We start from the raw sequence: 223,013 nt of genomic DNA, 5'->3' as shown, positions 1-223,013 counted from the left end.
GAGCCTTCAAAACCAGGAAGTACTTTGAAATGAGTATGAGTAAGCTTGCTGTTTCCTCAGAGCAGGTCTGACAATTGGGAATTTGGTAAGGCTTCAAACATTCAGCTAAAATCCATATGCTCAGAGGGAGGTTCAAATTTTTTGTTTAAGTGCTTCTTTGAAGAGGATATAAAACTTCACAGTGATAGTGGTATTTTGATGCTTAATTAAGCTCTTTTTGTTGAATACACAGTGTTCATCAAAAATTCTTCTTTTCCAAGTACCTGAGGGCCATCTTAATCTTCAAGTGCAGGATGAAATCCATCTTTTCATTGCTACATCTTCAGTTAACTAAGACAGTTCCTCTTAATCCCACCCTAATGCTAAATAGATTGCAGCAGAAACAATGCTGATACACAAACACTGAATAAACAACCTTGGGGCCAAATTAATGTTTATTTGCTTGCAGAAACAGCAAAATATGGCCTTTAAATAAAAACTTCAAGCAAATCATCTTGTAGCTCACATTCCTGTCCTTCCTCAGCAAACCATAAATAGCTGCATATAACTTCATTTTACCTGTCTCTCCTGCAGAATTAAGCTGTTGGTGGTTTTTTTTTGTTTTGTTTTGTTTTTTTGTTTATTTGTTTGTTTGTTTTTTCGGGGTTTTGTTTGTTTTTGGGGGTTTTTAAAGGCTTTTTTTGTTTTTGTTTTTTTCCTTCCTGTCTTAGTGACAGACAGATTAAAGACCTGTTAGTCGTGCTTTACATACCTGTGACTGTCTGTTTTAAGGAACCTGGGTTGCTCTGAGGTTCTGCAGAACCTGAGCCAAGGCACCTAAAATGGCAGTTGTGAGAACAGACTGGATTGAATTATTTAATGAATATGTCACCCAACACTATGGGTAGGAAGATAAACAGATTCCTCTTACAGGTTCTCACAAATGATTACCTGAATTTTAGTACATCCAGTTTGTTGTCTGCCCAAAAGGTCACAATTTTCAGTCCATGGTGTATCATGTAATTGAAAAATTATATTGCCATGGGAGCTCCTGCTCTGGCACTTTATGCAACATGATAGTTCATATGACATTAGTTGAACATGGTCAAGTGACATATGGGCCAAAATGCTTTTATGTTGGTGATACCCTGCACTAGATGGTGCTCTGTACATGGGTTTTCTTAGGCAATACCACATTTGTAAATTAGTACAACATTTCTTCTGATTAAGTTAATTATTAAATGATAGAAAATAAGTGAAAAATGTTTAGGTGAACTTTGTCTTTAACTAATTTTTTAAATAATACCTGAGTTCCTAAGGTTACCTAAACAGTAGAAATTCACAGCATCTAAGTCACTTGAGATGCAGGTCATTTAGGTAGTTAAATTGTGTTTTCTTTTTTTTTTTTCTTTTTTTTTTTTTTTTTTGAAGTCTCGCAATACAACAGTAGTTTGTGTCTTCTGATGATTAGGAAGCAGAAACAAAATTGTGCAAGTCCCAAACACTACTTGAACTAGCTTATCTGCACTACTGCATTCCTGCTGTGATTCCTCTACTGCTCTTCCATGCTGGGATATCTTCTATTTTTCACATCTCAACTACCTGGAAATTCAAGGGAACTTCTCTGTAGTGAGGCCCATCATAACACACACAATACAGCATTTGAATGTTTCTTGTGATCAAGAAACTGAGATTATGTGAATACTTGTGGCACAAGTAGGATGAAATAAATGCCTGGGCCACACTGAATTCTCTGCAGGGAGAACAGGAAATCCATCTTCTGCCAAAATGCTATTCACCCATCTAGGAAAAACTTCCTTACAGAAATCAGTGGGTTATTCATGTGGTACTCAGCAAATATACAATTCATGCTGCATGTCACTGCTACATGTCTTGCAAGTCTTACTCTCTAGGGTAATAACTAAGTGAATTGTTAATGCTTGCAAGATGTGCAGTCATTTTGTCTTGTGATAAAAGGGTTTTAAATTATTGCAATGTATCTCTTATTAAACATTTTTCTAATAACTCTGAGTATTTAATTTTAAATATCTCACTGAGGTTTTTGAAATAAGGCTGTTTCAAATTTTTCCAGTCCTCTGTAACTGAATCCTACCTCTGTTCCACAGTATGTTTAATGAAGGATCTCAGAACAGTTCTCATCTATTTCTCTGAGTAAATTTTCCTAAAAAGGGGTTAAACACCTTATGAATTAGTTTCACTAAACCTCTGACTCAGTATTGGAGAAAAAGCAAACAGAAAAATCATACCCATGTGGAAGAACACAAGCCACTCAAGCTAAAATTTCTAAGAAAAAGCCCTAGGATACTGAAGGAAGGGAAGGGCTTCCTTCTTATGTTTACACAATCTGAATAAAACAAGTTGTTAATAATACAACTTGGAAAATATAGTCATTAAATATTTGCAATCCATTAAAATAACTTTAAATTCCACTTTCTATTTCCCTTTAACATTCTCAACTTCCCAAAGCACTTGAGATACTAAATCTGACATAAAAGTTTCATACATAAGAAAATAAATGGACACCTTTCCTGCTCTGTAATTCTCAACTTTTATTTTTTGTCTCCCCAAAAGAATTAAGAAAATTAATCTCATGCAAATTAACAGAGTCCAGTAAAGTTATACTGAGGACTAATTAGGCATGTCATCTGCTTCTCAAGCAGCTCATTTATATTGTATCTCAAAGAAAACACAGCTTAAACAACAGAACTTTTCTGTTATTCTACTATCTCATTAAAAAGATATCACCCACATTCATTATTTAGTATTCTATAGTGAGTGTAGCCCTCTTAGTCTGTATGTGCTCTGTAATTCATGATATACTAATGATAACCATCTTCTCTCACGTTACTGGAACAACAAAAATATCTGTGTATGTCCAGCAAGAGCTGGGAAGAGCTACAGCCAAGAAGGCAAGGGAGCAATGGCCCAAAACATCTCAGATGTGCTTGCTGATGCATGTGATAAAAGGCTTTATATTCTCTAGAGAGGTCACATGGTGTCTTTGTCATTTGTACACTAATTAACCCTCAACCCCAAAATTCAAGTGGCATTAAGACATCCTGCAGCTTTCCAAAGAACACCATCAGTAAAGATCAGGAATGAGCAACCAGCTGGCCAACATAGGAAGAATTCCTGACAGAAATAAGAGTGTTATGAAATTCACTGTTGAGATATTCTGGTACATCAAACAGTGACTGCAGGGAAATAGTACAGATTTCCTTAGAGAACAGCACCATCATAATGATTTCAGCAGGTGAAATATAATTTAAATGAATATTTACTTTTGGTTCTTACTTGATGGGCAGCCTCTTCATGTAAGACAACTTTAAAGAAAATACTCAACTCTGTATCCTAGACTTGTCTCATGAAAACTCTTACCAGAAACTACAAAAGGCTGCCTGTTTCACAAGGATACATGCCACATTATGGTTCTGTATAATATCAGTGAGGATATTGGTATTTTTGAAGTGCATAGTGGAAGCTGATGTCTGGCAGCTGCCTTGTCTCTGTTGTCTGTTATTCACCTCCATTTTTTAAACAGGATCTCCTTTCAGTTCAATAGTGTTGGAACCAAAAATGTAAAATGAGACTTGGGAGAAGTCAGCTGCAAATAAAAGGTTCCAGTGTTCTTTCTTGCTGACCCACTAATTGAAATGCAAGCAAGTCTGATGTGATATCAGAGGAAGTCTTAATTGAAGTGTTCTTATGCTTACTCATTAAAAACAAGTAAGTTTCAGCAGACTTCTTCTTGGAAATGCTGTGATATACATCCTCAGATATAAATGTGTTTCTTATACTATTTTAAGCAAAGCCTGTATTATTCTCTGAAATAAAAAAGTACTGCAGTAGTTTTATTTCTCTGCCTACTTTACCATCCCATCATTATGGTAGGAAAACAACTGACCGCAATGAAAATCCCTTCTTTGGGACACAGAGATTTTGAAAGCAAGGAAAACCTGGATCTTTATGACTTATGGATCTCATTTTTTAAATATGATGAACAAGCCCCAAATATATATATTTTTCAGTTTAATAAGTGTAACCTAGAATTTGAAGATGTAGAAGTGAACATTAACATTTTTCCCCATGACTTATATTTTCTGAATCATGTAGCAAGTAATTGGATTTTTTCATATTTTCCTCATGTATGGGAAGTATGTTTTAAACATTTTACAGAGCACACTGAAACCTCTTCAGGAAACATGCAATTCAAGAATTATATTTTATTCTATTACTAGCCTAGGCTGATATTTCTGTCTGATCCTCATCTATAAGAAGAAATCGTCAGTTTTATCATTAGAATAAAACCTTATTAACAGCAGTTCCTAAAATATACCCAAGATAAGAAGAGAGGTTAAGGCTTTTGTGGTTTTTTTTTGCATACAGGTTTACTTTAGAAGAATGGTTCCTTTTCAGAAGCATTTTACACAATGATTAATTTAGTCTCTGGGAGATATGTACTGCAGAAGTGTTCCAGGGTACGTTAAAAATGCCCACTGTTCTCCCTGAAAGATTATCTTTGCTAGCTTGCATCCATGCAGTGTATGTAAAAGAAAGAAGTGCTGGCTATACCAAAAGGCTCCACTATACTTAGCCTTTATCATCTTCACTTTCTGGACTGGCAGGATTAATTACAGAATTCTGCAGTTTCAACTTCCATGGAGACGGCAGCGCTGAAGAGGAAGAAGTAATCAGCTCTAGCTGGCACCACCATCCATTATACCAACATTCACAGAGACAGAATCAGTAACTCTTAATAAGAGCACTGCTTGTTATACCCATTTTAAACACTGCAAGCTGCTCATTGTAAATAGCAAATGAAATCCAGAGGTACAAGTTAGTGTGCATAGTATGGCATTTCAGTCAATTTTCTATGATACATGCGAAGTAGGAAAAAAACCCCCAAGCATACAGGAATTCCTTGGGGAATTCTAGCCATTCTAGGCTTAGAAAATGCTATCTGTTACCAGATTTCCATTTCAGACTGTGGAAAATTATAAAAACTGACAAATGCCCATGAATAGGAGGTTCAGCAAGAAATTGTGGTTAAGGAGGGAACCATGTGGGAGAGCACCGATGAGTATTCTTCCACTGCACATTCCAGCTCTGACTCAGAAGTTCATCACAGCAGAAAACATGTTTTTTATAATACCTTGTACAAATTAATTGACATTTGCCTTCAAAACACTCCAACATTGCATCTTGGTGGCTTATCTGTTGCTAGCCTTAAAGGTCAGCTATAAGAGAGCAAGTAGCTAATCAAAAAGAAACGAGTATGTTTGTTCCTATACCAATTTAACTTTTCTTCTTACTGTCCAGGATTACTGACCTATCAGAAAAAGGAACTTAAGCTAAATCAACAAAAGAAATAGATTGCCCAAACACTGTTAATGCTAATAATTTTGTAACTTTGTATGCTTGGCTTCTCCTTTTTTCTTACAATTCATTAAACTTCCAATTAACACTTAAGAATGCACAATAACCGAAATAACACATCTAAAATATCAATTCAACATTTATCTATTTTATTAATAACTATATTTACATTGTCATTACAGTATGAAATATCAACAATGCACAATTTCACTAATAAATCATACTGAATCCCAGGTGAAGAATGCTGTCTGTAGATACAAAATACATGCCTGATCTCATTCACTTGCAATTTTTCAATAAAATAATGTTCTTATTTCAGATACACCTGATTCAAAAGTAATCTTGTCCAGTTTGTAAAGGTGAGTGGCTTGAACCCTAGACAGAGTTAAATTTTCCTATGCGATGTCTGTCCAACCATTAATACTATGCCAAGAAAACAGACTTAAGAGTTTTTTCCCTAGCAAATCTTCCTTGATCAGTTACAACAAATATTGGGAGAAAGAGGCTTGTTCTAAGACAAACAACAATTGGCTCAGAAATGAGTTAATGTTAAATCTCTAAGTGATCTAGGCTGCTATAGAAAACATGGGCTAAAACACATCAAATGCAAATAAGAAACTTTTTTTCCCTCCCATGGGACTATTTTTACTCTAAATTCCATTGCCTTCTTCCTTGTGGCTTGGTTTACCACCCAAGAAGGGAAAAACCCACTACATTAATTTTAATTTTCTTGCTCCCAGTGGAATAACATTTCTTTAAAATGGCAGGCAGAAAAGACTTGTGTTTTCTTGATTTTTCCCTGACCTCTAACTGTCCATTCAGTAACCATAGAGAACATAATTCGGTTTCAATCACCAAATTGAAAGCACATGCTATCCTTGCATTAATGTTTGAATTCATCTTTCAATGTTAGAGGGGATTGGAAAGAGAAGAGGAAAGGGTTTAATTCCCCAGTTATATCAGACTTAGAGCAATCAGTGCTAAATCCTGTCATAGTCTGCTGCAGCATAGCTTCCCCACAGCATTTTGTTCTATCTTGTTTCAGTAAGGCTCAGGAGAGGACATCTTGCTGCCACACAAAACTGTTTCAAGCTTTTCCTCTCTGTTTTGTTGGTGCAAATCCCTTCTGTTTAGTACACACTACCTTTGTAACAATTACTCCAACTTTTCTGTTACTTTTGACTTCACCAGCCAGTGTGAACAATGGCATAACTTGTATTGTGAAGGTGCCATATGTCTAATGAAATACACATTCACATACATAGAGATCTGCATCCCATAGAACCCATTAGTGATAGAACAGGATCTAAGCAAAAGTAGTGTGATTACATTACATTGTCATGTGAACTCAGGAGCACCATCAAGTTAGCACTATTAACAATTCACTGTGCATCAGCTGGTCTGCAGAAATTGTCAGCATGTATTAGTTTGCATTTGCTGTTGGAAAACCCTGTGCAAGTTTGCTCAGCCTTCCCTCCTGTCAGAACAAGTCACATCACCGTGTATTTGCTGCTGGCTAAGAGCCTATTCATCCCCATGTCTACATTCACCACGGTGCAAATGATACTTGCTAAACCCTGCTACCTTAATCCCACATCCAAGATTCTCACTGGGAAGATGCTGCCATAGCAATATTATTTATGTGTTTGGTAATCATAGAAAAGTGACAGAAGCAAGTAATATTCAGCACCATGTAAGCAGCTGACCTGCTACAGATAAGAATGAAATGGCTTTGACTTCAACAAAAAATTATTTTTTCAAGACATTAGGTCTACAGTGAGCTAGTGATGAAACCACTGAAAAATAGGAAAAGAAACTGCCTACATGATTTTTTTCTTCTCTTAATTTTCCTTAAATAAATCTTAGTGCTACTCATTCTTCTGCAGCCCCCTGTTAACCTGTTATATAGCTGAAGGCTTGGAGCTCTTGCACAGATGCTCCTAAAAGCTCAGAACAACTTGTTTTCTGGCAAGACACACTTTCAGATAGGTACGTGAAAATAGCCACTTAGAATTGTATCTTCACCTTCATTTCTCTGCCACAGATGGTTCCTTTAACAGAAAGATCTTAAGGAGAACTTTTAGAAAAAAAACTTTTCCTTTAAATAAACAAATAACCAAAAACAACAAAAAACCCCAAAATCCACCCAAACCTGAAAAAAAAAAAAAAAAAAAAAAAGGTAAGAATGTGTTGTGCTGTCTATAGTGGTTAGATTATCTCCCACTTCTCCAGCTTTCTGACTCATCTGCCAGCATCTTGCTTGAAGAAACCCTGCACTGTCACCTCTCATTTGTTATCAGGTGCCACAGAAACTTATTGTCAGCCATTGTCTCTTTATCTCATCAAATAACCCCATCAGCTAGTATCTCTTGACACTTTTTTACAGGTCTCTACCTCTCTCTCCTTTGACCAAATCACTCATCACATTCGTTTTCTTTTGGTTATTTAAGTATCAGCTCTGGTTCAGTATGACTGAAAACCAGGACTCTAAATGTTCTTTCTGTTCAGTCATTTCTTGATATCTACAAAGAATACTCTCTTAGGAAGTGGGCAGGTTTGACTGGAAATATTGACATTGTGGCAATATGACTCTCTTAATATATGACTCTTCCCATGATCTGTCATTTAACCTTTCCTAGCAGCCATCCTCCCAGTCAGTATCCTTCTGCAAGGTTTACCCATCTTTCTTGCTGTAATATCCTTTCCCTGTGGACTTGACAGAGGCAATTAAATTCTCAACTATACTCACATGGACTGAAGCTACTGCATTAAGGATAACTGCTGGTTCATCATGTTCACTATACAACCTTTCCCCTAACCTTCCCTCTCAGAATAACAAATAGCCACATTTGGGCTTTGGTTGGTTGGTTTTGGCTTGTTGAGGTTTTTTTTGTGCATAAATCTGCTTCTGTGAAAGTGTGTTTGCTTATGAAACAGTGTATATGGAAAATGCCAAGGTGTAGCAATCAGTAAGAACAATACAGTTGTCATTCTGCATATGACTATGTAAACTCATTGAAATAACCCTAAAGAAGAGGGAAAATTAGCCCATTTTTATCTAACTACAAAAGAAGTAATTAAAATCCTCTAGAAGAATATCACAAATATTTTCAATCACTAATATCAGACAAAAAACCTATATTGATTTCTTGACATATTAATAGGAATAAAGCAGTTAAAGAAGTATTTTAACTCCACAGTAGAGGAAACTTATGTCATGTGCCATAAGAAAATGCTTCCTAAAATTATTGAATAGGCATGTTCTTATGAATTGTGCTAGAAACCATGAGCCAATTCTTAAATGTCCATTCAAGAGTAATGGAAGGAATAAATAATTAATAACACGTTCAATGTAGAGGTTTATCCCACAAATAATGGACTGTGAAGGAAATAATTTATTACATTAGGGAATCAAGTAAACTACAATTAGTCTAATTGTTAAAGCATTCAGAGTATTTTCTAGTTCTTCATTAGAGCTGTCTGGTAGGTCTGGTAGACCTGTAAGTAGGTCTGAACCTTGCTTTACTGGAAAGCATATGGAAGAAAAATTACACATGTGACTAATTCAGCTGAGAGATCAGTGATCTGTTCACCAGTACTTTTTGTGAGGATATACAGTCTGATTGTTTTCCAAACTGGAGGAAGAATACCAAGGATTCTTAGAATGATGTTACTTTTAGCTATTACAGGGAAAATCATCAGCAAAATTTTAAGATCAAACCCAAATTACTACCCAAAGGCATTTTCAACATTTTCAGCAGCACCACTAAATCATTTTCTCTGGCATACTCCACCAGTATCTTGTCAAGTATACAATTTAATTTAAATAAATTATATGAATGTGAAATTTGTGGTAAAAAAAAAAATTAAAGAATAATCATTAGTAATTGAGCCTCAGAAGACAATGAAGACTTTCAACTGTGGTGCTATACTTTTCTTAAACCAAAATTGGCACTGGCCAGCAGAAAGGTTTGTTTTGTATTAATGCAGTACTTTAAGTGTAGTCTGCATAAGCAAAGGATAACAGTACTCATTACTTACCAAAGAATTTGAATGCAGTTATCAATAGTCATTACTGGACCTCTCTCCACCTAAAAAAAACCCCAAAAAACAACAACAAAAAAAACCCAACCAAAAACCTAACCAAAACCACCAAAACACCCCCTACCAAACCAAAAAATCCAACAAAAAAAAAAAAAACACAAAAACCAAACCAAAACAAAAAAAATCCCAAAACAAAATGAAAACAAAAAAACCCCCACCAACCCAAAAAATCCACACCAAAAAAACCAAACCAAACTAAACCAGAACAAAAAAAGCACAACAGAGAACTTTAACCTCCAGCCTTCAGGATTTCACCAGACAGAAGTCAGCCTCCTGATGCCAGAGATTCACACACAAACACTGCTTGTAACATTAACAAATCCACAACATGGTGTTTTCCCAAATACAGCCCTGATAAGACTTAGCACAGACTATAAATCCACCACAGCCAAGCTGTTTTGAGTGTTGAGAGCTTCAGCCCCCAAGTTCTGGCACCACACCAAAAGCAGCAGTACTTTGGACCAGAATCTCCAATAAATAGTGTGAGAAGCACTTGAGTTGTCAATTACTGACATTCCAACTACAGCCTTCTTGGCATCTAAAGCATTTAATTCTTGAGTTAGGCTTCAGTGGGGTCTGCACTTAGATTTTGACATTTTTCAAAAACATGACAGGAGGAAAGAGAGGTTTTCTCACCAGCTAAAAAGGCAGATGTAAGATCTGGAGGGTCATGAGGACAACAGTGAAGTACTATCTTAGAGTTCCCAGGAAATTCCCTTCATCATCAAGCCAGAGGCTAGCTGGGAGAAATGTCTTTCATTGTGCCTGCTGAAAGTCTGTTATTCAGAACAAACTAATTCACATTCATTGGACCAGGGAAGCAAGGCATCACTTTGCAATGCAACAATTAAGGTCCCTAGCTGGGAGTAGGTAAATTTAAATTTCTATCCCTATTACAACACTGCCTTTCTAGGCAATTACCATATAATTATTAAAGTACACAAGCAACCATTAAGAGTCAGGAACAGAAACTGAGTTCCCTAATAACCTATTCAAAACCATCCATTACCCTGGATACCAGCAGGACACAGACTTGGCCATCCTGTGCTGCTGCATTTTTAGTGTTATTGATACTCAAGTTACCTGGTACTATTTCAAATTATTTATACCTGCTGCAATCATATCTATTATTACAGACAGACACACATTCATCTTGGAGTATGAATGCATCTGAAAGTATCTTTCAGAGCCATTTGGGGAGGCTGCTCCCAACTACTCCTACTGACAAGAAACAGGGAAAGAACATTAAAAAGCTGTTAGTCCATTTATTCCCTTTCCCATCTATTCTGATATTCACCACCTGCTCTGGTGTCTCCAATTCTTTCCCATGCTTTATTCTACTTTGGGCTCCAGGCTACTTTCCTCCTCATCATCCTTTGTCTTTCATTTATCTTCCTTATTTAAGTGATTTTGTCTTTCTTTCCTCTTTTATTCCTCATTATCCTTCCCTTCAATTTCAACATTCAGTGACATGATCCTGCAGTATTCCTCTCACATTTATAAAAATCAAAAATGCATGGACAAGAGGTAAGGAAGTAAAAAAAAAAAAAAAACAACAAAAAAAGGCAGAGAAGCAAAAGTCATTAGCTCATAATTATTTCTTTTTTTTTAAAAAAATCTGGTTTTCAATTTGATTTTTTTTCCTTGATTACTGCAGTACAAAAGGCCTAGACAAACAACAAAACCAGGAAAAATTAAAGAGCCATCAGAGTGGAATGGTTGCAGCAAACGCTGAATGAACTGTGATCTTTAGCAGGATAAAGATCAACACCACAAGCTTTCAGCTGTAGCGATCAGTCGATACTTTCCAGACCATCCCCACGGTGACAAAGATAGAGGCATTTTTAAGTTGTAATTGAGATTAGCCTTGATACATACAGTTGGAGCCGTGCCTGTGAACTTTGCTAAAAGGCTGGCTATGTAAACTATCTATCAGTCAGTTTCACATGAGCAGTAACCTAATGACACCACAAAAATCTAACGATGTCTCTTGCTCCACAGCAGCGGACTCATGCCAGGGTGCTTCAGCTTTGCTATTGAAGTGTTTGCCTCCCAAGGTTTGGAGCACTATATAGACTCTCCTGGGGTACCCAAGTTTTGTACAATGCTCAGCATTGTAGCACTCTTGCTCTGATCCAGCTTAGGTTTGCAGTCATGTGCTAACTGAAAACCCATACATAATAGTACTGACTCCAGCACGCTTTGGATGAAGCCCATAAAGATTGCTTTTCATAGATGGGAATAAAATATTTTGTTTGTTACTACTAAGCTAACCACAATAAATAGTTCTCTTTCATGTGGTGATGAAACAAAGCAGTCATGCCGTATTCCTTTTTTAATTATTAGGTTGAAAGAAGCAGTCTCTTCCTGGCATGTTTAATTCTGAATCATATTCATCACATATATAAATAGCCAGCAACTGTATATAGTAGAGGAGGGCAGAGAGGAAGGTCAGGGAATTAGCTTGATGTCAAGAAAGCATTTCCTGTAGAGTCACCAAATCTCTCCTGGATACAGACTCCTACGTTGGCACACAGGGAGCCTGGAGGCTGCTGTGCCCTCATGCACCAGACATGCCAGGCAAGCATCTCCAACCCTGCTGGTAATTGAAGCTTCTCCTCCCCAGAAATCACACAGGCATAATTTACTTCTTGGGGCTTTGTAATGATGAGTAAAAGATTTTTCCTCTCTGCCTCATGTTATGGGTAGCGCCACCACTGCGAAGACACAGCTTTAGAGCTGAATCCCCAGCAGCTACTCCACCGGGGCAGGCAGACTACCACAATATGAACCTTCTCCACAGAAATCCGAGTGGACAGATCCTGGAGGGAAGTGCTAGCTCTACTACCACTGAAATCCAGGATGCTAAGCCAAATGAAGTGGCAGCAAATAATACCATGGACAGAGTGCTAAAAGGAGCTACAGCAGAGTTAAAAGTTGTGGTCAGTCACTAAACTCACACAATTTCTATCCGGTTTGTGTTTATAAACCACTCTGCATAAACACAAACTTAGCCCAAGACTGTCATTGCACAGCTTAGGCCATCAAGAAAATTATGCCTGAACCTCCTGAGACTTTTTGTTGTAATCTGGACATCGCCTTAGTGTTGCTACACACTGTTCTGCTAACCTCAGACTCACGGCAGCTCTCAGCTGTCTTCACAGAATCCGCGAGGTTGGCAGAGACTTTTAAGATCATCAAGTCCAGCTGTCAACCCAGCATTGCCATGGAACCACTAAACCCTATCACCAGGCACCGGATCCGGACGCCTCTTAAGCATGTCCAGGAGCGACGACTCCACCACCTCCCTGGGCATCGCAATAGGTTGCGGAACTCCGCAGGAACGCGCTGCTTTTCCACGCTCCGTCCTTCGGGACGGCAGCGGCGGGGCACGCGAGCGAGCAGCCCGGGGCGGCGGGGCAGGGCGCTGCGGGGAATGCGGCCCGGCCGGCCCCGGCGCTGCCCCGGGCGGGTGATTTAGCCCGGCTCTCCAGCACCGGGGCATCCCTCGCCTTCTCACCCTGCGCGCCGGCCGTGCAGCCACACGCGGTTTGGGAACTGAAACGAGACCAGGCAGGTTTTGTCGCCGTCGGTTGTGAGTTTGAGCCGGCGCACTTTGCCCAGCTGGAGCAAGGTCACTGCCTGCCCCGGCTCGGAAGGGTCCGCCGAGCCCCGCGTCCCGCGGTCCCGCCGACAGCGCTCGGGAGGAGCGGCCGCCTCCCCCGTTGCCGCGGCCGGATCCTCCTCCATCCCGTGCGGTATTTTTAGCCGCTGACCCAGTTCCCCCGCTCGGCTACCTGCGCCTCTCTCAGCGCCCGGCCCCCCGCCGACAAACGCACCGGCCAGCGCCAGGTGAGGGTTGCGGCGGGGCAGGTGCGGCCGGAACGCGGCGGCGGCGCCTCGCGCAGGACGGCCCGGAGAGGGCTCGGGGCTGCCGGAGGGGCGCAGCCGGGGCGGGAGAGCCGCGAACGCCAAGCCGGCGGCGCTGGCGAGGAGCGGGCGGGCTGGTGCGGGCGCGGCGCTGCCGGGGCCTCCGCGGGGGCGGAGGGGAGGCGGTGCCGGCGGCGAGAGCGGCCGCGGCGCAGTTTTCTGCAGCGGCGCCGATCTACAAGTGAGGAGTGGTGCGTGCGTGCCGCCGTAAGTGCCGACTTTTACAGAAGTGTGAGTGCTCCCCTTTCCCCCCCTTCCTTTTCTTTCTCTCCTCGCTCTTTCAGCCAGGGTTTCCCGAGTGGCCGGATAACGGGGCACGGGAGCGGAGCGCGGCTGGGGCTGCCGAGGTGCCGGGGGGAAGCGGGTCACTGCCGCCGCTGCCTCCTGCTCCAGCTCACTTTCCTCCCTCTCTCAGTGGCGATGGGCGCCCGCCGCGGCCCCGGCGGTGAGGCTGAGCCGCGGCCTCGGGGCGCAGCGCAGGTGCGGCCGCGGCGGGCCCGTCCCGAGGGGCCTTCCCCGCCCTGAGGGGTCCCAGCTCGGCCCGCCCCAGTTGTGTGTTTGGAGTTTTGAGAGATACGGAAATTGTATATTGCTGTCGCAGCTTTTTTTTTTTTTTTTTTTTTTTTTTTTTTTAAATCCAGATGAGCACTGACACCGTGTTTGATATGTGCAAAATGTACTACAGCGTGCTGTCGTGCTCCCGGAGTGCTCTGGTCCTATACTACAAGTAGGAACACTCCTGAGATTTTTAAAGGAGTATTTTTAATGCCTGCTCCTCTGCTTGCTGCTATTTATACCATGCAAGGTTGGCAAGGAGAGGAGAGCCAGAGTTTGAAAAGGACATTGAGCTTTAACTTGATACCATTGTTCCAAGGCCAAGGCGAGAGAGTGCAGATATTTAAAATAAAACAAAACAAAGAAATGCCCAGAAAACAACCCCGTGAAATCACCCTACTCTCTGTTTTTCTGCTGCATGGTCAAAGCAGAGAACTGAGCATCCTCTTCTTGTTAAGGTATGTAGGTGGTGTTCTGCCATGGGGTCTAAGCCTGTGCTTTGGTTTTATTATTTGTTTGCTTTATGCTTGTGATGTGATGGACAGTACAGCAGGTTAAACCCCACACCGGGGGATTGTCTGAAAGGTGAAGTCTCACACTGTGTCAGATGCATGACTTTCACTTAGGTACAATAAATCATTACTGGTCACTGCCTATGTGTTGTAAGGTCTTAGAGTAGCTATAATGTAAAATGTCGTTAACACTAAGTCTGACAAGTTGGATGACACCCGTGTTGTTGAATATATATTCCTGCGTTGTCAATTTCTTCCTTCTATTTCTGAATTAATTCGATACACAGTAACACCTCTCTCAAAAGTAAGGAGAGATAGAGGCGTTTCATATAGGGAAACTCAAATTTTGGGAATAGAAAAGCTTTAACCTTCCTCACTTACATCACTAAGATTTTCAGAGTGGACGGTGATAACTAGTATGATGGGTCTCTCTCTCTCTGGATTACTAAATAAGATTGGCATTAAAAATTGTTTATTCCTCGTGACATGCAGGGTGCTCTGGTGGAACTGCAGAGCAGCACGGTAGTGGCTGGCTCGCGTGACTGCAGACCAGCCACTGGGGTTAACTTAGTTCTCCTAGTGCTAATGATCGTGGGTGAGCAATAGATTGCATTTGAGCTCTGTTTTTATGGAGTAATTGTACGTGTGGTAACAAGGCTCTGCTAAAAATCCGTATAGTCACTTCGAAAATATTGCAGAGCTTTGACTTCTGGCTGAGATCAGTCTGCTTCAGAGCTGTGGCTGAAACACTGATCATAATCTGGTAAATCTGATGCCAAAACTTTACATAATATGATTTTCCACTGAGAGTAAGCATGATTCTGTAAGTAAAGGTTCCATAAGTTTAAAATATTGGAACAAATGTTAAATTTCTAGTAGTTAGCCCCTTAAGTGGATTTCATTATATTTTTGAGCAGTTGCATTTCAGTAAATAGGAAGCCTTACAGCTGGATCCATAATTGTTCCTTATTCTCATGTGTTTTACTTACAGCTTGAATCAATATCTGAGAATTGACTAACTGCAGGAATGCAGTGTCAAGGCCTTGAAAAAGTCAAGATTTGACAGAGCAATGACACTTTAAAAGCATTTGGAGCTTCTGTTTCTAACTCTTGGATTTTGTGATTTCAAACTTCTGTTTGCAACCACATATGTAGAGATTCTTGTACAAAAATGTCAGTTCTAAGGAGGCTTTAAAAAAATCTTTTAGGATTTACTCTTGAGCTGAGATTTAACATGTTGGGTAGCTAATGGTCTCAACAATCTAGCAAAATAATTGGTAAGATTTGTAATAGGAACTGTGAAATGCAGATTAGCCAGCTGATAGTGTGGGACTGATTTTTTTTTTTTAATCTGCAGAAACAAAGATGCACTTATAGTTTTATACATATCTATGTGTCATGTACCTGTATAAATGTTTTATATAGAAATGTGGTATATTGCATATTCATAAAAGATGCTAAAATGTACCACTGGTGTATATTGATTGTTTGATGATGAGAGATAATTATGTGACCAGAAGTGCCACGTGTGGTATGTATGATTCCACAGAAGCTGCTGAAGTGATTGCCTGCTCAAAGTCCCTGTTTCTGTTCAAGTAATTTTATTCTATTCATTCAGTTTCGTGATGTATCCTGATTTACTGTTTAGTTGGGAAAGTCAAGCATTTTTAGTTGCCTTTGTCCCATTAATTTAGAAGATTACCTGGTGAGTTTGTGAAATGCTCATTCTATGGAGTAGTTTGCAGTTAAAACTGGAAAAGTTAATGCTTTTTATTCTGCTTGACTTGATTGCAAGAATTAGTGCTTCTTCAGTGTTTGTGATGTGGAACTGGCTGTTGTACAGTTTCCTCTATGCAAACATTAAAGTGAGAATGATAACAGCCTACTTCTTTCTCAGGGAGTGTTGCACTGAAATTTTTTGCTTTTCCTGCTTGATGTACAAAGATGTTTTTTAGACTTTGTAGCTGCTCTGATGGAGGCATGGAAAGAATTGTTTTCAGCTTTCCTATTTTCTCTGTTGTGGAGATGATTCCACAGAGTATGCTATACATAGGTATGCTTTGTCATCTGACAAAAAAAGTCAGATGCTAGTTGATAATCTTGTGTCCTCCAAGTAAAAAAAATATTAATTATGAGTCTTAGTTTTCTACATGAGTGGGCTTTTTCAGTACCAAAAAGTTATGTCAGAATTTAAATAATATTATTCAGTGGGAAATTTCCTTTTTCCCATCCCTAGCACCTATATTTACTTCTGTTTTATTTCATGGACTTCTCCTTCCCTTGAATGAATTGCATTAATATTTTTACACTAAGTTAACTCAAACTGCTTTAGTTGCTACTCTGTTTAGTTTTTTCATCAAGAAAAACTGAAGCTGTTCTTAGTGGATGACTTTGATGTGATCTGTGAATTGCCCACTTGTGTTGACTCCCAGTCTCTGTTGTCATTCCTCTTTAGATGATTCTCTTATGTCTGTCATTTTGTTTGGCTTTGTCATAGAATTTATTTGAGCCCTTCCAGCTCAGCTGAGTTGCCACGTGCTCTCAGCAATCTCCAAATACTTAAACATTTTTCAATTATTTTCTTTCGCAATCTTACACAACTGTTTTTAAAAATGCAAACCAGCTCATTTAATATAAATGTGGATTTAAGGTTTGCAATATGGTAATTTTGCAAGGAAATGAAACTAGTGCACTCAAGACACTGGAAGTTGAGATATTGTAACCCACGTGTTTTGATGAACTAGTTCTAGTGCAGACCCCTGTGAATATGCCTACAGAGGTTGTGTGTGTGCTCAGAGTGATAGCTGTCATCAGCTGTACAGTGTGGGGTAAAATAGTTGGAATATGCATGGTGTAGCACGTCATTCTAGTGGCTGGTATTCCTAGTATCTCTGATGCCTTTTACTCTGTCCTCTCTATACTGTGTCTAACAGAAAGAAATAGGACAAGCATTCTTCCAGAGTCAGTTTCCCTGCTGTGTTTGCTCCATCATGTCAGCGAAGAAATGGACAAGCCTTCTCCAAGTAAAACCAGAACACTGAAGGAGGAATTTTCTTTACTATGAAAAATATGGTGGTAGATACACGTTCTTTGTTTTTTTCCCCCTGATTTCCTGTCAGTGTATGAGGTCCATATAGTGTGTTCTGGACTTGTTAGTTTAGTTTGATGGCATTAGCTGACACCAGTGAGTCTGGATAGAGTGATTGGTGAAATGGTTCTCCTTTTTTCTTTGTGAGATCAGCTGTAAACCTATGTGACTGGCCAAAAAATAATTTATTTACATCACTGGGCTCCTAAAAGAGTGTGGTTGTACTCTTGGATGAGTGATAGTAGTTGGTGCTGCAGGTGTTAAAGATGGCGTTTTGCATCTGTTCATCCCCTGCTGGAGTTGTAGCTGAGGCTGCTGCCTTGTCATGTGTCTGGTGTTGAATTGCAGAGACTGAATAATCTTGACTGAAGAATTTTAAAAATAGTAGGATTTTGCTGCACCGTCATTGCAGGAGGGTTTGGGAACTAAGGATCTGTATGCATTGGGCAGTCTGACAGCATTGTGGTAAGCACTATGGGCTGATGAATAAACTGCTGTTAAACAAGAAAGACTATGGCTTGTCCATTAGCTATGGCTTGTGTGCCCATTCTCACAATTAACACGATCTGCCTTTCTTATTTTACTTGGTGCTTTATCTGTATGCTTTTTGTGAGTCAAATGTGGTTACTCTTATCCAATGATGCTAAAAGTAGGGTAGTTGGACAATTTCAAGACCATGGTGTGAGGCAGTCTTTAAACTGGAGGTATAAATGGAAGATGCTGCTGTACTGGCTTATATACAGCACACATTCTGTTAATGCATAGTCTGCAAGAATCATCAGTTCTTGGACAGAGTCTGAGTTGCTTGCTCTTAATATCCGAGTAAAATGTTTTAGTGGCAGTAAAATATTTGTTGTTACTATGATTATTAGAGGTATTTGAAATACCAGTGATGTGACTTTAAAAGGGAAGTCAGGAAGTGCTTTCATAATATTTTCCTTGGGTTTGTATTTTTCTTTTAAAAGTGTTTCAATTTACAGAATTACAATTTGCCTGGGAAGCACCTTTTCCTGACCTTCAAACTGAAGTAAGATTACAGCCTGTGCTAGATCAGGCCAGACATAGCAGGGTGCAACAGAGTCTTGTAAATCTGTAGTTGGAGTTTCTATAACCTCTTTTGGGTAATCTAGCAAATTTAATTTCCTTAAACTTCATTTAAGGAAAGAAATAACTTGAACCAGGATGGTTGATGAGCCGTTTACAGGATTATAGGCTAGTGTTGTTACAGAGGTTAGTTGGCAATTGTACGTGGTTTTGGTACTGAGCTCTCTCAGATGAAACATAGAGACCTTAGAGGAAATTGATCTGAACTAAGCTGCAGGTGGCCCTTGCCTCTGAAATGATGCTGATCAGGTGATTTATCCTGTCCCTGAGCAGGACAATAGGTCTTTATTGCACCTCCAAGTCGCAAGAAGATAGTAATTCTGCAGTTTTCTGAATGCTGCCTGCTGCTGTAGGAAATTCTTATGTGGTCCCCTGTGAGCCTGTCCTTTCATCCCGTTGAATGGAGTTTTGATGTGTTAGATGTCCTTAGCATTGCTTTTAGTTTGAGGGGAGAAAAATATCCAAGTTTTCTGGGCAAAATTAGCATGCAACTTGACTGTTTTAGTGGTGTATTGGTAAATGGTGAATAATTAGATGATTGCTTAGTGGATATAAGTAATAGCTCAATAAAAATGATTCTGTAGAGAAGTGGCATATATAGAGTATGTAAAACTGGAAGTCTGTCTTTGCAAACTTTATTTAAAATGTTTGGAATTCTGGTAACCTGTGCTACACACTGGTCAATACAACTTCCACTCTGTGCAGCAAAAGCAGCACAGCTGTTGTTACTTTGAAACTGGGTGTCCAGTTTTAGAAACGTATAAAGGATTGTTTGATTAGAAATTGTCAAAAATTGGATATATTTTTAATTTTGAGTTGCTTTGTTTATTTTCTTCTCCTGCTTATTTTATTGAATTCTGTATTATTTAATGTCATTAATGTATTCTCTGTGATGGCAGTATTTCATACAGGTAGTTTTCTTATGTCTATCTTGGCCTTTTAAGTTTGCTCAGTGAAAAAGACAGCTTATATCTAACTCATTCACCATGAACATTTGGAAATAACTGGGGTAGATGTTCATTTTAGGGGATGCTGGTTGATACAGGAAATAAATATGCAGCATGCATCCCAATATTAGGATCGTTTATATCAATATTAATTCGCCATTTAACTTAATAAGCAACATAAAACTTTAATAGTGTCAGGATGCTATCCTCTTGAATCTTTGTATGTTCTTTTGGGAAAAGCTGAAGAATAACTTGAAATTTGGTTTGAAAGGCTTTTAATACTTCTCTCTGCCACAGGCAGTGCTTTTTGGACTGTCATGTCATCTGCAGTGATGACACTTAGAGATTAAACTCTTGCAGTAATCCATTGATGGAGTTTTACATGTTGCAAAGCAGAACTTCCCTGACATCTTCATTACTAGGCTTTATTTAAGCATTTGTTAAGCCCTCTGCTGATTTGCATTGATTTTGTTCGTGCTTAGATTGTCCCCTTTGGGGTTGGCAAACCTAAATGTTACAGTTTTCGAAAAATGCAACCTTTAAAAAGTCCCATCATTAAATCGATGTATATCTTTCCCAGAAACTGGAGAACTAAATGTAATAAAAAGTGAACTGTTGCATCTTGATTTGTTGCCTATGCTTGTCTGAAAGCTGATTTTTGTTAGTGAAGGAGCTGACAATTAAACACGCTAAAGCTCAAATAACCTCAAAACCCACTAGAGAGAAAGGATGGGTTGTTTGAAAAACTAATTCTTGCAGCAAGGTGTATGCAGTATTAGGGTGGTTACTTTGTGGAATGTGAAAAACTAACTTCTCTTAGCCATCATCTATCTTAATTCCTGTGTGTATACATTATGCTCAGCATTTTGGACTGAAAGAGTGAGCTTGTTTAGTTTGTCTTTGAAATTAGCACTGAAGCTGTCTTCTCATACTGTTTTTCAACACAGACATCTATCCTGGCTCATTAGAAAATTTTCTGTGAAGATTGGACAACTGTACTTAGTGTGCTTGTGAAAGCCTCATCTGTTGTCTTTGATGCCATGTATAGGTTCACTATGTAAGGCTCAGTGCAGCTCAGCTACAGGTGATCCCGTCCTGCTTTTTTGTTGTTTTGGATTGAGTTTTTTCTGTAAAAGCATTGGTTGAAACTAGATGGTGCTTTGTCCATCATTGCATGTAGACTTTGTGATTTCCTCTAAGAGGATTTACAGCTTTTAGTTTTGCAAATGTGCTGGTGTTCAAACCATTACTGAATTATTTTATGCCTCTTTTTGACTCCCCCTTCTTTCTAGTTATTCCCTTGAGAAGAAAAAAAAGAAAAAGACAAGGCATGCTTGTATTGAACTGCTCCTTTTCACCTTTTGGACATTAGTCTTTTGGTTCTGCATATCTCTGATTATTTCTGACTCCTGGCTGAAGCTGTTAATAGTCCCGTGGCATCTTTGTTGACGCTGTCTAAGCATGTGAAGCACTGATTCTGCCTCCACTGTGTCTGTGTCGAGTTGCAGGACAGCTCCTCTTTGATGCTGCTGGTTGATGGCTGTGGGATGCAGCCCATTTCTGGATGTGCTGCCCTAGTGCTTCTTGGCAGCGTAGGCAGGCTCTGTCTGTTGCAGTGTGCTCTCATCTGATCTGTGCACTGGTTATTGCTTTTCTCCCGTCAGTCGTCAAGGATCTTAGAACCATTACTCCGTGGCTGATTTATCTAATCTTGGGAAGCCTATTGATTGCTGTTCCACTGTTGCAATCTTACCTAATTGCATGGCTTGTCTGCCAGTTTCACCTCTGTGAGACGCCCTCAGTGCTGACTTGACCATTTTATTGCATTGTAGATATCTAGCAGGTACCTACAAAAATTTGCAGAAATATGGTGTTTCTTTGTGTTTATCTGAACAACTCCCTGTTTCAGATGTGCACTCTATCAGATGCTTTTAAGTGGGCAGCCTATATGGTGCTGTATCATCTCAGTAATACTCCAGGTGTAAGTTTGCAGGGACTGAACTCTACTGCAGATTTCCACCAAAGAGAATGTTATTTTGTAGGCTTTATTTGCTGCTCATTTAGTGTTACAAGCCAAACTTATGGAACTTTATTCTTACTCTTTTATCTTTCAAAAAGTGTGGAAGGAATATGGACTGTTTTTATTGTCTGTGAAATCTTATCCTTTTCAGGTCTCTATTAGTAGCAGCTGCCATCAGCAGCCTGAAGGTGCTGAAATAAAATCTCTTGATATGATTCATAGTTCATACGTGTTATAACATGTGACTCAATTTAATGAATTTGTTGCCGGAATTGTCCGAGAATTATTTTTATATCACATAGTAGATTATTTACTTAGCGTGTATTTTTTTGATGTTGTAAGATTAATTTCATTTCTTGCTGAGTTTCAGATAATGAAATTTTTGTATTTACAGGTGGATTGCTGGAGTTGTTCCTTTGCAAGCTTTCCCTAAAGGAAAGGAATTCCTCTGATATTGTGCTCTGTTTGCATCCTTACTTGTTTCAGTATAGAAGCATTTCAGAAACTAAGGATGTTCCCTGCAGTGCATCTGTGTTTCCTCTGCTTTGTTTCATTGTCTTTAACAATTCATAGGACATGTTGAGGAATTGTTATAGTTGAGTTATGAAACTGAGCTGTCTGGGTGTTGTCTCCTGACACATTATTATAATCAGCCAGAGCCTTGATGCCAGGAGATAATAATGGCTGGTTCTGCAGTCGGCATAGGTTGGTGGCCTCGGGCAGTTGGATGCCTTTAGGTGTTTGCACTCTCAGTATCTGCCTGGAAGGATGGCAGAGGCTTGCCAAGCAGCTGGGAAGGTCACCTACTTCAGTGTGCTTGAATCTGTAGTAACAGAATGAATGTTCTTGCTCTGCTGTCATGTAATGAATAGCTTCTGATTTGGAGTTGTGCAGACCACTGCTTCACCTCAGGATTCTTTGTGCTCTGTAGATCCTTGATATTCTAGTAACAGATAATACAAACCTTGTGAGCTTGGCCGTTTTCTCAGGAGATTGGACATCCTTTTGGGGAATCCACTTCATTATGTATACTGCTTGTGGTAAAAGCCTGCTTCTACCTTATTGCACAAGCACACAGATCAAGATATCTGACCAGTTTCTGTATGTGGTTAGGACTCCTCTTTACCTTTCTTTCCTTGCCCTGAACTTGTTTGGGTTTTCTTGCCATAGATTTTATGTAATAAAATGTCCTACTGCTCAGCAAGTGGGCTCCAAAGTGAAATACCATAAAAGCCAGTCTTCTGTGTTACAGATTTCTCGTAGGTTTCATAATAGTTGTATTGGGCAAAACTAGTATTTATTTGTGCTTCTTCGCTTTAATCAAGCTGCATCTCAACACTTAAGGAATTAGTAAGTCTGATTCCCAATTTCAGCCAGCTTGAGCTGGTAGTTCATTTAATATCTATATTGCAAGGTGATAATTGAATAGGAGTTGTCTTCAGTTTCCTTCCTGCAGAGGGTGTATCATTAGACCTTCTGAAGTCTTACTAAAAGCTGCCTCTACTGAAAGATGTATGGAAGCTTTAGCTATTACTTTAACAAGAAAAATCTTGAGCATGTTTTCTGTTCTTTTATTGCACCAATAGCTTCCCTGCTAGCCCAGATGACTGTTGGCTTCAAGCACAACGTGGTGGTACATGCCATGTTAGTTGGGGTCTCTGCATGTTTTTCAGTGTTTGGCTTTTTCTACCTGTCCCAGCCTAGTGTCAATCAGGACTGTAATTCTTTCTCTTGCTGCCCAGCTATCTTTATTGCAGTGTCTCCTGTAAGCTGGACTGGGCCTCACACAGGTCACAGCATTGTTGTGCTGATTTGTAAGCCTTACTCTACAACATTTTACAAATGTGTGTTTGTGTAATCACGAACACACGCTTGTAAAAAAATGCACCTTTTAAACAAAATAAGCACTATGGAGCCTTGAAAGAAATGACTAATGTACTCCAAACCAAGAAGAGTTTGGAGTAAGAAACTGCAGTGGTTAGAGCAGCCCTCCCAGCAGAACATTTGACACTTCAGTGGTGTAGCTTGGCATGTGGGCATGCCTCCAGCCTTTACTCTCCTAGGGGCTACCCTGTTGGTAGAGGTGTCACCTAAATATAGTAAGCCTGTGTGGTGGGGATATCTTTTTCCCCTGCAATGGGCTATTTTCAGTGTAAAATAAGCAGGAAAGCTTTGTCTTCTGCAAGGTCACACCATCACAGGCTTTCAGGTACTTCCAGCTGTTTAGCTTTCTTATTGAAGACCATGTAGAAACTCTGTGGCAAATCTTAAGATCAATATTTCTGTTCTTTAATCTGTAATGGGGTGCATATCATTGATAAAAGATGTCTGGTTCTGTAGAGGTCATTCCATAGTATCTATGTAAGTTATATTTAGTGCATTTTTTTTATCTGATTGGTGTCAGAATAAAGCTGCTGTTACAAACTGCTTACTTATTTATAAACACAGAGAATGCAAGCTTCCCGTAGAGGAAGAATTTTGTTCTGAAAAAAACTGTGAGGTAAGAGGTTTCTAGGAAAAAAAAAATCAGTTCTGCTCTAGGTTCCCCCTCCCCCCATCCCCCCGAAAAACAAAACAACCCAGTATTCATGTCCATCCTATTTCTATTTACTTATAAATGAACATTTGCAACAGCGTACAAACAGTCAGGTCTTTCAATTTAATTGTTAACAGTCTTTTAGTGTATATGCTTGTTTTCTGTTTCTGTTATTAGAAGGTCTTAGGTGGCAAATTCATCTTAATTTTGTGCCTCAAAGTACACTGAATAACTGGATAATCATACAGTCTAAAACTATTAAGAGTAACTGTAGCAACCCTGTGTTTTTTCATTGAGCAGAAGAGTATAATTTTTAAACACAGAAGATGAACCTATAGTGTTGAAAAGGGAAAATATCAAATAACGTGTGTCTGTCCATTCTTGCGAAGAAGTCTGCTGTTGAAGCAGTTATGAGTGCTGTAGTATCTTTTTCATGCTCTTTAACTCCTCCAGAAATCACTTTCAGAAAGAAGCAGGATGGCCTTTGTACTCAAAGATACTGCCTGGAGAAAAATTTAATCTCTCTGGACTAACGGCTGCCTTTCTACAAACCAGTGACTTTGAGGTTAATGTTTAAATATTTAAATGGATTTGGCATGTTGCCATTTAAGTGGAACAGAATGTACTTAACCTGAAACTCAAACAGTTCCCTGGGTAGCCAAAAAAATAAATAAATTACTCAATAGTGCAGTGATCTGGTAAATTGAAAGATTATAGTTTAAGACTAATCCTGAACAGGTTTATCCAAGAGGAGGAATATCTATCTGGTTTTTTTTCTATTTAGTTGAAGGGAATTTTTACGGATGTTATTGAAACTTATTGCAGAAGTTCTTAGGCTAAATGGTAGCACTCATCTGAGGGTCAAAGTCCAGTATAAACAAGTTCTAGTGTAGGGTAGTAAAAATAGTCCTGAAGGACACTGATTTGTATGAAGGAATTTAAAACTTGTTGAAAACTGGGTAACTTGCTAAATTCCGATGATTTTACTTCTAGTTCTCTTTCTTTGGGTTGGAATGTAAGGGTTAAGCAAAGATTTGATGCATATAAAGCTTAGTTTGGGAGTCTTGATACTTACAACTTGGAAGAAGTTAAAGAAGAGAGGCAAGAGCATGTGCACCTGGCATTCTTCACATTTCCAGGGCTCTCTACCTTAATCCAGAGGACTGAGTTACCAGTGCCTGGAAGAGAGATGAGAGCTTTGACCTTGAGACTGCATCTCTAATCCAGTTGGATTCTGACCTTAAATTTACCAAAAACTTTGCTAAAAGCATCCCACTTGGGGGAGCGTTTCCTGTCTCTTGTGCCAAATGATTCAAACCCTGGTTTTCTGCCAAGGATCCTAAGGATTTTCTCATTTTCTTCACATTCTACGCTGGTGACTGCATGCTCTCTGTAGTTGAGAGAATGAGGCAATGTTCAAGGCATGCTAAGGTAAGCTGGGCTGGACAGGGGAAACAATTTTATTTCCTCATTGTGCTTTCTTATACAAATCTCATGTTCAAGTTAAACAAGTGCATTAATTTTTCAAGATGTATAGATGGGAAATGTCACACTTTAGAACTCTTAATGAAAATAATTAAAAATCCCTTAAGTCCAAGCCTATGAAACAAGTATTTGAGGTTGTAGCAACTTCCCAGACAAACGAGTATTTTGCTTAACTCTGATTGTATGGTATTTGTACTACAGCACAGAAGTGAAATTGTCTGGACCAGTGTTAGGTATTTGCTTGTTACTCATGTTTGCATCGTAGAGAAATGAATGATACTGCATATATCCAGCACAGAATTCATACATCACATATTATGATGTGATTTATGTGAAACAAAGGGGGGGTCCCTGCATAAATGATTAGGAAATCTGCACAATACCAAAAAACATCCTCCATGTGACTGCTGCAACTCTAAAACTTGTATGAACTACTTACTCTTCTGTATCATCTGTGTCAGTAGTTGGAGACAATTGTATCACAGTCTAATATATTTGGTGATTTCCATATAAATGAAAATGAAATTTCTACTTAAATAACATTTTCATGGCCGTTTCAGGAAGGGAGGACAGACAGATTGCTTTTCATATACCAGCCTCTTCCTGCTGGTGATTCAGAGGTAGAAGGAAGATCAAGAAAGAAAATGTTTACTTTTGAATGCTTTATAGATGAGTAATAAAAGGAAAATCTGTGTTTCATTCAAGAAGTAACGCATTAAATACCGTGGCTAGAAAACTTTCAGGAACTTTTAAGATGAAATTTTAAAATCTTACTTCTGATAAAAAGGCTCTTTTCTATCCTTTGCATGTTAAATTAGATGAAGGAGAATAATATGTTCAAACTGTCAGCTTAACTCTCAGAAGATAAGTGCCAGGTGCTGCCATGTGTAGTCAACCTGTTCCCACAGCACTCTCTAGCATCCTTAGTCTAGGAAAACTTTTCCTTAGGGAAAAGACTCTAGCAGTCAAAAGTGGTAAGCAAAAAATTAGAAAAACCCATTCAGGAAATTTTAGATTTAATCAGTTTAGAAAATATGTATGGATGGGTCAGAAAGAAGGTAAATTTGAATCTTTTCTGAAGGGGAGAGGAGAAGGAGGGCAGATGGTTGGTGATCACATTTTTTACAGGGAGGTAATTTGCTGTATTTAAATAGAGTGCAAGTATGTTAATCTCCATGAGAGAGACTGTTATGGGCAAAATGGGGAGTAATGAAGTAGAAACATCAGTCCAGAGCTCAGTATTGACTAACCTTAAAGAGCAGCTTTTAAGAAATCCCTAAAGTCATAATCAAGCCGTAACAAATTCAGCTAGGGATCAAGGAAAGTCAGCTAATGATGAGATGAGGCAGGCTTGGCACAGCAGGGGAGGAATGGCCTGTGTATGCAAGCTGCCACCATTGGTGCTGCTTTTATTTTGGGGGTGTTGTTAGCATATGGCTGTTAGATGGCTGTGATTAACACACCTTGTCCTTTGTGCCAGCTGAGCTGCAGTGATCACCACCCATTGATTCTAAATGCAGAATGCTTGTGGTGCTGGGGTGAGGTTCTTTAGCCTGAATATCCTCTCAGTGAACAGATACATACTTACTGCTTTAGTTCCTTCTGATTTCTGTGTCTTTGTGTGTATTTTTTATTTTTCTGAGAGATCACAGAATCATGGAATGGCCTGGGTTGGAAGGGGTCTTAAAGGTCCTTTCTAACCCTCCCCCCCCCCGACATGGGCAGCGATATGTTCATTTAGACCAGGTTGCTCAAAGCCTTACCTGAACCTGGCCTTAAACACTTACAGGGATGAGGCATCCACAACATCTCTGTTCAGTCTGTTCCAATGCATCACCACCCTCACAGTAAATAGTTTCTTCCTAATGTCTAATCTAAACCTGTCTTTCAGTTGGTAACCATTCTGCCTTGTCTTGTCACTACATGTCCTTGTAAATAGTTTCCATCTTCTTGGTCAGCTCCCTTCAGGTAATGGAAGGCTGCAAGTAGGTCACCCTGAAGTCTTGTCTTTTCCCAATTCTATTAGCCTTGATGTTTATAGCCTGGAGATAGCTGTTTCTATACTCTTCTATTTAATTTCTGATGTAGTGTTTTTCTGATGGTAAGTGCAATGAACTGGTAGTCAGTATTTGAGGCTGTGAAATGGGTTCTCAAGCTGTGTAGTGCCAAAGTCTTGGCTCTTCCAGTATCATTCTTCCATTGGTAACTCTATGGAGCTGTAGTATGCTGTGTGTTAGATGGAGTTCAAAACCTGTTGCCATCCACTTAAATTTTGCAAGGCAGAAAGAAACTTGGATTTGCCAAATTAGTTTGGCACCTTGAAGAACTTAAATGCTACAAAGCTCATTGGTGTAGAGAGGTTGTCATCCAAGAACATGGAATGGCTGAAAGAGTTGTTTCCTCTTCAAAGAATAATTGTTTTATTAATTTAGTCTCTATTGCTAAAAAGATGTAGTGTAGTGTAGCAGTTGTCACATATTTCTCTGTAGGCAGAAAACTGTGTTTATGCTCTATGGCTTCTTCCATAATGATGCATTGTCAATTCTCACTTATAATTCAAGATAACTGCATGATTTCTTGTAATACTTCTGTATCACCAACTGGATACCTTAGATTTATAACTTTGTTTCTGAAATATTGGAAGTTGTTTTTAAAAAAAGGTGTTTAATTTTTAATCTTTCAAGAGATTTCAATTGGCTTCATTCCTTATAGCTTGAAAACTCAGACATTGAACTGAATAAATTGAATGAATGCAGAGAAAGTTCTCACTCAAAGAGAAATTATTCTGAAATAAACTCTTCAACTCTAAATTTGTGTACTCAAAAGTTGTGGTTTGTCTGTGTTTAAAAGTGTCAGTGAGCACATACCACTCAAATGGCTTAATTTAAGTTATGAATATGTGACAATGAAGTCTGCTGTAACTATTATAATTTTACATTTAAATTGACTTTGTTAAAATGTACTTGTTTGTATTTATTACAACTTTTATACCCTAAGGAAAGAAATATTTTGAATTAATTTAGAAGCCTAGAGTAAATAGGTTTAGCAGCAAGTTATACAATTCCAGTTTAATTCTATGATGTGGTTACGTTAATTTAGTAAAGGAAAGTCTTCAGTGTTTTGGAAGCACCATTTTCACCTTTGCTTGCCTGTAGCAGACTGGAGTTGGGACTGCAGTTTGCGTCACTTTAAAAAGGTGAGGGAGAACTCTTAGTTCCATAAGGCAAAACTGAATAATTGTTTGATGTGTTGCAATATAATATAACCTTTCCAAACAGCTGTTCTTTTCTCAGGCTGGCTGAAGGTAGGCTAAGATTACATTTATCCAAGTTGCTCTGCAGACTTTTCAGTACAAAATTCTCTTCTAGCAGACTATATATTGTAATTTGTGGTGCATGGAGAAAAGGCAGTAATATTTGGGAAACACCTGGGGTGGATGTGTGTGTGTTTATTTCTCTGTGACCTGGAGCACAGGTCAGTTTTGCCATTGCAGCACTTTATGCTCTCAGCACCCAGCAGCTTGTGGAGCCTTGTGCAGACAGAACTAATGGCCCTGGACTGCAAGAGCTCCTGGGCAGCGCAATTGCTCTGACTGTGTTTGGGTTGTGGTAGCCCACAGCTCTATGAAAACAGTAGTTTGTGGTTTTAAAGTCTTCTAAGTTCCTCAGCTGCAAAAAAAAAGTGGGCTGAGTAAGTTCATCCCTCTCTTACTTCAGACCTGGCCAGGCAAAGGTGTGCTTATTTTGTTAACGAAGGAGTTCTGTCCCTCAGTGTGAATGGGATCCAAAGTGTTACAAAAAAGACCTCTCTTTAAATAACGTTTGTCAAATTTGTGAAGTCCTTGTCAAACCTGCTCTCTGGATGTGTTGGTAGCATGCAGGGAGTTTTTGATGCAGTGCTGGCAAAGCATCTAAGGAAAATTCCTCAGCCTGAGTCTTTTATTGCTGCGTGGCTGAACTGATCTTTGAAAGCTGTAGTCTCATAAGAGAACTCTCTGTAATCTGGCTTCTACGGTTGTGCTTTGGTTTGGTTTTTCTTCTTTTCTTACTCTCACTGATGACTTGTACTCTGCTGTATGCTACTGAGGAGAGCTTTTGATGACTAATCTAACTCAGCCTCAACTTATGTCCTTTGGAAGGCTTCTGCTTTGACTATTGCAAGTAGTTTGTGGATATGTTTGTCTCTATTGTGCCCTAGTGTAAGTTGCTGTTACACACCAAATAATTTCCCAGATTTATTACTTGAAGCTGTCTGTTCCATAAACATAGAAAAATGCTTTTATGTGTGGTACTTACAGTTTCTTCTTTACTGCTTAGAGGTTGACAAGATCATTAACATTTTCTGAAGCTGTTTGCTCAAAAGTGGCTCAGAGTAAATCCTTTAATTGTAAAAATTACATAGAAAGTGGTAATATTTGTGATTGTGGCTTGTAATGAATGATAAGCATATACTGTCATTGATTTAATGTTCCCTGATGTTTTTAATTTTACAGCTAAAACAGAAGTGTTAGTGGCTTCCACAATTAAGGCTAAAAACATTCCAGGCTGAGAGACAAATGTCAAAATACCCCCTTTAAGTAGTTTCCATATGTTGCTGACACAGTATTTCCTGGAAGGCTGGTTGATGTGTTGGCCAAACTAGTATAATATGCCATTTTCTATTAGAAGTTTAGAAAGAGCAGTAAAGCTCAACCTCTTAAAATGGGGAGTTAGGGATGATAAAGGGCCTCTGCTTAGTGTTTTCTTTGCTATTCTCAGTATTTGAAGTGATCTTTGATCATTGATCTTTGCATGCTAAGGTATTGCTTTTCTGTATCTGATCTTTTGTGATCCTGCTATCTTTAGCTAAGCTAAAATACTGAAACAGCATCTGCCAGTATTTGATTTCTAAATTAAAAGGAAATATCAAACCTTTAAAGGGGATAAAATAAATGTAATTTATTTCTCTTTATGGAAGGAGTGAAGACCTAAAACTAGAATGGGAAAAAAAGAGGAAATTACTATTACAAAATGTATTCAAACCAACACAGTTACTGACTTGAATGTATTATTGAATTGTAATAAATACTCTGTTTCTAGGCAGGACTAACTTGACTTACCAACAAGCACAATCCCGTGCCCAAGTGGTAGTGGGCTGGTTGCCTCTTGCTGCCTCAATCTTTTGGTGATTCAAGGGCTTTTGCACACCAGCAAGTAGCCACAGCTTCACCTTAGGTTTTAACTCCACTGTGGTTGTTTCAGGAAGAAAGGTAAAAATCCCCAAACTCTGTAGGAGGAAATGCTGGCTGCAGCAGTCTGCATATGGGTCACTGTTAGATAAAAGTAGTAAATATTTCTAAAAAAAATCCTGAAAGTGGATTTTGAAGGATTGTAGTGCAGTGACAGTATCTTAAATTTATGATTGTCTTATTTATGTTATTTAACAGCTTTTTAAAAATAGCATCCATTTTCAGCATTCTCCTGTTCTAATCCTGAAATGGTAGAGGAGGAATTAGTTTTGTGCCTGCATTTCTATACCTCAGGTCTTCACCTGTGACTTTCTGTTGTCATCGAGTAGGACTGCTAGCAATGTTTTTTCCAAAAAAGCTTAAGATTTTTCATAATAAAATGTCTTTATCTTATTGATGCTGAAAGGTGAAGAGTGCATGCAATAAAGTGTGTGCATGTGAGGAATAGTGTCTTGAACACTCAAAATGGGAGCTGGTGCATGATACCAGTGGTGTCCTTGACAGCCAAGCAGATTTTGCCTGTAACATAGTGGGCTAACATCTCCAGCCAAAAGGTCTGGAAAACTGCATTAAGCTGAATCTGTTTAAATCTTTAACAAAACTGCTGTGGACTCTGACCTGTATCCCTTTCTGTGTGTAAGCAGAGATGTATCTTTTCAAACTAAGAAAGGGAAACCATTGTCACAGCTCACTAACATGCTGTACTTTTGTTTCCCTTACTATGATCTGAGGGAGTGTGGGATCTGAGGTAATTGCACAGTACCAGTTGTTGGCCAGAATTGTGTGATTATTGTACATCTTGTCCTTTTCCTGGTCACTTTGCTGTAGATGAGGCTGTATGTGACAACTCATTCATGTGCTTGTAAAGCAGATGTGCCCGCCTGTCTTGCAAGTGAGGGCTTCTGACTTCCAGCTTTCAGCTTGACTCTGATTTACCCATGAAGCTTTGGTTGTGAAAGAAGGTGATTTGTATTTGCACCAGTATAGTGGCTGAATTTGTTCTGTGTAGCAAAGACACTCTTGCCACTAAAGCACTTAGCCAATACCTGAAAGTCTGCAAGTACCTTCTGTCAGAAGCAGCTACTGGCTGGTATTTCTCTGTGTATATTCTAAGTATGCGTGGCAGTACTGGCATCTTGTTTCTTTCTGAATATGGTAGGTTATTAAGCACAATGTGTTCTCATGACTCGCACTCACCTCTAACCCTTCTCCCTCCTCCCCATGCCAGCAGTCAAAGCCAGCTTTGCCATTCTGCTCTCAGGGGGGGGACTTTTATTCAGACATCCTTTTCCAAAAGGGGCCGTTGCTTTTCTTCCTGTGTTTACTAGAACTTCTGTTTTTTTCCTAAACGTCAAGTGAGTGTACTTATTGGGGTTTATTCTAAATGTGGGGTAGATGTGGTGGCCTACAGTAAGGAGTGTCTGGTATTGGGATGTCCCATTGTCCCCATGACACTCTTTATAGTTGTTACTGTTCAAGTGAGAGTGCATTTGTGATTGCTGCAGCTGCATCTGCTTGGTTGTTAAATCTACTTAGATGATTCCCCTTGTGTTGGAGAAGCTGTCAGCTTTCCCAGACCTCAGCTGACTCTGCATCTTGGCAAAGAGGTGGGATGTCATGCCAGGGCTGTCAGACTTGTGTAGCTCATCTAATACGAGAGACATGAAATTTGGCAGCCTCAATTTGAAAGAAGTCTGGTGGTGAGACCACAGGAATGTTCTCTAAATTGATATTTGGTTTCTCCTAACATAGTTAACGTTTTGAATGTAGTGACCTTCTAGGTACATGCAAGATGGATCTGCCCAGGCCATGGGGTGAGTCTGTGCAAGTGCCAACTTCTGCTCATGGTTCTGGTGCTGTAATTTCAGTTAGCTGAGCTTGACTTTGGCTTGGTTATTACATAGTTTGGTTCAGAATAGAATCAATTCACCTGTGGTTGGTTCGGAATCCAAATTATTGGCTTATTTAACTATTAATTTACATATATATTTGATGCAGAAAACTTAACAGGGATCTTAGAAAATATGTTTTGTGTTATTTAAAGAGTGAGCATTTTATAGTTAAATCCTGTAATTGTACTTTGTCCTTGTAAACGATAAATGAGTTACCCTTTATATCAAAGAGTGCGGTACAGATAGGCATCTGATTCATCAAGTTAACTTAGCTGCAAGCTCCAGTGTGTTATTGCACTGGATCAGTGGTTGTGATAAGACTTGTGATTGTTTTTTCATATAGCTTTTAAAATGTATTTTTCCATTGTGTGGTCATATATGCAAGCAAACAGGTACTGAAATATAAGTAAACCTGAATATTGAGGTTTATTTAATTTTATTTCTATATGTGGAATCTAATGCTGAGCAGGCTTGTTGAAGTAAGCACAGTGTAATAGTGATGTTTCTTGTGTTCAGTCCATTCTGTGCAAAATAACTGAACCATGTGATAGGATGATGATGTAAAAATTGGCTGCTAAGAACTGAACAGGAAAAGGCATGGATGGCAGCGGTGTTCTTGTGTTTGTGAAGATTACTCTGCTTAAACCAAAACATGCTCTCTGGCGTGGTATCTGAAAGCCATTTTGTTCCCTATGTGTAAGGCTCTTTGCTCTTTCAGTGGAGTATGTGGGAATCTCTCAAGTATATTATATGTATATATTCTCATAGAGTTTCCAGTCTCTCTGCTATAGCACGTGATTGCCTTGGAATTAGTTTGTATTACCATCTGTTGTGTGAAATTGCAGTTTCTTTATAGTACATGGGATTGCAGATTTGTATATTTAAATAATTTTTAGGAATGAATGTAGATTGTCTCCAGCACTTAAATTTGTTAGTAGACAACTTTTAATTTTAAATGTGGATAGGAAGAATTGAAAACCCCAAATTCTCAGTCTTGTTATGCAAACTTGGAATTCAGGGCCACAGTGAGGAGAAACGCAGCAGTTTTGGTGTAATTACTAAGACAGAGGTGGGTAGTAAACTGGTAGGACTTAAAACTTTGAGAAACTGGAAGTTTAAGCAGGCAGTTGCTCTTGCTTCTGCCTTTCTTGGGGACAGGAGGATTTTGTGAAACAGCTCAGAAGACTTTGGTCCAGCTTATTATATAAACAGTTAATTTTGCTACCTCTCGCACCTGCCACTGTCTGTATTACAATGATTTGTGAAGAAAACAGTCAAAGGGCTCAGTCTGACAACTTCTGCTGTGGAAGGCTTGATTGTCTGACACAGGACTTGATTTTGAGACCAATATTTTGAGCCTCGGTAAAGGGTGTTTATTTGTCACAGTATCATTTAAGAATACACATTTTTCTCCTAATAAAAAAAAAAAAATCTTTTTTTTTTCCTAAAATCCTTATCAGTGGGTAGAAATAAAGTACTTGGCACCAGTCAGTCTGTACTGCAAGATCAGAAGAGCAGGACTAACTTGAGCACTTAGTACTTGCCCAAAGATTGAACCTTGGTCTCCTGCATAATAATTTTTCCAGTTCCTGGGTGCTGTCCTCTCTTCTGACTTCTGGCATACCTAGTTTTGACCAGGAACTTCCTTGTGGATAGGAGAAATTCAGCCCAAGGAAGCTTACTGTCACCACTCCATGCATAGAACTATTTTGCAGACTACCATTCCTTGTTACTTCTTTCAGCAAACTTTTGAACTGCTTTAAGTCTAACCACCAAATACTGCTTTGCAATCCTGAAGGTTTTGCTGTAGCTGGACTTTTCAGGGGATAGAAGCAAGTGGTATCCAGATGCCAATCCCTTCCAGCCTTGGTTCTTGTGAGGCCATTTCCTCTGGAGAAAGTTTCTAATGCATTAGTGGCTTCTAGTCGACATTTATGAGGAGTATACTAGCCAAATGGCTTGTGGAAACACATCTGGTATGTTTAATTTGGCTCAGAGAGTGCAGAACCCCAGTGGTGGTTTTGAAGGAAAAGCATCAAGGTAGAAACAGCCTCCTTTCCCAGGAATTTCCTGCAATACCTGATGAAGGAGGGAGAGAAAGCACTCAAATAGTCTCTAAAATTAGAGAAACAGAAATGAGAGATCCAGTGGATCTTACGGATTCTCCTGGATATTCTGCTGAGCTCAACTTTTTTTCCTCAGTTTTTTGCAGTTAGGGCTATGTATTTTCCTAGCAGGACAAGCTTAATGACTTTCCCCCCTATTTATTTTCTAAGATTACTCAGCGCTGGGTGTGTATTGTGGTTTGGGTTTATTTTGTTGGGGATTTTTTCTCCCCCTGCGCCTCCATAGGCAACCCTTCTGTATTCAGCTTGCTCCAGCATTCTGGGATTTCATTTACCAAAGAAGTTTTATCAACAAGCTGTGCATGAAGAGTCCTGATTGAACAGGACATGAGGATCCTTGTTTGTGCACTGTGAATTGGTGGGTTTCTTGGTGGAAATTTAGAAACTGCAGCACTGTTGACAAGCTTTGTTGAACTTGCTGCTGGTAGAGGAAGTAATTCTGTCATGCAAACTTAAACAAGCTGAGATTGCTTTCAAAAGGAAGTTGGTTACCCTTCACAGGATAGCATTTGGTTGTGCAAGTTTAATTAACTTTTACTAGGTACCTGAACATCATGTTTTGGTTTATTTTTTTCCAACAGTGTTTCTTCCTCATTCCCTAATGCCTCCGCCTACCTCCCCAATGCAATGTGCAGCCCAAATACCTGGCCATGTGTGAGAATTGTTTTCATGCTTTTAAGCTGAAATGCAGGAGTTCCTTATCTGTATTCCAAACTAATGTCACCTGTATGAAGTTACTCAAGTATGCTTCTTTGTGTTACCCCTTTGTAGGAGTTTTCCACCTGCACTGCAAAATGGTAAAATACTTGCCTTATCAAAGTGTTTCTTGCCTTTGATACGGATGGTAGTTCCATAGATTTCTTTAAAGTTACTGTTTGACCCAGAAGCTGCCATTTGGTGCGGGTACTTAGCATAACTAAATAATGAAGGCCAGTGTGACCAATGCAAATCAAGAAATAATATTCTCTCTCCATCAATGATGGAAATATTTTATGTCCTTGGATGAACAGCCTGAAAAACACAGCTTGTGCATAGTGATGCTTTGAACCCTGGTGCTCTCTACAGTTTTGAGCCAGGGAAGCTTTAAGTTTTGAATGTAAGAATATAAAGGTATCATTTAAATAGAATCTTTGCCTGTCTTTGTATAGAATCTATAGAAGTTGCAGTAATTTTTTTCCTCCTAAGACATTTTTTAGGTAGTACTAGTGAGAAGCTCCTTTATCTGTGTTCTTCTACTTGTTTACTGCTGTAGATTTGCATGTCTTAAAGGTGTTTTAGCCCAATAAATGGCATTGTGTAGGTTGCTGCTATGAAGGCTGGATGTCTGATTGTAGAATGCATGCATGAAAGCATACCAGATGAGTGATGACCTCTAAATCATAATACTGCTGTCATTTTCTGTATGCAATTTCACTCCATCAGGCTTATAAAGCTAGTGAAGGCAAAACCAGAAGGGTTAAACATGAGATGAGTTGTATTGCAGACTGGGTAGTTTATACATGGCAGCAAGTTCTAAAGACTGCAGAGAACCAATCCATGTATATAAGTGAATTGCCTGACTGAGGGCACTGTATGGCATAAGTTAATGTGTGATCAGTCCTTGCAAAAAGAGGGCTGACTCTGAAAAAAACTGCCAGAGGAAGAGAGAGGCAGTTTTTGCCAGTTAATCATAAGACTGTATTAGGTTGTCAGTTATTTAAGGGTTATGATCTAATTTATTGTAAAATCAGAGGGTTGCTTTTTCACTTATTAGGACAGAGATAGACCTCTAGCTGTGCATATCTCTCATCTAATGGAAGTCTCTATAGAAGCTGAAACTTCAAGTATGGATGTAGGACAGGGTGTGTAACATTTCTGTCACTGCCTATGGCATTTATTTTAGTCAATCTTGAGTTGAAATAAAGGCTAATGTTCCCATATAACATATCATTGTAGTTCCAGTGTGTCTGCAATGATGTGATGTATATACACTTTAGTCTTGTGGGAAGTAGTCAAGTCAGCTATTAGTTGAATGGGGAGAACTTTTTGAGGAGTTTACATTTGAAGTTATAACATCCTTCAGCTCTCTGAATAGAGTTTTAGAAGAGTCTTGGTTATACTCTAAAACAACGTGTAGTCTGTAACAAGCACCAGTAGGATTTTATGCTTGACTTTAAGCAAATTGATTAAAGGAAAAATGGTATAAAATGAATTTGTACTACTTGAGTAGAAAGAAAATAATAGGAAGAAATTCATAATTCTTTGCTAGACTACAGCATTCTTGTAGGATCCGACATGGACTGACAGGATGATATCTGTGCAGGAGCTCTGAGTCCTGCTGTTGCCCTGCAAAGGCAGAACCCCTCTTTCTGGGAGTGTTGCTGCACAGGGCTCAGATGGAGTCCCATTCCAAGAGCCAAGGAGAAACTGCAGGGCACAACCAGTAAGCTTGCATTTCTTCATCCCTCTCAAGGGTTCCCTTGGGTAACCTTGCCCTGGCAGCCTTTCAAGCAACATGTGCCTAGTCCTTCTCTCTAGTCCTTCACCCTGAAGGTCCTGCTGGAATTTCAGCCCTTGTGGAGCTGCAAGCAGCCTGTTGTCAGCTGTATCAAGTGCACGGTGAGCTCCTGCTTTCCAGAGAGCATTGACTGCAGCCTGCTACCCAATAGCATTGCATATATCAAGGTGTTGTGTTTTTTTTTGTTTTTTTTTTTTTTTTTTTTTTAAACCAGCTCTGCAGAACTGCCACAGCATATTTCTTGCCATTTGTCTGTTGCAGAGGTGCAGTGCTGTGTTTGACTTTGCAGAGCCTGGTCCCTCTTGGATTTGAGACTTTTGTCTCCTGTGTCCAGATGGAAACAACCAAAACATGTAGAAGGTTTACAATTCTTGTATCAGAATTGATCTCACTGTGAGAAATAGTTTCCTTTGTAGAAAAAATAACAAAATATTCTTTTGAATGTAAACCAAATGTGTTTTATTTAGGTTATTTTTGCCTGAGACTACAACATTTGAAACAATGGTTGTGAATTGCTCCCTTGTTCCAATTGTACAATGCTGCAGGAGAAATACTGGCAAAACTGTTGAGATTTAAGCTACTTTCCAGCAATACTTGCTGCAAATCCTCAACAACCATTACACCTTTAGGACTTCTAATCATTGGGTTGGTGCTGCTTCCTATTTGGCTACCAAAATACCAAAATAATGTACCAAATATAATAATATATAATATACCAAATATAATAATATACCAAAATAATCCTGTAACCAGTTTATTGCAGTTTTGTTAGATTTTTTTTCACTATGTAGAATCAATAGCCTAAGTGTTTTTTAAGTCTAAAAGCATTGTTTTTTAATTGGCAAATGCAGCATCTTCAGAATTAAATTCTGCTGTGATGATCTTGCTGTACAAAAGTGAAGTCCTAACTCAGTGGTAAAACTTCTTGATGTGTCAGTGGAAACTGTTCTTGGCTGGCTGTAGTCTTTACAGAATAAATGACCACTTCTGCACAGCAAACAGCTTTTGAGTCTGCAAAAACTGCAAGCTGGTTAAATTTCTGACTTGGTTAGTATGAGAAATCCTAAGCATATTTAATTCTTCAATTAATTCTTCAATTTCTACTGCAAAGCAATATCATGGCAAAGGTGCTGCACTTTCAGTCATTTTGGTCTGCTTTTTCATACAAAGTTATCAAGTTTCAGATGCATTGCACAGAATATCCTACTAGAACTAAATAATACTGCTGTACTTACAGTATCTTGCTTCACTGCAGGTTGAGAGTACTGCAAATGCTCTGTAAACTAGTTCATATCATATGTCTGTGTTAAATATAGCCTAATGCTGAAAGGCTTCTCAGTTATAGGTGAAGATCTGAAGGACATGCAGTGCATGGGAGCAGATGAGTCTTTCTGTGTCTTTACCTGTCCGATTCCATTGATACAGTCCATACAAGGAGTACTGCTAATGTTAGCTCCAAGTTGTATAGCACTCACATTAGGGCTGTGGGCACAGATGCTTCATTAAGATTTTAGGGACATGGAAAGTTTCAAGTTAGCACATAACCTTAAGAACTCAGTGTATGCTGCCTGGCACATTTACCATTTACCACAGTAATGGTTAAAATAATTTCTACTCTGACTTGCCAAGTTGTTGCTCATTCTTAGGAAACAACAACCTTTTTTTTTTTCTCCCCCCAAAGTTACAACTGGCATTTTAGCCACCACTCTTGCAATATTGTGCTGCTTCTACAGAGTATTTCTGTTTTACTTGCTGTTTTGTGAGAGCTTTGTACTTGTCAGTCAAGAGAAGATTAAGTCTTCACCTAAATATTATTTAGTAAATAATCAGTATATTGAAACCCCAAATTTTAAAAATCACACACAAAAAAATCCCCAAACAAAACATGAAAAACAACCAAAAACAAACTGTGGGAGTCCAGAGTATTCCTCTGGCTTCCCTGGGAGGTTTAAGACCCCCCTGGTGGGGTCCCCAAAGACCCTGGAATGAAACCCAGGTGTCTCGGGGGCTGGATTTAGCTCCTTGGAACAATTTACCAACATTGAGAGAAGAAATGCAAGCTGCAAAAATAAATAGAGTGTGAATTAGACTGTTAGAATGTAGAATTAGCAGATTTCTAGAATGTTTATATTAAGGGGCTCATGGCCAAGATGGAGGGTTTGGGGCAGGGTATACCTCTTCCTCCTTCGTGTCATCCATGCTGGGTGACATGCTGGCACTTTTAGATTGGATAGGGACAGAGCTGGACCATGTCACAAGATTGTATTGTATTGGGGGGTCATTTGTAAATACCTAGTATGTAATTTAGACTATATAAGATAAGCCCTGCCTTTGTCAGGCAGATTCTGCCCTGAACATCTGGCTGGACAGACTGCTGTTAGCTGGGCAAAGCATTCCTGAGATAAGAAACGATAAACAACCATGAAAACCTCCAAAAACAGCCTCCTGCAGTCTCTCATCAGCAGGCATCAGAAAGAGCTGGGTTCCAGAACCACCTGCATGTCCTCCTGAGGTGATCTCAGGTCTAAGGAGACACCTTGGGATGTGACAACAAACCACCATGAGGCCACTGGCAAAAATACTTTGCCATTTGTCTTGAGAATCCAAGGTGTAATGACTATTCTGCACTGCTTCGTTGTGTACCTGCTTCTCTACTAGATTTGACTTGGCTAGGGTGAGAAGAACTTGGGGCAAGTTAAGAGGATTGACAGGTCTGTAAAAGAAGAGAAACATAATGCAGAATAGAAAGGTTGGTGGGAGGAATGACCTGTTAGTTTGGAACAGGTTCTGTTTTGACTGAATTTGGTTTAAAGGAAAATGGTCAACAAGGGTGCTGATGGATGGAATTTTACCAGAGAATAAGAAACTGGGATCAAGAACATATGATGAGAGGCAGCAGGAATATTGCTGGATATCTGAAGACTAGCTTGAAACTTGAGGACACTCTTGAAAAGCACAGACCTAGATCTATGTGAGCAGATGGACAGACCTAGCAGGAGTTCATAAAGTATTTTTGTTCTTTGTAATACATTACTGCCTTCCTTCCTATACTGATAATATTTCAATCAGTAGGGATTAATATTTCAATCAGAAGGAAAATTTCTGTGAATAATCCTGGCCCACTGTTTCATAGCTTCAAGATACCAAAATGTATGAATGTACCCTTTAAATGGTAGCAGTGGACAAAACCAGTGTAGCAGAATTCCAGGAAACAGAGAAGGTGATCTGATTTGTAATCTCTATCTAGTCAAATAACTTGAACACTGAGTTCTCACAGTCTTCAGGCTTGTTGGTGCCTACCAATTCAATAAAGTCTTTCAAAAGGAAGGACCTGTACCTTGACCTTGCAAGGAAGTGCCACAATAAATGTATTGTTTATTTTTTCAAGTTCCAACTCCTTGCTTTCATTTTGTCCTGAAAGTTTATCCTTCTTTGTATAGTGACATATTCTTTTGTTAAATAATTGTGATAAAAGTGCAAAAAATAAATCCCCAAAGTCACTTTCTGAAAATATAATATCTAATTTACCACTAAGAAAGAACTTAATAGCATTCTTGCAAATTCCTAAAGAGGAAAAGGCTGAGTATTGATCTCATGGAAAACCATGCACAGACTTTATGATAGCAGTGGATGAACAAGTTATAACTAAGTATATAACTGACCCTGTGTGCAGTTGTGTACTGCGCCATGCTTTGAAACCTTGTGAGCAGTCTGGCACTTTCAGCAATAAATGCTATCTTAATGAAACTACAAATGAGAGTCCAATTAAGTTATGAGAATGTGCTGGACTATTCAAATGAGGGGCTTATTGCTATTCTCATCTGCACATTCAAATGGGTAGCTTTGGTTTTGTTTGATCGTGTTCTTAATCTCAGACAATAAAATACTCTTGCTTACTTGAGGTGTGTTAATAGCTGGTGTTTGTCACTGACTGGTGTTTGCTCAGCTCTTACTTGAGTTTCATCCTGGCAGTTGCTGAAAAACAGAGTGGGGTGAAAGGCATGCATTTGCAGAACACTCTGGTCTAGGAGATTGCATGTATCTTCAAATCCCTAGAATACTGGATGACATTTGTAGACAATGTTATTAAGTATCTTGGTTATCTAAGCAAAAGATGGGCTTTATGTACTGCTTTAAAAAAAAAAATTACTGGACCAGCATTCCACTACTGAATACAGAGTTCTTCTAAAACTTACCTAACGATAGAATTTAAAAGTTGTCAGTTGTTAAAGGAAGAACTGTTTTATCAAGATGCTGCAGAAATCTGTTGGAGTATCTCTGTGTGTTATGTACTTACAAATAATGTGTCAAGTTGAAAATGGAGAGAACAGCATAATATCCTCAAAGACAGGACAACAAGAATGGCCAGAGTTTATAAGTAATTAAATTGATAAGGACTTTTCATCTTAGCAGAGCAATAACTATGGGCAAGGAAAGGAAGGGTTTGAAAGCCTTTGAATTTTTCCATTGAACCAACACTGAGGGGTGAATCACTGGAGGCTGAGAGTTTGGGAAGGTGCTAACACTGGTATCTCATTTACTTACTACTAGGACAAACTACAAGGTTCAATGTACTGGTTAGGATCAACTGTCAAGTTTTGGAGTAGTTTGAGCTAGTGTCATGGTTGGAACATTTTATGGGAAGTCAAACCCTCTTGCACAACTTCAGGATGTCTGATTCCTGCAGTGGAACTGCTGTTCTACCTTACTACCTCGATATCTTAGAGAAAAGATGTAACTGATTAAAATAATGCTTCTTGATTAGTGTAACTTGTATGTTATGCTGCTGCTTAGCCCAGTAGAAGGCAAAACCTAGTGGTTTATGTCTTTGGAAGTGAGAGTACTCCTTCAGTAAAAATGCCTGCATGATTGCTTGCAAACATAACTTGGACGTTATTTCTGCTTACTGTATCAAGTGTCTAATATGGTTTCTGACTTCTAAAATGTCTTTGACTAAAGCATACAGATACTGCTTATCTACTCTATGGGGTGGGTTTATTTTTGGTTTGGTAGTTTGATGGAGTTTTTTGTTCTTTTATAAACACCATCACAGTGTACTTACTGGTGATACTGTATATTCTGAAGTAAAGCAATGGCATGAGCATATGACTACTTAGTGTAATACACTTTTAGGAGTAGATTGTACTTGCATGTTATAAATGTTTGTGTAAAGTTGTTATAGGAGCTTAATTTCTCCTCTCTAGAATAGTTTGAGTTAGCTTGTCAATAAGCTAATTTATATTAGAATGTGACATTACTGAGGCAGCACAGAGAGCTCTGAAATTTACAATTCTGTGTAAATGCAACATTATATGAAACATTTTGTGTTTTCATAGTGCTTTCTTATAGGGCATGTTCAAGCAAAACTGAACATCATGTTGGGAGGGATGCCTGGTTGCTGTGGGTGATGCCATCTCTGTGTTCAGGTGTATATGCTGAAAAAGTCATGCTTCTCTAATTGTGTTGTGTTCCAGGACATGGTCAAGTAAACTGGTTGTTGTGTAATGTATTAACATATGAAATGCTTTGTATATTTTTTGGTTTCAGGGACTGTGATAATTGTGACCATGTAGTAAAGTTTTCTGTGGGAATGCTGATGCTGCATTTTGTCTGGTATCAAAGCATGTTCAGTTAATTAGAGCATTTCTAGACTACTTCCCTGCATGTCTGGGCACACCTTCTCCTTTCAGATTTATTCTCCACTCCCTGTCCCTCTTCATACAGGCTTCACAAACATAGCTGATGGGTTTGAATACATGTTCTGATATGATTTGCTTGAAAGAATCAAGTATCAGGAAAAGGGGAAATTACGTCTGCATATGTCTGTCTGCATTGTTGCACTAACACAAACTGACTTGAATTCTTGTTGTAATTTGTCAGCCTGTGAGTTGAACTATGTATTTTAATTATCTGGTTTTGACTCCTGTTTACCTCATACTGAACGAGTGACTGTCCCCCTGCCCTTTAACAGCACGCCCCTGGACACCTCTTGTTGGTTAGCAGAAGTGATAAGATCTTGCTCTGAGCCCAGTTCTGTATGTTGTGTATGTCTCATGGATCTGGGGTTGTTGGCAGACAATCACTCCTATTTTTAGGAAAATCTACCTACCAAGCTTATCTAATTGGTTTTTTGTTTGTTTGTTTCTTTTTCCAAGTAGTACTACTCTTATCCCAAGCTCTTATTTCAGTTGAGGAAGGGGAAAACTTAGAGCTCAGGTAGTGAAGACTTTTTTGGCTCTGTGTAATCACTTGAGGTACACAACTGAAATTGGGTAAGCTGAGTTTTACTGAAGGCAAAAACAGCTGAACTCTTTTGCACTGCACTGTAGTGTGTTGTGGAGGCCAGGCATTCATAATGCTTGATGTAAGACAAAGTCAAAGCAAATTTATTAGTATTTAGTTTAGAGAATTCTTCAAGCCACTAGTTGCCAGGAACAGTGTGTTCTCGGTGAGGGCTGTCTGCTACTGACCCCCCCACGGAGGAGATGTTGACTGAGGTTAAGTTTTCACTCAACCCTCTATGACAAATCTAAAACTAATGAATTTCCCATCACCAGGAAGTGTTTTCATAAGCTTAATGAACATACTGTTATATGGGGAGTTACAGAATGTCAGTTCTTTAAGGAATAATGTTCATCCAGGTTAGTTTTTTTAAAATAACATAGTTAATCCTTAGGAACACATCTCTTTTTACACAGGATGCTTTCAAGACATCTTTCACTCTAAATGTGGATGTGAAACTGTATTTGAAGCTGGTGTACTTGTTTGTGAAGGCATTGATTACTATAGTGAAGATTTGTTTTAAAAATAGTTGAATTATTAATTTATTTCTACATGTTTTCTGGCTATGTGGAAGTCCAGAGCACTGAGTAAACAGACTTATGCATATGTATGTCTTGATATGTGCTACTTTAATATGCTTCCTCATTTCTATACTTAGTATCAAAACTACTTTTATTTTTTTAGAGCTTCTTCAGCATCAGCTGGATCAAACTTTACCTAGCTATCTATGTTGTTTCAAATTTTGGCATTATTAGCTACATATACTGTAAAGTAATGCAGCATTCTTTTGGGATTTTATTCTTGCTAGTGATGTATTGAAGCTGCCTATTTTCTGCAGAAAGAAATGTCTTGAAAGAAGTAAGACTTGTGGCTTGATCTGAGCTACTGCTGAATCAAAATGGAATCTTAACTTTTGTTGCATGACTAGGTGAGTAAGCTGTGTTAAGGGCTAGTATCCAGACAAGTAGAAACAAGTTGTAATGTGTCAAAACAACAGTGAAAGTAAAGTTTGCAAATAGTTCTCAGCAGTTGATTCTGAGATTGACTTAAACTAATTCAAAATTATTCAGAACAGATTCTTGCCCTGCCTTCAGGGAAGGCTTTTTTTGAACTCTTCATTCTGCCTGAAGTTTCCTAATTGAAGGTGAGAGTACTACAATTGTTTATGCTTCTTTAGGGATTGAAGAATAGTGGGTAAGCAAAAGATCTAGATCAGCCTTGAAGAACCAGATGTTTTAGCTAGACAAGCCATTTCATCTTGAGGGTGAGAGGGGGGCAGAGGAAGGTATGCTGTCTGATCTCAATAGCTTTTGTCTCCTTGTTTCATGGTCTTTTTACCTTCAGTCTGAATCAGGTGTTCTAAGTATCATGTAAAGACAAGGTTGTGGGCTAGAAGCCAATCTCTTTGGTTCATAGTGAGCGGACAAATTCTTGCAGTTCTAAAATAGTCTTACTTTGGGTGCTGCTTTTTTGTACTCTAAACTGTTTATGGGCCCTGCTAGCTTTATCTTTCCAACTGAAGAAAGTAAGGTTTAAGGAAAAAAGGGAATTTTGAGTAATGCCAGAACTTCCTATTCACTACTTAATATGCTGGCTTCATTTTATGCTTTCGTAAGTATTTGTGTGTAAGAGTTTGTTTTCTTTCCCCTGCTGTGGTTTCCAGAATGGTTTATATGGTTTTTGTGAGGATTTAAACTTATATTTCTTAAGGAACAAATCAAGAGTTGCTTCTCTTCTCAGAACAAACTTGTTTCCCAAAGCACTCCTTGATTCCTCTACAAAAATATGATTACAGAATTGTTCTTCAATGTGCCTAATTAGCATTGCTATACTGGAAATCTATTATTAGTATTATTAATATTATTACCATCTTTTCTAATCTTGTTACAACTGTCTTGTATTGCATCCAATATCATCACCGTAGTTAAAACAGTGAAATAATTTCAGACTTTAATATAATTCTTATGTGAATTATGAGTTATTCTGCCCACCATCCATACTTAAATCTCAAATATGCCATTACATCAGTATCCTTGTTTGAGGACACCACACTCTGACGTCTGCATTTTTGTTTAAACACCACATTCCTGTTTGCTCATTGTTTTTGGTGACAAGTGTCCTCCTTCCTGCTCTTTGATTGGAGAGTATAATCTGTCATTCTGGACAGGTGAAGGTGTTTAACAGGTGTTCGTTTTCCATGTGGGAAGCTGACCTTTGTCCATGAAAGGATCTTGTGCCAGAATGCCTTGTCAGATCTGGTGAACTTCTTCTTACCTATTCAGGTTTTATTGCTCTGAAAGTGAGCCTCCTTGTGACCCCACCCACTGCAATCATATAGATCTGAAGTTATTCCTACCTCTGGTCTCATTTCTAGGAGCCTTTCATATGGAGTGCTATGGAGGTCATCCTGCTGCTTTTGACAGTTTGATATTCCCTCATGCACATCTTTGTGGTTTTGGTACTTGGGTGCAGTCTTAGTGCTTGTCAGGAACTTGTCACTATATGTTGCAAAGACTCTGTGCTGTTTTCTGTTTGTGAATCTCCACCCTATGTGTCGTCAGTTGTCCTCCATTGTCTGTCAATCCCACCCACCCCTTCACCTTTCCATAGGGTTTTGGGTGAGGATATATGGATCTGCTCTGCTGGAGAGGACACTGGAATTGTTTCATCATTTGGCTAATCTTGTGTCATCTTTATAGAAGATGGAGGCAATTAACTGCTGTGAAATTGTTTTCCAGTGATTCTGAAGGGATCCCATGTGCATCTACAGTTGACTGCCCCTCCAGCATGAGGGCAGGGTACTGCTGTAGCCCTAGGGCTGATCACAAACCTCCCTCTCTTTATTTCAACTCAGGTGTCTTAAATAACCCTTTGATAATCTTCAGCTGCCTCTGCTATGCATTGGTGCCTCAAAGGACAGGAAAAAGGCCTCCAATGCATAGAGAAAACAGCCTCTGGGGTTGTTACTGCTCTGGAACAAAGGATGGGGATGAGGGGTTTTTCTTCACTGGGATTCTGAGTGTTGCTGCTCTGATGTCTGAAGACTAGGGACTTAGCAGTGCTTGCTGTCTTAAAATCCTGGTTTTCCTAACTTTTAAAATTTCTTTTTAATTCCAGAATATTTGAATCTTCTTGGGAAACATGAAAACAAAGAACTGCTTTTTAAATATCTTTCAGGACAATTGACACATTCCAGGGAAAAGCTGTTGGTTGCTTTTTGTTTATTTTTTTTTTCTGTGAAGTTAGGAAGAATCTGTATTCTCTGAGATTTTAAATATTTATAAAATGGAAACAGTTTAAGTTAGCCTTCAAAATGAATGTTGGAAAGTCCGATGACAAAGCAAAGAATGGCTTGAAGTCTCCCTTACTTATAAGGGATGGAAATGGAAATAGCTATGCATGTGACAGAAGTACACCTTCCTTAGAGAATTTTGCTGGCAAGATACATGATAATTCAACTGACCAAAATACAGTGGCTAAGCATGAAGGTGATACCATTTTTGAAAATAAGGGTGACTTCACAGGTCTTTTAAACAAGCAGTGTATTGAAGTACTTGATCTGCAGAAGATACCTGGTAAATACAGCTGCACAGGAACTCCAATGGGAGATACAGATGCTGCATGCAGGTGTTCTGTGACTCAACAGACTTGTATGTGTCCTTTGAACTATGGCTTGGAAACATCAACAAGCTTAGTGAAAGGTGATTTTGCTATAGCAAAAATGCAAAATCAAAGTATCAAACTCTTAGTGCCTTACAGTCAGACTGACTCTAAGTCTGTACTAACTGTTCCTGCTTCGGAGCAGAACATGCAATCCCTGAAAAATGACAGGGCATGCTGCCAGCTGAGCACATTGGATGTTATTAATGTTACAGCTGAAAATCTGAGAACTGATCAAAATGATGACATAATGCATCTGGGGGAAACATTGATGTCTTCTGAAGTATGCATCAGAGAGAAATTTTATAGAACCAGCTCAGAAAAAACATCTAATATCACCTCTGCAGGTGTTGAACACTATCAAAAACACACTATAAAGACTGATAAAGACTCACAGGAAACAGCAGCACAGGCTATAGAACTACCTGCTGGATGTATAGATCCTTATAAGCAGGATGCATTATCACCATGCATTAATATTGATGAGGATGACCAGGTGAAATCCTTGCAGATTACTCCTTACCATGATGAAACTGGGAATTCCAATGCTGAAACATGCATGGATAGTCTTGTAAATAGTGTGCACCTTCTCCCAGCAGATCAGATGGATGGAGAACAAGTACCAAACAAAACTAGTGCACCTTTAACCAAAGAACAAAGTATCTCTGGAAATGCTGCTCTTCAGAACATGCACAACATTCCTTCTGTATCTTGCAGTGTTCCAAAATTGAACAAGACGTTTACGCCTGAGCTAAAATGCGAAGCAACTTTTGTGGTCTTCAGTCCAGCAGCTGATGGAAGTGATTCATCTCTATGTACTTCAACTCCTAAAGAACGCTCAAAAAATATGACTTTTTCTGTTCCAACTTTGGAAGAGCTTGGAGACAAGTCTTCTAGACTAAAACCAAGTGAAGCATTTGTAGGAGGGCATAACAGAAGGTCTGGGCTTAAAGCTAATTCAGATCAAACTGCAAGAAAACCAATGGGGAGGTCCCCTGTTTCATCAACAATAACCAAAGCAAAGAAATCAGAGATAGTTAGTTTCCCCAAACCTAATTTTAAAAATGTTAAGCCAAAGGTTGTGTCTAGACCTGTGCTACAGCCAAGAGACAGTACAGCATTAAAACAATCTTCCAAGTCTCAACTATCATCTGTCCCCTCACCTTCAAGGGTTGGTTCCCCAAGGCAATTGTCCTCCTCTACAAAAGTGCTGAAAAAAACAGTAGATCTAGCTAAAGATACTAAGGTGGAGTTGCCTGTAAATAAGCCCCATAAGCTACATGTTAACAAACACCTCTTCACTAGCCAAGGTGGACATGCCACAACACATCCCAGAAACACTTCCCACAAGGTTTCAAAAACACTTGTGTTAAAGCAAAGTCCACAAGACACTGACAAAGCAAGCGCTACCCATCTGGTGTGCTCCTTGGCTTCTGCTGTGCTTCCAACATCTGGGGAGAACTTAAAAGAGATGCTAAACGATAAAATGGAAAGTTCAGACTCCTTAATGATGCCTTCTACTCAAAACATCGACCTGATCCAAGGTGAAAAAGAGCAAAGCAGCAACATGGGAGTAATTCTGGAAGCAACACTGGTAAAAGATATGGCAAATGTAACATTTGATGCCCACTCTGTTCCTTTGGTAAGTTTTTTTTACTTTCATTTACTTGTACATTTTGTACATTTGCAAAAAAGGAAAATCAGTATTGTGCAGTGTGGAAATTGTGGAATGGGTTTGGTGTCTACAAATGTAACTGTAGTGTTGATATCTGCCTGGAGTCTCTCCCTAGTAAGGACAGTGAAGAAGTATTGCTTACAGATTTGTTGCAGTTGGCCTCAACTGCAGTTTAGTGTCTCCACCTTCATAGTTTTTTTTTTTTTAAGTAAAGTCTGTTTAAGACAATACAGTTTATGAGATGTCTAATAAAAACAAACAAGTCTTAGTTTACTAAACCTTGTAAAATTGTCTAGCATAACTTGGTGAGGTTTTCTAAATATAGCTTTTAATGTACATCTTTTCAATATTATTCTAGTGGTACTGTAACTTCACATAGACATTAGAGATAAATTGCTGATTTTTGTAGTTTCTTTTCTTTGTAAATTTGCTTTAGAACTAAAGTAGACTTTTTGAATTCGTTATGTAAATGTTGTGCATATATATACAGTAACATTCAGTCACACAAAACCTCGAGACCCATAAATTTGTGACAGGTTTTATTTTTAACATCTTGTTTTCACTGTCTCCTTTGTATAATTTGGGAGTTTATTTATTTGAAGTAGAGCTGGGACTCATTAGAATAGTTGGGAGTAGTCAGGAAATATTTCTCATGCAGAGGGCATATACCTGGTTTTAGGCAGTCAGCCAGCTGGAAGGTGCAAACTTCCTGGCCGGGAGGTATGCATGCACTGGTTGGTTAGGAAATATTTTTGGATGAGTCAGCTGCCTGTCAGGAGAAAGGTGCTGCTTTCAAATGCACTGAAAAGGTTTAAAGAGAAAGAACAGGGGGAAAGAAGGGAAGAGTATCGGGATTGGATTGACCAGGATTTTGGGAGGTGTGGTAGAGACACAGAATTGGAGTCTTGGTGCCTTTTAGAGTCTCTCCTGTTGCTGGCTTGTGGGTTCAACAGCTTATGTTAAATTGGTGAAATGGAGGCAGCAGTTGTTATTGGTAAAACTGTCATTTTCTGAATTTTTAACAGAGGCCTTACTAATTTGTCAGAAAAATTCCAGTGAAGCTCAGTATATGGGGGAAGATACTTCAAACATTTTTGAACCATTAAACAAGAAATTAATAAGTACTATTATTTATTGGAGTTATAATTTAACTTGAAAACCTAAGTAAGCATGAAAACAAGGTTAGTCTGTTTTAATTCTATAGTCTTTAAGCACTGGCATTCTTTATTAGTCCCTACTTTTGGTATAAAGCATTGGAGAGAATGCTTTTAATTCATTCCATTGCCAAAAAGAAAAGCTGTTATTTTAATTGTTCTGCTTGTTATCTGGAGCAGCAATAGAGAAATTTCTGTAAAATGTGCAGTAGACAAATCAGCTGGATTAAATTTAAGAAGTGGTGTTCTTCAGTGTAAAAGTACAGATTAACAACTGAAAATGAAGATGAGGACTGTAGTTAAAAATGGAAAGTTCGGTACTCTGTCTGAACTGTTGCAATCAGCTTGGGTCACAGAAAAGCACATGAAGAGCTGAACTGTAAAGTGTGTCTTTGTAGGCTTGACAAGAGTGACTGTGGACTAAAGACTGTATAAACTGGAGCAAAATTCTGTTTGAAAATATCAAAATAGATGTTTCACACATATAAACCATTTATTTTAAACCTGCCTGTGTCTACTCCTCTATTTGTTTTATCTATGGCACCTCAATGTGAAGGATTTTAAGCTGTTGTGATATAACACCTAGACCAGGAAACTATTGTAAGGGCTATGACATTTCAGGTAGTACAGGACAACTAACTTCTCAGGACATTAACTACACCTTCTCAGGTGTAGTTTGTTGGTTAAGATCTTGAGATTAGGTGTAGTCATGTAATTGAGTGGCTTAATTAGAGTTTGGGGAGGAATAAATTGATGTAAAATTATCTCTGTAACATCTTTTTAGCGTGTTGGTCATTCCTAGTGATTACCTTCAAACTAATAGGTTTGCGTTGCTGAAGGCCATTCAGGAGATTTTTCTTGAGGTTCTGAAATACAGATGTGGACAACAGGATAAAGACTAAGCATGTTTTCTATCTTTGTGGTCAGTATTTCATTACAGATGCTGCAGAAGGAGTTATTTAGTTTCTCACAGTGGTGATGTGTGGGTTGAATTGTTGTTGGCTTTTTGGTTTCTTTTTTTTTCTTTTTTTTCTTAAAACAGATGCCTTCTGTGAAAGATGGGACAACACAAGGGAAAAGCATACCAAAGAAAGACCAAATCACACTACGAAGTGTTTTAACTCCCAAGGTTAAAATGGTGTCATCTGTGTTGACCTTGAAGAGAGGATGTGAAAATAAATCTATCAGCACTATTAAAACACCTTCTCACAAAGGAGCTCTTCTCTCATCAAGCACTGGTAAGAGAATTTTTCACTGGAATACTACCACTTTCCATAATTTTAAGAAAGTGGTTATTATATTTCATGTACTTTTCTGACACAGCTTTTAGGGTGGTACTGAGCTATATGTCAGTGTTGAATACAATACTGTCAAAATTGTGAATTGCTAATACAGGGGCAAAAAAAAAAAAAAAGATGCAGGTTACAACTCAGTTGTAAAATCTCATCTTGCAAGAAGTTTGTTTAGGAGGGTGTGGTGCTATTAGGAAAATCATTATTAAATATTATTTATATTTGGTTTTAGTATTTGTGAAATTACAATTAAAATTACTTGAAAGAGGAGAAAATAAAGTGCTGAGCTACAGTGCTCTTATGATAAGCAACTGCATGCTATCCCAATGGGAATGAGTTCTTATTTCAGGACATAACATATTTTGTTCAACCTAATTTTAGTATAGCTCTGTAGTTTCTAGTAAGGGGAGGGCATAATTGAAGGTGAGACTACTGCTTGAGCTGCTAATTAAACTCAGACTTTTAATAGCAAGGGCAGGGATGAATCTCTCATCTAGTCTGTAGGCTGCTGTTCAAATCTCATGACTAGAAACTACATTCTGTAACTGTATGATAGGGATTCAGAAGTACTCTGGTAGGTTATGTGCTGGCTTTTTTAACCAAGTGTGGCAACCTAACTAGTTGCAAAGGTAGCCTGTCTATGAATGACTATACTACAATGCACTGTAATTCAGAAAGTACACACCCAGTTGTACCCAGTAAAACCTGTTCCTTTTTTTTCTTTTTTAACCCACTCAATCTAAGATTATAAAACAGTAAAAAATAGTCCTCTTAATTATGTGTAGGTGGTGAAGTGTGATAAAATCTGTATACGTATTCCTTTATGGGATGAGAGTCTCTCAAAGAAAGTGGGTATAGGCTGTTCTCCCACTAGAGGCTTGCTCATGTGAGGCACTTGCTCAGTGAACCAGTCACCAACTTGTAGGCTGCCAATTTCTTGGAGAACTCATCACTCCTCTAAATACCAACCTAGAGCTTTCCTGCCTGTAATTATGGCCTTAGAAGAAGAGAGATGGATATAGATGTAGTGTTTTCCTTTAGGTTATTAATCCAGATAAGATTTATGTTATTGTCACTAGAAAGAAATGTAAGCATAAATGAGTTATAGGATTCACTTCTTCCCTTCAGAAAAAAAAAAAAATTACTTTCAGAAGAAACAGAAGTAATTTGCTGTTTAAAATAAAAGCATTTACTCCTCAGATTTTTAATTTTTTTTTTTTTTTAGGATAAAACTGTCACTTCTTAACTAATCAATGTATGCTGAAATTATGGTAGTCAGTAGAATATTTCCCAAATTTCTCCTGCTTGAAAAAGGCTGCTTAAACTAAAAGCATGCAGCAGCACTTTAACATTTCAAACATGTGGTGTGATCTGGTAAGACTGCACATGAAAAGAAATTTGTTTTCTCCATGCCCTTTCCCTGGTCCCCTGTTCCTAGCACATATTACCCTTCATCTTACTTATGCAGTGTTTTAGTGCTACAATGTAGGATATGATGCATTCAGCTGTATCAGGATAACTTCTCCATCCCTTACCATGGTAGTTTTTAAACATGTGTCCTTGCTCCCTGGTACATCTTGTACTGATGCAAAGCAGAGGATAGGATTATAGGGTGGAATACAGGGCAAAGAAGTTGTTATTTGGGATTGCTGCTAAACCACCACAGCATTATGTGACCACTCCTTTCAGGTAAAACCTTATCTACTGCTGCTTACCCTTTCTGTTTTTAATTTTTTTGAAGTAGAACTGTACATAACACTTTTTGTGATGAAGTGGTGGTTTGTAAACCAAACCCACTTACCTATTTAGGCTAAAGCATCCCTGAAGGGAATAACTGTTTTTTCCAGTAGAGTCATTTGAACACTTTGATATTAAACTTCAGCCCCTAGATAAATCATTCAGTAGCTGTACAGTTGTTTGCTGTCAGGATTTTGTCAGACTACAGACAGGCTAGCTAAATCCAGAAAGGAAAGGACTTCTGAAGGTCGCCTAGTCCAGCCCCTGCTGCCTGTAACTGGGTCAGTACTGAATTCAGATTAGATTGCTCAGTCATTTGTCAAGCTGAGTTTTAAAAATGTCCAAATCCTAGTGAACTTGTTTCTTCCTGAGGTGCTAACATATATGCAGCTATTTCTTAACCAGTTACTGATAGTATTTGGATCATTGGACAGCAAGAGAAGTTTGTGTAGTTGAATCCATTAAATACTCGGAACATGATAGTAGAGCTAGCTCCATGTCAGCAGTCATGTGTGTATGGTGAGGGACAGAAGTAATGCATCTGTCCAAAATGTACTAGTGTGTGTATTATTCCTAGAATAATCAAGAGCTTGTGAGGATTGTATTCACACAATGGCTGTTCAAGAAATGAAAAAAAAAAAAAGCCGTATGTAAAACACCAGTTATAAGATTGTTGGAATTTGTCAGGAGTTGAGATTTTGATAATTTTTTTTTTTCCACTTGTAATACTTAAATATTCAGTGCTAACATACTAACCCAATAGAAAGCATTTCTTCTCAGGAAATTTCCTGATTCTTACCTGAACAGAAGATAGAAGGAAAGCAGAACTCAAATCCCAAACACTTTATGAGTTTATTTTCAGAGCATATTAGGCTAGAAAGAACTGGATTTGTTTATTTCAAAATAGTGAGCTTTGTTCACCAGTATTGGTGTATCTTAGCTGGAACTTGAAGTTTTTGCTGAATTAGAAATAGGTTTTCTAAGACCTTGATCCAGTGTACCAAAGTGATTTGAGAATTGGTGAAGCCCCATTTCTGTAACTGTGACCAGATTTCCAGATTTGCTGCAAGCTAGATGCCTCAAAATTATTTTTGTTAATTATTCATCTCTTCCATTATAAGAAGGGATGACATACTCTAAGACAAAAATCTTAATTTTCCACAGGTAATTTTTCCATGGTGGTGTGTGTAGGTTTCTGTGGTACTGGATGGCAGGGTGTATGTCTTGATGTTTGTTTTCTGTCAGTGAGAACATTTATTGAAATTCAAGATAGAGAATGACATTTTTGACTTACCTTTTTTTACTGGAAGGGATATATAATTTTGGAGCCCTGGTAGAGGACTTTGAGCTAGATTCAAAATCAAAGGAACTGTTGTTTTTGTTCCCAGGAAACACAGAGAGCCTTCTAATTTGGATGTACCACAGCCAGTGTGTAGGAGTAATAGCCTGATAGTAGTTGAGGTGTTAATGGTTTGTGAAGTCATATCTTTGCCTCAGTTGAAGGGAGGAGTTGTAGGGGATTGGAGAAGCCAATAAGCTTTGGTGTTCCTGGGGAACATCACTCCAAAGATTTTCTGCTATCACACCTGTCCCAGCAACTGTTTATTAATGCCCGTGCATTTGAACAAAAGCACTGTGACAGTTTGAGCCACAGGAAATTATTTGATCAGCATCAAATAGGAAACTAAATGATTTACAGTAAATCTAAAAATGTATATGGCCACTGATGCCTTTTTTACCTTACTTTGCTGACTAAAACCTACCTGAAATTATGTAAGGGAGAGGAGCTCTACCTGAAAGTAAGACTTCTGACATGCTATAGTTTAATCTCCACTTCGCCTTGACATTACACCATTACTTATATTTATCACTGTAAAGACTTGCAGCAAGACAATGGAAAACATGTAAATCTCTGTGTAACAAAAAATGTCTCTTGCTATTTGATGGGGGTTTTTTTGACATTTCAAGTACCCTTTTGTCTGTGTTTTAAGTCACTGATATTCCTTCAATATAACACCCTGTGCTTTACTTATTTCCATGAATCTAATCCAGTGGTCACTCCCTTTTTCTCCTGAGGGTATTTTCATAGCATTTAACAAGACCAATGAATGCTTGGGTACAGAGAAGCTTTAAAGTATGAGTTCTGTGTTTCCTTAAAGGTGTTTTTTAACAAGTGAGACCTTTCCTTTATGACAAGTTGACTATACTCAAGGACTTTTCTTGCCATTTCCAGAAGCTTGGGAAAAATCATTTCCCAGATGCTACAGAAAATACGTGCATGCAGATTTAGTCATACTTTGAAGTACTGCTTTTCTTTTTGGCTCCTAATTGCTAACTTCCTTTGAATTTCGAATAGTTGAATTTTGGCTTGGTCATTTATTAAATGTGTGATTGAGAGAAGCTTCCATAGTTAAAACCAGAACAGGCAGTGAGAGATTAAGAGTCAGTTTGTTGTTGAGTGTTGTGGCTGATAATTGCACGAAGAAAGGCTTCTCAGATGGAAAATTCAAACCGAATGGTTTCAGTCAGATTTCGTACAGCTGGAGACATATATAAACTTGGTAATTCAGGACTTTTTGGTATAGCCTTTCACATACTAGTGAAGCAGGACCAAAACAATTTAGTTCCACTAAGCATTCCCACAGTTCTTGAGTCTTTGTTCTGACACTGAACTAGGAGCCAACCCAAATATAGTAACTGAAAATAATTTTTCAGCTTGTATCATTCCTGTTATTTACCATGTGACTCTTTCCAGCTGGATTGACATAATGCCAAGAGGAAACAAAATAATTAAAAAGACAAACATAACTTCCAGGTTCTCTGGATTGAAACAGTTGTGACTTTACTGAAAATCCTAAAATAGACAGTTACTTGTAAAGGTGTTCATACACTTTCTCATAAACAAATATGGAATGCACCAGGATCTAGAAATAAGGCTTTAAATTTAGTTCCAGCCAGTCTTTTTACACTTTTCTTTTATGGAGCAGCCATCTTCTTTTATGGATCATAAAAGCAGGTTCCTTATACACTAATTTACCCAAGATGATTATTCATCCTTTTTAGTCCAGATTACTGCGTTTCAGCCCCATTTTCAGTCTCCTTTTCTTTAATATATCTGTACTAATTGAAGCCTGTGTTGAAAGTGAACTTAAAACTTTCATGTTCCCCTTCAGAAGCATCGGAGGGAGGAAACTAATACATGGGTCTCCATAGAACATAAGATCTGTAGTCCATAGTATGGCACAAAGCTTGTCTATGATTTTTTTTTGGTCACGTTGATTCAGACATTCCTACTGTGTAGTGACTATTCATAACAAGTTCTCTGAACTGGGGAAAAACTGGGAAAAAGTGTATCCAAAAGCACTTTTATTCAGTTGATGAGTTTATGAGACTTCAGAAAAACGGTGTTAATTTTGAGGGCCTGGTAGTCTTGTAATTTGTTGTTTCTCCAGTCACTTGAGTTGGACTTACCTGGTAATATTTCCAGTCTACTTTGCCCTCACTTCCTGGACATCCTGAGCAGGAATGGTTTGCTGCAAGCTGCCTGGAGCAATATATTTAGTTGTGCTGAGTACTGACTGGTAAACTCCTGCCCCAGGTGATGATCATTCAGCTACAAAATGGTCAATTCACAATATGAAGGCAGAAAGAAGCAACGAAATTATGTAATCCGAAGGTAGCTTTGTCAACTTGCTTTTAGCCTTGACTACATACACTAGCAGAAAAGCTTGCCATAACTTTTACACCTATTTTTTTTATGCTTTCCATTAACAAGGGACTCTTCCTGTGGGATAGGTTCTGCTTGTGTTTTGTAAGCCTTTCATAGGGTTCATCATAAAAACATATTTTGGAATAAAATACTTCTTATTTAGCTTTGGAAGTCAAGTTGACCATAAGAAACAAGTAGAAGTGGAAAGGTTTTTGTTTGTGAGGTAGTATGGGATCTGTTGCTATGAATGATTTCAAAGCAAGCTGGTTTATTTATCTCTGGATGATTTGGATGTGGTTCTCTGAGTTTTGTGGGGATAGGGGAGAAGAGGCAGAAGGAGTTGGAAATATTTGAGTTTTTGGGTAATTTAGATAATCTGTTGGCTTTCAAAAGGGGCCTTTCATCCTGTCAGCTTTGTTTCAGGTGCCATCAGTGACCATAGTTAGGGAAATAAATTTTTCACATATGTTCCCAGATTTTTTTACAGGCAATTTTGTGACTAGCCCCGTTGAAGTTTTATATGTTGTACCTGTACCAAGAGGCATGATCATACTTGCAGACACTGATTTTAACAGTCAGCATATTGGCACTGTCAGAAGTGTGGATGTATCTATAAGAATATTCTCTTTCAGGAGAGAGGTGTGCATTACTTCCCTTCAGGGGAATTTCTTGGTGCCTAGTCATTTACTTGCAAGGACATGCTGGTGTGTCTTCAAATAACTCCTTACTCGTGCTGCTTAGTTGTGAATTCTCTCAGGGTAAGGGTAAAGGAGGAGGGAAATACACATAATTGTCTTCCAGAAGAAATTTGTGTTTGTTTTGCTACAGCAGGTTTCCTCTTTCATTCAAGGAACAGATGAAGCCCTGCAACAGAAAACAAAAGATTTTGTAGATAACATGAGTTCTAAAGCTGCAGTCTAAGTAAAAAAAAAAAAATCAGTGCCCAACCTGAAGGGTTATGGAGAACATAGCATGCATGGAGAACAGGACAATAGTGAAAAGCATGATTAGATGGAGTTGATGGCTTTCTTTTGCCTCAGCTTATTTTGCAGTACATTGATTTGACTTCTTGTGCCCAGTACTCCTAAACAGACAGAACTTTACCATAGCTGTGTTAAAGCTTGTGGTTAGGATTGGATTGTTTAAGTCAGCATGCAGTCTCCTGGCAAAACCTGAGTGGGCAAGCTTTGCCACTACTGTGCCTGGGAAGCTAGTGTGGAACTATCTGTTGTCCAGAAACAGGCTTTTCCTGGAGTCACAGGACGTGGCAGCATGGCTGTGCAGACATGGTCTCTCATGGGGCTGCCCTAGTTCAGTCTACAAAGGAAAAACCTAAAATGGACTAAATCCAGGCAGGCATTATTATGGGCAGACAGGAGGTGAGAGAGCAGGTATGAGCTCAAACTTGAGGCCAGGGAAGAGAGGGGCTGTTTCTAAGTGCTAGAGAGCTCATAGTGCAAGAGGTTGAAGGGAAGATAATTCTGGAAGGGTTTAACTGAGAGGAAAGCTGCCACATTTCAAAACTGGACCAGATAGAAAGGGGGGATAGTGAAATTGCATAGTAGGCATACATACGACCCTACACATCTTCTCTCTTGTCCTAATTGCAAACACCAGACTCTTCTGGTGATAGGGTCATTTGAGGGAAGAAAAAGGATGTTCTGGTTGTTGGTAACTGCTGATAAATGCTCTGTAGTAGTGGTGATCTGTTCTCCAGTTTTAGTCCAAGAATGTTTAGCTTCAAGGGCAAGAGCATGTGAACACATAACTGTGGCTGCTGACACCCTAGCTATATTTTTGACACTAGCTTACTGCTGGTTTCTTGCTACCTGTCTGAGGATGGGAAGAATGCTGTGGAAGTCTGTATCAATGGAGAATTGAATCTTGCCTTAGTATATAAGCTGTTCTCTGACCAGCTATTATCTGCTAAACAAATAAATTTCTCTCCTATGAATATTTCAAGACCTAGAAATAACTTGACATTCTCTGACTTTGTCCATGTTTATGTTGAACATTTGAGCATTCATAGCAACATAATGTAACTGTGTCCTGCCTTTTTGGTAATAGTTTGAGACTTTAAAAGGCAGAAATAATTAGAAAGGCTTTATCATAGAATTACAAAACATGCTGTAACCACTCTTCCTTCCTTGAAGGAACACTGATACATGTATAGCATAATAGATAGTATAGTTAATAATGCTGAATGGCTAATCAGGCAAACTGGGGAGCTTGCAGCCATCAGAAAATTGTTTGTATTGCTACTGCTTTACACTGTTTAAAATGGCAACCATAAGCACTCTTACATGTTAAGATTGGTCTGCTGGAAACAATACTAAAATCTAGTTTATTTTTCCATTATTTACTTGTACTTTTCAGTAGATGGCAATGTTTTCTTGGAGGTTTACTCCCTGAACTTTATCAAGACCTTGTACTGTAGGCTTAGACAGGGCTTTTTCACCAGCTGAGAAGTTTAGCATTTTTAAAGCAGAGCCCTTTGTATTTTTAAGCTCGCAGGGAAAATCAAATGCATAAAGCAGAAATCCAAAATTCAACAGTTTTAAGAAATTAGGCATTTAAGGGCCAAACCAACTATTAGAGTTAGCTTTAGGTTTAAACAAAAGTAGCAACAACAAACAGTATCCTTCAACAAGTTCCTTTTGCACTTAGTGTGCCCAAAGTTTGTGTTTGGAAAAGGGTTCCAACCACTGATTTCCAGGTGTTATGTAGCTCTGTGAATGCCAGTTGCTCATTTTTCAGCTCTAGATGTAAAAAGTGTTTATATGTTTTGAAATGGTGGAAATTTCAGAATTTGTGAATAGGTATTTGGCTTTACAATGCTCCTCATGTCAGCATTCTGTCAATGTGTGGTTTTTTAGGTTCCAGTGCTGCTTAAAGGAAGCCTTAACTTTTTCTTGACAATAACCACCCATGATGGATTGATATGAAAGGATGATTATTTGAGTAAGGATAAAAAAGCTGACTTCAGATCTTCTTGAGAAGAAATGAATGAGCTTTTTTCTTTGTTTATTTCCATTGCAATACAAGAGAGACTTTAACACAGTTCAAGTAACTGGTTGTTGTATGGAGACTTTTTTTTCTAAAGAATTGCCAACTCATTAGTTCACTGTAGAGGAATGTGGTATTTCTGGTATCCCACTTCAGTGACTAGATTAAATAACAGATGAAAGCCTATTACTTTGATGCTGCTGCTTGTTGCCTTTATAGTAATGGCTAAATATCCTGCTTTTATGCTCATTTCCAATACTTCTGTTTGTACTCCATATCTTCCTGCTTCTGTCTTCAAAACCTTTGCATTTAATTCTGTGTAACCTCTTTCTTGGGGAATGGTACTTATGAAAAAAACCTTTAAGACCATTAATTGAAGTAATACCTAGAATAGTTACTTAATGATCTTGTGTCATATGTTAAATTCTCCCTTGAGCTGGGCTTTTGAAAAATGTATTTGAGTGCTTGAATAATTATTTTAGTAGAAGCATTATAAGAAAGTACCAGTCAGTGGCAAAACTAGAGAAAAGATCATCTGTTTGACCTGCTTTTGAAACTGGACATCCTAGAGATAGCTGTTCTCACTGGATGGGTTTGAGTTCAGAGCACTGCCACACTCCAGTCTCTGCAAAGCTGGGCTTGCTGCAGATCATGTACAAGGAACATGCTGTACTAGATTGTGATCTCTCTTGTGTGCAAGTCACTGTGAAGAAAACAGGATTTTGTTCCTGTATGTTTTGGACTGGATGAATGACTCCAGCACAATAACAATCAAATGTGTACAATCAAATCTTTAAATAATCAAATGCAGCTGATAAAATGCATTTGTTCCTCTAGCTCCCTTTTGTAATGTAGAACTTTAACTCATCTAAGTCATACAAACTTTGTACAGTGTTTGTACAGTGATGCTTTTTTCTGTTTGTTTTTTGGGGGAGTTGTTGGGGTTTGTACCTTGTTTTGCTGGGAGGCTATTTAGAAAAAGGAATTCCTGACTGGTTTGGATTAGTTATTTTCCTGGTATGTTGACCCATTAATGGAACAAGATTTTAGAAAACATTGTGAAAAATTAAAAGCTGTCAGGTTTGTTCTGTGACATGCAAATGTGACATAAACATTTTTGATCAAACACAAAATTATTTATATTATGTTGTCTGGAGTGCTGTTTCAGAGGTATTTTTAAAAAGTGTGAATTTGTGGTTTGTAGTGTTCTCATAGCACAACAAAGCTTGTATGTTTTTGAGCATGTTCCATATATTCAGTTGTCCCTTTCAGTAACTTTCAAGAAATTTAAAATATGGCTGATAATTTCCTCTCAGAGGTTTAATACCAGGCTACAGTAAAGCTATGTGCAGAGTCAGAGTTTTGTGTAGTAATGACAAGTAGTAAAAGGGAACCTCTGAAAAGTGACCTGAAGCAAAGCTTGTTTAATTGCTCGTTGAAGCTTTTGTGTTATGTTCTGTGACCAATAGTATGTAGTATGCTAATGCAGGTTTAGTATATATTGTGAAGTTTCTCTTTTGTTTCTGGATTAGTCTGAACTGAGGGAAGTAGATTGGACATACCTTCCTTTACCAGTCCTGTTCCTGTTTTTGTATACTTGCTACAGGATATTTTGAGACAAGTTACCTAATCCTGTCACACCACCTACTGTTGAAAAGCAGACATTGGGCATGTTATTCTTGTCTAAAATTTAGTGCAGTCCCTTTAATGTCATAATGTCTTGAGTTTGGTGTAAATTGAAATATCTTAATCTTTAGTATTTAAGAGTAGAAGTCCTATAGCAAAACTAGTGTTGCTTAAGGTAAAATAACTAGCTATTTTTGTCATATTTCAGTAGTTTTCTAGCTTAAGCCAAATTTGAATGTTTATAGTGACAAGAATAAAGGGAAAGGTATTCCCTTTAGATAGAAATTTGATTGTTCTAAGTCAAAGCTGAGACACTCTAGTTGCTTCTTTTGCATTAAAATAAACTATCAGCCTTGAAAATGGCAGTGACGTAAGAAATTAACATATTTTAGTTAAAAAAAATCTAAATAACAAAATACTTTCTAAAAAATATAAGTCTGTCTTCCATATCTCTGTTTTTGTATGGCAACCTGTTACCCATATTCAGAAGGCTCTATTAAGATCTTGGGGCTGACAGGAGTCACCTTAAAGCTGGCAAGAGAAGTCTGTGTGTATGTAACTACTCTAGGCCATTGAAATTTTAATCTAGATGCATACTTTTCAGGAAACAAACTAAAAGCTTAATTTGTCTAAACTCAGATTTTCTTGTCGAAAGTGTATTTGCTTTGTTCTTGGTGCAAGAGTGAGCTCCTCCTACACTCTACCTCCTATATAGGTGCTTTTCCTATTTGATCAATTTAGCTGTTGGGTTGTATTCAACAAACTCAGATGAAAACTGGACTTATATAAAAAATGTCTCTGTGCCAGCTGGCCATTAGGAATCTGATTTTGGAAGTGCTGTTAAACTAGTCCTGTAGAATTACTCAGTTTTCGGGATATCGTATGAGTACAAAGCCATTTGATACTCTCATGCTGTCTTATTCCTTGAAAGGATGCTATCTTTTAGAGTGTTCTGTCAGAGGAGTAGGGTTGTAAATTTGTTTTGGGGAGGAACAAACAGAAGAATAATTTTTTAGATTGTCTTTGAGGTTATATTTTTGTGGGATTGCCAGTACAGAGAACCATAATGTGAGGAAGGAAAATGCAAAAAAAGACTTCTTAATGTGTGCAGATGTCTGCACTGAAGGCAAATCAATTACGCTCTTGACTTGTTTCTTAGGATTTAAGTCCTTGGAATGGTTTTTCTACATTTACAGCACTTTTTGCCACATCAATAGGGAGTAGGTTAAGCCATTTCATATGGATTTTAACTGTGTAAATATTTTTATTTGTAGTCATATGTGTAAAAGAAGCAATCATTTAAGTTTCTTTCCTACTCCTTCTGTTCTTATTTTTTCCTCCTCTTTTCCCCTAATTGACAGGTGTAAGATCTTTGCCAGGAGAGAAGCATGCCTTGGTGAAAAATTCTACAGCCTCACAGACTAGCATTGATAAATCCCTTGCCAAATCCAAAGTGCCTGTCAAAAGATCAGTGCTTGAAAGAACACCTAGCCTCTCATCAGTCAGCAGTGCTCAGAGTGAGCAAAGTCTTTTCAGCACTAATTGTAAGTATATGTGAGGGTTATGGGTTTTAACTGATTGATAGCTAGCATCAGTTGTTTGCTGGTAAAAATCCTCTTAGAAAGGAGTCCTGTCTGACAAGTATCTGTGTTAATTCTGATTGTACTACTTATTAGTTATTAATTAGTTTTAGATCTTACTCTTTTTGCCTCTTTACTTAGAACTTTACTGTTTTGAGACATACTGCCTGAAGGAGCTTTGAGTCCTGGATTTTGGGTTGATGGCTGGAGATTTTGGTACAACTTCTCTTCCATCCTGAAACACTGCATAACCAGCATGTCTTTTCAAGCAAGAGTTTCCTAGTGTTTACATGTAGTACAGTATGTCTGAACAGAATGATTTACTTGTAATAGTGTTTGGAACCGCATGTTACAGGCTTTTTGATGCTAAATGTTTTCTTGAACTGGTTTATATCTGCTTTCAAAGTTTTAGGACAAAATATATAGATGAAATGACAGGCATGCAAGTGAAACTTATTTTAGAAGATAAATATTTGCATTCTGTAATTTCTAAGGTAGCTGTGAACATTGGTGTATGACCTAACCAAATTAATCTTGATTAAAATTAGTGAGAATAATAGCAGGACTTGCTTTATTTTCATGTTCTACAGCAGTTCTTAGGAGTTCTGAGGGGACAAAAATATGAAGGAAATAACATACAGCTGACTATCAGACGTATTAGTATTCCCAGCTGTGCATATTCAAATAAGTACATTCAAATATTCTGCTACTATCTTATCACCTGTTATATCTTGAATACTGGGCAAAGGCCTTATAGTGCCAGATGTCACTTAAATTTGTCTTCAATGGACTGAAAAAGAGAATTGTGATTTAACATGCGCATATGCATTACACACATAACTACATTTTCTCCTATTCTTCTCTTTCCCCCCACCCCCGTACTGTCTTCATTAAACTAAAGCCTAACATATTCCTGTAATGAATAAGAGTATGTGTAATAAAATACATATGTGCATCTTGCTGTGTAATGAGATGGGTTCTGATACTGTGACAGCCATGTTGACTTTTGCTGTTCAGGTTTAGGACTGTATCTGGAATTGCTAAGCAGCTTTGTGCTCTCTTCGTTTTGCTCCCTCATGTAACAAAGCATGGGGTCATGGCTTCATAACAAAGGAGTGTATTCAGATTAAGTATCCAAACAGATGACTCCTTATTTAGCCTGATTTGCTGGCTGCTGTAATCTGTTTTGTCCACTGCCTTCAAGCTTACAATTTTTTCCACTCCGATTCACGAAGATCAAGCTGGAGCAATATGAGAGGTTGAACATGGCTGCAATCTCATAGACTTTAAGCTTGCTTAGATCTTTTTTAAATGACTATACCAGGAGGACTCCGAAGTTGCACAGAAACTAATTTTTCTCCTATTATTTTCTTCAATTCTACACTAACACCACCGACTGACTCAGGAAGCCACTATGATATTACCTTACTGACACTGCTGATAGTGGGGTCTTACAGCTTTTGTATTGTTCCTTTGTTAGCCACGTTTACTGGGAAGAGAAGTAGGTTGTGTTCTTTTTGTTTCTATTCTAAAGCATGCATTTTGTTTTGTGGTGGTTGGTAAATATATGCAATGTTTTGATCTGCTGATTTTCTGTTTGATTATTTTACTTTAGAGAATTTTTACTTTTGATAAGAATTATTTATATTTAATAGTAAGTGTTTTGTGAGCATAATGACTTAATGTTATGTGTAATTCATATGTTAGTGAAATTTTTATGACTGAATCAAATTGGAAAGAACTAAGGAATTTACTTTATATTCTAATACTAAGTACAATGCTGTTCTTGTTTTTTATTCTTTAATTTAGTCTACTATGTAATAATATCAAGAAGAAATTTAAAGCTGAAGTGTTTTATTACATTTGTGGGACACACAAAGATCAGAAAGGGAGGCTTATGCTGTGTGTGTCATGTAATGTATGACAAGCTACTGTCATCCTGCCAACAATATTAAATCAAAAAGGCACTTGGCTTGTTTGGAGTTTGTCTTCTGTTGACAAAGCAGAGAAAAAAATGACAAGAGAGCATTTCTCCTGCATTGTCAGCTCAGCCCTTTGTTATAGGATGTCCTTGGATTGGTAATTCCATGTGGCAGCATTAGGGTTTGGAATTTTTTTTATCTAATGAGCACTTGAACTTTGTGATTCTTTTCTCTAAAATGACCTCTTATTTGAGAAGTTCAGAAATCATGATGTTTGAAACGCTGTTGTTACTAAAAGCATATTTTGTGTGCAGTCAATTTGAGCATTGAAAATCAGATATATTTTAGCAGTAATCTCAGTTTTAGTGCTGAGCTGAAAATACTATGCTTTGGACATACTAAAATGTTTAACTCCGAGGTTAAGAAATAGAATCCAGATTTTAATTGCATTAGAATAATTACATATATAGTAAATAATGTTTAATGTCAGAAGTTAAAAAGCTGATCCTCTCAGTTGACCTACATCTGCATTTTTGTACAGTCAATACTGCATTAAAATTATTCTGATGAGTTGAGTTTTCAGATCTTTACTGGGCTGAGATCACTTCATACCTGTCCATCTTTATTCAGGATTGCTGTAGCTGCTCTGAATTCTATGAATGAACAGCTTTGAATCAGAAAGTGATTGAATTCTGTAAACATGTGAGGTTTTGGTGGGGTCATTTTGGTGGTTTTTTTTTTTTTTTTCTTCCTGCACACAGTCTGGTTAGCTGACTCCAGAGTTTTTAATAGGAGAGAACAGTACCCTAAATAGTCCTGCACCAGAAGGCTGCCTGCACACCCAAAGCGTTACTTCCAGCGTGTGCTGCTGATTTAGAAGAGGAAGTAGCACACCAGTTTGCAGGCAATTGTTAACTGCTTGCAGTGAACTCTGAGCAAACATCCTTAATTTAGTGATTTACAAAAAAAGTTAAGGACTGCCTCACATGTTGTGCTTTACTAAAACAAATTGGTTTTATTTATCTAATGTTGCTCAGGGTCAGATTCCCACAGAATAACTGTGTTATTGATGTGTTATGCAAATTGTTCCTTGTGTATGGATTTTTTGGAAATACTTAGCTTTTGTGCATTTAGAGAGTCTCTAACTTCCTTTTTTTTAAAAAAAAAAAGATGATGGCTTCAGTTGTGTGTGTTTCTTAAAGGGAAATCCCCTTTCTGTGATAGAAAATATTTAGTGTCTGAAAAGCACCTTTTTGAAGTAGTTAACTTACATGGATTATGCTGGTTTATTTAAAGATGATAAAATAATTTCGAGAGTGTATGTTCCATCTTTTGATGAACAGTATAAGACATGTAGTTCATGTTGCCTTTTTAAATAGGTCTCATTAAAACACTCATCTGAGGCAAACCTAATAATATAAGACAAAAGCTTCCCCCTCTTCACCCCCCTCCTGCCTTTTTGTTTTTCAATGACTAGAGAGAAAAGCAACACACTGACAATTCCACAGTGACTTAATTTTTGGTTGTCTCTGGTAAATGCCATGTGAATTCTCACTTTTTAATGTGTTAGTATACATCATTTTTTAGTGCCCAAACCAAAGTCTACTCATCTGTACTTACTTTAGAAATATTTTCATATTTTTCCTGGACAACTGAAACAATGTTTTTCCAAAATCTGTTTTTTGTTTTTCAAGGAAAAATTTCCATTATGACCATAAACTCAAACCTTATTCAAGGTCCTTTAATCTGTGGTGAAACTGACTTGTCCTATGATTTAATTTTCTCTAAATCAAAAATGCCTGGAGCAAATTCTTTGTGGTTCTGTGTTGCAGCTGCAAGTGCCACAGTCATCAAGAATGGACAATGGCCTTCAAAACCAGCCTGCCAGAATGGCACTTCAGGGTCTCTCCCTTTGAAAGCATTACCAAGACCTAGATTGCACTCGTTGAGGTCAACTCCAAAAGGTATATGAGTCTGTTTGTAGACAGAGGAGATAAAATCACATCAGTGGTGCTGCAAGTGTTGTAAGACTTCATGGGAGGCTAAAATATTTTTTGTGTTGCTGCAGATAAATAAGCTTGCTGTGTCTCTTTCCTAAGTCCTAGCTATAATCAGCTTGCTTCTGACCATCTTTGCAGTGAACTGGTTATTGTAATTGGATAAACCTAATTAAATGCTCTACTCCTGCATTAGACTTAAATTTTAAGCTGATATCTGACATAATTGAGAATAAATAAGAGATGCCTGCCAAATGTCTTGCTGTAATGGCATGCTTTAAAAGCATATACACTGAAAAGAAGCAGAATTTGCCACACCACAAATTACAAGTCACTTTGAAACAAACATGAATCAAATGGATTTCTAAAAAGCTGATGCTTTCTGTTGGGGTCCAGTACATGCAGCACAGCTCTGAATAACTTGTCATCTTTAGTGAGCTGACAATGTGCCTTCAGCACCTCCATGAGCAGTGTAACCAAAGGAAGCTGGTATTCCCCTTCAGAGCAGTGTTACCTGGACTATGGTGTTGTGTTCTGTGTCCTTCCCAGACCAAGGAGGTTATTTTGAATCCAGTGGAGATCCAGTGGAGACTTAAGAAAATAGTTGTGGTCTCTGTCCAGAGAGAAGAAGTTGGGGGAGTTGAGCCTGTGCAGTCAGTAACTTGAAAAGCACAGCTGCAAAAGTCATGGTACCAAACTCTTCTCAGTAGCACCAGATCCCACCCTTCCTGGAGGTTTACAGGGCTTATCAGCATGGTCAGCTGGTGTCATTTTCATTGTGATCCTGTTCTGAATAGGAGTGTGGATATCTGGCCTCTGGGGATCTTTCAGCCAGTGTTTCCTTAGCTGCATTGTATTTGCTGATGTTTTGAGAAATAAGTAACTTAATCTTAGTGCTAAAATGAAATCTTTACTAATGTTTTCTCCTGCTTAGAAGGCTTTTAAAACTATTTTTTTTTTCTTCCAATGTGAGTTCTGGCAAAGCAGAGCTAAGTTTAAATACAGCTAAGATGTTCTAGAAGGTTTCTCTTTTTCTGTTTAAATAGATTTGTGGATATTGTACTTAACTGTAAAAATGTAAGTTATGTCTTTAATTGCTGACGTAGTTCTACTTTAAAGTTCATCTAAACTTTTACTTTTAGGAGCCAAGACCAAGTCTACTTCACTGAACCAGTGCATACCAAAATCATCTGGGCCTCTACACTTAGCAAGGAAAGTCAGTGAGATTAGAGGTAATCACCTGTTGGATAGACAATTTTTCACTTTTGCTTGAACCTCTCTGTCTTGAGAAGGAGCAGCTATGCTTTTTGACTTCAGAATAATTGGGATAGTTGGCTCATTTTCTTTACAGTTCACCACATTGGACACTGGGTCTCCAAAGGTCTGTTCCTTACCTATTTGCTTTAGGGACATTCATTGTCTACTGTCTGCTTGAAGCTTGCATCCCATAAGAACTAAAAATATAGGATAATTAATCTGTCTGTTAAATGATGTTCTGTTACCTGGTTACAAGGTTATATGCTTGAAAAACACAATGTAGACTAGAATTTGTTGAGTTTGTGTTTAATTTAAGCAAGATTCTTGTGGGAGCATGATGATGAGCTCTGGCCATTGAGGATATTTACTTCACTTTGTTTCTGTATCACATATTTGTTTTATCTTTTACTTTGAATTAAAATTAACCCTTTCTGCCAGAGTGAATCAAAAGAACAGATACAAACCTTGGGACAGACCCAATTTGTAAGACCCAGTTTTCATTTTGGTAGCAAAGCTCTATGTGCAAAGCTGAGGTGGGGGAAACAAGTACTATGGTGATGCAAAGCAGGTTGTTTCCTGATGAAATCTGAGCCATAGGATCCACACTATTCCTAAAGCCTGCAGAAAGGTGTTGTCAGAAGACCTTTTATGAACTTCTGCACACGATTTATGCACTTAAACCCAGCAGTCTAAAATATTGCTTTCATTCAATACCCTTCAAAATAATAAAGTTCTTGGATCACTTTCTGCATAACTTTAAAGTAATACAGTAAAGGTGGATTAACTTTCTCAGTGCTTTCATTTATATATAATTAGATTGGAGCCACATTTGAGAATGTTGCTAATTTGTCGCTCCTCTATGCAAATAAAATAGCTGTAGCATACAGAAGGGAAAAAATGCTTTAATATGGTATAGATGAGAGTTTTTCATTGTGTGTGGTCCTCTTTGAATGAGTAAAGTGAAACAATGCTACCTGACTTAAATGAAATATAATAATTATAATGGGATAATTGTACTTGGGAATGCATCCTGCATTTTCCAATCAATATCTTATAATGCTAAATCTTGCTGTACATCATCGGCCATCAGAAGAAAGAAAATCAAATTGCAATGTTTCTGGAGTTTATGTGGAAGGAATCTTGAATCATAAAAAAAGGCATCCCTACTGCCCCTTACTGGCTTGAAGTGTAATTTTTCTTCTTATTGTTTGTTTACTTTTTGAAGGTACTCCTGGAAGAAATGTACGCCAAAGCCTATCTTGTTTGGATCCTGGTGAGTTTCCTGAGTGCATTTTATTTTTTTTTTGTGGTGCAACTCCAATTAAGTTTACACATTATATTAGTATATTGTTTTTTTTCTGGGAAGAACAGATGCACAATGGATAATTCTCTAAACTATCACTGACTCTAGTTTCGAGGAGTATGGAAAAATGCCTGTTTTTCTGGTTTTTGTCTACTTCCTGTTTTCTGGCTATCCAAGTGTTAGGCTATGCAGTCTATTCTGTTCCTCTGTTTCCAGTGAAACCTAAGGAGGTTTAAACTGTATGCAAAAAAAAAAGTATGGGAATGAATTTTGGGTGCAGTTTTTACTTTTTAACTGAAATAAGTAGTGAATGAACTAATGTGTTGCAGCTTTATTTTAAAAAAAAAAACCTACAAATAGAAAAATCCCACATAACCTTCCTTTTCTGGAACATTCATTGTGGGTAACCTGCTGGTGTGAGCTGTCTTTGTATATCACTGTAGACTATATTTGTATAACAAGTTGAAATTATCAGGGCATGTTGATGTATATGTCTGCTCATATGGCACAGGGAGAAATCGCAGCTGATTAAGTGGCAGATGGCGTTTCAAAATCTGGCAGAGTTTTAAGGACTTCATATTGGGTTTGTTTTTGGTGTTTGTGCCAGTCAGGACACCTGGTGCTAATTTCTGTCTGCCAAGAGACTGAAAAGTCTTCAGATTGTGCTTCTACTTGCAGCAGTTTCCAGGTCTTTTCAAGAGAGTTGGCAGTCTAAATTAGTTTCCCAAGAATCAGCACTTATTTGTTGAATTAAAAGCTACTTGTAATTAATTACTCATTGAAAAGCCCTTTTTGAAAGATACTGAAGATCACTGGAAGGCCCTGTGTCCCCTGAGTGAATAGCAGATGTCTTTCTGAAAGAGGTGCTGTAACCAAGCAGATGTTCTAAATTTGAGTCTGAAATTACTGAGCAAATCAGTTCTGTCCTGTAACTTTGGTGCTGTGGCAGTATTCTTAAACCTTGCTGTAGTCATAACCTGCATTTAATGCTTTTGTTTTTTACTTTCTTGGGTGTCAAATGTCTACATATTAATTGTGGCAGAGTAGTTCAATATCTTCCTTTAAAAGTCAGGGTTTCTATCAGACTTTGCCCCAAAACTTTCTTGTTTTTATTGATACTTGGCTGAAGTAATGTTAGTTTAGGTGAAGCCTGACACTGAGTTTCAAGAGCTCAAACCTCGTCTTTTGTATAAACATCTAAGGGATGCTTCAGCTAGCAACATAATGTCTTGATCAGCTCAATTGATGAAACTCCTAATAAACAATAAAATCCATGTCTGGACTAAAACCTAGAAAAGTAAATTTCTCTAATGCTTGCTTACAGTAGTCTCAAAACATAACTTTATTTCTCCCTGAATTCAGTGTGCACATTCTCTCTACTTTCCACAAAGGTGATACTCCCTCCCCTTTTTACTAGTTTAGTAGAATTTTGCCTATGATTCATCTTTTCTGACTCAATAAAACATGCAGCTACATAACTTTGAAGTGTTGGATTTGATGCCTTCAAAACACGGCTAGAAACTCCAAATTTGCTGTAATATATAGCAATATTGCAATAAATGCTGTTACTCATACTTTTGCCAGTAAAATGTCTGTTTTTCAGTGTTTTTATTAACAAACCTGAACTGCTTACTGTACTGAGTCAGTTTCCAAAACTGGAGATGTTAGACATTCAACTTAATACATTTCTAATCTGTACAGAGAATCAGTATCATTTCCCATTTATGAATGCAGAACTATCTGGCGAAGCATTTGGCATTTTTGTAAGAGGTTTTTTTCTATCCTTACAGTTGCAGATAGTTCTTACAGAATAAAAATACTATGTCACTGCTTGGATATTCTGGAGTACAATGTCTTACATTTTAAGAAAAGACAAGTGATCTTTTTTGAAATGAACTGAAGTAATGCCAGCCAGTACCATTGTAGAATGAGACCCACTATCTTCCTTTTTTTTTTTTTTTTTTTCCTTTGGCTTTGCTAGTATAGTGAAGCTTTGTTCTAATGACTGCAGCTAGTATAAAGCTTTTGTTTTTTTATTTCAGTGCCATAGTTAAGTCTTCAGTTTTTAGCCTTATCAGAAGTTCCAACCTCACTTCTATTTCTTGCCCATGTGCCCAGGACTAGTCTGTTACAGCAAGACTCTGATAATTAATTACAATATTAAGGCATTAACTAAGTGTCTAGCTCAGTTGTTTGTGCTGCCTTTCACATTTCTTCAAGAATGAAAAAACAGCAGGCATTTCTAAATATGCTCTCTGTTGCCTTAATGTTGGTGCTGTTTCTCCATTTTCCATTCGTTTGCAGCAATGATACACAGCTAGAATCTGCTTGATGAAGCAAGCCATAACATACTGCTAGTGTGCCTGTAAAACTGGACAGACCTGCCTGTTTGCAGCTGTTCATTTCTTGTTTGTGTTAAAGCATTCACAGGGCTTCTTTTTCTGAATTCTGTATTTTTCATGGGTGATGTTCAGTGCATCAAATAAATTCTACAACTTCTGTGGTATATTTCTTCAGTGCTGGCTTTAAAGCTAAGGCGGAATTAACTTCATTGGAGTAATGTGTTTTATTATTACTTCTTAACTTGCTAACTTGAAGTGAGGATGTTTATGTGCACTTAGTGTAACATCTTAATGTATATATGAATTAAAATGTTACCTCTTATGAGACGGAATTTTGAATTAGATGCAAAACTGCCTCTAAAAATGCATAAAGTTAGTGCTGTTTACTTTTTTTCTTCAGGCCTCCCTATAGAAAAAGCTGGCTGTGTCTAATCCCACTGTAGTATTTTACAGTACAGTGTGTGTGGATGAAGTAGGTATTCACATCTCAGGTCTCTGTTATTGACCAAATGTTAAGTTACAACACTGTAATCTCTGAACCTACGTAAGCCAAGCAAAAACAAATATCCTGTTTGGCAGTTCCAAAGGTAAAGCAATCATTTTGGGAATAAAGCATGTGAATATTTGGCTTATCTTGTTGTTCCATGACTCTGAAAGGGATCTGTGGTGTATTGTGAAGAAGTTACAGTTAGATGTGCAGCATAAGACTGTTGTGAAGACAACAGCAAGGACAACTGATGGATACACCTGTAAGGTGTTACTAAATATAAACAGTGTGATTTATGTTGTATCTTTTAGCACTGCAATGAAGTATGCAGTGTAGAATTGGTTACTAAAGGCTGTAGGAGCCATGAAAACCAAAGAAGCTTTATCAAAAAATGGTACATGCTCTATCATGGTGTTCTGTTTTCTTTCTGTCCATAAAAAAAAAAGATGTTTGTTTTAGTTCAACCATTTATGGGAAGATATGCCACTGAGAGAGGGAAGAAATTCCGTCAGGTGGCTTATTGCAAAAATGAGTAATAATGCTGATCAAGCTCAAATGAAAAAAATAAAGTATAAACGTAACAGTCCATTCCCCTAACAGGTTGTTCAAGATGAGTCTGGCTCTTCACTCAAACTCTTATACTGGGATAAGATGTTTTTGCTGACAAAGTGTTCTGATTCAGACAGAAATTAGAAACTTACTTTAAGGTTCAGTTTACTCCCCTTTCTTTCAGGCTCTAAATCATCCCTGTTGAAACTTAAGAGGAAGCAGTTGTTATGTTGTTGATTCTTTGATAGAATACATTACTCTCAAATACCTGCACTTTCCATGTCTGAAAAACAAGGATTAATGTTTATCACACTCTGATAGTGCTTGACAACAACAAAAAAGACTTAATATTTTAAAATTATATGTTATACTGTGTCAAAATGTGTATTTTCTTTAAAAATTGGGAAGACTAGTCTGAGATCTGACGTTATGAATGCCAAATACTTAGGTCTTCAGCTGACTGTGGTATTGAGCAATGTATGGCAAATTACCCCAACTGATGAGGGATGCTTATGTAACTCATTAGGGCTCTGTTTCTCCTTTTGTATCTGATTAGAAGATCTTTTGGGGTTTGTTATTGATTTGGGAGTGGTGTGTATTTGCTTGTAAGAGTTCTTGCAAGTGTAGAAGAAACTGTGCAGGCAGTAGTCTTGCTTGGAGACTGGAAAAGGCCTTGATATGTAAGTGAACATGTATGTCCTGGCAGCCAAGAGGTCCAGGTCTTCCACATTGCAGAATTGGGATTTCTGACTAGCTCTAACTGGGAATTTCAATATAGATGTATTGGACAGACTGGGTTCTCAGTCTCTGGCCAAGAGCTTCAGCATTTGTAAATAAGTTGGGTTTATCAGTTTTTGTGTCTCGGTCCCTATCAGCAAAAGAAAGCCAGGAAATCCTGCAGAAGAACTTGGAATGGTTTTGTATGCTCTGGGGTGATGCAGATTAGTACAACATTAGATTTGTATTCATTTAATGTAGTTCATGTTTCACACACTGGCAATTGTGGGAGTTGAACAATCTAGCTTAATGTTTTCCATTTATCCCTTAAAAAGCAGCAGAAATCAAATTTAAACCTCTTTTTGCAGATACTTTACTGTGGCTCGACTGTTTTGTGGCATTCCTAGCTGCAATGAAAAGCTGGCTATAGTCTTTTTATAGATGGTTTTTTCATTCATGGGAACTATGAGGACAGTCTGAATGATTCAATTGTCTCATGATCTAACCTTAGAATACCTTCAGGCTAATGCTCTTACAAACAGACAGCAAAGCTACTAAGTAGACTAGCTACTGCATGTGAACTACCTATGAAAGCTGGCATTTGTTTTGCCATCTCTGTATAAATAAATGCATACAATCTAAATGTATGAATTGGAGTTTTTTAATAAGTGTATTCATTGGAGATGTATAAAATATTTTTTGAGGAGTTAATGAAATATCTATAAACCTGAAATAATCTTTGAAACACAATAGCTGTTGCCTTCTTGGCCATATTTTTCCACTGTTACTAAATATAGTACAGTAACTGGATCTGAGGATTTAATTTCTTGGGTGAGAACTAGAATGCTCCAGAAATCTTCAAAGTAAAATGGCTGGTGCTGATACTCAGAGAATGTCACTCTAAATTCTGAAGTAATCTGCTTTCAGTGGGGTTTTTTTGTTTGATTGTTTTTAATTTAAAAAATGGTGTTTTCCTGATGTAGTATGTTTGTTATATTAGGCAATAGGATGCAAAAAATCAGACATACATGACAGCACAGTCTTAATGTATTCCAGATTTGGTCCCTTGAGCTAAGTCTATCAGTGTATTTGCATTCATGTTCCTTGTGTTCTTCTCAAACTTGCTCATCTGAAAGTTAACAATTTGAGAAGATTGTCTCTTGTTCTGTACTAACAATCAGCATTGCTCCCTGTGCCTTTAACAGAGATTTTTATAAAAAACAAGGAATTCCAAAATATCAAGGCTTGCTATGGAGTAATGTATGAGCCATTAATTCAAGTGGTAGTGGTATTCTTTTGGCAGTTTCTCAAATTGATGCACTGGAAATGTTGGGATTATATTTGAACTGCCAGCAGTTCTTGGTAAGGGTTTTGTCAATTTTACTATTGTGACAGATGCTCATTCATTAAGGCCTTTTTTAGTCCAACCAAAATGGTTTTCATACTACAAGGTCTGTTTCTTCTTTTATGTAAGGACCCGTTTTCTGGATTACAAGTTAGATATTTCACAGTTCTTTGTTGTTATTTAGTTCCAAACTTCTGTGAGAACCTTGCTGTCCAGCTCCACACATCCATACTCCAAACAAGGGGTGATGCAGAAGTATGCAGGCTTTGTACAGCAGGAATGTTTGTAGTTTATTTCTGTGGTGTTTATTCTGTTGTGGGGAGGAATGCCTGTGGTTCTCTTCTCTGGTATTTATTTTGATATTTCACAATTACAAGCCACACAGGAGAACAGCACAGAGCTTCAGTTTTCTCACACTTGTGAATATTGGATAGGGCAGCTGCTGTGTGAGTAGAGAGGGCAGGAGAAAGGAATGTCTACAGATTGCATCAGCTCAGTCCAAGTGATAGAGAAAATTCCTATGTTGGGAGCTAGAGTTCATAGGACTAGTTAGGGGCTTAAGTGGAATAATACTTGAAACATTATTGTCACAAGAAAGTGAAACTCATGATCTTGTGTCAGAGGTGGTTAAACAACTAGTCACATCCTGCAAATGCACTTCCCTTAAATCAGAAGTCAAAAATATAATTACTCTTGCAGTGGTTTGTGGCTGTTCTTAATTCTAGAAGAGTGAAGATAATGTAAATATCAGTGTTGCATGAAGGAGGCACAGATCAGCCTGATTCCTGTATCAGTTTGCCTCAAAATCCACTGCAGCTTCACCTTCAGTTTCACAGGCTGCTGAATTTATAATGATTAAAAGCTTCTGTGTACAGAAAGAAGAAACGTATATTATTTAGGATTTTAGTTCCTGCTCTGAGGAAGGAAGACATTTCCTTTTTTCTTCAGGAGAGGATTTCAGCTTAAAATTAGTCTTAAAGCTGCAGTTTGCATTCATTGTGGCAGCAGGTACTGTTGCCTACAGGACAATTAGCTTTTCAAACTGGAGCACTGACTAGAGCAAGGTGATCACAGCAAAGTGGAGTGAGAGCAGTCATTTTCCAGAAATAAAAATGAGGACATAGATGACCCTTTGGCTCTTAGTAGGTTCCTGCTTCTTGCATCTCTCTTTGCATAAGCAGTCGCCCTCCAGTTCTTCCTGTAGTCAAGCATGCCAGTAAAATCCATCTGCTCTGCACTGCTCTTGCTGTCTTGTGACAGGGAGCCAAGTGTCCTTTACATGGGCTTCTTGGATCTAAATATCTAGCTTCTCATTTAGACTGTTATACAGTGAGACACTTAACTGTGTTCCAATGGCATTCTCAGTGATTGTTGGATGAGGAGAGAGGGAAAGGGACAGCAGCAAGGCAGGTACTGTGGATTTGGACTCTTGAGGCTGAATTGAGAGCCTACAGATGATAGTACTCTTTGTTCCTTTTTCGCCATGTTGCTAATGTTCCCAGGGAGTGGCAGATATACTAAATCTGCTGGGGTTAAAATAGGTCTGGCCCCTCCATCAATCTGATGGTGTCATCAGGTACTGCTGTATTTAGCAACTCAGACTGCATTACATGGTCATAACAGGGTAGATAGAGTCCCTTTATCCATGTTGGCCACAAGTTCTGCTCTTGGAGTCAGAGGGAAGCCAGCAGTAAGGTGCTAGTAAATAAAGTCTGTCCTTTTGTCCTCTGTGTATTGTTTCCTATTTTATTCTGCTCTTTTCTGGTGCTGTTTTCTGTCACCCTTCTCTAATGTCAAGAAAGAAAAAGGCCTGTCTGTGATCCTCATGTTATGTATGAAATGCAGACAGTGCATGCTGCTGGTATGCTCAGTTAAGATCCCATGGATTACACCCTGGCTTTATAGTCTGTCAGCATGAGGTCCTAGATGACTATCATGGGAGCACAGACAAGTATACTCATGGGTGTATACTGTGGTGTGACCCTGAGCTCTGGAAAGACTGTGCTGGAGGAACCTCTGTGCAAGTTAAATCTCGCCTGGGAGCTGTTCATACTGGCATGGGCAGTCCTCTTGCTGGCTGCTGTCAGAGCACTCTGAGCATTGGGTGCTAGAAGACACTAGATGAGACATGCACCCATTGCTTTTTATTAGTGCTGTCAGATCTGCTTCTGAATAATGCAGACTAGTTTCAGGTTTTTTGGGGTTTAACAGAATTAAAACTCTAGGGGCTAGAAAGGCATTTTTGTCAAATCAGAAGGTTTTTAAAAATAATACGATGTACCTCTTTCTTCATGGCCTATTTTCACCCAAACACAAAGCAGGAAGGAAGAGGGAGTAAAAGTATTATTTGTGTATCTCTGTAAGATGAGTTTTGGTCTTTCCTACAAGAATTTTGGTGTCCATATAGAGCTTTTGTCTGCTCATATTTTGTATGGTGATTCATTCCTTCCACAGTTTCCAAACTGGTTCATTACATCATGTTTACCCTGTAGAGATTCTTTGTTCTAGCTCCTGTTCCTAGGAGGTTTCAGCAGGGTGTTTCATCTTCTATGGTTCTAGAGCTAATGAGGAGTTCTTTACCTTTCTCCTGAGCACTATTGCAAGCATGGGGAGAAGTGGTGGGTTGTTTTTTGGATTGTTTTATTGGTTTGTAGTGGTCTGGGGTTTTCTTTAGCCTGATTGAACTGTTGCCACTCTTTTGACAGCATCAAATTGGGAAGGTGATAGAATGCTTGCTACGTAGGGCAGCTTCTCCCTTGGACAAATGTGTGAACAGGAGGGGAATAAAAGGGAATTCTTATGGGTGCCTTGGCAAAAGGGTAAAACCTGGTGTGGCTGAGTGCTAAATGATGTTTGAAGACTGGCTGTAAGCCCAGCAAAAATCTCAAAATGCCTTAATTAAGAAAGAATTTGACAATAATGATCTAATATTTGATAAGGTGGGCTAATGAACTGTGCATGTGTGAATACACAAGTCTGCTGTACTGTGCTGTAACAAGCCTTCTGGTTTACTGCTCGGTGTGGTTTTCAAGCATGCAGCCCAGAAAGGGGCAATGTATTTGATAATAGTGTTGGATCAGGAAAGAGTCTGGAACTGCAGGCTGTTGGAAAGATAGATGAACACACATTGCTTGTGCCAAAGCTCTTCAGACTAGAAGGAATAGATGAGGTTTTATAGCAGTAATGACATGCATGCCCTGCTGTGTGCAGAGGCTGCCCTGGGAACCAAACAAAAAAGCCTAATTTACTGTCTTTGTACTTATTTTGAATGGTTTTTTGTGGACTGAAGATGTATTATAGTGCTTCAGAGTTGGTGTGTCATCAGTGTGCTGGGAAATAAATATTTTGGTACCTGCTTTGAAAACATGCCAGGGTATTCTCACACAGTCTGCTGTGGAGGGTGCCTTGATGGGTCTGTTGTGGCACTGTGCTGCAGCTCTTCTGCTCCACATACAGTCAGCATCTGCTTCACTGTCACTGCACCGGGCTCTGCGTGATGTTAGAGATACCCAGATACAGCAACAACATGCTATTTTTAGTTCTAGCTGATGCGGAAAATGAGCTGTATGAATTAAAAGTGTTACTCATCTTGAGCAAGTAAGATGTGCTATTAAAATATGAAAGTTAGATTTGTGGAGGCAAAGGGAGGACAGATAAAGCACTGCTGAAATGAGACCTGTTACAGTGATACGGCTTACACCTGCTTTGGACTAAGTTGGGTTAATTGTTTCCGGAAGTGAAAAAAGTGTTGAAAGGTATAGATGTTAGAGAACATTGCCTGGGGTTTGCTGAAATAATAGAAGTGCAAAATCAATGGAAAAGTACCTAATTTTTTTGTCTCTAAAGAGTGACAAAGTCTGTGGAGGCTAGCTCTTCAAACAGCCACAGAAAAGTATGAGCTGCCACTGTCTTGTCTCCAGCACTCGCTGAGAGTACTTGGGTGGTCCCTGCTGCAGTGGCTGTCTGGTAAGGCAGCTGCTGACCTCAGGAAAAGTACTGAAAAAAAGCAATGTTTCTTTTTGCACAGGAAGGTGGCCAGCGCATGTATGTGTAGTCATGGTGCAGGTAAAAAAAGTGACATTTTCTAATCTGTAAAACAGTTACTCCTTTATTTTCTAAATTTATTTTTAATTTAATTTTTGCTAATTGCAGTGGACTTCAGCAAAGTATATGCAAAACTTTTCAGCTCATTAAACAGGAAGAAGAAACTTTTTTATATGAGAGCTAATCAAATATGGGAAGAGCATCTATTCTGTAAGAATTCCTCCAACACTGCTTATTTGCCTCAGTGTTTGGGTGCCTTCAAAACCCAGCTGTCAGAGAACTGTTTTAATATGAAGTAATGCCCAGTCCTTCTCCTCTGATGATAAATGGAAGCATCTGCGGAATTGAGCTGCCAAGCTAAGCAGAATTTCCCTTAAGCAGGTCTCAAATACTGAATTGTTCCTAGAGAATACATGTGTCTTTGGATTTATTAACACTTAGAATGTTGACATAATATTTGATTGAAAGAAACTGTTTTAAAAAGTGCATCCTGCAAAGATTTTTGGAGAGCTAGGCTGAAATATGCCTCCAGGAATATTCAAATAATGTTCCTCACAGTCTCCAAAGAAAAATTACATGGATTGTGACATTGCCGGTTGATATATTCAGCTGGTGAGACCACCCACTTCCTCCTCCTCCCTCCTCATCCTCCTCCTCCCATTTCTCTTTTTCCAGTTCCCAGCCCACAGAGTCCCATAGCAGATTGAGCATCAGTGCTGTGATGCAATTCAGAGGCTGCTGGTTTTCAAAATCACTAAGTCGGTTTTATTCTGAGGACAAGCTTTGTTTTCAGAACATCTGGTGAGGAGAAGCTGCCAGCAGCATTTACATTGTGGATATCTGCTTTTACCGATTTTTTTTTTTTTTTTTTTTTTTTTGCTTGTCTGTGCATAAGGAGTAACAGCAAAGAAATGGAGACCTGATTATTTCTTCAAGCTTGTTTTCTTTAGCAAGAATTGCTCGCTTCTGCCCGTAGAAATTTGAAAACATACTATGTGACAGTACATGGAGGCTATTTCTTGCTTGCTTGTCTTCCAATTGCTCTGAAGACATGTTATGGTCCCCGAAATTTTCCTTATCCAACATGCGCATAAGGCTGACAGCAAAGGGATTGCTTCGAAACATTCGTCTACCTTCTGGCTACAAGAAAAGCACTGTTATATTTCATACAGGTTTGTGCATTTTTAATATGATGATTGCAGCATGCATTGAGTGAACATCTTGTTTACTTCAGCAGCATCTTATTTTTAGCAAATAAGAACTGTACTGGGCATGAAAGTTTTTGAATTTCAGACAGAAGTCTGACTTTTAAGCAAAGTAGTTTCATATTTAATTCTCTGTATGTGTGCTGAGCTGCTGTTTGGAAGATAGTTATTCTGTTTATGAAATGCAGATTGGGATTTGCTCTTTCTTGCATAAATGCAAAAATAGTATCAGGAAGTCTGTGCTATTAAATATTTATCTAATAATTTTAATAGTTATTTGCTGGGAGCACTGTCTTTTTTGTATCTTGATGGGGTGCAAGGGGAAAGCAGGGAGGAAAGTGAACACAGGCTGCCATGGTGTGGCTTTCTGTCTGTGGGAAATATTTGAATACTTACCTGTAGGTATCTATTATCACAGATGTTGTGCTAAATACATCTTATTTGCAAGTGGAACAAGCAAACTTTTGTGCCTCTTGTTTTGAGACAAACCTAAAAGGTACAAAGTTTTGAGACATTGAGGACAAGTGTGTGTGTTTAATTCATACACAAACATACTACAACAAACCAAAAAAAATTTACAAAATTCTCAGCTGCATCTGACTTGAATTTATCTTCAGTGTCAGGTAAAGCAAATAAAGCAAGTTTATGGAAGGTGAGCTTTATTCCAGGATGTACATGTTTCATTTTGGGGGTGAGGGGAGGAAGCTGTTTTGTTTTTTTTTTGTTTGAGCTGTGTGACATCTAGAGATACCGAGAGCATCTTGCATAAGTGCTTTTTTCTCCACTGCCCTATTTACAATTTTCTTGCATTTTACTTATAGGGGAACAAGCAGCTACATAAGCTAGTTTTGCAGAAGCTCTTAGTTCAAGAATTTCCTCTTGAATTTCCTCAAGAATTTCCTCACTTGAATACCGCCCTTTCTTGGTTTTATTTTCTTGGAGTTGTGTGCTATCAGACAGCTTTCCTTACTGTCCTGTCTTTTCACATGCCAGCTTAAACCATTTACCTTGTCATTTCTTATCCTTGCCAAAGCAAATCCAGCTTCAAAATTCTTCTGGAATGATAATTGCATTTATGAGTATTATACAGGCCAACTGTACAATATAGGCTTCTGTTTGCAGGTTGCTTGCATTGGCTTTAAACTAAGATTTAAATACCTTGATGCCAAAAATCCTTATGTAAAGGGTGCATATAACTATATAAATAATGGGAGATTTCTACATAGCACATAATGCAGGACCAAAAATCCTAAAGGAGAAAGTGAGAAGAGGTGATGTTCAATCTTCCAAATGTTCATTAAGTGCTACAGAAATTTGTGTAATTTTGAAAAATAAATGCCAGTGCATGTATCAAGATAATTTTACAATTATAGGAATCAGTTTTTGGTTTCATTTCATTTGAGTGGACATGAAAGCAAAACCTGCCTGAAGGTCTCTGTGAAATACAACATATAAAATAGATTGCAAGCCCTGCGTTCTAGTTAAGCAGCACTTCATTAAATAAGAAGTGCTGAATAGACCTTCTGTGTGTTTTCTCTTTGTACAGTATGTACAGACTAATAGGATAGCACTGAAGCTTAGAGAGGTTTTTGCCTGCTTTCCCTCTTCTGCTTTGCTGTCTGTGTGTCTTGTAGGAAGTCAGTATGTTAGCAGAAAACTGACCAGTAGTTAGCTAGAGCTGAGTGTACCAAAAAAGTAGGGCATGTGAAAACCAGGTCATAGTCAGAGAATGCAAGTATGTATAGATAATACTGCGGTTTTTGAAACAGCAGAATGCGTTGAAGCTTATTAGTGATTATTTCAGGTTCATAAAACTCAGCAACAGTACATGAGGCAACAACTGTGTATATCACAAGCATAAAAGGTTATTTTCTGTTGTTGTTGTTGTTGGTAAATGCCAGGAGGAGCCATATTTAGTTTTGCAGCACCAATTTGACTGTCTTTTCTTGTAGTGGTTTAATTTGATTAAAATGGCACGTGGCTTCTTTCCAAGCTCACATGAGCAATAGGCACAATAAGCAGTAGAGAGTGAGTCAATAAATAAGGGAAGGGGTAACTTCATGAAGGAATTTAAGGGTCTGTCTAGGGATATGAATATGTATGAGTGTTATATAAACAACAGAGTTCCTGTTTTGATGTAGATTGCACTTCTAATAAACTCATAGTGGATTTCATTCTTTGCTCCCTTTGATCACAGCATAGATCGACTGTCTTTGACTGTAGACCATCCTTAAGATACTTACAGCAATTGTTGAAATGTAGAATTTTAAAGTAATCTAGAGCACAGGTCAGGTTGGATTCTTCTGTTGTCATATTATGCCTGACAATTGCAGTAATTTGATGAAGTTAGAATGTGGGAGGAAGAGGATGGAACTTGTTCTTGGGTTTTCAGTCTGACTAAAGCGCAGTTCCCAGGAGCCTGATGCAGTTTCTTCACATGGGGGCACACACAGTTGTTTCCACAGGAATTGTGTTATTCTGGATTAGTCATTGCACTTGGCGTTAAATGGATCCTTGGGCTGGATGTCTTTGTGCTACTTGCATTGTCATTCATGTGGAGGTGTCAAATACATAGAGTAATTCAGATATGTTACAGCATAACCATGCAGTCTATTCAGGGGAAGCAAAATAAGATTAGATGTTTTTACCCTAGGAAGGGAATAAATCCAGGTGAAATTTAACATAATATTTAAAGTGTTTCTTGAGGTCTTTCAGCTTGTTGCCTTGTGTCTAACTTCCATGACTGTGCTCTGCACCGCTTCAAGGTCAAGATATCCAGAACTTTCTTCTCTCTCCTTAAATGCAGACAGACATCAAAGTATAATTTTTGTCAGCAACTGAAAGTATACTACACCAGCATTGTTAGCTGTATATAATGTGTGACCTCTTCAGCAAAACAAAGTCCTGAAACCTTAAGGAAATAATTTATTTTGCCATCTTGTGACTTACAAAACTTACTTGTAGCAAGTAACTGCAAAAATCTAAATACATCAGAACTGCATAAACATGGCAGAAGAGAGGGAACCACTGTCTTTTAGTGATGAAATACTGTATTTGCTTCCTTTATTGAACCAGTTACGGTTTTTACCAGAGTGACTAAAGTGCTCTTACATTCTTCATGCTTCAGTGGTGTGACAGAGTAAATCATCATCTCTGTGTAGATCATCAATTCTGTATAAATTGAGAGAGAAAGACATCCTCTTACACATAGTAGTTTTAGGTTGCTTATGTTTTTTCCTGTATAAGGTAAAAGTCCAGATAAGAAACTAGCTTTGCAAATGGAGGTCAAAGCTCTTGTTCTTTTTATTGAGAATTTTTCAAGGTTTGTATACTGTTTTGTCTCAAACTGTTTCCATCCAGCCCTTCTTGCTGCTTTTCCTCTTTCTTTCCTTCTGTTCCCTTAAGCAAACTGCACTTGGTGCTCATCTTGCTCATGGCTTCCATTGGTTACTAAACATCTCTCTTTAGCAATACCAGTTTTAAAAACTTCCTTGCTAATAACAAGCAAACATCATAGATGTGTTTACTTGAGCAGCTGACATCCTTTTTCAAAGAGTTCTTCCCAAAGTTGTGTGTGTTGTAAAGCAGAGCTCTTAAACAAAAGATTCTGAAAGCCTGAGGTGTCATGAGCTGCTTAACTGTTCATATTGCTTTTTTTCCATCTCCCTGAATAATAAGTGAAGTACTGGTTAAATGTCTGACACTACAGTTTAATACAGTGCCATAGAAAGATAACCAACACACCGAATTCTATTAAGTATTCTAAATTTAGAAGTCTGCTGGAGAAATTTTATACAGGAGACAAGTATGTTAAATATTTGTGTCACCCACCATGGAAAAAAATAGTTCAGAAGTAAAGCCAGCTTATCTGTTCTGAGCAAAAGAAGTTGAATAGCTGGAAACCATTCGTCATGGGGGATTTTGAATTTAATCATGTTCCTGTTTAAGTCAATGGGATTCTGCTCCTGACTTAATCTATTCTGGACTGGGTACTAAATGACCTGCCTGATGTGCCCGATTTCAGTCTTAATAGGTCATAGCTTCAGTAGGCATGTACATGAAAACTAAACGGAGGTTCTTATTTTCGGGTGTCACAGCTCTGTGTTTCAGGGTTTGTAAGTACAGTTTGTACTCTATACACGTTTCATCCAGTGGATGTATTTACAGTAGCTATAAAATGAAGATAGCACTAGTAATTTCAAAGGAAACCTTGGTTAGCAGAAATGGTGTGCCAAACCCCTGCCCCCCAAACAACAAAATAAATCCCCCAACAGAACAAAACCATGCCAGAGTCAAAACAGAGTAGCTTACATGTGATGTTAGCATTTAACCTGTGCATATATTTAATAAAATATGAAAAATTAATTGAAATGGCGAGCTTTGCCCCAAAAAATCTGGAGAAAGAGCAACGGCTATGCTGCTGAAAAGCAGATGTATAGCAACCTGGATCCTACTCAAGTTGTAGCAAGTGATGTTGGATTTTGTTATTCCTTCATTTAAAGGGATTCATTATATGTGAAGGATGCCCCAAGTATTTATCAATATTAAATAAATAGAATTGTTGCTTCAAGCTCAACCTCATAAAAGAAGAGTTAATTGGAGAGTAAATATAAAAGACATAAATAATCTCTACTAGTACCACTACATATTTTAAGTGTGCATTTTTTCCCACTTGACATACCTAATAGGTGGAAGGGGTCTGGCTGCAAGTTCTATTGCTGTGAAGTAGGCTAGGGTTTGAAAATTACAGGCAGCGCACTTACACTTAAAATCTTGAATAGCTTTTAAATTACTTCAGGGGATTTCCAGTGTGGTAAAGCAAGGCTTATACTTCTAAAATCTGCCTCTTCCAGTTTGCAATTTGTGCAAATGAATCTGCTACCATAGTAGAAATGGCTTGCAGCATTCCGGAAAATGAAGTATTGCTACTTATTCAGCCCTTCTAATCTGAATTTTCTAAAACATACAGCAATAGCTTTATTTTTTGAGAAACATACCATGAAATTTCAGTCAGTTTCAGAATGCAACATTTTGAGTATTTTTGGCCAATTGTCTCACTGTCTTGTGTTGCCCTTCTTTCTTTGCTAGCACAAAAAACTCTGTGTTGATTTCCTTTTAAGTAATTTGTAGATTGGGACCACAGTTACCACTGTCACTGCTATGAATGGCAAGAAGTGGTGATTTCTGTTTATAGAGATTTAGTGGCACGTAGTGAAGCAGCATTTTTGTTGTTTTATTAATTTAAAAAATTGTAATCTCTCAGTATTGCAAGGCATAGGAATAACCTGGGTTCAAAGGTGATGGTTTGATGTCTTTAGGGAGGTTGTGGTGTTCCAAATAGTTCTTGACTTTTACCCAATGTCATGCCAAAACCTAACTTACTTGGAAAATTATTTGCAAGCAGACCCTATCTATCCTGGCTTGTCTTCTAGAAAAAAATTCTGTGAAGGTAGCACTGGTCAAGCTGTCTAGCTGGAATAGTGTTGTTACAATTAAACAGTAACTACTTAAAGGTTGTTACTGTTAACAACTAAAAAAGTTAGCACTGTCACCAGCACATTTCTAATCATGTCCACCAGCAGGTCATGGTGTGTTGTTTCTGTTCTGTCTCCTACAGGGACAACAAAATAGCATTTGATCTGATGAAAAATGAATGTATTGGCAGTGTCTTGCATCTTTAAATAGTGTAAAAAAACCCCCCAGCATCCCATTTAATTTAGCTGTCCAGATACGCAAATGTGGAAATAACTCACCTTAAATAACCTGAGTTGTATCTGGACATGATGTTTCTTTAGAGTTGTTATTTACAAACCTTTCATTGGTATCATCTTTACTGATGTGTAGTAATTGTAGCAAGGGCATTAAATAAACTGGGGTCCTGTGTTCAACTCCTGGTTAAATTTATATTTGCTACTTCTTGTCATGATACTGTGCTGCTTGTACACTTATAGCAAGTAAAAGATCTTCCTCAGGATCCTTGTATAAACAGTTTGTATGTGATGTTATGGAAATACTTCTAGTTAGGCAGGAAATAGAACGGCTGGGAACATCTGTGGTGAAATTCTTTTAATGAAAGCTCATCCTTTTCTCGAAGAGAACTAGCAGTCCTTCAGTAGAAAAGTCACAATATTACAAATAATATTCATTAATTGCTTGATTTCCATAATAATAATTTCAGACTCTCAGATACTGCTTATGTCAGAATCATCTACATTATTAAAAATGTTATGTTTGTATTTATTACAAGAATAGCCTTTGTGTTAAATCTTTTCAGAAATTTTAAGTCATCAAACAGGATTATTAGAAATATTTTCTGCAAAATAAAAAGTGAGCTTTCTTATAAAACCAGTTGCAATTTATTCTACTTCAAATAAAACAGAAGACTAGAAAAATATTGCTTTTCTTAGCCCTAAATATGGCTATGCTGTGTAACTATTATAATATGGCTTGCTTATTTCCACAAATATTACTGTGGTCTGCCACCTCACTTATCAAGTCAAGACGTTTTGCCAGTTAAAAAGATGAATGGTCCTGGTATGAAATGAGTAGCATAACCCTATTAAACATATGTTTCTTTATTTCAAGAAGGACCTCAGCCAGGATTTAAGGTCAAGGAAAGGAAGATGCATGTGTAATGTGCAGTGAATATTTTTCTTGCTGCCTTTGTTAGTGCTACAAGTAAAGTTGCTCATATTTGAGATTTTTCTTGAGGATTAACCTCGCCTATGGGTTTTGGTCCTTGTGGTGAGTTATGGGTATACCCCACACTTAGCTGAGGGTCAGCTCCTCAAGATTTCTGTTGTCTTCTTCCTCTCCCTCCCTCCCAGCCCACCACCTAGTTAAGCAAAAAATCTGTCTGCCATCTTTGTAGTGTGCTAGCTTGAACAGAAGAGACTCGGGAAAATGCAAGGAATGATATGCTGAATGTTTTAAACCTTCTCCCCAGGAACTGCTTGATCTCCACAGCAGGCATGGCAAGCAGTCCCTCCTCAAAGGGAGCACTGGTAGCTGTCGGGCAGTGTTTGCCAAAATGGTCTTCAATTGTGCAGCTTGCTTAGGAGCAGCTGGAAAGAGAAGTCCCTTAACTGTTCAGCAAGCATCAGAAGGACTTTGTGCCTCTCAAAGGGTGGAGTTATATTTTTAGTTAATGAAAGTGCTGGATGCTGCCCTGTTCTCTGTTTTGTTTTCAGCTTGGTGAGATGTTTTCAAATAGGCTCTGATATGGTGCACTTAGTCTGTTCCTGAAACAATGGTGTGTGATGTCCTAGGCATGTCCCTGGGGAGATATCTTTGCTTTAATGGCAGGAAAACTACTTATTGTGATGGGAAAGACACAAATAGGTCCTTGATGTGGTGACTGCCAAGATCTGTATAAGTGCATTTTGTGTGTCTTTTGAAAATGTGGAGTTCCAGCTGCACTTAGAGCTGGTATGAGGCACTTGAGATGTGGTATTTTGTTCTTAAACTTGCAGTGAAGCATGGAAGATTGAATTCACATGGATGATTTTAAGCAGCACCAACTGAAGTGCTTCTATTAAGATGCTGTTTTATTCTATCCACCAGCAAAGGGTTTTTCACTTCTAGGGTAGCTTTAAAGTACCATTTCAAGTTCAGTTTTAAGCACATGTTCATTTATGTTGGTATTCCATAAAACATGCTATGCTACTGTCTCCTTAAATACATTTTCCTGAAGTTGTGAGTTTAATTTTGATAGCTTTTTTTTTTTTTCATTCTTCAGGGACTTAATGTTAATTGTGCTGCTATGTGTAATCAAAAGGATGAGAAGCACAAGTGCTTAAACTTCAAATTAGAAAAACTACTTTCACTTGTGTGAACCATTCCAGTGGGGTTGATTATGTGCAAAGAACGTTTTTAGTGCTTTAGAAAATCACTACTGATCTAGAGTAACTCAGTCTTAACTGAGCTGTGAAACAATGTAGAAATAAATCATCCTTTATATAGACACAGAAAAGTTTATTGCAACTTCCCTTATGTGATCTTGTCATGCCAAAGTAGTCATCTGCCAGGAGGGTAATGGTATGTCTCTGCCCTGTTGTGTGGAAATGATGGTACAGATTAACAGTTTTTGTAAAGTAATTGCTTGGTTGTTTTTTAGTCATGGGAAAACACCAAATCTGGGACTGATCCTGAACTTGTCAAGTGAAGTCAGTGCAGCTGGGGAGGAGCAGGCTGCTGGGTTGCCATTTTGGGCTGTGATTAAAACCAATCCAGATAATGATTGGAGCAAAGTCTTTGAGTGATACCATAGTCAACAACGTTGAAATCAATGTTTTCTGCATAGCCCCTAAGACTGCTAGGACTGATTCTTGAATGGATTTGGGAAGTTCATCAGTTACTGCAAACTTTACTTTTCATAGTTAATTTCCAGCCTGTAAGCTTAATCATGCCTATATCATCACTGATTTTTTTTTTTTTTAATCCATGGGAAAAAATTCATGTACTAGGTTTGTCTCTGAATTGGTTTATACTCTATTTTATACTCAGAAATCTGTGACTTCTCTTACAAAGTAAATCTGTATGTACCAAAAAAGATAATTTGGATGCTAACTATTAGTTTTGTAACTTGATATTGCAAGTTGTGGCCATCAGTTTTATGAGGAAAATGTTAGAACTCAACTTCTTAGTGATCCTTTGGTAGATAAAGTATGATTATATTGGATAAGTTACCACTGATTTTAGTGCTTCCTACATGTTTAGAAGTGCTGTCACCTTGCTTTTTAAAGGGCATCGTCCATGAATTTGATTATAATCTGAATTTAGTTTTACATGGCTGTAGAGTTTTATGAACACAGGAAGATGTATTTCAGCTTCAGAAACACTTTTGGCACAAAGGCTGTAATGCAGGCAAGGCTTTAGAGGCTCTTTAAATTACCACAGTCTGCCCTACTTTTTCTTCCACAATATCCTTTAGGCAGGATTTCACTGCCATAGTTAAGTCAGTGACATTTGTTATAGTCATATAACATCAGCTCACACTAGTGTGATGAGATAAATAGCTTCTGAATTCAAACTAAAAGCCATTCTGTCCACTGTATCCAAGATAGCTGCAGATACTGCACAAAAAAAAAAAAAAAAAAAAAAAGAAAAAGTTGTGTATTAATATGCTAATGTTGTGGTCAAAAATATATTTTTCAAGTCTCTTCTTTGTACAGTTGTTTTCAAGGGAAGATTATGGTTCCTTGCAAGTTACTAAGTCTTACATATGCTCTCCTGTGAAGGACTTTGAGTAGGAAAAGAAAAATCAAGTTCTGAGCTAATGTATGCTCTGGCCATTAACTATACAACATAACAATATGTTGGTTGTGAAGAAAGAATTACCATGTTGAATTAGAAGCAGGCACAATTGATGAAGTGAAGTTCTGTGATTCAGTCAAAATAGCGAATTTGTTCTGGGTTGATTGGTTTGTTGGTTTTCTTTGCCTTTACTGCAACAAAGTGGACCTCTATAGAACATCAGCAGAAAGTAGTTTGCAAACTTTGAGTCTTTTTTGGAGTTCTTCCTAGTCCTTTCTTGGGTTGTTGAAGCCAAGTTTTGCATGTAGATATAGATTACATTTATAATGCAAAAAATTAAGTCTGTGAATTTCTCTTGGATTTGTAACTGTCTCCTCTTTGCTTTATGTTTATCCCTACCATAGCTTGCCAGCTCTTTTGGAAGGAAGCATGTTAAAAAGTAGTTGAAAAATAGTTAAGCTGTTCTCACATCTGACTTTCCAGAACATAGGAGACTGCTCTGCATGCGTGAGAACACAAAAGAAAACTCAACTAGCCTTTTAGTATCTGTGTGAAATGTGGCATGAAGAGAAACTAAAGTCAGTGATTTCATCTATGTGAAATCAGGTTGGGTTTCATGTGGGAGAAAACATACAATGCAAAAAAATGCAACAAAGTGTTTTGTGGTAAGACTTGAAAGGCATTTCACCAGACTGCTCAAATGTTTTGTGTCTAGGTAGTATTTACCTTGCTTCAACAAGGAGTGATGTAAATGGTTTCAGGAGGCTTTTTCTAGCCCTATATTCCTGATGTTGAACAAGGTGGGATGGACTGCAGTATTAAAGAAGGAATGCATTCAAGCATTGGAGCTTAAATGGCTTCCTCCTTTCCAGCTGTGTTTCTGGCATTTCACCCGGGGTAATGTGTGAGAGCTGGGATCCTTGCAAAGGCTCGAACAGGAAGAGACCTGTATTGTCATTGTTCTGCTCTCATGTCTTGTGTAAGAGTTTTCTACATGTCTGGTCTTCCTCCTGTAACATTACACACACACTGTCTGAATGTATCCTAGGAGAATACAAAGAAACAAAGGCATCAGGATTTGTACTGGGGAGGCAATTCATTGGGTCTGGGAAGAGTTTGCCAATAGTATGAGCTAATAGTGGTGAGACCCCTGTCCCAATGACTCTGGGTCGTGATTTTGTGGACAGAGGCTGCAGAATGAAGAGCAGAAATGTGGCATATCCTGTACTTGCAACAAAGCAGTAGAGGGCACCAGACAGTAAGGAGCATCTTTTTGTACAGGAGTTAGGGAGAGAACAGGCTCAGAGGAAGTAGGAGCAGAAGGGAGAGATACCAGTCTCCAACATCACTGTGTGCTTGGTTTTTTGGGAAGTCGTGTACTTCATGGATGACAAGGCACAGCTGTAACTATAAGAAAAAGGAGAAGTGCTTCACATGTTTCTTTGCCTAATCAGAGAAATACGTGAAACTTAGTGAAACATGAATTCTTTTGTAAATAAGTATAGCTTCCAGTATATTGTATATTTTGAAGTTAGGGAATTCAAAAATTTAAGGTTGCATACAATGTATATGATGAACTGATGTAGCAAAGTTCAGATATCTAAACTGAGGATAATACATTGAGATGTACTTAAGTCTTTAATTCATTCCTCATTGGCCAAAGAATCAGCACACTGTAATATCCTCATGCAATTACTTTCCATCTTGTTGTCATCTTTTTCATTAAGAAGGGATGACAGTGCATTTTTTTATAAGGTAAAGTAGTTTCATTAGTGTAGATATGGTCAATCCCTCTCCTATCAAAATACCCATGCTCTAGGCTTTCTAGTGCAATAAACTAGTTCTCCTATCTTCGTTTTCTTTTCCCCCAGACAGTGGTATGCAGCACTGTAGGGGTAACTAACGTGCTAGGCTTTGCCCTAGTTCAGAACAAGCTAAAAAAAAAACAAATCCAACATCAATATCACCCTTGGTTATTTGGAAAATTACCAGGACAACTCTGATGCACTGGTAGTATATCTGGTGGATGTTAGAGTTGTTTTCTGTGACTTGCATTACATTCCCAGTTTGTTTGTTTTGTTTTTGATCATTTCTGAATGTGTGGTGGGCTTATTTATATTTTTATCTTGGTAGTAGATATGTGACTCATATTCATGCTTGATATTTACTAGCTAGATGACACAGAATCATGCAGAATATTCTGAGGTGGAAAGGACCCACAAGGGTCATTAAGTGTAGCTCCCAAGTGAATGGCCCTCACCCTTGGCATCATTAGAACGATGCTCTGACCAACTGAACTATGAAAACTTAATTCAGTTCTACATATTACAGTTACTGTAAACTCGACAAAATACACTGTGAATGCAGAGGCAAAATCACTTTGTATAGTAGGTATTCAAATCCCAACTAGTATTTCTGTAAAACACACCTGTGGTACATGAAGTAAAAAATATTATGGGAACCCCAGTGAGATTTTAGAAGAACATAAATACTTGTAGATTTCCCTTTCCTTTTCATTATTGTGTGTATAAAGATAATATCCAATTCTATCTGTAAGTGGAGAGTGACAAAGGTTGGATTTAAAATGTTGCACCAAGGCTGTTAGTCAGTGCTGTAATAAGGTCAGTGGATGAGGATAGAGACTTCAGCAACAGTATTTCAAACTCAATGCCTGCAATAATATGTGATGACTCTGCACTCCCCCTCCAGGCTGTACAGCATTTAAAAAATACATGCTCAAGAACCTCTGTACCCCTGGAAAAAAAAAGGCAGAGAGATTTCTGCTCTGTGTTTTACTCTCACTGAGTCAGTTGAAGCATCTAGGTCAGGTTTCACCTCCCTGCAATTAAATTTTCCTTAGTTCTTGCATGTTTCTTAAAAGCCTCTGTAGTGGTTGATTGGTTTCTTCAGAACAGCTTGACAAGGATTTGATGACAGCTGAAATAAGCTGATGTTCCTGGACGTGGGCTAGTACTAGACATTAAAGAAGGGAAACTCAGGAGGTTACAGTAAGAGTAGAGGAAAGGGAGAGCTGCTGTACTGCTTTAGGAAGCATTTAATTGTCGTCTTGGGCTTCACATCACGTTGCAGGAAGAGATGCAAGATGAGAAGAGCTGTTTCTCTTCTCTCATTTGCTTTGAGACAAGACCACAGATAAAGACACTTCTGAGGTGCAGCATCTTAAGCAGTTCAGTTAAGCAGGTTATCCAGGTACAACTCTGAAAAATGAAATCTCTTTGCTGAGAACTAGAACTGGCTCCTGACTGCCATGCTTGAAGTGTAAACAGAGCAAGTTGGGACTGTCTGCACCGGCTTATACAGACAAGCCTGAGGCAGAGCTTAAAAACAAAACATCACTTCTTCAGGAGTCTGTGTTTGTACAATCACCAGCCTGGACTGTGAGAGGCACAGGAGGAAGGTGTGTGTTGATTGCTTGTCAAGATGGATGCAGACAAAAATTACAGTTGACCAAGGTGTGGAGGGCCTGGGAGGGATTTGAAGACTTCATTCAAGACCAGCCTTGCCAGGCCCTCTACAAACACCGTTAATTTAATTTTGGGACTGCTTTCCCTCTGTATTTGCCCGACCTGGGTTATATTATAGCCCAGAGCAGGAGTTTGGGAAGAATTTAAGGTGGTTATTTACAGCTAGCTGAATTTCCAGGTCCTCTCAGACATCATGTATGTACTGCTGCAGATTAAACCCAGCAGCTTCCTTATTTGCATGAATGTTCTTAAATTGTCCTCTCCTAATGGCCATAACTTGTCATAAGGCAAGCTTTAAAATTACAGCCATGAGATTAAATGGGTGATTATTCTTCCTGTTGCATTGCTCAAATAACTTCTACACATTGTGATTGGGGGAAGGCATAATTCAAGCTGTAGAAATAGGGGAGTTTTATGCTTGCTGGTTTGTAATTGTCTAAAAGATTTCTGTGTTTCTGTAATGCAAAAGAAATACTTTAAAAACAAAACAAAAGACACCCCTCCAAAAACATCAAACATACCTCACACAAAATAGATCAGACTTGATTTAAGTAAAATGAGTCCTTTTTTTGTTCTGCCCTAATCCTTAATGTACTTTTGAGAGAACATCCTCAACAGTGGTTAATTCATGTTAGTCTACGAAATCAGGAGGTTTTTTTGTGAACAGGAAAAGATGTTAAGACACTTTAGATGGATCAAGGATAGAGACATTTTAGGTGGAGCAGAAGCTAATATACAGCAGGTGAAATGGGTAATTCTGAGAAAATGAATTCTAGGTTCAGAAACTTGCACATTGATAAGATGTTCTCCATCTGTCATTAGCTATCAAGTATTCTTGTTGAGAGGTGGTAAAATTCAGAGTAGCAGCAACTTCTGTGGAATTAAAATTAGCTTTGTAGTATTAACATATAAATTTAATTTTAGGGAAGGTTTTAAAGTGTGGAGAAAAGTAAAGGAAATCTGCCTGAAATCTATGTCAAGCGGGTGATCTTTACAAATTGACAAGGATTCCTTATGATCAATCAGCCTGTCTTAGTTTAAGTGAGGAAGATACCAAACACATTGACTGCATTTTGGATAGAAATAATGTATTTACATAAGCAAGAGACCATCTTCCAAGGGCAGGTTTTCTTCAGTGTGTTACATTATAACAGAGGACACTTGGCAATTAGGGGGGGTGCACACACTTTTAGAAAGGAAGCTGCAGCTTTTGGGTTTGGTGATGTTAGACAGGAATGACAATTGCAGCACCTAATTTAGTCACCTGAGCTTTGTCAGCCAGGCTTTCAGTGTAGTTTATAGAGAAAGGCTTCCCTCAAGCACTCGTTGATGTTGTTTTTAGGATTCTGCTCTGAGTCAGTGTCTGCAGCAACCTGTTCCACTACAGAGGGACCAAGGAGTATTAGTTGGAGACCTTTTTTTACCCCTAAACTTTCTAAACTTTTTTGGGTTTTGGTTTGGTTTTAGTTTTTTTGTTTTGTTTTTTTTTTTTTAACTCAGCTGAAATCACTGCTTCATGGAGTTGCTTTTTGTGGAACTATACCTTTAAAATCATTATAAGGTAAAACTTATGCAGGATGGCACTTGAGCCATTTATCTTAGTATAAACACAGGATTCATGCTAGCTGCCTAAAGTTTATAGCAAGATTTAGATCTTGGAGGTTACATCCAGGAGTCTGGTAATACCCTCCCTTTCACCTGTTTTCCAGCTGTATCACAACAGAATGAGTGGAAGTAATTTTGCTGTCTGACAAGATCTTTGCAAATTTTTCACCAAGGGAGATTTTTAGGAGCTGCTAAGATGTGGTGAAGAGTAGAATGAAAACTTACACTGCTCAGCTGAATTACTGTAGCTGGTGGTCAAAGGATGCAGAAGTACTGCTACTGCTCTTACCTGGATCTCTTCACCTGCCTCAATCTTTTGTCAAAGATAGTATCTGGATTCAGACCTCAGATTGGGCTTCTGCAACCCCTAAACTTTAGTGGTCTTTAGTGGTGATTGTGTGAATAATAATGCTTAGGAGTTCTCAGGATACCTATTCAGCTAGGGATGGGACAAGGAGCCTTAAAGGGAAGATACTATACCAGTGGCCTGTAGCTGTGCTTGGAAATCCCATCAAAAATCCATGTCTGGCCTTCTGGCAGGTGATACAGAGACTTGGAAAAAAACTCCAGCATTGACTTCTTGTTCACCAGGGGCTGTGATAGAGTTGGGGACTACCTGCAAGCCATGAGATGCTCTGTGTGGAGAGGGCATCTCTGATACCTTCCTTGTCCCATTAGTATGCTGAACTAGTGTAGGAAGAGAACTGGCAAATCAGCAGTAAACTTTCACTGAAGGCATCAGTCCCCAGATTGGCCTTTTGGCCAGCAGCACTGTGGTGATTTGGAAATCCTGGATCTCTGCATGCACCGGCTATTGGCATTCCTCGTGATGCTTCCCAGCCCAATACAATGCTGATGGGAGTTGTTGCAGTTTTTGATGGTTTGCATGAGTTTCTACTTTGGGATTGTCACTGCCTCTGAAAGCATCCTGGAGTCATGATAGGGCCAAAGGTGGTGTGTGTAAGTTCTTCTGAGCTCCAAGTTGTGTGGTCTGAGTCCTGTTCTGCTGGATGTTGTGCTGAGTACTTGCTTACCTCTTTGAAAGCAGAGACTGACACCTTCTGTAGATCAAGATCTACATGATGTTGGTAATTTTTTCCAAACTGAATCCAGTGACTGAGTGATTAAACTGATGTATAGCACAACAGCTAGCAGCGTGGTGCCATTAATCTACCTGTTTTCACATGGAGCCTAGACCTATTAAGAGTTTTGTGCTTAAAAGTAAGAGGCCTAAGCTTTTCCAGAGAAAAGTTAACACTCAGACTTGGTAGCTAAAAGGCTTGGCCTCCTTAACATGGCAAAAATATCCCATTAGTCATTTTTCCCATGTTACTGTGATTAGTCTTCATTGTTTGTGGATTAGAGGGTTTCCTCAGGAACTGTGGAAACAATCTCTTCCACAGATTGCCAGAAGGGTATTGCTTATTGTGTAAATAAGAAGAACACTCAGTGAGAGTGGGGCAATATCAAATGTGTCCACAGATGTACACCTGAACCTCACACTAGCAGAAAGACAGGTGCATAATCACCTTGAATATGTAATTGAAATAAGTACACACTGTTGAACTGTTTGGCTTTCAGCTCCTGCAGGCGATTCAAGCTTCCTCTGAGCCTTTGTGTTGTAAAGGAAGGGCCACTGTGTTCTCACAGAGTGTTTGGCTGCGTTGCAACAAGCCTGGTTACTGATGCCCAGGCATACTTTGATTGATGCACAGATCAAATGACTGTTGGGAGTGGCTTTTGGGGTGACGTCCCACGTACAATGATGTCAGCAAAAGATTTTAAAAAATTCAGGTGTGGCATAATCTGCCAATTAAACTGATTAGTGCTCTGGCTGAGTCCTGAGTAGGAGCTCTGACTAGAGCCCTGCTCGTTGAAGTCTTTCAATGTAGTGCCTTTGGCTCACCTCGTACGAGATTTTACCAAGTACCTTCACTGCAGGGTGCTGTACATTGTGGTACTATACCATACCAAGGGCTGTGTGCGTGCTCACTTGCCATCAAGGGAAATCTGATCCTGGCTCACAAATGTCCCTGACTGCTTGGAAGCTGTGACACTGGAAGAGGTCCTGCGACTCCCGTGGGATCGGGATGGAGTGCATCGCTGCTCTGTTGGCAGAAGTGAAAGCTAGCCAGGAGGCAATGCAAGCTGGGCAGAAGGCACTAAAGCATGATGTGGAAACATCTCAGAAGGAAATCAGAACGGTGTTAGCATTGCAGAGGAGCCAGCAACAGGTGAAAGAGGATCTCAAAGCAGAAGTGAAGTCCAGTCACTTGGATATAAGAACTGTGCTTGAGGAAATCCAGCGAGTAAGAGAAGAAATGCAAGCTCGATTAAATACTCAGGCTGATCTGGTCTTACTGATCAAAGAAGTGAGCACCAATTTAACATGTGTAGACAAGGCTTTCCAGAAAATGGAGGAGAGGCAGAAGGTTTTTACCAGCCTGCATCTTCCCACGAGAGAAAATGTTGAGCAAGGATTTTTCTTTGAAAAATGCTTACACCAGACGCATATGGGTTTTGAAAGACCTGTGGAAGCTAACAGTTTGGATGAGGAATGTGAAAAGAAGGTGCTTGGGGGTAAGACAATTGTGACTGTAAATATGGGGAGAGAAGTGAGGTTGTTTCTATTTGTGCTTGTCAAGTAATTTGTGTAGTCTACTTTGAATGCTTTGAAGAAATTTCATAGCTTTTAGAAATTGAATCTCTCGCCTAAAATAATTTCTAGTTAGTGTAGATACTACTACACATACCTTCCTAGTACATGACAGGCAAGGGAAGGCTTTGATTTGGTTCTGCAAACAAACAAGTGTGTTAGAGATTCTTCTGGTAATCCAGCAACAGTGCACAAGATAGGGAGGCTCAAGAAACCAGCAAGCTCTGAGGTAGCCAGCCAGACAAATACTTTATCAAGTACTGGCAGATCCCCAGCACCTAAATGTAACTTTATGGAACACACCCTGTGTACTGACAGTTGTGTATTTCTTGCTTCTGAATGGCTGTTAACTAGAAAAGCTGTGCATGAGAAACACTTTGCTTCATGGAGAAGCTTGGAATGGGTTCAATGCTCTCCCCAGTGAACTGGAGTCAGCTGCTGTTCTATCCATATAATGGCTCTAGAGGGAGTGAGAGGATTTGTGGACCTTTTCCAAGGTCCAAATCAGGTCTTCGGTGAATGATTCAATGATCAAAAGGCTTAGTCTTTGCAAAATCACTGCTATTTTTTCAAATTTACTGGTATGAAGAAGGATAGGACTTTAAATGCTGATTCTGTCCAGTTACTGTACTACATGTAACTTGAAAATCTACTACAGTACTTGAAAATCTGATTTTCAGTCTTCCAAAACTAAGCTTTTCTACTACATTGGGTGAAATGGTTTTGAGCCTGCTGGAGAGGAGTCCAGAAACTGATTTAAAGGTGGAAGTTGTTCTGTGTTACAGGTCTGACTGTATAGAGGTGGCAGGTGAACAGGCCCAAGTGAGGACTTGGGCTGTTAACCAATACTGTCTTTAAATTAGACTCTGTCATTGATGTGGTGGCATCAGTAATCAGACTCATGATGCTTTTGTCTTAATGAAAGCATGGCTTTTGTTTTGACACCACAGCATGCCTTCTGTACAAATCTGGAAACGATCTGTCATTGCCCAGAGGTATGAAGGCCATAAATAAACATCCTAGTGTCAGTGGTGTTAATCTGTAGAGGCAGCTCATGCTACAGAGGGTTTGCGCTATTCAGCATTTGAAGTGGCTGTGTATAGCACATGTCTATGATAAAATTGCCAACAGGAATGGCACTGAGTTTCACTTCATGCGTGTTTTTTGTTCAGCTTTTTTTAGTATAGTATCAAGGGCTGGCTTGGTTGGATGCTTGAATGAGTTTCTTGGAAAATATTTGATGGTCTGGGCAGCAGGATAAAGGCACTGTTATGAAACTGACAAAGTGACAAGGGCTTGCTGAACTCTGGAAAGAATGGATATTTGGAGCCTTTTAAAATTTGTTTTAGCTATTGTATCATGGTATTTAAATGAAACTTCATTAGGTAAATAACTCTGTGATGTAATTTTTTTCCCAGAGTAAAAATTGTCTGCAATTGTTCAGGTTTAAAACAGCTCTGTCAGAGTCCTATAAATGGTTGTAAAACTCACTACAAGTATTTAATTAAATTATGACACTAGCATCTGTATCAGTGAATTTACCCAATACTCCTGCATCAGGAATAATGCTCTAGTTCTCTATTTGTCATAAGTGGAGCATTCAGGAGTGGAGGTGGAATATATAAGAGAGTAGGAGTATGTAAGCCAGTAGGGAAGGGAAGAACTGACTCTACTTGTTTATTCTCTAGTCCCTGCTCTGTTTCCCCCCCCTCTCCTTGATTATTATCTCTTGTGATTTTTGAAGGAGCTTCAAAAGGTAACCAGTAGTTTCCTACATACAGTATTGTCCATAAGGTTGTTGGAAATAATGACACAGTTGCTCTCAGATGTGAACTGGCATTTGTGTAAAAATGTCTACTCAAAAGATGTTATTATATCTTCTCATGGAGAAAAGTAGTAGTCATGTTAGTTAAACGGTGGTAAAATGACTAGAACTGACAGCTAAGCTCTATCCTTTTGTCTTACAAATTTGTATTTTGATTTGGGTTTATGCACCTTTTAATAGCTCTAGTATTAAACTGCATGATGGTATGTTTCTAATTGAAAATACAACCTTTAACAGTCTGCATCTCTGAGCAGAAGTATAGGGAAATCCCCAAGAATACAAGGGCATTTGAACATTATAAAGCAGGATATGCTGACCATTCTCTAACTAGCAGAAAATCTTGTCCAGAGAGGATTTGTCTGGAAAATTAATAGACTCTGGAGGCACTTTATACCAGGCTCAGTAAGGAAGTCACGGAGCACTTTACTAGTTTGAACAGCAAAACTGTTTTCAAAGACTTTAAAAACAAATGCACGCTGTGGAAGGCTGATGTATTAATGTAATAGCTGCTATGTCAGTCAGACTAACATTAACTGAGAATCAAAGCTTTTGTTCTTAATACTGTCTCCAGTTGGGAGATTGAATCTTACACTGCTGGGATGATTCTACGGTCATCTGACAACCTTTAAACCAGGTGATTGGGGTTCAGAAAGGTTTGAGTCTTGTTGCTTAGTTTGTTCCCTGTTTTTTCCATGTTCCTATCTTTCTTTTCTCCAGATCTCACCTCTCAGGTTTTTTCACTCTATCGTGAAGAAATCTTGTTAAGTTGAAACTGTACCAAGTAATCTGCTTAGATGTCTTCATTAAATTGCCAAGGGATATTTATCTATTGCATCAGGCTTTTATTGCAAAATTGTTTGCTCATTCCCTTTGTGATCAAGGGGGAAAGAGTGGCCCTATCTGCACAGCAGTACTCTACTCCCTTTCCAGTCTGAAGGCAGCAGAGAAACCTGAAAATATGAGTCAAGTGCTGGTTTATGTAATTTGGTTTCCTCTGACATTAGATGATTGTGTACTGTGAAAGCTTTGGGGCTGCCACAAAACTAAGAATATGAAATCAATAATATAATTTCAGGACTGTGAATACATATTAAAAATAAATTACATATTAGAGCTTTTTAAAAGTCTTATCCTTGTGACTGAGAATTACTAGCACTAAGAAATGCTGCAAAACCTCTAGTTAATAAATCTCAGGCCTCAGCTGCAGAGAGGGGATTTTTTTGCTATTAAAATTTTAAAAGGAAGAAAAATTATAAAGGAAGTGTAGAGAAAATCGTTTTGTATTTAGCAGTACTTTAGAGAGTGCAGGAAATATGAATTCCATGTTGCACTACAGAAGTGGACAACTCTTACGTTAGAAATAAATTACTGAATAGATAGGATGACAGAGATGTTGCATTTTATACAAGCCCAGTGTGAAGAGTGTGCTAAAAAGTGTGCCATAGAATACAGGAAGATGAGGATGAAGTGCAAAACATTGTATCCAAGGTTATGGTGTTAGCTTGATAGTGCCTGCTCTGCAGTGCTACTGAAATAACCCTTTCTCCTAGTTAGTATTTCAGCAAGTGTTTGTAGGAATTTGCAACTACTTTCTTTTGCACCTGTTCTTTACATTTTGGTGAGATTTCAGCATGAAATGCATATTAATTAGTTGTTGTTGTTGTTGTCTCAGTTGACAAGGGCAAGCAGAGGAGTTCCAGGAGCTCGTGCATACGGACTCAAGCCTCCACAGATGCACGTTCATCTGGCACAAAAGCAGCCGAGTTGACACAGTACAAAACAAAGTGTGAGACCCAAAGTGGAATCATCTTGCAGCTGAAAAAATTCCTGACGTCCAGTAACCAGAAGTTTGAAGCATTAACAGTCGTTATCCAGCACCTGCAGTCTGAGGTAAAAACTCACAGTTCATCAATTTTGGCTTTAATTGTTTGAACTCTTCTCAGCAAGGGCTTCAGAAATACTAATATACTGATACTAAACGTTGTGTTTCCGTTCCAGTGGTTTCTGTTTTCCTGTGGAGGTTATACTTCTAGCTAGGAGGCTATACTTCTAGTTGACTAGAAAAAAAATCAAACCCATGGCACTGGGTTTTGTGGCCTCTGCACACTTCACATAATCTTTTAAAGAGTTTTAAATGTTTGTAGTCAGAGAGTCCTTCAGGGCTGAGTAGCTTTCCAAATATGTTCAAGTTCTGCCCTTGTAGGAAAGTCCAGTTGCAGCAGATAATCTACATCGCCTTGCTTTGTTATCTGACGTTGGATGGAAGAGTATTTAAAGGATGGATATGTTTTTAAGCTGCTTAGAATAAAGTCTGAGTTGTTACAGTTTTACTTTTTGATTCCTGCATTGTTGGTGGTGTCTCAAAATTATTAATAAAATACGGAAATGCATAGGAATTACAGTGTGGAATGAATATGACTTTATCTTAACTTTTCTAAGCTGTTTGGAATATGTAATGACTTAATCAGTTTGGTAGTACACTAGAAACTGTTGGTCTGCCTTGGAAACTTTGGAAAAAAGAAAAATGTGAAGTCAAGGAAATTATAACAGTTATGAGTTTATAGTACACAGCTGATGCAGCCTTTAATAGCCATTTCTCTTGTATTTATAACTAATGTTCTAAGATAGTTGAAATGAAATTGATAGCACTTCTGCTACATGGTGATTTTATGGTCTGGCATACAAAAAAAGCACTAAATTATCTTAATATTCTGGCAGAAAATGTAATATTCTCATGGGATAATATCTGCTTGCTTTCATTTAATGTAAAAATACTGCATTTATCTCCTAGTCTGGTTCAACTCTTAGGAGCAGTGACTCTTAGCCAGTTTTCTGGGATTTGTTTGGTTGAGTTTTTTTAAACTCTTGGATGAAACACCTTTCTCTGCCTAAGGAACTAGTTTGAGATCTTCAAAGCAATTTGATACAGGATTTTTGGATGCCTGTCATCTAACCTGATATTGTGAAATTTTAACTGAAATTCTCACCACTAAACTTTTGCGCAATCTTCTAATTATTGTAGAATAAGCACACTGATTTTTTTGGTAACTCTTACAATTAAATGTCTTAGTCTAGTTTCTTTTCTCAAATATTTTTATTGCAACATTTTAAAACACAAATACTTTATAAATGTCATGTTTAGTAAGAAGAAGAGCATCATACTAATTTGCTTCTTCTAGGCTATTTTACTGATTGCTTTAGCCTGAATGTGGGTTTTTTTAAGAATAGTCAGGGGTTTAATTGAGGAAAAAATTATTTTGAAGGAGGGAAGAGAGAACTGCATGGAAGAAGGTAGTTATTTTGCTCATTATTCCTCTTTGTTAAGTCTTTTGCAGATTGAAAGGAAAAAAATATCTCTGTCAAACTGTATAAAATTAGTGATCTTGGACAGTTAAGTTTGAGCACATGAAATTGAGCTAGATATGACACATTGATGTATTTTCATACCAGTTACTGATTTTGAAGCTGCTGTCTTCTTTCCTGGGATAAGGCAGTACTTGCTAAAGACTCATTGCCTTACTCTTGTGGAAGTACCATAGGGATGAGAAGGACTCTTCTGCCATGGTGCTATAAGGAATACTTGAAATCTGTCACTTAGGTGTGGGAAACATACCGAAGTATTTCATTGTTCTAGGGAACACTGTGAAGAGTAGTTTTAGATTTGTTCATTCATTTGAGTCTTTTTCCTTTAGGGTGGGGTGTGGAGTCTGGTGCAGTAACAGTTTTAGCTGCCCATATGATTATTTGTGTGAAGTATCCCTTTGATGTAGTTTTCAAACTAGATAAACTGAGGGAGAAACTTCAAGTTAGGCTCTAACTCACTAGGTAGGGTCTCATGGGTAAACTAATGCAGAGCCAACTGAAAGAAACTTCAGCTTCTCTGTCTTTTAAAAAAAAATACTTCAAAACAGTGCTTAACTGATTACATGAGGAACAAAGCTGTGCTTCCATTTTTCCCTTTAGAGCAAGTGTGAAGTGATATGATGCAGCTGATGTAAGAAACAGCTTGCTGGGGCCAGAGGGAGGACCTGCTCTGGACTCCTCTGGTGCTGCTCTGTCCCTACAGAAAGCCAGTTCAGCCTGCCACTTCCAGAAAGATAAACCAGCCAAAGAGCATTTCTCTGCCAGCCGGTGACGTGGATTGTCCTAATGTGTGGTCAGAGCCAGTGTGAGGGTGAGATGGGGTGAAGGACAGGCTGCCTGGCCAAATGGAGTAAAGTCCTGGAGTGAGCACTTGGGTCACTTCAAGGCTGGGCAGCCCAGCTTGAGCCTCTTGGCAAAATCTGTTGCAGCCTCTCCTGCTTTCTCTGCAAAGCTGAAGTGACTGGGATATGATTTGCTGTTAGATTTAGTTTTTTACTGTCATGTTTTGTTTTTCTTCCCTCCCAAGAGTTTCCAATGTATTTCTGCACAAAAGTTTAAAGTTGTTTCTTATGAGCTCATTTGAAGTGGAATATAGCTGCAAACAATATCAAGACTTGCTGGCAGTGACTTCTGTCAAAACTGCAGCTAGCCCATCTGGGGTGGCTGCTGTCAAAGGGTTAAATGGGATTGAGCAATGCTGCTCTGCTGTGTCTAGTTGAGCAGGAATCTCTCAAAAAACCCGGAGCTCAAACCTGTTTGTTGCAAGAGTTACCTTGGAGCTGTCAATAGTAACAGCTGCTTTTGATAAAACCTTCCCACTTGATCTGTTGGTGTTTCTTTAGGGGGGTGGGGAGGGTGTCTATGTTTAGCTACCTTTACCAAGACTCTTCTGATTTTAAAAATCCTAAAAGCTTGATTTCTACCTCACAGGAGCTATCATTGCACTGGGTTAATGCTAGATGGAAAACCTCTTGGCATCCAGAATATTTGATGGCAATGAACAGTGTGGTTGATGAGAACACGGAGTTTTTCCATTGTTGGATGGTTGTGTGTGTGCTGGCAGTGATAGGAACACATGTTCAACTGTGCACTAACCAGAAAAGCAAGCTGAGACTTTGTAGAGCACTGTGCTTTCCCTGATCCCTTGGTAATTCCTGTTACTTCATGACTACTTTCCTGTTTTTAAGTTCAAACAAGAGACGAAAAGTGGCAGTACAGAGGAAATGGTAAAATTGGGTATTTACAATAAATGCATGAAGTGCCAAGGAAAGCTGTTTTCCATTAACCTTCAACTTCATTGAGCTCTGGAATTTGCACTACTGCATTTGAGTTGATATTTTAACTTCCACTAGTATTCTTTTTTAATTTATTGTCTCTTCAGTAAAAGGTGTGTTCACAGATGTTTTAAATACATGGTTAGCATGTCTGTGATAAGTCAGGTTGGGGATGCCACTCTTGCAGCTCTCCCTTCTCTTCCCTAGCCCTTGTGTATGCTTGGCCTTCTTTGGGAAGCCAGTGAAAAAATTCCTATGGGTCTAGTTTTACAGGTCTGTCCATGTCAGAAGTGTTTCCCATGCAGTGGTTCACTGTGGGAAGGAGTGGAAGTGAAGAACTGCCAGTGCTGGGGTGGGGTGGGAGTGTGTGTCTGAGAGGTCTGCAGCTGTGGCCAGGAGCCAGATGCTTCCTTGGGAAACAAAAATCCCCAGTACATCACCAGCTGATGAGGCTGAGGCTATGGCAGCTCCTGCTCACTGCTGTGTAGGAACTCCTACATTTTTGGGAGTGGAGGGTGTTTTAGCAATGTGGTACTAGCTTGGTTTTAGATCTAGTTTTAGATTTGTGTGTCTGAGGCAGATTTAGCTGTCAAAAAAGAGTAATGTAGTTACAATGGCTTTGTAGTTGTTCAAAGTGGGAATTGACAAATATTTCATCTTCTCATTTTAGTGCATAAATAGCTAAATTCAGAACTACTACCTAAGCTGTTTAAAAAAAGTAGAAGGTAAAATGTTTAGTTATTATGAATATCCGTTTTAATTTTTCTAGTTTAATAAATGAATCTAATGAAGCATCTCAGTAATTCTGTAGAGATTCTGCTATAGAATTAGGCTTCCAATTTGTATCTGTAAAACAGTACTATACAGATGAAAAGAAACTCAGATTCACTGTTGTGCTTTTCTTGTTATGGTCATGGGAAGACTGCTGTTTACAGGTCAGACTACTTGGGAATGTTGTGGTGCCACCTTTAAGAAGTTTCCTTAGTAGAGGAAAAGGCCATTTGAGAAGGGTATAGAGCCTTGACAGTAATGTGTGGATAACACTAATTGTGGATGTAACACAGGAAACAACATGGGGAATGTGCTAGAAATTGTGTGACTGAGCAGGCTTCAGCATTTCTAGGTGGAAATAGAAATTAACCATTAGTATATGACTTGCTGTAACTGGCATTTCCTGACATGTGCATGACTGCAAGAGTCAGATATTAGTTTCCTTGGGAACTTAGCAGTTCAAAACGGGTTTTTTTCCATTTAGGAATACATGAATACATCTATCAGAAATGTTTGTCCTGGCCTTTGTGGAAGTTCAGCAGAAAATGTTTATATTTATCAAATGAGAAATGCGTATCTAGGTTAAGGGACAGAAGTACACATTGCATCACTAAACCCCAAGAGTTTTGGAACAGTCATAGCTTTTGACCTGTAAGTCATGTTATTTAGAGCAGCTGTCTTTGAGTAAAACTTTTAGTTTTGATTTTCTGGAACTTTAAAATCAAACTTGGCCAGTTTCAATTAGAATTTTCATATGAGGTGTATCTAGCTTCCCAAAATATGGTTATAACTTTTTACAAGAGAGACTAAGGATATGTAATTGAGATAATTTTTGTCCTTCTTTACATTAAAAAAAAGAATAAAATCATGAGGAAGTCAAAATGTAGTATCCTGATTTTGAAGAATGCAATTATTTTCTGTTTTGTGACATAGAGTATTGGAATAATACCGCAGTAGCTTCCCCCTTTAGAGAAAATTTAGTCTGTGGAAACCTGTCTGACAGGTAGCAGTTGGAAAGCAAGGAAATTTCAGATGATTTTCAAGGTCTCTATAAAATGTAGTATGAATGAACAAGAATGTTTTTGGCAACAGATTGAAGGTTTGTGAGCTCTAATATCCAGAAAAACATTTTAATCCATTAATTACTATGAAACTAGGCTCTGATGGAAATAACTTTTTAGAAGGTGCATCAGTTAAGCAATTTACTTGGTACACCTGGGTACTCAGAATGGGTTAGAGCTGATGAGAACTGGGAGTCCTGTACTATAGCTACTCATAGCAAAAGGTGTCTTGGAGAAAGATACCTTTGACTGAAACAAACTTGATGTTTCAGGCAACCAGTGTTGCTTTCCACAAAGAACCTGATTTTCATTACTGTCTTGTTATTTCTTGTAATTAATTTTTTTTCAAAAAGCTGCAGAATTAATGACAGGAGCAAAATTTAAGGGAGCAGTTAGTATAAGAAATAAAGTAACATGTTTCAATCTTACTTCCTTCTTGATTTTTACTACCTTTTCAAGTGAAATTCTAAACAGTCATGGAAATGAAATGAGTAGTGCAATATTATGCTCAAGCATAGGCTGTTATTACAACATTTTGAATAACTTTAAAATGGTAATAACAGTTTTATAGACATGAGAGAAATTCTGACAGTATAACTTGTCAAAGTTGCATGGTATCTGGTGGGTACTGTGTCATTCAAATGAGTTTGAGACAGAAAGCCTTAGAAAATACTGAGAAATAAGTAATTGCTTAGATGAGCTAAACTTAGTTTTTATGAGGCTTAGTTTTTATGAGGAGTTTCTGCAGGGAAGGAAGGAGTCATTCTGTGTGAGAAGGAAGAATTAATATTAGCATTCAGAAATACTGTAAAGTAGCAAACAGGCTGTTATAGAGAAGTAAAATTAAATTGACCATCTTATTATATGCAGACCTATCTTTGGAGGGCTATTGCATGAAGGTGGACATGACTTCTAAAATGGGAAAACAAAGATCCCTGTGAGCCTAAGATCCTATGTAAAGCTTGCAAAAGATGAAGAGCCTGCAAGTAAATGTGTTAAATACATAGTGACTCATAGGAATCCTGTTTGGCTGGTTCTCTGCTTTAGTGTTTTATACACTAAACATCAGGGAAAAAACTTCTGATTCTCCCTAGATGTACCTAGTAGATAAAAGAAGTAAAATATTAGAAAGCACATTGACTCTCTATCAGCTAATCATGTAAATGCTTTATGCTGAGTCTTAATTCTGCCTGAAGTATGTCAAGGTGAAAACTGATGGCATATTTCACTTGGTAAGAAGGCAGTGCATAGCACAAATGAGGCCAAAAGTAAATTAAAAGTATTCCTTTTGCTGTATATTTATTGATTGGAGATGGTTAATGACATTTTTATTTTATCACAGTAATAGTCTACTGGTTTGTTCAAAAATATGCATGGAGCAGAGAGTGTAAATCCTGTTTATTGTACTGCTTCCTTGTCTTATTTCTTTAGCTTGCTTTTGCATCAAGTGATGCAGAGGAACGGCCATTGCAAGGAGGTTTTAAGTGAGGTACAGAGTAGGTGAGTTTAAAAGAAATCAATTTCTAAAATGGCCAATGTTTAATGAGAAGACTTACTTAAGAGGATTGGATTTTGCTAGGAAAGAAGGAACAGGGGCAGGTAGAAATACTGTGGTATAAGGACCAAAATCATCAAGTGTCATATTGCAAACGAATATGAATGGCACTTTTGTTGTCCCTTCGTAATTACCTTGAGGCTGTAGCTGATGACACATGAGTGACTGGAGTTTATGCAAAGATGTGACTCAGTTTGTACACTGCAGCCAATGATGATCATGTTTTTATGACTGGAGCAGCACAAGGATGGAGTAGACATAAATTTCTAATGCTTCGTACCCAAGAGGGGTATCTCCTTTGGATGACAAAGACATCCTGTTGACAACTGAGACTGTACCAGTATTAAAAAATATTTAAATTAAGATTTTTTTTTTTGCCATACAACCTCAGCACATCTTCAATAGAGTGTAAACATACATGTTACAGAAGTGCTTGCAAATTTACTAATTTATTAAGATTAATCTATTATTATGTTTTTAAAATACTCAGCATTTCTCTCTGAGTTTAATTTCAGGAGTAAGTGCTTGTGGCTTGGTTTGACAGTAAATGGCTTACAAAAACCAGACTCTGCTTTCCAAAAATAAAATTAATTTGGCCCTGCATATGATAGTAAAACATATTTAAGTGCTTCCATTCTTAGCATCGATTAATTTGTTTTATGCACTCTGAACAAATGTTTAGTCTGTTATAATAAAATGCTTTTTGAAAAAAGCATCGCAATGCTTTTATATTTAATTTTCTACTCTTCTGAGTTCTGAGTCTCGAAATTACTTGTTTTTGAAGTGTATTACTGCTGAAAACTAGAAGGCTGATTACAGCCTTCCCAGTCAGAGATGTCCCCTCCTGCCAGTTATGCCAGTGAGAGGTTCAGTTGCTGTGCTTCTCCTGAGACTCAGCTGCCTGTCCTATCTGCACACTCCAGAGGGCTTGGTACTGGCATTGTCAGAGCCCTTCTCCACCTTCTCTGGACAGGCACCACATTGCATCCCAGCACTGAGATGAGCATTCCAGTATAGCTGCTCCATTTTTTTCAATTCCCACAACCCAGCCTGTTTCCCTGGGATGTTTCATGGCCTAAAAGTGGGCTGTGTGTCTTCCTTTGCAAAGTACCAGTTCTCTGTAGTTTTTGGTTGCAGCAATCTATAATGCTTTGTCTGGATCAGTTACTGGGATAGACTAGGCAGCTGTGGCAGGGGCTTATCACATGCATATCAGTGTCATATAGTTGCTTGAAATTAAAAAAGCAAACAATTACTGTATTTCAGTATGCAAATGTGAACTTTTTGTTACTGGCTCTTGTGAACTTTTGTTTCTTTAGCACAGCTCCAAAAGAGTATTTATTTCCCAAAGGAGTGTGCTTGTTTAAAATGTGAACTGTGATGTTTGGATAATTGCTACCAGATTGGGCAATGCTAGCTTATTTGGACACGCATACTCAAAACCCATTTTCTGCCTTGATTTACTTTTTTATATTGAGTAACTGTTGAAGGACTTGCAGTTCTTATGATGGAGGAAAAATTTACCAAAGGTGATTAGGACTTTTTTGACCAGGCATAGCCTCTCTATGGCTCTCAAAGCCTTGATTTGCAGGCAGAGCATGGGGCTCCCACACCAACATCACCCCACCTGGCCAGGAGCAGGAGTGTGCTGGGAAATGTGGAATGGTTAGTCTGGCTAAATGCACATCCTCTCAAGGAAATAGGAAGTTGCCACTTTGCTGTAAAAATTCATATTCTTGTATTCGTGGTCTGCAAAGTTGCTGTGGCATACTTGAGGAATGCCCATCTATTCCAGCTTGAGAACTGCTCAGAACCTGATGTCTTGGAGGTAACTTGAGTCTATCTTATGTGAAGATTTGGTAAAGGTATGTAGCCAGGAAGGCTGTTGGTGTGCTTGGTACAAATATCCCTCTTGCTCATGGAATGTGGACTTATGTAGAGCTTCCTGCTTTCAAAGCAGAGAGCAATGAAAACTGTTCAGACAGTAATATGTCCTCACCCTTGTTTCTATCTAAAATGACCCTAGGCTGGTCTGTTTGAATGTCAAGCTGTAGCAAAAAGCAGCTAGTTGCCAGGAAAAATACTCTTAAGCCTGTAATTGGGCTGCATAACTGCCAACAAAACAAACATGAATTACAAACTTCATCATTTATTCCGTTCCGGACTTTTTGTTATCTTGAAGCTGTTGTGTTCTTTAAACTTCTACCTTGGGCCTCACCTTCCCAAGTTCCTTTGCTGTGGGGCATATGTCTACATGAACTTGTCAAATTTTCAAAACATGAAGGATTTTTTTAACTGGCTAATCTTTCTCAGAACAAGAAATGTCCAAGTCTCCTTTGTTATGCTGAGAACGTTTGTGTAGCATTCAGTGGCAGAAGTGCACCACTCTAATATTGCCCATGGCAAACCTTTTATCCCTAAACTCTGTTCTTGTTCTTTCCTGTAGTTCCCCTGTTTATGGCAGGGGGTATGTTTTGGTTAAATGCAACCTTTGTAAAAAAAACAGGCACCAAATAATCTATCTGATTTTCACATAAATTCATAAATTGTACCAGAAGAAATGGTAAAAGGTTATGAAGATCCTTCATGAGTCTCTGAGAACTAAATGAGGATGATCCTTATTGCTGCATTTATCTGAATAACAATACCAAAAATGCTCAATTCTGTATGCTCCAACTTGGTTCTGCTCTTCTGATTTCTGGTATTGATTTTTCAACTCCAGTTAAGCATAAACTAGAAGGTTGCTGGATATTCCAGCCCAGCGCATATGCATACCTGTCTTTAAGTACTGAAGATAGGACCTTACTGGATTATTCAAGTGCTTTTGGTATTTTACTGCATTTAGATTTCAGTTTTTGGAAACTAGAAGTTTTCTCAGGGAAACCTCCATACCTGCAGCTTCAGTTCTCTCTTAGATAAAAGTGTACTAAGTTAACCCCTAGTCAGTCTGACTACTTTAGGGGGCTGCTTATCCATGTGAGGAACTTAGTCTTCTTATTTTAGGCTGGCAGGTTTTTTCTGAATGTATTTGTGAGCAGTAGGTGATGATACAAATCCATCTGGATTTCTTGGATTTGTTAAACCTATGAATGGAAAGCTGAACTGAGGCAAAAGGTTAAACAACACCAGTAAAAAACAACAGTACTTTGGAGCAGCAGGAAACATGAAAAGGATTACTAGAACAGTGTTATTTGATTTTGTTTTGGATTTTTAGTCTTGGTCTCTTGTTAGTCCTTAGTGTGTGCTGATTGCACATGCCCTTTTCTCATCAAATTTCTGTAACTGAAAGCAAATATAAAATGTGTATACCATGAATAAGCCTTTTGGAAACACTGAACAAAAATGTTAGCATGTCCAAAGGGTCTGCAGTATGGTACAGCCACTAGGGAGAGTTTGAGATGTTTTACTAACAGAGTGGGCTGGAAGAAAGCAGGATGTGTCCCAGAGTGCAAGGATGCAGCTCAACTCACTGCAGCATTCCCATTTTCATCAGCAGACGCTGTGTCCACGGTGGCAACACTGGCTTTGAACTGAGTGAGATGACTCATCTTTCCTTTCTGTGCAGAGAAGGGGGGAAGAGCAGGGCAAGTCCTTTCCATAACTGAGCTCTTTGCTCTCCTGAGAATTTACCGTGGAGGGTGAGGCGTGGTTTTCAATCTTAGCCCATTGACACTGTAAAAAGCCTTTAAGTGCTTAATATAAAACTGCAACACAGCTGCTTAATGGCCCTACCAAAGCATAAAGTGTCCAAAAAATTGTTAAGGCTGCTTAAATTGAATGATTAAAAGAGAATCTTTCTCATACAAGGTCTAAAATGTAAATATTTTCAATAAAGGGCTGGCAGTTTCTTCTAACCAGCTTTTACAGCTGCATGATAATTTCCTAAAACTTGCAAATGAGTGTGTAGCATAAAAATTACTCATTTTGATTGGTCTTGTGTCAGACCTTAATACATGGCTAGGTTTTGAGTGCTCATTCTTTCTAGTTTTTCGTAAGACTGGTGTTTTTCATTGCTTTATTTGTTCTGCAGGCATGCAGAGTGTTCCCTGCCTCCAGGACAGGGTGCTCTCAAGATGTAAGCCTGTGGCCAGGCTGCAGTGAGACTGACCAAGGGCAAAGGGGGAATTTGCTGTATGGTGAGGTTTCCCTGGGGAGAACCAGCTGTAGGTGTGGCTCGACCAGTCTGCAGATTCATCTGCTGTGCTCAGTTGTGGACAAGTCTGTGTGATTTTTGTTGTTCTTCTCCCCAATATATCCTCGCTAAAGGAAAAGCATGCAAAGTGAGTTTCAAGCTGTTTGCGTGCCTGTTTGGGGCTATTGAACATAAGCCTGGGCATTGACAGCAGCAAAGCCGCTGTATTTGTGCCTCTCCCATTCAGCTTAGGCCTCCTGTGCCTTATTTTTGCATCAACAAATTAAGCGTGAAAGCAGCGTACAGCAAGCTCGAAGCAGCTAAAAATAAGCTCGGTTATCTGCAGGGAGGGCAGTGATTCACTCAGTGATCCCGGCTGCCGTCGGAGCAAGCGGAGATCGATCGATCTAATGTCTCGGCTCGCCTTTCATAAAAGAAGGGCTGTGGCTTTAAGTGATCGCTGGCTGCTTGTGCCAATTGCAGGAGCTGCAGTATCTGCCGCTGTCAGGAGCGCTGGGCGCGGAGGCAGGATAACCTGCGGAGGCAAGGTCCAGCTCGGCCCCGCCAGACCTGCCCGGCTCGGTGCTGCCGCCGCCGCCCGCGCGTCGCCGATGAGGGGCGGGGGGCTGCCGGCGCTGCGAGATGGGCTGCTCCAGCAGCAGGCTGTGCCTCTATTCGCAGTGTGCTGCAGCAAGGGTAATGAGGGTTTGTTTGGCAGGGAGCCGGCCGGGAGCGCGGTGAGGCGCCCTGCGAGCCGGGCGGTGCGCGGTGCTGCCCGCCGTGCCGGTGCCGCTGCCGGGGCTGTGCCTGCCCTCCCGGTGCGGGGCTGGGGCACGGCGGCCTGCCAGGGCACAGCTCCTGGGGAAAGCAGGGAGATGGGTGCTTCTGCTTTGTTATGATCTGTTCACACATTCCTTGTGATTCTTAACACCATCTTAACATTAAGAGCTGAGAGCAGCAGGGTGGGTTGTATTCAACTTTGAACAGGCTGTGCCTTTTCTTCATGGAAGAATGACCGTTTAGCAAAGTTCTTGGTTTTGTGTTTGAGTAAGCTTAAGATAAATATTTAATGCATGCCTCTTTCACATATACACTGTACTTTTGTGTCCTTGACAGATATCACTTCATTTGTTCTGGAGGCTTATGTTGCTACACCCACCATAAAATATATAATTAATTGCTTCAAAGTAGGATTTTAATTGCAGATCTATCCTGGAAAAAGCTGTTCTTTGTTTTAAAGTATAACTTCCTTAACAACAGAAGAACATCTGTGTATATTGTAACAGCTGAACTGTTATCCTAAATGAGTCATATCTTGGCTTCTTGCTCCTGCCTCTTGTTTTTCCTACAGAACACATGTAGGTTAATTATTGGAAGGTGCTCTGCTCAGATCACTAGTAACCAAATGTTTGGGGTTTTTTGTTCTTTTCTCTCTGCAGAGGGAGGAAGCATTGAAGCAGCGGAAAGAGTTATCTCAAGAATTAGTTAATCTTCGAGGAGAGCTAGGTAAGCATTTATTTTTTTATTCCTTTCTTGAGAACAGAAATGCAACAAAGCACATCTGCAGAAGACAGATGCCCTGTATTGTAATGGCAGTCATTTAATTCCCTGACTGAATTCTGCTCAGATGCTTTAAGTGCTGCAGAGCCCTGACAGCGTGACCCCAGGTTCAGTGAATTCCTGGCGCTGATCTGACTGCGCCTTGCGGGGCCTCCTTACAAAACATGCGGCTGATGACCGAAGCACTCACTTCTAAAAAATGGGAGGGTGGCTGACAGCATGTATACTTTTGTTTGATCCCTAACTTGTGTGCTGTCTTGTAGAGATTTGCTGGCAAAAAAATTCATAAACTTGTAAAACATACCATGCAAAATCTGCATTTTTGCCTTAGTGACCTTTAGGTGAATGAGTGTAAAATTAACAGAAGGAAATGCTTCCAGGCTGATCAGATTAAGTCTTTGAACTCATCCTAGTGGACAGCTATAACATGAAATTGAGCTGTAGTGTGCAGGGGCTGGTTTTGCCGACTTTGAAGCTTGATTTAACTGCATTTAGTGGTAACTCCATGTAATGTGTTTGACCTTAGCAGTTGTTCCAGGGAGGTCTCAGTAGAGGCTGGCTTTGAAAGAGCTTGGCCTTCCCCTGCCTTTGCATCTTGCAGTCCTCCTTGTGCCAGCATTGCTACTGGGGCAGCCATGCCCCCACCAATGCAGTGAGCTGTCTGGGGGCCTAAGCCAGCTGAAACTATTGGCTGGTAGTGCTGTTTTGCCAAAGCTGACTGGCCTGACTTCAGTATGTGATTGAAGGAGCACTGGGACTGGAGCAGAGAAAGGGGAAGGAGTAGCAGGGTGCAGCGTTGTGTTTCCCATCAGCTGGTGTTTCTATTACCCTAAAAGTGAAAACAGGACTAGAGTTTTAATGTGGAAATGGCCTTATTGTGTCACTAAGAAGTTGTATTATAAACTTTATAAACCAGATTTCTTTTTATTTATGTACTTAATGTGATTCTCTGAGCAACCTCACATGTTTACCTCAAGAAAATGCCGTCAGAAGGATTGCTATCAGAGCAAGAAAGTCTTGCATCTTCAATATTGTTTTTTCCTTTATCAACCTAGGTACCATGTTTATCACTTATCTAGAAAGGGAAAATTCTGCTTAAATGGGTAGACCAAAAGCTGGTCAACATTTTTTGCCCATTACCACATTTGAGGGTTTTGGTGGAGTTTGGGTTTTTTTGCAAGCTTAGTTCTTTGTGAGGATGCCTCATGCTTAAATGAGCTTTCCATAAACTTGTTATCTTCCTGCTTTGATTAGCAGCCCGCTGAGCTCATAAATGAGACTCCCATTGCAAGCCATTCAATAGGCTGATAACTAGAAAAAACTTTAAATGCAACTGTGCCTGATGGATCTGTGACAGCCGAGTGCACAGAACTCTCAGACAGGGATGCTGGCTGATGTGCTGGATGACATTGTCAGCTGTTCCCCTCATGGAGCTGACCTTCCTGGGTCAGTCCTGCAGGAGCATCTGAATGGCAGCCTGGGGCTCACTTCCCTTTGTGAGGTTTCCAGACCATGGTTTCATGAAGCATTTATTTATCTTCATGCAGCTTCATTGTCATAACCACGTCACGTCTAGCCTGTCTGTACTGCTCTCCTCAGCATGTAAAGGGAGTGGATTTAATTACAGAAATGAAAAACTACCCAGGTCTTCAATTCTTATCTAGCTTTAAAAAGAACTGTTTTGTTTTGGGTTTTTTTTAATGTTAAATTAATAATTTGTTGACAAGGTGTGAGAAAAGCATTCTTATAACAGTAGCTTTGGCTGAAAATAATCTGCTTAAATACATACCTGCTAATCAGCTTTCTGTTGACACTGTTAAATGGATACTGTGGAACTTAAGATTTCCATAGGCTGTTTTGACGTAAGTACTGTGAATTTTTATCCATGGTATAATATAAGCATAGGTTTGCTGGGAAAGTTAAATGCTGTTTGAATGTTACTTTGGCTGTGTAGACCTTTTTGTGGATTCTCAGCTGCTATGTTTTTAATGACTGTTGGTTTGGGGACAGGCAGTCTCAGAGTAGGAACCAGGTGTGCCCAGCCCAGTGTAGCCTGTTCCCTGAGTTTGAGAGGAACATGAAGTTTCCTGCAGCTTTTATCCTGCATAGTTTAGACTTCTTAGTGTTTTGCTTTGAAGTTTAATTGTGTATATTCCCAAGCTCTTTGATTTCCCTTGCAAGACCAAGTGGACTTGCTGACATATGGTCTGTTTTGCTGAGATATTGTGTATGACCTTTTCTACCAAAACACCTTTTGTTTAATGGCTTGAATATGCATTCTGGTCCCAGAATGTTTTTGGCAGCCACCATGTGACTGTGCCAGCCATGGGGCTGATGGCTACCAGGCAATGCTTTCTGCTCTCAGTAGCTGGAAACATGTGGGAAGATCAGCAGTGTTGGGTGTTTGGGGATGGGCTTTTCCAAGGGCAGTTCAAATTCAGTAACAGTTGCATTCTGAATTTGGGCTTCCTTAAAATCTCCAGCTACAAAGACTAAACTTTGTGGTTTGAATGTAACCACCATAGTTCTGAGAGCCTGGAGCAGCTAGGGATGTCTTGCTTGTCAACTGTTTCATTTCTTCAGATGCAAGCTAGTGCCTAAACTTCCAGTTACTTGTTTAATTAACTGAGTAAAAATTGCAAGGCCTCCATATTTCTTGAGAGGTGCGAAACTATCCCTCCCAATTAACTGCGCTCCAAATTGTTTCAAGCCTCCTCATAACCACGCTGGATGTGATCCAGCTCGGTCCTGCTACACAACAGCAGGTGCAAAGCAGACTCAGCCTGTGAGCACCTTTGAACATTGCCGTTCATGAGCCTTTCTCCATGGCCTGTGTGTACCCTGGGCAGGCAGCCAACGCCAAACCCCTCTCTCTCACCTCCAGCTGCTAAGTGGCAATTGATAAACTGTATTTTCTTCAGAATAACTTCATGTTCTTTTTTATTAATAAATTATCTTCAAGATGTGTTGGAAGTTCAGATAGAAGAGACTGTTTTGTTTTACGGTGAATGTGATTTGCTTTTCTGATTAAGGTGATCCTAAAAAATACTTTAATAATAGGTAAGTGTTTCTTTCACTTATTTGAGACAGGGCCTGACTTGCCACACTTCATAGACTTTACTGTTTACCTGCTTGAACACTCTGTCACTTGTGCTGTGTGCAGCATATGGGATGTGAATTTACTTCCTGGCAAAGAAGTGAATCCTTCACGTTATTTATTCAATTATACCTGCTTAAATGTTGCTTAAAGCAGGCATTTTTGGCTACCTGCCTTGTCTAACTTGCCCATGAACACAAATACACAATGTGGTTTAATGTCCTCTAGAGTTAGTCTCATTATGGAAGTTTATGACCAAGAGAAACTTGGTCATAAACTTGAAAGCATGTTTGGGTAGAAGAATTTTCAGTATTGAGAATCTGCTAATACCATAAATAAATTACTATATACATATAAAAATATATATTGTATAGAGAAGGAAATGAGCTTGTCTCTAGTAGACTTACTGGTCAAGTGAACATGCAGCTTGCAGTGTGAAATACAAGGTTTGAGCAATTAAGACTTAGTGCAGTGTAATACCACATAGTACTAAATACTTGGGTTTTTTTGTGGTAATTATCCCCATTTCACATCTCCCACATCTATTAAAATTCTGACAGTTTACTGTCCTAGTGAACTCTGGTTTCGAATTTCAGACAGTCTAATGGCTTTTCATAAATCATAACCAGGCCAGTAAGTGACTTAGACAATTTTATGAAGATAACTACTGTTGGCAAACAATTCAGGGTCCAAAATTCCCTTTTTGTAGTTTATCTTAGAGCTATGGTTATGGTAGCTTTTAGGGGAATGTAAGTTGGAAAGAGTTTTATCTAAGCAGTTTAGCCATAAGTGCTGAATTGGATGATGATTTTATAATTAGAATAAGGTAAAAAATGTGAAAGGAGATGCTTCACAATTTTAAGGTCTTACCTCTTGGCTACTTTCGTGAAAATACAAAATAGCTTTTTTTTGGAGCTAGAAAGGCAACTTTTGTATTCCTTTCCTTCAGCTTCAGCAACTGTAGCTGTGGTTTGGATATGCTGCTGTTTGCACCCTTGCAGGGAGTTGCCTTGTGCCTGGCTCTCCATACTGCTCTTGCAGGCATTTGTTTTATCATCTGGGCACTTAAAAAGCTTTGTAGTGAAATGCCCAAGGTGCAAGTGGCTGCTGTTAACTGTTACAAGTAAAGGGTGATTTTACATGTCAAAACCAGCATTTATGATCTGAAGATTTACTGTTGCCAAATCTCAAAAACTTTCCATGATTTCCAAAGGTCATGGTCTGGCCCAAAAGAACCAGGCTGCTCATTTATAATTATAATTATTATAATTAGAGGTGTTAAGAAGACTAAAAACACAGATTAATCTTGCTCCATGTTGTACTAATACAACATGGAGAGACAGGGAGAGACAGTAGTATGATTGGGAAGAGAGGCTGAGACAACCAAGTGGACAAAAATATTAATATTTGGAAGAAAAATATAATAATGGCTCTGCTATATGAAAAAAGAAGTAAAAATTGCTTCTGGCTGCCATGTATAGCATTCTGTACACACTATCCTCAAAACTTTAGTGTTACAGGTAAAACTGAACAAACTTCACAGACAAATTCATCTTTTCATCTCTATGGCTTGATTTTTCCCTGAAATGCTGTTGGACCGTTTGTTTTCCATTGGTTTGGTTTGCTTTTTTTTTTTTTTTTTGGTTGGTTGGTTTTTGGGGGTGGTTTGGTTTGGTTTTTGCTTGTGGGGTGGGGTTTTTTTGTTTGGTTTTTTTTTTTTGGCCTAAAGAAGATGTGGAATTGTGAAGGAAAGCACTTCAAGAAGGGAAAGGAAACATAGTAGTAGTGTACAAAAACTCTGAAGTATGCATTTCAGGTATCTGAAAGAGATGAGAAGTTGAAATAGATTTGTGTGTTTGATACTGGAAGAGCACATGTCCCAGTTACCCAGTTACAAATTTTTCCTCCAAGTTAGTTTAGCATGGGTTCAGTGAGAATACTCTTCAGTTGAGTAGCAGTCGAATTGGTTAATCAGTGGCTACATGGCAAATTAAGGAATTTTGGACAAATCACGAAAAAGGCAACTTTCTTAAAAAAAGGCAGAGCAGTCATAAAATACGTGATGCAGTCTGCAAGTGGCTAGGGCTGCACAGAATATTGCTGCAGATGTTTGAACCTTGAGTATTCAGACAAGCTTTGGTTTAATGGGACATCTCATAATTTCAAATTACCAATTCTTTAGTTGGTGTTTTTCTGAAGCGTTACATGGTCAGTTTCTTGCCATCACCATGATACTGAGAGCTCACTGGTTGTGTAGTAGTTCTGCTTCTTGTTTGGATGGAAAGGATTTAAGTCAGGCTCGGGATCTGCAAGGAAGCGTTGCAGCCTCCAGCTTTGTGGAGGCCAGAGCTATCTGTACTTTAACAACCTTTAACTGCCAGCACAAGTTTTAGAAGTCTTTTGTTTGCCTTTGTAACATTAGTCTTCTCATAAATCTGAATTGCAAAGTGCCTGAAGGGGAACTGATGCGTCTGTTTTCTTTGACAAAGGCGTGGTTAGCCATTTGCTTTTTTCTGAAATGCTTTGCATCATCTGAAGTTCAGCGTGCTGACATTTAAAGATAAGGCAACGATAGGCAGCACATTCTCTGTCTAACTGGAGACAGATTAATAGCTCTGGCCTTGCAAATAAGGAATTTGATGCTTCTTCCTCTGTTAGTTTTAAATGAAGTGGATCATTTGAAGCATTTTGCTGCAGTTACCTCAACTGAGCCATGCAAGTCACCTGCCTCTCAGCTATGCCCTTACTCTGCTATAGAAGGTCAGCTCCATCTGCATGTGGTTGGCTGTGTAATTCCTCCATTTGGCTTGCTACCTGGTTCTTGGCATTGTAAAATAATGTCACCTAACAATGATGTTATCTCTTCTCCAAAAATGCAGAATATATATATTCAATAACTTTGTGCTGCTGTGATATGGTAGAAGAGTGAAAGCAAATTTTTTTCCCCTTTCCCTAAGGGAGCAGTTTTAAGAAAAGTTCATGGAAGGAGTAAAGATAGGGGATAAAAACTTCTTTTGGTGCTGGTTGGTGCAGAAAGTGGCAAAACCTGTGAAATCTGCAACTGTGAGTTGCAGAGAATGTTGTGGTTTCAGCTGAGCCTCTGTTGCATGGTTGCCAATCAGAGAATGAAGAGCTTGGTCTAAATCTGTCCAGATCAGCAGATCTTTCACACAGACACAGCATAGCTAAGCTTGCTGTTAAGTCTAATTCAGGAAGACACACATGCAGATTGATTGCCATACAGTACAGCTTACTCTCTTAACACTTTCTAATTCCACTGCAGGTTCCAAGTGATTGGTAGCAGGGCCAAGACTCCTTACAGTTCCCTTAAAAGAGAGTGCAAGTATCATCCATCAAGTTACTCACATGCTTTTAATGAGCTGTAGCAAAGAAGAGTAAGACACGTGTAACTTGAGGCACTCTGCTGGGGCAGGCTTCTTTCCCTTGAGCTGACCTATTACTGCTTTGGGAATCAGTCCTTGAAGATACTGTAATTTATTTATCTTAAGGCTCAAACACAGTTGTGATGAGAATTTCCTGTACTGCCTGTAAAAAAATCCTTGCCTCTTCCCATGCTTTTGCATAGAGTTTATGTTTAATATAAATTGGGTATATTATATTTAATATAACTTGGGCAGTGTGCCAGTCTGCTGTGAAGTGCATGTATGCATGACTTCCCCTGCCTTTGAAGATCCAGTTAACATTTTAGCTGATTTTTCTCTTAAGCAGCCACCCATCTGACTAATTTATTTCAAACAATAGTACTAGAGTCTGTATAGAACCAGTTTTGCTCAAGGTCAGTGACCACACACTTTGTGTTAGAGATGCTGTTTCACCTTGCTTCCAGCCTTTGGGTGCAGCTGGAACTGCATAAGGTGCTTGCTGCAGTCATGTTAACAGCAGGAGGGTGACGACTCCTGTTCAGGCCTGGCTGGCTGGACTTGGGAATGCTGCATTTCAAACTCAAAAATGCAGTTGCTACTTCCATTCTGCCTTCCAAGCAGCTGCACATATGGGGAGACGAACCTTCTTAGCAGACCTGTGGTAATGCAGATGTAGAGAATTGCACAGCATTTCTCTTTTCTTAATTCTCTGCACTTTTTGCCTAAAACTATTCTCTGTCTTGCATATTTAAATATCTCAGGCATAAACACATGAGCAGTACCTTCCAGATTGGCAGATGTGTATCAGGCTGTCCATGTCAAACTACAATTACTTCTTTGCTGTATATCTGAGTGTGGGTGTCATTAAGCATATTGTTTTCAGGATATTGAGACAGTCAAATTTAGGTAAGTGGTTTTATGTCAAAAAGTGAAGAACTCTGACAAATATTCTACTGAAATGGGATCAAATAAGGTAAAGTAGAAAATGCTATTAGTCTTTTTATTGGAGCTCTTCAGTGTTTTTCATGAGACATTCCTTCTTCCATGTCATGTCAATCTGTCACACTTGTGCTTTTTATGTGGGCTCCTGGATTGACTGGATTCAATTAATTCTCAGTCTAAGAAACACAGAATTTGGTATTTTTGTGAAGATCTTTTCATGTGCCCTTGGAGGCACACATTTAATGGATAAATCAGATTTGTCTTTGTGCATAACCATGTTGCTGTGCAATGTGTTCACTGGTTTTAACACCTGTAAATGAAGATGTGACTTTAGTATTGATCCAATCCCTTTTTTTTTCTTTTTTTCTTTTTTTTTTAAATTTTGACATCTTCAGTAACCACTTCTGCAGCTTGTGAAAAATTGGAAAGAGACAGGAATGAACTGCAAGTTGCTTATGAAGGGCTTTTGCAGAAGTTAAACCAGCAACATCATGATGACTTAGCTGAGCTGGAGGAGAGGCTTAAACAGTTCTACACTGCAGAATGTGAGAAACTCCAAAGTATCTGCATTGAGGAAGCTGAAAAGTACAAAGCCCAACTCCAGGAGCAGGTGTGTAAAACATTCACAGTAGAAAAGTTCTCTAGCAACTGCTTTCTGCTACAAAGGAGCCTTCAGAAAATCCTGGGTTTTGCTAATAACAGTTATTTTATTTAATGTGAAATTCCACTTCATTGCAGCAATAAAAATGCTGCATACTAAGCTGTACAGCTCTTAAGCTTATGTTTAAATGTGGTAGAGATTTGTTGAGTTCTGAGATTTATTAATTTCTAGAGCTCCATGTGATATTTGAGTCAGCTTGAGTTTTAAGATTTACAGAAACACACCTGCCTTCTGAACTTGCTTTACAACTCCATGTGTGTGACACATGCACACATTATCCTGTTGGTAGTTGTAAACTGTAAGGCATCACTCTCATTTATTAAGTCTTGTACATAACTTAGCTTCTACTTTTGAATCATGCTAGACCATTTAAAATGTATTTGACATAGTGCATGAAGGCATTGAAACAATGCTTTAAACAAGGGTTAAGTTGTTACATGTAAGGGGAGAAAAATCATGTTGTCATGTTGCAGGTGGACAATTTAAATACCACACATGAAAGTTTTAAGCTGGAACTTGAAAACAGACACTCGGAAAAAGTAGAGGAGCTGAAAAAGGAGTATGAATCCTCTTTCTCAGGCAAGTATTTTGCACTTAACTATATATGCTATAGTACTGCTAGTCACAAAGAAAGATATTCAGGCATTGTGTCCACTTCACTGTTCTTTGTAGCCAGCTACCTTTAAAAACATTGGCTGAATTCCTTCCTTTGGAACTGATAAATCTTATTTTACATACAGCAAAAACCATGATCCTTTGTAGTTGAGTGAAGCTCTATAAAAAGTTTGAGTGGAAATTACTTTCTTGCAGTAAAAGATACCTGAATTGCCTCAAAATCTCAAGTGACTAAATAATTCCTCCCATTCCCTAGGTCCATCAGGAGCACCTCAAAATTGAAAATGAGGATAAGTAGGGTTGTGTGCTTTCCATAATGATGTGGAAATGTTGAGAAATACACACTGTGGCAGAGGTGTTTTTTAGGGAGGGGGTGGTGACTTGCTTAGGTTTAAATGACTTTGCATCTTTTCAACTCCATTTGATAGCTGAGTTCCCAGTGGTACTTTTTTTGTCTTGAAGACTGGTCACAGTTCCATTGCTTTCAAAGAGCAAACTGGCATCCAAAGTAGGAAAATAAATGTTTTTCTAGTAGTTCATGGGAGACACAATTTCAATTTTTACTGTTTCCTTCTATAAACTCAACTTTTGCCAGATGTGGCCTGTGCTTAGTAAGTCCATTTGTTGCATGCAGATGAATGCTCTCAAAACTGACAGGCTGTCCACTAATGAAATGGAAATTTCAGGGGACAATCAGCAAATCTGAAGTGGGAATAAATCTGATACTTCATACATGCTTTGCATCAGTTAATGATAAATGTTATTTCTGTGTTGCCATCTACTGTATCTATGCATATATACATAGGCTGGCTCTTCAGGCTGTTTCTTTTCAAAGAATTTTCATGTCTTACGTGGTAATAAAACTCTGCAAAAATATTTTTTTTTAGAGCTCAAGAGTTCCCATGAATCTGAAAGAAAGTCACTTGAAGATTCCTTTAAAGAGAAGCAGGAATTGCTGGAGGTTTGTTAAGGGCTGGGTTCATTGCAACAGTTTAAAACTTGAAAAGCAGTTTGGAGATGTGCACTGAATTCTTTGCCTAATGATACAATATATTTGCATTTCAGAAAAAAATCGATGAACTAAAAAGTGAAAACAACTCTCTGAGTGAGAAGCTGAAATTAGAAGAACAAAAACAAATAGCCAAAGAAAAAGCCAATCTTGTAAGTCCTGATATTCCATATAAATGTGGATGAACAGATCTTCCCTGGTTTTACTGCATAATGCAAAAGATTTGCAATGAAGGCTGAGAGGGCTCCCATACTTAATAATATTTTTTTTGTAAATGGCTCACCTGCCAGAAGTTTTTTGGAAGCACCATGATGCTGTGTATTAACTTTACCATTATAATTCTATAAAGCTGTTGAGTATCTAATCAGGGGTGTTAATAATAGCCTAAGCTAAATTTAAGACCTATGTGTGTTACAGGAGTTGTACTACAGCATTTTTCTGGACAGTTGGTAACTGTTGTACCGTTGACAGGTACTGTTGTGTTGTGACAGTGTGGGCTTGCATCACTATTGCAAAGCTCATTTCTAATACATTTATTCAAACACTGATTCATATTTTTTGCTGATCTATCCTTCAAAGAAACTTTTTTGTCCTGCCTTTCCTCCCAAGGTGCTGTTGCCTCTGATGCTCCTGGGACAGAAATGTGTTCTGAGAGGGTTTTTTTTTAAATGCACTGGGTGGAGGGGGGGTAGACACAAACATGCTTATCTTTCTGGATAAGAAAGTAAGTGGAATACCAGTAGTATTGCTTATTCCACAAAGAGAAATTCCATGCTTAAAGACTCACTTAGGATGCCTCCAGTGGAAGTTGCCCTAGTTTTCACTGGAATTTGTTTTATTTTGTTTTGTTTCTTTTTGCTTATTCTAGTAGCAGGACTGAGCTGCCACAAGAAGAATCTGCAACTGCAATATGTTGCTGTGGCAGTGGGAGTTTGAACTGTAATGCCACAGGCATGCTCAGATGTTGCTTAAGTAAAAAAGAGCAATACTCAAGTCCCTTTACATAGCTGCAAATGTGCTTTGTGCTTTCCTGACAGTACAAGATGCATGATAAGCTTGAGACTTGTTTTGAAAAGCACCAGTTTGACTCAGCATACTCTTCAGCACTAAACACAAATTCTGCCGTATCAGAATTCCCAAGAGACCTTTGAAGACAGACATGTATTTCCACCTCTCTGGTATCATTTAGATAGTGACACTTGATATTTCCAGGTTTTTTGCTAAAATCTTGTGTAGGCCTTTCAGTCTTTTTATTTGGCTGTGTGCTCTCCTCTGAGTAGCTAATGTGGGGACTCAGACTTAACTTTAAAAACACATTTTAAGACCATTGGACTTGAGGAGGGAATGCAAATAAATTGACTATTGAGCATACTGTAAGCTACATTTAAACTTTACAGGATTGCCTTTCTTGCTAGCTCCCAGATTCCATGTTAGTCATAAAATAGGAACAAATTGCTGCCTGCCTTCACTGAGGCAGCACAGCATGCTTTACCCATGCACAGACTTCTCAGAAGTTAAACAAGAACCACTAATGCAACAGGCCTTAAAAACAAGTGGGTGAATGAACTGTGTATGTGATGGAGCCCCTATTACCTGTGACATGTCCTGGCCCTGTTCTGGGACCACACCCCACAAAACTGCAGGCATTGCCCTCCTGTCTGAGGTTTCTGCTGTGGCAGTGAAGCTGTTACTCAGTGCAGTGCACCTGTGTTCTTACCCAAATGCACTAAAACAAGTTTTGTTTGATTTTGAAGATAAACTTAGTTACACAACATGCTTAATCATTGATTGATTTCAGCTCATGTTCCATTCTCACTGCCTGGAAATGGACCAATACTTGCTTTATTTTTTCTTTTTTTTTGGCTGTGACTGCCTAGAAATGCAGAGAATATGTTGTGCTCTGCAGTGTTTGAATGGTTTCTTACCATCTGGAAAACAGCTCTTACCCGGCTCTGGTCTCCTCCTGCTTTCCCTTCCACCTCCCAGAAAACAATAGAAAAAGGAAAAATTAAAAAAGTCCTAACATGCTATATTGTAGATAAGTCATGGATGTGCATCAATGCAAGATTTGTATGCATAATTGCATTTTCAGGCTTCACCAGAATGTAAAACCAAAAACTTTTAATTTCAGCTTATGAGTCAGCTACCTTCAGACTCAAACCAAGGATGATAAGCTACAGTCAAGTTCAGAACTTAAACTTCTGGTGCTTTTTTGAACTATTCCAGTGCCTGAAAACATTTGAAATGTTTACTCTAATTATCTCTTGGGATGGGTTATGAGTAATATGAAATAAATTTTGGAACTCCTAGCCTTAAGGCCTTTGGGCACTCCTGCAAAACAAGTTTTGCTGTGACAGCACAGCATTCATGCCTTCCTTTGATTCACAAGGGTTTTTCTTGTCTGTTCATTAAGTGTTTTCCTAACAGCTTCTAATGAAGCAACTGCAACTGTCCACCTACCCTGAAGGACAAACAAAAACTGAGGAGCAAGTGATATAAGAGCTTGTTATTTACTCTAGTGTTTGAGTTGACACCACTTAGAACAAATACCTCATTACCATAATTATTTTCTTGTTTTTTTCTAAATAGCAGAGAAACATCTAAATTATTCCTGAAATTTGGGGTACTAAGCAAACTCTCTGGCAATCTTTCAGAAAAACCCACAGATTATATACCTGGAACAGGAGCTGGAAAGTTTGAAAGCAGTGCTGGAGATCAAGAATGAGAAACTCCATCAACAGGATATAAAGTTAATGAAGATGGAAAAGCTGGTGAGTGTTCCTTGGGGTCTGGCAGCCTGCAGCTGTCTCTGACTTGTGTTCCTACAATGAACTTGGGCTGGACAGACTTATATGCAAGAATTAATATTTTGGGTTTAAAAGGAAACAGGAATTCATGGTGGGACATGCTCACATTGCAGGTACAGCTTTGGGATATATGTCAAGAGGGGAAAAGAATGGCCTGATGCTCTAAATGACATTTTAACATCTTGAGACAACTGCTGGTTTGCATGAACTGTTGCTATGTTAGTACAGATTATTTGGGAGCCTCTTCCCCCAAAGAACAAAATCCTTACCTGCTACATTGCTCAATTGGTATGGAAGATAGATTGCAGTGTCAGGAAAACATTAACAAGGAAGTGATCCTAATTTAATAAGAAGGGATCAAATATGAAATGCAGTAAGTCTTGATTAGCTTAGGCAAATCATTTTAGCTGTTAAGCTCTTTGTTTAGCTGTGTGGCTGTCTTCCTGACCTGTGTGTAATTCCATGTGAAAAGTCAGTTTTGGAGGTGAGATTTGTAATCATTGAGCATGCTCTTATTTGTGACAGGACAGGGTCCTTCTCCTGGGTAGGGCCTTTAAACACTGTGGTAATACTTGCTTAAGCAAGAGTTTAATGAGGAAGTATAGAAAGAGGTTTGGATACAAAGGAACCCATTCATGTCAGTTTTTCAGGATTGTGCAGCAGTTACCTATTGTGCAGTATGTTACCCTAGTCTACACTTACTATTGGCCACAGTGTAGAAGGCCTTGGACCATCCAGCCACTTAATCAGTTTTTCCTTTTGTTTTGGATAACAGCAACATGCAATCAGAGAAGCAATAGGGAAAGCTGTTTACTGAGGGGAACTCTTGAATTTGTCATGTCATTGCTAGACAGTCCTCTGTCTAGAAAGGCACTACAGTGTCTAAAACTGCTGCCCATCACTGGCAGAAGTTACTGGAATGTGCTGGTTAACAGTAGATCCCTTATCCAGTCCTCCTTGTTGGCATCTGATCAGCACAAGTTGCCAAGTGCCAGTGTTAGGCAAAGATAAGGTAAGTAGGATGCTTTTTATGTTCTGTACCAAGTTCTGCAAACTCCAGATTTCCAAGGTCTGTGATAGCTCAGAATCTTGATGAATGCATGTATGGATTTTATTTCAAATTGTGACCTTCTTTCCAAGGTGGAGAACAACACAGTCTTAATGGATAAATTAAAGAAGGTTCAGCAAGAAAACGAAGAATTAAAAGCTCGGATGGACAAACACATGGAGCTTTCAAGGTGAAAAATATCTGTGGACATTTAAGATGCCCTTAATCAGGGGGAAGGGGTTTCTGTGACAAGAAAGAAAATTCTGCTAAAGTATTGTTCAATTTTGTAGTACTCTGTGAAAGAACACATCCATTTCTTCCCCACTTGTCTCTCTACAAATGTGCATTCCTTTGTAGAGTAACACGCAGGAATATTTTGAAAGGGGGGTAAAGCTTTAGTATGTTCTTCAGTACCTCCAGTATTTTAGGGAAGAAAAAGCAACTCAGAAATATTATCATACAAAGATTGTCCCTTTTAACTGACTTGTAAGCTAGACCTGGGTCATACTTAAAACCACTTCAGTGAGTGATTTGTTCCCAGTTTAGATCACTGTGGTTTATTTAGCAATAACAGTAATATTTAACATGAATGAAACAGGTCTGAGGTCCACCTAATGATTGCTTAAATGACTCTTCCAGTGTGAAGGAATCTGTAGCTTCTTGAGCTGAACCTGCAACAAGACCCAAAGGCTCCAGCACAGCCATTTAAAAGCATGTGTCACTTTAAGCTGGACAAGCCTTACTTTTCAGATGCTTTTTCAGGGATGTTTCTTACTGGGACTTTCTCCTGCTTTCTGCAAGCTACCAGTTTAAATATAGCTAGGATGAGAACATGCTCAGTAATTCAGTTGTGAGGTTTATGCAATTTCAAACCTTTCTTTAAGTTTCAATACTGCAGCCTCCAAGTTGGGTTATATGTTCTGATGTAAATCTTCCATTTGCAGGCAACTTTCTACAGAGCAAGCTGTTTTACAGGAGTCATTAGAGAAAGAATCAAAAGTAAACAAACGCCTGTCAATGGAAAATGAAGAACTTTTGTGGAAATTGCACAATGGTGACCTATGCAGCCCAAGAAAACTGTCTCCCAGTTCTTCATCTGTGCCTCTTCAGTCCCCACGGAATTCTGGTAACTTCTCTAGTCCTGCAGTGTCACCGAGATGACATCTCTTGAGAGAAAGAGGGGCCTGTATTTCATTTCTGATCTGCAGAGCCTTTCCTAACTTTAACCACAGGAGCAAGAGCTATATTAGCCGCCTATGACAGCGAAACATAACTGGAAAGTATTTGGTGCAAAAACAGCGATAGGAGACTGTGAATATGGGAGTAAGACATTCACTCCTCCCAAAAAGACTTATGACCTCTATGGACATCGTTGCACAAAGCACTTATAGAGCAAGAAAAGACTTGTTTGTTGCCTTTTCACCTAACCATAAGAAGCTCAGGGGCTTAGAGATAAAGATCACAACCTTTATAATATGTTCCTTATCACCGACACTTTTTTAAGGCTGTGTGTGTGAGTGTGTGTGTGTGTGCCGCGGGTGAAATGGGTGTAACACACTGTGCGTGTGTCTAATGCTGCCTTCTTTGCTGTGTATATAATAAAGGATGAAACCTGACAACTATCCATTGACATGTACTTCCTTGATACTGCTCTCAGTATGCATGCTTAACACAGTACCCTTGCCTGGCAGTGAGGAGAAACTATATGTAGGATAGTTTCCTTCATCGTTCAGGCTGGTAAAAAAATGGCATGAAGACTGTTGTCAACTGACTCATTAGTGTCTTGGCCAACTTGAGTATGCACCTTTCAATTAACTTTAAAAACAAATTGAATTGCAGCCATATTTTGCATAAGTTCTTGGTTTCATGTCCATGCATAACTCTGCTATTTCTGAAGAGAACTTTTTTTGCAGGGTGCAATGGATTTTGGATTTTAAATCAATAGATTTGTAGTCAGAACCACAAGGTCAAGGTGAGAAGTTCTTAGCTGGGTTGCAAGTTTATAGAAGCCTAGACCTAGCATCTTACCTGCTGAAAAGGAAGAACTAATTTCTCCAAAATAGCATGTCTGTTCCTGAGGATAAACAAGATGTAAATTTGAAAACCAAAGAGAAAAATGCAATAATAGTTACTAGGTGCATTCTTAATTCAGTTCTCAAGAAGATTCAGAAATTAGTGAATTCCGACATAGCTGGTGACACACTTTGCCTTTTTAAGTATTAGCATTTGTATTAACTTTCCTCAGGGTTGGCTAAATTCACCTGAGGATGAGGTTGTATCTGTGTATTTTATCTTGCTACTCCTGCCACACATTTCGTATTAGACTGAAGGATATTGGTGCTTTGACAGTTCATCAGGTGAAGAATCCTGTACAAGAGATTCTATAGAGTAGGGGAAAAAGTTGTCCTGGCTGCTGGAACTGGAGGATGAGGTTGTCAGCATTTCTGGAAATATCACATGCTGAGTTTTGGCTTCAGCAGGGTAATTGGATAGCCTTGCTCCACCCTTGATCAGACCTGTTTAAGATGACTGCTCTGTATCTTCTAAACCAGGTTCAGCTTTAAATTAGCCTTAGACGATACTACTGATGCTTACAGTAGCTTGGGCTTCAAAGCAGGGCCAGGACATCGTTACACTGCTGGTTAGCTAATGCTGGTAACTGAGTTTCCCTGTCTTTTTCAGTAGCTTAGAGACAGGAATGGAGGGTCTGGGAAAGCAGTTAGGGAAGTCAGCTGGAGAACCACTTCAAACTATTTTACCTTAAACTTGCAAAATCTTGGCTAGTAATGAGGAACACAGACATAGAAACAAGATTGTTAACAGTGCTCCTACAGTATGTAAATTCATAATATATTTAAACTTGCAATTGACTGTTTCATCATTAAATTTACTTAAACCTCTCAAAATGTATAAGTTAAGGTGCCATTTCTATGGAACATTATACTTTCTTTTAATCCTTTTTAGGGCACTGTACATACCACTTATTAGTGGTGTCAGAACTTAAAATGTTTACTAGGAGGTTCAAATTTTACTATGAAAATCCTATGTTGGTTACAACTTGGCTTTAAGTATGTCTTGGAACATTCTTACTTTCTATAGTCAAAGAGATTTGATGGCATGTATTTCAGTTGAATGCTTTACGATAAATTTTTTGTACCAACTGAAGGATTTTTCTTCTGCTTCTGTTAGCAAATGATCTTTAATCTAAGGAGGAACATTTTTCCAGCTACTAAAAACTCTTAGTATCTACTTGGCACAGCAAAACAGCAATGGTGAAGCTTCACAGCAGAAATTGTTAGTGTTCAGCTAATCCTCAGAAAATTTTCCCCTTGTTATTCCACTTGTAGGTAGAAGATAAGTGGAGCTTGCTTGTGATTCTTCAGAACATGCTGCAGGTGAGAAAAGTCAGAGTTAGAGGTTAGCAGTGTAACAGGTCCTGTTATAAGGACACTTACCTAGCCACAAATAAGAACTTCATCACTTTAGTTGCAGTGCAATGCCTCAAATAAAACATGCAAGCAGAGTGCACACAGATGTTTGAAGGTCAAAAATGGCATAGTCCTTCCTGTAGCAAGAGCAGGGAAAACTTTTCCAGACTAACACATGGAAAAGTAAGTATAGTAGATAATATAAAGACTGTTAATTTGTTACCTCCACAATACAGGAGACTCTTCAGGTCTACACTGCTTGCAAGTAGAATCTTTAATGCTTTGACGAAGAAATGAAGACTGCTTGTATGTAGAAATCAGGTTACAGAAATATCTGTTTAATGTTTGTCTTGTTGCTCTCAACAAATTAAATAATTCTGATAATCTGTAAATACTGTTCCAATGCTTTTTTCTGTTTGAGTATTAATATTTCAAGCTTTAACTTAAGTACTATGTGTTAGTAAAGGCTTTGTTCAATCCAATAACTTCTACATATTTTGAGTTTTTTCTTTAGCCTACATAAGGTTTTCTTCAGGAAAAGCTGGAAAACTGCTCACCATCATCATAAGCCAAACATCAAGTAATTGAATAAGAGATTTTCTTCAGGTACTCAACTTGACTCTCAGTTCCAGCTCTAATGATAAGTTTCAGAGGAAGCTATGATGACATTTAACAGCTGTACCATATAGTTTGTTGCCATTTGAACTATTCATAGTATGGTTCACCTTCAGTACTTTTCTCTGAAGGTCACTGTATGAGTTGCACTGTATTTTCTATAAAATTTGAGGTGAATAATTTCCTTGAGCTAACTAAACACTTGATGTTTCTCATTACTAACACCAAAGACACTTCCATGTAAACTGGTGTCGTGCAATTCATGCAGGAAATTCCTTCCAGACAGTAACTAATCACTGATCTTGTCTGACAGCCAAGAAATCATTTAGGACTGAGCTGCAGCTAAAAAGGTCATCATAAAGTTGGGATAACCACTGAAATATAAGAAAAAAATACCTTCTGACTATTGCTGCTGCCTTGCCTTAGAAGAGCAGTGGCACAGGTATGGAAATGGAAATACCAGCACTGGCAGCTTTAGGCATGTAACTTTGACAAGTCACTTAAATTTCATTTCCAGGGCTTCATTCTCTTATCCTGTCACTGTTCATTTATGTAGAAATGTGCAATTAACCATGTCAGTGTAACATCAGCTCTGCCCAAAAGGCTTTTGGTAAAATAAAAACTATGTAAAATACACAGTAAAAGAATTCTCATAGTTTTCAAGTACAAGAATTATTTTGATGCTTGAAGGGAGGGTGAGGACAGACAGGACAGACAGGATGTGACACCCACCAAAACTCTTCCTTAGAGGCACTGCTTCTGTCTCAGTCTTGAGACCTGCAAGTGATGGTTACATATAACCATTACACCTCAGGGGACTACTCAAGCAATGAATTTACACCATCTTTTCCTCTCCTGCCAAACTGTCATCAAGGCAGTGATGCCTCTCCACTGTGCTGTTGAACAAGTGTGGCCAGGTGACGATCTCCCACTTCCCAGAGACTTTGAAGGAAATTAATTGTTGAATTATAGTCTCAAATGCACTTTGAAATTCAAAAAGCTGGCAGAGCTCTTTTAGTTCAAAGGAAAAGAAAGTGGTCTGAGAAATGAAAATGCAAAAAGGAATTAACATACTGCACAGTCTCATCTAGAAGCTCAAGGATTGTTAATTCAGAATGAAAAAAATATCACATGGTACAAGGACCTTTTTTCCCTAAAAAAATGGTACAAATAACTTTTTAAGGTATTACTATGAAATTGCTAACCTATTTAGTCCTTTGGATTACAGTGTAATGTTCTTGATACATTTCAACAGATTAACCTTGCCTCTTACACCTTCAAAGTTAGTTCTACTGCATGCTGTTTCAATTTTTTTTTAGATACCTTATTTTCAGAGGCCAGAGATGAAAAAGCTCCTGGAGAGTGTTCTCCATGTAGCCTACTACATGAGACCTGCATGGAACCATTTCAGTCTTGACCATGGGCATTTCTCTTATCAGTTAAATTGGTTTATATTCCTGCATGCTGAAGAAAAAGCATTCAGCAAGCTTGTTTAATGTTTTCATTAGCTACACTACTAATCAGATCATTGACTTTATTGGGAAGCTGCCATTCCTACATTAGCACTTAGAGCTGTCACTACTCCAAACAGTGCTGTACACATCTGCACAAAGGTCTGAATTATCTGGAGCACAGGGTTAACTCAGGCCTTCAGCAGAAGAAAGTTTTAGGAATTCCAGTCAGATGCAGGCTGAAATAGAGGGAAGTGTGTGACCAAGGGACCAGTTCCTGCTTTGCTTCCTTGTGTGTTGAGAATAAGCTGGTTTTCACTTGCCTTGTGAATAAAATGGCTTGCATTAATTTTTTTTTTTTTTTTGGCATTTCATTACTAAGGAGTAGATTTTTATTGGAAGTTCTAGCCCACATAAAGTTGGTGCTTGAGACTAAGGGGAAAAAAAACCCAAAACGTTGCCAAAATGTCCAACAATGTTGTTATCAAGTTCTTACCTTCTCCTCTGGCATGTTCTTTCCTTGTACTGGTAACTAAACCCAGGGTAGGAGAAGCAGTGGTTTATTTATCCATGTATAGTTCTGTGTAAATGAAAATATTTTTTCTTTTCTCCTAAGTAAATTAATACAATGAACTTTGTTATTAACCTAAGAAGAAATTCTGGTGTTGTACTGACATTAGAATAATGTTTGCTTTTTTGATTTTTTCCCCTTCTGTAAATATTTATAAATAAATGCAAGTTTTACCTTTAGCAACTATAATTTGCTACATAATTTACTACATAACACCAGAGATCTATTGAGAAGTGAACTACTAAGTAAGCTACATATTGTAAGGTTATAAGAATGCAACAACATAAGGGAAGTTCAACATACCCAACTGCTAACAAGTCTCTGGAGATATTAAATATATATTAAGGTGCTAGAGGGTATTAATCTTCACCAGGAGCAAAAATTGTATTTGTGTTTGTCTTTACACATACATGAAAATGAGCACACATATTTATGTTTTCATAATGTTCAAAAATTTAATTATTCTTGCAAAACAAACAACTGCTATTGGCTAACTTTGTTACAAGGCTTTTTTTAGTTTGCTTTTTTGTTGTTGTTATTTTGAACACGTACAGTAATCTTAATGTGAAAATTGCATGCTCCACACAGAGGGCTGACCTTATGCAAGAGTCTGAGGGAAAAGATCATGTGCAAAGGAAAGCCCAAAGAGCACCTGTTTCTAAATATGCACACGCCCTGTGCATGTTCAGACTTAAACTTTAATGCTTCATCATAGTTTCAGTAACTCACAGCTCACTACTGCTGGACAGAGTGAACTCTGTTGTGGCCTGTCAAGCTAGTCAACATGAAATACATTGACATATAAAAGAAACAGAGAGAAGCTACATTGAAACAATAATAAAGTAAATTAATGGCAATAATGTCAAATAGCATACATGTCCACATCCAGAAGTCTTTCCTCTCACTTTAGTTCAACTTTGGTAGCTACTGTTGTTTCTCCTTGTAGGTTCTGAGCTATGCAAACATAGTTTCCCACATCTATGTCTTCAAAATCCTCCACAAGAAGAACACTCTTTGAGATTCTTGTAGTATGTCCAATTCCTCTGTTTATCAATCTCCAGAAGTTTTGAGTAATCACAGGCCTCCCGGACTGTTAAACAAAGCAAAACAAAACAAAACAAAAAACCCCACCTGCATAAAATATGTGATTCCACAAAGTGTATTTAGTGACACCACCCCATCACCTTGAAACAAGATGTAGGAGAGTAGGAGCCTATATCCAAAAGTCAGCCCTAAGTGAGGGAACTGAAGGAGTCTGGCAATATTCCTGCATTAATACTGATGTACCAATAACCTATGCCGAATAAGGATAACACAATGGCTCTACCACTCCAAGCACAGGCACTGGGTTTGCCAAAGCCCTGCCTGGAGCTCAGTTTTAGGTCACTTACTAAGGTTGCATTTGGGAACCTGATCAAATAGGTGAGATACCCTGGGGGAGGTGTCAGGATAGATGTGTGAGCTCACTTGCAGACTTCAGGCATGTCTCAAAAAGAAGGCAGCAGTGGCATGAGGTAGCTGACTGAGCTTTTATTCTCTTTTAGCACAGGGCACAGCTTTAAGTCACATATTGAAAACTAATTCCTCCTCTAGCTTTAGAAAACAATACATAAAGTAATATAGAAACAAACAATAACAATTCTTAAATGCTTCTGAGTTAATCCTCACATTCTGCTTTCCAAAATGTAACTTCAAAGCCATGTTTATATAGAAAAATGCATTTTCAGAGGTTATTTTTTTGTTATTAAATAAAAGACATTAAAAAAATTGTATAAGAGAATTCTCTAATGGACTGGTTATGAGGTCACTCTGCCTGGCAACTCAGAAGGTCACAAAATACTGGATAAAATAATTTCACCCAAAGATAGACTAAGGCAGTCTCTTCCAAAATCCAGCAGCTGCTAGTCAACAGTTTTAAGCACACTGGCTTCTGCTATACCAATAACTGAGATAAAAAAGCAGGAGAGAGGTTTCTGATTGGAAACCAACTTCCCTTGCTTCATGACATAGATGTATTAATTATTTACCAATATGAATGCTACAAGGCTTAAACTAAATGTAGCAACAGAGTGAGTTAGACACTTGTTCAGAGTCAAAAAGATACAATCTCACACTTGCAAAATGACCAGTGAAAAGGCAGCTCTCAGTCTTCCTGAAACTTAGGGATGAGTCACAGTGTAGTCAGGGAATGCCTAGGAAGTGGCAGGCATTATCAGATTTAGAAAAAAATATATAAAAAATCCTGGCAGCTGTAAATGTCGTAGAAATTGTTAAAACTTTAAAAGTAATGAAGCTATTTAGCAAAGCACTACCTCCTGTTCCAAGCTTGAAAATTAAGTGCTACCTACAATCAAGTAATACTGCACACTTAATTCAAGTCTAAGTTAGTTCTTAAATATAGCAAGTGGAACTTCCTTGACCCTACTGAAAGTGAAGGTAAAGGCTGTGCAAGGTGGACCCTGTTTGCCTGGTTGGGCTCTTGCTAGTCCACTTTTCCTCAAACTAACTGCCTTCTGCTTCGAAGCCTGTTGCATAGAATCAGATTAAGGGTGGATCTGTATGCATTCACAGCAGGTGAATGAGCAAATGCAATTGTCAGGGAGTGGCAAGGGGAAACAAGAAAAAAAAAAAACTTGTGGGAAAAGAGCAGATGGAAAGGCTATTGACTACAGAGATAAAGTGAGGGTCTCCACAATGCCCCATTCCTAGGGACAAGCAAGGATTAATGTGCTGCTTCTGCTCAGGAGTCAGGCAGTAGGTGAGAGCCCAGCTGCTGGGTGGTATGGGCTGGGACAAAACCATCACTGAGCTCCCAGCACTGAAAGCAACAGCATGAATGGAAACATCCAGTGAATCTCAGAACATCATCAGTCCTTCTTCTTGCATAAGAGGTCTATATGACCAGCAACACTGATGTTCTGCTGCTTCTCCTCCCACCCCACCTTTCTTCTTTGCAGTATGTGAACACTCTCAATAAATGTTAAGCATATAGTGCTTAGTGCTTCTACTCTGACATTTACTTGATCCTTTTGTTGGGGCAGAATCTCAAACACAACTCTCCCCTCCCTATCCCCAGGCACAGCTGAGCTGAGATAGTTTAACCTGGTGGATAAGCACATCAGCCCTTTCCAGGGCAGATGCAGGCCATGGGCCAAAGCCTCTCTCACCCCCGCAGGTGGGTGCAGTGAGAGGGTGTAGTCCTCTGCTGATAGTGCATGTGCCCTGCACTGCAGCTCCAGTATCCACAGCAAACAAGGGAGATACCCTGCATGCTTTAGCTGTTTATATTCAATCAGTGACAGAGAGGTGTTAACATGTACATGCCAGCATGGATCAAGTGCTGTAAAACCACTGGGAGCAGCTGGGCCAATAAGAGCCAGCAAACCAGGCTGGGGGCAGCCTGGGAAAGATGCAAAACTAGGGTGGACAGTAACAAGATAGAGAGTTTTGGGAGGCCAAGCTGGGTCTAGAATGAGGCTGATTAAGAGATGAGCTCCTACTGTAACAGGCAAGGGTGGTTAGAGGGAAAAGAGAGGAGACATTCAGTGATGTTAGTAAGAATCACCTTATTTTGTGCAAGAAAAGACACCACAACCACAGATTCGCATCGTGTCTCCTGTGGATTCTTTCAGATGAGGCTGGACAGAAGTAGATTCTGCTTCTGGATATGGGCAAACTTAGAAATTCTGTGCTGGGATAATTATGCATCCAAGCCATGGAGAAAGAAGGAATATCAAATGCATAGGCATCAGTGGGCCTTGTGGCTTGCCCTAGAACAGCCTCCTGATGCTGGCTGGCTTTGACCCTGTCTGAGGCTTTCCTTGGAAGTGCTGCCAGAGGCCAAGTATCTCTGGAATGGAAATCTGAGGGAGGAGTGAGCTTTGCCTTTGCTGAATTTGGTTTTTACTAACAGGGCTCTCCAGCTGCATCCCTGTGCTACTTCTCAGGGAGATTCTCAGGGGAAGACAGGCTGAAGTTGAAAGGGGATATGCTGCCTCCTCCTGCCAGCATGCCTGAACTGGCAAGAACATTCAACATGCTGCCTTTGGGAAGAACAAACCATTTCAGGGAGGCATACACCTCTTACCTCTTGCCCTGGATACTGCCAGCTGAAGTTCACATCCACATCTGGCTCCCCAAGGACTGTGCAGATGACATGAACTCTGTCACTGAGTCCAGCTCTACTGGATGACACTGCAATTGTGGCTGAGGGTGGGCCCTTGGGAACTGAGACAAAGACAGTGTTTAGAAACAGAAAATTAGCTGCTGAAGTTAAATACAATGATAAAACTGAGTCAATTTTTTACTCAGTTTGCTTTATGCAACACATGTTTTACACGTGCAACTTTCCCCTCTAAACTGGGAAACTTGCTGGAATTTAAACCTGAATGAAAGTTTATCACATAGACTTTTGATCAAGATTTTAAAACTCTTATTACATTACTTATTTTATTTTCTAAAAATTATTTTCTTAATGTCAGCAGAAGAGTCAATTTAAGCACAGAGAAAACTGCACTTTACCTTCCACATACAGTAGGTGATACTTGATGGAAATCTGAGGTGCTCCCTGTGACTCTGCTTTGCAGTAGACAATACCTTTATGATCAGAAGTGGGGTGCTGGAAGACAAATCCCTTCTTTGCATCATAAATAATATCAGTTCCATCTGTCTCAATTTCTTCTGCTGGAAATTCCCTGTGAAGAGTCACTTTTGCTGAAGGAGTAGTAACACGGCATGGGATGACTGCAGGTTTATCTGGGTTCAGGTAGACAATCTCAAAATAACTGGGAGTAGGTACAAAAAGTTCCTCTTTGTCTGTTCAGAAGAGTTGACATAATTACAGAAATATTTACATTGTGGTTTAACAGAAGAAAAAGTACATTTGACAAGAGAAAAAAACTGTGAGCAACATTTAAAACAAAAAGCTTTAATTTTAATATGCACACACAAAAGAAAAAAGAACATTGCTTGTATTAAAAGCCATTAAATTGAAAATTAAAGTATTTTTTTAATCCTAAGAAAATCTTTGGAATGTCTTTTATTAAGCTTCCAAATACTCATCTGGATCCCACCACCACTGGTAAGATAAGCACTGCTAGGAAAAAAGATACTTTTGAAGCTACAGACTTTTGATACCTCTGCTTTTAGGCAAGATGTTTGATTTTCTGTCCTAAGTAGATGAAATATTTAGTGCCCTCAGAATCACAGTTAAGGAGTATTTCCATAATTGGTACCCTTCTTGGAAATTTAAATCTGAAACTCATCTTTCTAGCATGAGCATTTACTTAATAATTTAACTGACGGTTATTCCAGCCTAAGGAATGTATCCTAAAAACATTAAGCACTTCTGTCTCATGGTTCAACTTAACTCCAAAATGTGTTGCAAACAATCCTATCTTAACATTTTGTACTAAAACATTTTCTAGCCACAAATACTTCAGCTCTAATGAGGCATCAAAGGTTGTTTTTCTATTCAGAATAGTTTTCAGAGGAAAAAATGAACCATTTGATTTCAGCTCTGTTGTATCAACCAGCAAAATGACAAAATTAATCTTCTGCACAGATTTATTTTTCCTTATCAAGACACATTTTCAAGAATTAAACATTTTTTATTAGTTCTGTAGAAAATCCTCAGAAAATGTGTTACTATTTTCTAAGTTATGTGCTTTTCATTGCATTATCCATTACTTTGGGTATTTTGCATAATCTGTAGGGAAAATGGGCTCCAAAAAAAAACATATAAGCAAATAATTTTCTGCCCACCAACACAGTCCTCCTTAACATCCACTAAAAATAGATGAAAACTGTGGCAGTAAAATCTTGACAGTGAAATCACTTGATGTAGCTTTATTCCTGCCTTAGCAGCAAATATATTTCCATTCATAATCCCCCAATGAGTTAATTACCTGTGAAAAAGATGTATGTTGACCCTGTTCTAGTCTCATCCTTCCTGCATTTGTTACCACTGCACAGCTGAAGCCAGCAGCTGTATTCACCTGTGTCTGCTGCAGTGGAGTTTGCAAGGATCAGCTGACTATATCTGTCAAGCTGCTTTATGCTGTGGAAAAATAAAAAAAAAAAGGAAAGACAAGCACAGATGTATTTCCTTGTATATTTCTGTCATCTTATTTCCACTTTTGATTTTTTTTATTCTTTCTCTGCAACTGACCCACTTTTCACTTTCAGAGCTCTTTGCAACTTCCCCTTTTGCTCCAGCAGAGACTGTTTACATGAGCAGTTTTATTGATTTTAGCTACATATAAGAGCTTGCAAGCTCTCATCTTGAACAGCTCATTTTTGGATTCCTTCAAGTCTCCATTTTGAAATTGGGCTGTGACTGTTCTAGGCTATATGTTTATCTATATTTTGTCCTAGTTTGTCCATGCCCTTTCCTTCACTCTACAAGTCAACCCACATGCATATCAATCCTTTTCATTACTGTAGCACTACTTCAGTAATATCTAACAAAGATAATTCACAGGTAGTTAGTAGCAGGTACTCTACTGAGAGTTTGTTTAATAATTTCTGCCTGCTTTCAGTGTGAATACTTTACCAATCCTTAACATACTGGTCCAAGTTCCCACTTGCAAAGAGCTGCTACCTCAGCTTGGATCTGTCCTGCAACTTAAATCATTTTGCATCACCTACTCCTGTGGTCTAAGTCACCTCACTGGAGTTTCCTCCACATCCCATGGCTATTTCAGAGCATGACCCTGAGAACTGCTGGAAGACTACTGGCAGTGCCATCACATAACTACACAAAATTCAGCCTGTGTGATTCTGTGATCGTTTCAGACTTGATTTGCTCTTTTTTTTCCCCCTCTCCTGAATTCCCCAAGCATATCTCCCAGTGGATTGACATTTGTAAATGTGCAAATATTTATAAATATGTAGACATACATAGATACTGACAATTTTTCTAAGGGGCAAAAAATATGAAATACAGCAGCTACAGTCTCATCTTGTTCTTTTTTTAAAATGTGTTTTAAGGTTTACTTTCCTGGCTCTTTCTGGCAGACAGATGGAGGTGTGGCTGGCAGTCTGCTGGGTTGACTTTTGATTTTGCAAAAGCAATGGTCCAAGAGTACCAGTTCTCAGGGAACCCTGTCAGCACAGCTATGTGGCAGTACTGATGCACTCTGCTGCTTCTCTGACCCTTAAAAATGTTTTCAACCAGCTGCCTTTCATGATAGTGGACCTAGGTCATGAAGGGTTTCCTTTCTCCTTTGCAAGTCACTGAGGTAATTTCTTGTAATTTCTTTTCTAACCAAGTCAGGAATGATTTTTCCAAGTTTAAGTATTTGATAATTAATTTCTTTTTACTCTTTTAAAAGGGATTTTGACAAATTTGACACAGCTTGCATGGTCTGAACAGCTCTCATACTCATTCAACTGTGAGCTTTTTGAATAATTATTACCCTCCTAATTCTTACTAATGTGGCAGTTATTCTGTAAGGCAGATACCCAACTGATTAATTTCTTTCTGGGATTAGCATCTTTGAATAAATTTTTATCCTCTAAAACACCCCATGACTAACAGCACTACTACAAACACTCCTGAGTGTACTGTGTTACCTAAATGCTGTGTTTTGCTTAACTCTCCATTGCAGGCAGAATACCTGTTTAAGCAGAGGCCACCACTTCAGCTGCATGTGCTTCCCAGAAGTTCTGACTCCCCAGGTGCTCTGCTAGCATTCTGCACAACTACCAGCAGTCACAAACAGCAGTTCATGAAACCCAACACTCAGCCCTCAGTCAGGCTAGCAGCTTAGAGATTAAAAGCACACCAAAAATACACACCTCAAACAGAGATAAGTGAGAACTGCATTTTCCAGTAAGCCCTCAGACAGCATTAGTACATGGATCCTCCACAGGGCAGCTCTGAGGCCTGCCTCAATAAACAGCCAAATCACATTTCCTACCCACTAATGCATTTGTCCTACACAACCTTGTCTGATTCCATTTTTTAGAATCCTTTAATCATGTGAGACCACATATCAAGCACAGTGTCCAGTTCTGGGGCCCTCAGTTTATGAAGGATGTTGAGATGCTTGAAGGTGCCCAGAGGAGGGCAACAAGGCTGGTGAAGGGCTTGGAACACAAGCCCTGTGAGGAATGTTTGAAGGAGCTGGGGGTGTTTAGCCTGGAGAAGAGGAGGCTTAGAGGTGACCTTATTGCTCTCTACAACTTCCTGAAGGGGGGCTGTGGATAGGGGGTCAGTCTCTTCCACTGGGCAGCAACTGGCAGAACCAGAGGACACAGTCTCAAGCTATATCAGGGAAGGTGTAGGTTGGATGTTAGGAAAAAAATTTCACCAAAAGAATAATAAAGTACTGGAACTCTCTTCCCAGAGAGGTGGTGGAATCACCATCTCTGGATGTGTTTAAGAAAAGGCTGGACATGGCACTTGGTGCTATAGTCTAGACTCTGAGTTGAGGTGTTAGGACATAGGTTGGACTTGATGATCTTACAGGTCTATTCCAACCTCATTATTCTGTGATTATGGCATAGTAGCCTTTCCATTTTTAATATATACACTACCTTACATTATAAACCATCTTCAATTTTTGGATAACATTTGAGAGATTCCTATCTGTGCAAGAGAACATGCTGTCTATCATACCAAATAGGAAGAAAAGATATATCCAGAACATGTCCTATTATTACTGTATTATTACTATTTAGTTTCCCAGTTCCCATTCCACAGGCTATGACTATCTCAGAACAAAATGTTTTCCAAGGATCAAGTGCTAAATGTCAATAATACAGAGAAACCAGAACACTTTTGCTTCCAATCATTAATGCAGACACTGAGTTATAGCTTGAAGTCCCAACAGATAGCAAAATACGGTCAGAGCTAATTAATTATTGTACAGAGTGTTCTTACCTGAGAACAAGCTATCCAGTAATCAATGGAAATAACCTAGCAAGGTAGTCATCCACAAACATGCAATAACAAAACCTGGCATCTGAAAGTGTAAGTGTTGAGACTCGAGACATGGCCATATTAAGCAGACAAAAAGGCCATACAAAATAAAGAATAAACAATAAATCCTGCAGCTGACCACTATTTCCAGGGCAATTTATTATTTCATTACTATTTCATAAGTATTTTAGATGCTGGGAAATCTGACCTGGAAGCCAACACTCTGCTGTATTATAGATGTCACAAAATAAAAATGTTGTATATACAAAATTACCAGACTGTTTAAAGAAACTAGAAAAGTAGCCCAAAATCTTATTCCATACATTGATCTTATTAAACTTTAAATAAAGTTCAGAGGATTTTTGCCAGAAAACTACACCACATTTAGAAGCTGAAATATGTATTTATATAAAATACATATATAAAGACAGTGTACATAGCATCACTCAAGGAGCATCTACCCAACTCCTCTCAAGCAGCTGCATCCACACTGACAAAAGAGAGCTTATCTCAAATACATGCTCACTAGGACAGGAACATAACATCTCACTGTTTTACAGAAGAAAACGATCTTTAGCTTTCAAACTTCAAAGCACAAGCAGCAAAATCAAATTCAGTTTCAGTAACTCAGGTTATCTGAATCTCAGTGATCTATTCACTTATTTACAGGTGTGATGTTCCCTTAAAATCACTCCCAGTTAATTAGTTTTTCAGATATTTTCTTCTTTCCACTTCTCTTTCCCAAGAGGAGTGTTGATGAATGGCTGTTACCCACTGTGATCTCTAGCACATCCTCCTGTATTTCATGAGCCAGCTCTCTGTGCAATTATTTGTTTGTCCCTTGTTGGCTGAAGCACTCAAGAACTACCCTGGCTGAGTGCAAGGCTTCTGCCACAGTAAGTTACAGCAAATCAATTTACTAAGTTACTGAAATCAAATTCAATTTCAGTTCATGAGCACAACTGATATCCCATTAAACCAGTGGGAGTCTGCATTCAGTGAGAACAGTCTAATTTTGGCCTCTACCACACCCAGTTTCCTCAATATTTGTGAGTGTTCCTGTGCAGACAGGAGCACACGAATGTACATGTGATGCATGCCCAGGTGTTTGCCCCAGCTTCTTCCATTAGAGCAGCTCCATTCCATGTGAGTTTGCTTATCAGATGAAGTTAAAGGCTGCTGGTCTTCAGCAGGGGAGAGACCCATGCTCCAATTAGGCAGGCAGCACAGAGACTGTGTGAAGTCAGAGCAGCTTTCTGCTATAGAGCTTTACTAAAAGGGAAAATGCTCCTGCTCTTATTTTTATTTTCATCCCTCTCATATGTTGTAGATCCAGTTTCTGGGTGAGTCTCCAGTCATTAATCTGTTATTCAAAGTCTTACAAAACAGCATTCCAGCCCTTCCATAGTGGAGGTGTAAGAGCAACCTCTGACTGTTAACATGACCAACGATTCTGGCCAGTTTGGCCAGCACACAAAATTTTCAGACAAAAATTATTTATGTGCTGCAAAAAGCAAGAGAGCATTACAGATAATAGGCTAGTTCTGAAATAAGCTTGTGTGTGTCCTTAGGCTGGGAATCATGTTTGCATGATTTGAGCTTTCTGTCAGAGTTGTATGGCACACTACAACCTCTAAAGCCAAGTAAATTGTTTCAGTCTGTACTGTTGTGTACTCCAGTTAAAGCAGTGGAAAGGCAAAATTTCTGCTCCATCTCAGCAAGAAGCAGCCAAAGAGTCCTCCTTCTCCTTTCATTCAGCATCTCTCACTCCCTTGGATATGATAATTTTAGCACATGTAACAGCTCCAGACCTATAAAAAACGGAGACTCTCTAGCACAGCAAGCAAAACATTTTATTCACCAGGTTGTAGAGTACGGCTACAAGGACAAATTCAATGAAAGCATAGCCACTAATACTACAGAAATGGCTTTTTTAATTAAAATCCTCCTTAGAAAAGGCATATTGTCCCCCATGTTGCTGTACTCTCCTTACCACATGAGTGAGTTAAAAATGCGGCAAGCATAGCACGGAGGCAAAACATCTGGTTTTTATCCCTCCTTCTTTTTGCAACCACCCATAGAAAATACATGATATTGATGCTAAATTTAACTAGTTGCAAGCCAAAATGCAGGAGTAGTTCATTTTGTACATCTTTTCTATTACTTAAGGGAAAAGTAAGACTTGATGCCTGGGCATCTGTTGCTATAGGGACATTAAAATGAACAGAAGAATTGTAGTCATTAGTACCCAGCAACAGCAGGGATCTTATCCCCAAGTGTCCCTCCTCCTTTTCACTTTTCCTCTGGCACACCAATCCCCTTTTTCCTCATTTTCCATTACCTCCTCTTGGCCCCATCACATTCCCCCGTTGCTGCCATCAATTCTGGTTTACACTAGTGCCCCAACTCCAGCAAGACCCACATGGAAATCTAAGGTAAAAAAGGCCCAGCTCAGTTAATTAGCTTGGGCTTTGCCCCACACCTCACTAACTGGTAATGAAGGGATGATCTTATTCTTGATCTTTAAATACTCAAAAAAATGCTAGAAGATACTGGACATATATCTACCTAGATATATGTAGGTTATTATTCATGAATAATTTTTCTGAATCTCTCCCCTCTGCCCTATATTCATAATTTTGTTTTAAAATAACGGGGGTAATGTATTAATAAAATGTTTTAAATTGCCTATTGCAGTTGACGTTTGGTGCATGGTCTTGCACATGCCAGGAGGAAGATCTGAGCTTCTCTTGAAAGATCATAGCTTTGCTGACCTTTCTTGGTGCCAGCTCACTTACAAACACTGCCAGCTGAGCTAAGTAACAGAGTAACTTTTATGATAATTCCAGTTAAACTCCGTCACACCTTCTGAAACCACAGAACACAAATTTCAAATTTCACATTCTATACAGCAGACATTGTTTCATATGCACCTATTAGAACTGCAGCAAAGATCCTGAGATAATTACCAAAGCCATGCTAAAAATGTGATGAACATGTAACTGCACAAGGTTCTGTGGTCAATGCTTCCATAAATTATTACTATTCCATGACTCTGAAATCTGCTTCTAATCTATGTTTTCAGTTTCTCTATTAATTTTAGGCTCTTCTGCTTGCATTTAAAACTGCTGACTTAGTCAAACACAGCCTTATTACTTTAACAACTTATTTCAAAAGCAATGAAAATTCTACTTCAATACAGATCCTTAAGTATATGCCTTACATACTTCTAAAAGAAAATAAATACTTAGGAAAGTTACATCCACCCAGTCAAAATGCTTTATAGCACTTTATAGAGCTTATTTTGTGTGGCGTAACTAACGTGTTCTATGGTTAAATTACTACTGTTGACTGAGTACGGAAATGGAAATTGCTGAGGCAACAGGATTACAAACTACTTCAAAGTGGAAAACAGAAAATTACACAATCATGATCTTTATCCTGTTTTATCCTGTTTTCCTAAACTATCTCAAATTCTTGTGTTTTGACCCCCATACATCAACAGGGAACACCTAATTTTGCATAGGAGGAATAGACAGTCAAATAACCAATTAAGCATTCAGATTCCTTTCCAAAACCTCTGAATACTTGCCCTGCCTTCTTCAATGCCTGACTCTGACACTCAACATGGCCTGGACTCAACAGGACCAAACCACACCAGCAATCTATCTGCATATGAACAAAACATTAAGACTTGAGAACTACAACCATCACCACATACACACACGCTCCCTGTTGATTTGCACATCCAGCTCTGGCTTGCTGGGAGGCCAGGTCTGTACTGCAGCTAATAAACGCCACCTGCTGAAAGAAACCTGGACAGAAAGTATGCCTTACTAAAGAATAAACAGGAGCAGTTTAAAGCAGCCACAAGATCTTGTGACAGATATTCCTGTGATAAGCACAGGAACTGGCTTGCTGAAGCATCTTACTGTGGCAGAAGCCTTGCACTCAGCCAGGGTAGTTCTTGAGTGCTTCAGCCAACAAGGGACAAGCAAATAATTGCACAGAGAGCTGGCTCATGAAATACAGGAGGATGTGCTAGAGATCACAGTGGGTAACAGCCATTCATCAACACTCCTCTTGGGAAAGAGAAGTGGAAAGAAGAAAATATCTGAAAAACTAATTAACTGGGAGTGATTTTAAGGGAACATCACACCTGTAAATAAGTGAATAGATCACTGAGATTCAGATAACCTGAGTTACTTAGAGAGAATATAGACACTTGTACTTAATCTAGGAACAACAGGACAAGAGCAGCTGATATCCTGACTCATAGCTCTGTGCCCCGCTCATCTAATAATCCAAGAAAAGCTCCTAATAGTTCTTCCTTTGGGTATCACTCACAGTCTTCACTGTCTTCATAAAACAGCTGGTGAAAACAAACAGTTCTCAGAGCAATAAAATGCCTGTGGAAGACATCCTTAAGCTCCTGATATGCTTCTCCTCTTTCTAATACAGAGCTAAACTACTACATTTAATCTACATTTAGCTACGTGTACTATCCTCAGAAACCAGGAGGGTATTGTACGGAGATTCTCAGCAAAGATGTTCAGAGCAAGAGGACACTCAGAGGATGGGGCAGTCAGTTCCTCTTCCTGCTCTAACAAATCTTTATATGGCTTTCATTAAGATGTCACAAGATGAAAGAAAAAGCTTTCCTCAATTTAAAGTGACAACTCTCAGCATTAAACTCTGATGCAACACAAGCCCTGCAATTTCGTTTTGCATGCAACGGCAACTCTGACTGAACCACTACTCTCACTTGCTCCTTAACATGAAGGCTGGTGTATTTTTTGCTAGTTAAGAGATGTTGTTTTGAGTCTTTTCAGGAAATTAATCTTACTACCTCATGTAGTAGCCATATTAGCAACCAGTACAGCCCAACATAAGCAGGTGTCTGCAGAGAACAGCGTTGGTAGTGAGCACCTGACATTCACATTTTGATAATTTTACTTTGGGCCAACCCTAACATGGTTCCATTTGTGGTTGGAGTACAATGATGAACATCACCTTCACTGTAGATTCATCTGAAGGAAACAGTTCACATGCTGTAAGACTATCCACAATCACAAGGCAGTAACTGGTGATGACTAAATGTTGCTCACACTTTTTCCTGGCACTAAAAACTATTAGACAGAACACAGTGTGCTAAAATACAAACAAACAAACAAAAACACCAGTGGTGTTGAAGATAATAAGGGAAAAAAAGTTCTGCATTTTTCCTGCAAAAACATGGAAAATAGCTTACCTGAGTCTGGAGTCTTTAAAGGTGTCTAAATAAGAAGGATAGTTCCAAGTCACATTACTCCCCTTACATCGCAGTTCTATGCTTTGTCCTGCAGCCAGGCTTAAGGTGGCAGCTAGTTTCTGGAAATTACCTTTATCCATCACCTGTGTCAGTATGGACTGGGACTTCAAAGAGGAGTCCACAGATTCTCTCTCCTTCATTTTGGGAGTCTTGGGTTTTACTTTCTTGTTAACAGGCCTAATTTTGTTTTCCCCGGGTTCTTTGGGACGCTTACTCTTCGCAATAACTGGTAAAATAAAGAAGGCAATGTTACTGATTAGAAAAAAATTATACAGTCTTTTGGGGGAAAAAAAGTATTCCTTATTATCCCAGAGAATAACTGAAGTTTTGTTCTTCCAAGAAAAGATGCATAAAACTTAGAGTTAATTTCCTTAAGTTTTTGAAGCCTGCCATGACCCATTTTCTTGGGGAAAAAGGGAAAAAAAACCAAAGAGAGCTTTCAAGAACATGTGGAAAATCTATACTTACATAAACAGAGAAATATGCAAGGTATGAAAACTTTACAAATGGTAAGGGAAAGAAATACAGCATTCCCATCTCCAGCCACTTTTGTAATTTCCACCTCCTGGTGTTGCCACACAAGCTCTCCACATTCATGTCATGTGCCCTTCTGCTGACCTCTTCACACACTGCACATCCATAAGAGACACAAGTGTAGAACTTCACAATTTATTATTATTTTAATTTATAAAATACTGATAGTGATGCAGTTTTCTTCATTTACAGTAATTACTGAAATGCAAGTGATATTTCAGTCACTTGAAGGTGACTTATTTATGTTGTCACTTCTCCACAAGAGAAAGTCCAGAAGAAGACATAATCTTAGAGATAAGCAGTAATATTTCATTACCTCCTAGAGACAACAGGGACGCCCAGTTGCCTTAAGAAACAAAGGAAACAGAGTGAGGTGTCTCAAATATTTAAAAATACAAACAAAAATTTCCAATTTTAACTGACATCAGGAAGCACAGCCCTTTTGTGAGACAAGCCTAAAGCTACTTTTGCCAGACACCAGAAACATCACTAACTGCTCCTGACAGCTAATTCTTGTTTTCCACATGGAAACGCTGAGGTATTTCATTGTACAAACCAGCTACAAGCTCCCTCTGGAACGAAAAATCTCAGTATACTCATATACTCAGCATAATTAAAACTGTTACTGACTGCCAGTACAAATAGATTCCTGCCACTGATGGCTCCTGTGACTCTCCTGAAACCCCAGCTGGACACCTTGCACTGTGTCAGCTTTGACTTCTCCAAGTCCAGGCTGATGTACAACACATTTCTTTTAAACACCATAATGCCTTGTGAGCACAAATTTAAAAACCAGGAAGTTCTAGCATTTTTTCCTTGCATTATATATTAGAAAGGCTACAGAAGGTCAAAAATCACTTGCACTGACACCACCTAGTGACAGATACCAATCAGGGAACAGGGCAATCATCTCTGCTCCTTAGATACTACTGTCCCAAGCTTCCAAGTACCTTCAGCTCAAAGAGTCTGTGAACCACAGATGTTATCATTTTATTGTGCTTGGATGTTTTTGGTTTTGTTTGGTTTGGTTTTTTTATCATATTGCCCTTGGATATTTTCCTACATTGATTTGTCTGGTCAGTTTTGAAAATCACACAAATTACGCATAAAATACTAGATGCCTTCCAGTTTTTGTATTAAATAAATAAGTACCTCTGTTTCTCCAACAACATACTCTCAACACATATACTTCTACAAAACTTGAGAGTTTTTGACTCATTTTCTTTCTGGACTGACAAGTTTTACTCTGTCTAATTGTTCCTGTAAAGAATACACTTCTTACAACAGTTCAGCTAGACCACATTTGGGTGATGGCAAGAACATAAAAGCAGACAGGTTCGAGGGTATTCTCAGATCCAGTTGTACATATGAATAGTGTCTTCTTTCCTGTCTAAACAGCTCATTACTTTTAAAGACAGCAATATTAGCAGCTGACTTTTAAAAAAATGATCAAGTGCAATTCCAAGATCACCCTCCTAAGTAGGAACTACTGGTTAAAAATTCGTAAGTAGAAATCCATCAAGGCATACCTGAAGTTAGAACAGTCTGTGCTACTTAGCGTCTACCAACAGGAAATTTGAATTCCTACCTTCCCTGCCTAGTCTTTCAAAATTGAGAGACAATTCTACAACTCTTTACTGACAGTTTTCTTTTCTTTTACAGATACTTAAACATGCTGAAAAGCATGTGCCTTACAAGATCCCTGTTAAATTGAACTGGATAAAAGCAATTTTATCCATATTGCAGAAAGACTTATTCCTACTTTTAATTTCCTGTTAGTTATTGTTCCTTGAGAGGTCTTCCCTTGTCTCAGAGCACATTGGTTCCCAAAGAATCTTTTACAAAGGGCCAAATAAAAGCCTTTGGGAATCCAAATACATCAACCAATTCATACATGGCCACACTCTTACAAGAAGTCCTCAGAGAACCGCAGCAGATCTGAAAAACAAAACTTCTCAAAGGAAAAAAAAAAAAAAAAAAAAAAAGGGGCAGTCATGGCCAAAGCCATACTGACTTTTCAGCAATTCATGAATTCAGTTTACAGAATACAGACATCTGTATTGTGCCTCTACCTCCCCCAAATACTGTAAAATACTGGGACATTCAATTTCCGTGGAAAGGCATAGTTATATGATAGAATACAGTGATACATAGTGATATCACAATCAATTCATTTGGAAAAGACCTCTGAGGCCATCAAGTCCAACCTCTGACAAAAACCCATCATGACAATTAGGCCATGGCACTGAGTGCCATCCAGTCTTTCCTTAAATACTTCCAGAGACGGTGATTCCACCACCTCCACTGGCAGCTCATTCCAGTGTCTAATCACACCTACTGTGAAGAAATTCCTCCTGATGTCCAACCTGAACCTCCCTTGGCCCAGCCTGAGGCTCTGTCCTCTTGTCCTGTCACTTGCTGCCTGGGAAAAGAGGCCAAACCCCACCTTGCTATCACCTTCTTTCAAGGAGTTGTAGAGAGTGATAAAGTCACCACTGAGCCTCTTTTCCTCAAGGCAAAGCAACCTCAGCTCCCTCAGTCCCTCCTCGTAGGACACAGACCCTTCACCAGCTTCATTGCTCTTCTCTGGAGAAAGATGGTAAGTTATGACAAGCTCTGCATCTGGGTTAAGGCTTCATCAATTTCAGATTCAAATTTCTTCTACACCTCAAGTGTGTATGATAAAAGCATGGCACTTAAACAGTTTCTGTTGCTAATTTTTTCTCTCATTGATTCTTTTGGCATGTTAATGAGATGTCCTCTAACGATTTTCCCCATAAAGAAAAATCCTATTTCCAAGTCTGCTCTTACAGTATTTTGTAGGATACTCCACTCTAACTTTCTTCTAAGCTTATAAGGTCACTATTTCCCATTAAAATCTCTCTAAGCACCTCCATAGTGAATATGGGTGCACACAGACAGTTTCTTAAATTTTGCTTCCTACAGATGCTCTTTTTTATCCCCTGTTCCTGTCAGCCATAAAAATTTTAAAGTTGTGTCTCCCTGCCCTACCATGGTACATCAGAAGAATAAAAAGGAATTTTGGCTGTTTTTATCCTTTAGTAAGATGTTTCTCAAAGTCTTTTTGTCTGCTTTATTCTGGTTTTTATATTTAACCCACATGTGAGTTAAGGAGTCTCCTCCTCTTATGTAATTGTTCCTTCCAAAATTAAACACATCAGTGGTTTCTTTGTATTTTATTATTCCTGCAAGAATATTAGAACTAGAATCTAGCTGTTCCACAACAACATCTGAATCCAATTACCTGAGTACTGCTCCAGATCAAGCCAAGAATTGCTGGTATTCTGAGGGGTTCTCTGAATAGCAGCTCTAAGACATTATTTGTGGCATCTAAACAATTGCATTCTGCACCACACCTCGATGTGTGTGACCCACCCAAGTGAGGGGAAGTTATTCTTCCTTTTGCTTTTCTATCCAGTCCTTGCTGCCCCTCTGATTTTCCCTAGCAGAGCAGTCATTACACATTGGGTGGCCAGTTACCAGGCTGGTTCTTCTTCACAGGGCTGGTATTTCAGTCCTGATGACTTTTACCATCAAAGCCCAGCAGGAAACAGATTTAACACTACTGGTTTCTTCAATACATACTTGCCACTTCTCCCTTGGGTAAGCTATTCCATCTTGGTGGAATGCCATCACATCACATGCTCTAGAGTTGGGAGGTTCCACTGACAGGCCTGATAAGTCTTTTGAAGAAGCATTCCCATTTAAAACTGGCCATCCCACTTCCCTGTTGAACTTTCCAGATTACTCTGCAGCAGCACACAAGCTTGGTTCAGCCATCCTTTTTCATTTTTCCCCCATCAAACCCTACTGAAATACATTCAAACTACTCTTTGACATTTCCACTACTTTTTGCCAACCTCGATCCTGATGCTATTTCAAAGGCACATGGATCCTGCAACCTCATCCCGAGGAAATGCTTCAACCCACACTGTGTGTTCTGCCACACCTGAGACTCTGCCTTTAAGAAACTCTTAAAGACTCCCCTATGAAAGCTTTTCGATTTTAAGTGCCAGAAGCCTGGTTTTGATTTTGTCAAAGTTTTTTCTCTGCACACAAGCTCCCTCTGTTTCGCAGTTTAGTGAGCCTGAACACTTTCCTCCTACACCACACTCCCAGCTGCTCAGTGAGAGCCTTGTCTGCCTGACCTTGTATTTCCCTGCAGGTGACAGCAGGGGCATTTCAGGATACACATCAGATGAACTTTCATCTTCCTACACAGAAAACCTGGTTCTGCCTCTGTTGCACCTCCTGGAGAGGTGATTTTCCAAGCAAGCTGTGGCCATGCTCCTGCCCAAACAATCCCCTATGTAAGTCTGCCCAGGTATCTCCTGACATCACTTCTGAACCTCACAATCCTGTCTTCTGTCCTAGCTCAATACAGTCTTACTATGCCAGGTAACTAAATTATCTGCTACATCATCACCTAAGGTGAAGAGGACACAAAATCAAATCCTTCATCTCCATTTCCTTATCCAATCTGCAAAACTTTCCAAGAAAGAGAACAAAGTCAATTAGCCCATTGTGTGAGGTTACCATAAATTTAAAAAATAAATTTAAAAATATAAATAAAAAGTAAATTAAGTGTGAGGATACCACAAAGTATAATTAACCAGCAGGATTCCTACATGAGGAAAGAGTCTTTGTGATTATAAGTAACAGAACAAGCTGGATAGATCTTATAATTTGTGATACTTCAAACAAAGAGTTAATCATCCAAACACAGACCCAGTCTGGAGGGGCATATTTCATTAGTTCATAAATTAGTAAGATAAATTAGGAAAACTATTTTGAAATTACAATGCCGACATTAGGACTTCTAGCTTTAGACAAGAAATTCTTATTAAATATGCCTGGTTACTTTCTCCCATCGCTAAACTTTTGGATGGCAGAGTGGGAAGCACCCAGTCACACCTCAGTATAAACATGACAAACTGACAAAAGCATAGACTGGGAAAATTTCCAGCCTAACTTATTACTTATTTTGTGGTTTTACTGTCCACTTCTCAAACAGAAAACACTTTTCTTGATGTGGTATACCCACAGACCACATCTTTCAGCAGAAACCCTCTCCCACACCACTCGGATCCACAGTACAATTCCTCTGCATGTAAGCGTGAGAAAAGCGAGGCTGGAAAAGGCTCCTGGAAGTCTTTTCTCATCTCTGTTCAACTCCTCTGAGCCTTGTTCAGTGAAAAACACTAGAACTTGTTGTTGTTGTTGTTTTGTTTCTTCCGACTAAATATATTAAGTTAATTCACATACTGCAAGAGGGAAAGAGACTCTCTTTTGCTAGCTTAAGTCTACGTAAGTCAAGAATCAGTTATTAATGTCCCCTGCTAAAAAACTGCCTTTCCCCACCAAGACTTTCCCACAGCCCGAAGCGGAGTTATGAGCGAAGTTGGATGCACTCGATCGAACAGTGATGCACAAAGCCAAAAATCTTTTCTGGTCTTTCTCCAAATCCGAGCACCACGTCCCGCGCTGTCCCACGTCCATCACTGTTCCTCCTCAGTCGCCACACGGGACTGGACGCGGACTCAAACCTTTTACCCCGGAGAGAGCGGCGGCGTGAGGAGCGGGGGCTGCCGCGAACGCCTCCCCCGAAACCCAAACCCTCATTTTCGGCGGAGGCTTCGGCGACCCGCTGGCCGCACACGATGCGAGCAGCCCGCCTTCCCTCCGCCTCTGCCGCCCCCGCCCGCGATGGCTCCCGCTGCTGTCCCGGGGCCGGAGGGTACGGCTGGGAAAGGGGAAAGGGGACCCATCGTGGCGGCGGCTCACCGTGTGGCAGCGCTTCCTGCAGCAGCAGCAGGCTGAGGAGCACCCACAGCCGCATGGCGGGAGCGGCGCGGGCGCGGCGGCGGCGGGGAGGGCGCGGGGCGGGGCGGGCGCGGGGCGCCTCAGCGGGGAGGGGCCGGGCCGGGGCTGGGCTGGCGGGGTATTTACAGATTACTTAAAGGAAGCCTAGGCTCCATCTGCATCCACACAAAGAAAGTTAGAAGGTCCATGTATAATGCTCCTCATAAATACAGGCACATGCAGAGTTTGGAGACTTGCCTGACCCTGCTCTGAGACCTCACCCTGGGGCACCTGATTACTGTAACGAAGCCAGTAGGGCCCAGGGCTGGAGTAAGATGATGAAATTTCATGATCTATTTTCATTCTATTATCAGTGTATCATAAACATGTCATCCATTACCTGCAAAAAATTAAGAAAAATAATATTTTTATTGCTATAATATAAGGATATGTTAAAAGTGTTTGCCCCTTGAAACAATTAGAATACCAAGTATTATTTATATCTCAAATGGTTATCAGTTTGTTTTAAGGTCGGTGAATCTCAGAAAGAACTTGTGTAGTATAAACTGCAAATTTGCAGTGGAAATATTCTCAACTCCTGCTTAGGATGAAGAGTAGGCTTTTTTCTCCTGTCTTCTGAAAAACTACTGGTTGCAATCCTTATGTGCCTTCCTTGGTGAAATTTCCCTTTTGCTTTCACACACAGGGTAGGTCAATGATCTAATGGTGTCTAAGCTTCAAGTACTAGTGTATTATGGAAAATATGATAATAGCACATGGAAATAACACTCAGACCGCATTAAAGACATATTTAAACTGACATATTCCTTTTTCCTATGAAAATGTCTACAATGAAGAAAGAAAACTATTTTATGAATTCTACGTATCCTACTTTACAATAGGTATGCATGAAAAACATTTTCATTTATAGCCATCAGGAAAACTAATGTAAACCTTCATGGGGATGACCCCAGTCCTCCACATGAGTAAGCCAATAGATTAAATACATCTTTTCAAGTAATATTTTAAATGTGATGAGATGCTTGCAGAATTGCTCGTTCTCATTTAAATCTGTGGCCCTATTCCAGTGCTTCATGGGACCAAGATTTTTAAGACCAGTCTTAGTACATCTGTATGTACAATAAGGTGATTATTAATAATTTTAATACTATTCTATCATTCCTTATAAAGAATATACCTCAGAAAAAATACTGTCATAACTACTGTGAACAAAGATGACTACTCAAATGTCTTTGAAAACAGTGCCAGATGGTAATCTTGCCCTGTCAGTAGGGTTCTGTGGCCAGACTATTTTTATTCATTGCCCAGATGCATGCTTTTATTCTCTTGCTATACTCACAGTACTCATCAAAATTGAGGAAGGTTTTAGGGTTGGTTTGTTTGGGCTCTTTTTGGGTTTTGGAGGATTGGAGGGAGACGTTGTTGTTAGTTTTGTGGTTGGTTGATTTGTTTTGGTTTTTTTTCACAAAAGGGGAACAAGGAGGCAACAGTGAGTTTATTCATCCAACTCTGAGTTCAGGACTAGGCTTAGTGCTTCAGAAAGTTGAGCATGAACACTGAGAGCTACACACCCCCTCTGGAAATCAAACCTAACATCATCTCCGGTTTGGCAGTGTAACACAACATGCCCAAATCTAAGGCTGTTATTCTCTATTCCCTCTATACAGTGCATACAATGTTATGTTATTTATTTTAATTGTGCCATGATTTGTATAATATCATGACATTAGATATCTGGCATACTTGTGATGTTAGGTGACTATATTATTTTAGTGTAAACTAAAACTGCAATAGTGGTTACAGCTGCTGAATGAAGGACAAGCAAGTGATATTCAACTTTATTTAAAAAATATGGAACAAATGCACTGTTGTTATCCCACAAAGCACATTTTACAGTAAATGAGGAGCAATGTAATTTCCATTAAAATTTGGAACTAAGGTAACTAAAAATGTCACTGATAACAATTCTATTGTAAAGTGGGGAAAAAGCACCATATTCTTAAATACAAGCATTTTTACATTCATAAAAATTCAAGACTTTTCATTTTGGTAGAGCACTTCAAAGAAATGCAAATTTGCAGTTTAAATTGCATCATAATCATCCTATCTACACTTTGAATGCTCAGCAGCATACAATACAGAAATAATCACTAAAATGTACATACGAACAAAAAGAAAAGATGGATATGAATGCTAATATTTTTTTAAAAGATGCACACATAATTGTTTTTAAGGATATGTAACACATATTTCATGCTTTACTTTCTGGTACCACAAAAGAAAAAAGCTCCCCTAAATATTCAAATCCTCATATTCTGACTCCAACTAAATTTGGTGAAGCTGGAGTTGACCTTGCTCATGAAAACATACAAGCAACAACAGAATTTGTCTAACTGACAATAAAAAATGTGTTTATACACATACAGTTCTTTGTAATGCATGTCTGCATGTCTATGCACAGAAATCCTACAACTTAGCTCATGTTAAGGAGTTTCATTTCTAAGATCAAATGGAAAATAGATCAGTACCTGGTAAAGGTGTTATATTTGGCTTTGAAAACGTCCAACTATTAAAAATGCAGAGGTCCTCAAAACATATACCAGAAGGAAGTTCTAAAGATACAGGAAATTAAAAACAAACACAAAGATCCTATACTATATGAAATACCACCCACTCTTTCCGTAAAATTTGTATTTGCTTAACACTGAGTAACCTCAGTGCCTTCAGTGAACATACTGCAATTCATACAGACTTTCCAGCATGTCAGGAAGAATTAGGGCCTAAGAGCATTAAAAAAGTGCTTTCATTTTCTTTTTAATGCACTCAAGACATACGAGCCTTCTTGTGAATCAAATTCCTCCTGTAAAAAATGTGCCTCAGTGTCAAATGCCTCATATCCAATTGCACAGTCCCACACAGGTTTCCTGCACTCTCAACTACCTTAGCATGCTTAGGGCACATTGATATTGGCACTTATTAAAATTCTATGAAAACACCATACCTTATATTGCTTAAATTTAGATTTTTTTTTCATAAATTTTAGGGGTAAGGTGACTAGACTTATAAATTTATCATGTAATAAAATACAGAATATATATTTAAGCTTTACCAAGTTTTGCCTCTAAATTCATTGCATCATTCAAAGTTTCTGGATAACACAGGTCAATTCCTACTTAAGTACATAAGTAACTCTGTATCAGTACTATTGACATTGATTGCTGCTAGTTCTCCAGCAGCAGCAGCAGTGGCTTTAACACTTGGCAAGATAAGCACAATATGACAGATTTCAGGAATCTGACCAGCATTTGTTTTGCAGAAAAAAGCATACTATTATTAATAAAATAGCTTTATCCATGATAACATACAATGAAATCTAAGTTACCTCATAAAACTTCCCATTGCAGAATGAGGACTGGAATACCACAGAAAGATCAGTTAACATGAATTATTCAGAAGTGTTTTATAACTCCTGTACATCAGAACAAAAAGATTTATTTGTTCTCTGTTAAATATGCTTTGGCTTACTTTCTTAAAGACAGCTAGGTAAGAATAATTTCTTTATCTAATGGCATATCCAGAATGTACCAAAACAAATAAAGTTTATGAGAACTTTTTTCTACAAAGGAAATAAACAACCAACAATAATCTACCTTCAAAAGTAGGTATTTTGTATTAACACATAATATTATTATTTGCACGGAACAATTTACAATATCAACAACTGTGTTAAAAAATAACAATGATTTAACTCCAATGGACTTGTGCTTTCAGCTGATCTTTCAGCAAGTACACGGATAGAGCAAATGTGAGAGCATGATCAGGATTTCTTGCATTCATTGCTCCTGTGTAAGGACTAGCATGGCACGTCCTTTGCTTCTAGAGAGTCCCACTAAAGCATCTGGAATTTCAAGACTGCATACAAAAATGCACATCAAATTTATCATAAATATCTTACTTCTGGCTTGTCTGTTTTCACTCAGCCACTGACTAATAATGTAAATATATATGTAAACATATATAAATAAGCTTTGCACAGTTGAAGCAACTAAGAGTACCAAATGGCTTTCCTTTAATTCCATTTTATGTCTCATTAGTTATGTGGATAGTCCTGGTGCTGCAGCTCCTCCCATCTGTCTTAGCAACACTTGTACAGGCACATCCTACTATTTTAAAAGAATTGATTTCACTAACAAGGGGAGAGAAATATCCATACAAATTAAAGGGGAATCTGTCAATACACAAAGTGCCAACACATCCATCAGGTAAATAAGCTAGAAAATTTTCCTCCTTTAGTTCTCTCCAGAGGCCTTAGCTAGCACTTGCATTAGTCAGAAGCTAATTATATTGGCAAAATCCCTTCAAAGGAAAAGTCCAGTGCAATACAGAAAATACTTTAACCATGACATCAAATTTGCTATGGGCTAATTTCAGACAGATGCAAATGCTTAGACAGGTGTGCACACATACATTCTCTATGATGGTCTTGGGAGGGAATGGAGTCTTCCACATCACAGAACAGCAGCAGTTTGTGTCTTGGGACCATGGCTGGCCTGCTCTGTGGCATCAACAACCATAGCAAAAAGTAAGTCTGTGCTTCCCACATGCAGAGATTTGGTTAAGAGCTGTGTTTCACTGTAGGCTTGTAAAGACATCATGTAAAATCTTCACATGGGCACAGCTGACTTGATCACACAGCAATTGCTTTTTTTGAAGCTGATGATTTAAGACTACTGGGAAAGAAGCAATTTTAAGATTAAAAAAAGTGACTTATTGCTCTGAAAAAGGAGAGAGACAGAAGCAGACTAACTAGTTTGGGTTGTTTTTTGGTTTTTTTTTGTTTTTTTTTTCCAAAAAATTCCAGCTATTATAAAAAGTAAGGTGCTCTTCGCTGTCAACCAACACAGCTGTCATAGCATCTAAAGTTCTTATACCTAACAACAGAGATTAATACCAATGGTTAGTACCAGTAACAGATTGCAACTCTCCATGACATGACAAAGTCCAAGACAGTTCTTACTCTAGGGAAGGATTTTTTGTAAGCATATTCTTGCAAAATGACTTCATATTGTGGAATCCTTCATGGGACTTGAACCTACTCCTTGCTGAGAAAAAGTGTTAAAATATCTGGGTGCCTGTGACAGATGAATATGACTTATGTTGAAAGAAGATTGCTGGTTTTATCAACATTAAAGTAATTGTTTACCCTGCACTGCCACACCAGTTTGGTTCTTTACATAAGTTAGCATTCAGACATCATACCCACATGAATGGATTAGTGGGTGTAGGCTTGGCTCACAAAAAAGTGCTACTCTAACTCACATTTAAGACTTCATGAAGCATTGAAATACTGTTTCAATAAGGTTTTTTCCAAAGCCCAGACCTCTGGTTTTTTAACCTCCCCTACCATCTTTAAAGAAAGCTGGGATTTTGTGCATTAATTTTTCTTAGGAGAAGCAATGTGTAATGCTAATCTCAGCAATATCAGTTCTGCAACATATATAAAGGAGATAGTACAGGGAGGAAAATGAGTAGTAAGGAGGAAAACTGGATGACTGCTGCAGGTAAGTACCAAATGTCAGATGAAATTCTGACTCTTCTGAAGTTAAAAGCACAGAATTTGCTAAATCACATCTCATTGCCACTGTCAATACTGTAACCAACAGATTATTGCCCAGATGATTTTGCAGAAAACAAAAGAGCTTCTCTTGTGAGTATTATTCTATACACATAGCATTTTTCAAAGAAAAGGCACACACTTAAGTAGAAATCTTGAATGCTGTTTAGAAGGAGTAAAAACCTTTGAAGTATCTTCACTGCTTGACTTCTCCATGACTATGGATTAATAGTCATGATTAGTAAAGATAAGCAATTACTTCTTTTTACATAAATAAATGCTCCTCTAATTTTTACAAAGTATCTAATCCATACAAGTACCATTCATTTTGCAAATACTTTCCAGGCCTGTATGAATGAAATTTATCTCCCATGAGTTACTTAAACAGAAAAAAAGAGAATTTAGATTGGTACCAAAACACATAACAAAGATAAGGAGAAGGTATGAAAGGCACTTATGTTCACAGTGCATTGTCAAATACTCAGAACTTCTTGCAGACAGTTCTAAAATTCTTCATATCTGATGATTGCTAGTGATTTTAGATGACAATTCAAACAACGTCTCCAGAATTTTGGTTGCCAAAGGGTACTTTAAAAAAAAACCTAAATAATAATCTCCATGCTGTCAGTTCTGAAATAATGAAGATGGATTAGCAGCTTGTCCAAAATATCAGTTAGGCCTGTAGTAAACACTTTCAAGAGGCACATATTGGCAGAAAGCTTCTGAAATTTCAGTCTGCAAGTAAAATACCAATTGAAGATTTAAAAGACTTGTGTTTGCAGAGTTTAGCATTCACTTGTCCTTTCATGTGTGAGAAATTGATCCCTTTCATTTGCATTTTCAGGGTCATCCACTGGGTTCTTTTCTTGCATCCCACTATTTTCTGAACAAGAATCATCCTCTCTGTCACCACGATGACCTTCAACACTGTGTCTGATGCCATAAGCGAAGTAAATGAGGAAGCCTTCCAAAAGGAAAAAAAGTTCATAAGATTGTCAGGCAACTAGTGCATTAAAAAGTAGGTATCTCTCTGTCTGAACAGATTTTTTGCAAAATAATATTCTTCTTCAGGTATCTGAATCAGAGCTCATGCTTCAGGTCTTCCCTGTTTCCACAGGAAATTCCAGTGCATCATTTTTGCATAATTAAATGCTGTAATAAGTTATGGAAACTATTATCTGTAATTTATGTCTAGATGGAATTAATACAATTTCCTAGATTTAAAAGACAACAAACTGATATTCTGGGAAGAAACCTGTTATAAGCACGTTTCTAAATAATTCTGGCTATACTTTTTAGGAAAAAAAAATCATAGCTTATTGGAAGTCTTCCTATTGCCTAAAAACTATTATATTTGACTGCAAATAAATACTTCTTCTGAAGCATGCTATTCCTTTTGATCAGAAATATTAGCTGATTTTTATTAAATCACAGAGATTTTTTCAAATGTTTGAAGGAAAAAAATGTTCTAAGATGGGAATCATAAGTTCTAGTGTTTGAATTGACTGAAATGAACAAAGTACATACCAAGTAACATCCAGAAGCTAAATCTCATCCAAGTCTCTCCACTTAATTGCACCATCAAGTAAATATTTACCAGTATACTGAATGATGGCAAAAATGGCAATAGTGGAACCTAAAAGGAAATATTTAATATGTTTGTATTAAACAGAATTTTTTTTTCATGTCACATTTCAGGTATGTAACACAAACTAAAGATAATGTGTATTCACTAATAAACAATTGAATTTTTTTTTGCTGTTGTAATGTAGTAAAATTTTAACTGGGTTTAGCCAACAGTTTCTATAGATCTTAAACTTTTAAAATACAAAATTTTTAATATATATTCTCTAATGCTATAGAAAAACTTTCTGGTTTGTGTGGGACATATACTAATTAATTCCTTTATTTACAGCTGAAAAATTCTCTCTCTCTCTTTCTCTCTCTCTCTCTCTTAGTTTGAAATACTCCCCCAGCCCCACCAGATTTTTTGACCTTCATCACTATATTTCATTATTTCTGTTAAATAACTGATCTTAGAATGTAAGTGAAAGTGCAGAATGAAAGGACTTATACTCTGTATTAGGTCCAAAGGATTGCAGATTGCACAGACCAGTGATTGTACACTCATCAGTTTCTGACTTGTTTTTCCAGCTTTTAAGTTCTCTCTCCCACTCGTTAGAATCCATCCAAAGCTCTCATTAGAGAATAACATAGAAATTAAGTTATTCACCATAAAGGCTACTTTCTGCTGGTTCTGAGGCTGCCTTTGGATGAGGAGAATGGTAACTATGAAGGATATCACCAACAAAGCAAGAAGGCCAATACTCCAGGGCTCCAAGTCAACAATGAAATGAATCCCATATGTAATGAGGACACTCAAGCCACAAATCAAGCAAGCTGTATGGAAAACAAAATTACAGAAACAGGTCACTTAATCTCTGCGTTGAAGAGAAAGTGACCTTTAAAAAGAGTGATAGCAAGCTTCAACAGATACTGTTACTATGAATATGCTTAATTAAATGAAAATGACTACAGATTAGATCAATTAATAAAAAAGGATAAAAGCACAGAATGACACATGTATGACTGAAAGAAGGCATGTTATCAGTGGATTTTTAATTCTGTCTTTAATAAGATTCCACTACAAATGTTAATGCATACATGGATTTGGACAACCAAATACTTACCTAAGAGACCCACTAAAAAGTTAACTATAGCTGCAGTCTGCTCAGTTGGTAAACTGGATGGATTAATCAAGGCCTGAGGACGGAAGCGATTCTCTTCTATCATGTTTATCTGTGACTCACTCACTGCAGATTCCCTTTCAGCTGCAGCCAAAGCTGCTTTTTCTGGAGAGTATTTTGGTACCTCATAGGTGGGTTGGTACCTATGCATAAAACAGAATGATAAAAAAACATTAAGCATTCTTCTGGATTTGAAGCAATATGACTCTAGGAATGTACTGAAGTACTAAATTCTTTTCAGTAGAGCAATAGAATTTCCCAAGCTATAACTGCACTGCAACAGCATTATTAGTCACTATCACATATAAAAATACTATGGCAGCTCAATTTTTGGATTAGTTTGGTTGGAGAGTTGGGGTTTTTTGGCCAATTTTTTAAGCTACCTGAATGCACCAATAACTCAGATAAATGAGAAAGGACAGGCTCTGGTAGTCAGCAGCAAGGAAAGAGTAAAGGATTTTGTTTCTGACTTGCTTCCCATACTATAAGAGGCTTCTAACTGGCATTAACTGAAAATTGACATCTGCTTTGTTAGCTTTTAAATTTCTTTTTAAAAATGGTGAGTCGTTTTAAAATAGAATAGACTTCTCTTTTAAAGTGTAAATTATTTCAACAATGAATTTGAGCTGAATTTAAGCTGTTACACTTTTCAAAGTTAATTACTTAGCCTTAAGTAATAAAGGGTGACTTTTTAAAATATAAAGAGTAACATAATGAAGTGAGCTGTAGCTAGCAATATATAATTCCATAGCTTTACAAACACGCCTGATACCAGTGAAGTATTTTTTTCTCAATGAGATATCTTTTACTGAGAAGTATTTATAATCTCACTCATTGAGAGATAATAGTTGCATTCTTTTATAGGGCTACCGTGTCTTAAAACACTTGTCTGTTTTATATTTCTGACTAGGATAATATAAAGCAACTATTTGAACTTGTTCATCCTGTGAACCACCTAGAACATCTTCACATATAGTCCCCAAAATGCAGTATGCCTCATACAGCATAGATTGTATTTATAGACGACTATCATACACTAAATTCTGTACTCAGGCTTATATTTAGTATCTTTGGGACTAGTTCTTGGACCAATACTTCTTCTGGAAAATAAAAAGTGTCTAGATTTCACCAGAAGCTTTAACCCAACTCACTGCTATTCTTATTAACAATATACCATTGTTTTCTTTGAGGAGTCACTACTTCTTAGAAACCATTTATTACACCTACTGGCTAGCTAGCAAAAAACATATCTTGTAAATATTAATTTACAGTTTATGTACTAACCAACTCAAAAAAAAAAAGGAGAATACAAAGGATGTTTCTGGCTCACCTAAGAATGAGGACACAGGTTGCCACAAGTGAATAAGCAAGAAGTGTGCCAATAGACATCATGTCCACTAAAGCCTTTAGGTCAAACAGAAATGCCATTACAGCTAAAAAAGAAAAGGAATGGAAAGAAATTCTATGAGACTGACATAGAATTGTAGAATCATTCACACTGGGAAAGAAGTTTAAGATCACCAAATCTAATACTAACCTTGGCATTAATAGTTAAAGATATACTAAGCTAAGATTTTAAAATCCATCCACAGTGTAACTTACTCTTTTGCTGACAGCAATATGAGTGAAATCATGATAATCCTTAAAACCACATTTTTAAGCTACTGGTATAATTTCAAACCTAGCTCCCTACAGGTGGGAATCTCATTCATATAGATAGGCACTGATGTGTCATACAGCCATGCTGCATCATCAAATGCTTATATTGGACTTATTTGCACACATATGATTGAATTTGGGCCATATTAAAAATACACTTTCATGGAATGAAGTTCAGTTCCTGCAGCAGAATCTCACCGAAGCTGAGAGGATGGATCCCACTGCCAAACAGAAAATGTAAGTGTGATGTAACATTTCTGCTGAGCTGGGAAAGAGCACCATATGAAGAGGACTTTCAGAAGTTGTCTCAAATAAAATTTTGTGGGGTTTTTTAAAATGGTTCTTACTGAATATAGTTTTCAATTCACCTTCAGGAACGATACCAGTAACATCTCTCAAGAATTAATATTCTTATAATCACTGAACTCAGAGGCAGAAACTCCCATGACAGTGGAAGTAATTACAGAAATCTCATGTTTATAAAAGCTAATGCCACATTCATTTGGAGATTCTGGAATACCTTTTTCGTCAATGCTGTTTGCACACAGAAACACATTATTTGTAAAGAAATTAAGAGAATCTATCAGTAAATAGAAGGCTAATTCCAATTGATTTGAAATACATGTGCTGAAAATGCCTCTTAAAATATTTTTTTTCTATTAATATTTTTGAGATGCAGATTTTTGGAATAATCAGTAATATCAACATCAAAAGAAACTATCAAATGCAGTCTTTATACACTGTGTGTATATGCACACCCAAATTATTCTATATTCAAAATATTTATATTTAATGTTTATGGTATGTGTTTGTTAATGTATTTGTAGACAGCTACATAAGTGCACAAACACATGGACATACTCCCCTGGTATTTGATCCCAAAGGAGGAAGCAAAATGTGATTTTCTGAGAACAAACTGCTGGATTACAGAACTTTTATATAATCTGGGAGTCTCTTTTTCCAATTAAGAAAGACGATCCTGTTTTTTTTTTCATGAGAGTGGATGTTCCTAAATCCAAAAAAGGAATTTGCAGTGTAGATTTTTGAATACCTCTCTGCTTTTCATGCTCTAAAAACAAAGCTGAGGAAGAACAGACCTCAAGTACAGTAGCTATATTTAATTTTTAATCTTGGCTTCAAAAGGCTACTCTGTAGACTGGATATTCTTTAACTTCAGAAACAAAGTGAAAAATGCCTGCAACTTCCTTCTTAGTAGTTCCTCTCTACTAATAGGGAGAATAAAAAAAAAAACCAAAAACAAAAAGCAAAGTATTTCTTTTCCACCTCTCTTAATTCTACTCCAAGAGACAATGGTAGGTCCATTTATGGTGAAATTGGACTGACACCAAAACGTTTTGCCATGTGCAGAGATCTGCCATGGCAATTACTACCTGTGAAAAGGTCAATCACATAATAACAGTTGCCACAGCTGTAGTCTTGATGTTTAATCAAACATCTCATCTCCTTAGCATTTCTTACAACTGTAAAACTATTCATGCTGCAAATGCATAGAAAGATCAGATAATATAAGCTGTCACATACATTCATAGCTATTCTGTCAAAATTATTTACGGCCACAAATTACCAAGTATGGATAAAAAAAAAAAAAATAGAAGAAGAAATTACTCTTTCTCCAGCAGTAGATAAAGCTGTTTTCCAGTGAGCTGTTGATGCACCAAATTCCTCAAATTGTCTAAAAGCAGTCCAATGTCAGCTGTTGCAGAGCTACAGGCAGGGCTGTATAACTGTACCAATCACTCTACCAGCTGGGTTACACACTATTCTTTCTTCTCATCATTACTGTGATTTCACATAAAGATCTTAATTTCATTCCACAAAACTGCACTTCTACATTCTTACAGGAGAATATGTCAGTAAGATAAATTCAAATAAAAGAAAGTTGAAATAATAAAAGTAATACTATGCAATCTTGTTGTACTTTGACCAAAGAAAAGGGAACTGATAATAATGCAGGAACTATCTGGACAATGACTGTGCCTTTCTGCACATTGTCAAGTAAGCAGTGTGAGCAGTTCCAGTCTCATGGCATCTGAGGATGACCCTGATTATAAATAAAAATATTTTAATCTTATTCCTGAACCTCTTATTTGAGATTAATTTTGCCCATGGTTGCTAAAAGTTCTAGGGCCTGTATTCGATATTTGAATTGCTTAAAAAACTTATTTATTTGCCTTTGACCTAAATACTTCTAAAGCTTCCAGTTTTTCCTGGGTGATTAGACATCCCATGAAAATGACAATGCAATTTGAGCACAGCTATATGTACCTCTACAAGAAGCATGAACAAAAGGGAATGAGTTGTATGTTAAGAATTTACATTAGGAGTTGGCAATGGCTCCCAAAATACTGTTTTGGTAAAATATATGTAGACATGTATGTGTATACATATATGTACAGACACACCCAACACCCAACACATACATGCCTCTCAAACACAACTTGGTAAGCTTATAAAACAACAATAATTTTCTTTGGAAGACATTTTTTAAAATCTCTGTATTTTATACAAAAAGTTGATCCTGTTGCAAATGTAATTTTTTATCTTACATCTCATAATAAAAAATGTGACAGTTATTTTCCCCCATTATAGATGAGATAAATTTATTAGACAAGGAAGTCCTGTCAGTAGAGCATCAGCCTAAGGGACTCAAATTAAGTAACAAATAACAAATTAAGTAACAGCATACAGGGGGTTAATATTAAAAAAAAAGTAAAAATAAAAATTGAATTCTGTGACATTAAGGCCATCACCACCACCATGATTGGCTTGATCTGGAGTTCTTACACCCGTTGATTACTCAGTAATTTTATTCCCATTGTACATGCAAGGGAAGTTAACAAGCAGCCCTTTTCAAAAATATAAAGTACCATGCACGTGCATAGAGTGTTTAAATCTGAGCTTTAAGTAACACGGGCTTTGAGAGCTTACCAGAGATGACCCCTGCTGTCAAGGTGGCAGAAACTGGTGCCTGCCTCTTATTCACTTTGGCAAGAAAACTAAAGAGTAAACCATCACGTGCCATGGCAAACAGAATTCGGGGCAAAGGGAACATAGAGCCGAGAAGACTAGAACAGAAAAACGTATAGTTCAAGTACAGGTTATTAAAAGCACAATGCTTTACTGGTAAACCCAACTACACAAAAAGAAAGCTTGGAGGAGTTAATGGGTTTAGATATAGTTTTGCTTAGGCTCTGTGTTGCTGCTCTTGGGATTTTGTTTGACTGATGTTCTTGGTTTTGGGTTATTGTTTATTTTGACCCTAGGCTTTGAAAGCACTTGTGATAAACCAACAGGTAAAAATCTTGGTAGAGGTAGAGGAAAGTTTTACTGGTAGACCACTTTACCCAGCATCAAGCAGATTTGATCATTTCAGTCCAAAGCAAGTCAAAGCTGCACAACAGTGGTTTATTTCTATATATGCAATGTGTTTAGCAGTGCACCTTTCTTTACAAGGACCAACTCTTAGTCTCACCTGCTACTGCACCAGACGATAGAGTAGCAACTAGTGGGGTCTTCGTTTTGGAATTGATTTGAGCTAGACATTTGAAAAGCAACCCATCCTTCGCCATAGCATAGATTACACGTGGTATTGGGAAAATGGATCCAAGAAGACTGAGTAAAAAGCAAACACATGCAACATGGCAAACACAATTCATGCAGAGTTGTATTCATGGACAAAATAAAAAATGTTAATTAATGGCATGTATAGAAACATACTGTATTGTTGTAAGACAAAACCAGAAAGCCCCATAGCCCAAGGTACTACAGATCAGACACCAACAGATTTTCTTTAACTGCAAAGTTGATTTATTATTATTATTTAATTAATTTAGGTAATGAAATTGCTTCATCAGACAGAATCCAGATTTGCAAGATAACCTTTGCCATCACTGTAGTTCTTGGGTGTTAATTGACCAGGAACATGTTCCAGATCACACTAACTTTGCAATTAAGCTTTAGTATTCCTGGAGAAAGTCTGTCAGTCAGCAGCAGCAAATAAATAAGCATAAGCAGCATCCCTTACACTCTATATTTCCATGTAAATCTGCTGATTAACAGTACTTCAAAAAAAGCACCATACAAGTGTACTTGGGCAGATTAATTATTTTGATTAAAGCACCTCTAGGCAAGCTGCATTAGGACTTCTTTTTTAAGAAACAAAGCTAATTAATTTAGATTTGTTATTAGCAGAACACATAAAGCTTTTAAACTATTGGTAACTTGAAGCTCTTAAACATACTTCTTAAATGATGTGGTTTCTTTCCCTCAAAGAGAAATACTTAAGAAAACAAAAGGCAAAATCACATCCAGTATAACCTCTGTAGCAAGCACACAAGTTTTTAACCAAGTGAAGAGTTCCCTTTCTTACTTTAGAGAAACAACTTCATCACTTGATGAAGGCACAGCTCTCACATTCCACAGGTGCTATGTATTCCAGTAACTTTTGGGGGACACAAGTATTAAGGGTAGACAGGAAAGAAATTAACTGATTTTGATGTATGAGTGTACATTCCACAAAGGAGGTACATTCAAAAAAATTCCAGAAAGTTCTTTGTTGTTTAATTTTGTAAAGTTCATTTATCCTACCCTTCTCTAAGCAGATTTGCATACATAATGGAAATATTAATAAACATCTTTACCCTGGCGAAACAAGTTCATGATATAGCACAGCAGCAGGAAACTGTAAAGACCAAAAGTAATTAATGCCAATGTTTTTTCTTAATTGTACCTCTAAACTGAGGAGTATGAAATACAATTTCCTTTGTTTTGTTCTAAACTAACAGAAGTCAACAGATTGAAAGATTAATCTCTGAGAGGACTAAATGTATTCTTTAGAATACACTGTAAAAAGAGACCCACAGTTCAAATTTCTAAAAAGGCATTCTCACCATCTTAGTTCACTTTGCTTTCCTGTAATAATTTCTTTAATCTAGTTTCTTATATGTAACTGTTACTATTTATCAGTGTAAAGAAAAAAATCTGTTAAACCCTCCACCCTGAGGGGACCACGACAACTACATAGAAAATAACTATAATCCCAGGATGAACTGTGTAACTGGGACATTCTTCAGTCAGTCCTACATTTCTTTTAGTCTTTCTGAAACTGCTTCATGTTTGTATCCACTCCTGCATCTAAATGTTCTTTTCCTTTAAACCATTGCCCATAGTCAACAAATCCATATTCAGGCTGATGCCTGCAGGGTTATGTCAGAGTGCTGTTAGTACTAGTGCTTCCACAGCCAACTTGTTTTCCTTTGTGGAAAGGCAGCCAATATTCTTATCACTGAAGCACATGGAAATGATTCCTTTCCTACATATGGCCAGGTAAAAGATTGGCATCAGCATTTTTCTACCTCTAAGTTCAAGTATCAAGCAATTTTCTATTTTATTAAAGTGTTTGTATCCTATTACAATTAGAGGTGCAATATATTTGTACACATACTAATATATATTGTGCCCTCCCTGATCTTTTTAATCAAAATCATAAGGTTAAATTTACAGTTTCACAAAGGGGAATAAATTATACTATTTTCACAGCTATAACCTGCACCTCAAATACCCACACAGAAACCACAGGAAGGGATGATGTGAGAAGACAGGCTGGCTACTGGAGGAAAACAGACAGGCAATGAAGATGAGGACTGGAGCTAGTTTATCATGTCTTCAATTTTGCCTGCAAATACACAGAGCCCATAAAGCTGCTGAGTCACTGGGAATGGACAGAGAAAAAAGACAAATGGGTGAGGTTTACTTTGTCAGTTAATAAAGATAACTTGCAGGTCATATGTTTGAAAATACTTACTTGCATTAAAAAAAAAAAAAAGATGTAATAAGCTTCTACCAAAGAGGCAGAGTTCAATAACAGTAAGAACCTAAATTAACACAGCTACTGTCATGCTTAAGGCTTGCTTTTAATACTTATTGCTAATTCTTTGCATCGACTGAGCCTTCAAAATGAACACATGAACACACATATAAATGTAATATATTATCTATCAGCTCTTGCCAATAGAATTAGTATTTCAATGTCTTTACCTTGTAGACAAAGCACAGAGGGATCCCACTGCTACAAGGTATTTAGCAGGACCCCATCCAACATATTCAAATGCTACTGGCAGAGGACTTTTCTCATCCAGCAGATAGTATGGCATCATAAGTGTCAGTGCAGCTGAAACCCCAAAATAGGCCATGAAGCAGACAAGTAGGGACACCACAATTCCTATGGGTATGGCTTTCTGAGGATTCTTGACTTCTTCTCCTGAAAAAAAGGAAAAGAAAACATCCCACCAAAAATTTGTATTAATTTTCTCCTTCAGCTTTAAGAGATAGCATCAGATACAAATCATTTGTAAATCCAAGTCATGGGGATCATATCTGTAATAGAAGTTTCAAAAACCTGAGTAAAATCAACTGAGACATACAGAACAGAACCCAGTATTTTGTTGTAAAGAATAACATTAAAAGAGTGGTAAATTAATGGTCATGAAACACATTGTATATTCAAGGTACTTGAAGCCCATAATTTTTAGTTATTTACCTACACTTTTAATGTACTCAACATACTCTTTCCCTATCAGCCATTAGGAAAGACATCTTATCTCAGAGCACTGTAAAAGTGAGCAGGTGACTAACATTATTTGAGCAGAAAAGTTGTATACTAAGCACTTTCCAGAGTTAGAAAGTAACAATCATTTCTTTAGAACAGGAATAAAATAAACAGAACCTCCTTCTTCTTCCCAGAAAAACAGCCACATTCCGGAATGAACTTAGACTCATTCTACATTGACTGAAAGAGGTTTGGAAGAAAGCAAAGCAAAAAGAGTAGACAGATTTTTATATTGTTAGTAGCTCTTTGGGGTTTTTTTTGCAAAACTCTCCCCATGTTAAACATATATACACACATATAAATACTCTACCAGTTGTTGCAATGCAGTCAAATCCAACAAAAGCATAAAAACAGGTTGCAGCACCAGCCAATGTTCCTGTGAAACCGTATGGCATAAAGCCACCACTCCCATACATACTTGTCACATTTTCATAGGATGAACGGTTCCTATAAAGAACAAAAATACAGCAGAAAGATAATTTTTCCCCCATTATTGGTAGGAAAATTGTTTAAGTGTTCTCATCATGGCAGAGGTCTGCTTTAAAAACTGCATGAAGTGACATTTTTATGTCTAAACTAGTAAGAAAGAGAAAAATAGCAGCAAAAGGAAGAACATCTGAATCAAGTAACTATCTTACTTGCTTTGAAGTTTGTGACAAAACATATTAAAACACTAATAGTGTTTATTATAATAAAGTATATGTAAGAGAAAACTTCTTGGAATACAAGCAAATAAATAGATTTAAAATTACTCTGTTATTGCAGTAAGGTTTCTGAGATATTCTTCACTTATCTTCCAGTTGTCAACTTCACCTTTCACAAAACCAGAAATCATAACGAAGAGTAGGACCAAGATGTTAATAGCAGTGAAAATTTTATTCACCCATGCAGACTCTTTTACTCCAAAAGATAAAAGACCTGTAAAATAAAAATATTTTATAGATGTGAATGGCCCATTGTACTAATAAAATGGCATTTTAAAGAAGGGATACATGTAAAAGAAGGTGTGTTTGTGTATATATATGTATATATGTATATATACATATATATATGCATATATATGCATATATATATGTACATATATATGTGCAATTAATGTTAATAGTACTGAAAAAGCATCAGCAAATTTTAAAAAAAGCATTATCACAAACTTGCTAGACTCCTTAACAGCATGACAACAGGCAAATATATTGGAAACCACAAAAGAGAAAGCTTCTTCTTTAAGTATTTAAAAGTGTTTTTGGCAATGGCTATTTTACTTCTCCAAGACACCAATCCATATCTCCGTTTTATGCCATGGAGTAACAGTAGCTACAAGAATTCTATGCTTTGTAAAAACAGATTGGTATAATATATTCCTTACAAAAGAATTATCTGTTAGATTAAGAAAAGAAGCACAATTATTAAATTAACAGTGTGACTGATTAACTCCACATTTTTAGGGCACATCCATCAGAGTAAGTCCCATTCCTAGCTCATTATTAAAAGCTTCAAAAGAAATGCACGCCTCCTGTTTGTAACACTAATGTATAGAGATTCTAGAAAACAGTCACATGCAAAATATACATGGCTTTAGATTACAGAGTAGAGCATTTAAACAATCTGAAAGCTATTCCATTGGGATTCTATTTTATTAGATTTTTAACAATTGTAAGTTTTAAAGTGTTAGCAGTTTAATGGAACAGGCAGTGAGCAGACCAGGAAAAAAATTAAATACAATTGGAAAGTTTTCACAGGTCCTTTGCACATACATTCTTTCCCTCATTATTTAGAGATTAAGTCTGAAAATTTTAAGCCTCTCAAAATGATGTCTAAAAAGTTTATGACTCCGTTAATAAGATATTTGCTGTCTTATCAGAACACAGAAATTATCTTATGAGCTGTTCAGGTTTTCTTCACCAATGATATTTTTATTGAAATAGATGTATGCTTTCTTCAGCTCAGTTCTTCCCAAAAAGGCAGTGTCTCGATCAGTCTAATGCAGTGTGAATCACAGTATGTGTATTTTTAAAGTCCTTTCATTATTAAAAAAAAAACAAAAAAACAAACCAAAATAGAACAACAAAAAAATTCACACAAAAAATCCCCAAACACCCCAAAAATCAAGAAAAAAAAAAAAAAAAAAAAAAAAAACCCCAAAAAACCACACAAACAAACCAAAAAAACCCCAAACCCTACATTTCTGTGTACTTTCCCTTGTGCTTAACACGTAACATTTTCTGTAAAACATCACCTGCTACTCCTATGATTCAGCTTTACACAGCTCACAATCCAATTACTGTATCGTGCTCAGCCTACACAGCCATCCCCACTGCCCCTCCTTTCAGCAGTCAGGAATTCCACTCAGTTCAGTCACTGAGGGTTTGGCTTCTTACCACAGACACCTGGAGAGGCAATTTGCAGCATAAGTGTGAAAGGAGTGAAGAAGGAATGATGGTAGGGATGGAAAGACAGAAGACGAATTAAAACTCAGGAGCAGTGATGAACAACAGGGGAAACATTTCCCCTTTTTTCATGAACCTCTAATTCTTATGTTCTGAAGCAGCAATGGCAGTGGAAAAAACATAAAAGATGTCAGCATCTAAACTAGGACTGGATAGTTTGGTTTGTGGAGTTTCAATGCTCTGCTTTTCAGAGTGTTATTTTTTCCTCTTTTATTTGGAAGAGGTGAAAGATCTGCTCCAGTTAAATTTTCACATTCATTCCCAGCCCTTCTGAGGACATAAGGGTCTGAACTGGTCCTATAGGCAACTCTGAGCCACAAATGTGGCAGGATGCTGGACTAAACCTAGTCAAGTCTACTCCCAGATCCACCCCCCATCTCCACATAACAAGAGCACCAGAGAAAAGGTTATATACAGGTTATATAGTTATATAGTTTATATATATATATATATAAAAATATATATATATATATAGATAGATATATATGGTTGTATAATTTCACTTTGCAGAGAAGAAAAGCTCTTGCTTCGGTTTAATCCAGAGACTGAATATTACAAGTATGTGAGATATGGTTATGACCTCTTCTGAATATTTAAATGCTTCTAGTTGCCTGAAAATGAACTGCACACTTTAGAATACACTTTCTGCTTCCTTCACTCCTAGTGGCAGTAGGAAAATTTCCATGTGGTAAATAAACGTTAAATGCAAACATAGAAAGAAGTTGAAGTACTTTTGAGCTTTCTGATCCCTCAAATAGCATGTAGCTAGTGTCAGTGTTTGTGACTTAAAAGCATGATACATGAGTAAAGAGAAAAACAGGACTTGAAAGAGGAGACAGGAAAGGTTTACTCAGGTTTCAAATTGGTGTATTGGTCCATAAAAGTACCTTGGGGTGCCCTTTAGGTCAGACAAATTCTAGGATAAGCAACAGAAGACTTAAAAAGGGAAATGTTATTATACACTAAATAAGTGAACGATTCAGATGGAAAAAACCCCTTACAAATGCCCACTGCATGCACAATATATAACTGAAGGAAATAACAATACCAAACAACAGAGCTTAATCTCCAGGCCACTCCAAAAGCATTTATTGGTGATAAAGCCATGAAAACTTGTGTAATTTTCCTGTTACCTTCAATCTGTATAAAGGGTTTTTTTATAAAAAAGTACTGACAAGTACTTTAGTTCATGTCTCACTTTCAAGAGAAGAGGGTGCATGTTAAAATTTGATTACATGCATTTAAATCACAGAGCTATTGTACTAGTACAAAATGTGCCTCTGAACTTCCTTGAGGGTATTTCCGGTGCGAAATTCAAAATTTTAGGACTTTTAACTGTAAAATGTCACAATCACCATAAATATAAGCCATATATTGTCTTACCTGATAAAAGTAATATAAGGAACACAGCGAAGAAGTCAGGATATTCTGCTAGCCCCGAGTAGTTCATTTTGAAGTAGGCCCTGAAGAAATGACCAATCTGTTTTCCAAGAAGTTCATCAAAGGTGCCACTCCAGGCTCTTGCTACACTTGAAGTACCTTCACAAACACATGCAGGTTTAGACATTTACATCCATACAGTGGGATAGAGATACTTCTACTGAAAAAGAAACAAAACTAAGCCTAGTGCTACTTCTATTTTAAAAAGCAGAGCCTGTGATGTTTGTTCTGCTGAAGAATTTTAATGTTTAAGAATTTTGCTTCTTAAATGGTAACACGTTTTCTAGAACCAAAGTATACAAACTTTTGCCTCATTTACTCCCAAAATATTACAGACATTATTTCTCTGTCATTTATGCCTGATCCTGGAAGAAGCTTATTTCTAGAATTACAATATGACATATATTAAACAATAAAAAGTAGTGTAAGGAAGCACTTTAAGAAAGAACAGGGAGGAAAGTTTGCCTACTTGTAAGTAAAGCAAAAAAAAAATTACTAGGAAGATGCATGTTACTAGAGTCTGCATTTACAATTAATACCCTTATGTGGTAAAGAGCGCATGGCCAAATACAATCTTACTTGCATAACTCTCATTAAATAAATTTTAATACAATATTGGGGAACATCAGTTTTGTAAGGATTTGAGTAACCATCCTGTAGGTACACATCTAAAGCTAGGCATGCTCATATGCAATATAATGGAAGTTTGGAACACATTCCTCTGGGAGAAATAATTTTTAAATCCAAAATTGTTATTTCTGCTGAAGCACTGAATAGCTATTTGACTATCTGCCATAGAAGCATTGATTTTATTCAGATCTGGTCAGCTTTGTGTTTTATGGGATTACCTGATAGGACAGCGCTTAATTAGCACAAGGATATAGTAGCAAGTTAGTACTTAAACACCGTGACTTTCCTGTAAGAATGTAGTCCCTGTAAACATCTTTGCTGTATATTCAGAAAAAAAAATGCTTATTGATTTTGCTGAAATTATTTTTGCTGACCAAAGATAGCAAATAAATCCTGTTTATTTTTGTACATCATCTCTGAATTTTCTGACAATCTTCATATAAGGTATGTTGCAAAACCCCTGTTTGCAATGGTGATGCGCAGAAGGAAATAATCTAATCAAATTATTTTGGTCATTTCGTCTCAGCAGGACTAAAAAGAAATAGTAGCTAAACACAGAGACAGAAAAGAAAAACAGCCCTAAGTCTGCATCTTTTATCTGCTGTTTCAGAATTCCCTGGGACAGTGCTTGCTCTTATGCTTACCTATAATATAGGATAAAACGAGGTTCCAGCCAGTGATAAAAGCCCACAGTTCCCCTACTGTAACGTAGGTGTACAAATAAGCAGAGCCAGTCTTGGGAACACGAGCACCAAACTCGGCATAGCAGAGACCTGCCATCACCGATGCAAGGGCAGCAATGAGGAAAGAAACAACGATGCTAGGTCCAGAATCAGATTTGGCTACTTCTCCAGCAAGGACATAAACACCAGCACCAAGGGTACTTCCTACTCCCAGGGCTATAAGGTCCAGTGTGGATAAGCATCGGCACAGCTTGGTGTCCTCGAGACTCTCGCCACCGATGTTCTTCTTCCGCACCAGACACCGAATAAAGGACAGAGCTGGTCCACAGGGCAACATGGTGGATGTGGAGCTGTGAAACAAAGGAACTTATTCCGCTGTGCAAAGGGTAGTGTAGACTCTGGTGAAAAACAATAGGGAAAAGTATTGGCATTAAGAATTTTAGTCACATCTATTATCTATGATATTCACGCTGTTTTGTGACATTAAATAAGATGGCATGTGCTCTTTCCCCAGGAAACAAATTAGGGATACACTATTTCTAATTTTATATGTAGCACTTACATCTCCAGGGAAAGAGATCCATTATCTTTAGGTTTATTACATTGCGTAAAAAAGAAGAAATCGTTTCTAATTATCTGCTAATGGCCACTTCTTAACCACTTCTAAAACATAAACAGCCCATTATCTCATATATCATAGAGCCTTTTAAGAAAAGAATCAACACCAACATAAATAAGGGGTTTGGGGATCTAAAACTAAGACTATAAACAGCAAAAGTTTAAAATATATTATTCTGACAGCCCCAAATCAATATTCTTTTGTCTTCAAATACAAAGCTTTTGTCTTTAGAATTTGCTATTATGTGTGTGTGTGTGTGTATATATATATATATATATATGATAGGCTGTTATATATTTATAATATTTTAAAGAGGCAACATTAATGTACAAGTTTTGTCTTTATGTATTTGTTTGAATTGTCTTGCTGATGGCTAACAGTTTGGGAAGAATCAAGTGATGCAATCTGTCATCTTCCCAAACTGATGTTCTTCTTTGCAACTCATACCATAAATATCTGTGTTCTGCTCGTGAATTGTTAAGTGGAACCCTACTGGGAACTGAAAATCTATTTCATTTAGATGAAGATATTCTTGATTTATTCCTTCCTAGTCTGTATCAGTTTCCTTGAACAGTAAAGGACATTTCTACTTAATCCACTAACAGTGGTGACTTCATATGAAGATGGATAACTCAATTAACAGTGTTTGATCCTAAAACAGAGATTCAGAAGCAGAGAGTATCAGGAACTCTGCCATCCCAATACAAGATTGCTTCTGGGGGAAAAAAATATCACCTGAGAAAGAATATTTTCGCCCTGTTGCTGTAACAGCTCCCCAGGTACACTCAAACATGCCACTTCTGCCTTCAAAGAGCACCTTTAAGAGAAAAGGTCTCCATTCTCTTTTAAGTAAAGGGAATTTGACAAAGGGTAGTGAATGGAATTTTATAGCTGTGGACAGTGATGTTTAGTCCCCTTAGAAAAGTGATAGGTGGCCCAGGACAGTGGGAGAAGGCTGACAGGCAAGTTTCCAAAGCTCTGCTGCAATTAGGCAGTCCTTTCAGCACAGCAGGCTCCCAGGGACAAGAATCTGCCCATGGTACTCAGAGTCACCCACTATGAAGATTTCACCAGTTAAAAAACTCAGATGATATTCATGTCACCAGAGATCCACAGTATCTTCTAAGGGAATTAGCACTGAACTGCTCAGGCAAAATCCCTTGCTGTGTCTCCTGAGCTTTTCAGGAAGAGCAGCCTTTCTTTGAGCCTGAGGCTGAGGTACTCCACTCCCACATACCCAGGTTTATTTTTCCTAGGCTGTACTTACACAAGTATTCTGAGACCACTTTATTTTTTTCCTAATGACAGTTCTGAAGCTGTAGCAACCACTTAAGGTGTTATATATTAGTATGCTTATTAGTCTGCAGCCCATGTGACAGGCAGCAATGCTCTTGTGACTCCATGCCATTCACCTCAGTAAATTCAATATTGCAGAAACACGGCATATTTAAGGAATTATTTCTCCCTCCCCCCTGGTAATATGTCATTTAGTAATTCATTAACAGGAAAAAATACTCTGGCAAATCTAGTTCTCAGACCACTAAGGAGTTTCCAAGACTCCTGTTATTCAAACAGCATGTAAGATTGTTTTCTTCTCTCACATTTGGGACAAGAAATCCTGAAAATTGCAGTGACCAGTAAGTGATGGTATATTATGGTTATCTCTGCTATCATGGTTATCACTGCTATTATATGCTAATATCTCTGGATATTATGGTTTTCTCTGCTGAGAAGGAATCCTTATGGCAAAATAGGAGGAGATTTTCTGCTTCTGATTTCTGCTTCTTGGAGAGAGGAAGGAGGCTAGCTCTTGCTAGCCATGTGCCAGTAAAAGACACCTCTTCTGACAGAAACCCAGCCTTTCTTCTTTAGCCTTTAGAGCACAACCAAAGACAAAGTTCAAGATACACACTTCATGTCTGTAGAGAGAAAAATCCCACCTTGTGCATGGCAAACTTCTCTTTTTAAGTATATCCATCGTAACACGGACTTGACAAACACATGTCCTTTTTACAACAACCACTGGAATCCAGCACATCTTCCACAGTTTCCTATACTTAGCATTCCTAAACTCATAGCAAAAACTGCCTGAACTCTGCTTCCCAACTTCTGTTGCTGCCTGCCAAGTGCAGCACTGTATCTCAGGCATGGCCCCTTTCAGATTTGACTGAGACATTCCAAGACTTGATAAGACAGTGCAGCAGGAAGAACTGATTAGCTTACGAAACTATTTGGCTTCACGCAGGACCAAATGACATAGGTATGAGGTGACAAGTATCTTCAGAAATAACTGACAAGTGTAATGTAATGTTGTTCTGAGGTGTCCCTTGTAAAGCAGATCCTTTAATGCATTGCTCCTGCAAAAGAACAGCCTGAGCAATGGCTCACTGCTGACGTGTGCTGACTCACAAGCAGTTTTATCAGAACACAGAGGCAGAGCACATCTCATGCTAAAATACAAACCTACAGAAGCAAAGAAGGTAACAGCTGATGTGCCTTTTGGTGGCAGCATTGTCCTAGACAAGCTTATACTGACTGCCACCATGCACTTATAAAGGGTCTATTTTGTGCAGACTCACAGATCGTATTCCTGAGTTTGGACAAATAGCAGTTTTCTCTTGATTTTTATGACAGAGAGGAACATGAAGTAGGGTAAGTATATACATTAAAAATTATCTCTCCTACATTTTTACTAGCAAGTTTCAGTATTTTCCTAACTGTTCCTTTTTTCTTCCTCCTTTTCCTGCTGCAGCCTAACCCTGCCTCATCCTAGCACACAACTGTGGCCTCTACTTGGCTGTGAGCTCTGCCAGCACTGGGCCCCTGCTGAACATTCTGCACAGCTGAGAAGCACTGGCTCTGCTCTGAGCCTTCCTGGGAAGGCCCACTTGACAGCTTGGGAAAGGGGGTTTTTGATAATTGCTTCCTTTATCAAGGGGGTAATCAATCAAGAAGGAGATAAATGCTTTTGAGGCACCTCTGGTGCACCTGTCCTACTTTTCTTGGAGCAGAGTTGTATTCCTGCAATGAACAGCAATATTAGGCATGTAGCCAGCAAGGACCACCAGTCAGGGTGGGCTGCATTGTTCATACAGTTTAAACAGAGAAAGATTGAATCTGTTTATAGAGTTTAAACACAGGAAATGAGTTATAAGAAACCACAAAAGGAAATGCCATTGAACTCACACACAGTATCCAGTTATTTCTAATTAAGGTGTGGAGCAGACACAACCTGATGAATCCCTCCTGCATTCATTCCAACCTGTGCTAGGCACCACTTTGAAGTCTGCTTTATGGAGAGAGCTTCGTCACAAGTAAAGCAGGTTTCACTTTGTCACAAACAAACACCTGTGAAGTCTATTTGTTACCGACATTGGCACATTCCCTCTGCTGCATACAACTGAGATGGAAGCTCTTTGCCCCTGCACATGCTGGGTCACTGCACTTGTCTCTCTCTGGACTAAGTTTTATTTTAGCTACAGGTTATGCTATAAACACGGAAATATGCCTCCAATGGTCCTCCAAAAAAGGCAGGTCTCAGTTCAACTACCTTAGACTTGAGGACCAATGACCAGCCCTTAGGAAACCTCCTCCTTCCTTGAATGAATTCCTAGAGAGAACTGCTAAGCCATCCACACTACAGTTTAGTTTTACCCCTTCAACCACCTTCAACACAGATATAGGCAGAATTTAGACAGGAAAGGAGCTTGACAGATACATATATAGCAGGGCAGGAAAAAACAAAACAAAACTTTCTTATGTCTGATGGACTTTCCCAGTATTTGTCAAAGTACTTGAATAAGCAGGTATTTTTCCAATCCCTTTTGTTCTTTATTGTCTTGGTTAATTTTTTATCTACAGTATCTGCTGATAATTTTATCTTAATTTCAGCCTCTCCTGGCCAATTGTAAACCAGATAATTTACTGCTTGTCCACTACACATCTGAATGTCAGTCCAAGAAGATGAGTTCAGCCTTAAAATTCATACCAGCTCTTTGATCTGGTGGATGATCAAGAACATTTAATCGTCACCTGTTGTCATCTCTTCTGTCAGGCAATGCTCAGTATAAAAAATTTATAACTAAAAACACAATGCAAGGGACAAAGTCTCTATCTGAAAAGACTATATTAATATTTAAACCTGTTTTGACTGCTTCACAGTCATAAAAAGTGACTGTGAAGATTTTAATATAAAATCTACTATTTCTGCAAAGTATTTTTTATGTAAAAATAATCTAACCTAGCCTCTGATCCCACACAAAATTTAAAAAAAATATGTGGATATTGGAGCAAAACCAGATACCTTACATCATGTGTCAATAATTTTACTTCTGTTAAAATAAAATTTTAATTTTCTCATACATAGCTTAAGTTTGTACACATTTAACCCAAGCAACACATGGGAAAATCCAAAGTTTTGCTGCAGTTGCCATCTAACTCTTTCAACAAAATTTTCCATTAAAAATTCCAATAAAAAAACATAAAAAACTCATATGGAAAGCAAATGCTATAAACCAATATGAAACCTCTGAAAGTTTTAGTACTGTTATTGAGATTTATGTTAAATGATTTACAAAGCCAAAATAAATAAGATATTTTGTTCAAAACTATTCTGTTGAGCTAATATTATATAATATACTGTTAACTTCGGATGCAGTAGTTAAACATTTTAAGCAGCATACCAGTTAAAGTACTCCAATAAGTTTGTAACATATTGAAAATGGGAAAGTATAAATATATATAGTGGTTAATACAGATTAATTTAGCATATTTCTTCCACCTCAATTTTCCTGAAAAACCTGTAAAAGTTTATGAATTTTTTTCTTTTTAAAGTACATGTAGCCTTATTAAAAATTGCAGTATTGCATTTATTAGATCTTGCACAATAATATATGAAAGTAATGTCTTGTGAAATAATATATGAAAGTAAAATAATTCAGAGATTAAGCAAAACTAGGTGTAGTCTATGATTTGCATGTGTATACACACATGCACAGCCAATATATTATTTTACTGCAAGTGTCCTAAAAGTTCATGTAGTGCCCAAGACTTTCACAAAACTCCTAATGGCTTGAAATAAAGTAATGTATTTCAATAATAAATTGTAAAATTAGAAAGCAGCACCTGTAACAGAAGTGTAAGAGGCATAAAAGGGAAAAACAAAGTAAATTTTATCGTTCAAAAGCAGAAACACCTTCTAGTCAGACTGGGAAGGAAAATATAACTGCATCTTCTATATATTAACACTGAATTTTTACTTTACCAAAGACAGAATAATGCTGTAATGTAAACAAACTGCATACCATAGTTCTTGCAACTCAAACGGCACATATGTTAAAGGCAACGTTTCCTAAGATAACGTAGGTTATTTTCAGGTTACTTCTCTTGGCAGCAAACTTCATTACTAACCTGATTCAGTGCAAATTCTGCTGGGAAAATTTCAGCTCCTCTTACTCAGTCCCGAACTCCTGCTGTCATAAATGGAAGAGTAATGACATAAAGCGATTTTATTAAAAGTCTTGCTTTAAAAGCTGGCTGCAGGTGGTGTGGGAGCCCTCAGCTCCCACAGGGGTGGAAGGGTGGGGCGAAGGGGTGGAGGCTGTGGGGCCCAGGTGATTGGAGGGCTGTGAGATGACAGGCTATTTGCCCAGTGAAGCAGCAGGCAGGCAGGCAGGCATTCAGATAAATCATATCCACCGTCTTCGTTACACAAAATCCAACTGGAATGCCATTTTCCTGCATTTAAACACACCTATGTCAGGGGAACTATTCACACATTCTGAAGGAAATACATGGGGAATCCCACTGTGGTATCAAGCAAAGTCCTTCCATTGCCCCTGTGAAAAACACTGGTTTTGAAGCATATTGAAGAATGCTTTGCAATGTTTTGAGACCTGAGTAAATCTCAGAATATTAGTAATTTTAAAAGTACTGCTGTGGGTAGAAGCAACACAGAAGGCAGTATATTTACAGAGATGGGTAAGAGCCCATTCTGTTGAACTAGGGTAGATGTACCTTAGAAGATCTTCTCCTTGATACGGCTTGAAATGAAAAATGCTGAAGATGGGACATAGAACAAGCCCAACATTCCTGTGACACAACCAACAAATAAACCTCAGTTTCTTAAAAATTAGCTTCAAGAATAAACCAAACCCCAATGTACAATTTACAGCTCTATTTTTATTACTTCCAAGGGAGGACAACCACACTCCAAACATATAGTCGTATTTCCAGCTAGTATTATTCACAGCATATTGTTTCCTTCTAAACACTCATGTTTCAATGACTTTATTTTTGTTCAGCTAACATAAGATAAACCTTGCAGAGAAAAGTGCTCATTATGAAAAAGTGCTTTCCCAGGAAAATATGTAGAAAAAAACATTGTGTGGCAACCCATTGCAACTTACTTTCAGTTTTTAATTTTGCCTTAAAGTCTGCCAGTGCTCCAGATGCAGAGAAGGTTCCTACTTTTTGTTTCATTAATAGCCCATGCAAGAGAAGAATAAAGCTTTCCTCAGCTCTCCCAGATCCAAGGAGAAATGCATCCAAGAAAGTGTGCTCCACAAAGATAGGCTGTGTTTCAGAACCAGGAGTCCAGCTTACATTATTACCCAAGAAAATTCTCTTCTTACAGGGAAAAAGGTATTAAGAGAAAAGGTCTTTTGCTGAAGGTCTGCTGATGACAGTGCTAATACTTCATCATGTTGACATCACCCTTGTTAAAGATGAACTTTTTCTCTTCCACAGTTAATAGACAGTCAGAAGATAGAAACAAGAAGTTATGCTACAGGCTAGGTTTCTTGTGCAGAAATGCATGACAACCACTTTTAAGGAACATCACTCTGACCTGTGACAACATCTAGGCTTTTTTTTTTGCCAAACTAGCACTTTCTAACAAGTCCATGAATGACTCTAGAATTCTCAGAATATCTCCAGTGAAGAAGACTCCAAACCTCTCTGAACAATCTGTGACAATACTCTGGTCACCTGCACAGTAAAGAAGTTCTTCCTCATATTTAGCTAGAACTTCCTATGCATTGTTTTCTGCTTGTTGCCTCTTGTCTTGTTGCTTATCTCCTGTCTGTGATAACAATTCACCCCTGGTAGCACCAGTACACTTATGGATCATTACAATGACAGGGCTGGGCTGCTTTGGTTTGTCTGACTTTCTGAAGCTTAATCCTGAGAACAGTAGCACACAGAAGCTACACTGCTACAGGCATGTGAAGCTAGAACCATCCTGGCTTCCAGTCAAGAGGCAGGGAGCACACTGTCTGGTGAAATAAAAATGGTTTACATCTGTCCCACCTCAATCTAGCAGACTGTGGGGTGGATCAGTACCATCCCATTACACAGTGTTTGGATCAAGGGTTCTATGGACAGACACTCAGACATCGTTTTGGGTGTGTTTTCAGTAACACATGCTTGAAACTACAAGACCATGTTGCCACCCAGCAAAGGTAATTTTTGTAGATTCAGCTTAAAGGTGTACTTGTGTGGCTGAGGGTGTGTGACAAACCAGCACAAGAGAGATGTTCATAAAGGGCTGGGTGTAATGTGGGATCAGTGAAGGATGCCAGATGTGGTGCTCTTTGGACAAGACTGAGCAGTGTGCTGTCTGGTGGGAGCTACCTGTATAGCATACCCAGCTTCCCTCTCGGAGGAGATTCTTGTTTCTCTCCAGGAAAGAGCTGTGGCAGATCTACTTTGTGTCTCCCAGTTTGTTTCCAGTTACAAATCCAGCTGTGTTTGGACCAACAACATTAAGTTTTGACTTTAGAGAATTTTCTGTTCCTTAGCAACTATATCACTTGGATTAATCTAAAGAGCCTCATCCAAGGGTTCTCTGACTTATATACCCAAAGGACTTGTGTAGCATGTTCTGTCCATTAAAAAGTTGATCAAGAATTCTCTTCTTGCTAGGAAGCAGTTGGCCACATTAGAGGGAATGAATTGCAGGACAAAATTATTTTATTTTTCTATGGAAGGTTCCTTTTAAGACTTTCCCTTAGAGTATCAAAAAAATACAAATATATATTTTTTACAGTTATGCAGAAATTCATGGTCAGGGGATTTTAATTTTACGAAAAAAATCCCAAATAATAAAACCCCCCAATAATTTTGAAACTCTCGCACAAACTGAAGTAGAGTTCTACAGATGCCCAAGTGACAAAGTGATTAAAAGCCCTGTTGTTGATTCTGACTTGTCTCATAGCTACAGGCCAAAAATCCGTGGAGTTTTACTTAACTAGAGGTGTTAACAGTGCATGTGCATATCCATGTGCCTGCCCACATAACTCACCCAAGTTAAACATGAGCAAAGTTGCTCAGGCTTTAGTGAACCATGACAATCCCTCCACTTTGCAATCAACTGTAACAAACTCAACTTTTTTCATGCACAATGAAAGAGAAACACAACATGTTTTGTACACCTTGTGCAGCTCTGATGGGTTATGAGATGATGTAGTGGTATTCCTAAGAGGATTCATCAAGTAGCAAGAATCTTTTCTAGATATTGTAATTACATTTCAGTGGTTCTGACAATAAAAATCCAGTGCAATCTGTGTGCTAATCTGCACAAGATGATCAGAATCTTCATAAAGCTCAATAGTAGTGTAGGCTGTCTCTATAATGACAGGATCATTTCTGAAGAGAATAAATTACAATTAAACCCTTTTTAAAGGGCTTCTTATTTATTAAAATTTAGATTTCTTCTCATGGTCTAAGCAGATTACTAAAAACAGTTCCTACAAAATATTGTATAGTTTAAAATAAAATTTCACTTACCAAATCTCTCAACTTTTCTTTAGTAATTCTTTTTTTCAGTTTGTACTTGGGAAAATACCTCAAATCCTGAACTTCTGTAAAAGAAATTTAATACAACCTATAAAAAACATACTACTTGACTAATCCAGGCAGGCAGAATAAACCTGAAATCCTGCATCATTTCATATTTAGCAAGAAGAAAGGCTATGTTAGCGCAAATCCCATTTAGTTATTTTGATCTAGAAATGAATAATTTACCCTAATATTAACCATGTCCCAAACAGGTACTAGCTGTCATTTGCTGAATTCCAAATATTCCCAGGGGTCCAAAGAAAATTTTTGTAGTACTGACTCACAGTGCTGTCCCTAAGTCTAAAATCAGATTTTTTTGAGAAGGAAAGTAACTATTTAAAGCCAAACTACCTATAAAAAAAATCCACACATGCTTTTTTTGGCCTTGAATACAGGATAAATATAGCTATGAAATTTAGATGGAAAATTTTATAATATATACAAAGAAAAAACAAGAAAAGTTATAACTAAGACTTGATCTGCAATTGAAAATAAACCATGATGCTACATCTTGCCAAAACTCAAATGGTTCTGTTTTGCATCTCCCTGGACACTTGGGAAAGGTGTGTCAGATGCAGCTCCACATTGCAGCTTGGGAAGGAGCAGGAGAAGGCACCAGCAGGCAGCTGAAGTGTGAGTACACTTCTCCCTCAGAGGCAGAAAGTCACAACGGGCTTTCAATAAGAGCAAGGAGAAGGATCTACCAGTAAACAAACTATTAAGGTACAGTGGATTTTTTTGTGGTGTAAGCTATTGGGTAACATCTTATTCTGCTTTTTTTAATAAGCCTGTTTGAACTTACAACATATTGGACTGAAGCAAACGTTAAAAAAATAAGTATTCAATTTCTGACAACAGTCCATGTTTGAGCCAAATGTGGGATTGAACATCTAAAGGCCACCCAGGTAGGTAATTAGGCACATTTCATAGAAATTATCCCAGCCTATGTAAATGCAACTGACATTTAAAAGTAGTACTTAATGTCAAAAAAGACAAAACACCAAGCTTTTTTACCCAAATAATGAGGCTCTGGCTTATCCATTATTGAAAGCTGTATTATCATGTACAGAGATAATAGGTTTTCAGTCATTAATGCTTCAGTTGTAGCTTTTTAAGGTCACCCTGTTCAAATTTTCAGTTTCCTCATTACCTGGATGAACCAACTGAAAGTTTATTTCCCAATCCTTCTATAATATAGGACTTCCTTCAACTTTCTGTGTTTCACCCCAGCCAATCAAACTCTTTTCTCAGTTTACTTGGTTTTTTATTGCTGGAATATTTGTAAAGGGTTTGGGTGTTTTTTGGTTTGGGTTTTCTTGTTTGTTTGTTTGGTGGTTTTTTCTGGTTTTGTTTTCACTTTTCTTTTAAAATTTCTCAACTGGAAAGGATAAAAATTATCTTTTCCCCTGTATCAAAAGGCAAATCTTTTCAGTTACTATCTTTAATGAACATTTTTTCCTATTAAAAACAATTTTGTCAGAAAATTTCTATTAACTTAATTCCTACTTAACAATCATTTTCCTTTCTAAATAATGTTATGAAGGTTGCTTCTTTTTACTTACTCTTTTTAATCAGTAACAGGGCTTTACCTTTCACCCCACGGTTACCAAGTTTTCAGTAACAGCCTCTTGTGTAAGACACAAGCAAAAGGTTTTCAGAAGGTAACATCAGATCAATTCCATGTATTCTGTTCCATTGAAAATCCAACAAAATAAAAAAATAAAACTCTGAAAAACTAGTAGAGATGTATTTTCAAATACAGTCCTGGAATATCTTTTCCTGTGATATTAGGAAAGATATACAATGACTGCAGGATCAAAATTAAGTGCTAAACATTTCCCTGCTGAAAATTGTACCAATTTGAACAAAAGCTGGTGATTCTCTAAAAGGTAAAACATTGGTTTTAAAGTAGAAATAGTGAGAATCTTTTCACTTCCATAAACTCCTGAGGTGGCTTTTAAAATGTCTATAAAATCAGTATTTTTAAAATGGCTTTGCCTGTGTGCTCCTCTGCACTTCCACAGGGGAGCTGAAAGGCCCAAAAAGTAGCCTAATGTCATGGTGCAAGAGTAGAAATTAAGGAAAAACCTAATGATTCACCTCATTTCTCTTTCCTCCCTTCCCAGCCTCAGCTGGCTTCTTGGATGGCTCAGGTAGCACCAGCTCCAGGAGTTCCTGCTCTGCAGGGATTGCCCAGTCCCATCCCTCCCAGCCCATCTGACCAGTGCACCATACACTAATGGACTCCAGGGTCTTTTTATTTTAAAAAGCAGTGCAATTAATATTCTGTGCTGAGCCACTAAAAACTGTTTAAAGCAACTCAATTTTTATATATATACAAAAGTGGCCTTCTCTGCTATTTTCTGTGGGGGCCAAGAAAGGAAGAAGAGTGAGTGGAGAAGAAAGATTAATATATCTAATTCAAGACTAAAAGAAATCACAGATGATCCCAGAAACAGCCTCACTTACCAAAATATCAAGGAGCAGGGGACAGAAGAGAATTCCTATTACACATCTTGTTTCTATATGAGTTTTAAGGCATATATGAGTTTTTAAGGCATATGCTATCTCAAACGGATTACAAAAACCCAACAAAACACTAGGTCTAATCAAGGTGTCACAACTTTCTCTTAATGGAACATCTAAAATGAAATATGTTTCAATTTAAGAGTTTTAAAAAGTTAAGTTTCCTTTCGTTTGCTTATAGAAATACAGGAATTAGATGCTCATTATTTATATTCCATATTTCTTTATCTTAAGTCAAAGGCAGTAAGAATTAATTTAAGAAATTCTTGCATAAAGGTTTTGAAAAATCTTCTTTGCAACCAAATATTACCATTAAATAATGGCAAAGTATTTCAATTAGGATTCTTCACTGGACCTGTAGTGGACTTTAAATGTTAAATCAGAGTTTGCTTCCATTCTGTGTGAAAATGGAACCCTGACATGCCCAGCACCACTACCACACATCACACAAACCAGATATAATGTGTCTGCTAAGTGCACTGCTGTGATTTATTTTAGGTTTATATATCAGAACAATACGAAACAACATAAACACAAATGGTTAGTTCATATGATATAAATAAGCTTCATCTGCAATGCTTAATCCTAGAAGCATTAAACAACATTCTGTGGTCTGAGGTTACTGCTGTTAAGACCAGCCCGGATTCCTTGGAGGTACTCTCTGCACCCTGCAAAATCAAACACCGCTTCTTTCAAACATGAAATCTCCAGAAAAGTAAGTCTCTGCAAAGTCACTAGAGCAACCCTGTTACAGAGCACTACCCTTTGACATTAAATGTGGATGTTCTAGACAGACATTCTCAATATATATTGTACATATCAAGATCATATAAATCCAAACATCTAACATAATTTATAACTGACATAACGAATGCCAAAGCATTCCCTTTTCATTCTTGGCTTTAAATAGCACCTCTACATTGAATGCTTCAGGAACAGAGTTTGAAGAACATTGCAACCTTCAACTGGGTATTTTTTTAATTTGAAAAACTTTCAAATTTCTCAGTATTTTTTAAGCAAGTCAATAAACATCTTGACTGCATATAGCATCTCACAAGTAGAACAAGACTAAGACTTCAAAACACAGGAAAAACCAGTACTGACCTCGATAGTTGCCCATTGAGAACTTGCTCATAGATTTTCAGGAGGTTTAGCAATAGGTACAGTAAGTGACCCTAACCATGATTTCCAAAGAGCCTGTACAGGCTGCAGAACTCCATGGTGCAACATAACAGAGCAGTCAGCAGTCAGCAAGGTCCTGTACAACATGCTGTGAAGGCATGTCAAAAACCCTCTGTAAACTTCCATTAAGAAAGAAGTATTCTTTTATATTTTAATTAAATCACAGCTCTGCATGACAATTGCATAACCATGATGAAGAAGTGCTTTCAGATCCATGCAGATTTGACATAACGTATAAGGGCAGAAACATTGGCAAGTCAAGAAGAAACCAGATCTTCTCTTGGAATAAATCCAGGTTTAGCAATAACAGGAGAATCATTTCAGCAGAGCATTGAAGATGCAAAGTACTGGCTCATAAAGCAATGAGTATTCTGTAAACAATAAATAACATACAGAAAACACCAACATTTGAGAGAAAATCCAACTCAGGTGTGCATGTGTATTTCTGTACCCCCAGCCTGCCAGCATGGTAGTTCTTTACTTGCAACTCTATCTTCAATATAAATCATCTGGAGGTATTGATAAAGCAAAACAGTTTAGCAGTTCCATAGTTTTTCCAGGAGGCAGTTCTACTTAGAAAAATCAGAAGTCATTTGAGCATTAAATTGCATTTACTGTACCTATGAAGTTACTTCATTGACTACCAAATAAGCCACAGAAACAAACCATATGAATGTTCCCTGCAGTAAAGTATTTGCAGTACTAACTGATGCACCAGTTAAATACTAGCAAATGTGTTTACAGGGTGATCTGTGTCAGATAGCAAATAGCAAGTGGTTGGGACAGCCATTACTTCTCCCACATGAAGATTGGGTGAAATACAGTTTTCCAATTTTATTTTGTTGTGGCAAGAGAAGGCCCCATAAATGTATCACTTTTTTATTCTATTTCAGCAAATACAAAGCATCTCAATAAACACTCTATATCACCTTCTCTTCTCAGTAACTTTCTTCCCTTGCCACAGCAAATTATCCTGAATGGCATGACCAACACAAATCATTCCCTCAAGCATCCTCTTCTAACTAAGGTGTAATGAACATAAGCAATACAGAACATCAAGCCCATTTAGTTACTAGTCTCATATTTGCTCTTTAATTCTATGTTCATACATTTTCTCTTTTTTTATCTTTCACTTATTTAGGTGCAACAAGGTATTTCTCCCCTAATTTATTCCTAAATCAACCATTTTTTCTAAGTCAATGCAAAAATTACCCTCATCCCCAGCCACACTGTGAATAAGTTGTGGGGAAAACCCCATAGAATGCTAGATCCTAATGCAGCCAAATATATTTGCTTTAAAAAACTCACTCCAAATGAACAAGTCAGGCCCTCAAAAGTCCAGACACTGCAATGAGTAGCTGTCACCAAGGAGATATCCTTCCAAGAGGTACTTCCACATATGTTTGTGTGTACGTGGCTTTGTATGTATTAATCAGTGCCAACTACATTACTTCTCAGTTCCTACTATGCAAAGAGATACTGTTATTATAGCTGGATCACAATTTTGAAATAAAACTGTTCTGCTTGCTCACTTTCTTCTCATGAGCTCTGGAAGCTACAACAGCAAATTGAGTTCTGGCTACCTGTGTGCGCAGAGGTGAGGTCTGGCCACAACCCATTCCTTACTTGCACCAGGAGAAAAAGGAGGCCAGGACAGAGTCACTATCTCAAGGGCCAAATCCAGAGAACAAGTGGCCAGTTGAAATGCAATGGTCTAGGAAATCAGAGGCAGGAAAGATGAGACATCTCATTTTAGCAGCTACTTGCAAAAAGCTTCTGACATCAGGTATCTTGTTTCACAGAGTAACTAGAACACATACATACCCTTTTGGGGTAAAATATTGAATGGAAAATGTCATAGAAATTACTTCAGATTTTAAAATGCCACCACTTCCCTTACTAGTACTAGATGGAATATTTCACCAACCTACTGATTTTTATTGAACCTGATCATTGGTTAGTATCACCTGTAAATTATACATGTTCTAATAATACAAAAAAAATATGCATGAAGAGTAAGTACACATTCCTCATGGAAACATTATAAACACATGAAGCTTTCATTGTTCTACACCAGCAACAGATACTCAGAAATTAATTCTGTTACATAAAATTATTATAACTAAAGTCAAATCCTTCATGCCTAATCTAAAAAAAGAAAAAAAATTCTTAGGTAGTTTAAATGATAATCAACACATCAGCAAGAATACCCTGTCTAAGGTCCTTTCTCACCTATGCATTGCTTTATTAGCCTTCATAAAATGCCACTTTGGTATGCATTCATCAAACTATTGCTCTTTATTTCTGTCCCTAGAAACTCAGCCAGCAATGCACATGCATATCTCATGCATCTCAATTTCCAGCAGCTGAAGAGGCTTAAGAAGAACCAAATGTTCCCTGTGATTACAATCCCATAACTTCAAGCTACTTTCTTTTATTTCCCTTTAATTTTGACCTTTTTCCACATTTAACATACATACCAGGTTCAAATTTTCATTATTTTCTGCCTACTTCAATCATAATTCATCAGACAGAAAAATGCTAAGATAAAGTAATTGCTCCACTGTGAAAATGTTCTCTAAAATATTTTAAATTGCTTCAACTTCTATAGTATGAATTGTTTGTTTTGGCTGGAAAAGAACCCCTAATGTAATTCTAATTTTCAGAAGAAAAACAATTCAGAAATACTTTGATGATAACACAAGGTAAATCACTGCTGTTCTTTAGAATTTCTCCACTGAAATCTAAAAATAATAAGTCAAAAGACAAAAACACCTCTAGTTTCACAAATTTTATGTAGCCCTCTCAAACAAACCATGCTGAGTTCAACATCTCTTACTGAACTACATAAAACATTATCTATCAACTCTTTGGGAAAGAGGGGGTAAAAAGAAGAAAAATGCAGCAATTACTATTTCATGCATTAGTAACAACGTGATTCTTTCAGCTTATTTGGTCTGAGATAATAAACCATTTTCAAAAAATGTCCTTGTTATATGCTATCAATCTCATATACTTAAAAGACAAATAACAAGTTCTAATTAAAGTAACAAAATAGGATAGAAATTTGGAAATCCAAGGCAGCATGTCTGGGTCTAGATTAAAAGGATGTGAAGGACAAAAAGCTACTTGCAGTTTTCTGGATTAAGAGCAACTATGTACTTCCTAGCAAAGTTTTAGTGGTGCACATATTGGACCATATTGGTCTTTTGGTGACATAATGTGGAGAGAAGTTTTTAGAAATGGAGAGTACAAGTCTGAAAAATAAAAATGTTGTTCTTCTAGCCATACACCATAGACAGGTATTTCTTCTGAAATTTTCAAGACAACTTATTCTACAATGTCAACTATTAGCTAAGTGATGTCCTGAGCAGAAAGGCTTAGACTGCACAAGGGTACAGATGGACACATTTGACTTACTCTCCAATTCCCAACAGTTGCAAAAAGAAATGGAAAAAAAAAAACCCCAGCAAAACTCCAAATCAGAACTGATCAATTATCTTCAAAAGAGGGCTTAAAAGACTAGGGTTTTTTCTGAGGAGATTTACAAAACCTACCACAAACAGCAGCCAACTGTGTGATGGCCAGGCATACTTCTGAAAGGTTGTTAAGGGCAGGCCAACAGCAAATGGATGAATTGTCCAGAGCAGAAAATATGGGCTTACTCTTGAAATATATTGGTGGACTTTGTACTGGACTGCAATGATTCATATGAAACTGTTGACAGCTATTAGGCTAAAACATGAGAAAATGAGAAAATGAGAAAATGAGAAAAAGGCAGTAGAGCTATTGAGCCCAGAGATCAAACACATCAAAGACAGCTACTCCTTCCGAAAAAGACTTTATTTATTTATTTATTTATTTATTTTTATTTATAACTTTGCTCTCTGCTGATAGTTGTAGGAGGGTGACATTAGAAATTTTGTCATGACCTAGACATAAATCATCCAAAAGAACAAAAAATGCATCTGGGAAACCAAATACTTTACTATTTCATGCCTATCACCATAAAATATACACTGGGATAAACGATGTGATGACATGCCATGACTTCTTCAAGAATTAAAGTAATTTCATGTCTCCTTTCATTCTACTTGTTCCTAATTCTATAATGCAAACTCTCAAAAAACCAAACCTCTCAGAAAGCTATTTCATATGATTAAAATTATGTTCTGCTAACAGGTTCTCTTCAAAGATAACACATAAACAGAGCATGAAAATACCATTTACTGGAGAAATTGTTAAAACTACGAGTTTGGCTCTTCCTAAACTCAATTCACATTACTTCTTTTCTTCTCCCCTTCTTCCCACAAAAAACAAAAGACCAAACAATATAATGTTCACAGTTTTAACTGCTTGGAAGTAAAACAAAGCACATTCATTAGAGCTTGTGTAAAAGTGAGGAGATCCACTCTAAGTGAATGTAAGTTGTGTTCAGAGAATTCCTTTGTTCAAAATTGATCAAACTGAGTATATGGCAAACAAAAAAAAGCACATGCTAGATCAAAGGCTATTTCAAAAATGCAATCAAAACAAGATAAGTCACGGATAAGGAGTTAATTTTTTAGCATTGATATGAATTTTGGAACAGTATAAAAAGATACTAACCATAAAGATTATTACATTGCAACTTCCCCAAAATGAATTGAATATCTGCCTAAGAATATAACTGGGTATTAGATGGACTTCTACTCTTTGGCTGGCCATCAGATGTTAGCCACAAATTATCCCTTATGACATCTTATGCTTAATACAATTTATCAATACCCAGAGAGCCAAAATTACTATGCAACAGAACGCCCACTCTGGCGGGAAATATTTTTAACACTTAGATTAACAGAAAATCTTCTTTAAAAAGAAAAAAAAAAAAGAAAAGAAAAAAAAAACTAAGGACGAAGAAGAAGGAGAAGGAGAAGAAGAAGAAGAAGAAGAAGAAGAAGAAGAAGAAGAAGAAGAAGAAGAAGAAGAGGAAGAAGAAGAAGAAGAAGAAAGGTTGGACTGTATCTGATAAGCAATTTTCTGTCAGCTTCACAGATTTTAAGCAGAGTTTTGTTTTTCAGCTAAAATGACTTGGTGACCCCATTTATTTGGATAATTCTTGAGGTTGATGTGACTCAAATTCACGGAACTAATTTGTCTGGATAACAGCTTTACAAAGGTTCTGAAGAGTCTAGACATTTTCACTGTGGGAAAAACAAAAGATGCACAATCTATTATATACAAACTTTACAAGTAATATCCTTCAGTCATCCCATCATATTACAAATTGTACTTCTAAAGTCAACAGCAGATAAACTAAAGCATTTGAAAGTAGATGTGTTTGTACAACATTGGAAGGTATCAAGGGAAATGGAAGCAGTCTTTGCTTCAACTATTTTGCAAGAAATGAAGTAGCAAAGAAAAAGATCAGTTATCTTTAGTGGTATAGACTTCACACAATTTTTCCAGTATGTGAAATTTCCCCTGATGTGATGTCATGTGATGTGATGTGATATGATATGAAAAATAAGCTACTTTTCAAAGAACTACTTATCTATGTTATTTCCTGTCTACACTGACTGAGGCTCAGGCAGAAGAAATGTAGGATCAATGAGAAGTTTGAGTACTGTTCTAGCAGTCTAGCACAGCTTGACTAATTGGAGAAAGAAGAAAAAAGGAGGCAAGGGAAGAGACAAATACTTCTTTTTTTTGAGCTGCACATCAATCTTTCCCACTCTAGCTATAATTTTAGCTTACAATTAGATTTTAAAACTTTGGCTTTACTCCACTGCAGCCTGCAAAACTATTTTCCAAAACTGGTTTAACTAGAACTTTTCAAACAATGCTGCCAAGAATTTAAGCTCCCTAACAGGAGGAAAAGGAAGAGTCAGGATTTATTTCTTTTTAAAAAGTAAAAGAAAATTCTTTATGCTTGATCCAGAAATTCAAATTTATGCATAACCAAAAAGACTGAAATCCCTTCAAAATTAGGGCTTTGTCATAAAAGCACTTGAATTTACTACAGATTGTATCCACATGGCACAATTCTCTCTATAAATAAACTTGGAGCCAAAGTTAGTGAAACAAAAAACTTTTCAACAGTGCTAAGATAAAAAATATCTCCGCATTTATTCATACTGCAGTAATAGGCAGCTCAAAATCAAGGCCTTATAGTTTAATTTAAGAAAAAAAAATCAATAGCATAAGAAGAGTTAAGCAGTGAAATGTGCATGTGTTGGCAGGTTCATCTCTTTTCCTACAGATGCACAATGAACATGCTTGATTATCAAAATACCAAGAAGCTCCAGTGTAGCTGCTACTGGTCAAACAAGACCAAACAAGAATACGAATGGAAACAGTCCATACAGTTCATCTGCCAAACATGCATCCAGGTTTCTTTCATTAGTGCTTTTTTGATTATTCAGATTCAACATTTTTCTTTACACAGCAAATGCAACACTTTCAAGCGCTGTCTTGACACTTCATTCTTTTTGGCAAAGCTTCATGGAGGTCGATAATCCCTTTCTACATGGAGTACCATGGCAAAGACAAGGTGGATTCCCCAGTGTTGGATACTGTTAAGATGCAGCTGGATGGGATGCTGGGCCATCTTGTTTAGACCGTGCTTTCATCAAGAAAGGTTGGACCAGATTATCCTTATGTCCTTTCCAAACTGGTATTCTATGATTCTATGTTTTCATCAGTGGAAGATCCACAGTCAGTCTGGAGTAAGGAAGTCCCTTCTTTGCATACTAAATTTTAAGAGAAACCGTGCACACCAAGAACAGTCCAACCAAAAGCCTTTTATTCGATTGAAACTTCATGTTGTCGTGCTTAGCTCGATTTCCATAGAATACTGGCAAGGCAGATAGACATGGGTGATAAAATGTGCTGGAAAAGATCTCTTTTTCTGACTGTTGCCGCCAACAAATGTACCAGTCTCAGAGCTTGGAGAGCAAAGTGGGACTACCTGCTGAACTGTCACCAAAATAAGTTTTGAAGGGGAATCAGAAAGAATGGAAGAGTCATGTATCACAACAGAAACCTCACTGGTACCACAGAGCAACTGTCTGACTGCAGCATCTACAGGCAGAGCAAAGTTACACTTGGTATGCATTTTTGCTCACATGAATATTTCAAAGATATTTTCCCTGTCACCTAGACAATTCACTGTGCCTTGGCTCACTCCATGAAACAATCCTGAGACATCCTTTCATATGAAAGGAAATGTGGATATGTGTTCCAGAGCAGCAACCAAGTACACTCCAAGTGGTAATGGAAATTCAGCCTGTGGGACCAGACAAAAACTGACCAGAAATCCTCCCAATTGTCTCACACATAGCAAAGCCTAAGTGGTGTGGTCAGTGAATCCACAGCATCAGAAGCTTTCCTCTACAGCTTCATTTCTGCACAGCTGCACCAGTTGCTGAAGTAGACACTGCTACTGCACACAGATAATATTGAATGCTCAGGTGCAAAAGGCTGGTCTGCAACCCACCTGAATACAAAGGTGCTGATCAGACAGTTAAGCTCTGTGCTGCCATTGCTTCAGCAGCAGCTTTAGCACAGCTGCACCTAAAACCTGAAGGGAGCATTTACACCAAAATTAATGGTGTACCCTAACCAGACGCTCACTCCTGCATTCTCCCCTTGGGCCAACATAAACATTTCTGTGGCTGCAAATTGTGAATTAAGCTGAGAAATGGAGACATAGTAACAAGGGGTAGTTACTAAGTCAATTTTGAACCAGATTGCTTTCCTGATACAATTTACTACAGAGCTGCACAAGCTCTTGTACCAGCAGTACTGCAGTGTACATATGGAGAAGGAGTAACTTTTGTAGGCAAGATTTATAATATTTCAACTCTTTTTGGTGCAACCATAATTCCAAGTAAGTACAAGATTATTCTCAAGAAAGGCCACAACAGTCTGAATGGGTCTGAATGGCAAGATTAAAGTCTAGAATATAACTGCATCACTGTTGGTGATGAATGACTCGTAACAATGTGTAAAATCTACATTTGTATAGGAGGGGTCAATTTACTTTCTTATTTCAGTCTTCTGTTTACACAGTTTCTGGAGAAGACCATTATCAAAGCTCATCCCTATCACACGCTTAATATATGAACTTGGAATTCAAGTAGGAAGTATCACTGATATATCTAAATCCAAACAAAGTGGACTTCTTTCCTTTCCTTTCAGTTATAAATTTCTTATTGGTAACTGTCCACCTGGTTCGCAGGGTTTAGTATATGCCTTTTCAGTACACAGTATAAGCCTCAGTATAACAAAAGGGCTGTGGCAGGCATACAGGCAGTACCTTATTCCCACCACCAAAAAGCAAGCTGGTACACTGTACAATCCTGAAGACACACACAGTCACTGCTCATGGTGCAGCCTGGTGAGGGACCATATTCTGAAACATCAGTTTGAACACATGCTACATACTGTTGATCATTTTTTGACCTTAGGAGTAGGATTTTAACTCTATTGTTTCTTCTTAGTCCAAAGAATATCCCACTTCTGTGTTTCTTAAAGGCTATTACAGCATCAACTTTTGTCTCTTCAGGTAAGAAAACATATTTCTCAGAACCTTATCTTTATCAATTTACCCTTTTTATCAGCAATACTAAAGCCAAATACATTTCATCAAAACTGTATAAGCCACAAAACATACTGATGTCAAGGACTGCAATATTTCTGATGGGGCAACCCAAACTTTCCCTTCCTGGGCCTCCAGAGTAGAAAACCATGGTAAAATATTCAACTTTATGCAAATCTCACTCAGTTTCATATCAAGGGAAACAACTTCTATAGCCTATCAAATTCACAGATTTATTTCCCAGGTTTGTTTTGGGGAGATTTATTTCTTGTGGTTCCTGAAACCCTGCTTTCAAAGTTTGCAAAGAGAAATGCAAAAGTTCTCCCCACTCAAGCCAGCAGCCATGGAATACTGCCAAGGCAGATAGAGATGGGTGATAAAATGTGCTGGGAAATATCCCTTTTTCTGACCATTGCCACCAACAAAGAGTGTTCAGGAGAACACCACAGAAGTAGCGTTGTGAATAAAGTTGCTTTATGTTTCCATTTCAGGTCTTTCTTCAGCCTTTGGATGTGTTTTCAAGGGGTGTTTACTATCAGAGAAGATTCTACATATAGCACTTGGAAGTGTGTCTCCAACTGCTGCAACTTTCCCTTTCAACTCAGATGATGTTTTCCAGAGTTTGTAGTCTCCTCCAGCGAGGTGATGAAATTCAAAGTCACATATGTCACATACCCTGCTGTGTGTTTCCAGAGTCCTGTTTCCCTGAACATAGAAGGAATCGAAGTATCAGGAGAGCTTCTTCTCTTACGGTTCCAGGTTTCTTTCCAGCAACCCCAAGCTGCCCCTCCAGGGAACACTATGAGCAGCATTCACATCATTCTGTTTTCCTGCTGCCTTTCTACCATTTGCAAACAGCTGTGATTAAGCCAACTCACTGTCTGTGTGCTATCAGCAATGCTGATTATCAAAGCCTTAGAAAGCATACAGAAAACTGAAACCCACACTTCTATTAGCTAGGTTTCAGCCAAGCTAAAATACTGTATTTCACTGTTCTTTTACAAAGATTTAAGAAAGATGCTTAACACATTCACCACCCTCTACAGGAATAATTTGTACCAGTCATCACATAGCTGTTTGGACAAATATGCTGTAATATTGCCTGTTTTCATGAAAAAGCACATGAAAATAATTTTGAAGAAAATTTTTTTAAAAAGTAAATTCTGATAGCTTAGAATAGTCTACTAATAAATGTAAATGAGAGTTGAGATGATAGTGTTTAGGATGGTGAGGGAAGAAGAGAGATACTTGCCACTTCGGTAGTTTCTCTGGTTCCCATGAAAATATTCTCTATTTACAATGCCAAACAGACATCAGAGTGATATCAAATATGCAATAGAGGAGCTACAGATATAGCAAAAATGTAACAGATTAAAAGTAGGAACTATCCAAAATTGTTCATTCAGAACCATTTCACATACAAGTCATTCACCAAGTCTAGAAGTGTATCACTAAAAATGCACTTGATATCTTCTTGTTTGAAAAGTTGCTAGTTTCTTTAGTTCCAGTCCAAAGGAGTAAAACTATGGAACTCTACAGGACTTCCTTTGTTGCAGGAAAAGAATGATTCTAAATGCCAAAACTTACTTCAAAAGTTTAAGGGATACCACAGTCATAGTAAAATTTTTTCAACTAATACTTTCTTCAGTCACAAAGATGGTCTAAAAGGAAGGGAAGACAAAAATCAGAGGGCATAAGAGAAATTATGGTGTGTTTTACAGCTATGTGGAGCATGTTAAATAGTTTCTTCCAATGGTGGTACAATTGAAGCAGGTCACACTGCTCAGTCTGTTCTCTCCTCTATGTCCATTCCTTAATTGTGGCTGCACAGCCACGTGTGGCCATTCCACCTGGAATAGGGAAGTGATCCTCAATCAAAAGTATCCCAAGAAAAAAGATTAATGTTTCATAATCCAGTTCATTGCACAGAACCACAAGCAGCTGTGCAGGCACAAAGGGATGGTTACAGAAGCAGGAACAAGAGATAGCAGCCTGCATCACAACATAAGAGTTTCTTATGCTGACACAGCTTCAGTAAGAAATGGGTACAGATTGTACCCATGAGCCCATTCAGGCACGGAAAATAACCTGTTTCACAGAGCATAGTGGATACATTTAAATTAATTTCAATGAAAGAGTGTAAACATTACATAATCAGGAAGCTGACTTAATTTATTGTGTGTGAATAAAAATGCAACATAAACAGTATTTAACTGCAAATTCTGCTCATTTTGCATCTGGTTCATTGAACTAAGTGCAACCCATCTGGTACCATACAGAAAAGCTGCCAAATAGGAAGAAACCCCTCTTTATTAAATACAACTCTAAAATTATTTGCTTAGACAACTAATGAAGTGAACTATATAGGCAATTAAACACCATAGAGGACTTTGCAGAGTACTGTAAAATTGAATGAAGATTTACAAATGTTTGTAACTGGGACAATTAGAAATACAAAATGGAGTTATTAAGTCTGATGTTGAAACTAATTTCTTCAGAATAAGACACATGCATAAATTAAAAAATAAATTAAGGCAGTCTAATAAATTATTTTTAAGAGTCTGACATTGCATGGGAGACTGCAAAACATTCTGGACTGGACACTCAGAATACTGGAACTTAGGTTCCACTGAGGAATAAACATTGAGACAAATAGAACAGATTTCTTTCACTTAGAGAAAGTACATTACGGGGCTGATTTTTCCCTCTCAGTTTCTTTTCTCTCTACCATGCAAAATCCACACAATTAATCCCTCCTTGCTCCAAGACATTCATTCTACCAGAACACCTCATAGCAAATGATAAAGTGATGCCACACCATAATCATCTACCATGATTATGCAAGTTGTTTTCATGGGACAAATGGGATTTCTCCAAATGATTCACAAACTCCTTTTTAACTTCTGAAAACTTCCTGTAATTGCCTCAAAAACCTAAAGGTGTCTCAGCAATAGCTGGTTGACATAATTCCCAGAAAAAGATTATACAGTTTCAGAGGCTGGGTATTTAAAAGAAAGCAGGAAGAAGTATAGTGAAAAGAACAAAAAGCAAGACTGGTAGGAAAGTCACATATTAATATCATCTTGTAATTGGCAAACCTACAATAAAAATAAGCTGTAAAATCGGAATGTATGATTTTTGGGAATATGTGTGTTTGGGGAGGGCAGTGGAAGATCACTGATTAGTCTGCATGATGATCTTGGCCTGGAGCATCCATGAACTCAAGTTCTGTGTGACTGTCATGCAGTTCAGCAAAATAAAATCATTCTTGTTGCTAATTAGGCAAGCCATTTTTAATTCTGTATTGTTTTTAGATAATAATAAAATATGCTTAAGAAAGAAAGAAACAGAGAACACATCAATTGTGAAGTCACAACACTTTCCATATAAAACATACTTATGAACATGTCATTCCTGCAGAAGTATGTATTTAAATACTTCTGGTGTCCAAAGTATGCAGTTAAATAATTTTGGTGTCCATTGTGGGATTGTTCTAGCCTATTTATTTTATTGTCAGATCAGCAAGAATAAAACCATAGACCACAAAGTAAGATCTTCTTCCTGGTGTTCTGTAAGCAAGCCAGCACAGAATGTTCTCCCTATAATACATTAAATTTTCCTGCAATTTTCCAGAGACCTGATATGGTTCATTACATACATTCTATGCCACCCAAGGATTTATGCAGAATGTGACTGAAAACCTAGAGCTCTCAGTGATCTGATCTACCACAGGTTTTAAACAAACCTGTTCAAACTCTCAGGAGCAAACACCATGTGAATCACCATTGCTTCTCTATGCAGCTCATCTTCAGCTACAATCCACCACAGGGAACCTCAAAGTATTCTTTTCACATGTAACTGGCATAACACAAGGGGTTTTTTTGCCACTGCTCCACCTCCACACATTCTAAGAGGTCTTTCACACACAATGCTCTCTCTCATAATTTTCCTAGATGTTGTGTTGCACCAACCACGTGTTTCCCTGAGCAGAAAACCACAAAGCTATTCTGTACAAACTGATGTAAACATGAAGTATGGCAGCTCTTACTGCACTGAAAAAAAAGAAGCTGGGAAACAGCAAAAACAGCACTCTGAGAATATGAGGAATAGCAACTCACCTTTGATGCTTCTTTGGTACATATTTTAATATTTTAATAGTAGCTCTTCTGGCCAATTTGGGTTTGGGGCATTGAATAAAACTAACAGAAACTATAAGATACTTGTCAAAAATGGCAAGGACAGGAATGCAGGCTATTTAAAACAATAAAAACCTCAAAGCAGGTCTATTATATACAATAGGAAGTCTCCTCATAGATGGTGTTTTTAAAAACTCTCATTCCTATTTCCCTGGAGTTCCCCATCTGACAGTGAATATTATAATGGCAAATTTCATAGTATTTCTAACCAAGCACCATGTACTTCTTGGTAATTCATATATTTGAATTTTTAATATTGAATCTTTTTACTGATCTAGTTTGAGATGAGAGCAATTTTTCTCTTACTAGTTTGCCAGCATAGCAATTTACCTAGTGTATACTCATGTCTTCTTGAAAAATACTTTTTTTTTTAAGGTCAACTCATAGATGTAGAATACACCTTCTACAAAGAGATCTGAAGGAAGCCTCCAGCTTAGGACTTCCCTCTTCACTCAGGATGAGACCTTGTGATGTCTATGGAACAGCCCCTCCTTACAAAAGGTGCCCAGGGCCTATCATTGAGTCTTTGTAAAGAAAGAGGGTAGGCACAGGTTGGTAAACAGTGTATAGAGATAAGGCAACAAGATTTTCTAAAAACATATTACTGAGGAAAAACAACCACAGAAAATGAAAATTACTATGTACATATTACTGCACATTAAAAACCTGATGTTTCACAATACTTCTTCAGTACTACCCTAAAAAGTTGTTCTCTTCAAATCCTTGCAGCAAGAACAGAGCGAATAAATTCTGAAACTGATTGTACTCATAGAATTACCACTACTTTAGATTGTCATTACAAGGATCAAAAATACTGCCTACTCATCTGAACTATTGGCTCCAAAAAGCGCACTGCAGCACTGCACCTCTGAAAAGAATCACACATGCATGCTAATTCTATATATCCGCAAGACTTTCATCTAATTCACAGTGCTGGAAGTATTTCCTGGCAAGTCACATCCCATCATTTTCTCTCAGCTGCATGATAGTCCAAAAACATTTGAGGGCAAAATAAAATCAATATCAGACCAAATCATTCATGAAGAACATATTCAGAGGAATTAATTTAGGTTGTCACAGGAGTTATCAGATATCTACACAATATCCAAATATTTCAGTTTCCTTAAATAATATGGAGATGTTTCTCAGTCTAAAGAAACTGAAAAAAGGACAATAATGTTGTCAAGCAGCTTGCAAGCAACTCCAGGCAAAGAATAACTAACCTCAAAGTGGAGAAGGAGCAGAGATCAGCTACATGAATTCACAGAGCTATAGAACAGCTTATTCACATCATTCACTGCTACTACAGCAAAGGAAATGAAGATTAGATTGCACTGAATCCAACTCCCTCCCCATAAAAAAGTCACCTAAAGAATTATGTTCTTTAAAGCAATAAAATTTATTTATTATTTATGAATTTATTCCATACATTTCTCAAATAAAAATGTTCTGGAAAGAAAAAAGCACAGGTGTAGTGAATTTGTATGTTAAATACAGATGATGGAAGAAAAATCTGGCAAATCCACTTGACACAGTATCTATTTTCCTTCAGTCCAATGCCAACTGACAAATGTTCCCTAGTTAAGCTCCCTGCAGAAGTTTATTTATTTGCATTTTGCCAGTTGACACCTTTCTACATTTTGTTACCTTGCTAAAACAGATAAATTCACAAAAATTCTAGTAACCAGTTAATTGGATTAATGTAATTATCCCTTTCTAGTAGTACATCTGGCAATGTAATTTTCAGAAATAAGGTCATTTAGTGAGAACAATGGTGCATGAAAACTCTGAAAACTGATGATACCATCACAAAAGGCAAAACTACCCTGTTATTAGCAATAGAGGGAACTATAGCATAACACTGAATCACCAATACTGACTCTGCTTGTTTTGATTACTTATCAGAACAGCAGATGTGTGCACTCCAGTGAATTTCTGATGAGTTGTCACAGGGAACTGAGAGCACCAAAACTCACCTTTCTCTAAGAACTATATGGAGGTCTTTTGGGTCACCTACATTAACTACTGGATATGGTAGGAAAAGGTAGCTGCAAAAGTGAAAGGGACGAACCAGAGCCAGTGTACAAGAATGATAACATGATGGTTTATATGTGATTGTGTCCTCAATTTTTTCCCCTGTATGGCTGGTTTACTACTACTTGTCAGACACATGCCATTCAGAAACTTATGAGAGACTATACTCTTCCAAAGTAAGTGTTGTAAAAGTCATCCTATGCTCTGGATTTTTATGTAAATTAGTTTTAGATAATGTTTCTAGAAGCCATAACCCAAAGTAGAGTAGATAGATAGCTGTCATCAGAGCTCTAGTGTTACTATTCCATACCATTCATAAAAGTTCATTGCTATCTAGGCAAAACTTTGAGAGGCTCCACCTGTCTCAGAGATTCTATTAACTTTACAATATGTGAGTGGAGATATATTTATTTGTGAGGACCTCTGTTGTTAAGTTGAACCATAAAATATTATACTCCAGTTTGTTGCTTAATTCTTTATAACAGATGCTGGGGGGCTGCTGACACATATTCACAACCATCACACATATACTTGGGAGTCCATGTAGTCTAGGGCAGAAACTTTACAGCCACAGTAAACCAAGGATGGATATGAGAATTGTCTGTGTATGCTATTCCAGTAGTACCTCTTCACACTCAATAAACACAGGCTCAATACCAGCCATTATGACTTTTCAGACTGTCACAACCTGTCCACCCTCATTTCTAGAGGGGTTCAGTTTATGGTCAAGTGAGAAAGAGGGATATTAATGTATGTAATTGCTGTAGATCATATATTGGCATTGAGAGACCTGCAACAATCATCTTGCAACCAGAAGGCTTTATTTGAAGTAATTTCTTCTCCAGTTGTGTGTAGAACAAGATGTCCTGGAATCATCCTGTGGTCAGTCACATTTCCCATCAGTATTGCACATCCATTCAGAAACCTCTCATTCCACACATGCAATCTGATGTAATCTTTTGCAGGAACTTGTGAAGACAAGGCCAACATTCAGCGCACTTCTAAGTGAGCTTTTCCTTGGAATATGATAAATAGATATTTTTATTTCAGATAAATAGAAATTTTGAGATCAGGCAAGACAGTACTGTGACCTTGGATGATTTTCAGCAATGACTAAGCTTAGGAGTCCCAGAAGCCACTTTTACTAGTAACCTTTATAACTCTCACTGGAGTTGTAGTAGCAGATCACTTATACAACTGCTTTTCCCACCAGAAAGGAGGACACATTTGTCTTTCTCTGAAAGCTCAACTGTTTGATTCTAAGAGCCATGAATCTCTCAACTACTAAACCAGTGGGATGAAGTTCTCCCCAACTGGAGAACAAACAAAAGCATGAAGAATTGAGAAGCCTGAGGATCAGAATTGTATCATGATACCAAAGGATCAAGAGCAATGTGCTAAATGGCAAAGGTATCTTGAAGATGGACACTTTCAGACATATGAAAATTTAGACATAGAAACATGGCTCCAAATATTTTTTACTGTACTGCAAACTTTTACCATACTGTATACTTTTTAATAATTTCAGCAACATATAAAATATTTTTTAATATCTTAGTAAGGAACAACCTAATATGAATGCATGAAGTTCTGCTTTAAAGTCACAAATGCATTGAAATGGCATTGCTTTCTACACCTTTGGCTATATGGCATTAATAGATTCCTAACAAAAATATGCTAAGTACATTAATTTATTAACACAATGCTCTCAGGCACATGGTGTGATTTTTTGGGGTTGTCCTGTGCAGGGACAGATATTGAAATTTGATGACCTTTGTGGGTTCCTCCCAACTCAGGATACTCTGTAATTCTGTCATTATTAACAAAATTGAAACTCCTTTTGATTTAATCTGTAAGTGTGTACAAGGCTAGAAACAGCTACCTTGTCATTCATCCATTTTGCTTTTACAGGAACCTTGGTCAGACCATTTATGCATGCACACAGAAGCCAACATACTGAGCTTCAGGAGCAAAACTTCCTTGCATTAAAACTTGCCAAAGTGCCAGTTTTCTCCCACATCTGAAGAATTAAAGTTGCATTTTACTAACATCACTTAGACAGAAGATTACTCCATGCATGAATAATCTTCATCCCAACGTGTGGCAAAAGAGTAAAACTGCATGCCATTCACACAAAACATCACTGCACTTTTCAGAAGATATCAATATGGCTACTTATGTCTCTGTGGAGCTGTTTTATTTCTGTGCCAATTTGTATCAGAACACAGGGAATTGGGGTTTAGAAGAATTGTGTGGGCAGGAGCAGAGTCAAATGAAATCAATTGCAGCCACGGAGATCTGTTTACAGGAGCAAGGCAGGCAGGCACCATGTCTTTTTCTGTCTGAGCATGTAATACATCATAGATGTCAATGAAAACAAACTTAGTTCTTGTATAGGCACAGTGCCTATTTTTACTGTTGATGTTTTAATGCCATTAGGTAACACAAACCAGAACTCAAAACATTTTCCACAATCCAAATTCAAATCCAAGACCCACTGTGTACTGAGTCTGCACAGTGTCTACAGGAACTTTCATAGAATGTGTTTTGTCTCTCTAGCATAAACAAACTACCATCTGCTTGTTTCAATATATGCAAGTTCTATATGCCATGATCCCTAGTCTTAGCTCCTCCATCTCCAAAACATCCAAATGCCTCACAACAGATTTGTTTTTATTTTAATAGGAGGAATATAAAGAAAAAAGGTTGAATGCTTCAAAAATAATGTTGGATATTAGTACACTTGAAGTAGAGAGTAGGCTTGAAGAACAAGAACGTCCTTTCACATCTTAGGCCAAACTTCAGGAAACTTCTATTCCTTTCACAGGTAAGTTGCTGGAATGATGTGTTAAGCATCAACATAAAAATCAACAGAAACTACACATGCTGGCAGAACTGGTATGAGAACCCCCACTTACCCAAAACTAGTGGAATTCAGCCAAATTAATGGAATTGACCAAGACCCTGCATCAGATTTATAATGCTCTACCATCCAAAAACTATCACAAATCTCAACTGATACCAAATACCTTAAAACTGAAGGCTTATGTTCTGCTGCTTCTGATACCTTAGACTTAAATTTAAACTGGACTAGTTTTCTGCAGCTGTCAGTAGCATTATATGTAGGGTCATATATACTACGAACACATTTCTAGATTTAAACATGCAGAGTTGGCAGAAAAGAACAATCCTACATTTCTTAAACTTGTTTTACCACAGTTAGGGACCTGCACCTACTGTGCGATTTCCTCAACTTCCCAAAGCGCAATACAACCCTGCACGGGTAACACCTGCAGGGACAGCACTTCCCAGGTAAAGTCAGTGCCTTGAGGGAGCTTGTCAGAAACCCGAGGAGGGGCCATCGACGCCTCCAAATCTTTACAGTAGCATCAGGCAAGGTCCCACAAGTGCCGCCGGGAGCCTTTCCCCTTGTCCCCGATTCCCACCGCGCCCGATCCACCCCGCGCTCCCCGGCTGCTGCATCCCAGCGCTGGGGCGGCGTTCCGTGCTCCCAAAGGCGGACTTCAAAAGGCAGCAGAGCTCCTTGCCCCTCCCGCGCGCGCCGCCCGGCGCCAGGAATAGCCTCGGAGCGAGGCAGGGATCCGAGCCCTCCGGCAGCACAAGCCTCGCCGGACCTGGGATTTGGGAGCCCTCCCCACCACCTCCAAGCAGCCGAGGGGCCCCGACAGCGGCGCTCCCTGCAAGCCCTGGTCCCCCCGGTCCCGAGGAAGGGAAGGCGGCGGAGAGGAGCCACTTACGCGGCCGGGCACGGCTCCCTGCGGCGGCTGCGGGCTGCGCCGAGCTGCGCTGGCAGCGCCGGGCTCCGGGCAGCCAGAGCCGGGGCGCTCCTCCCCTCGGGGAGCCCCCATGCCCGGCCTTTCCACACGTGCGGGCCAACCCCACCCTGCCGACCCCTGCCCGCCTCCCTCCTTCTCCTCCCTTCTTCTCCTCCCTTTAGGAGCGCAGCGGGGATGGGGCTGTTCCCTAAACTAGAGGGTCGGACCGCGTTCCCCGCCGGTCCGGACAGCCCCGCTGCCCCCGCCGCTGCTCCTCCTCCCGAGCGACCACTGCCGTCCCGCCCGCCACCCCCTCCCGCTCCTCATTCCCAGCAACCACGGGCTTCTCTAACCTTGCTTGGCCCCCAGTGCTTTGGTGTTCTGCCCGCGAATAGCCCTGGCGGGGGGTTCGTGAATGATCCGCCCTAAGAAACAATTTTCCCGCAGCTTCACGCGGGTGGGTGCCTGCCCTGGCTTTGCTCTGGAGGCGGGAGGAGCGGCTGCTCCCGGGCCAGCCGCCTCCAAACACCCTTTGCGGCTTGCTGGGTCTGTTTTCTGAGGCACTTTTTAAATAGCATGTGGGTCTTGTGAGGAAGCTCCAGCGGTGTTTGGAACGAAGGTAGAAGAACCACCCTGTCTGTCCTAGCAGATAACGCTTCTATGATTGTTTTGGAAACATCATGAGTAACATTTTCTGAGAGCAGCAGAAAGTGACACTGGATGGGTACAAGTACAATGCAGCTTCTTTGCATTCTTGTGTTGTCAAGCACTGCCTTTTCCTACAAGCCTTGTCGTATTTGTTTGAGTTATCTGAATAGGTATGGAGATACCTGGCAGCTCTATATGTCCACAGGTTGAAGAGTTTTAGTGCCTCCATCTGCTTCAGCTTAAATTATTCAAATAATTTCTCTCAGCTAGATATCTTTAAAAACTTATCTTAAGGCTAAGAATAGCTACTGCTAAGATTAACATTGAGAATAGCCAGAATAAATCTTGCAGTCATCATCTTTTTCTCTCTGCATATATTCTACTTACATAGGTCCTTTCATTTTAACATTATGATCTGAATCGCCTAGCTGGTTCAGGGAGGTGATGTCCCACTCTGTTCTGTGCTGCTGCAGCCTCACATAGAATATTGTGTGCAATTTTGGGCATTAGACTATAAAAAGAATGTAAAGCTATTAGAGAGTGTCCAAAGGAGGCCTACAAAGATGTTGAAGGGTCAAGAGAGACATATGAGGAGAGGCTGAGGTCACTTAGTCTGTTCAGCCTGGAGGAGACCAAGGGGAGATGCCACAGCAATCTTCAACATCCTCATGAGGGGTAGTGGAGGGGCAGGTACTGACCAATTCTTTCTGGTCACCCAACAGGACCTGATAAAATGGCCTGAAATTCTGCCAGAGGATGTTTAGGTTATATATTCTGAAAAAAAAAATTCACACAGAGGGTGGTTGGGCATTGGAAGAGGCTCCCCAGGGAAGTGGTCACAGCACCAACCTGTCTGAGTTCAAGATGCATTTATTTGGACAATGCTCAAGGCACATGGTGTGACTCTTGGGGCTGTCTTGTGCCGAACCAGGAATTGGACTGTTGTCTTGGTTTGAAAGGACAGGTGTCTGCCAGTAAAGGCAGTTTTCCTTTGAAATATTTAATTCCACTCCCCCCAAGTATTATAATTGTTTGAATCAAGGACTTTAAGGCAGAGATAAGGGGGTAGGCTCTTTTACTAATATATCTAACCGTACAAGCAGAAAACAACAGTTGTTAAAATTGCTAACAGAACAGAATAGATAACTCGGTTCCAGTCCCTTCTCTAGGTGCAAGCGCGCTCTCTCTGTGCTCGGTCCCGGTTCTGCAGCTGCAACAAAGTCCAACAGCTGCCGAGGGCAGGCGGGAGCAGAGGCAGGAGGGGCGGCAGCGGCCACGCCGGTCCCGGGCGGGAACGGGCTGGAGCAGCGGCTCCTCGCTCACCGTGTGTGTCCGGGGGATCAGCTGTGTCTGCAGAGGCAGGAGGCTGGAACGGGGCAGATGCAGGACAGGTGATCACAGAGGGTCTGGCTCTGCTGTGTTCCTCAGCAGGGGCTGCAGACGGGGCGTCCTGCTGCGAGCTCCCCGGGAACACGAGTCCCCTCCGGGAGCCACGGCAATTGACACCTTTTGTCTGGAGTCATCAGATATCCTGGGTGTAACCCGGCCAGCTCCATTGGCATGATAATGGGAAAAAATTCTTACAATTGACACAGTAATAGAAAAACACTCAACCCCCAACAACTGTGATGATCCCAGTGGGTCCCTTCCAGCACAGAATACTCTGTGTGATTCCATGAATACATAAAATCCTTGGGCATACCTTTACAAATTTTGGCTTTGTCTCTTTTTTATTATATTCTGTCACCATATATGGGGGGTGTGTGTACATATATATGTAAATATGTACATTTTATATGCATATACCCACACACATGCATCCCTACTTTCAGGAACTTCCTTTCAAAAGCATCTTAAATTCCATCTTTAACCTGGCTGGGTTTTGCCTTTCTCCTTTGACAGGGAAGCTCTTTTAGCACTGTAAATCTGAAAGAAGTCTGACATTTATAACTCTGATTGAGTTCTCATTCCATGAGTCTTTTTCTTCTCGCAGAAGAAGATCATATAGAGGGCCCATCTGACAAGATAAAAGTAGAAACATATTTGGGGTGTGAGTGTTTAGTGACTTAGCACTTAATAAGTGAATTTATAGCTATAAATTAAATTATTCTCTGTTTGTTTGCAGAAAATAATCATGGACCATTCTGTTAAACAGTCGTGTTGCCTTGTGGACTCCTTTTAGATTTAAATTATCATTAGAATTTTCCATCTTTCATTTTCTGAACATTTCAGGTACAGTGTCATCAGCCTGCTAAGAAATAGTTACATCAGTAAGGAAAGCAATACAGTAAAGATTTTTTTCAGAATACACGCCAGTTATTTGGAGAAATCATGTGACTAAGGGGCAGCCTATTTGACCAAAACATTGGCAATCAGAAATCCCTTGCCAAGTGTGCAGAACAACAGTTCTGACTAAATATTCCAATTCATATCCGGAAATTATATATGTGACACATAAAGTCCTCTGAATACCACTGAAGGATGATCTTCAATTAACTGGATTTGTAAATACAAATGTTTCACTAAATGCTCTTTACATGCCAGAAGTCAGATGCGAAAATAATTGAGCACAACAGAATAAATTAGTCTCACCAAATCTGTAATACAAAATTATTTTTGTGAAATTTCTAGTTACTCAGCATATTCTTGCTGTACTGTATGTGCTTTTATTGCATGAATATGAAATCACCATTCTCCACCTCGTTATCTAGCTGATAAATGCAAGGAAATTTTTATCATGTGTACAAAACAAAATAAAAAAAATTACTCATCCTCTTTTTTTCCCTCACTCTTCATCTTCTACCTGAGTGGAGCAATTAAAATCTAAGACTATGTTCTTGTTTTAGTATTTAAAATTCTAGTATTATCCTGTGTTAATCCTCTGTTCACCTTCCTCTTTTTCACTGTGTTTTTCTATGTTATTGTTTTTGTTCTGAGTATTTATTGTCATGTGTGTCCTATTGAAAGAGTTGAAGAGATGATGCTAATATACTTGATGAACATATAATAAAGTTAATCTCTTGAAGTTTAAACATGTATTTGTGAGCTGTGCTGGCTGATGACCTGAGGGGAGTAAGCTCTAGCCTCCTCCCTCTTCACCATCAAGCTTATGGCAAATTTGTTCATAGTGGTTCTTTGAGGAATCTAAATGCTGTAAAAATGAAGGCATTCTTCCTTGCAAACAGGTTAATGCTGATGTGGCCATGACAGAATTATGTAGCAGAGCAGGAAGTTCATGTTTTGGCTGCTTGGACTGCATTTAGCTATTAGATAATGAAGGACTTTTATTATGCAGGATAGATTATCCTTCAAACTTTTAAAACCAAACACAGAGGGGAAAAAGTTTGCAAAGGAAGAAAAAGCCAGTAAGTGTTTTTAATCTGCATTAATAAATAAAAGCCACTTTATTTTATTAGACTGAACAATTATAAAAGGGCATTTAAATAAATAATGGAAAAGTAGTGTATCTCTGTAAGTAATTAATTACCCATTTGCAGGGGGAAGTGCAGTATGAAGATTTAAAAGAATATTTGCATGAACACTCTATGACAATTTTTAACAGCTGGGTATTTGTTTTCTTTAGAGAATTGTCTGTGCAGAATAAAAAATGAATTATTGCTTTTCCCCAGTAAGAAAAAAATTCTAGCAGGACTTGATTCTCAGTTGCCTAAAGCAGGCTTGCTATTTGAGACTTCAAGGGGGTGTACCAAGGGGAGTGTAGGGGGAGTGGCAGAAGAGCTGCAATCATCTCCTGTTTTCCAGTGAACAACACTGAGGTAACTAATAACTACCACCAGCAGCCTATGGCAGGTCTCAAGCATTGAGCAACCGAGGCCATGTCAATGAAACTTCTAAAAGCAGAAGGAAGGCATGCCTTGCCCAGCCTCATCAGCAAAGAAAACATACTTTTTGTTTCAGTTTGCAGTGGATTGCTTACATACTCACCTCTGCTTAACAGTCTGTTTGCAGGCTCGCATAGTCTCTTGTGGGATCAGAATTTGCCTAAGTACTTAGGGTTTGATTAGACATAATGAATCACATGAGTGGCCTCAGTAAGATAGTATTAGGTGACCTGCTGAAGCTGAACCAGCAGCATAAGTTTTGGCCCATTTAGAGAAAGAAATATGCCTTATGGGATTGTGAGGGTTGGCTTCTTTTCATCGCTTCTACTTTTCCACATGACCTGTGCATCGAATTGACACCTTAATTTGTCTGAGAGAAATTAAGGAGGTAATCTCCTAAATTAAGTTGGGGTAGTGATTTTGGCTTTTGACTTCTAAGACATGAAATAGCTGCAAGTTTTTCAATCTGATCTGTGTAGAGCTGCTAGCTAAATTCAGAAATTATATGCACTACTTATGCATTTATGCACCACATGCATTACTCAGTGGAGTTCTGCACAAAATTAGCATCTGCTCATGCGAGCTTGTCTGGTAAGGGTAGCAGCAGAAAGAGAACTCTGTGTTGTAGCAGAATTGAAATGCTAAGGCCTGAACTGGAAGTAAATATGGTCCTGTAAAAGCGGTGCTGTTCTGCAAGCTCAGAATAGCTTCTGAACCATAAATTTCTCTTCTTTCCCAACATCAACAGGACCCATAGACTGTATGACTTAATGTCATCAGACACTCAGCTGTCTTGAAGAGTCCAAATTTACAGTATAGAGAGAAGAAAGTACCTTGCCTGTGATTTATAGAGAAAGCTTGAAAAACCAGATATGAAAACTGTCTCATTGAGCTTCTGGGACTCCTGAAAAATGTCTGCACCTGAGGACAAACATCTATATAAAGGTTTGTAATTTTTTGTGAAAGGATACTAAAGTCATCTTTTGAAAAGTTCTTGATTCTGGATATTGGTAACTATTTATATAGAGCTTTGTGTCTCAGTTATTGACTGTAAACTTGCTTCTCCAAAAGTCTGGAGGCACTTTATCACTCCATGCCAATTGTGGACTGTAGACACATCATGGGAAACATGAGCTGCTCTACATGTTTCAGACAGACAGTTAATTTTAATGCCAAAGGCAATTCTACATCAATGGCACTGGTCTTTAATTAATTAACAGTCTATTACTTTGATGTTCACCATATGTTTTAATTTGAGTTCATCAGTCTTACACTGTATCCTCGAGCTCCTGCTTATCACAACCTCCAGCTCTCGTTAATCAGTTTCGGTGGTTCAGCATGTCTCTGCCACTCAGAAAAGTGACCAAATTTTTTTTAAAAGTCACTTTTGAGAATGAAGTAATACTTTTAATAGCTTTCCCAGGAAGATTTCACTGACCTTTGGGTTGCTGCGTAGTCCCTCAAACAGCTATTCTTCCCTTCTCTGTGTCTGAAGATGTAAGAGAACTTCCCACAGAAAAAGGGTGGGAGAGAGCAGCAGATGTGAAAGACTTAAACAGCCCTATTGCCCTTGAAAAAGAAGAAGTATAAATATATACTGACACATTTTTAAGTCCAATTCTGCATAGCATGGTGGGAAGGAAGTTCTCTGAATCATTCACTGGGGAAACCATAATGTCAGCACACTCTGCTCCGTCTCTGCATAACAACAGCATTCATTAATTGCTGAAATATTCCCCAAGGAAAATAATGTTTACAAGTGGGGCTTGTAATTGACTATAGAGATGCCACAGATTCTATGACTAAATACATTGCATATGTCTTTGCTCATCAATGTTTCAATGTGTATACTTTATAACTAAGTATATATTATGCATATATGTACTCTGAAGCTGACTAAAATTACATGTTTGCAGCTTTTTTATAAGATTAAGCTAAATTTTTAAGTGGTAAGGAAGAATGTAAAATTTTGGATATTGCACAGAATTTTTCTTCATGATTTAGAACATTGGTCTTCAAGGTTTTTCTTCAAAGATAACTTCCTACAGCTGCCATTGAATTTTGCATTTGACCTTTTCTACTTTTTCTTCCAAACAATACAATAGAAAATACCAACAAAATGATTGTATTGTTCTTTGAACCCACAAGGGGATTATTTGTATGATGGATTTGTATCCACCACCTTTCTGTGCACTGCTATTCATCTTTTTGAATAAAAAGTGAGTCATGCAATATTATTATTTTCTTCTTTTGATACCTGAAATGTGCTGAGCTTAACTTAAGCAACAAGGGATAGAAGATTCTATTTTTCTCATTATATCAATAATCATTCTTTATCCCATCTAGCTACCCACATATGTACCTTAGTCCTGCCTGTAGCCACTTTCACAGGAGGTGTAAACAATCCACCTTGCAGAAAGCAGTGAATCATGACTTTAAATGTGAACGAGTGTTTGTGTAATACATTTGTATATATCTAAGTTTACATTGTAATTTCTTATTCTTTGGCTGATCTTTACATTTTTTTAAATGTTGTTGCACAAGCTTACTAAATACATGGAAACTGCAAAGGAATACCTTGTCAAAGAACTGCCAGCTGTCACAAGACAATTGTCCTCATCAAGTCCTGCTTCGAGAGATTTATATATTATACTGAAATCTGCTGTGCAAACCTTCAAAAAAGAAGATACTTATCACAGCAAATATAAGAGTGGCAGGAGATATGATTGTGGCATATATTTAAAAGGCTAAGTTTCGGGAAGAGAGAGGAATTGTTTAGGTTGGCAAAAGGAGATGTTGGCAAAAAAAGATGTTGGCACAAGAAGCCCATGAACGTATTTGGCTGATATATAAGGCAATATCTAAATTTTTGTAGTAGTGGTATTTGTGGAGAGGGCAAATAAAATAACTGATCTCAAAATTGAGCTGGCTGATTTATGAAGAAGATCATAAAAGGGAGTCGTTCAAAAGAGCTTCATGATATCAGAAGATCGCCTTCAGTCCTTTGTCTTTCTGAAAGGGTGCATTTATTTTAATTACTAAAGTAGTTTTGAAAACACTTCTGTGTTTGTTGCATTGCCCAGGCAACATTAGGCCTAAGCACAATGATTTAGAGACAATTTATGATTTTATTTTTTATGTATGCTTTTTATAAGAAGGAGACTAAAGAGTTTGATTTATTTCCCAATTAAAAGGAGCGCTGGAAAAATAGACATTAGTAAGGTGTTAGTATGACCCAAAGAAGCAAGATATCCAACAGAGATCTGAATTTAGCTTGTAATGCTATAACTATCAGGATTAACTGGTTGGCTCTAAAAGCTTTGTAAAACATAGAAATTAACACCCTGCAAGTGTCTATTGGACTGAGACTGTACTGGTTTAGAAGCAGTTCTTTGCAGGGTAATTTGTCCATCACTGCTCCCTGTCAGAAGTAATGTAGAGCATGACCTATTAATCCTGGTATTGAAGACCTTCCAGGCCCAAGTTTTGTGGTATCCATTTTGCTTAAGAATAGCAGATTTCTAGAGCTAAAGCTAATGGCAATGGCTATGGTACTGTTTGTAGTCTTGCAGCTGTTATGGTTCAAGTAGAAAATTTCTGTGAATTTAAAGGTCAGAAAAGGTACAGCTCTCTCCCTGTAACTTATGACTTTGTCTTTTCCTAAAAAGTCTTGAATTATGCATATTTTACAATACCTAGAATCTGTGTTCAAGATACATGCTTCAGGTTACATGTTAAAACAGAATAAGTTATCATAACCAGGGTCATATAAGCAGTTTTTTTTGTCATTGAAGTTCAAAAAACTCTGAGTTATCTCTCTAGAAGGGAATTTCAGACAGAGCCGCATTGCTCTGATGTTAGGAGATACACATTTCATCCTCATGAATCCCTAGACAATTTATATTTTTATTCTTTTTTAGAGTGTCAGTACTATCCTCCAGTTGGAATAACCTTCCCTCTCCCTTTCCTTCCCAAGTATGTTTTCAGGAAGTTACCATGTTCTCTCTCTGATTTCATTTTGCAAGCTCAATAACTGAAAAGTTTTCAGTCTTTCCTTGTGTAGTAGGTTCTTCATATCCCTGATCAAGCTAATTGCTTTTTCTTAAATGTATTCAAAATTAGTCCCTATTTCTTGAATATGGATGAAAAAAGTTGTAGAGTCTCATATAGGAGCTTACCAGGTCCTCTGTGCTGGCTACAGGATACTACTATTTCCTGTATTTCTGTATTGCACTCAAACCAGGATTGTGTTGGCTTTTTTTGTGTCTGAATTGCAACTTCAAAATGGTGATTTTATCTTTTTACATGCAATTTCAGATATGTAGAATTTTTTTCATATATTTTAAACCGCTGGCTCATGGAAATATGAAAAAGGGAAAGTGATGAAGTCTTTTATTTAAGTAGGAGAACCTTAAGACAAGGGAATAATCAGACAAGATTGTTTAAAAAGACAAATTGTAAGTCCGTGCTGAAACAATCAAAGAAGAGTCAAACTGCTAATACTGAAACTTCAATAGGACAGAACTTAATAACAAAACATTATAGAAAGCCCACGTAGAAGAAAGTGAAAAAGAAACAGGATTTCATAGTGAAACCATTAAGTTTTAACTCTGGCACCACACAAGTGAAAGGGGAACTAGCTGCAGTAGAAAGAAAGAAAGATGTATATAGCTTGGTTAACTAAAGTAACTGAGCTGAAGAAGAAGGATCTTGGATTTTTCCAACACCATCCTGAGTCAGATTCCCTGGTCTTTTGCAGATGTGCTGACACTACAGTGTGTTTTTTCTCTTTGCAGCAGCCAAAACTTCTTGAAACTTTTTCTCTCTTCATTCCATGCCTTGCCCTTAATTCCGTTGCCATATTCACTACCTTGAGATGTTAGTAAGGAAAATTGACTGCCATTAAAAGTTAGACAAGGTGTGATAGTATAGTTTCTGACTATTACACTTTTTATAAACTCTCCAGTTTTGTGGGAAAAATAAGCCATCAAAGTACACAGAAATTTGCCATAAAATCAAGAATGCTGGAAAATGGAATAGAATAAAAAACTAACAAAAAATTCAGGCTTTCTGTATTGCTAGGCACATTTCCAACACATCAGTCTATTCAGTGTGGACTTTCCCATGCCTAGTATAGAAGCCAGAAGTGTTACTGCACATTAATAGTTAGCCTCTACTAGCTGTGTCAGTTTTCTTGTCCACAGGGACTGATGATCACATATGGGAGTGGGGGTAGATCTGGCAGTGCAATGTGGGAGCCAGCTCCTGTCAGAGAAACCAGAAAGTGGTGAAGGTCATCCAAAAGTGGTTCAGAATATCATTGTCACTGAAGCTTGCATGAACAGCTTCCCACTGAATTTGATGCTGAGTCTTGTCCAGCCTGTTATCAGAATGCTTTGACAGGACTGTGGTTCAGCAGTGTCACAGAGATGAGCTGATGTTACTCCTCTTTTATGCTACACATAATATTCACACTATAGAACTACTGGCTTCTAACTTAGCTCATTTTCATCTCTTTCAGAGCAACAGTCAGAGCAGCAGCATAGTGTAGATGCACTGAATGGTTCCCTACAGTCTGCATTGAGTACCTGGTTTTTCCAAATCAGCCCCCAAAATTCTGTGCCTAGAGTGGGTTCATGTGAACTTTCCCATGAATGGATTTGCTGTGAGTTAGTTGTTTTTCCTCTCCTTTTCAAAAAGAAGAGAGCATTGGACGTACAATAGAAGCAAGAAAGTTTTGCTGACCCTTTCACCCCTACATCACAAGGGTACAATGAGAAGTTCACTGAGTTGTTCCAACTCAAGTCATGCAAAGACCAAAGAATGAGGTTCAGACACTGAACACTTGCTGTAAGAGGAATTCATGTTAAACCTGACAGTAAAAAAGTGACAAAGACTATACGTACTGCAATATTGCAACCCAGAAATTCTCATTCATTGAATAGATGTACTAACTGGAAACCTGTTCAAAGAGAAGTGCCATTTATTCAGGTTTCAATTTTTAAAGTGTTGCACAGCCCCTGTGAAGATTTTTGGGGTGTCCTGCACAGAGTCAGGAATTGGATTTGATGATCCTTTTGGGTCCCTTCCAGCTCAGCATAATCTATGATTCTGTGGTTCTCTAATGACTTTAATCCTCCCAGTTAAAGCACCTTGAGTTTGGGTAATTTCAGTGTATTGCAGAATTAGATTCCTAATCAAGAAACAAAATCCTCCATTAAAAGAGCAAGAGTAGTTCAGGGTGGAGGAGGATGGGGATTGTTCAGAGAAGTGAAGACTTGCAGCTATCTTATACAAAGTGTCATCCACAAGCAATAACAGAAAAATATTTTCTATTCTTAAGTGCTTCTTATGTGGGAATTTTTGGTGTTTGTTTTCTTGGTTTGTGTTTGGTGTTTGGTTTTTTTGTGAGTTGTTTTTTGTTTTTGTTTTTTTTTTTTTTTAAATTCAGTTTGGAAGAGACTTTGGTGTACTTCCTCTCAACAATACTCTGATACATGTCTTATGACTCCTTCTGCTGAATAGGAACTTCTCATTCATACCCTCCAAAAAAAGCTAATTTTAGCAAGATGTTCTTAAAAAGTGAACTCAAACTTGCCACTCTTTAGTTCTGTCAAAGGCTACATCCAAGAGAAGACACAGTGCCAGAAAAATTCTGAAAAATAGCTATTTTTTACCAGTTTTCATTTCAAAACTAGAAACGTCTCAATTTGTACAGATCATAAAAAACATACAGAGAAAAAGCAGCTACCTCACACTCTACTACCAGTAAGAACAAGCACACTACAATTTCTTTGATTTAAACAGTCTTGTTAAATGCAAATCACAACCAAAAACAACGACAAAAAACCAATAAGAAAATCAAAAGGAAAACCTCAGAGCATTCATGTAGAAAATGATGAAATAAAATATAATTTTCTATTTCTTTTGGTACTAACTGGTTATGTCTGATTACTGCATTTCCCATCCTTTGAGTAATATGACAACTCTAAATTGTGAGGGAAAATATCATAATAGGTACCAGGCTCCAACAAATACCTAACATTGAAATCTATTGAAAAACCTGTGTTTAGAAGTCTTGATTTAATTCAGTGTTGTGAAATCATCTTCTGGAATGGAATCCTGGACCGGTCAACTTGATGGGAGTTTCATAGTGGGAGTGCATACTGCCATTGTCTTTATGGTATTCAAAATATCTCCTCCAAGATCTACAGTTACCAAGGTGATGCAAAACCTCGGTGTGCTTTTGAGAAGAAAACTACAGATGAAATAATGAGAAGCTCTGTCTGCTATGTCACATCCCAGAGAAGAAAAGCTGTTTGTGTCCTTGCTTAGTTCTGCTCTAACCTGTGGAACAATGCAGTTTGGTGGGTTGACTTTGCTACAGTAATTTGGGAGCAAAGCTTGGCCCTGGGCAGTGTGATTTACACACATCCATGTGGACATTTTATTGCTGGAAATGCTACTTCAGTGTATCTTTTCCTGAAGACTTCCAGTGCTAGTGCCTTTGCTGCCTATTAGATGTTGCAACTTGACTCCTCAATTCACCTGGTGAAGAGGGACCTGCCCCACTTTTTAAGTGCAGAGGGCTCCTGGCTAAAAGACCAGCTAATCCTGCATTTTTTTTTCTACTCAATAATACAAAAATCATTTAGGAAATGAAGAATCTGACTGCACAACTTCTGAGTACCCATTAAACTGGGTCCAGATGACAGCCAGAACTCCTAATCCCTTCAATATGTATCAACAAAGAGTATAACAAAGAGAAGCACCCACAAAAGGATTTCTCAAAAGTATGAAAAAAACCCCAGCCTTCTAGCCTATAATTAATCTTGCAATTTACTTTCTTACATTGATAATAATGTACTGGATCATATGGCAAATAGAATTAATCAAATGATTACATTGTTAATGTAATGAATGCTGGAAAAATGAGTTTATGATGGAGTTAGTGTAGACTGTGAAATTTTATTTCCTAGAAATGTTGTAGCATGGAGTTTATTATGATTTATGCCTACAGCTATTTCCATATCAAAATCTAACTAAGGTCACTGCTGTGAGGAAGAGCACGTGTGATTTACCAACAGGAAAATTACACAAGGTTCTAAATTACACAGACCTTGGATTTCTACTCTACTAAATCCACATCACATATTTCTATTTAAATAAGCCCTCAAGGGCTTTGTTTGACTGATTGTTTATTTAACTGCAAAACATAGCAATGTCATATATTTACCAATATCAAATATGGAAAGAGATTCAGGCAGTAAAAATTAAGACCATGTAGTTCCATTTAGGCATCTACTTTTCATATGCTCCATTTAATCCTCCCTGTCAGTTACCAAACATTATGTTTTGATGATCATATTGAAGAAAAAAAATCACAGTGGCATATTATCCTTCAAGGTAAAAATGTACTTGGGTGTTAATAAGTGGCAGCCTAGTAAAAACATCACATCTTCCCCAATAAAAGTGCATTTCTGCACTTTTTAATCAACTCTATTAAGTCTCAGGAAAATTGGTGGAGGACCACCTTGTATTTCTTAACTTTACAACTCTTTTAGTCATGCTAAAAATGTTCACTTGTGAAGACAGACCTTTGGTATTTTTAAAGATTCACTTCAAATAAATGTTTAACCATAGGACATCTGGAGAAGTTTTGTTTTTTGGAAGTATATTTTTTGATGTTCATGTCTCTTATTATTTTGAGGTTCATGTCTCTTATGAGTTCCATGTACTAGAAATATTTCTTACTATCTCTGTGTTTCTCTCATGTAGACCATATTTCTTTTGCCCATTTCTGCATTATAATGAGAAGATAAACAAAAGCCAAACAAATAAAATAAATATACTTTTCAACAAATGCAGATTTAAAGACAAACATTTTAAAATGCACTGGAATATGAAACAAACGAATTGACTCTTTGATTTTGGAAATATTGCAATAAATGGCTTGTCCAAAAAGCAATGGAAACCTTGACAAGAAAAAAAGTATTTTCTGGAATGATTCTACCAATGATGAACTTTCCCTCTTGAAAAACACAGCAGTAAGATTAAGATCAATTAATATCATTTTTTTCTAAGATAATAGGAGTCAATAGTAAGAAGCTAGGCTTAGACACTTGGAAATGTAGAGAAATTGTTCTCCAAAATGTGTTTTCCATGTACCAATATGTTATAAATACTATAGACAGACTCTTCTGAAGTGCAACTTCTGCAGATCAAGAAGGCAGGGAATCTGTTCCTCAAACACCAGTCCACAAGTACTTCTACTTTCTATCTTCTACCTTGTCCATCTGGCAATTTTTTTTCTCTTTCTTCCTCTCTCTTCTTTTGCCCACCAGATGTAGTCAGAGATGGTGAAGCTGGATCCACCTCAGAATTACTCAGAACTGCTGGGAGGTAATTTTTATAGTTGAGCTCTCCTAGACAGTGTAAAACATGAATTGCCAAGTGCAATTCTCTCTCTGCCTCTGAAACAATCCCAAAATTTTCTGAGAGCATTGTGTTCTCAGGAACGCCCTGAGATGCCCTCAATCCTTATGAGAACCACCAAAAAGTGTGCTAAAAAACTCAAGTTCTGGCTGCCAGAGAGCAGCTACTTCAGGATTTGGCCCTAATCTTTACTGTATTGTGATCTTTACTCTCATTCTCAGCAAGAAAGGAGATGCACAGAATGAGACACAGAAGGTCTCATTCCTGGCTTTATAGAGAAAAAATATTTTCTGCCTCTGAGGACAACACAGGGGATTCCAACTAAAGTCCAGGCTCTTCTGCAGGACTAGAAAGGACAAGAGTCTGAAGCATTGGTGTTACCTAACCCAGTGATGTACAAAGTGCACAAGGAAGGTGGGTAGTGAGCACAGACATGGGAGCTCTGCTTTGTGTGGACACCAGACATGGAATAGCTTGAGCCATTAGGATGTGAATGCTTCCCTTAGTAGTAGTACTGATGTAGATTAGCAGCATCAGAGATGTAAGATGGCAAGTAACAACCCAGTTCAGTGGCTCATGTTGTAGCATGCAGCAAAAAACGCAGTGTAGACATGTGCTTTGTGAGTTGACTATTGCCATTAAGTTAGCTAACTGTTAACTAATTGGCGTTTATAGCTGTTTATAACTATGGGCAGTTTTGCACAACCATGTCCAGAACTATCTGAAGTTAATGGTACATCTCATCTCATCTCATCTCACAGATATTTTTTTCTGAGACATTGCATCCTTTCCACTCAGATGAAGACCATTCAACCATAATAATTCATGAACCCTGTGACCAATGAGCAAAAGTATTTTTTAGCAATACTCTGGACATTCCACTCTGGGAACAGATTACATCAGATGCTGTCTTCTCAAGAAAATAATTGACAGAGATGAAGAACAAAAATTTAATACTACACAGGGTGAGAAAATTTCAAGAGTTAGAGAAATTTCCTGAGCTTCAGAGCCCAGGAATTCCAGAAGCAGTTTGAACTTTCTTCAGAACCTACCCCAAAATGTACCTTTTTCCCTAAACCTGAGCAGCAGTAATGGAACCTGAAAAATACTGACTAGGTGAAACAAAGTGAATTCGAGTATAACAATGGGCAGGTTCTGTAAAAACACTCATGAATTTATTCATAACACACTTTCAGTTGAACACTGAGGTTTCCATGACCCTTGCTTAATCAGCTATTTCTCGTAAACTAAATTGCTTGTCAGTAGCTTAAAGATTACTGTGTGTTCTGAGCCCCTTTACCACAGAGGTTTAGTGATACTTCACTGGCAGCTTCCACAGTGTCAGTTCATTTCCATAATCCTATGGTAGATAAGGGGCCAAGGCAATCACCTGAAATTCAGAAGGATTTCAAGAAGCACAAGGCAGCCAAAACTGATTCTGGCCACTTATTGTGATGGCTGCTTGTCAGTCAGGTGGTAGGAATCACATCAGTTTCATCTATTCTGCAGAGGCATTTGAAGAACTGTTTGGCTTCAGCACCTCATTTGGAAAAAAAAAAAAAAAAAAAAAAAAAGCAAGCAAGCCTAATCTTAAAGTTTCATTTTAGAGTCGGAGAGAAACAAATTATGTCAAAAATATACTATCATGCCATGTGAATTTGAAGTATGAAACAGCATTTCAGTGAGGGTTTTATTATATTTTTTTGGGAAACAACTTTTTTTAAAAGTTTTACGTCATGCAATATTGTTGTTTCTGAACAATTTGGAGAGTAATCAAAATTAATTTACAACTATCACACATCCATGCATAAGCATGACTGTTAAAGTCACAATTGCTTCACTGAATTCTGATCATCATAGGTCAATGGAGAGCTTCAAGATGAACTCTTCAGTATTTGAAACATAGCTTTAACTAATT

General features: G+C 38.3%; 3 protein-coding genes across 11 annotated transcripts; 1 reads left to right on the top strand and 2 right to left on the bottom strand.

The window, feature by feature from the left end:
- The first annotated feature begins 12,920 nt into the window (after positions 1-12,920).
- On the top strand, positions 12,921-128,515 carry MTUS1 (microtubule associated scaffold protein 1). Of its 4 annotated transcripts, none has more exons than XM_079306721.1 (16): positions 12,921-13,332; positions 46,799-48,983; positions 51,213-51,408; positions 62,902-63,084; positions 66,875-67,006; positions 68,182-68,271; positions 69,522-69,569; positions 100,787-101,004; positions 113,211-113,277; positions 121,149-121,363; positions 121,888-121,993; positions 122,917-122,990; positions 123,095-123,190; positions 125,693-125,809; positions 126,986-127,083; positions 127,838-128,515. In XM_079306721.1, the coding sequence occupies exons 2-16, from the start codon at positions 46,995-46,997 to the stop codon at positions 128,052-128,054; spliced, it is 3,846 nt and encodes a 1,281-aa protein (XP_079162847.1). In that variant the 5' UTR covers positions 12,921-13,332; positions 46,799-46,994; the 3' UTR covers positions 128,055-128,515. The 4 variants fall into 4 exon arrangements, with proteins under 4 accessions (XP_079162847.1, XP_079162846.1, XP_079162848.1 ...); XM_079306720.1 differs by lacking the exon at positions 12,921-13,332 and adding an exon at positions 13,517-13,641; XM_079306722.1 differs by lacking the exons at positions 12,921-13,332; positions 46,799-48,983; positions 51,213-51,408; ... (2 more) ...; positions 68,182-68,271; positions 69,522-69,569 and adding an exon at positions 79,769-80,255.
- A 3,759-nt stretch (positions 128,516-132,274) lies between these two features.
- Positions 132,275-153,632, bottom strand: PDGFRL (platelet derived growth factor receptor like). The gene is made up of 6 exons (XM_079306751.1): positions 153,535-153,632; positions 147,136-147,421; positions 138,865-139,016; positions 137,480-137,773; positions 137,046-137,185; positions 132,275-134,048 (listed from the first exon to the last, which is right to left on the bottom strand). The coding sequence occupies exons 1-6, from the start codon at positions 153,587-153,589 to the stop codon at positions 133,860-133,862; spliced, it is 1,116 nt and encodes a 371-aa protein (XP_079162877.1). The 5' UTR covers positions 153,590-153,632; the 3' UTR covers positions 132,275-133,859.
- Positions 153,633-157,860: 4,228 nt separating this feature from the next.
- On the bottom strand, positions 157,861-207,648 carry SLC7A2 (solute carrier family 7 member 2). 6 transcript variants are annotated; one of them, XM_079306728.1, is made up of 13 exons: positions 181,447-181,590; positions 179,832-180,097; positions 175,380-175,816; positions 174,049-174,204; positions 170,974-171,139; positions 170,532-170,668; positions 169,651-169,873; positions 167,087-167,226; positions 163,265-163,367; positions 161,878-162,077; positions 161,421-161,587; positions 160,715-160,823; positions 157,861-160,151 (listed from the first exon to the last, which is right to left on the bottom strand). In XM_079306728.1, exons 3-13 carry the CDS (start codon positions 175,753-175,755, stop codon positions 159,973-159,975), a joined length of 1,956 nt encoding a protein of 651 aa, XP_079162854.1. In that variant the 5' UTR covers positions 175,756-175,816; positions 179,832-180,097; positions 181,447-181,590; the 3' UTR covers positions 157,861-159,972. The 6 variants fall into 6 exon arrangements, with proteins under 6 accessions (XP_079162854.1, XP_079162855.1, XP_079162853.1 ...); XM_079306729.1 differs by lacking the exons at positions 179,832-180,097; positions 181,447-181,590 and adding an exon at positions 207,524-207,648; XM_079306727.1 differs by lacking the exons at positions 179,832-180,097; positions 181,447-181,590 and adding an exon at positions 207,153-207,300.
- Between the last annotated feature and the right edge of the window lie 15,365 nt (positions 207,649-223,013).

The sequence above is a fragment of the Erithacus rubecula genome, assembly GCF_903797595.1.
Source record: "Erithacus rubecula genome assembly, chromosome: 5".
NCBI lineage: Eukaryota > Metazoa > Chordata > Aves > Passeriformes > Muscicapidae > Erithacus > Erithacus rubecula.
Note: the sequence above shows the minus strand (reverse complement) of the source record. Positions and strands in the feature narration are given on the sequence as shown.

What these genes read in the sequence shown, in the direction of transcription:
- MTUS1 (XM_079306721.1), top strand. Translation starts at nt 46,995, where the DNA reads ATGAATGTTGGAAAGTCCGATGACAAAGCAAAGAATGGCTTGAAGTCT. An exon ending in GAAAGTCAGTGAGATTAGAG is followed by an intron (nt 68,272 to 69,521) that starts GTAATCACCTGT and finishes TACTTTTTGAAG; the next exon opens with GTACTCCTGGAAGAAATGTA. An exon ending in CCTATCTTGTTTGGATCCTG is followed by an intron (nt 69,570 to 100,786) that starts GTGAGTTTCCTG and finishes TTGTTGTCTCAG; the next exon opens with TTGACAAGGGCAAGCAGAGG.
- PDGFRL (XM_079306751.1), bottom strand. Translation starts at nt 153,589, where the DNA reads ATGCGGCTGTGGGTGCTCCTCAGCCTGCTGCTGCTGCAGGAAGCGCTG. An exon ending in AACATACATCTTTTTCACAG is followed by an intron (nt 137,774 to 138,864) that starts GTAATTAACTCA and finishes TCTTCTGAACAG; the next exon opens with ACAAAGAGGAACTTTTTGTA. An exon ending in TCACCTACTGTATGTGGAAG is followed by an intron (nt 137,186 to 137,479) that starts GTAAAGTGCAGT and finishes TCTTTGTCTCAG; the next exon opens with TTCCCAAGGGCCCACCCTCA.
- SLC7A2 (XM_079306729.1), bottom strand. Translation starts at nt 175,755, where the DNA reads ATGTTGCCCTGTGGACCAGCTCTGTCCTTTATTCGGTGTCTGGTGCGG. An exon ending in AACCTTACTGCAATAACAGA is followed by an intron (nt 170,669 to 170,973) that starts GTAATTTTAAAT and finishes TGTTCTTTATAG; the next exon opens with GAACCGTTCATCCTATGAAA. An exon ending in AGCAGAAAGTAGCCTTTATG is followed by an intron (nt 160,824 to 161,420) that starts GTGAATAACTTA and finishes ATTTCCTTTTAG; the next exon opens with GTTCCACTATTGCCATTTTT.